This window comes from Hippichthys cyanospilos, chromosome 4 (assembly GCF_059441005.1).
Source record: "Hippichthys cyanospilos isolate Australia breed blue-spotted pipefish chromosome 4, RoL_Hcya_1.0, whole genome shotgun sequence".
Lineage (NCBI taxonomy): Eukaryota > Metazoa > Chordata > Actinopteri > Syngnathiformes > Syngnathidae > Hippichthys > Hippichthys cyanospilos.
Window position 1 is genome coordinate 16,215,152 of NC_142372.1, and position 243,793 is coordinate 16,458,944.

The window sequence follows — 243,793 nt, forward strand, 5'->3', positions numbered from 1 at the left end:
GCTACATGCAAGCATGATATAGTTAAGTCATTTTGAATCGTGAAATGAGAATAGATCAAGTCCTTGACACCCATTATGTTCGTGAATACCATCGCTAAGCCATTCAGAGTGCAACATTGACACTAAAAGTGAGTATGCCCCACCGTGAATTAGTCTCACATTGTGATTCATGCTGCAAGCAAGATGGACTGCAACACATGAGTCAAGATGTCTGTCACATGGAATCTGATGACATATAAGCTAGATGTTCAAACTACACATTCTAAGGTCGAATTCTTATTAATTCCACTTGTGAATCTTTGACTGTGTGTGTGCGTGTGTGCGTGTGTGTAAAATTCTTTCTGTGTAGGGCAGGGGCTACAAATCCAGGCTTTGGTGCAGAATTCAGCTAGCGTTAATGGTGTAGTGCTACATTTCCTGCCTTTAATGCATCTAGCCGGGATGTTGTTAAAATTCCGTATTCAAACAATATATAAGCTCAAGGCCGCCATTTATTTAAAAAAAGTATCAGGCGACAACTCATTTGTTTTTTTTTCCTTTATGCAATTTTTTGACTTTGTTAACACAAATCATTTAAAAAAACAGTGGCATGAGCTTCGGAGTCAGCAATTTGCACGACATGCTAACTAGCCATCGCACCTGTATTCAAATAGACAAGAAACAGCAATTGAAGCTTTTTAAACAGTTTCATGCTAAGACAAGGACAATTACAGTACTTCACATCAAGTCGTGTCACACTATTGGGTCATTTAGTGGGGACTTTTTGCCAAGCAAAAATTAAACTACACAGACATTAAATGCAAAAAGGAGCCAACTGACATGACTGTGTGGTTATTAGCCACATTAGCATATTGGCCGAGTGCCCGTTCAAGTTTATGCACCTATTGTGAATGATGAGATCTCATGCGAGAAGAGCTCACGAAATTTAAATAAGATTTGTCAGCACGAGATCTATTTTCTTTTGGCTTTTACTTTTGCAATGGAATGGAATTAACTACTTGGTAATTGTCTGTGCTGCTTGTTGCTGGTGACAAGGCCAGACAACTTCAAAATAAACCTTATTATACAAAATAATTATACATATAATTAAATAATTATACAGATAGAAACGCACATGTTTTTTTTAATTTTCCAACAGTTTATTATGATAATGGCTCATATGACACTTTCCACTATACCAACTGTTGCTCCCTGAGTGAATAGTAACACAAATTACGACATGCGTTGCGACTAAGATGAGCTGCATGCATTTTGCTTAACTATTTATTCTGAAGAAAGATCTCAGTTGCAGCTGAAAAAGAGCCCGACATTCCTTTTAAATTTGCAGGATAAATATTATCTCAGTCTGGATTAAAAAAACAAACAAAAAAAAAACCCCATCTCATCTCATTCTCATGAACATCTCGTCTCGTGGGATTTTGTTTAATCACAGGTACAAAACTGGAGCTTACAGTCACACCCGCGCTTACCCCTGACCCAACAACCATTTACTCTTCACAATTTTTTTTCAGAACAAAGCTGAATTCCACAAAACTACTTGTTCAATGTTCACATCGTGTCCAGCAAAGACCAACGTTATTCTGTCATGTTTTTTATGCTGGTCTTTCTGCTTTGAGAGCTTGCTTTGAGATTCCTATTGTTACCACTGCAGTATATTCCTTTATCCATCCATCCATCCATCCATTCATTTTCTATAGCCGCTAATCCTCTAAATAATACATAAATTTAAAATCCATCCAAGCGGACATGACTCGCAGCAATCTCGATGTAAACCATCGTTGAAGCAGCTGTATACATTTAAAAATATCTTCATGGTGGTGTATTTTGTGTCAATTCAGGGTAGAGTAAAATAATGATGTTATGTTTTATTTTTTTTTCTTCATTGCTGTCAGATTGAACCTGAATCATACGAATGGGTAAAATGTTGTACTGGGGATGAATAAGCACACTACCAAAAAGGAATTCCCTACTTGGTGAATCTCGTTGGCCTCGCGCAAATCCTGTGACGTATCATTGTTGCGTGAAGGCCTAATTGGTACCACAAGCAATAAAGCAAAGCACGAAACAGAGCTTATATGATGGTCCAAGCTGTGTGCTTTTTTTTGACTGTCGGCCGAGTTTAAGTGTCACCTCATGCACCATTTTCCCAATGTTGTTCCTCAGATCTCAGGCTGTTGGAGAGCTGTTCAACATTACCTGCGCTGCTCTCTTGGTCTTTATTCTAATCTTATTTAACAGTCTCCGCCTGACACACAATCCTATGCAGGCTCCCAGGTTGGAGAGTTTCCAAACAATCCTGAGTTCACCCAAGCTTGGAATTGGTTTTCAGTGGAACATCTCCCTCCTCCCTTTGGGCACTTTACCAATTTGACCAAATTTGTTCCATCACTGGTTCTAAGTACCAGAAGTGTTTTCTGCCCACACTTGGACTGGTTTCTGCAATTTGCACAGTGTTTGCAGAACATTAACAGCTTTGACAGAGGATGTGTGGCGTGGGTCCTTGACTCAGGGGACACCTGTCTGAACAAAACTACAAATGTCGAATAGCATTTCATATTAGTTTCCTTCCCTGATACAAATCTTTGTTTGTCTTTACCTAACGCAAGGCACCATTGAACAATGAAATTATTGATAATGGTACCTTTCAAATACGTGCCTTCAAAACATGTTTATTCTTCCAACTTGTACTAGTTAGAGGCTTCGCCAGTCGAGAGCAAGATCACTATTTTCAATTTTCTAGTCAAAAATACATTACTAGAATCAGAACACCTCTCAGTCTCTCATCTCGCATTATTGCTGTGTACAGTGCTTATACAAAATTGGAAGTGATGAAATGTTTATGGTAAGATAAAACGTTACTTTAAATGCCAATTAATTGTTTGTTTTTCAGCTTTCAAGGTATTTGAGTCACAAGTCAGCAATAATTGCCTACTACTACTCAAGTTTGTATGTGGTGAGGTTAGGGCAACCCATGCCAGACTCCGAAGTGCTTCACATGACAGCCACAGCCAAGGAAAATGAAAAGGAAGTGTCACATTTTGTTGAACCCAGTGAACTACTGTATGTGCATCCCATCTAGGAGATATGTACTACATCCAACAAAGTTCTAATGTGAAATAATTGTTCTCTGTCATAAAGGCATTTGTCCAGCTCAGCTGATCCACATTGGAAATACAATGAACCACTAAAAGTTGATATACTATAATCAGCAAAGATAATTAAGGCCATAAAACCCTTCATAAATGCCCCGTTGTGATCAGGAGGATGAGATTATGCTCACAAAAATGCACACCCACAGCTTTTTTAATTTCTGCAGTGAGTGTTAGCAGAAATATCATTTAGCCATATGATCACGTTGGAGGTGTACACAAAGATAAGGCCCGAGATGCTTCATAAAGCATTGCTTTAGACTCGGGTGATAAGTACTTAAATTAGAAGTAGCTAATGGCAACGAGTGGCTGTAAACTTTTTTTCTGCTGGTGCACCAAACTGCTTCAGGCTCCAAAAGTAATTAAGAAAAACTTTAAATGATTTCAGCTCATTCTTCTCTCGCTATCTGGCAAAATTGTGTATTGCTGTATATTGATTATGAGTGCAAAGAATGCCTTTATCTGCAAAGTGAATTCCCCCTTTCCAATTATCACTTGTGTGTTTGTACATTTTGTACAAATTCCAGTTAACTCAAGACCTTTTAATGACACAAGTCATGATGGTATTTTATTCATGTGCTAAGTTTCTTGATGATCTAAAAATATTTCCCATCCATCCATCCATCCATCCATCCATCCATCCATCCATCCATCCATCCATCCATCCAGAGTCGGTTACTGCAGGTATGTTTGTATAATCATGAATGTTTGACAAATTATTTCTAAATAATTACTCATCTTATGACGGCACAATTCACGTCTTAAAATAATCTTGTGGATGACTGTTAATTTGTTGAGCGCCACAATCAGGATGGTGCATGTTTATTGAGTGTGCTACTTTACTGTATCCTGCAGGAGATCTGGACATGATCAACTCCAAACACTATTCAAAAATGAATCTTTTTTTTTGTGTGTGTCTCTAATTAAGTTGGCAAAAGGCCTCCCAAATAATGATTCAGACCTGAAATTGAAAAAGAATGTTGAGGGATTTTGTTCCTGAGCTCAAATGCCAAGGCCTGTAAATGTGTAAATGCTGCTTAGTTAATATGTCATAGCATTTTATTGCAATCTTCCTATGCCATATATATATATATATATATATATATATATATATATATATATATATATATATATATATATATATATATATATATATATGTTTGGGTTTTTATGGTCTAAATTTAAGCTTGACTACATTTGATGTCAGCATGCAGGCCAACTCAATACGTGGTTAAATCATATAATATTTAGTTTCAGGCATTGCAAGAAATCTGGACTCATGAAGCCCTTTTATGAAATGTAATGGCATGATTACTACATCATGGCTTTTCTTGTTCATTATCTTACTTTTGGAAAAGCCACGTACGTCAGTACAAATGGGAGTTTTTGCTGTGATGAGCTACAAAGCAACACGTTTTCTTTCTTGTATTGCACCATCTGTTGAGAAGGGTGCTGCTTTTAAGACATCAAGAAGGCGCAGAAAATAATTACATACATTTTTTATTAGTGTCATTTTCTCTTCATTCTCAGCATACATAACAAGAAGATATATTTTCTTGCTCCAAAATGTTTCCCTCAGTGTTTGCTCAACTAGAAGGTCTACTGTAATGAAACTTACCAAAGCCATATTTGCTGCGGAGAGGAGACTTCAATTAAATTAACCCAATAGCTGAGCTCTTTGGAAATAAAAATCCCTACGTGTAATCAATTGCTAATCCAGTCAAGGTCCTGATGAAATTGTTCATCTTCTTCTTTTTTTTTTTTTTTACCTTCCAAGTTGACATTATCTAAACAATCTTATTGAGCTTCAGACAAGACACTCAAGACAAATTGCAAAATTGAGGTCTTCTGGCTTTCCATAATTTGAGTAGGCTTCAGTGCTCTTCCCTCTAATGCAGCATTGTGTCCAGGAGGAGGAGGAGGCGGACGCGGTGGGCCGCTGTGTAAAACGCAATCCATATGCAGGTATCTCCCATCCCAGCGCCCCAGCAGCCTTTTAGTGGGGATGTTATGTTTGCTTCCCAGGGATACGGATGCCAGCCCCAACACAGTAAACGCTACTTAAAATCTGAGCATATTCAGGCCAGCGGAAGATAACAGGATGAGACCTGTGCTAATGTCTTCTGAAGGGCATTGGGATAAACAGGCAGAGAAGGGAGGAGGGAAAGTGGGGATGGGAGATAGCCAAGCTCTCCCAGGCAGATGGCCTTGCCAGCCCTAACACAGCTGAACACCCACCCCCCTTCTTTTCCCCACCCACTTTTTTAGGCCTCATTCCTTCTCCCATGGTTTTCTATGAAGGCCACTGTCCTTATTTACGATGTCCCTATTTTCAATGTGTGCACTTAGAGGCTCCCACGGTGGGGAAGTTGCCAGGACTTTCATTAGAGCCGAGGCCGAATGAAATATGGATGCGCGGGGAGGGAATTAGTGGGTTGGACTTGGCCAAATCTCGCCTTCCTGGTGTCTTGGCGATTTTGTCTTCAGGGGATAGAAGCTCAGACTGAGGAACGTAAACGCCACTTTGACAAGTATACGATGTTGATTGCCATGCTCTCGTGCATCTTGGTGCATAAGGAAAAATGGGAAAATATTGCTGGAAAATTCCATAACCTTTACCTGTGATGAGGGTTTGACATTAAATTGAAGATTCTAGCATTTTTTAATGTTTCCTCAATAAATCTATTATGCTGCTGACATTCAAATACCAGTGGTGCCTACTAGTATTTTGCTATTAATGATTTCATGAGTCCAAAAAATGTGCAAAGTGTCATTGAATCTTTTTGTTTTTAATCTTTTCGGCATTTTACCACTCAGGTAAAATGAGATACTTTTATAAGAGAAACAAAGTTGATTAAAATTGTAAGTGACTGAAATGTTTGTATTGTTATTTGTATTGTATATGTATTGTTTTATAGACAATATTTTAGTCACTCATTTCTGTATGTGAGAGGAAACTACTTTGTGCTGAAGAGTTAAGTGTGAATTTCATCCATACGTTCCCCAATGCAAAAAGTCTAGAACAGGGGTGTCCAAACTCTTTCCTCGAAAACCAGTTCCTTGCATGTTTTCCAGTTTTCTTTCCCTGACACTACCGATTCAAGTGATGAGGATCGTTCCCAGGCTTCTGCTGAGCTTGCTGATCGTTTGAGTCAGGCAAGATGCCGGCCCTCAAGGACTGACTTTGGACGCCCATGGTCTAGAATATTGAAAAGTTGAAAGCCTAGGCAGAACATGACAAACACGAGGGAAGCCATCAGGTCCATTTGACTTATTTCAGCGGAACCATCAGCAAAATATGCTTCCATTTGGAAGCATAAAACTGTAAAAATTTAAATAACATTTCTGCCCTCTTCTGTAGGACTGCTTACAGATTAAGGGTGTATGACTTTCTTTTCTTCAGTTTAATTTTCTTTTCTAACTCAGACCAAATACAAACAGATATACGGATGCCAAGGGCTTCCACCTTTGTCACAGTGTACATGGAAAGTCATCTTAAGTGAATTAACTTTTCACACTTCACCAAAACACGGGCTCTCCTGTGGGGATGTGGGAAGTGGGGAAAGAAAGCTTAATTGAACAAACTAATGAGTACTTCCTATTTCCATGGGGGATGTGCCAGCGAGATTGTTTGACAGTTTATCTGTGATAAATAAATGCTTTCGCAGCTAATTAGCTTCCAGGCCCTCAAGGGAGGCGGGATGGGAGGGTGGAGGGGAGGGGGGGGTCCGAGCATGTGTGTGTGAGTGTATGTTGTACATTTCTATAATCATCCTACAGTATTTTCTTGTCACAAACATACACGCACACACACATGTACACACACACACAAACTGAAAACTGCCATATTTAGTTGATTTAAAGCAAGAAACACTGAAGTATTTTTTTTATTCAAGCAAAAGCATTCAATTCTCAAACTGGCAATTTGAACAATAATCAAGCGCTTCTCTAACATTTAGTTTTCAAGCACCCAAAGAACACATTCGTTTTTTTTTCTTTTAATAATAATTTCATCCACATTTGAAGAAACTGCTAAAATAGTTGGGTTGCAAAGTAAGAAGGCATTGGGCCTCAAATAAATCCTATTCAAACTCTGATCGTGGCACTGACCTTGCTGCCTTGGTCTCCAGTAAATTGTAGGTCATATAAATAAATAAATAAATAAATAATAAATAAATAAATAAATAATTCACACCTATGGACAATTTCGGCCAGAGGTGCCCAAAAACTTTGCCCTTACTTGTCTAGCAGGCAACTTCCCACAAACCACCTTTTTTACGTATGTATGTATGTATGTATGTATGTATGTATGTATGTATGTATGTATGTATGTATGTATGTACGTATGTATGTACGTATGTATGTATATGTATGTATGTATGCATGCATGGCTGGATGTATGGATGTATGGATGCAATGATGTATGTATGTATGTATGTATGTATGTATGTATGTATGTATGTATGTATGTATGTATGTATGTATTTGCATTGGGGGTATGTCTCCGGTTTGGGGGCCCACCAGTACTAGTATTACCAGTAAACTAAAACAATGTGCCACTGATAAAGCGATGCACCACAATTAAGTAGAATGCAGGCTAATCAATATTAGCGATATTACCGTATAGAACGTTGGACAGCTGCTCTAAAACATCACCTCACAACACAACTCCAATACTTCAAGTATACTGTATTTAAGTCTTTAAATATATAGGTATAAACAATAAAGTCAAACAATAAAGTCTAAAAAATAACAAAGGTCCCTTTGGCGAAATTTATACTAGGGGGAAAACATGTCACACAATGTCATGTAATCAACCAATTCTTCCTTGCCACAAGTGATGCAATGACCAACCCCAGAGTACAGTGTTTCAAAACAGAACACTTGGTAGGAACCTAGGTATGGTACACACGGGTAGAACAATAGCCTCTTATCCTTTTCAGAGTCATGGGGAAGCTGGAGTTTATCCTTGCTAACTCAACTGTCAATCACAAGGCACATACATAGCCAGAATAAACAGTTGTGCCCACATTCACACCACTGAATGGTAATTGAACCCAGGATATGACGCCAATGTCTGCTTGGTCAATTGTGTGAACCTCTTCACTTCCAGGGACTAATAACTCATTAATGCAAGTAATAATTATAGGGAAATTTATCACCATCCATTTCAAGCCCATGTTGAGAGGTTCTCAAACCATGAATTCTTTTTAAACAGGTTAGAATACTGTATAAAAGTGTACTGGAGTGGAGTGGATTGGAGTGGATTCATGCAGTACTTTTTACAGTCTACACCGTTGTATAATGGTCAAAGTGCTTTACAAAGGCCCTTCCGTTCACATGCAGTCTTTTTTTCTTGTATTTGGTGAATTATATTTTACCAACAAAAACAAAGCAACCCACTTGCCCCAAAAATGTACAGTGATATGCTATCTTGGCCACATATTATCATTGCAATCCCTTTTTTTTTTTTTGCTACATTTAATTAAAACTTTCTATTTTTGTTGCAAGCCATAATTTCACTTTTTTATAAAAAGGACATTTTAAAATTGTCAATTGTCAGAAAGTTTGCAGTTGGTCAGACAGAGCCACTGCCGTCTATTTGAATGGGAATGAGCAAAGCTATTTTGTCAAGTGCATTTGTGAAAACACAAGGTGCTACTGACAAGGTTTTTGGATAGGTTTTTGCAATCAGTGACATTATGTAACTAAATTGTTGCATTTAGCCAATTTATGCACAAGCTATTTTTGTTGAACATACGCTGTATGTTTAGATTTAAAACTAAACTAATATCAGTTTGCATTGTGGTTTTCCAAACATTTTGCATGGAAATATTTTTTGAATGTATCAAATACTTTTTCAAGTAAAGGCTTATTAGTTCTTGTTACAACACAGTGAATGGGATGGGTACATTTACATTGAAATTTCCAAAACAGTGACATTTTGCCTGGTTAAGAGTTCAGCACCCCTACACCTCTGATCCTAAAATTGCACCTATCAAAGAAAAATACTAGATCTCACTGCAAACTCTATATACGTCCTACCCAGTGCTTGATGTCAGTTGGTCATTAAAAATAATCATGTGTGCCAAGAAGTCACCTCTGACACAGTGTAGGTCCTCTTTATCTGTTTGGTGTTGCAATAGTGCGGCCTGCCTCGATAAGAGCATATCTGCCAGTGGGCCAAAACCAAGGCCCACGGGTCGCTCGTATCTTAGCCAGTGGGACTTTGTTGCATCAGCAGGGCATCAACGGTCTCTAAGGTAACACACACTGCCATCCACAATCATGCCATCACTTGCATGATTGTTGTCTTTCACAACACGATTTCTCAAGTTCTTGGAAGATGACCAGTCTTTGTTAGAATATCCCTTTCTTAAAATTGGGAAATTAGATAATGAAAAACTTGCATCTGTTATTCCATTCAATTATACACAAAATGTAAACAAACTGTATTTGTTATTGTCCATACAGAGGGGTCCACATAGTTTTTTTGTGGGTTACTCACATGAGTTTCAGGACATAGAGTTTAGTACGCACTTTTATTCAGTTTTATTTTTCATTAAAAACTGTCTTCCTCAATTTCCACCTCATTTTCGCTCCCACATTAACAGCACGCTGTGCGTGTGCAAAGACCATCTCGTTATTCAAGGCTGCATCCTTGAAAAGTTTCATAAGTCCATTAGTTATGGTTTGTGCAGTTCGTTCAGGACCCAGTTTATTAGTCCAAGGAAGTCATAGGTAAATTCTCCATTGTTGTAAAGTGACAACGTAAATGATCTCCTTCACACCTTCATGAGGATAATACACCGACTGCCAGTCCAAGCCCCCTCAGGAAACAAATTGGAAGACATGGGACGCACATGCTTAGGCGTATGAAGGGAGACTAAAAAACTATAACAAAGAGATTGCATTGTTCCTGCAGTTTGTCTTGCCATCTAGCAATAGGGCGATTAGCTAAGTACAAGCTGAGGGCCAGACTGGTAAAATGTTTATGAAAAAAGTGAACGAGACCGCACTTGTCTAATGCACATAATTGAACCTACTGAAAACTTAACAAATATATTACTATATGATTGGAGAGTATGAATAAAGCAATATTTTCTTATGGCTCTGGCAGTCATTTTTTATTTTCAACAGAGAAAAAAGATGAACTGCCTTTATAAACCCCCATGACATTCATATTAAATGAACGAAGCAATTTTCAAGGCACTATCAATATATTTTCAGGCAAAATGACAAAAGTAGGCAACATTTTCTTCAAAGATGTAATTAATATCATCAATTTTCTACCAGTCACTCAAGTGAAATAATTTTAAAACATAATTAAAAGATACATTGGTGGTAATATATTCATATCTAAATTTAACTTCAGGCAAGGGGTAAACTTTTCACACAGTCCATATAATCAAACTGAAATCTTTTGCCTTTTATCACAGCGATGCTCCTTTAGATTGATGGATACACTTAGCAACGGTGTTTATGCTCAGGCTCACATTTAAAAAGAGTTGTTTTTTGTCTGGGAAAACTGCGTCACAAACTTGGAGCAAAACGTTTTTGATAAAATCCCACTCTGCAAATGGCCAGTCTGATTTTGCAAGCTCTTCTGCCTCACTTTGTAATTTGGCTTTTCTGAATGCAGCCTGCCAAGTTTGAATACCTCATTTGAATTCTTTCACCTTCTGTAGCCTTTGTTTCATGTCCATATTTTTGTTTTTATCCATGTGTTTCGATTCATGTTGCTGTCTTTTCATTTTATACTGTTTCATTTCCACCATACTTTCTCCACACAGAAGATACACACGTTTTCCAGCAACCTCCAAGAACATGTAATCCAACTCCCGTGTTGTACAAAACTTCCAGTTTTCAATGTCAACCCTAGATTTTGCCATTTTTGATTGGTATCTGAAAGTTGACATTTGCTGTTATGCTAACTGTGACTTCTGATGAATGAAGACCGCTCACGCGCTGGTGCACCACTGTTGTAAGGTGGAAAATGTAGTCTAGGTGTGCGGAAAACATTTACAGACCGTAAACAGCAGTAGGCCTGTGGGCCGGTTATAATATTAAATCAATATGATCCCGGGGGCCACAGAAAACCTGCTTGGGGGCAGGGACTTTGACACGTGCGCTATTGCTTCTCGACTAGCTTGTTTGTTAGCAATAAGTTGCGCTACGTTCACATGCTCGGCCGGCCTCGCTTGTATCAAAATGGCGGAACGGTAAAGCTTTGTTTGATTGTGAGTGGTTACAAAAGCATATTTACAGTGCATTTTACTGCTTAATTCAAAGTTGAAAGGGTTAGCCATGGGTCCCAAGATTGCTAGTGATATTAAAGAGAGAAGAAGATGATTTATATGGAAACGATGCTGGAGATAACCCATATTAGGGAATATGGACATAACAAGCGCCACTCAAAGTTAAATAAATCCTTTCTATATTTTTTATTTATGATGTTTTCTGATAGTATACATGTATATTATATATACGTAGCGCTTTCTAGACTATTTTGGTACCAATTTTTAATATGTATGTACAATATTAATATTTTTACCTGGGGTTCTAAATGCATTAGCTATTTATCATAGGTTTGGATTGCCTGTCATACTTCGCCTTACGACCCAACCATGGAACGGATTAATGTCGTAACACGGGGGCACACTGGGTGTGTGTGTAATATATATATATATATATATATATATATATATATATATATATATATATATATATATATATATATATATATATATATATATATATATATATAATTAAAATGTATAGAGCATCTCTAATTGTCAATAACTACTATTCTGTATACGATTTTTCGGAATACTTGGAAATAATGCAAAATGTGACACATGATTCTGATATACTTAAGAAAGAGATGGGAAACTTTAGTGAAGTAGTCTTAGAGTGATACGCATCTATTCATTGGAGTATTTTCAAAATGTTCAACCGACTTGCAAAGGTATAAGGCATGGATAAAGTTTGAAAGTTTTCAAGAAAGATCAAGCAACTAAAAACGTTCCGCCTATAATGAAAAAAAATATTTTTACTGTCCCGATAACTGCTTTTGTTAATCCATTAAGTAAAAGGGTTCCTCCAAATGCCATGGTCAAACATTTGAGAGAAGAGAACAATGACTTTGCTCATAATCAGAGCAAGTCAAGTAAGAATTTGAAGAATGGAAGGTAGAATACAATATGTGCCAGTAGAATAGAATGAAGTAGACAATTATGCTAAAATATAAAGTGTTTCTGACATCTGTCACTCCAGAGTGTCTTTCAACAAATGAGGTGAAATAAACACAGAACATTCCTCTGTTGTGAAGAGTGTAATCCTCTCGCCTCCCCGTGCTCCTTTCTTTTCTCCTGACAATGATAATTACAGTTTTTGTTGAAAAGCTTTCAAGGATTTATCGCCGCTTTATATTAATGGGTTTCTGAGGCACTTAAATCCCCCAACTTTAATTTGTGGGTTGAGTGTGGCCATTGTGGCTTTTCAATTTGCCGTAGTTTTGTTTGAAATGTACTTTAAGTTACCGGGGCGCAACTATTAACACAGCCATAAACGGTATATTCAAGGTTTGTTGAGGGAATGCAATTGTGGAAGTCAACCAATCTAAACAATCTAAACGATCAATAAATTTATCCGTCTATTCGTCTCCCATTCCTTCCCTATATTGCTCGGTCTGAACTGTGTGATGGGTTCCCATATCACAAATTGTCACGCTTGCAGGAGTGCGGTATGTCAGAGCCTGACAAGTTTATGACTCATCCATCCACATCAGACTTATTAAATTAATTTTGTTGTTGTAACAGAAAAGCATTGACATCTACTTTGTGGCAGCAGATGTTGATGCAATCTTTACAGACATTGTTATTCACAGCAAAGAAAATACAGAAACTATTTATCTTTGTACCAGTATTTCTGTTTTAATCGGTGCTGGGTCTGACTTTACAATTTTGTTTGTTTTCAATTTATTTTTGTTTGTTTGATTGCACGTTCTCCTTGTTCTTGTAAGACATATTTTCATGTCCTGCTATTTCCTCCCACAGACCAAAATTGTTTTAGGTTCAATATGTGGTTTGGATCCATCCGATCCCGTAGCGGCTTATCCTTACTAGGGTGCTTGGGGCTAGGGTGCTGGCATGCTGTTGCTCATCTCAGCTGGATAAAAAAAAAAAAAAACATATTTAAATATTTAATAAAGTTAGGGAGAATGGTTAAACCTTTCGAAAATGTAATAGCTGTTGTGATACGACTGGTTGTGACTTGTTTGTCCCAGGATGTCTCCATTTCCAAGTGGTTGCTCCCATGATGTCTCCATTTCCAAGTGGTTGCTATGGTCCTTTAGATTGCTGTTATATCATGTACATATAGACTAGCCGTCTGAAAGCATTTAAGCTTTAAGTTCTCGGTGACATACTGTGTGAACAGAGTCAAGTCAAGCTCTCAAGCTGCCATGTCAATCTGTCTTCCAAGTTTCTAGTTCCCAAGTTTAGTCATTTAGAGCAGGGGTCACCAACTGTAGCCCCCAAAGATCACATGAGTAGCCTGCAGGCCTGTTCTGCAAATAGCTTACAAGAGAGAGAACATTGGTGATTTTCTATGAATTTCACAAACAATTATGCATGTATTACATTTACGTTACATATTACATTTGATTTACACATTCTTTTTCATTTCATTTCTATGAGTTTGGTTTCCAAGTCTAGTGTACCAAGAAGTTTCTACACAAAATAAGACAATGCAAGACTTAACTGAAGTCAATTTGCCATGACTTTCTGTAAGATGTTACACTCAGTCAAAGCAAATTAAATTAATGAAAGCCCTTTCTCTTTATCATACAAAAATCAAACTGGGCGGCGGTGTTGAATAAAGCTTTTGTGTGTGATGTGCGTAATGTATTTTCAACTCAGGAAAGTCTGGTGTGCCTGCAAAATTGTTGAAAACGTGCAGCTGAGTGCTGAAGCAATAACAAGTCCACTGGGAAGATAATGTGATGAGCATGTGACCAGAAACAGACAAACACAAGCTGTGATTCAAACGTCTGCTTTAGATGGGAGATTTTGAATGAAAATAAAAAAACATTTGATAGTTTTTGCCGCTCAAATGATAATGATCAAAGTTTCCAAAATAGCTGTTCAACTCCCTTTAATATTACAGATTGCTATGATTTAAATGATGTATTTTTTTTCAAATTTGTTCCATAATGCAAGCATTGAAAAACCAAGGTAAATAGCGCAGTATCCAACTTTTCAGACTTTTCTGCGAAAAGGAGACAGACGATGTATGTGGTACATAAAATTCTCTTCTGCAGCTTATCTTCATAATCAAAAAAAGATGTTTACTTCTTTCGCATCAGTAATAGAGTACAAAAACAGTCTTCAATGAGCTTCCAAGCTGTTTGAACTCAACTGACTTCCAAATGAATCATTTGACCCACGACCTTGTAAAGCCAATCATTTTGTAGCAGGTGTGTCAAGTTTATGAGGTCCCCGTCATCACACATTCCAAATAATCTAAAATATAATACCACTTAATTGAGCTCTTGAACGACATAAACGAAGGAAATCACCAGACTTGAATTGAAACCCCAAGCAAATTCTCCACCAGACAAGCCATGTTAGGCCAGCTTCACAAAATGTCCATCATATTGCAATTTCGAGACAAAGAATGACAGGCTGGAGATTCAAAGCCCGTTTTTTACAACCAAGCTGGGTTTTAATCAGACCATGCCACCTGTGAGGCTCCTCAGAACTTCAGCCCGCGGGGGCAGTGCTAGGCTTCATTACTGACTGGCGGGTTCGGGCCCAGTTCTCCCTTTGCTCTATCTCCCAGCCTCTGTTCTTCACTACCTTGCAGGCACAGTGCAGAAATGAGAGCCGGTTGCTCGGCCGTCCACATCACTCTACGGCCGCAATTTGTCATTTTTCACACGAGATGAAGTCTTTTATGAAACGAAATGAGTTTGCCCAAAATGAAGCGCCACAAAAGCGCCGTGATTAATTTGCTTGTTAGGCTATTGCAGCTGTCACCTGTGGGAGACATCTGGACAGCAGACGGACTAATGCCAGCAGTGGACCTGAAACATTTCTCTTTCTCTATTTCTCTCTCCCTCTCTCTTTTCACGCCCCCCCCCCCCCCCCCCCCCCCCCCCCCCCCGTCCACTCTTTGCCTTCCTAGTCAGCCTTTCAGTGGGCTTTTAAAAGCACTACTTACGGTTTGAAATCGTCCTTTTTTTCTTGGGGCCAATTAATAAGCATTACTTGTGATTGACATGGTAATTAGTTGCATTAATGTAGTCATAAGAGGCTTTGTATGGCTGTGGGGGTGCAGTGAACTGGCGAGGGGTCGGCAGCAGAGCCAAAGAATAAGCACTTAAAAACTAATTGTCCGTTTGATCGCAGACACTTTTTTCAACAGTGATTTTGTACAAATGGCTGTGGTCAAAATGACAGTGTAATTTTGTTTTTCAGATTATGTCCACAATTTTCATACAAGTAGTAGGAATTTTCTTCCCCAATGATAGTCAGTTTGTAATAGTGTTTTGTGTATAAAAATGGAGTCATTAATATTGTTTACAGAATGCATGTATGTTAATGTTGTACAGTCATACCCCTGTAAGGCTGCTTACAGCGATGGAAATTTTAAGCATGGAGATTGCATGTTCTTGCTTTGCTCATGTGGGCTAATCGAAGGAAAAATTGCACATAGGAGGGAAAATACATTTGAAAGGTTGTTAGACCCTATATGCCCTGCAAATGACTGCTGACCAGTACAGTGTGTAGCTAAGTCTTGCTCCCCTCCTACTGAGGACATGCGGTATAGAAAATGGCTGACTAGTAGAGATAGCATGTCCTTCCATAGTAATTAGAAATCAAATTTAACAGTCAGGTAATTAAAAGTAAATGAATTATTTTGACCCTTCGTTTCATCATTAAAAAAAAGTAATCTGAGCAAAATAATTTGTGCGAGGATTCATTAAACGGAATTAGACAAAGGAAACTTGAAAGAATAGGAATTATACTTGGTCAATATTAAGTGTTCTTTCCATAGGTGTTTAATTCATTTCCTGGGACATCAACTGCTGGTATGCGTAGCAACAGTAAGACTGTTGCTACCTGCGTGTGCGTGTGTGTGTGTGTGTTCAATGTCAAGTTATTGCAATGGACAATTTGATTAAAGATTTTTGTGTCAATTAAAAAAAATCATTTGGTGTAGCCTAGTTGTGACAAGAAAGTTTTATCATGAATATTATACATGGCTACATAAAGAAAATAAAATTTAGTTGAAATTTTGATCGTTCGACACTATCTTAAACTTAAGTAACACAACCACACAATTCAATATTTATGAGTCACTCCAAATATGCACTGCTTGCATAATGGGGCTGGGAGACTGGGGACGTTTGAAATGACCAGTTCTTGTGTCATGTTGTTCTGATGTCATGATGTTCTTGTTGCTGTGTTGTTGCCTCCATAAGTCACTTTTCTTTCTTTTTATTTCATAGTTTACTCACCAAAGTTCTTAAGGTTATTTTGTTTTCTTTTTGTGTGCGTGTGTGTTCCATGTCAGTTTTGTCCTCTTTTATTTGTTTACGACCATTTAATTACCTTTTGAGGACACCCAGCTTCTTTGCCTCCCTCCATTTTAGATCCACATCCTCCTTACCTACCTCACTACCTTTTCTTGCCATGTCTGAACGCAACAGGATCTCATCCACCCCAGGGCCCTTGCTACTGAGGAGCTTCTCAACCACATCTGTGACTTCAACCCCAGAGACAGAAGAACACACCTCAAAAATTCCAAACTCTGCTTCCTCAGAGGATGACATGTCGGTGGAATTGAGGATGTCTCTGATGGGATCTCCCCTCCGGTAGAACATGCAAACTCCACACAGAAACGCCGGAGTGAGGTGGATTTGAACTCGTGTTCCTGAACTGTGAGGCGGAAGTGCTAACTGAGCCACCATTTCGTCCGTCCATTTGGGTATAGGCAATTTTTAAATTTTACATCAATTAGTAGCTTCACAAGTTTTGTTAAGAACTATATTCTCCATTCTGTAATTTGTAGCCAATTCTTTCAAGCGTAATGAAACTTGACACCGGTGTTTGCTACACACACAAGGTCACAGTGACAGGCAACACTCACTACGTCATGTTACCGGTCTGTACATTATCCCAAAGAGCGACCTTGTCCGTTGCCCAAAGTAAATGCATTTAACTCATCGCCCTAACTTCCGCTGTATCCTTCTAGCTTTTGCTTCAAAGTCAATTAGCCAGCACCAATAAAGTAACGTCGCTCTCCCAGGCACTCAGTGAAATGACGTCTTCTCTTCAGACCTGAGACCTACTCTGTGTCCTCATGGCTCAGGCTCTCATCCCAGCACAAACACACTGTGGCAGAGTTATCAAAACAAGATTTTTGTGTAACCTCGTGCACGCAGCCTTGCGGAGAAAGCAGGCTCTCTTCCACACACACAGACGCACATACAGTGACTGTCACAGGGTTGTTTCAATAATCCCCTGCATGTATGTTTAATGGAGAGGGCCCAACAGGAAATGATCGGCAAATGAAACGAAGCAGCGGGTTATTACGAAGCAGTCTGGTGTCAGCGCGGGCCTCCCCGCCATTAATTTTATTGTAACTCATTTCTACGGCCACAGTGGAGCACAATTTAATGTTTCCATTCCCCACTACTGTTCTGCATGACAAATTGTTTTAATAAACATATACTGGCTCATAATAAAGTAATAATAATCCTACCAGTCGCCTTACTGTATATCACTGCAGTTAAATTTTCCCATAAGCCAACACTGGTTACAATGACAATTACATGGTAGCCAATCCTAAGCCGGCAAACACAATGGGAAAATGTAATATAGTTTGTAAATATGATTAGTGTGCTGTCGCGTTATTGCAGTCATGTATTTACATTTCTCTACAGTCTTTTTTGCAGTACATGTTGCTCGTGTTTCCCGCAGCACTTTGGCTTCTTATAAATCGCGCGCCATCGCTCCCTTCCACAACTTAATGAAAAACCTTGTTGACCGTCAATCGGATCAACTGATCAATCACCATTTTTAATTTTGCGGATTAATGTGCAATTGTAAATACCTCAGAGGTCCTCCTCTACATTTTTGTGAGCGTGTGCGCGGGTGTGTACGTGTGTGAAATTTGGTTCCTGAGAAGAAGCAGAGAAAATGTGTTCACGTAATGGCTCATGGTTATTTGCAAGGGCAATTTTATGCTGCATTTCAATTATTGCCTAAATGTCTTTTTAGCTCCTGAAGTCATTGCTATGAACATTTACATTTCACGCACATTATCGGCATGCCTTTTTGCTTTCTTTTAAATACAGAAGGAATGCAGCCGCCTCTTCCACTTGTACAGTAACAGGAAATAAATATCAGGCAATTTGCAGCAGATATCAACAATTCTGATTAAACAAAACCAAAATTTGTATTATCACGATACTATCCATGAATGACAACAGTACTTGAAAAGGTGCGTATTGCCCATTTTGGTGTTGATTGTATGCAAATGACTGCTCTGAACTTGCTTTTGTTGTCGTAAGGCCCGAGCGTGCATGTTTGTTCAAACTGGCAGGGCATCTTTTTGTACATACAATTTATCTGCAATTGAGGTGATTTAACCCTTGTGCAGTATTTTAATAGTTTTTGGGTCATTTTCCTATTTATATTGTATTTTAGACGTCGACGATAACTAAGTGGCCGTGTCATTTTGAACTTGCTGAAACGTCACCATCTGAGTGAAATTTCAACTCCCAAGATTTCTTTTTTTTTTAATGCTTTCCGTTTCATCTGAAATGCCTTTGACATAAAACTCAAAGGTTTGGAGAAATTACTGCACAAGGGTTTAAATACGAAGGCTGCACAATGGAAGAGTGGTTAGCACGTCCGCCATCAATTAAGAGTCTAGAGTTCAATTCCAACTCGCTCCAGCCTTCCTGCAATTGGCTGGCAAACGGTTCAGAGTAAATAGATGTTAATGTTCTTCTATAATCTATGGATCTTTACCTTCAGGATGCATAGCATACGAAACCAATTACATTTTGGTGGAAATCCATACACGCTACAAATGGAATGGAATTCAATGTATTTTCTTTCGTCATTGCTTAGCGTTTACGTAAATGTCGAAACACATTTTTTTCTTTTATACAAGCATTAGGATGAAGACTTTTCTTTTCTCAGCTTTATTGAGTTCCTGTCTAGTTGATTTTGGAAGATTTTTGTTGTAATATGCTATAGTTCACTTTTTTATAGTACTTTTAGACCTGAACAATAGGCAATGCCTCAAGTTATCTCTTCTGTCTGGTATGAGTTGATGTGTGTAGATTGAATCTGTTGAGAGGTTGGGGGCCAGAATATGCCTTTATCAAAAAGAAATGCCTGACACAGCTCGACAAAGGCCCTCTAATTGTTATCAAAAATCATGAGAAACCTGACGGACACTCACAGTGATCAAATCATTGAAAACAGGAGTCATACTTTCTGGCTATCATTCAAAAAGTGTGTTTGCGCTCTCCTCTCTCTCTCTCTCTCTCTCTCTCTCTCTCTCTCTCTCTCTCGCCCCCGCCCCCCCACCCCCCTTTACTGGTAGCCTTTAGTCTCTTCTATTTTTCCACCAAGCCCGTGTTACATGAAAGGACTGTCTTCCACCACATGCACACCATTGACTGTTGAATAAAATATTTATTTATGAAATCTAAAAACATGTATTCACCCTTGACTGCAGATTCAGGGAACATTGACTTCTGAAGGACTTGGGTGCCACCAGAGCCCAGCCCTCCAGTGAGTCAATTATGATGGCTTAAAGATGTGTCTGACTCTTCTTTTCAACAGTGGTCTTGGCCCTAATTTTTCATCTCAGACACTTTTCATCTCATGGTGTGCTGGAGACATGAAAACACTCTAGGCCGGTTCTTTTTAACCTGATCATCAAACTGAGGTCAAGATTGACACATGGGGATTTTTGAGTCACATTAGGTAATGCACAGGTTAACTAAATCACACAAATTTGCCTTATTACTGTCAGGTTATGATTTACTTCTTCGAGAGTCGATATCTTTTATGAATGTGAAACTCACTATAATATTTTTGTGTCTCGTGCAAAGAGACCCGAACATACCTAGATGTATTTGGCGGGATAAACACGCTCCATATTTTCTAAGTTATACTGCTCAGGGTCATAGATGTGCCAGCCAGAAGGCACATAAAGACAAAGAAGCATTCATGCTAATTCGAACCTACAGGCAGGATTAAAGACTTGGCTTGCTCCAAATGGGGTTAGGTTAACCCCCCCCCCACACACACACACACACACACACACGCACACACACGCAAACTCACCACCACCACCGCCTTATGCGATGAAATAACTTCCAGTTTTCAACTGGTTATAATACTTTTACTTTTTCATTTTCTAAAGGAAGCTTCTCAACTCACTTGACCCTTTTTTTCCTGGCACCAAAATGCTGCGAGATGAGCACAAAATCTGTGCATACATGTACAGGAGGTTTTTACAGTGAAAAACGTGAAAGACGACAAATATACCATACTTTGATATTGTGCGGTTGCCGTTATATTCATCCCATCTAATGGGATATTGGTCCGTGGTCATCAAGCCAAATGGTCACAAAAGGCAATATCCTCAAGAATTTGTAATGTATTGTGACATTCAAATCATTGGCATGAAATTAGCTAGTTCTCTCATTAGGGGCCTCATAATCTTGACACTTCCCTTTAAATCTGCAGGACTTTCAACTCAGCATCTTGACATTCACAAAAAGAACTAAAGGAGTGGGACTTTGGAGACCTCCCTGAAGGGCAGGCATGAGACAAGGCAACCAGAGATGATAATGTAGCTGAGTGCAGAGGTACTTGAGGCAGTCAAGAACTAATTTCAGACCAAATCCTAACCCCTCTCAGTCACTCAGTCATCTGTCCTCACAGCGCGGCACTAACGCCCGTTTGTGTGTGTGTCTCTGCACTCTATGTAACTCTTCATTATCTGCCATCATCAACGCCGCCACCTTCCTTCCTCCCACTCTGCCCCAAAGTGGCGGAGCACTGAGGGCCCTTTTTGTCAGCCCAATGTCACACAAGCTGTGCCCGCCATGTGCTTTCCCACATGATCACGATGTTTTCCTGTTAGTTTAAGTCTCATCCCAGCTAATTATTATTTTTTGCTTATAGCTGCTAGAGCTCCCATGGGAGGCTCCTTAATTAATCATTTATAAATCTACACAGCCTCCAAGTTTATTAGTCTCTGCCTTTGGCGCTGGCTGGCTGGCTGCATTGGGAAACCGCAAATTATTAGTTACAGGAATGAAAGCTCCCCGCCCTCCCCCCTCTGTCCTTGTTTGCAACTGATTAGGGCCTCACACAGAGGTTTTTCCACGGCCCTGCTCGGCACTTTAATTCATTCAAAGCACCTGACACATTATTCACCCTCCTACCTCTTTTATTGCTTGGACCAATGTTTTTCTTCGGCTTGGCCACCAGCAGCCAAGTGAAAACAAAAGCTACAGCACCAAACATGGAAGGAGGAAGTTATTTGACTGAATGAGATCATTCAGCCACAGGCCAGGCTTTGGATAGAGGCTGATTTCCGCTAATTCATTTGGGATCAGGTGGTGGGAAAAGCACAGTGACACTCGCTAGTCACAACATTAGGTACCCAAGCTTAATTTAATGAGATCCAACACATGCGCTAAATTAGAAATCCTGCTTAAGGAAACAACAAGGAGGGTACTCAGTAGAGCGGAAAGACCTACCCCAAGGCTGAACAATACACATTTGTATCATCACCAAACGGCACACACTCACAGAGAGCTGATTTTAATTTTTAAATCGTGCAATATTTAAGAAAAAGTATCTACAAAATATCACCATGCAATTTTGGCATTAGGTAGAAAAGGGAAAGGAAAAACCATTTCTCAATCAACTCACCTGGAGGAAAATAGGATCCAGTGACCTATATGCCTCACTGGCCTCATTTATGAAATACACTTTGCCAAGAAACGTTGGATGACTTGAAACTTTTGGGCAAATATTCTGTGATGATGCCGTATGAGGCAAAGGTTGAAATTTTTAGGAAGCATGCATAAAAATGGCATGAAAATAGTGCGATAGTATATAGCTATAGTGCTAATAGTATACCTAATCCCTCCCCATAAATTTTCATCCAAGACAAATTTGCGGGTCAAAATAATTCAATTTGAGTCAGCAAGATGTATATTGTGTATTGTGTATATATAGTGTATTGAGCACTCGAATATTGCTAGCTAGCAGCTAATTTATGCTATAGTCTAGACGCTGCCGAGATAAAAACTTAACTATAAAAGCTTACCAAGACATTCATGTCTAGATATTATTTGGTAGGCTAGGGTTTATTTTGAAGTTGACCTTCTCACCATGTTTCAGGCATGTTTTACTATCATGCAGAGCACCAATAATTGTTGCTGCAATTGGCTTGACTGTTTTTTTTTTGTTTTTTTTTACATTCAGCAAAAAAATGAATATTTTGCACCTCTAAATCACAACTTTAGTCATTATGCTTGCATAATACACTTAAGTTCAAGAGAATAATATTACACCCTGCTATTTAGTAATGTAACATTCATATTTAATAGATTTTTTTAGGATTTTCATAAGATAAAGCTCTTTTCCTGGAATTTATTAGATGTACCAAAACGAGCATCTAGATATGACTACAGAGCGATATCATATTGCTAAGGCTGTCAGACATTTATTGGAACGGAATAAATATTTCCATCAGTTTAACTGAAAAATAGATTAATTGAATGAAGTGAAAACAGCGTGGGAGGTTTTGCCAATGTCTTTGCACTATAAGGGATGACTGCCTCATGCTACAGGGTTCTTTCATCCAATTAGACCTCCACTAGCAGGCTCAACATTCCACCTTATCACCGCCTTTTTATCCCTTTTATCATCAAAGTGACTGCACTTTACTTAGGCATATAAGTAAAGCTTGAAAATTCCTCCTGGAGAGATGAACTAATTACATTTTTAAGAGTCACACTGTGCATCTCCGGACAACCTGCCACACATGGCGCTGTGGCAGTTGATTCTGACATTGAACTAATGCGAGAGGATATTCATGCTGCATCGGCTGTAGCATGAAATAATGGAATCTCATCCTCTCAGTGCAAAATTGGCATTGTTAGCGTCGCCTCTATTCCCATGAGGCCCCAGATCTTTGTCCAAACACCATGTAGTTTAGCACCTAACTGGACATTGTTATGGCTCATCATTGAGTTATATGTTAATCAGCACAGAGCGTGATTTTCTCACAGATAACGCCGACAACAAAAATGTAATCATATGAGAAGGCGGAAAACGGGGAGAGCAAGCAGCCTGCACAGTCGAGGTAATTACATTGGCATCTGTATACATAGTGATGGCAATATGTGGCTGCTTTTGTCTGCATGAGTACCAATTACCTTTACTGAAATGTGTTGCAATTTCCCTTTCTCCCCCCCCTAAGAGAGATGTGCCTATTAGAGATGCATGGGAAACTAACAAGATCAGACTCCATCTGCACTGCCTTGAGCTATTGCTCTTATTGCGCTTCTTGATGATTAGAGTGACATCATCATCGTGCGCCTAGTCCAAAGTGATAAGAATCTAGTTTTTAAACCACTAACCATAAAAAAGGCTCAAGAAACAAACAGGCGTTTGGAGGAGGCCAGGAATTCAATGTTCATGGCAAATACTTTTTGACCGTATTTAAGTAGATTTTTCAGGGATCTTTAAATTACATGTACAGCAAATTAACATGGTTGGCTTGACACACGGAATAACAAACTTAGCATGAACGTAAGACAGACTTACGTTGCCCAGCCTTTACCTCCCCTATTTCTTGCTGCTTTATCCCTGCTGCGGGTAAATAACTTTGTGAATCAGTGAATAACTTGAGCGACATATGTAAACAAAGCTGTCTTCTTTTTTTCTCGATTGTTTTTCTTTTTTCCGCGAGATCAAAACAAACATGGTAAACGAACTTGTCAAAATTGTTCAAAAGTCACCAAGTTTTGTCGAGTAAAAGAGTAGATGGACGATGATTATTATTTTGACCCAAAACCCAAAAACCCAAAAACGGGTGCCTTCGTGGGAGGCACGTTGATTTGAAAGTATGTGTCCCCCATCTAGGACGCCAGCATGCAGGCAATCGAGAGCAGTGGGGTTTGATGACCAAAGTGAGTTCGTGATGGACCGGCGATTGCATTTTTCGACATTAAAAAAAAGGACACAGCAACGATGTCGGTTGGGGGTCGTTGCACATCTGAGGGGAATTAAGGCAAATGCAGTCTTACTAAATTCCCCTTACACAATTTGTAATGAACTATATCAGTACAAGTTTGTGAAGCTTGAATATGTAATTTATCTAATATAATATTACAAATGATTTTTTTCCCCAAAAGTTATCCTTCTGTACTGTCACCAAGAGTGACAAATGACCCATTTGTGCCATTATTTCCAACAATAGACCATACCACAAATAAAACAGGGTTTTAACCTTGACTCTATGAAACATTCAACGAATCACCTCCAGGAGCCTTCTGTATCCTTGAATGATTTCTGAGCAGAAGACAAAAAAAAAAAAGAGAGCGAGAGAAAAAGAAATTGTCAAGGATTCTCTGAACGTACAACACAAAGCACCAGTTGCACAAGTTACTGTGTCAAAGAATAAAGGATAAAATTGTATCAATTTTCTAAGAAGTCTATTAGTGTGTGGAAATGTAACATTCTTTGTCACTGAACAGTTAGAAAATGGAATTCCATCTGGTTTTCTTAATAATTTCCTATTGTGTGGATTTACTTGCTGTGCGTCACAATACACAAAGACCATGACGTCTCAGATTTACAGCAGGTTTTAGTGTCAGGATTTGGGTTTTTGTTCATTTTGTTTTGATGATATAGTTTTGTTTAAACTTTTGCCATGTTTTCTATGATTGCCTTCTTTTTTGATTTGCCTTGCTCGTTTTTGTTTGTTTGTTTGTTTTGTTTTCTCCAGCCACTTTCCCCACAACACCTGGCACTTTGGTGCTTATTTCCCTTACTTTTGTAACTCAAACGTGTGCGAGAGGACCACAAACACAAAAAATGGGTTGTAAGCAAAGCCCCTTTGCAAGATGCCATGGTGGTCATGAGCCGGGGCCATTGAAGTATAATATCAACATACTAAAGTACAACAAAATAGTGTTCATAATGACCTTGAGGCTTCAGCAGAGGGCGTTTTTCATATCCATCCTCTGGCATATCCATATCCTCGGCATGTATGTCGAATGTCATGTCGACACATGTTGAAGGTACCATAGCCAATTTGACTGTGTCCAATGACTTTAGAGTCATCCTTTCTTAGACAACAGAATTAATTCAGCCTATAGCCTACTTGTTTTTCTGTTTTCATAGTCACTGTGGTTGGCATTAAAGCAAACAAAAAGAGGCTCATTATTTTTGTTTTCAGCTGAAATCTAAGTTCATTGTTTTATTCTCTTGTTGTTTTGATTGGATTTTATTTTGTAAAATTGCACCACTCCTGAATGCAGACTACGGGTGCACAGCCAGAATAACTAAAAGCAATATCCTTTGGGCTGCTGCTTTCTTTGAGTGCGTGCACTGTACACACCTCCTCCATTATTTCTTGCTCTGTCTTCCATCTCTCCGTCGCTTTGTTGAACAGCTCATTACGAACAGGTGGAATATTGAAATCTGTTTTATGAATGATGCTGCTTGATGCCTTTGATTTGTTCTGAAAATAATGAAACTCTTATCATCCGTGCAAGCTATTTGGTTGTTGGAAATGGCTGAACCACAAACCGAACACATTAGAAGCCACAATGTGTTTCAGAGGAGATAGACTACATGTGCAAATGTGTTATTCTCAGACGGTTTCTTTCAACACCCGTAGACACAACCTTCAGCATAGTTTCATGAAGTGAGTTCAACTGCGAGCTTAAGACGAGCGTGGTAATTATCATGCGGTTAACTGGATGGAACATCACGGATAGATGCGATGCGGAGGAAGACGGAAATTAAAACACAACAGCCGCGTGTGAACAATTTAAGAAAGTAACTTTATATGAGAACGCACAACTAGTCCAAAGTTTGGATGTAAAAATGTGTCCAAACTTTTGTGTACTCTATATCAAGAATGAAACATTTGGACATGGGGTGGCACAATGAACGAGTGGAAGATTTACTTTATGAATTTGTGCTGAAAATCAAGTTGAAGTCAATGAACGTTTTTCAGCACAGTACAGCCGATGACCGTGATGTTATTCAAGTTATTCAATGACATCATTGATGGGATACTTTGCTTAGCTGTTTACAGCAGTTAAATGTTATTTTGTCTGTAATTTGATGACTAAATAATTTTCATGTACAATTAATACCTTAATTATCACTTGCAGTCGACTGAAAATGACATCAACCGAGTAAAAATGTTGTACAGCTAGCATCAACAGCATTAAATTATGGTTCCGTTTGACTATTATATAAAAAAAGAGTCAACATATTTTAAAAACAGCAATCTAATGTATTATTGTATTCAACAAAGAGAGCACCACCAGGAAGGTGTGAGACCTCTGCGCCGTGATTGGCCAGTCTGCATTTATGGGGTGGGGCAAAAGTCAATTGCTCACTGCACACTGCAAACAGGCACCGATATGTCACCAATGGTGCGGGCCCTCGATGTTCACTCGCGTTGGGTTAATTGTAGAGGTCAAACGTTTTGAAATATGTACGTAGTGATAAAATGGGTTACATAGTAGAAAAACCAGTGAGGACGTTAGCAAGTGACTCGTGTGTGTTGGTTTTGTTCATTGGTCGCACCAGCAGGTATTCAGGCCACAATAACAAACATCCTGACAGATTTGCTTTTAAGCAGAAAGAGAAGAAAAGCGTGAGTATTGGATGATTGGTTCCTCATGGCTGATGGTGACAGAGAGAAGACAGAGAAACTTTAAAGCTTCGGATTTGTGACATGATGTCCAGCGCATTGGTCCTAATCTGCTCTAATGGAATCATGATTTCTTTCACTTAGAGATGAAAGTCACAGTGATGTAGGGCTCAGACATCATCCGGGGGTCGTGGCCATCTCATACAGCACAGAGAGAGAGAGAGAGAGAGAGAGAGAGAGAGAGAGAAAAAAAACCTGCCACGTATGAGAACTCGCTTTGTTCTCTTTGAGGCTTCCCAGAAAGAGAGAAAAAAAAAAAACTCTCATAATCTCTTTTTGTTTTGGTAAAATCAAATATTCTTAATCTATGAAACTAGAGTTGATTAAAATGAGTAAATGGCTTATTTTCCTGTTATATTTTGAAATAACCCTCCTCCAAAAAGTTAAATCATTGAGCAGTTATTATATGAGTGAAATAATTGCCTCTTTTTTTCCTTTAAGGGAGAAGTAAAGTCAGAATATTTTTAACATGATCTCATTCACTACCATTAATGGCTATAGATGTCATCAATCCATTTTAACTGAGATAGCAGTGATTGAGTTTTGTTTGAAGCACCCCTACTTGTCTAAACACGGTATTCTGATTTCCATATTATTGTGTTTGTGGAATATAAATTAAGCGGCATAATCCTCATGTTTTTATTCATCTCAGTGGGTGGCCATTTTACCGTTTGCTGTCAACTGAAAATGACATCACAGTTGCCCCGGTCTCAGGTAAAGACCAATCACAGCTCAGCTCTTCCCTCAGTTTTGTCATGTGATGTTTGCGATCTGAGCTGTATATAAGATAGCTCTGTGAGCCTCATGTCTCCCACTGTGGCTAGAATATTGGCAAACGGCTCTCTTGATCTTGTCAGGATTCGTTCAAGGTCACCAACGTTCGCCGAAATGTCAACAAAGGTTAAAAACCGTTTTCATTGTTTTTCTTTTTCATAAATATTCTTGTTTGAAAAAAAAAGAAATTTTTCAGGCGAACTTTTGACGACCACTGAGATCATGAGCAGATACCTACAAAGACACTTGCCAATGTTTGCCTCTCACTGGGATGCGATAGCTATGTTAGCTCAACAGTTTGGCTCACAAGTAGCTGGTCAAATACTTGACGTCAATTCTATATATAACTGAGTAGCAGTAAAGCAACTGATTAGACACCATTGAGACAAAAATCTTGATACTATGCCATTGAAACGGCAGCCATTATTTAAACATAGACATTGATACACAAAGTCTATACCAAGAGTATTTTTGTAGTTGTGAGCACCATATTTGATGTGGCAGCGGAAACTAATACATGTCAACTTTACTCAATTTCAAAATGTGACAACCAGCCAAGTGCACAAAGTTAATGCCTTTCGTTCAACCATTTACACACACTAATTAGAGCTGGCTAATGGATTGGCACCTGAAATAGTTGTATGTAGTCTTAAATCTGATGAAAGCATATTCCAAAATTAAGCATTAACAGTGTGCTAGTCAAATGAATATTAATATGCATTCTTCAAAATGTGTGCAGATACGTTTTTTTAATGTAATTTTTGGAGATGTAAATGTTTGATTGATCTTTCGAGCTATTGTACTTTTTGTAATATGCTGTCTATGTTACGACTTTAGCGTATGTTGTGACAGCAAGAATTTATTATATGCTCCAACTAAGTTATAACTTGTCTTGCTTGAAATTCGGTTAAACCTGGACTTGACTTGCCTGAACCACCCCCAGCAACGTGTTATGGGCTTTGCACAAAAGAAGACAACACAGAGCCGTGTGCTTGCCATGCCAAGACTGTTCATGTACTAGAAATAGCTGATTTTCCATGAAAATTTCCCTCTGTGTCAATTTTCCTTTGTTGTGTGAAAAATTCGCCGAATCGTAAATTGTAGTTCTTGATGATACACTCCACAACATCATTATGTTCATACAATACATCCAAAATCCATCCAATGTTTATATAGCAAAGCTGCCGGTGTGTCAGGTAGAAAAGCCCTGCAGAGCTTTTATTTCGTTCATTTGCTGCCTGATGATAAGTGGACCCCTGAAAAAGGGAATAGGAAATATGTTTTGAAAAAAGCTAATTAAGCACCCACAGCAAAGGAAGGTGAGTCATTTTGTTCTGAAAGCATACATATACAAAACTTGGGACCTTTGATGGTACTTGGTGTCATTGAGGTCCATTACAGTGAAAGCATAACATTTTTATAATGGCTTTCTATTAGCGGCCTTGGATGAAAGAATCTCTGATACGCTACGTCTGAACTAATGCATTGTGTCCTTGCAAGGACGTGGAATTTGTTTTGTCAATTGGCACTTCCCCAAACATAAGCCTTCCTTCATTAGTGGCATGCGCGCGCGCACGCATGCACGCGCCAACACACGTGCACACTCACGTGCATGTTGATTGCCATGTCTGTGAACGGTGAGAGGCCAGCAAATCACCCCGTGACACGGGCCAAAGCGAGAGAGACTCGTAACCTTGTAAAAGACAATCGGCGAGGCCACAAATTAAATGAAGTGGCTAATAAAAATGACTCGGCATAGCTCCTACTTAATAAGAAACAGGCGTGCCCCAACTTTAGTGTTATTTACCCACCTGACTCAAGTACAACACCAATTTGGCACCTATGTCCAGATTGAAAGGAAAATGACTCACTAATCTGTTTAGTTATTTGGAATAATTGGGTCTGGTGCCAGTGAGGGAGATTTCCATGACTGTTGAAAGTGTCTGCTAGTAGTTCAATCCCAGCCCCTTGGTATAATTACTCTGACAGAGCTGTGGCCACAGGGCCTGTGAGCAGGGCTGCTTTTTAAACTGTAAATTATGAAGGATTAGCATTTATGAATTTTAAATCAGGACTGTGGTAGGAGACACTAAAGCTGCTTAGTGATTGCAAACGGCAGCGTCTAAGCAGCCGGCTTCAGCACTCACTCTCCAAGCTGGGGTGTGTGTGTGTGTGTGTAGGTGAAGGTGTGTGCGTGCGGCAGTTTATTCAAATGTGGCTCTGCACAAACACTACATAAACACTCGGAACTCCCACTATTTGCTTAAAGGGACTAAGGATCTGACATCTTAACATCAGCCTCATTCTCGTCCGCGTGTGTGTGTGCGTGTAGGGGCGTGTGTGTGTGTTTGTCAACTCATGCTGGGTGCATCTCCCCTGTCACTCCTTCTCAGGCTGGGATTCTGCTTCCCAGTGGCGTGCCACACTATGCAGAATATCCAACGGGTGTTTATGCTAATGTGGGACTTGATCCATATTAAATTATGCATAATGGATTGACGTGGCACAAAGTCATCAATTAGATGGATATCAGCACAAAAAATGCGTGACGCAGCACAATATTCCACCCTCGCTCCGTTTTGTTTACACGGAAACAATGTTTCAAAAGTCCAGAGTGTTTGGTCGATTCAATGTCTGCGAGCGACCTTGCTTTGTTTCAGATTTACTGCCGTCGTTCTCTTCGTCGAGGTGCGAGTCCATGACTGGAGTGTGGTGATATTCCGAGGTGGGCGAGGCTGCGGCGCCCAGGGCTCATATCGCACCTCTCGGAGCTGTCGGCACCAGCACCACTGGGCCATGACCTCCAGTCTGCAGTGTTAACTGGTTTAGCCAGGTGGCAATAGCAGGGGGGGGTGCAAGATTTGGTGGGCTGTGCATTAAAATCAACTCCTGTGAAATGATAAACCTGGAACAACACTTCCTCCTGAGTGGGCTATCACACGTACATACTTCTCCAAAAAGTCAAATAAATATGGTGAGGTATACTAATATAACACCATTTTCACAGGTGTCCAAGGTGTTTTACTGGACTGTTTTTGGCAGGAGAGTCCCCACACTAAAACTGGCAAACGGACAATGATATACATGTGTTACCGCAGTTTGAAATGCTCTTTAAATTTGCTCAAACCTTCATGTTCAGAGCCAATCTTGACATAATATTAAATATTATCAGTGGCATCTCTTGCATGGAAAGTTGAGTGGGGCACCAGAGTGGACATGAGCAGCAAAACCTACTCATTAAATTAAATCTAAATTTAAGAACACAATTCTTTTTCTTGATAGATTTACAAATTAAGCCTATGAATAAAATTGTTAAAAGATTCCAAATGAAAATACAGTATCACTCACCAGAGTTGTTCACTTCTTGAATGGAAAGGATAAATGTCGATCTTTCATCTGGGCAAACTTGTCAAAAACCCATTTGTCAAAGTCCAATAATCCATGAATGATTTCATTTTTAATGGATGAACATAGAGTCGCTAGTGCATTTAATTTCTGCTGGCCCATTGAGTTTCTTGTAAATGTCTTGATCCTTTTTAATCTTTATTTCTTCTGATTCAGTTGCTGTCATTGGAGTTGTGCTAATAATTTTGAGCAGTGACAAAGTTTCAAATTATTCATCCATCATGAATCAACTGCAGAAGAGACAGTTGTGTTGCCAGGACGCAACTCTTAGTGACTGTCCAGCAGATTTTCATAATCGCTGCACCGTTTGTTTTCGTCCGTTTCATCGGTGCAATAAGATGTCATCCACTTTTTCTATCTTTCACACCCGTTGTAGTACATGTAGCGTCCAACGATTTTGTAATCACGCAGTTAGTCGTGTTCTCCTTGAACTATTAGGTTGAATGTGCGGATTTTGTTCTTTCCTGCTTGAACGATGTTAAATTCCACCGGCTGATGCTGTCCTAATCGTTAAATTTCAAATTTTTGCTCGAGTTGCTTTTATTGTCCTTTAGGTTACAATGAAAACCAAGCTATCTTGCTGCCGCTATCCGCCAAAACTGAGCAAGTTTGTTACGAGTTGAATCCGACACACGTCACTCCAATACTTTAATTGGATGATTTTGGCTTTAGGGCAACATTGACCGGGCCCCATGGTTAAAGACATGATCACTATGTATTTGGTAGCTAGTCACTGAAACAAATGCTCACGCGCCAGCCTTATTTAAGTTGCATTTAGAGATGTGTTTGACTTCGGCAAAGTCTATGGATTATGTAAAATGTTTACAATGGAATTGCCTTGTTAACATAACTGATAGTGCTATCATGAATGTTATTATTCTGAATATTATTTATCGATTATACTCTCTAAAGAAAAGACAATTATTTTGAGCATGCAGTGCTCCACTAGCGCCATCTGGTGGGGCCTGGCCCCACTGGCCCCAAATGTAGAGACATCACTGGATATTATATTATTTTAGTTGATGACATTGGATGAAGACTGTTGCATTTGGATTGCATTGCATTTTCATTTCAAGGTACTTCAGAGTCTCATACCTGCTTTATGCAGAACAGGATGACTTACTCTCGGGTCTACACATCAAACTTTTCTTTTTGGGTCGTGTAACGAAATATGCATTAAGGGGGTAGTGTGTAAGATTTAGACTGTTTTTTTTATTACGGACAGGAGGAGGTGCTGCAGGTGCTGCATTTACCATCGTCTGTAACTGTAACAAACATGGCCGCTTCTGAGAAGTTCCACATATAATTTAATGATGACTAGACGTAAGATTATATTTAAATCATGCTGTTGGTCATTAAAAACACATTCATTTGCAAGTTTTTGAAATGTACAATCCTCCAATTTATTCCTATTTAATGAAAAATGCTCTAAAGCTTAGAAACTGCTCCTTTAATGTATGTTAACTTTTCCCCAAAAAATGTTTTGGTTATTACATTAAAAATCTAATTTTGCATCAAAAACAATGTTTTGCCAAAAGTGAAACCCAAGTATAAGAAATGCATAGCCAAAAACGGAAACACTGATTTTATTTTAACTTTTTCCACACATCGCCTCATGGCATCCAATCAACTTCAAGAACGGACTGCTTCTTCTTCTTCTTCTTCTTCTTCTTGTCCTTTCAGCTTTTTCCTTCAGGGTTGCTGCAGCGAAAATGCCTCCGTACACCAGTACCCTATAGGTGAATAGAGGCGGTCGTTGTTAACCCAGATGTCGACCAATTCATTATAGAAGTCATAAATTTGAGTCGCATATTCGATATGGCAGATGTTATGGCACGATATGGCACGTCGGATGGTCTTCCTGATTCAACCCTCTGTATTCATCCGAGCTTGGGACCAGCACCAAAAGGTACCGGCTTGTACTCCCTTGGGGCTACATTAACTTCAGGAACGGACTGCACTGGTCTGTAAATGATTGATGAAGAAGAAATAAAATGGCATAATATGGCCCTGTATATTATTCTTGTTCATAGTTTTAACACCTTTTTAAAGTGAAAAAAATATTTTAAATTTCAAAAGCTAGCAAATAAATGTGTTCTTAACGACCAACAGTTTGTTTTAAATATAATCGTAGGTCTAGATGGCATTAAATTATATTACATTTACTGTAATGCCCTAAATTACACATACTCTCTGGGAGTAGGTATGTGGAATTTTTTGCGTGCGCCCATGGGAGCTTTAGTGACATTACCGTAAATGCAGCAATAAATACTCCTCCTCCTGCTGTCCATAGCTAAATCTTACACAGTGTCACTTTTAAGCGGACTTATTTTAATGTGCTCTATTTTTTTGGAGGGGGAGGGGCAAATGTTATATTTATAAATATCGTTTCAGGTTTATTCTATACTGTATTTTAATTCGTTGACATACCAACTACTGCAATGAAAGACACAATCCTGGTTTAACAGTCTACCGGTTCAGTAACCTCATTGTCTGTCTCCCCACACCTGCTCAACCTCTTCTCTGCCAATCAGCACTAAATACCAACAGCTGCTACTAATTACCTGCTCTGTAGTTAACCCTTTATCTCCCTCCAGAACTTGCCAGATTGTCTTGTTGCACCACGGCGAGCATTCCAGCACTTTAAGCCGCCTGCTTACCCGTGGTCTTACACAGCCTGTACCTGACCCTCCACCAGCCTGCCGAACCCTACCCGTGTACAGACCCAGCTTGTCTCCATCTGCCAGCCTCTCAAACCACTCTTGCTTGCTCGTGTACCGAGCCAATCCGTCTCCCACCACCGACCAGCCTCTCGATCACTCTTGCCTGCCCATGTACCGACCCAGCCTGTACCTGACCACTCGCCAGTCAGCCGTCAACTCTTGCTAGACCATGTATGGCCCTCGCTTGGCCCTGACAGTCCACCACAGAGGCTGACCTCCTTTAGCCTTTGACTCAGCAAGTACTTGATAATAAATAAAGAGACTGTAACCCAACCGTACCTGTCTACGCATGTTCCTGGGTCCGTCCTCCTGTCCCGTGTCACCAAGTTGTTTGAATAGGTTTCGTAAACATAAGTGACTGGATAATTTAAGTAAATTGTCGCAGAAATTTCAACCTCTTGTTTATGCGTTTGAAATGTCCAACTGCTTTTGAATGCACCATAAAAAGGACTTTTGAACTGTGAGACAGATGTGCTTACCACTTTTCCACTGTATCCCCCCATATTCAAACAATGACAGCCAATGATTAGCAATTTCATAGACTCTTTAATCAGTGCTTGCAAATTTTTTTAATGGTTGTGTACTGATGTTACCGCTTTGTAATGTGATGGCAATAAAAACAGTCACAAGGACTCAAGCGTGCCACTCAGTTACAACACAGTAACACAATTACAAAATACCATAGCTGTTGCATTGACGTCCATTCTTCGGTGTGCTTATTTTGAACTTGGCCTTCACTGTTGCGGTTTGACGTGAAGGTGTTCATCTTTCTTGGTAGGTCTTTTTTGTGGAAACTTGGTGATGTTCTTTACTCAAACCAGCAAAAATGTTTTTGTATCAAATTTTGTGCATCCCTAACATTACATTACGTGACTTAACATTATACTATCCGTTACTAAGCTCCAAAATGTTTGTTTATAAGTCGTATATGGTGTTCAAAACACTTAAATTAAAAAAATAAAACTCGTGTCATTTTGGCTTTTTTAATTTTTTTTCTGTTGTCCTTTCATGTTCAAAATCACTACTTTTCAGGAAATAAATATCTTGCTTGATTTACATAATACCAGATTATTCAAGTTTGTGTGATACCGCAGTTTGCTATCAAATATCATTGAGGAGCAACACAAACAAAACCACTCCAAAATTCATGTCCTGTTGCTAATTTATTTCAGACAAAATAAATGACTAATTCATGGTTTTGATTCATAAATGTTACTGCATGTTGAAGTACTTACACCAACCTGTCCAAATAACAATTGAGTCTTATTACTTCACAAAGCAAACCGCTATGGTTACTTCTCTCTTTTTCAAACTTCCAAGAGACATGAGTAGTGCAGAAGTATAAAAAAAATTGAGGTCCGCACAAAGTGTCATACAGCAGATGTTAATCTGCATGCACTTTGTGACTGATGTGCTTCCTTCTGCATCGATGCATGCAACTATTGATTTTTTGTAGGTCGGGAGTGTTTTAAAACTCCTGAGTTGAAGAATCCAAGAGTGCAGTTTTTGTCATCATGCATTTTTTACCACTTAAAATTGGTCCATAGGTTAATGTGTGAAAATAACAGACGGCACACCAATCGTATAAAATTTGAGAAAAGCAGACTATAGTAAGAAATGTTGTGTGTCAGTTTGACATAGATGATATGACAAAAAAATGATAAGAGGAAGAAGGTGAACTTTTGAAAATAGCCCATAAATTGGGTGCTTTTGAACGTGTTCTCATAATAATGACAAGCTTGACACCAAAGCGTGAGTACAGCAGAATCAAAACAACAATGGCAGCTGCTCTTGTTTAGCTCAAGCTAATGAACTTGATGACCCTTCTCCAGTGAAGCGCTTTACTGTGATCAGCTGAGACACATTACGCCCGTGATTCAAATTCTCAACATGCTGTATTCATTGAGTTTTAGGAATGCACTTTAAGGTAAGATCGGGTGCACACGTCTGAAGTACAGTCAGTGTTCTGACAGCTCAGTGTGAGAGTTGTTCATTTTGACAATGCAAAGAAACAAGCACAAGGGGCTTTATTTAGTGGGCACTTGGCATAAAAAATGTTGCACCTTAATATGCATGCAGGGGCAAGTTTAACCTTGTTGGATTGACAACGGAGGACCATATTAGACAAAGCTGAGTGTTGCAGGCTATTCCATGCCTGCAGTACACCTGACAATTTGGTGACAGAATGTAGACCAAACCTTACACTAGCTAAAGGCGGGTCTAAGTTATTGCACAGGTGGTGAAAAGAATGCAATTTGGGTGGATTTGATCCACCATCCCACACATCCCCACACATACATACACACACCACCATTACCAAAGAAAAGTCACATGAAGGGACAGAGTGGAAAGGAAGGGGTTGGGGCAGGCGGAGGTAGAAGTGGATCAGAGAGTTTGTAACCAAGTTTAGGCAAATGGCTATAGGATAGATTTGATATATGTGATAGCTCGTGTCATATTTCAAATGGGATATACACAACTGGGCAATATGAGTGAAGTAATCTGCATGCTTAATATCTTCTAAAGAGAATAAGAAGATGTTCTTTTTTTTATTTTTTTTACTTTTTCTTGTCTCAATTTGGCACAATTCCCAACATACCAAATATACTTAATGTTTGCAATGTTTTAGACGAACAATATTAAATGTCCCATCACTTAAAAGCTTAAATATGACATGAATTGCTGTGTACCATTAATCCTTCTGTTTGTTTTATGAGTAAAATGTTGATGTTTTAAAATTAACTAAAAAAATATAAAAGCCAGGCTTTTGAACATCTTTTTTTAGTGAAATCTTCATGAATGAATGGACCCAAAGTTCAATCACGAATTGTTACCATCATCATATTGTTATTATTTTCATCATTGCCTAAATTGAGTTGCCAGATGTTTTTGATGATATGATAAAAATTTTGACAGCAACAGTAACAAGCATATATGATACATTTCATCAACAAACAAAAACTTACAGACATTGCATCTTAATAGACAAATGGGAGAACTGAGAAGTATGTAATTCACGCAGCCATATATGTCCTTTTCTTTTGGCCCATACAAACTGAACATCATTTAGCGTTTCGTGAGAAAGACAGATTCCCTAAGCGTTAAATGGGCAACGCTCTACGTGATTATTATTATTTTGAAAAGGCTTATATCGGCCGCCTCGACAGCCCGCTAAACGTCCGACTATATTTTGCACCGAGGAATGTCTGAAAAGATTTGATGTCGCCATTTGAATGTGTTGACGATCCTAAAACAATAAGTTGAAATGTGGCACACCGGTTACACCCGGAGCATGCTTCAGAGAGCTTTTTACGAAATCTCACGTGTTTGTTTAGTCCTGCAAAGGATCCCCTCCTGCACTCTGAGGCATAAGTGGATACATCTTATTGATTTTCTTTCAAGCCAGATCGCATTGATTGCCTCAGATATGGCAGCCGAATCCAGCTGGTTGCGCGTCCACCGGGACCAAGCGGGGAGGCCGACATGGAGCGGCGAGCGAGCACACCACTGCGGGGGGCCAGGCTTCATTACACCCACTAAGAGCCTACTGGCCCAGTACAACCCCCATCTACTTCAACATCCTTTACTTAGCTCCAAATTAAACAGAGAGCTTTTTAATTATTTATCAATACCGCGCACTCATCGCGGATCAATCAGCGTGAATGGTTTTCAAACATAATGAAGGACAGCGCTTCAATGAACTTGTGAACATTGATCGTGATCTTTGCCTCGGCGCCCTAAGTAAAGATGAGCGCCGGCGACACCAGCCAGCAGTGTTGGTAATTTGGGGTTTGGGCCGGGATGAAGTGAAGCACCCCAGGAGCTCTCTCCTGCCTGAGCGCACAAGTGTGCTTCAGCAAAGGCAAACAGTATCTGCGCTGAGAGGCCCTCTCGTCCGCCGCCATTAATCAAGTCCTTAAAGAGGACACCTCATCTTATCATCACCTCACACCGCAGTCACAGCAGAGGAGTGCGGCTCCTCCCGGAGCACCGAGCGTCTCCTCGGAGGACACTTCTCGCAGCAAATTACACAGCTTCCCATCCCTCTCAAGATTTCGTAAACTTTGATTCATTGTGTTTTTCGGGCCTCGGGATGAACCTGAGCAACCTTAACTTTCCCTCTCCGCCGCCATATTTTCTGCACAGGTGCATCGTGTCAAGCAGAGTGAGGAGCTATTCCATCTGGAGTTATTAGAGACACACAATGCAATCTAATTTCATTCCGCCACATTCAAGCGCTCAGAAGTCAATGTGGCAGGCCGGTAAATAAGTCCAGAGGCTTCAGGCTTCCATATGAATTAACCCTTTGAGATGATTTTCTCATGATATTAGAATAATATCGCCACCGCTGGCTCACATTTCGGTCCATTGAAGAGCTTCCCGTAAATGTAAGTGATATTGAATTTGGAACAAGGCAGCGAAAAGCAAGAGAGTATAATGAGATTCTTATTTCATCCTTTTTGGGTGTGTGGTGTGGGTGGAATTGGATTATAGAGGACTTATTTGTATGTGATATTGAGCACTGTGAAATAAATTCACACCTATTCAAATTGAAATCAAAGCTAGGTGAATCAGATAATCCTTTTTAAGATAGTATAATCAGACAGTCCAAACCCACATTCTGTATGCACAAACAATTGGGAAAAAAAAATTCCATACAACGCAGAAATATAGCATAGCCCGGAGCATCCGAAGACTTTAGTATGCCTTATTTTTTTCATTCCAAATATTTACCACTCAAGGATTCTTGATTTTTTTTTTTTCCCCCCTCCTGGCGGCAAAAACAGTCGCATCCATATTCATAGGGAATTTGAGTCAGTGTCTCTGAATCATCTTGTCACAAAGAGTCTTAGCGAAAGCGCCTTCCCAATGGCTCAGTTTGTCGCAAGATCAGGAAACCAGATTTTGTTTTGAAAGCGAGCCTTTTGAGACGTCAGGCTGAAGGAGCCGGTGACGGCGGCGCTCGTACGCCGGCGCGGCTCCAGCTGCTCATGAATCTTTTTGAAATAGCTTATTTGTGAGGGAATGTTGCGACGTAAGCCTGAAAGAGGGACAAGGTTTAGTGTGAAGATGAGCGGCGGGGAGCTGCCATGGAGGATGCGATGGTGTCACTGGTGAGGTTGTGAGAGACTCCAACGTGAGAAGGGATGAAGAGGCGAAAGTGGAAGGTGGTGTTGGTGCATTGCAACCTCGATGTGAACCCAAAATAGATTAAACATTCCCTCCGTCATGCATTCATATGAGCAACTTGGCCTCAGGCTAGAAACAAGAGGGCCCATTTGATGTCCACTCTGGGGCCATGTGAGTCCAAAGGTGAGGTCTCACATTTGGATCGCCTACTTTCATTTCCACCCTCCATGTCTCACCGGAGTGCTTAATCCATTCATATGTAACCACTGGGAGCAAGTATTTGGAACACAGAGACCTTTATGCGAGCGTCACCTTATGCTGCCACGACAAACCTTTGTGCATTATGCAGTGTGTTGAATTTTTCAGAGTAACCCCAACACTTTGTCTTCACCCACCAAAGAGCAGGCCTGTAAACTCAGACAGGCAAGCAGGATGTTGTCCGAGAGTTTAAACATCACGGCGCTCACCTTTATTAATTTTTCAGCTCTTGTTTATTACAAGTCCGCATAGTTGTTAGCGATATGACGTCACTCTGGCTAATGTTTCACTCTGATATACCTTCCTGGAAAAAAAGAGATATTTATGTGGAGATTATCTGCATTTGTTATGTAGGAAGACTAAATCCGTGGATTATGCGTTTAAGTCAACACGAAATTTGAGTCTTATCACTTCACTACCGTTTTTACACATAAAATAGTCGCCAACTCAAAAACTGAGGAGAGTGATAACCTCCACCAAGGTAGAAGGACTTTAGTCTGTTTCTCTCAGTTCATAACAGCTATCCACATTTTGACTTGCTGCGTGTAGCCTATGCAAACACATGAGTTAGAATGACTTATTTTTTGTTCTTTTTTGCACACGGGTGTATGAATTAATCTATACTTATCAATACAAACATGTCTTTGTCACCTGTAGTATGAATAAGACATCCCTTGAAAGGTATTTTTGTTTATCATAATTATTTTAACAGTTATAATCTGAATTATGTGGCTGTACTCTTTTTAAGAGTATTTCTTTTCAAGAGTATTTTTCTTCAAAAACCAGGCCAAACGCTCGCTTCAAGCCATTTGTTGCCATTTTTAGTCGATTTAAACTTAAAAAAATGAACTACACATTTTGTATTTAACAAAGTACATCACTTAAGAACGTAGGCTGTCTAAATTCAAACATACATTTCCAAGTGATATAGACATGCTAACAAAACTAGCATTGAAGTTACACCGGTTGATAATCGAACACAAGTGTTGCAGCAACAAATATAAACTGACAAAATGTCATATATTCTTTATTAACTGCAATTTACTAAGTAGCTTGATTGTTAAACATTCTTATTGGTTTATGAATATAAGTATTATACTGCATCTTGGTGGTGAATGTAAGCACACCAGGTGGAGTCATAATAAAAAGCGGATCATGACGATTCTTTGCATATCTATCGATTGAAGCAGAAGCCATTGTCAATCAAACCATTGAGAATCGCAAATGGATTTTAATCAGAAATCATAAGACATTGAAATATTCCCACCCTTAATAGACATACATGTATTTAACTGCGGAAAGCTCACTATAGCACAACAGAGGCCCTGTAATTGCACTTGCATGTTCTAAAATGATTTGTTTTTTAGTCCTCCCCCAAAAGGAAGCAAAAAGAACTACAAAAATAAAACATCTATAGTTCTTCTCTGGTGCAACGTGCTATTGCAAACAAGCAGATCCTCATTTGTTGTTGTCGTTACATGTTTGACTGGTCAGCCAATGACTACAAAGTGAACGATATTCCTATTAATGACAGCGAATCGGTTATGCTCTCAGCATGAGAATACTGTACATGCCCATTAAGGTGAACTTTAAACTGGCCGGTTCCCTTTTTGGGACGCATAACTGAGGAAAAGAGGGCGCCGGGTCTGTTTACCACTAATGATTTGTATTCATGACAGCAGCTTAAAAGTAAATTGTACTTTACAGATGCAGGGAGAGCCTTTCAATTATTCCTTACTCTAAAGCCGAATGTAGCATTTTGTTGAGGTTAAAGAAATAAATGAGCTCTTGGCATAGACAAAACTTTGTTACCAAAGGCCTCCATTCCAGAAACAACACAGGCTACATAAAGTCAAGGGATGGAGGCCACATCCACATGAAGGGAAAATAGGGCGAGAAAGCGAGCGGGAATGAGTTCATCTCATCAGAGACGAGGCAACAATTGGAATCCTCAGGAGCCCTCCGCTCTAACTTTGTTGCATCTCCCGGCGTGAAGTAGCCGGCAACACTTTGAGCAGCCCACACCAACAAAGGGGGGGAGAAAAAAAAAAGTTATTTGGGTTATAACGAGTGACCTTTCCGCGAAGCAGCGAACATGCATTTTTATGCCGGGGCATAAATAGCTGAGCTACATAACAATTAAGGTAACCTTTCTGTTTAAATAAGAGGCCATTGCTCAGAGAAGTGAAACAACATGAATGATAAATTATTTCTGCAAACCAGTGGAAAGAATAAGAAGAAAAAGGAACAATGAAGTGGGGGAGGGAGCACAAGTGTCTTGTCTCAATTGTAAATCCCAGTTATAATGCCTCGTTAAAAAGATTTGGGAAGGCGAAACAGAAGCAGACTCAGTCTCTCTTTCTTAAAGGTAGACAGGTCTCAGTGGGATTCATTAATGTGTGTCCCGGCGGTAGTCTTCCTCTTACAGCACAATCGCCTGGGTTAGCACCAATCCTGGAATTACACCTAATTGGACAATTACTCAAACTCAGAAACCTCCTGCAATAAGCCAACAAGGCCGCTAATAAACACCTTGTCTTCTAATAAAAACAAGGAAGTCATTTGCGTCGCCCAAGAGGCCCAATTTTTTTTTTTTTTTCTCTACGCTACATTTATTTTCAAAAATAATTGCATGCGCTATGAAGGAGAGTATAAAAACGGAGCGAAGAAAGTAGTCTACCTTGGGCCCCGCGCTGAAGTCTGCACCTGGGGGACAGCTCATTTGTTCCAAAGATAAGCTCGCTGCACACCCTGCTACTGTAATATTATTACTGGCGTTCCGTAATGAAATAATTACACTTTTGTCTCGCTTTTAAACCGGCTGATTGGACCACTCCTCTAAATACGACGGCCATAGATAAACATGGATGAAAAACTAATTAAACACAACAGTGGTAATGGGGTTTGTCCTTATCCGTTTCAGTTTGCCGTTTTGACTGGCGGACAATTAAAGCAATTCAAAGGCTGCTATCTGGAGATAATCCTTTGAAAATAAGTGAATTAGAGATGACTCCTGTCTATAAATCTTCATTTTTGTGCTCAAAGTAATTCCATTTCTACATCAAGCCCATTCGACCTCAATGTGACCCCGCTGCCGTGTTTGGCACTGCGTAAATTTAGCGGCCATTTACACATCTTGCTCAGGACGCTCAAACAGACAAATAAATAAATAATCACGGGTGACCTCGTCCAAGCGGGGACAGCACTGTCGCACCTCCGTTAGCAAGGGATCAGCAAAATGGGAAAATAAGGAAAGAACAGGAGGAAACGAAGGATTCACAATCAGTGGACAGTGACAAATGGTGTGGAAAATACAACACCGGCAGCTGAGGGAAGAAAAGAGTTATACTCACAAATAATTAACTGGATAAATATTGGAGAGCAGGCTGACTAATTACTTCACACGACTCACTGCGCTCACATTATTGTTGCTGCAGCAGTTAACCCGTTCCTATTAGGTGCAGCTCTGCAGGGAGTCCGCCTTGCTGTAATAACTTCATTTAAATGTTCGTTTCAGTCAAGCAGCTGAAAATGCATAGTATTTTCCGACAGGATTCAGCAGAAGTCTACTGTTTTTCAAAACAACGGGTTTTATTCACCAACCGTTTGTGTTAATTGAATCCTACTTTTGATGAGGCGCACAGTATTTACTGCAATAAGTATATTCAGGGTGGCTCGGTGGTGCAGTGGTTAGCACGTCTGCCTCGCACGTCAGACCCGAGTTTAAATCCACTGCACTACAGTTTGCATGTTCCCCCCGAGCCCGCGTGGGTTATCTCCGGGCACTCCGTCTTCCTCCCACTCACCCAAAACATGCATGGCAAGTGTATTGGACCTATGAAACTGTCCAGTTTGTCTATGTGTGTCATGCAATTGGCTGGCAACCAGTTCAGGGTGTCCCCTACCCACTCTCTTGGAGCAGTTGTACAATCACGCACTAAAATAGAAAAAAATATATGGAAAATTTGAATAACAGGAAATTGCCATTCATTTAATAAATTGTAAGGGAACATGCAATTTTTGTGTGAGGGGCAGTAGTATTTTAGTACTAGTGGTATTGGCACTGGTGACAACTCAAATGTTGAGTAATTGGAGCGTACTTACATGTTTCGGAAAAAAATAAAAAAAAACCTGGCATCAAAAACCCTAATGTATAACGAAATGAAGAGCGAACCCAGGAGTATGCACAGACAGACAAGTGTTGGAACAGACACGCTGTGACATAATTTGTTGCCCTTTGCACTGTACAGCAGAAGGAAGGTCAAACGGTTTGAGAATCGTACCCTACTTTGTTAAACAATATCTTTTACCTTGCACAGTCAAAATATGCCATCTTTTTAAAATAAATGTAGAACTAATATGATAACTAATATAAAAAAAACTAAAAAGTGCAGCAAATATAATATAAAACACCTAATATAAAAAAAAGCTAACATACATAAGATGGAACAAAATTAAAACCAATTGAATTTTAAAAACAACAGACAAAACAAAATTAAAACTAACATCAATCCTCATATAGCTTTAGAACATTTAAGTATCAATATATGTGTGCGTATTGTTTGTAGTTGAAGAGTAAAGCATGTCTCAAATATTTTTTTTGCCCTGCTTTTTTTGTCAACTTTATTGTTCTATCAGCGGAGATGTTAAATAAAAACATATTTTGGCACTTCAGAATACTATAAATTGATATATTTTATTTTTTTGCTAATACGTCTTCTGAAACAGTTATTTTTTTTTTCCCCCTCGGAAATCGTACATGTTTTTACAGCTTTCATGCATTTCTGCAACAGTTACTCTCCAAGCTTTGCTTTGTGACCATGAAATCATAGACAGTTATACATACAGACAGTGATATTTGGCCATTTCGCTCGGTATCCGGCAAGGACTTGAGTGCTAATTCACAAACTGAAAGTGAAGCTGATACACTGCACTTCTTTTCATGAAGAAACTATTCATAAATCTTCAAACAAAACAAACAAGAATAAGAAGGAAAAACATGTAAATGGTACATGATGGTCATCGTTCCACTGTTTTCGTTTCACACAGAGCTCTCGAGTCTGACTGGTTAATATTAGATGAGTTCCTTTGGAGCAAAAAAAAATGAATGGATATGAGCACAGTGCAACTGCAAACAGTTGTGGTAAAATATCACCTGTTGTAGAACTGAGAGGGCCGCTTGTTCCTTAGCGAAAGCACCGGTACGCTTTGTGACGGGTGCTTCTCGGGAAAACTGGCAAATCTGCTCGCACAAGGACTTTTCTCCAATAATCTGCAAGGCGGCGGTTAATGACAGCAGCTGTGAGGCAGGCATGCACCACTTCCAAGCTGATTTAAGTTTAACGAGCCACTCCAGAGTGCTATTGATTCAAATCTATATTTGACAGGATACACTGTGAGCATATATTAAATGGATAAGAACACCTCTTAGACACTCGGAGAGTATTGCCATCTGGAGGAGGAGACATTAAGCAAAGATAGGGTGCCTTTTCTTATAGTGCTACACCTTCATTTTGACACTGTCTTTCAACCAAGGAAGTGTCTCAATAGGACATCTCTTCCAAATGCATTGCATTAGAAGACATTTGGACAAACGGCACGTGTCTCTTGCGCGACACATATTATGCTTCTCTTTTTCGTCGGGTAAAACGTTATGGTTTTAGATGACATTGAAGCCATCCACTGCCAGCCTTTTTGGAGAATTTTGACATTTTCAAAAACATTCCAAAAACATGCATGGCACGTGTATTGGATGCTCTAAATTGTTCTTTTAGGTGTGATTGCGTGGGTGAATCTCTGTTTGACCTGCAATTGGCTGGCAACGTGTCCAGGGTGTTCTACTGTCCAAAGACTGCTGGGATGGGCACCAGCTAGCCAACGTGGCTGCAGATAATGGATGGGTGAACAGAGGTTTACTTATCTATTATATTCGGTAAGGCCTTGTAGTGATTAGAAAGTTTTATCATGGGTTATATACCTCAAATGCAACTGGCCGCATAAAGAAAATACATTTTGATGACATTTGAATGATTCAACACAGTTTTGTTTTCATGTTTTTCCCCAATGTTATAAGTAACACATCGACGTTGCGAGACTTACAAGTCTCTCCAAATATGGCTGTTGCATTAATGCACGGTTCGACTGGATCTGAAATGAAACGCGCGATCATCTTTTCATCTTCAGGTTTGGTGTTTCATTCCTCATATTTAATTTACATTTCATCTGAAATAAACAAGCATGAAAGTGGGAATTTATATGTGAAAACACTATTTTTTGTCATTCAATTGAGAAATCCAAGTTACGGGTCAGATTCTTAATAGAAAATGTGTTTTTTTTTCCATTTGAAGTATGGGGTATAGACTCATGATATTATTTGATTTTGATGTGATTTTTAAAAGCACGTAATAATTTATTAGCTTGACTTAATTCTTACAACTGTAAATAAAGTGAGTGACTCAATCAGCCTTCTCATGTTACTCATTTTACAGCAAGACTTTGAAACGATGATAAGGAAAGCCTCTGTTTGATGCCACCTTTAAAGTGCACTTGTCACTAATGGAATACAGAAACACGTGCACTCAACAGTAGCTGAATCCTAACAAGAGTAAACATGATAAAATAACAAGCCACTGCATGACATGAGCTCCATGATCCTCATGGCTGAGCGGGGCAACAGAGGGTTACCGCAAAGAGCAGATGGTGCATGGTAATTTTTGGTTCCGTACTTTTACTTTTATGACATTTAAATAGTTTTTCCTCATGGTAAGCTGTGTGAAATTAAATTTCAAATGCCTCCTTGATTATATGCAATTTTTTTTGAAGAGGGAGATGACAAATGTTTTGAAAATTTGCGATGAGTTGGAATCTGTTTTCTCCACCAAGCCAACTGACAGCTTCCTAATGCTGCCACATTAAAGTGGTTTTCTAGTGCGTGTGATGCAGCTTTAACTAGGTCCCCAGGGCATTGTTAGTTATCATTGCTTACTGCTGGAGTGAGCCCCGGTGAAAGCAATTTTAGCTTTCCCCCCAATCAGCGGTGCAACATGAGAGATGGCCAACGAGAACAAACGACTCGGTTCACCACTTTCCTCCGCCGATCCTATCTGAAACGCGGCTCGCGTCCCGAAAGGGGCGCAAACGCATCCCCCTCCCTTAAAAAAACGTGAGACGCTTGGCCCCGGGCCCTCCCAATTCATGCAGATATCCTTAAATTAGACTCATACTGATGCACCAAAACATCCTCTGAGGGCATTAGACGTGAGCACTTATGCCGCAGAGTGTGTGGGAGGCTTCTGGGAGAGCGCGGATCAAAATACATGAGAATGTCATCATCAAGTCCCCCCACTGCCAAATTTCTCTTCTGTGCCATCAATGCACTCACTCCTATGGGCACACTGCAGGCGGGGTACTTTATATTCAAGTGGTGTAACAAATATTGATTTGAATCGGAAAATCGGTTTTCATTTGATAGATGCGGGTGTATCGAATAGAACTGAATCATTCCACATCCTTGAATTTTACTGTGCCACGGCATGTGCAACATAGTCATAAATATTGGTCAAACTACCACTCCACTCTATGATTTTTTTTTTAATATATATAAATTATGACAAGCAGACAATAACACATAGGCAGCTAAATATTTTAACTTGATGGTAAGATGGACATTTTGGACAAATTAGCATTTTATGAGCTCATGGTTGACATATTGGCAGCAAGATTCATGAAAAATGTTTTACAAATACAGCACAAAGGTTGGTCTATGAAATGACCTTGCTGATTGAAAAAAGCACAATGTGTCAGCTTGATTTGGTGAAATGTGATCAGTGGAAACAGCAACTGTGTCAAGCTTTCAGTATCACAGTGTGCAGTCATTTTTGTCCATCATGCTAACCCATATTAAGCACTCGTGCGCTGCTAGCTTGCGGCCAATATATGCTAGATACACCTATATACTGAGCCACCAGTGAACACTGATAACCGATGTTTTATGTCAATGTAGTAATTGTTAATGTCAGTGTGTTAGCGCCCCAAAATGGCGATTGAACATGATTTCAGAAATATGTCATATTGTTTCAAGTTGGAGTCGGAAATAACTGCTGCAGTAGAATGACTGGTCAAATTGTTACACTGTGGCATGCTATCAGGAACAACTTCAAAATATAAGCGCACCAAGGTTTTCATGTCCATATATGTACAAAGGTTTATTTTTAATTTGGTCTCCTCACTGCAGTCCCACCATGTTTTACTGTCATGCAGAGGATTAGTAATCGTTGCTGTGATTTGCTTGATATTTTCTGATGTGCTACACTGGCAAGTGAGTATCCTGGGCAAGAAAACAGGCCTTGGGCATTTTTTTTTTTTTCAGGCTCTCAAATTGCTCAAGGACTCATTTCACTCTTACTACAGTAGATTGTCTAGTATGAGTGGACCTCTAGCAGTTTTTATTGCGTACTCCTGAACTTCAACATATGTTGCTCCTTTGAAAATCTGTGTCTTATGTCTTAGCTTAGGAGTAATATTTGCATATTTGCAGGTTGTTTTTGTTCTTTTGAATTTTGTGGAAATGTGTATTTGTGTAATAGTGCAAACTCGCAAGCATTGGGGAGAACAGTATCAGTAATCAGAATCAGTATATATCATAACTGAGCACAAAGAAAGACTGCATGCATGAGAATGCCAAGTATTCAGCTGCATCCATGTTGTGGGGTATCACAATATGAATTTACTTTCTAAGCCAGTAAAAAAAAAGCAAAGTCATCTTTGTGGTTTTGCAAGTTTACAGTACATATGGAATATAGTCATATGAACATTTAGTCATTTTCTGAAACAATGTAGAGAAGACTGTTAAAAGCTATCTGTGTGTGTTTTAGGCCATGAGTGGCTTAGTGAGTACAAGCCATGCCTCAGTCAAAACAACCAATTTCCCTGCTTCTCTGAACTGAATCCAAATGTGAAGGAATCAATTAATCTCAGTGGGGACAGTCCTTTATGTGTTCTATCCAACAGCAGGCGGGAAGCAGGTCTGATGTTCTATACCTCATGAACACACACACACACACACTAGCAGAAGCCACAAACGACTATACCTATTTTCAAATTATAGCTGAACTATAAATCACCGGTGCTTAATTGCTCATCATTTCCTAAAGCCGTAATGTTTAGATGGGTGCACTGGTCTCAGTCTGGAGGCCCTACATTATGTAAATCAGTGTGTGTTGTTATCATTTTGTGCGGCTGCAGCTGTAGACAAGACACTTTAACCCGTGCCAACGTGCTAATGGGAAGAACATCTCAGATGTCAAAGCTTGATTGGCCCTGTCGAGAGTCAGGTACTGACACTTTTAATTACGGGCTAAGCAACATGGCTAAAGGTTTTGTCTCCAGGGTTTTAAATTCTACAGAACTATGGCCTTTATTTTTCACTATTTGAAAGCTAAATGATCGACAGAGACCCTCTTTTGTAGCAAAATGCGAAAGCCATAATTAAATAAAAGGTTAAAGCACAGTTCAGCAAATCTGTACTCCAACCAGTATGGAAAGGCATAAATTGTGTTAAATTGACTGTGAAAAGCCATAACAGTTAAATGTGTGACCATATTTGTAAATTTGTAAAACGTTTGTAGCCACCATCTATTCCATCTATGTGTAGAGAAAATTCTGAGATCATTGCTATCTCCCATAAAAAAATAAATCAATCAAGTGAATATAAGTAAGAGCAATATTGAAGAATGTAGGGACACATGCTACACATACTCCTACTACCTCTAACTACCACTTCTCCATTAGCTGCCATAATGTTATTTCTAGTAGTCCTTCCACTACTATCACATGTCAGATAGTCCATGTGGATGAAAACAAGAGTGAGAAAGTGTCTTATTACCGCTACACTGCCTACAGGCATCTTAGCCAATAGGGATTACGTTGAGCATCGCTCATACATTAACTCAGTTTAAACAGTAGATCAATACAGGATATATTGGTGTGTTCTCCCAAATCAGAATCACAACATGGCACTAACCATGCGCTTTCACCCTCCTCTGCCTTTCACATCTTCCTTGGTGCCATACTTATGACCTGCCGTGATGCTGCAGGTAAGGGGGGTATAAATTTTCCACAAACCATTATTATGGATATGCATGACATTCATTGAAAGAGAACGTTACGCAGCATCAATTGGATTTTGACTTAAAACAGAGGAGTTTTCAAATACCTTGGGTGTGCAAATGATAAATTAAGGACCAAACAAGTACATATAAATTTATTTTTTCTTTGTGTTTTTGACTAGTTTTGTTTGTGCAAACCTTTCCAAACATTCAAACATCCATTCTGTGGGATTTGGAAAAGAGAATACCAATACCATAGTCCATGCAATACTGGCAATATGTTATTTAAATGCATTTTGGTGTAGCTGTCACTCCTCTCATAGTTGATATAAGCCTCTAAAAGAAAAAAAAAACAGCTACAGTCGAACCCGACCTGTAATCTTAAGACACTAAGCCAAACATAGCGATACAAAATGTACCCTGTCATGAGCCAACAGACATAGGCGCTCCTACATGTCCTGGGTCATCCCCGGGGCCTCCTCCCAATGGTACAGGCCCAGAAAACCTCACCATGGAGGCATCTGGGAGGCGTTCTAACCAGATGCCCGAACCACCTCAACTGGCTCCTCTCAACGCGGTGGAGCAGCGGCTCCACATTGAGTCCCTCCCAGATGACAAGCTTCTCACCCTATATCCAAGGGAGAATCCAGACACGTTGCAGAGGAAACGCCTTTCGTCTGCTTGTATCCACAATCTGTATTTTTCAGTCGAACATAGTTCGACTGGGAAACAGAGACCTTCGCCTTTCAGCTCAGCTTTTTCTTTACCACGACAGACCGGTACAGAGCCCGCATTACAGCAGACGCTGCACTGATCCGCTTGTTGCTCGCCCGTTCCATCATAACCTCACTAGTGAAAAGAACTCCAAGATACTTGAACTCCTTGGCTGTGAACCACTCCAGTTGGAGTTGGTGGTCATGGCCTATAGAAGCTAACAGCACCAAATAGCAGGGATGCAATGCTGAGACTCCTAAATTAGACCAATATATATATATATATATATATATATATATATATATATATATATATATATATATATATATATATATATATATATATACATTGTCCCTGATTTACCGGTTTGTACCCACACAGGCTCGGGGACATCATGCAAACTCCACACAGAGAGGCCGGAGCCATGTGGATTTGGCTCCCTCTAACTAGGAGGCAGACGTGCTATTCATCATCTTAAAAAGCTTTAATATGTGTTCTTGGAACATGACACTGTATGTCAATACGTAGAAGCATATACTGGTATTATTTGCCCTCTGTGGAAAAAAAAAGTAATAATGTGGTACGCTCACCAGTAGCAGCTCTATTTCCAATGATGTGAAGCAAAAATGTGGCAGTAGCTGTCTTTATGTTCTAATTTATAATGTGTGTCTCAGCTAGTACAGTATGATAGAGTGATATGTTTCTTATCAGAAAACACAGTACTCTCATTGTTTTGGAGACAAGAACTGATTTTTTTTAAAGCACTTGTATCTCAAGGCAACACTATTTCATCACAGGGATGTGAGCAACACTTCATTGACTGCTCAGATCAGATCTTTAAAATGAAACGTGAAATGGAGCAACCGCATGTGCTGGCGTCATTTAAACTTTAATTTTCTCAAACTGCTTAAAACAGCCGGTGGTTTCGGTATGCATATCCGTGTTTACTGCTGATTATGTGCACCCGAGAAATAATCATTCTTGGCACAGCGGGTCACAAGCGAGCTTGTGGAGGTGCATGATTAAGATGAAAACACATTGTGTTGGATGGAGGTAAGTGACCTGCCACTCTGTTCAGATAAGACTCCAATTAATCCAGACTGAATTGCAGTAATGTAAAATACAGATAATTACTAAATCACCAGGCTGCATAGCTTTGATAGATTTTTGTTACTCAGTGTTATTGCTGCGAGGAATAAGAAATTAAATGGGTTATATCACAGCATTTTCAGATGGATTACAACTGCTTTTAAATAACCGCAAGAGCAATTTCATCAGCCCTGCAATTCGAGAAGCCACTGACAGGCACTGCATGATTCAAATTGAACTTGCTCTCATCATTTTAATAAAGCGCTTCAGTCTTCACCCCCAGCGGGCACACACACGCACAAGCACACATTTATGCATAGACTATACAAATGGGGAAGACACAATATCCACACAACATTTAGAAACCCAACAGAGTGTTGCTCCTGTTTTAGAAATGTCTTTAAATCCATATAATGAGCAATCTGAGATTTTCGTTTTTTTTGGACTCCCAAAGAGTAAATAGTAACTAAAGTCTGGTGTCGTTGAGGAATGCACCTCATTTAATGTCGTAGAAAGTAAGTATGCCAATCAAAGCAGTAGCTTGTTGTCTTGAGACTTGAATTCGACTAACTTTTTGGTTTATCAGTTTAATATTGTGCTCTCTGAATTAAAGGTCCCCAAAGGCATAGAAATGAGCTTCCCGGGTTGTAGCTGAAAGGCATTATTATTCATCTTTTAAAATGTATTCTGATACGTTTTCTTTGTAATAGGAACTAACAAGGTGTCAAACTTATTTGATTTTAAAATAAAAACACTGGCAGCGCAATCAAATGAATGTCTTTTATAACGCGATATGATAGACACCCCAGTAAATAAAGTGGGTCACAAACCCTTTCGAAAAATGTCGCTCTGAAGGCGGCATTGTCAAACAAATTGTGTTGTTTGCCGTATTTGAAGCAAACTGAGCTTAAACAGTAAGCAGTGCACAAGTAATCAAAGGCATGTGATGAGAGATTTCATGGGTGGTTATCTCAAGGTCCTTGCTGCACACTTTTGTGTGAGATTGTGAGCAAGTGGCAGTGCCAAATGCCCAGGGCTGCTGCAGAGACTGCTCTCCTTTAAAAACCATCCTGGCACCGAGCCCCCTATCCGAGCCAAGGCCCGACTCTGTAAGCATTCGTTATTGCGTCGATTAGAACAAACATCTCAACCTCCCCCGGCTCCCATGCTTTTAGCACAATTTGACAAGGTTGCATCCATCCTGTAAGATGAGACGTGCCCAAATTGGATGGACTTATTTATTTCACTCACCAGACTTTTTTTCATAGCAAGTTCTCCCATGACTTTTGCATGAAAAGCTTTTAAATGCGCATAGGGTGAAATTAGTGGAAGTACCAACAAAAGTGGAAGAGGGCCTCGTTGCTAATCTGTGCTTCTTCTTAAGCACAGGCCGGCACTGAGCAGTATTTGTGTTGATGCCTGATAAATGTACATAAAATGCACGATATTGCGCGAGTGTCGCATTCACAATGTGCAAACACACTTTGCTGAGACCAAGTCACGTAACTTGTTCAACTAATTTAAAACAAAGTCTTTGTTCTAATCTGAAGGACATATCTACTCACTAATTTTATTCCGAGTAGGCTCCAGAATGCCATTATCTTATTGATGAAGCACACAAAAGGAATCGATACAGGCGGGTTGGTGGTAAATATTCCACAAAACTCTGTGAAAGAGGCTGCCAGTTTACAGGAATCAAAGTCAAGTGATTTATTGGTGTGCACACTTGGACAAAGATAGCGTGAAACGCTGCAGGTGTCGTGTCGGAGCACATATTAGGAGTGTCAGACACATTCTCGGGCAAGCGTAACCGAAAATGTATTTTACATTAAGCCAAACTACAAATTACGAGTTTTCCCCTCTAACGCTTGAAATCAGATGGCTACAAAGGGACCCTGCAGCGTTTGCCTCGTTCAGGGCACGAGAAGAGGCGAGACGTGGTAGGGTAACTTGTGACTGCTTCACCTGCTCATAAGAGCCTCAGCCTCCGACAGTTCTTACCCTTTTTCAAAACATTGCCGATCAACCAATTTACTGATCTGACCTGGCTCCGTGTAGTTCCCTGACTCCCCGCCCCCTCTTTCCTACATCCAAGGGGATCCTAAAGGGGAGCGCTTTTGAATTTGACAAATCAATAGATGTGGCAGAAAAATCGGCATTAAATTCCAGAGGGATTACTATGAAGGGAAACATTTGTAGTTTGGATTTGAGCTACACTATATACTGTCACGGTTTGCGATAGGACCCATGAGGCAAATTGGAGTTGAGACTTGTTATTTAATAAAAACGATGCAAGTTCGAAGAGATACATTCTCTGGATTCCAGAAGAACAATTGAAACACGAGACAGTTTGGCTGAAGGAATTTAACTCAAAACCCTTAATGACAAATTGTGACTCACATTCCTAAATGGCATTCAATATCAAGGCTAAATGACATACGAGTCTTAATGACATCCTTTGGTGACTTCTTGGAAGAAAAGTTCACTGACATGCATTCCTTAAAAAAAAAAAAAAAAGTGATGTAATTGGTGCCATGCGCACTTTGTGACATATACAGTCTTTTGTGACAACAGTTGAAATAATAATAATAATAATAATAATAATAGTAATAATAATAATAATAATATTTTTGCACTTTGAAGTGCATTAACAACGCATTCTTGATTCAGTTTTTTATATTACTACACACTACCCCTTAATGTCTGAGTAAAAACGTAGCTTTTGATTTTGGCAAAAGTAAAATACAATAAATAGTGGCAGGCTGTGTGTGCATTTGGTCCCACAGCATTAAAAAAAATCATTTATCAATTGACTAGATCATACTCAGCAAATAAATATCAGGGTAAGGGCACTGGCCACCCTTATCATTTTCTGCCTACCCTTAACCACCACCACAATTAGGGGAACTTTTTTATATATATATATATATATATATATATATATATATATATATATATATATATATATATATATAGAGAGAGAGATAGATAGATAGATAGATAGATAGATAGATAGATAGATAGATAGATAGATAGATAGATAGATAGATAGATAGATAGATATAGTGTGAGTGTGTCTCTTGTTTGTGTGTGTGTACTTAAATAAATATAAACCCTTTATTTCATGAAACCCTGATGTGCACGGTACGATGAAGAATGATGCGTGCCTATATCCATGGCCACCCCTGATCACACCTTACTGAGGTGTTGTATCACCCTGGCCACCCCAAAACAGGCTTTGCCCCTACATATCATGATTATTAAATGTTTTAACGTTTGAAAAGGATTGAAGAATGCTGTTAGTTAGTTAGTTAGTTAGTTAGTTAGTGTGTAGTCGTGGAAGTATAGAGTATAGAATGGAGAAATACAGTTTATTGTGCCAATATTGAAATTAATGTTGTAAATTTGTACTGCCTTTTTTCATTTCAATTGTTTGTCCAATTAAGCAGCTGTCGTTTCTTCTACTGCTGCGACTGCTATTATTAAGAAAACAACTCTAAGCATTCCCCATAACAGGATGCAAGAGTCTGCTTATAAACATCTTATCATAAATAGAAACAAAGGGTGGGACATGTTTTACAGAGGAAAACTTTGACTACCACACGTACACAGCAGGGTGTGCATAAAAAGATGCATTAGCATGCCATTTTTATTTTATTAAAGACAGATGAACTCAGGAGGTGGATTTGTCATTTCTAAGTTTGGTTCAAAGAGGTTCATGAATGACAAAGAGGAAGCCACAGTATGGTACATGTCCTGCCTGCTCACACTCTTCAGGTAAAACAACAACAAGAAAAAGAACAGAGAGCAGCGACAGAAAGAAAGCATCGGGTGTTAGCGGCACCATTATTGAACAAAACAACAACAGAGAGAGCCTCTTGTCATTTTAGTTTTCACATTTGTTGCACGGAACAAAGCATAATATGGCCGCCTTTCCACTTTCATTTTTAGTGCTCCAGTTGTCATCCCGGCTCGGACGTGAGGGTTTCATCAGCTCTTCTTTTTTTTTTCACTTCACTTTCAACCTAAGTAGGCCAACAGACTTGACACTTTGAGTAGAGGGGCCCGTTATCAAATAAGCGAAATGCAGATGATTGGCAAAATGATACGCTACACAAAAGCAAATATCATCAGTCTGTCATGTCTGTATCCTTTGGTGTGTGGTGACGCGCCTTGGGCCATGTGGCCTCTCCAACAGGGACTGTGGATGACTGACAGGCACCAGGGGTGCTGACGAAAGAAAGATAAAGAGAAAGAACAAGTCAACAGCTTTAGGTTGATGTCTTTAGAAGTGAAACTCACGCCACTACACTGACTCTAAAACTTTCAGAGGATTGAAGGGGGTTTTTGGACAGTGAGTTAGAGTTTGGAAAACTTCTTTCCAGTGTTTTGTCAGTGATGAGATCTTTACTTTTTTCTCCGAAGGGCAAAGGTTGCATTGAGACGAATCATATTTTGGGAATGAGTCGGGATTATCGAGGCTACTTGAGATAAAAGTGTAATATTCTGGAATATGAAATCGTCTTCCCCGATCTGTTTGTTTCAGTACCCCGCCACCCCCCCCGATAAAATTCAATTATTACAGTGTGTTTTAAATTATGTAAACAAGTGATAACATCATTAAATGTAATCTAACGAATTGAACAATTTGTGATTTAATGCTTCAACTTAATTCATTGCGTTGCTCTTTTTGGTGTGTCTTTTACCCCCGAAAGGCAGTAAGATGCAGTCATGCAGGCATAAAAGCTTCGTGATTCAATAAGATTCAATCATATTGTCTGTATAGAGGTGTGTTTTTGTTAAATATGTGTTTTGCCTCAAGCAGTGGTTCTGAATGTGGGGTCCGTGTACCTTCGTGGGTCCTTGGCCTGACTGCAAGAGGTTATTGGGTTATTTGGGTTATTAAAAATAGAATTGAATAATATAATAGAATATATATATATATATATATATATATATATATATATATATATATATATATATATATATATATATATATGATAGAATATATTAATGTGTTTTCATTTTATTTTATATTGAATTCTGAAAGTAGTCATGAATCAAGCAGTTTAATATATTTTTAAATATGTCATATTTTTTATATTTGTCAAAAATGTGTTTTGTGTCCAAAATTGCTTCCTAACGAGCCAACAAAGCTAAAGCAGCATTTTATTTTATAATTCTGTTTTTAACTAAATAATTGGCAATAAACGTTTGGGGGTAAATTGACCGAGTTTGTAATTTTTATTTTCTAAACTTCAGTATGGCTGAAAAGCAACAAATTTACTTGCTTTCAAATTTAATCTGTTGGTGAATAAAAAAACGCACTTATGTTCAGCTAATTTTTTTTTTAGTTTAGTATTACTTTCGCAAACATTTGCAAATGGGGTCCTTGGAAAATTTGCTTTGTAAAAGGGGTCCCTGCACCAAAAGGAACCTAAAGCATTATAACATTGTCGCGGCTCTGTGGCGCAGGGATCCAAATTCAAATCCACCTGGCTGCAGCCTTCCTGTGTGGAGTTTGCATGCTCTCCCAGATCATGTGTGGGTTCTCTCCAGGCATTCCGGCTCCCTCCCACACTCCCAAAATGTTCATGGCAGGTGTATTAGACATACTAAATTGTCCTTAGGTGTGAATGGGTGCCTGAATGGTTGCTCATCTTTGTTTGCCTGTATTTGCTGGCAACATGTTGAGGGTGTCGCCCACATACTGCCCAAAGTCAGCTGGGATAGGCACCACCGTAACACAGTCGAATGTCAAGTTTTCATTTGAAAAGTCAAAGCCAAAAAGTCAACTGAAAGATAATATATTAGTTGATAACATTTGGGCCTACGTCAAGCGACTTGTATTTCAAGGCATTTTTCTATTTGGAAAGCTGCTCATTTCATTCCGTATGAATTGTTTTTGCAGGCATCTAAAGTATGATTAAAATGGGATTATACTCTATTTTTATAATTGCGCATTAGAATATTCTGTTCCTTTCTTAATTGTTCTTGAATAACCAAAGATATATAGTAACCTCCAACGCACTCATCCTTAGTCCTTGTATCGCTTGACAAACAATAGGGGGAGCAGTAACAGTAAAGGAGAACAAGTAGTGTTTCTTGGAAATTAAGCTAATTGGATCATTTGCTGCTTGGATGCAGCAGAATAGTGTTCTTCCTCTTCAAATTTACAAGTAAAGCAGCCAGTAATGCCAAGCAATTAGAAAGGCCTGCCACCACACAACAGGGACTGGAGTGATTGCTAATGTGGATTAGGCTGCATTATCTAGCCAGTGGAAGGAGACGGGGCAGCACAGAAACGTGCTGTTATACAAGCGCCAAGGACAATGTCCTAAATGCCACACTTGAGAAGCTACGAGGGATTTGTCTTTGAATAACGTTCGGATATTTCAATCCTCCATGCTCAGAAGTCTCATCTGATGAAAAGTCAATGTCAGCAAAGACAATATGGAGTGGATCTTCTGCTCCTTGTTATACGGTGGGCCCTCAGAATTTTTGACACTTGAACAAAAATCGAGAAAAGCGGGAAAAAGTAGGCCCCTCGGTCCGAGTCTGTTGTTCTTGAAAGTGTGGCTTTTTGTGTTGTACTATTTAACCTTTTACAATAAATCAATATGTCAGTGAGGAAAATGAAAGAGGACATTGAAAATTATTCCAGCATTTATTGAGTTTTTTTTTTTTTTTTGGCAAGTGTTGTATTGGTTTTAAGTTTGATATCAAACGAAATGCTTGGAGCAGCTGAGGCAAAATGCAGTGTACTACTTAGCTGCAACCACTCCTGATTCTGTTTTTACTAGAGCCACAGACTGGTACTGGTCCATAAGGCACAGAACATCTTGGATAAGTAGGAAATAGTGAGATTGTAGAGTATAATGTATGTGTTTGTGTAGTGCCATTACATCAAAATGAACCAATAAATGTGTTTGTTTGGCACAATTACCAACATGTCTAATGTACCACCTACTATGACATTAATTCAGACCACATCATTAAAATGTACAATATTTTAGAAGGAAACAATATATAATGTTCCTCCACTTAAACACTTAATGTATGACATGAACTGCAGTGACACAAATGCCAGTTATTTTTTCAAGGAAAATGTCGCAAAAAATAAAAATATAAAAGAGTGAGTTATTTGAATGGCTCTTTTAAGTGGACAGCTGAATGTAAGTAATGAAGAAACATGTAATCTTACTGAGTTACTTTAAAAATGAAGTAATGAGTAAAATAACAAAGTCACTTTTAAATAGGATTCAATAGTCAGCAACAATGTTGGGAGGAATGGATTACAAGAGTAATCTAATTACTGTAATGCATTACTTTTTGATGAAACGCGGTAGTGTAATGCATTACACAAACAAAAATAAGGACGATTTTACTCTGTAACACTGAAAGTAACGCAACACATTACAATGCAACACCTTAAAGTGATGTTCTTTTTTCCCCAAATTCGCTAAAACACTGTGAAATCGGAGGAGAAAAGTCCTGGGAAAAATGTATACTTTCTGAATGAGTGCGGCAGAACACTATAGGTTGAATATGGACAATATGTACACAAGAGGGACACACTGTATGTCCGTGACATTGAGTTCCTCAGAGATAAAGACAATAAGACTATAATATTTAGGTGCAGTTTGTGCGCGACATCTAAAGAGCTGTCCACTTCGCCAAATAGCACCAGTAATTTGACAAAATATTTAGGGCGGTGCAATAGAAATGTGTTGTAAAGTTAGCGAAAATAAAACACAGAGGAATAAGAGTGGGGATCGACTGAACTTGAATTTGAACTTGAAATTGTGGAACGCGCCAACTGTTTCTGCCCAAAGTATAAGCAATGCATCACTATGCTGTAAAGTAATAAAGAGATAAAAATACAAAAAAGATAATGTAGCTTGTCATGTCTTTCAAGGTGTATAATACAATAAAGATTGAATGATTTGTGCTGTTTTTAGGCTCAAGCCAACCTTTCACTAATTTTATAATGAGCGTAATGAGCTACATTTAGAATGGCAAATCAATATTTACAATTATGTTAGTGAGAGTAAATGTAATGCAATAGTAATGTGAAGCCTTGCATTTCAAATACAGGAATAGTGTAACTAATTACTTTGAAATGACAGTAGTAAATAATACATTGCGGTTTTGAAGTAACCAGCGCCATACTGGTCAGTAATCAGATTTTTTTTTTTTATGGTACCTGTCGCATGGTACCTGACTATTTGTAACTGACTTTATTTGTTTGAATGCAAGTCTGTTGAAGTATTGCTTAGTGTGAAACTGGAAGATGTTGCAAAAAAGAATGGGAGCTGTTGATGAGAAGAAAAACATGATGTTATCCAGAGGAAGTTTAATTATAGCCTCACGTTGTTCCATGTAATATTTTTCAATACAATACAATCTCAATTCCATTTTCAAATCAAAAGACAGCAACCAACCAACATCATTCAATAATGTCGTCTCCATAGAAGATTATTTTCAACTCAAAATGGTAGAAGTGATTGCATTGTCGTTTTACCATTCACGTATGTCAACTACTACTATTCCTACTAATCAAAGAATTTGCAAAGAATTTATAGCATTAATTGAGCTACATTCATGCTATATTAATTATGTATTGAGCTCTATCCGATGCAAAATAAAACAAAGATAATCAATGTACTGTATGTTCAGGTGAAATATCTCAAGCACGCCTTCACTACTGCACGAGATGGGTTTGAATTCTCAAAATCTCAACCCTTGCGCTTTATATATTGCTTTCATCGCGAGTCAAACATTTGACTGCAAACATCGGTTGGCTTCACTTCTTGATTTACTTCATGAGAGCTGGCATAAAAGTAAATATGGTCAGCTGTGATACACTTTGCTTTAAAGTCCTCTGTGCCAGGTTAGGAGGGTGTGATGCTCGGTCCAACAACAGAGCAGAGCCAAAGCAGTTCCACACAAAGCACAGAGTGGAGCCTGAAGAGCTACATTCTCATTTTGGTGTAGTCGCAGCCTGCTGGTCCGTAGTTACATAGGCATTTGGGCCAGTGGCTGGGAGAAGCGCTGTGTGAATGATAACAGCCAGGACAAATTACATGACGAAAGAGGAGGCCCCTCTCCCCCACTCAGCCATGGTGGCATCACAGGGGTGGAAAATGACAATTCCTTGAAAAGGTCATACATGACGCCTGCTCTGTGATATGAGCTTACAGCCAATCTGACAATCTTAATCAAATCATGACATTCCGCACCAAAAAGTGGGATGTTTTCATCTCCCTGTGTCGGAACAGAAGTCTGACCTTTTCCATGTAGGAGTTTTAACAAATGCTAATCATCTCTTTATTAATAGGGCTCACAGATCAGACTTCCAGCAATGTGTGCATTTCACACAGATTCGCCAAACGTCGCCCATCTTGCAGTAATATTTCCTGCTAATCAACACATTTTGAATGTATAGTAATTATATCACCAGGAGCTTATTTGGTTATTGTGTTTCAAACCATGCAATCAATGATTTCTATTTATGTACAGTATTTATTATTTTTCTCTTTCTTTTTCTTGGTTTTTTTTTTTTTTTTGGGGGGGGGGCTTTAAATCAACCTTGAAATCAATTTCATGCTTCAACCAACCACCAACCCATACCTGTCGTCCCACACACAAGATACCACAGGAAATAAAATGTCTTTCAACAACTCTGTAGCAAAATGAGGGCCATTTATTTCAATGATTGAGTGATGTTTCTGCATTCTGCTGCAGGTGGCCACAGGTTTACTCCTGCTGAATGCTGTAGATGTGCAAAAATGGAATTTTTGGATGCTTATTGGTGTTTAGCAATTGGCTTTTTTAAAACACTTACAACAGAAGGTGAAGCTTGACAAGACAGGCTGACCATTAACAAGAATATTCAGACATCTACTCTATACATTATCCTAACAAAAAAATGAAAACAAGATTGTGCTCTCCACCCTTTGCATCTTTCCCATTTTTTCCCCTTGCAAACTCCGTTCAAAAATAAAAAGCATCCATGCAGGCCTGTATGTATTTTGTTTTGTTCACCTGGAACAGAAATATAGGCCTTCTCCAAATGCGTAGAACAAAGTTGAAAACATATTATTAGAGATGGGACTCTTTTACCACCTCACACTTTGATTTAGTCACAGCTCAGAAGTCTACTATTTGAATTGGCTAATTCAAATTAGCAATGTAGAGCAGCGATGTGTAATCACTTATCAAAAATAGTTGTCGATTAATTCATAAATCATTTTAGCTTAACTCAAAATTACCCAAATCCTCAGATTTTCAGACTCTAATATTTCTGTAGATCCTTTTTGTAAGCTTTGCTGCTAGATCAAAATAAGTCTTTCGCAAACATTTGCTTTTACTTTGGGAAAAAAGCGACATTATCCCAAATTTTTCTCATGTACCTAAATCTTAGTTTACTTATGTTAGCGCAGTCAATTTGAAATATTGTTTTGTTTTTGGATGAAGGCATCAAAATGTATTTTTATCTGATCTATCAAGTATTTGACAAAATATTCAATAGACTAATTATTAAATAATCTTTAGTTTGCAAACTCAGATCTGTGATTAAAATAAATAGCAGACAGTTGTAGTGCTAGCTTGAATTCCAATATGCAACCGCACTTATTGCTCATACCATACAGTTTCTTAGTACAAATATATTTTCTTTCAAGGCATAGATGACATGTTTTGTTTTTTTTTTGCCATTTTTCTATGCATCTTGAATTGATTTTTGAAAACAGTTCTGTATTTTTAAACACCTTAGATCTATGATTTCCATGTGAAGTGGAAAATAAGTATTCAGCCAGTATTCAGCAACATTTTGTTGCTCACTGACCACCTGGTTCCGTTTGAACAAAGACCCTTTTCCTTAACATACATGAGAACTCTCTGTGTAGCTATTGCAATCAAGCATCTGCTTTGTGATCGAATGATCTGCTTTAACCTCTGCAAGTTGTATGGAACCTGTACTTTATTCCCACAGTCAAATCAAATATTGTTGACACTCACATGAAAAAATCCAAGGTTGATAACTCAAATGTGCACGATTCCTCTTCCTGTCTGCCTTCAGCAAAAAAGGAAAAGCATATTAGCTTCAGTTGACGTCCCACTTTCTATTTAATGTGCTTAGTGTCACAGTTTGATGGTAAGCGGTCTCATTTCATCATTTCATCTACGTTGCTGTCTGTCTCTCCATCATCTCTCACAGACTTAAAGGTTAAGATTCTCCTGTATCCAGATCTACAAGAAAAGCTGTCAGCCTGAAAATATTCAACAAAACAGCCACATTCATTGGGCTCGGATCTTTGCTTTCTCTGCAAAAACCATCCCGGGCTCTCGATGAAATCCAAACAGAGGCGGCGACACCGACGGGCCGCTATGTGGACCGGCGCAGATACGGCTGCTAAGCCTTCCTCACAGCTGGCTGCTCAGATTAATAGGCAAGATAGACATAGCGTATGTGTTTACTCATCACTCTGATTGCACATGCCTGCTGCAAAGCCTTTATTTGAACTGGTCAAGATTATGGGCGAATGTATGAGAAGCTTTATAAATTAAGATATGCAGTCAGGCACATGGGGACAGTGTAATGATGTCATAGCTCACAACAGCCCACCTCTACACAGCGACACACGCCTCCCCCACTAGATCATACTTTTTTTAATCTAATACGTATTTTACATTTAATACAGAGCAGTGATTCACTTGTGAAATGGTGTGTATACATAAAACTGTCTCATAATCCTTATATTGTGGTGTCAGAGTAATTTCCTCAGTGTGCCTGACTGACTTTCTGTTCCATTCAGCACTTTTGTTCAGGGGCGCATTTTTTTCTTGTGTACTATGTACTACAGACAACTTCCCTTTCTCAGGGTGCAGATATTTTCACCACTATGCGCCAGCTTTATCAAACATCAATTTTCTGCATTCCGCCATGTCAAATCTGTCAATGTGTGACTGCCGTGCTGCATTTAAAGTATGGGAGGAGCTGCTTTCTTCAGCCAAGATTGGAGTAGGCTGTGATCACTCCCACAGCGGTGCAGACCTCCATCTATTAGATCACTCTATCATATTCACTGGCCCGCGGTCATAAACGGAACCTTTGGTCACAATAATAAACGCAAAACGCTCACTTTCTAATTAGCGGTTTAAGGCTCTCGTGTTGGTTTAAAAGAGGTTGAATAGTGCACTTGTGCAATTTATGTGTGTTTTGGGGAAGTTAGACTAATTTCATTTCCAAAAAGTTTCCAATATTCACAACCTCTTTGGGGTTTTAGTTTTGAGCCACCAGTGATAGCTGATTTAATTGGTTAGTGTTCTGGCATGTGCATTTTATTTCATTCCCCCCACACACACACAAAAAAAAGCTAACGCCTCTGAATATTTAACTCTATTTACAGCATAATGCACGACTCCCCCACTGTCCTCTCATCCCAGCACCCTCGGACAAAAAGGACTTTAATATAAGAAATGCCAATGGTGCTGTGTCAGTAGCTGAGAGTTCAGCTTTGACAAGGAGCTGCTCTTCAGGATGTGACCCGATGCCACGCATATCTTCTGGTTCATTGTGGCGTCTCTCTTGCCGAGGTTAATGAGCTTGACTTGGAGTAGCTTGGTACGGCGCTACCTTGCACCCTAATTCTCTTTCTGCGTACACCAGTTCTATTGTCACCGTGGCTGAAAACAGCAATTTCATTCAGTCCATGCAGTCAGGGGAAAGTTATCAAGTAGCAGAGTGGTCAGTGTTCAGCAAAGGTCATACTCTCGCCAATTAGCTGCGTCCACCAGGTTTGTCAGCATTCGAGGGATTAATTGTCCTCGTTTTGCTTCACTCATGGTCTTTGGCAGACTAATCCATGGCCGGCCTCTGCCTCAAAATGGGACCGCGGAGAAACATTTGCAAGACAGCGCTTGTATTTTGTAACAATCCTATTACTTTTATGGTGATTTGAATCTGTGGCTTCATACATTTTTAATTGAACATGGTTGTCGCATTAACAGCTGGATATGCAGCCAGCCTTTTCTCACATTCAACTCAGCCTTAAGTGAGAATGCCTTAAATTAAAAGGCCCATAGAAATCAATAAAAGAGAGAGCGCGTATCTTCTCCTAATGCATCCCTCACGACATGCGCTGCCTGCTCTTGTGTCTAAAAGCACTTAATGTGCAATAAGGATCAGCCCACCTCAGATGTTGCCAAACATTAGAGATAGCTTGCCCGAGGAAGCTTGAAAGTTTGCTTTTAATGACACTTTTACGGTTTACGGCGCTAGGCCTCCAAAAGAATGAAACTCGTCATGCGCAGCAACAGAACATACATAAACAATGTGTGATGATTATGTAAAACCCTTTCACATAACTGTACCACGAAGCGACGAGGCAAAAGTATTTTTTCTTCAATTACAGTACGAGTGCTTCACGCGTTGTATAATTTCACAACAGATTCTTTTGCACATGCCAGTTAAGTGCTGGTCACCAAAGATATACAGTAGGTAGAATTTGCGGTGTTAAAAACACAACAACAACGCTTTTTGTATGTACGTATGTATTTCATGTATTTTAGATCTGTATGTCTTTATATTTTCTTGTATGATGTTCCATTAGGTTTTCATTCCACACTTTCCCACATTTTCTTAATTAAAAAATAAAACGGAGAGCTGGAATGGATTTTAATGTCAGTCACTGTACCACCAACCCATCAATGATTCCCCTCGATCCCCATGAAATTTCAAGCTTTGAAAGTTCCTGGAATTTTGCTCACACTTTATATCATTTAAAAACAAAATAAAAAATCATTGTAAATGGACACAATTCCCCACATGACGTGGAAGTGGAAATGTTCCTTTTCTTTCCCCCCTCTTATGGCATTTGAACCATGTCAAAAACACATTCTGGCAAAAAACAAAAAACCTAAGGAGGTTATTTGGAAGACTCAAAAGTTAATCTGTCTGACATGGACAGAAATGGAGATTTGAGCTGTCCACTCTTTGTGGGTTGTTCCCATGAAACAATTTCATTCCCTATTTTGTCCCGCTTGAAGATTGTTTTCTCCCGCTTGAAAGTTGCTGGTGCGTAAGTATGTATCCCTGCTCTTGCTTCAATTACCGACTTTATCCTACGCGTGAATGTACGGACTACATGGCGAATCCGCAGCGCCAGCGAGCGAGTCTTTGGAGGACTGCATGAAAAGACCTCGTTAAAAGTAAGACTCATACACAGAGGGGCTCAGCGTGCGTCGAGCCGAGATCATTTGTGAGTGGCCCGACAACATGCTTCTAATTGCAGCCGCAAACTCTCTCGTGCAGACACCTGTCCGCAAACACAGAGCCGCATACCATTTCCCCCGTCAGACAGTGAGCGTCAAATCTGAAAAATGGATGAGATCTTTGTTCCTCAAATGGCTGTAGGTTTCTTAAGTGCTGTCAGAGTAGGGAAGGGGCCAACATGCATTATGGAAGACGGTGCCTCGCTCGGCGCATCGCTCTCTGCCAGCCGCGGTACAAAAAATAAAAAACGCATCTAATGGAGTTGATGTCTGGTCATTTCAGTGGAAAAAAAACTAGTTCTTTAATAAAATCGACTGTTGGAAGCTAATTAATCTCGGAGGTATACGGCAAGCTTACAGCCCCTCAGTTCTGTCTGGGGGAGCTAATTCCTTCCATCTCGGGTGTTCAGAGCATAAATGGGAGTTTACCAGCTTAGCGTCCGACATAGGATCTTAAAAGGGAACTGTTTGTTCACCACAGATTGGAGCGCTGTCCTCCTTGCAAAGCATTGGGAGAGATGAGCTAACAAGCCCTAATTGTATGCTTATGTGACTGCAGTTCTAAAAATGGAAGCCATTGCACAATGGTAAGGCTTCTTTCTTAATGATATGTAAAGCAGGATGTGTGCTATCCACTTAAATCCGCACGGTTTGCATGGCTTTCCAATTACTCTAATGCTAAACATTCTTCCAGAATATACTTACTTCAGTGGTAGATATTCATCTGTGCTGCACGTACTTTCTGAGAAGACACTTATCTTAAAAGTATTGCCGCAGCTGATTAGATGGCAAAGATCTCTGACGTCTCATTATCGATATCATACCGAGGCGGTTTATGTGGCCTAAATTGGGAGACGATGACAAATGAACATTGTTATTTGCCAGATTCCAACAAACGAACGGAATAATAACCTTATGTCACGACCGATTTGCTGAGACCTCAAACCTGTCGTGATAAGACCAAGGTCATCTTTTAGTTAGAAGTGTCTGCATAAGGAATGAATGTTCCCTGTGGACTCAGCAGTACGGGTTAATAGTCACTTCCCTAGGTTTTAAATTCTTAGAAGAGGAAGACAGAATTTTTTTCTTAAGACAGTTTTAACATCAGAATGAGGGAGCTTGTTCATGTGGCAGGGCCATCCATCCCTTTCCCATAATCAGTTTCAAGTGAAGGTTTCACCTTATTCACACACCGGAAATTCAAATTACTCAGCGGTGCGAACTGGATCCAGAGTTGACTACGTTAGTTAAATGAATTTCTCCAAGTGCCATTTTGGCTGGGCGCGAGAAGCCGACTCACCCGTGGTTTGTGTCAGTCACGCAGTGTCTGCAAGTGACAAATTATTAAGGTGGATTTGACATGAAATGTTGGACGTAGTCACCCTCTACCTTTTCTCCACCCATTAGTAGTATGAGCGAGGTACTTGACAGGGTGCGCCATCAGCGAGCATCAGCTCAGGCAGTGCGGCTCTCCTTTCTCCTCCCCCGCAGATGCACCTTGGGCCCACAGTGGTCTCCTTCTTTCTCTTCTTTGTTCCATGCATCTGCTCAGCGTCACATGACAACACTGATTAGCCTCACTCGGGCCCTTAATAAGACAACAGGAGAAGAGGACAGACAAACACAACAGATCAGTCGCATGTAATCACTTCATACACATGCCCGATGCTGCCTTGACCAGGACTCGTCCATATTGTGGGTTCGGGGTATTGTCATTAGCTCTAATGAGGTCTGCAACATCTTTCTTACTTTTGAAGAGGGGAACCAGGTCCTGTCTCCCGTGACTTCCCCTCAAGTCCAGTATTTTTCAACCAAGCGCCATAATCCCACATTTCTTCAATGTCATACTCTGGAATCTGTCCCATCTTAATGGTAAAAGCCTTCGTACCACATGTAATTTAATGTAGAAAATGGGTGTACCGTAGTATTCAACAGTGCAGATGGAACCTTTCCTCTACAGGCCCGTCTGACTTGTTTTATTGAAAACTGTCATTGAAGGCCATGTTCTTCCACTCTGGTCCTAAAGGTGAAGCTCCATCTGCTTGGCTTGGCCCCATTTTAAGTGGACAATAATGGCAAGTAGGAGTAGGAGTGTCATTGAACTGTCATTGAAGGCCATGTTCTTCCGCTCCGGTCCTAAAGGTGAAGCTCCACCTGCTTGGCTTGGCCCCATTTTAAGTGGACAATAACGGCAAGTAGGAGTAGGAGTACTCTTGTCTTGATGCATCATGGTTAGAGATAGATCGTGTCGATTTTTTTCAGGCTGATACCTGATAATCAATATTTGGAGCCAAAGGGAAAATACTAGGGGGGCGGCTCAGGAGAAGAGTGTTAGCACGTCCACTTTATGCGTTGTATAAATTGTACATTTTGGGGTTTGGTCCTAGCTAGCATGCATACTAAATAGGTAATAGAGTAATTATAATTATGAAATTCCATCAGATACTGATCCACTGATACTCAGTTCTCATCTAGTAGATACTGATCCACTGATACTCAGTTCTCATCTAGGAAATAAGGGCCTCAAACTGAACTCCAACATATGTAGCGCTATCTTAGCCAAAAATCAAGAATCGGGAAATCTGAAAGGTGAAAAACAATTTAACAGTATATTTTGACTAATATACTGTTATTCTCAGGCATTGCTCGTTTTCAGCAATTATCTTCACACAGCCATTATATTGTTAGTTACTGTTTTTCTGAGAATGTAGTCAACTTAGTTTTAACCTACATTACCGGTAATTTCTAGGAATTTTATCAGTCCGGTAAGAACCAAGAGGTATTTTCTGTAAATAAGAGCACTGCAATTGTGTGTTGCTGTCAAATTAAAGGGCAAAGTCTGTACAAGCGCTGCTGTAGATATTCAGAGGCTGCTTCATAACAGGCTTGCAAATTGTGTCTCTCTCTGCATTCGTATTCTGTTCCATTCTAGAAGTTTGTTGACAAGTATTTTAATCTGGAACAAAAAAATAGAAGAGAAAGTGCCACAAAAACAAGCAATTTAGAGTGTGCTTATATGATTGCAAACTGGCTCGTTGTTTGACACATTTCCCACAAATGAAACAAGTAGCACTGTGATTCATTCATTTCAAATGAAACACGCTTTTTTCTAAACTTCCAGAGCAGAGTGCAGGAGAAATAAACATGCGTGTGGTGTTCTTGGTGCTTGGGGTGAGATGCACGAGAGTGCGAGTGGGTGGGTGGGTGGGCAGCCGCCACTCTCTTTAGGGCCGCGTTCCTGCAGGGTGAACTTCACCGTCTCTTCCCCTTCTGCATCCTGGCGGATGCTCCTCACTCTGATGTGTGTGTGTCCCAGCCCACCTGTTCAGGCCTCATTACTGTCAGGTCTGTGTTAATAAATATCCAGGTGTAGAGCGCTCCTCTGTGCCTGTACTTCATCACCAAGGAGCACCAGTCTACAGGGCGCCCCTTCCTCTCTTGCAGCAATGCTGACAGCAACCATGATTACACTGTAAGCACTGTAGTTATTCACCTTCTGCCCAAACTGCGACACCGTACTCCATCTTACAACACACCATGCCGACACACACACATACACATCCATGCGGCGACGCGCACTGACAAACAGATATTTGTGCTTTCAATCCCATTATTTTTACCTTCACTCCATTCCCAGGCAACAGGAGTGCATTCTTTCCATTTGTGCTATAAGGGATATCCTGCCAGCAATGTGGACAATTTATGCCATGTGGGAAGTTGCAGGAAATCTACAAAGCAAAAGGCTCAACACGTTGCCCACAAGTTCCTTATTTTGTCCTTCACTTTTTTCCCTGCGTGGTTCAGTTTTGAAGGATAGTTTAATCAATGTAAACAGAAATCCGCCTGAGTGATGAGATTTGTACATTGGCATCTGAAGGGGAAAACAGCTAAGGCAAAAAGTCACAAATTTGAAAAGAAATTGATTTGACTTAAGATGCTGATCCCATATTACTTTGTAAATTTACTGGAGATAATATAAAACTGAACTAAACATTGAAAATGGGCAGCAAGATAGTACGATAAAATTGTACCACAAACTCAAAAAACAAAAAATATTTAGAAGACATGCTCATGTTTCATTTGACAAGTAATTTAAGAATTATGTCACTTCACCTCAGCAATTCGCCACATGTTGTATAATAAGGTATTTAAAACATCAAAAAGCACTATGAACCACTGGAACTTATAAAGTCTGTAATACATGTGACTAATTGTTGCTTTGGCTGCTGTCTGCAGTCTGCTGTACATTTTACATTTAAATAATGAATTTTGCTTTGTTGCAGGTTCATCCATTTTTTGTCATTATTTTATGTTAGTGTTAACGTTTTATTTACATTTTATTTTTTTGTATAGTTTCCAATTTACAGAATATTACATAAATGGTATTTACCCAGTACCACTGAATAGAAGATGCATCCATGTTTTTTTTCAGGGTTTTTTTTGGAATTTGTGAATTCAGAGGCACATTTGTGGTTCTCGTTGCACATTCGAGACTTTTGTCACGCATTTGTGACTTTGGTCACACATTTGTGGATTCCTGTTGTGCATTTGTGACTCTCATTACGCATTTGTGGTTTATACTGAGCATTTGTGGATTTCTGTTGCGCATGTGTGACTGTGAGTTCAGTCGCACATTTGTGGTTCTCGTTGCGCATTCGTGGCTTTCATCACGCATTTGTGACTTTGGTTACACATTTGTGGAGTGAAATACACATTTGTGAATAATTTTGCTACAATTCTGACGCCATACTCAACTGCTCTTGCAACTCAAACCCATGCCTAGTCCCATGGTATCATGGATGTCTTAGACTATCAATTCTATGAGCAAAGATTTTTTAAAATTGTATTAAAATAGTCTACTCAGTTCACATTTAATAAGCTAACTTGCAAATTTGAATTTGCATACAATTACCCTTGAAAATTCAAATTCAAGGGAATTTCAAGGCCCCTATGGTGTTCTTGGTCCCTGGAATGAGCACACACATAAAACTAACTTTTAACTAACTGAAAACGAGCAATGCCTGAAAATAAGACAAAGAAAACCGTCCACCTCTAAATTGAGTCATGTTTTGTTTCTTTTTAAATCAAGGCCACTATGTGTGTTCACATCGTATACATGGGATCAGTGTGAATGAGTCAGAATGGCCATCTTTGAGTGTCCTCATCTAAACATCGATGGTGGCCCAGGATTGAGGACACAAGCACTTGACTGGAGAAGCTATCAGATGCTAAGGGCTTGAATGCAGCGCCGTGGGTCGGAGCCACAACAATCGGGCGAAATAGCCTTGTCATTATGTAAGGAGGACGTCTGGTAGTCTTCAGTGGTCCGGGATTAGGGGAGAGGGGTGAAGCACTTGGAGGCCGAACAGAGAAGATCTTGGAGAGAAGGTGGTGGGTTTCTTCGCATCTACCATTTTGGACTCTGGCTTTTCTTGCCTCCTTGGCTAGCTGTTACAGGCACTCATTGCCTGCCTCACTGATTAAACTCAACAAAAATGTCAGAGGCAAGCTTTGACAAATCAATACTTGTGGTCTCTACTGTAATGTCTTCCACCTTGTGATCAAAAAGACATATATGATTTTTTCTATATAACACCTATTTGTCTAGCAGGATGGTGTCAGTCATTTTGTGGTACTGTTTCTATAGTGCATTGATAAAAGTCTCAAGAGACCATGCACAATCACTTATCAATCAGAGGTTGCGTTTGTTGGAAGAGTCAAGCATGCGTTTTCTCCACGTGCCCATGGGTTCTCTACAGGTACTGCGGCTTCCTCCCACAAGCCCAAAAACATACACGGTAGGCATATTGGGCACTCCAAATTGCCCTTAGGTGTTTTTGTGAGTCTGAATGGCTGGTCACGCATAACAATCTATTAGCTTTTATTACGTATGTGAGAATAACCCAACCAGAAGTTTAGATCACAAGTCAAAAACCTTAGTGGGAAAATTCAATTACCAACCCTAAGCATAGTACTAACCCCAAAAATATCAGGAACGTCCCACGTGTTCGCTATGGATGTAAAACTAACCCTAATTTAACTTCCTAAATTTAGCTCCTGACACAAGCTACTAACATTACCTCTACTACCAGCGATGCACAACCATAGAAAATCTAATTTTCCATCAATTTTGACAGTAATGTTCGGTTAGTCACTTCCTATAATCACACAGTTGAGTGAGAGCACAGTATTGAGTGAAGAAGGGTTGAACATTTGAGGCATGCCATGGCAGATGCAGGGTGAAGAAACGTCATCAGCTTTATGGCGATTTATTGATGAGAGCTAGGTGCAAGGCCAATTTGACCGACTGTGGCTGTGCTGTTTGACACCTTACAGCTTTGATTAGCGCCTCCATGAAAATGTATGCCCCATGCTCAAAGAAAAGTGGGGGAGTAACGACCTGTCAGGGAATTCACAAACAAGGCTATACTTGGAGCATGGGGGACTGTATATTTTAAAGTGTAATACCCCCACCATTTCCTTTCATTTCATTGCAAGGGTGATCCCTGCTGATACCCAACCACACCCTTGAAAAACACCCCAAACCCAGAGGAGTTACTCTGCTAACCTCTCCACTCCTAACCAATAAGTGAGAAAACCTGCGTGCCATCCACACAACAAAGACTCTCTGACAGCTGTTGTGAATACCAAAAATCCTTGAGGGTAAAAAAAAAAAAAAAAAAACTCAGCAACAACGAAGTATATAAATTAATCAGTGCAGGTAAATAAATAAATAATGCATATGAGGAGCTAATTAAAAGTGTTTATTCTCGTTATCATATGCTGCCCTCATTTCCACCACTTGAAGCCATAAATCATTAAGCGCCTGCTAAATTGGTCTCTGGGGCCGTCCCGGTGGCAGGGGGCGGTCAAATCCTGTCTGGCAGAAGGCAGGTGTGCGGCGGACGGACGGATGGCCTGTGCTCCCGCGGTCCTTGGACAGCGGCGTCTGACAGAGGGGAAGCAGGCGTCACGCTGGGAGGTGAGTGGCCGGAGGAGAGCTGGTAGCAGAGCGGCTGACAGCGCCGCCCGTCACAGGGCCAGACCCGCTTTGATTAATGAGGGCATTTGAAAGACAATTAGCGGGAGCAGATTTGCCTTCAACTACCTTATCAATCAGAACCTGTTTAATTCAACGTGTGGCGCCCTCTGCACCAAAATGAGAGTGTGAGCACCGCGTAGCATGGAGGGAACAGCCTGCTCGTCCACGGGAGGTACAGTAGGGTTGCGTATAGAACCTATTGTTCTTTTTCACAGCTAAAAGTTGGTGAACTTGGAGCAGGCAACTTCTTGTAAACTGTTTGCCAGAGTGGGACGTGCTAAATGTTCATGTGTATGGATGTCTCCATGTATCCAATTATTTGCATTTTTCTTTGGTTTTACCCAACACGGTGTTCTGCCGCTCACTGCAGTTACAGTGAACCCCAGCGATAGTGCAGTTCTATTATCAAAATTATCAGTATACTACAGTACACTGTGCTATGTTATGTACTATATGGAATGTTAGTCTTTTTTTTTTACTTTATCCAGTCAGATGCAACCTTAAAGACCAGTTTTAGCCAAATAGTTCATTTTTCCCTAACAAGCTCAATTTATGTAAATTTCAGTCAGTTATATATTAGCTTGCATTTTGAATTTGATCACTTTTGGGGGGAGAAATCATTTAAAGAGTCTGTAAAATAGGAGTTCAACTTTATATGCAAACATTTTACTGTGAAAAGTGGAAAAATTCAATGATCTAGGTCTAGGTCTTTTAACCAATGACTTAGAAAACTCCTAAAAACGCCACAAATTCTTTGCGTACAAACGACGAAATTACTATCGGATCTGTTGTTTCTTCACATCTGTTGACTGTATTTGTTGCAAGTCTTAGCTGAAAGTGATCTTATTCATGCACAAAAAGCACCCGAGCACTGAAGAGCCTTTTAGGAAAAAGAAGATGGCCAACGTGCAGAGATGCTCGTTTCCCGTCTAAACAACTTCAAATTTGGCAATATGGCAACTTCCCCCTCCCTCTTCCCATGACATATGGGAAGTAACTAAATATGTCTATTCAAAACTAATGTGCATACATTGCATTGCTAATACAGTAATTTCAAAAGCCGGGATCAATTGGCCCCAAAACTGTATGGGGACATCTCTTCTACTGTCCAATTCATTCAAAATATCACAGCAATTAGCCAATCTTTGTTACATTGAAAGAAAAGAGAAGATATGCAAAGTGTGCAGTTCTGACATTGCGGATCTTTTTTTATTTTGGTCATTTATACCCACAAACACAATACATACCAAGAAGCATTTGTAAGCTCGGTTGCTCGCTTTTTTTATGTATTACATTTGAATTTATAAATGATCCCTTGATTTACTTTTTCTCCCAAGTTCATCTCCAGTGTGATTGCTTGACACGAGATCCAAAAAATCACCCTTCTCAGCTCGGCTGATGGTGAAGTGGTGCATACTTTTCAAATCCCATCCATTTTCTGAAGCGTGTATACTCTTTAGGGTTGTATCCAGGCATGGTGGAGTTCGCCAAAGTCCAACTTTTACATTTCACGAAGACAATCTTGGCCTCGCAAAGTCCACCTTGTGTGGGGAGCGGCGGCAAGGAGCCCTGTGACCGTTTGTCCTTGCAACAAGTCACCCAATTCCCAAATCATCGTGGGCGAGCACAAGAATTGAAGGAGAAATATGTTGTCAGCCCAAAGCATACCAACTCTGTTGCCACCGCCGCAGAGATGGACTAACTACATCGGCCACTGCAGCGAGTGCAGTGTCACCCGCTACAAAGCTTGCTCTTCTTGTTGGACGCAAGCGGGCCTTTGCTTCATTAATGGCTCTGATGAGCTCTGCCTGTCCGCGCCTCGTATTTCCACAATATGAAGACAATTTAATCCTGTTTAGCGCTTGAACGTTGCTCGGGTGAAAAAGTAGCAGTGGCCAGTTAGTTTTGTTCGCAATTTGGCGGTGTGAAGTAGCACACTGGCTGTTAATCTGTTGTAATCTTCACCACTAGTGTCACCACTAGTAAACACAGTCTAAATATGCAGCAACCATACATATATGCACCCATAAAAGACTACCTGAGTGCTGGGGCATTAGTATGCAGGAGCTACTTTTAACCCATTCTTAAGGCAGATTTGCAACAATGAACAAATAATCCCCTAACTATTCCACATCAACATTTCTGACTAAGAAACACACACAAAAAAAAAACCACTTAATTTGATCATGAGAGAGTTAAGAGTCAAAGTGTTATTTAATGTACTGCAGGGAGCAACACATTATCCTCTTCGTAGGTAGCCATCATGCCCAAAAGGCCAATATTTGTGCTGCATTTTAGGGTAATTCTTTCATGAACTGTCAAGCATACTATCCACTCTTGCTCAACATATTCATTGCACATGCCTAAAATAAAAACCAATGTTTAGAATTAAATCCACACACATGTTCAAACGTTTCTCAACTTCCACCTGTAAAAAATATAAAAACATCTCAATATTTTTTTTGCCTTTGTCACCTGATAATGGCATTCCCACGTTTGAGGTCACATTTGCCTATGATTTTTATATTGGTCACAGGTTGAAGTGGTCGAGGAGGATTAGGGTTAGTATATCGTGTGCGTAGACGTAAATGCTGAAACTAATGTTGCTAGAATAAAATGATTTGAAGTATCAATGCTTTATTTTGTGACTCAGCTGAATATTAATTTGTCGAAAAGCCCTAAAAGTCATCATCACTGAGACGCCAAATAGCTCCTCCCATTTAATTCCCTGAGGCAAATTATGGGGCAATTATGTGGCGTTGGCGAAAGTGCATTTTGCGATGTTCTGTACAAACACTCAAAAAGGTATGCATAATATATCGAATTAGAGAGCTATATATAACCATTTTAAACCTTGTAAATGACATGATTTTACTTATTTCGCATTTGAATTCATGCTATTGAAACGCAGATTTGTGGAAAAATTGGTCTGTTTTGAGTTATGCGGTTAGAATTCAACACCCCTAAAGTGGGGGTCGAAAATGAGAATGGAAAAAATAACTTGCACTCGGAGAAATAAACCTATTTATCATTGTTAGTAAAGAAAAAAAACTGAACATAGAGGAAAATCCCGAAAAGCTGCGATATTTAATGAATTTTTTTCTCTGTCAATGTTCACAGTTATTGTCGTCACCCAACTCCACCAGTTGATTTTTAGGAAATCTTTAGTTTTTAACTGAACATATATGTCGCTTGTATTTGATCTTTTTCTAGTCAGTAACCTTCATGGCCATTACACTTGTCAATCATTAGAAGTCAAATTGTTTGAACCACAAGAGGTTGAAAGTTTTCATGAAGCTGTAAACACGTAAGCGGGGAAGAGTCTTTATTGATCCTGCTGCCTGTAAATAAAACGAAGGCAATGGACAAAAAGCAACAAACAACTCTAGCAGAGTGAGCATGGGGAAACAAAAAAAATCAATAGGTTCCCGTCACTGGTGGGTCTTCTCTGGTCAGACAATTCTCTCTGGGTTTTTCTGCAGCGAGTAAGGACAAAGAGAGCAAACAGTCAACAAGCTCTTGATTTACACAATATTTCTGTAGGGGGTTTCTATGGGCAATGTGCTCACTGTATTTAACTGGAACAGCCACCTGAGAAAACAAGTTTCACAACACAATTCAAATTTATTTATATAGCACTTGAATACAGCTTTTGATGCGTGCAAAATGCTGTTACACTGAGTGAAATTACCCATGAAAAAAATACAGATTAAACCGAAAGTTTGCACAGACTGAACCAACACAATAAATAAATAATAATAATGATGATAAATAGTAATAAATACAAATTTACAAAGAAAAAATAGAAAATAAAAACAAACACAACAATACAACATAGCAGAGTCTTGAAGAAAGCCAAAGAATAGTCTTGTGTTTTTAGGTGAGTTTTAAAGTTGGACAGAGGGGACTTGCCTGACATTTAACAAGGTCATTCGAAAGGGAAGGCCAGCAACACAAAAGGCTTGTTCCCTTCTGTAGCTCAGGTTAGTTTGCGGCACCACCGGTAGCATCTGGTCCATAGACTTGCGACAGTGGACAGGTGTGTAGAGGTGAAGTTCAGCGAGTTGTGGTGTGTGACACCATTTAAAGGTTTGTAAATAAATAGGAGTCTCTTGAAATGAACTATATTCTGATCTGATTCATTTATATGGTTATAAGTACTGAAACATTCAGAATTGAACCATTTTAGCAAGAATTTGTGTTGTATTTCCGTGAAGCACACGTTTTATTGTATTTCTCTTGTAAAGGCTCCCAGTACTCAAACTAACTTTTTTTTCTCACTAGCCATTTGGAGTCACTATCTCCAAAGGTTAAGATAAAAAGAGATTATGTTGTTGTAATTATCACATATTATTTTCTGTGGAAATAAAAAGTGATTAATTTTCTTGGAATTGAGACTATTATACTTTAACCTTGGTAATAGTCAGGGATGCACTTAACTGGTATGCAAACAAGACAGAAATCACTGATGCATAACGTCGCATGCTTCACCTCGTGCTTTTGCGTACCCTACCTAACTTTCACCCATGACAACAACCGAGCCTGAGCTGAACATTTTTTTTCCCTGAAAAGTGGTGCCAAGATATGCCGTGGCTTGAAGCACACTTAAATATTGTGCAAGATTTATCGCTATTGTCCTCAAACAAAACCAGTGCGTTTGATGCAGGGTCAAATATTTTCAGTCATACTTTATTTGACAAGCATAAAACGAGTATGTAAATAGAATGCAACGTATTGCTAGGAAACAAACTTGTTGAGAAGCAATAGCTGATCGCACCCTTGCTAGGTGGCGAGAAAAACTGCAGGAACAACGCAAGCTCTATGTAATAGTTTTCTCCTTGCCTTTCATGAAGCTAAAGGTGCACGTCTCAAGTCTTCCTATTCTGAGAATATTTCTTTGTACTGAAGCAGCTTGGACTGGCTGTCTGGGCTGTCTTTCTTGTGAAGGAGATCATTTACGTTGTCATTTAACGGTTGACGGAGAATTTACCTCTGACTTCCTTAGACTAAATAAACTGAGTCCATGAACCGCGTGATACATAACTGGTCGAGTTATGAAACTTTTGGAGGAGGCAGGCTAGCTGTGTGCACACAGACAGTGTGCTGCTAATGCGGGAGCGACACCAACTCCTGGATTCCACGTATTGCATTGCCTCTCAGCTGTCCGCCAAGGTCATTCCACAGTTCAGACAGCAACAAACAGGAAAAAGAACGTGATCTACATCTGGATTTACAAAGAAAAGGAACTCCACACATAACTGAATGGCATTCACCACTTCACTATGAATATGCAGTTTGACTTTTCAAGAAATGTAAGATATGGCACGCAACGCAGTGTGTGAAATCCCCATGTAACAAGGACATTGAGGAAGACTGTTTTTAATGAAAGAAAGGGTACGTATCAAATACTATGTCCTGGTACTCATGTGACCCACCCAAAAAAAAAAAGAGATGTGCACCCGTGGTTGTAACTCAGATCTGTTGACATCTTCATCATTTTTTTTTTAGTACGCCGCCCCCACTGGGCAAGTACGGCTGCTGCATTTAGATGTGTGCACTCCCCTCAGTTAAGGTTTTTCAATGCATTAATTGAAAGCATTTTTAGACGTACTACATTATTTCAAGCTTGAAAGATCAGTGCAGTTTATTTATCAAGTCATCAACCTGTCCAACATCCATAACCCGGCTTGATCTCCTCATCTCTGCAAACAAATAGTGAGTGAAGCCCTGCTGGGTTTATGGCAGATTCCAAGTAAAGTAAGCAGTAGAAACCTTAACAACCTTTCTCTAGTTTGGACCGAAATGACAAAAGTAAATAACAGGATGATGTGAACAAATTAAGTGCCCATCTCTAATGGTCGAAGATGTATTTTTCAGTAAAAAGTCATCTAAAAGTTCAAGGGGTCTGCCTGCCTCCTTTTCTTGTTCCAGCTTAGTGGGCAAAAAGGAATGCTGCCTTCCGCCCTCCATTTCCCATTAGCTGTTTTATTTCACGGGAAATTTGCTTCCTGCTTGCTGTAATAGGTATGTAGGCACCTCTTGATGTGGACATTAGGAGTTTTGATACAATGTTTTATGCAGGAGAATATATGCATGCATTACCCTTTTAGTATCAATTCATAGTAACACATTATGTGACTATTTAGCTCAATTATTTAATGCTAAATGCAATTTTTTTACATACTTGCTGTTAATGAGAACGCTTGCTTAGCAACAGGGGGAAAACTGACCTAAAAACCACAATCACAAAGCGCACACTAAAACAAAAATAAGTGATCAAGACAAGTCAAATTCAATGAAGATGTGCCAATTCATTGTTATTGTCAAGGCACTTTGCATAGTGAGCACACTAAGATCCAGACATCTCATACATTAAACACAGCAGTGCCTTGAGTTACGGGTGACACTGACAAGTTTTTCAAGATAGAAAACATTCAGTTTTCTTTTATTTTTGCTTATGGCTTGCAACTTGGGATACAAAAGGCGTTTGATAATAGCGCCAGATAGAAGTAGTAAATAAAAAAAAATAAGAATTGAAACATCCGAACAACCTTGAAGCTTGACTTTTAGACTGCTAGTGTAAGAATAACGCTAACATGCAGTAGGCAGTGATTTACATCTGTGTGGCATTTGTTGCATTTTAAATAATGGATATTTTGAATGGGCGGCTTGGTTGCAGACTGGTTAGCATGTCTGCCTCACAGTTCAGAGGTTCTGGGTTCAACTCCAGCTCCCCAAGGCCTTCCTGTGGGAGTTTGCATGTTCCCCTGGTGCTTCCAGAAGTTCTCTGGGCACTCCGGTCTCCTGCCACATTGCAAAATCATGCATGGTAGCTTTATTGGAAACCTCAAATTGCCCTTAGGTGTGATTGTGAGCGTCAATTGTTGTCGATTTGCCCTGCGATTGGCTGGCAACCAGTCCATGGTGTCCCTCACCTATTGCCCCAAGACGGCTGGGATAGGCAGCAGCAAGCCGGTGAATCTAGTGAGGATAAGAAGGATGGATGGATGGATGGAACACAAATACTGTATTCTGGATAGTAGTATATTTAACAGAGCCGCTGAAGGGAAGGAGGACAGAGCGATTTAATAGCCTTATCAACAACAGTTATAGTCCAATAATGACTCTTTAGGACGGAAAACAGTTATGAGGGTAACAGCACACAATTGTATCTCCAGATGTTTGGAGCTCTGTACACAAAAAAAAAAAAAAAAATGGATCGATTCTTTAACTATTACTGCTCCTTGTCTTGACTTCTCATGTCCATGGCAATCCGGGGGACAGCTAAAAATCACTTTCGCTGCTGTTTCTTCCATCATTGTTTCCAAGTTACCATCAGTCATCAGCCCGCCAGGAAAAACAATAGGAGTCTTTTAGTAACGAACGGACCTTCCGGCGATACTGATGTACGTGTGCTGACAGATGTGAATTCCCATCTGTGGTTATTGCTCAGAATATTAGTATGAATAACTTTAACAATTGTATCAATAACAGTAACAGTCCCATCCCATTTATATGAATCTCAACAATTATGTATATTTTCAAAAGTTCACAACATTCTGTTTTAAGAAATCACAATGTCCCAGCACTATTGAGCTATCTCAGAACAAGCCTTTGGGCTAAACATGTGATCCATGAGAGCCACCTTGCGCCTGCGGACACCTTGATGGTGACCCCTGATTGAAATGGTGGAAGAAGGCATATTTCTTGTTGAATTCAATGCCACATTGTTACTTACATACATTTCCTTCACGTCCACATGGCCTGCAACCCTAAACCGGAATAATTTACTATTCAAAACAGTAATGTTGCAAACCCAACTAAACATAATGTTGATGATCGGGTTAGCAATCCCAAATTTTATTTAGCGTAGAATCAAAATGTTCCCGATGAGGCAAGATTGATACGTGACCCACAAAGAGTGAGAGTAAACAGAAAGGCAAAGATTTGCAAAGAAAAGAGAAGGAAAGAAAATGGGCCATTCTTGTAATTGACACAGGCTGTGTCCTTTTTAATTCACGGATTTTTCCATTCGCTTCCTGAGAATCGCTCGTCAATTGAGAGTTTGCGATTCAGGGCATGGAGTATTGAATGGTGAAATTGCAGTAAGTCTTTCTCGAGCAGACACCAGAACCGGGTGCCATAATGACATTCATTTTCAAAGAGGAGAACATTCTAATGGGCAATTAAGATGATCAAGCCTGCCAAGATACATGTGCCGAGCAGAGTGCAGGTGCCAGTGATTGTGTGTCCTTCGCCCCAGCCTCCTTCCGGCTCTGGCCCAGTCTCCGTCTTTCGCGTGTGCATAAGTAGCACTGAAGGAAAGTCGGGGGAAAAAAGGCTCCAAAAGCACAATATAATTGAACTTTCCACATTATTTCTCACTAATATGTGCTGCCACTTGGTCTCATTAGTGGAATGATGTGCTCTGCCATTCTGGAATGAACTCTTTGCCCGAGTAATTAAGGCTCCTAAAGTTTCTAGTCCTTTGTTTAAAGAATTCGTCCTTGTGCTCTCCATGCCCCATCAGCTGCCTAATTAGCAGGGTCTTTGTGTGATTAAAAATTCTCACAGAGATTCCGTTGGATATTTTCCTCTGTTAATGAGTGTTTGTGGACAGCTGGGAACAGACTGAGGATCCCTCCCCGTTGGACCTCCTGTGCGTTGGGTGGACCTCTGTCAGGACCCAGGAGTGAGAGCTGTCATTTCTGTAATCGGAATGGAAATTGGTCAAAACGAAGAACCCCCTCCCAGGAATGGAAGCTCTGAAATATGAATGAGGATGAATATTCATAATGAGGAAAGTGCTGAGTATTCATACACATGTCTGTCCAGCAGTGAGAGCTGCATTTGCTACATTTGTCCATAAACGTCCCTTCCTTTGTTCCTTCACTTAGAAAAAAGCACATTGGGGGCATTTTTGTTCACTTTCCCCCAGCGTCTGTATGGCCTGAATAACACTGATCCATGCCTACGGACTTGAATGAACTGTTGCTGGGTTCTGCAACCACTTTGCCACCACCTGCCCAACGACAACTAATTTTGAATTGCTTGAGTAAAATATATGTTTCCGGATATTAGTGATATTCAGCCAACAATACAGTCGATGAAAGTAAGTAAGTCACTAAAAAAGCAAAGAAAGGAGACTCTCTGGAGCCAAAACCCATTCAAAACAACTGTACATGTTCACGGAGGTTGCCTGAAAACCTGTGTGTCTTCTGGGCGGAGAAAGTGTGGCCATAATGAAACCGATACATCACCATGAAATGCAAAACGCGGACAAAGACAAGAATATGGACATAAAACAAAGGCTACAGAAGGTGCAAGAATTCAAATGAGGTCTTAAAACTCGGCAGGCTCTGTTCAGGAACGCCAACATCATCAACCTCATCAACATTAAGAAATATTGACTGAATTCATTTGATATAAAAATGTGAAAACAAACAATGTTTTATACATTTGGGATGAATCAAAATGCAGTAAGTGCTTTTACCTCAGATGACAACCTTGCATATCTTGTTTTTTTCTCAGTCAGCTTTATGATCATGTGGATGACGCTTCACGTCCTGGAATCTCTTTCGGTTCACAGCTGTCAAAAGTTACTAGCTGTTCAAGCTAGTAACTCTCGAATAACCGATGATTCTTAACTTCAAAATGTGTTTGAGACCATATGGATTTCAAAGTGTTTCTAAATTTGTACTTGTACTGTACATTGCGTTTTCCAATGAAAATCATCTCCCTGTGAATAAAAAAGCAAAGTGTGGAGAGCCTCTGCTTGTTAGTGGAAAAAGGACCACCATGGCTGGAGTTGCCCTTTCATGGAACCTCTGAAATATCCACCCTCTCCTTTTAATTTTTCCACTTTTGTTATATTTTTCCACAGCTGCCTTGGCAATCCGCTTCTTCCTTGACAATCATGCAATATTCATTGTGGTTCAATAAAATAACAATAGAGATATGGGCCAAGGGAGAAACAGTGGCCCCTAAAATCTGCACTGTTCTCCAATGACACTTTGGGGCTATCCAAATGGAAAAAAATAATGAATTGAAGTCTGGGTTTTTTTCTTCTTCTTTTTTTTTTTTAATTTCACTATCAGCATGATGTTATGTACACTATGTCTTTCGAAATTAAAGTCTGCTTCCATCATTAACATATTCAAGGTTTTGTACCTGTCGATGTTGCGCACAGGAATCATTCCACAGTTAAAAGCTCAGGGGGATTTGTTTGTTTTTAATTAAAATCTAATGTAGCTTTCTCAGAGCCTGCCAGCTCTGCCTAGTGACTTTGGGATATTTAATAAGCTGCAGTGCTGAAAGTTGTTTCATTAGGTGTGAAAAGGCCTGATAACTCAATAGCCAACAGCCAAACATCCTCTATGTGTCGGTTTCCTACCTCTTTAATCTGCTTTTCATTCTGCCTGGCATGCCGCAGCGGTACAGGGACTCCACAAAGAGGGGGGGGAAAAAAAAAAAAAAACATCCATCACCATTGGGCCTCCAACCAACCAGAGGGTGACAGAGCGAGACAGCCAGTTTGCTTGAAGAGGGCAACAATCACTGGAGTGAATGCACCTTTTCAGGCTGCATGCACGGAACAGCAAATATACTCCGAGAAGTGTTGCCATTAAAGCTTTTAATCGGCACCCATTTGCAACTGCGTTCGGGTGATTAGGTCACTTTTCCACCTCTAAACTGCAAAATCCTAGCCGCTTTGAATTTATCAGTCGAAACAAGAACGAGGTAACAAACGGCAGCAATTGAAGAGAATGAGAGTCTTTACAGTAATTCTAAACTTGTGCCTATTGGCCATATAAAGAGATGAACTTTACTGTCAAGAACAGGGCAACAAGAGTATTGATGTTAAATCACACATATTGTGTGGAAATTATGTAACAGTGTACTCATATTTCTTCAACTCCCTAACCTGTCCTTATGCATCATAGAGTGTTTGAATAGATAGATTCAAGAGTTTAATCGTCATATGTATAGTATTATTATACCACACAATGAAATTCTTATTCTGTTCACTTCCAGAGCAGCAGACTGCATTACATAATCGAGCAAATAAATCAATTGTAATAAAAAAATATAGCAATAAATAGCAATAAAACAACAAACATACAAAACAAACAAAAAATATACCCGCAATGCTATGAATAGCAACTAACTCTCTCGGTCCTCTGCAGTCTTTCCCCTGACCAGACAAAAGCAGACATTACAGCACACAAAAATACTGATTTTGTAAGCAATGTCCAGATGAGCACTGTAACTTACAATCAGAAATCAGCAGTTTGCCACATCTGTGCAAAATAACTGGCTAATTGCTTCAATGACAGAATGTAGAGCTCTTCACGAGCGCTCACGTTACCATTAGCAACTAGCTTTGGCGCTTTATGGATAGGGGTCACCATCCTGGCCACTATCAGACATTCAGCTTTAGTCCATGTCATATTATAAACAATCAGATTTGTATTTCTTTTTGAAGTTACTTTATTTACAGTTCCGCTGTTAGCACAGTGGTTCAAAGACGACTTCTTCTTCATGAGCTTCCAATGTCTTCTGCCATGTATATCATTACATGGGTGCCACCCAATGTCCAAAATGACACACTACAGTACCGTTTTATTGTGTTTAATTGTTTGCGCTTGACTGCACTACTTGCGAAGAGGCTGTACAATCACATTTTTTTTTTTGGGGGGGGCATGCTCCTTCAACCGGACATTTGCCTTAGTTATTTATTTATTCGTTTATATAATATAATTAATTTTATTTCCTCTTCTGTGTGCTATACAAAATATGTATTTTATGAACAACTTGGAAAAAAACATAACAGAAAATGTTCATTGATTTCATGCAATTAAAATAAATTACATACAAGGGACCAGCCCATTTAAGCATAGATTTTCCTCCATGCAATCCTCCATGAGTTTGACAACCAGACCTTGATAGCCCGTATCCTGCATGTTTTTTCAGCGTTGGTCTTTGAAACACACTTGATTTGAATGACAATTTCATCAGCACTTTCAACTTTCACCTTTTCAATAGGTCTTCAGGACTTCAAACTGATCCTGATCATTTGAGTAAGGTGTGTTGGAGAGATAAACATTGAAGACATCAATTATTTTGTCAATTAATCAATGACATAGCTATTTAGAAAGCTTTTTAAACAACATCCCTTATGTTAAAAACAGGACATATTCTCAATTTTACAGTGCATAAAATATTAACAAACCTGTTTTTGATTGATTTTTTTGCTTGGGCTAAATAACTGGACTCTTTTCCAGTCAAATCAAATGTTTGTAAATCTTACTTTATTTTGATTCAACACAATGATTATCAGTCTCTTTTCTCAGAGGATGGAATTTTTTTTGTGTTATAATTGATTAGGCTTGATCCAAACAAACATAAATTAGGTTTCTAGTCTGTTATGCCAATCATATAAATATCTTGCAGATCTCAAACATGGACATGGATTTTCATAGCAACTGGCATACCTGATTTTGAAATAAGCTAATTGACTAACAAAAAGACTGATGCTTGTTAATGAACTGTGTTAAAAAGAAAACCTCGCTGATACTTTCTTGCATTAAAAAAAAAAAAAAAAAATGTGTTCGCTGAAGTCTGTAAAGGTGGCTTGAATATCTGATCTTCTTTCTTAGATTGAACCCTGTGCTCATAATTTGTTCCTTCTTTTGCTGCTTTAACTTGTGAACTTTCCCACTGTGGGACTAATAAGGGATCATATCTTATTTCTACCACCCACATGTACGTGCATCTCAGAATAATGTCAAATGGGAACCAGGCCATTAAATTCTCGGTATATTTGGATATTACTGACATGACTGGCCACGTGAACTAAATTAGAATAGTATTGGCGGTACAAATGTAAGGACTGCGAGTTATTAGCCAGTATTTATTACGTTTGCAGACACAAGTTTAATACATTTTGTACTTTGTGAATGGCGCCGCATGCTCAGCTTATTACTTTTCGCTTGCATTGCCTTTGATTTTTGAGTTTGAGAAAATAGTAGGAATTTATAAAACAGTGAAATGCACACCTTTAATAAAAAAGTTGTCTGTTCAAAACAAACACGCACACACTTTTACACGCGCGGCACTGCCTCCATAGACTTTTCCAGCGGCGGGGATACAGTAATGATCATTAAACTAAGACTCCGCCATGGAGTTATTTTCCTCCACCAGAAAAATGTGACAAGGCTCGTATCTCATGCCCTCTTTTTTTAACATATTGAATAGATAACACAGCACCTAATTTGTGGAGTAGCTCAGGGTCCCTCACACCTCTCTCTCCCCTTCAAGGAGGACATGAGAAGCTCTTACGGTAATAAGGCGACATGTATTCCTTCATGTGTACTACATCAAGCCCATTAATCCTCGTAGATTGAAGCCGCCCACTGATTTAGATTGTCATTAAGTGTTTCATAGGCGTTCCACTTGGAGGTTTTATATTCATAAAGTCTGAAGAGGTGGATGTGCGAATTGTTCTTTCATTACCCCTCTGTAGGCAGAGTTTCAAGTAGATGTGCTCGCTCAACAGCTTTGTTCCACCTGACATGAAAGGCTATTTACGTACATACATGGTGCTGACAATGATGATGCTGATGATGCCGATGATGATGATGGCTGCGGGGGCAGCAAGGTTTCCACGAGACTGGATTTCCAAGCTCGTCTCCATTTTTACCAGCTTAGAGCACTCCTGTTTAATCTCTGCAGGCGTTGTGACCATTGGGCCTAATTGAGCAGAAGGGCTGTGTCTCCAGTGGCAGAACATCAGGGTGCATCCAGGGTGCGTATACCAAGCATGAAGTTTATTTTGCACCTTGTGAGAAGAGTGTTATGCAAATATAGGAAACAAACTTCAGATAAATTGCGCTGGTTGATTTTTGCCTGTGAATGTCATGTAACCCTGTAACAGCATAGCGCAGGAAAAATGAGGCAGTAGGGAGAACTTTTCTGCCCTGGCAAAAATGTTTTAGTGATTCTGGCATATCATCCATGAAGCATTGCATTTCTACATTTCTAGAGCTGAAAGTAGTAAAGCAGTGATTCCCAAACATTGTGCCGTGGTGCATCGGTATGCAGTCAGAGATCATAATTGTCAATTGCAACACCCCAAAGCTTAAAGTTTGCGGTTAGTTGTTTATGTATGTTTAAAGCTTAAGAATTATTTCTACACTTTTAGCTTTGGTTAAATTACTTTGATTATGCAGCTCGTCAATCACGCTGGCTCACTTCGTGACATTTTACTTTGACATTTTACTGCCATTTCTCCATTTGGTTTGGTGGTTACAGTGAGATTTTTTGTGCCATGGCTCAATAAAGGTTTGGAAACACTTATCAGCAATGACACAACACCTTTCATGTAAAGTAACACTGTGTGTGTGTGTGTGTGGGGGGGGGGGGGGGGGGGGGGGGGGGGGGGGGTCTTCCCAGGTTTTGAATAGTTTTTGTGCCTGGAGGAGGTTCTTTTTTCCTTTCTTTTTTTTATGTTGCTTACGCCATACATGAGAAAAAACATCATCCGACATCTATTGGTCAGGACAAACTGCTACCCTCAAAATATTGGAATGAATGAATGAATTCATATAGTGCAACAAGACTACCACACTTAGTCCTAACATGGACTTTAAAGCAGTCTTAATGATCTGTTAAGAACTGCTTTTCATTCTACATTTAATAATGTGACAACAACTCTTCACAACTTCTAAGCAGTGCGCTTGTGGCTGTAAGTGACAGTGTTACAGAGATGTTGGGGAGGCTGGTGGGGTTGTGAGCGGATACGTGCAGGAAAGACAACACAAACTGAGTCTGGCCCTTTAAGAAGAGTTGACTTGCATTATAGGGAATGGGGTGGGGGTGGGGGGTGTTGGGGGGGGGGGTGCTTAGTGCTGCGGGTAGAGCTGCTGGGAAACTCCAGGTGCGATAGCTGCAGCTCTTGCGACGAACACTCTGACGCACACGCCTCTTGTGACCTAACTTTTTTCTTCAACCTCCTCAAAACAGGCTAACTTCAAAGGGGCTGTAAAAAGAGCGTACTGTACAATGAGTGCTTGATTACTTTATTTAACCGAACCACGTCACAGCAGTGTTAAAGCACTTAGGAAAAGTTTTACCTGCGATTGAGTCCAGTCCAGGGCAAAAAGTCAACTGGAATGGTCTCCATTGGTCATTCAAGGCCCACGGTTCCCGTTACACGATGTCAAACTGAAAGTTTGGGACGGTCATATTTGCTCTTGTTTTGTGCAGCTTTGATAAGTTGATGGCTGATAAGTGTAATTATTTTCAATGACTGTGCCAATTAAAAATGAAGTTTTATCAGCTGTTATGGTTAGGCATAATTTGCAAAAGTTAAGACAGAAATTATTCAGCAAGGCATTATATTTAAATCAGTGTTCCACTTATTAATGGCCCATAGGATTAAAAAGGGTGAAGCTTTGTGTTTCTAATGACACAAATCTATTTGGTTATTTAATTAGACATTTTTGCTGCTCAGACGTGTGCATAAAGCCAAATCCCATACCCTACAAAATAAATGAATAATTAAAATAAATGTAGGCTTCAAGGCAATTATAGTGATAACTGCTTGAGCAGCACATTAATACCATTTGTCCTGCAAATTATATGCCAGGGTGCATAAACGTGCATGCTGTTAGCACTTCAGGTGGAAAACGGTTCCATAGCAAATAAGAAAAAAAAAAAAATGGAACAAGTGAATCGGGCTCCTCTATTTTTCATGAATAAGGTCACTTATCAGTGAATGTAATGTCACCAAGTTCTCTTCATCAATTCAATAACAGTGCAAAAGTAGAGAAAAAAGTAGTCAGGTCATTTCTATATAATACACCCCTGGGCTTTTTTATTATGACTTCATTTCCCACTGTAATATTGAAACGTCTCTATAATTGTAAAAGTGTAATAGACTCTAATATAATTTCATTTTGAACCCTGAATGTTCTATGCCATCGCTGCTCAATTTGAGAAGAATAATGATTTTTAATGTCCACACATGGCTTCCCGTGACCTTATTCAATCTGTGGGCTGATCAGGAAATATATTGATTCAATTACATTGCTGATGACAAGCGAACGGCGGAGAGGGGGGAAAAAAGGTCAGCATATATTTGAAAATGTAAATCTTAACAATGTCTTTTGGGTTTCCTGAAAGGGGGAAAAAGCCATTACCAAATCTCTCTCTCTCTCTCTCTTTCGCTGTCTTTTTCCCCCCCTGCACCAGCGGGCGTAGTTAAAATATTTAGGATATCCAGGGCAGACTTTTCCTTTGTCAGCATGTGAGACATATTCAAAACATGTGTCTCTATAGATCTGTGAGGAATATAACTGTTCATATCATTATTATGACTTTTTTTTGGGCAGAACATAGCTACTGCTGGCCTTTGTGAGATTTTTCTAATGACTTTCAGCTAGTGACTTTCAAGTCCATTTTGTATGTTGAGCATGGTTCTTATGTAGCCGAAGCTACTCGAGAAGTAAATTAGCCTGTCTTTGTTCAAACACTGAACAAAGCTCTTAAATTCATTCCTGCTCAAATTACATGCACACCGGGCGCCTCTAATCATTTGTTTGGTCATTAAAAACTCATTAAATTTAAATTGTTCATTTGCATACCACTGAGTGTTGCATCATACATTATTAATTGAAGATAAATAAATGAATCCAATTATACAAAATAAGTAATGCAACATATGCAGCGACAGGGATGTCGTACTTGTCTTTCCTTTGACATTGAGGCTGTATTCCAACCAACATTTGAAAAGTGAATACATGAGCGAATATGAAAAATATTATAATGCTGTCGTACTGTAATGATTTTTTTAATTGCCATTTTAATAAACGGAAGCCCCAAACAGTCCAGCTTCCCGCCAAAAAAAAACAAACAATTGCTGTAGTGTGCTTACCAAGAATTAATTAATATAGCTTCAGACAAAGGTCAAGCTCAGAAAACATGTGGGCCATGATTGCTCGTTTCTGAGTATCAATCATTTTCAATTAAAAGGAAGTGGAGTTGGATCAAAACCTGTAGATTTTGCTGATTAATTCATATTGTACAAACACAATACAGGAAGTATTCTCAACTACGGACCTCTGTCAAACTGAAATTCACAAACCCGGAAAAAAAAAAACCAATGCAATACATTTTCTAAGACTTTATTCCATTAACAATCCATCCCTTGCAATGGAACTTCCAGAAGCTATACGGAAGCCCGCAGTTGCGCAAACGCAGGAAGTTCCCGCTCGATACTACGGAATAACTGTGTCTGCTCCTCCTTTTTCAATCTTCTATCATCGGATCCAAAACGGCAACATGTCTTTATTGTTATGAGTTTGGCTGTAACTAGATTTTAATGTTATTCATTTACAGTATGTCCTATTGACCATGGCGTCCAAAAGAAAAACAACAGATGAAGAAAATGATGTGCCCAGTTCAACGCCTGCTCAAAAGCCATCGTCCGTTAAGGAAGCAATGGCAATCGCATCAAAATTGCTTCTGTATGCAAAAGAATCACCAGACATCAGCGATGATCAACGGGACAATTACTTGCAATTAGCAACGCAACTGGAAACATTTTCATAATGCAAAAAAGGAAGGCAACAACTCAAAATAGATTAATTTTTTTCCCCAAGACGGACTAAACTCAAAATTAAAAGTACAGTACAATATACAATACTGTAGTTAAGTACTGTACTGTATTGGCGTTATTTTATAAACAGTACAGTATTTGGACTTTTTTTTTTTCACTTTCCAGTATTGTGTTCATAACCGTATATGTTCTGAATACTGCAGTTTTGTTTATACAAAACAATATATTTTTGCATATTATTGCTTCAGTTGTTACTCATGTACTGTACGCACATGTATGTAACGTACTTGCACACTCACGCAGGTCATGTACTGTGGTTTCCTAGATAAGGAAATTCTAAGAAAAGATTGGACAACGCAAATGTGATTCCTTTCTGAAGAATACTTACTGTATCCAGAAGGCCATGTTCAGAATAGCACATAGAATGTGTTGTAGTGAAGATTTATTTTTTATTTCTCTTTGTAGAGAAGTCAAACTGAACTGAAATGTATTTGATTTTTTTTTTTTTTTAGGGGGAGAAAATGTTCACTTATCTATGCAGTCTTATCAGGGAAAGGTAATTCTTTGACATCTCACCTCACATCTGTTTGCCTGTTGCTTGTGGTTGAACCACAGTTTCTGAGAAGTGAAATCCTATTCCATGTTATTGTGAACAATTACTCAGCAGCCCAGGAGGAAAGCTCTTTTGCTTGTTTACCTCTGACTGAGGGAGTTGTTTTTCTGTTATTTTCTCTGCCCACTATTTTCCAGTTCCAGGGATTGATAAACACTCACCCCTTCTAAAATCACTTCATTAATTAAATGAGATTGGGTAAGGTTCTAAACTAATGGATTAGACTGGGGCTGGCTGGTTCAGGTTTTTTTTTTTTTTTTTTTACCAGAGGTCACATTTCATTTGCTGCCTATGTCAAGCGACCAGCATCAGGACCTCAGAAGCAATCTAATCAATGTCTGCGTGCTGCAGCCCTCGAATGAATCCATTAACGTTATGTGGATGCGTCCTGCGCTGAAGAAAAAAAGTCTCCCGATACCGCTGATAGAAATTAGCCATGAATTAAGAGGGAAGCCGGGCTCATTCTGGATGTTCGCCAAAATAGAATTAATAGGCCATCAGAGCCTCTTGTGTGTTGAATCCCATTTGTTTGGCGGCGTTTTATGAACGCGCCTCCTCTGTTGCAGCTGGCCCTGAGCAAGACCCCACCACAAAACTTATTTTTCTGTAAATTTATGGCTGGGAGGTGTTGTGCCCAGTCCGAGAATGAGAAAGACAAATTCTCTATTAACACAAATTCCACAAATCAACAATTTTGACATGGAATGAGTACCATTTTGTATTATTATTTTGTACCTTAACAATTTTCAACATTCAATTACCTTATCAAGCACAGGGGTAAATTGGGCTAATTAGGACGAGAGCTGAGAGTAGTGAAGTTTCTATTCTTACTCGGATGCTTGCCTCCCCTACCTTCCACCTTTGTTTGTTTTGCTTTGTTTTTGCGCAGAATGTCAAAAATCAATCTTATTGGTCACGACCCAACCCAACAGCCCCACATTTTAGCTCATCTACTATGTTAATTGCCAAAAATGGAAAAAATATATATATATTTTTTGTATTTAGTGTGTAGCTGGAGGTATTTATTTTTCCTTTTTTTTTATTTTATTGAAAAATGTTTTCTCAATTTTAGTCTTATCTTTTTCGTCATTAGTTTTCATGAACGATGACCTTGGTTTGACTCCACTGCAAACCTTCAAGGTTGTTTGTCAGACATTGCCATTGTCATGAGAGCCAATGTTTTTTATCTTCTGAGTAACATTTGCGGTTGTCAGTGTAAAGACTTGACAGATAGATTGCAATGAAATTTACTCCTGGCCCTCATGTCCTCCTCAGGGTACCGCTATAACTTTGCTATCCATTAAATTTTCCTTGAGCACCATCATCATTCAAAATGTTAATTTGCCAGCCTTTAGTTTAGGGCCCAATACGTGTCAAGTGAATGGCCTTCAAATGTGTCCTAACTGTGCTGTGCAATTTTGGGACTATCTTGTAGAATCCAAATATACCATAATTGGCACATCAGCTATGTGCGTATTACGACACAAAAAATTCAAAGAAATGGGATGTCAGAAATATCTTACCAAATTAGGAAAATGGGACTGAATTTCACTGAATTTAATATATTCTGTGCATTACTCTCCCTCTGCACTTTTATAATCCAAGTTAGAATCATGATTAATTTTGAAGATATAAAGGAACATTTATTGCAACCGTTTTTACACTTGCGGCAGCATAAATTTGACAGCCTTCACAATCACAAAATACAACATCTCCATCACGCGTCATCAAAGGTGACGCCGGACTTAATTGTTGTTTATTTACTTGACACTGACACTGCGAAAGATTTAGACTGTTTTTCATTAAAATGAATAAATTATCATAAATTTAAAAAAACTTGTAACTAAATGTGTCTTAAATTATCAATGTTTTAAATATAATCATTAGTCTATTATTATTAAATGATTTTACATGGGGGGTGTCACTCCACCGGAGGTTGCCATGGGTATTATAGCTGTGGACAGCAGGAGGACGAGTGTTTATATCTGCATTTACCATAATGTGTGCAAATTGGAGCATGTGTAGTTTTTTGCACGCACCCGTGGGAGCTTTAGGGACATTACGGTAAACGCAGCAATAAACACTCCCCCTCCTGCTGTCTGTAGCTAAATCTTACACAATGTCACTTTAAAGTGACAATCAGCGGTATTTAGCAACGTCTAGAGTTTCTGCATGTGTCCTACAATGTCCAATGTGCGGTGGTTGACTTCAAATGCTTAGAATAACTGGTCATCCAACTTCTCGAACCCATCATCGAGCTCTTCCCCTGCTCCTCCTTCTTCCTCTTCTTCCTCTCTTCCTCCTCCTTCTTTTATTTATGATTGGGATTAAAAAAAAAAAAAAAGAAATCATTTTCTTCTTCCAATTGTTTGCGATTGGCATATAAACCAGAAAACCCACTCGCCTGCACACAAGACTTAAACCGACGTCCAAAACATGAGTTATGTTCGCAATGTTTTTTCCTTGGGCGTTTTCCCTGCTGAAAGATGGCAGCAAAACATGGTGGCCTCCTTTCTGATGGGCATGCCCCAAGTAATATAATTTGTAATTACTAGACCTGTGATTATATAAAAAAAAAAAGGACTTGCTGATGTGATAGAACACATTTATTTGCATTTTGATGAATTTTATACTGTTTTTTTAAATGAATAACTTTATTTGTTCATCACAAATACTACTGACTGCCCCTATAATGATAATTAATTGAAATGTTCCCATAGCTGCGTGAGAGTTAAAATGTTATTTTAAATGATACCTGTAATCTTAAATGTGACCTATGGATTTGAGGTTTGTTGTTTTGCCTGTGGAGAGTTTCTTATCCATTCCTCCATTTTCTAGAGCCACTTAACCTATTTAGGGTCACAGACTTGCTGGTGCCTATACCAGCTCTCTATGGGCAGTAGCTGGTGGACAACCTGAATTGGTTGCCAGCCAATTGCGGAGCACACAAGGGCAAATAACAATTCAAACACCCAATCACACTTAAGGACATTTTAGGATGTCCAATACACCTACCATACATGTTTTTGGAATATAGGAGGAAGCTGGAGTGCCGGGTGAAATCCCAGGCATGGGAAGAACATGCAAACTCCACACAAGGACTCTGAACTGAGGTGGTTGTGCTCTGCCACTTGAGTTTTTCTAAGTATTAACAAGTATTAACAGCCAGCAATGTGTTTAAGGTTTCATCCACTTTCCAAGTCTGTACACTGAATTTTTTGAACTAAAATCAAGTGGCTTTGGTTTCCCTTTTAAGTTTTAAGTCTGTTTTTAAAATGTCAGCTCATTGATGCAGTCTATCGTGTCACTCAATTTCATGTTTGAAGACTGGCCTGCAATCAACCTGCTATCAAGTTGTCAATTTTAGCTAATAAACACATAAACACAAAGAAGTGCATTTTTTGGGGGGGAGGGGGGACAATCCTGAAAAAAAAGATGAATTTGCAAGCTCATGGTGCTTCATTTGGGCACAGACTCACCTTGACAAACTACTGGCAACTTTCAGAGGAGCTTGTCCGCTCCCAAATCATGCAGTCAAGCAAAATAAAACCAAGCTCCGAGGAGAGGCCTCAAAGTGCTGTGGCGTACAGAAGTTTGCATATTGAACCCACTGGAGGGCCATTACAGTTCAAACATTCTCTCCACTGCACTGATAAACAACAATTCCCAGTTTGCATGAGGTTTGGAGGCTACGGCTCATATGAGTGCTGGAGGTCAGAGAAAGAGCGTGTGCACCAAACACACGCAACTCCCAGAATGATAGCCATCGGAAGTTCTTCCAAGGTTCTAAGCAGGGTTCACGTTTGTCACTTGTAATGTATAATTTTGTTGCTTGTTAAAGTGAAGTAGACAGACATGAGTTCATGCTTTAAAGGACCTCTATTATAGAAATTCAACTTTTGGGAGCTTTTAACCAAACCACAAAGTTAAATTATCAACCTAAAACACCCTCAAAGTGTTATTTTCCATCATCGATGCATTTCGAATAATTTTTTGCTTACTCTGCGCTGGCAGTGCTGTTTTTGCTTTGCAAGTAATTCCAGTTTGTTTCAACGTCAGTAAAACGCCTGTTTTTGGCTTCTTCTCTCCCTCGGACTCACATTACTCATCGCTACAATTTGAGCTTTTTGTTGTTAATGTTTCCTTGTGGCACTCACTCAGAACGACATCATAAAGGGGGTGCGACAGCCACATGGTGAGCGCCACTGTTTCCCCGACTGGTTAGAAATTCTGCCCTGAAAAAAAAAAAAAAAGAGAGAATTCATAAGAAAGTGAATTTCCCATTCGCCAAAGGTAAGAATTTTTAAACAGCATATATTTAAGTGTGGAAAGCTAAAATAGCATGATATAGCCCAATTAACAATAACATCGATATTTTGGTAAATATGCTTTACGCCACACTATGCCACTTTGCTGTACAGTCTCAACTCAGTTTGGATCAACTCCTACTTTAGATTTGGCGATACTCAAAAAAATGACAATTTAAAAAAGTCAGTTTACAGCTTTGATAACTTCAAAATTTGCTGTCCCCTCAATAACACAAGAATCATGGGAATTGAGAGTATGTGACCTGAGCATTTCTGGCAGGGTGTTATAATGAAATGAACACATTTTTGGGAGGGTTTTTTTCAGTTCCTGAAATGAGATTTCGCAACAACAAAGAAGTGCTACACAACGATCAATAGGTGCATGGAGAAGATAAAGAAAGTTATCTATTAAAATACTCTTTCAGTGCACCAAACAGCTAATATTAATACATTGCAGAGGGTATTTTGAAATATTTTAGAATTTATTTGCCAAACCAAAATCAGAACAGTTGCATTTCAACTCCAGTTGCAGGGGGTACAACTTTTACCTATTGTGACGAATAATCGGGGGACACGGGCGGGTTAAGGACCCCGGTCAGATACTCGAGGAGTGAAGAGTCAACATTGATTTATTAAACCACAGGCACACGACTAGTGTGGAAACAAAAAGAGTCCAAAAGGACAAAGTACAACAGAAATCACAAAATACAAAATAAGGGGAGACAAACGTGTCTAGGCAAACGAGTCCAACAGGGAGGTCAGGCAATCAGGGAGCGGACTCTACAGGAGAACGATTGGAACAAAGTAACAACAGAAATCATGCGGACAAAAATCCAAAAGAAAAGTACAAACCAAAATAGTCTTGAATGACGACGCAGAATGGGAACTTCACATGACTGCAACGAGCGTGACGAAGGAATAACCCAGCATCGCTCTCCTGCACCAGCCACCCTTAAAAAGCCCCTGATGGCAAAGTGGTGACAGTTGCGCGGCCGGTGACTCCGCCCCCTCGTGGCCGAAGAAGAACCCCGCCTAGAAATAAAACCACGTCAACGGGGAATATGAAACCTATTTTGGTACAACGCCATGACAGAAAAAATGGCGGACAATGAGTGCGTTGACTTGTTTAGGGCTGTTGGACTGTCAGGATGCCACTTAGCATTATCTAAAGTAGTAACACAACCATTGATCATCTCATTAACTTAGCATTAAAATGTGCTATAAATGGCCAGCAGTATATTATTTGATTTTCAGCAAAAATGCAGTGTCCCGGATTTTCATTTGGAAAATCTGTTCACCCTAAACTTGGGCTCAAAGTGTCAATAATTTATTGTGGCTACCATTATTATTCAGCACGCCTTACCCCTACCCCAAGTCCCTCCAAAGTCTAAATGCGATCACCAATTTGATACACACGGATGTCCGAACAGCACACCTAGCATTAGTAGGACGTCTGTAGCATTAGTACAATACAATACAATATTAGAGGCCCGATGGACAGTATGAATGCTATTACTTTTTAGCTAGTATCACTGCGTAGAGCACAGTAGATAGTAAGACAACAGGGATACAACATGAAAATAAACTTCTAAAATGAAAGACCAAACCTGGAAGCACAGTCACATTTTATTCATCCAATCCATAAATTCAGTTAGTTTCAAGGCGCACACACAATAGCGTACAGTGTATGTGGACGAGATCTCAAACGGCGCCCGTGCTCGCCCTCTTCCTCCGGTGCCAGAGTCACGCATCATTGTCAGCCAGCCAGCAAAACAAGATGAAATAAAATTCTAAGCCGTCCTGGCAGTCAAGGACACCATTCCCTCACCGTAATAGCCTGTATCGCCTAGCCACTCCATGTGTAGCTTTTCTTCATTGCTCTGGGCTTTTATTCCTGGCAATAAGCTCTTTATCACTCCTCAACACAATTCATTTAAAACCAGCGTCAAGAAGCAATCAAACCTTAAGTAAGCGGATTCAAAGTCAGTGTGTTATTGTTAAGCGTAGGAGCGTTACTTCATTTCCATAATGCAGCTGGACAGAGATGCCAAAAAAGGTAATAATACAAATGCTAATAATAACGAAAGAACAGTCCATTAAAACATTCTCATTTTTGAGTCCCTAAATGAAATGATTCATTCGTGCGGAAATGGTGCTTGCGGTTCTCCTTCTCATACTCCAGAATGACATTAGGTTTGGGCTTTGTTGTCTCCCTGTCTTGGACGCCGATGATTTAGCAATTCTTGACATATCTATTACACCTCGCAGATTGGCTGCTCTCCTTTCCCGGGGTGAGTTGGTCACCTATAGAAATGACACGTACCTTTCCATTTTTTTCCCTCACACGTCCTCGATTCACAGGTGGCACATTTAGGAAAAAGTGGATTCTAATTTCAGCAGTGTTCCCTCACTATTAACCATAGCTACAGGAGACACATCAATCTTGACAAGGTCTTTTTGCACAACGTCTAAAACTGCTATACCACTGTGTGTTTTTCACCTGCTCGCCACGTTCATGTGCATGTATGGGTCTTTCCTCTGCTGGGTTTATGATTAACTATCTGCATTATTTTGCTCTGGCTGTGTCCTCGCTGTGGAGATTTACATGTGGGATTTCAGTGGCACAGATAAAATCGCATACACAATCATCTTTGCACACTAGTGGGCCGCTCCAGGAGACCCCTCGGACGGACTAAAGTATTTTTGGCTTTGATCTGAAACGGTACCCTGCGACGGATCGGGATTTACTGTGTATCAACTGTCCCAACTCAAATGATTCGAAACTTCATTTAGGTTCAAATTAACTTATATCCATTATGATTTGTTTATTCACAAATCATTGTACTTTAATTAAGGGACCATTGTTTAAGAAGGGATTGAATTCATTACATATTTTGAAAGTTTATTATGTGGTTATTCGATTGTTTTTTTTTTTTTGTCGGAATAGGAATCATCTTAAAAAAAAATGCAGGTCAGGCAGAACTTGATAGGGAGTACTACTTATTGTATATGGAGGGTGAGATCATAATTTTTATGTTATAATTCTCTAAAGAGTAGCCGATACAGTATATTAACCAGGTAATATTAATAGAGTCAAATAATTGTAATAAATAAGGCTGATTAGTCTTAAAATTTTAAAAAATGGATTATTGTGGTGGGGTTTTGCGGAAAAGTGCATCTGCAATGCAACTGAGAGCTAGCTGTATGAAATATTTTTGTTAGCACACACCATTTAGCAAAATGAAAAAATACTGAGACAAAATCCAGTACACTTGCACCATTCTGTTTCAACAGATTCCTCCCGCTAGTGTTTCCTAGTTAATATGCCTACTTCATTACCAGGGGAATAAAGGCTAATGCCGAAAGAAACACAGACCCAAATTGAAAGGAATTAGTGTAATTAGCATGCTACCAAATGGCTAATGTGATTTCAACTGTAACATTACATTAGACAACATGTAATCTTACTCTTGAGAACCTCCTTTTAAAATTGTGCCCCAAGATGTTGCGTCCTTCTGCACGTGACCCTGTGGCTAAACAAGCAGATATCGGCCTACACAGTCAAGTGTTATATATCAACACTAACACACTCTCTTGAACGGAGTACCTGAAAGTAAGACATTAACAGCAAAAAACAAGGTTGTGAAGATTCCCAACATGCCAGACAGACAAGTTGACTGTAAATGCACACGCCACGGGCACTCCTCGGACATCGAACTACTCCAGTACACATATTTACTTAAATTATTCAACCTTATACAGTAACTGTAATACTATTAACCCTTCTCGTTTTCATGTCTTGGCTGTACGTAGTCGGAATCACGGTGAGTCGCAGTTGCCCTACGTGTATGCGCTTGGACATCTGACTAGTCAAGCAAGTAGCTGACCAAACATGAAAAAAAGCAAAGTTTACACTTGAAATTCCAATTCCTTACAAAAGGTTAGAGGATCCCAAAGCTTTCTTTCATCCTTGCGTGATCTCTTTGTTATATGGTCCGTTTGTCAAGAAACTTAAACTGGGAGAAGTAACCAAATTTGTAAAGAGTTTAATCGTAATAATAATAAAAGTAAACAATGTACCTTTCTGCTGCTTATTGTAAAGTGAGTTGACTTCACCACCCACAGTCACAGGAAAAAAGTGGGACAAATGACAGGTCTTGTCTCGGAAGTAACAAAAAAATATATCTTCTCTGCATTTGCGTGCGTTCTGTTACAAGACTGTCACCACTGCCGCAGATAGTGCAGCAAATAAAAAGACTGTGCTAACTGTTCTTTTGGCTCCTAAACTCAGCTAATTAACACTAGCTGCAAGCTTTCCATGTTTTGCCAGCACTCTGCGTTCTATTTTATTTGTGTATTTTTTCACAAGGCCGCAGGACGTAAGCTGTGCAAGGATATGCGAGCCAATCCTCACCGAAAGAGAAACGTGAGGCAGTCACTCGATTGTTGGCTGCGATCGTGATGACGTGCAGTGTTATTCTCCCCTCTTCCCACCTTCTGCTCAGTGTCACCACCGCCACTCTCATCTTTTTGCACCAGCCGGAATGAAAATAATAATAATGATAATGATTAAGAATAGCATCACTTCAATCTCACTTTCAGTGATTACATTGTTCCGGCCGTTTCCGTTTCTGCTTAAATTATATTTAACTTCATCTGCTGCGCTTTGCAAACAGGATTACTGGTACTTATCTGAAATGAAAGTGCATTTTTAACGCAGTTTAATAACGAGAGTGGAAAATCCAGTCGGTTGCAATAAAGCTGAAACTAATTCATTGCAATGGCTGTCAGCGGAGAGAGCCGGGAATCTCCCTCACAGGCTACATGCTACAAACGGTGAGAGAAAAGAGGCAGAGAGCCACTTGTGTAATCTGACATGAGCGTTGTGATCACAGCAACACTGAGGAATCTTCATCCCCCCCCCCCCTTAAAAGGCTCTTCAAAGAGCCAATAAAGGCGACAAAGGCAGCGATAATCAAAGCGGGCAACTTTTGGTAAGAGTCTGGAGGTGGCCGCTCAGCCTCATGCATCTCAAGTGGACAGCAGCTTGGAGCTCTTCGTGCACGCTGTTCCATTATGGTAATAGTATAGCGGGCGGCCTGTTTGTTCGCCAAACACAATTAACAAGGTTTCTGCTGCACATCAATAGTGCCATTTGCATAGGATATTGATCTGCAGTCCTTATAATCACAAAATGTTAATTGCACCAATTAATTCTCAATCTGTTTGTGCCCTTGTCTGGCCGCCTTGAGCCCTGAAGGTCAGCGTGAAAATGAACTGCTCTTTGATTCTCCTCCAGGAAAAGATTTTTTCCCAAGACAACACACTTTGCTACTCCCGAATCAAAAGGCCCGACCATCCTTTATCGTTATTATCATTCCCAGTGAGTAGCAGCTAATGGCTTTGAAATCGTCTGATCTGATTTGTCCTTTTAAACAAGGTTTTTCTTGTCTGCTTCATTAAGCAGGGCTGCCTCCTTTTCTCCGCAGAGCCGGCCGGGCATATTTACACCTCAAAAGCACACTATCCGCAGCCTGTGGTGTGCCGCTGCTGCACCATGTTATTACATGCTGAAACATGACCTCCTGCTTTATTGTCTCTTTGAGATGATCACAATAATAGTGGTCAGAACTGTCTGCTCGGCTCCTTCTCATGTGACACGGAGGAAGGTACAGTAAGACTCATCTTTTTAATGATGATATTACGTCGCCGTAATGATTGTAAAACACGAGCGCTGGCGCGTACGTACGATATCGTAAGATCCAGTTTTTCAATCGTGTAGAAATTCTTTTTGGACTGGGGTGGTAAAGCCCAGACCTCTGCCAAGGCCGCGTACTCCTTTGCTTGTTTGCTTTAAGGAAACAAGAAAAATAGCCAGAGGTTGTTCCCCCGTCCTTGTCGGCGCACCATTTTTTGAAGCCAAAAACTGCAATCTTCAGAGTGGCGACGGTTCATCAATCCATCAGCTAATCGTCAGTCCTTCGCTCAATCCAGTCCAGTCCACCCCCCCCCCCAAAAAAAAATAATTTTTAAACCTCAGACATCCTAGTAAAAAATATAAAGTCAATTAAGCTTGTCACACGACTAAACAGTACTCTCCACAGCTCTACTCAACTGTAATAACGAGTCCTGGTGGCCGTGGCTCAGGCAGCATTGCGGGTCATACAGTAATACACAATGTAGTTTACCACTACTGGTGTATGAATATGTGGATGCATGAATAATGTATCCATTTGAGAGCGTCTAAAAATTGTTATAAAACAATGATGCATTATTCTAATCATGTTTACTGGGGAGCATTCGCACTCTATTGATTCACAGATTCAGGCAAAATCTTCCTGAAGTCATATGTTCAGAAACAGTAACACAGAACAGACATTAAATCTGATATACTGAATATCATCCGTCATATACACTACAAGTAAAAAGCAAGGTGTTGCTGAGTTTAATTTACTAGCTAATGCCTTTTTTTTTTTCTTTCTTACTGACTTGGGTTTTCTGGCTAAGAGCCAATCAAAGTGAGTCACTTTGCGATGTGCCCATTGGTTACTGGAATGCTGTCACCTCCCAGGCATCCCAGAATGCTTTGCTCAACTATGCGCAAGCGGTTTCCATTCAAATGATATTCAATAAGCAAAATGATGCAGAAATCTCTTAATATCTATTGCCAAACATTGCTTTTTACTTAAGGTCGGTACAATGAACAGCGAGATTGTGTTGAGTACGCATTTCAGTTCATGAAACTATGACTCCAAACACAAACATTGAGGCCCCCTTCAATGACGAGGTCTAATGCTGCTCACAAAGACATGGTCTCTCTTAATTGTAGTTGCTGTATAGTAGTCCTATAGACCTCACCTAGTTATTTCTAGGTTCACGAATGTGTAGATGTATGCTACCTGTCTTTAACGGTGTTGGATAAGTTACTTCAAAACTGTAATGCATTATTTATTACTTATTACTGCCATTTCAAAGTAATTAGTTACATTGCAATTGTCATGTCTGTGTGGGTTAGTTGGGTTTTCGTTATGAGTTTTTGGGTCTGTGTTTTGTGGGGTTTCTGTTTACTGCTGTCCGGGTTCATGTTCTGTTTTCCTCGTTAGTCTATTTAGTATGATTTGTTTCTCCTGTCGTCCGCGTGTCCCTGCCCCAGTGTCTTCAGCCTACCGGTTTTCTCTGCCTCTTGTTTCCCATTCACCTGTGGTGTGTGTTTCCATAATTAGTCTACGTCTATTTAAGCCTCAGTTTGGTGTTAGTGTCGGGTCATTGTCTCTTGTAGATGTGTAACGCTGTTGTTTTGCTGTCCGCGGTACGTGTTCCTGTCCCGAGATGGAAGAGCCTCTTCGTCTCCCTGTCTTGCTTCCCGTTAGTTAGGTTTCTGTATGGAGTTTGGATTTTATTTTTGTTCCTTTACCCTCATTTGTGCCTGTGTTGGATTTTTGCTCTTATTGTGATGACACCATTTATTTTTTGAGCACATCCACTCAGTTCTGCTGCATTTTTGCCTTCCTTCCAGACCTCTAGTCCTCATGCTTAGATGTGCCAGCTATACTACCAAATTTGTAATGTATGCATTACACTACTATTCAATTACGTTTATATTACCATACTTTCCGCACTATAAGGCGCACTGGATTATGAGGCGCACCCTCAATTAATGACATATACTAAAACTTTTTCCAATCACAATATATTAATACTCAAATAATAACTCTAAACTCTCAATAGCATAATAACTCAATGTCAATATAACCAACCTTGTTCAACTGTAAACACACAAAAGAAACAGGTAAAGCTTACTTTATCAGTTCATTCCCCATCTACAAATCCCAATCTCAATATTGATCTATATATAAGGCGCACTATCAGCTTTTTAAAAAAATTAAAGCTTTTAGGTGCGCCTTATAGTGGGGAATACACGGTACTCTCACCACCATGACTGGAAACACGGATTTGCTATTCTAAGTGTAGTTCATTACACTCATTACACATCCAGTGAAAGGCTGGCTTAAGCCTAAATATTCAAGAGTTTTATTGTCATATGCATAGTAATACCACACAAGGAAATTCTTATTCCGTTCAATTCCCCGAGCAGACTACATTTCATAATCGTCCAAAAAATAAGGGAGGTAATAAAACAAAAAACATGAAGATTGAGCAACAAGGGCAGTAATAATGAACCACTAAAATCAGTCCAAATCATTTAAGCTTCACAATCAATCATTTTAGCTTCACAGCATAGTGACATATTGTTCATGCTGTAGGCAAAAAACATTTCCTGCATTTCACAATTTCAATGTTAATATTAAAATTCGCATTCAGTCGGCTAGGTTAGGGACAGATATTTCAAATTTAGATGGTTTCGGTGGGGCTAACGTTTGCAGCTAAATAGCAGAAAATAGTTTTAAATCGAAAATCAATTCTTAACTCTTTCAGTGACATGGACGAGAATTCTCAACAATAAATAATGAAATTATCATCAAATACGTTTCTTTATTGAGGTTAGCTGACACCCTTGACTAATGCTTATCTAAAATAAGCCAACTGAGCACCGCAGTGATAACTGTGACCGTTGGATAGCCGTGTTTCCACACATACAAAATAGCTATTATGTCATGATCGGGCGGGGAGGAATGCTGGCGTGATCGCGGGGGCAGAGGACCCAAGAGCAGAGAGGCTACGAGGCGATTCTGGGTGATTGTCCATGTTTAAGTTAGCAGGCAGATAAGACCGGCAACAGAAAAAGCAGGATGCCCAAAACTCGAACAAAAGGCACGGGCTGGCAAAACGGAAAAAAAAGCACAACAGGCAGGCTGGCAAGGAGGCTAGGGACAAGACGAAACGGACACATGACAGGGGAAATGTGACTCACGTGTGACTATGATCTGGCAAAGGCTGTAACAAAAAAACTGGGCTTAAGTACACACACTAATGACAGACGCGTAACACCTGGGAAGGGGACATTAAGCAAGGGAAGCGGATTGGTGGAAACACAAGGGGCAGGTAACGGCAGACAGGTGGACCAAATCCAAACTAACGTGGGGTGACATGAGCTTAACAGAAACAGGAACTATGCAAACAAAAGAACAGAACCCCTCAAAATAAACCCACCGCCCAAAAACCAACAGAACATATTTAAAGTAAAGAATGGAAGTCAATCTTTCATATGATGGCACCCATATTTACAAAGACATAGCACACAATGTTTTGCTGGCCTTGAGAGATGAGTTACTGGAATCAGAGACCCAAAAATTCGGAATCGAATCGTGAGAGAGTTTAAGATTCCCAAAGGCATTATTATTTAAGAATGGGGTCTGATTTACTGACTTTTCAGGACAATCCTCAATAGCACACTCATGGTTTTGCCCCACCCCCTCCATAACGCTCCCAACCCCGACATCAGTACGTATCAGAGCACGGGGACCTTTCCAGTGGCCGTCACCCATGCCTGAACCAAATGACAAATGAGGCACGCTGCGTGAAAGATGAATTTCAATCCACTACACCTGTGCAGCCCTACCAAATGAAAGGACTGATTGCCTCAAATTGCATATTTAGAATGCTTAATTCTTCCATTATGAAGCCTATTTACATGAATTAGGGACAATTAGCATTTTCAGACCCACTTCAACTTTGTTCGCCCCCCATCCATTAACATTTGAAAGTGTCGACTGGCAGACACCAGAAAGCCCGCCATCTGATTTGCGCTGACCCCATGTGACGACTGCCTGGAGCGACTTTTCATATTGTAGCACCTTGCTAAATGAAGGGGCTGGCTCTGACACTTTAGCCATTGTAGTTAATTGACAAAAGCCAATGGGTGGGAGTCAGAGGTGGGGAGAGAGTAGACGAAAATCGGACCCGAGTAAGTGTACTGTTATTTTAGAATACTTTCGCAAGTCAAGCGAAATAACTACTCAAGTTATTAACCGGTGACTAATTTCTGACCTATTATTTTTCAGTCAAATAGTCTACAATATAAACCAGGAATATGCTATCTGAAATTGTGCAGCAATATTATTTTGAAACTTTCTTTTCCATATATGCAGTATACAGTATATAAAATAACAGAAACTAAGGCAACTTCACCCGTGGTTTTGAATTAGCTTTCTTGGTTTACATTTGGAAACAGCTCACTAGACAGACCTTATACGTATTATTATACATATAATTTGATTTCAATATGCTGAATTCTGATTCATTACTCAAAACAATGCAACTTCTGCCAACATTCGTTAGTAACGTTGTTTAACTTTGGTGTTTGCGTACTGCAAAGGGCTGGATTAGTTCAAACCACAGTTTGCGCTTGTGTGTCATGGTGATTATTGTACTTGTCTTACGGACTGAGACGGTCCCTCTTTTTAAATTAGGGTTCTTAAAGACTAAATGTTGACTTTTTAGCAGACGCGGATAGCCACACATTATATATAGGCTGTTTTGTTTTTTGTCATAAATCTTCCATCAATCTTATGCGGTATTAAAGTGCAATTCAGCTTCTATCTGCAAGCTAAATAGATGTTTAGCTTACTTGTTTTACATCAATAAACTATTTTGAAACTTGGATGTTTGTTTAGAAACTGTGACTCCATTTGGTTGGTGTAATGGAGCCAAATATTAGTATATTTATTTGATCGGTGAAATAGAGTCATGTGACTGATGAAATGAAATAGTTTACTTGAGTAATAAACCAGCAAGCAGAATATGGATCGATGAAACTGAGCAAAAGTATTTAAGTTACTTAAAAGGAAATATTCAAAGCAAGTTGACAAGCACAATTTATCCAAAAAGTAACTGAAGTAAAATGTGTGTTACTACCCACCTTTTGGGATGGAATTGATGTCTGACAAAGTTAAGGTATCAAATCCTGCCTACTTTGAATACAAAGGGCAATACTCTTTAACTGGACAAACCTGAAAAAAATATCAATATATAATTAGTTGACTAAATTTGGGAAAATAATCAAAATGATAAAAGTGAGTTGAGAAAGTAAATTTACTTTCACAGAGACGTTTTGTACCTTCAGGACTCAAAGCACTTGACACTACTGATTCATTTACCTACTGATGACACAGAATCGCGAGGATTGCTCAAGGACACATCGATACGGCCATAGTGGTCGGGGATTGAACCTAGAGCCTATCAGTTGGGAGATGACCACTTTACTACTGATTCATGCCGCCCAATGTTGCCCGGCAGCAATGAGGTGTCAGAACTCATTAACCTTTAGGGTTGTGCTTGGCGTGGTTAGAAATGATAGCAGCTGATTCAAAGCTCTTCCAGATGTGCAGTTGTCCTGGCCTAATGAAGATTAAGACGCACATTGTGTCACTCTCAGGAGAATTCATCAGAAGATGGAGGCCCACATCATGTGAGTCACATGTAATGTTTTTGATTGCAACTTCTGATGGCTGCGCTCAACCCTTGAAAATATCATAGAATGAAATTGCATATTTCCACATCTGCATGCGTTTTGTTTGAGAAACTTTCTGTGTCTGATGTCAGAGCTGACGGAGATGTTCACATCCATCCATTTTCTTTATCTGCTTATCCTCACTAGGGTTGCTGGCTTGCTGGTGCCTATCCCAGCCATCTTCAGGCAGTAGGCGGTGAACACTCTGGACAGTATCAGTAACTTGAATGTTTTTTTTTCCTTTTTCCATTAAAATATCAGTTTCTTTGCTCCTTTGTTGGACTTAATTGTGTTAATTGTCATTCCTTTTATTTCCAAAATATTGTGTTACTTTTATGGTATTTTTCAAAAACAGTGATGTGTTTTTCAATTTCCAGGTGCTATACAACAGAAAAATTAAATGCCATGGCATCTCACTGGACTTCTTATGAATAAAAATTACTTCAAGGTTCTGCATGGCATTCATGTTTTACAGTGAGATATTAGTTATTTGGTGGATTCGTAAGGCTGATGAAATATTTAAATAAAATCCTTTAATAAGGAAATATGCATGTTTTGAGGTTTCATGCACATAATAAACACTATGCAGCCTTGGAGTGCATTTATTATCGCTACTGAAAGGATGACGCTCTCTTACTGTCATAATTGTGCTATTGATTACACATAACTCACTTTGTCTTATTATGATTACATTTTAACGTTGACTTTCTGCGTGAAAGGAATTCCCTTCTCTGGTGTCAGTCTTGTTGACTTGTATGATCTATGATTTATCAATACCATTGATTTTCCCAAAGTTCATCCAAAACGTCCAATACAGCCACATCAGTATTTTACATAAAAAAAAGACGGTCGGCGAGGCAATCTGCATGTCAGCAAAATGTCACCGTAATTGAGGCCGGCTGATGTTATTGTCCCTTAACGAAGTTCTGACTGTTTTATAAACAGCGTTGGGACAGAAGACGTCAGTCACCGGGGAGCCTGTTAACATTACCTAGGACAGGAACATGTTGAATTAAGCAGAGGCGCAGATGTGCAACACTATGGAATTTTAATGCTCAATTGTGCGACCCTGATCAACATCGAGTGTTCTTGGGAACCGGTCACATCATTAGGTACACCTGCACACCCATGTGGGCCCTTCGGTCGGTGAGTCAAATATTATTGCCTTATAAAAATGCTAGTCATTAGCACCCCTATAGCATTTAGCGTTGTTTCTTAGGATAGAGCTGAGCCGAATTTATAAATAGGTGTTTCATTCAAAATATGACACAATTTTTATTCCATCAGTAAACGCCAACTGGGAGTGGCACTGTGGTGAATTTCTTCAAAGCTTGAAGTGGTTCTGCCGTGTTTTCGATATCTGCTGCCAGGCAATGCTTGTTGGTGATGAAAACCAAGACCTCTTGGACTCAGGCATCTTGATTGGAAAAAGATTTTATTCTATAGTTTCACAGTAATGTTAAAGCAGGCTCTGATGAGGTCAAGATGGCGAGCGCCCACATGGCTCTTTGTCCTCTACTTAAAAAGCATCTAAAGTTTGTCTCCTTCTGTGCTACTCAAATTACATGTCTTAGTACACCTCTGCCAAATGTGGCGCCTGACCAGCGGTGTAACTGTTCGGTGAGGTCAGGTGGTCGGTAACCCCCAGGGCTGCTCCGGGAGAAAGGAATCTCTTATCCGACTCAGTTCCACGCTGACACGATCGGCAATGCGACAAATTCAAAAGTATGATGTTGTTTGGACACAATTAGATTACCTCATCACTATTCATCCTTCACACATAGCTAGTATGTGTCGTTCCTCACGACGGGAAATGTAGTCTTCCGTTCGGCAAAACACTTCTGTTTTCGGCCATATGGCACTGCCATAATCAAAGAAAATGAAGGGTGGTTTGAGAAGTCTTTTCAAGTTGAAATGGGCTCTCATGGGCCAAGAACAGATCTGCACCGTCAGTAAACAAGCACATTTGAGGAATTAACATTGCTGATTGGTTTACGAATGCGTGCGTGAACTGACGAATGTGAGCCTTTGTAAAATGTTTTGAGCACCATATGGTGTAGAAAACGCCCCACTTACACCATTTTACCATTTCCAGAATAAAGAGAAAAAGTCCCGGTATTGACTCCTGTGGATCTGTTTGCTTAATGCGGTACTCGTTTTTCTTTGTTTTTTCTTTCGTTTGCACTTTTTTCAATTCCGTATAGGAAGTTGCATTAATATCCCAAATATTTTCCCCTTGGCTGAAGTCTGCCTTTACAGTTATCACAATGGCCAAATTTTAAATGAAGCTCTTGTGTTAGATAGCATCAGATGGTGTTAGCGTACCCTGCTAATGAAATGGCCAGTGGCTGCACTGCCGGATCCGTGTTGTGTTCTTTTCGGGGGTACGTGGTTATTTGGGCACACATCTGGATATCAATAGCTGTTTCTCTGCCGGTGGACATTGCAGTGACAGCAGGCTGCCCTCCGAGGGCTCCGGATATCCAGTGTAAATCCAGCCCAGTGGAGCTGTGAAAAAAAGCTAATAATATGTTATTGCAGTCCAGGTCCCCCTGTCGCCTCTCCATCAGAGCACCACTGTCACTTTACACATGGACCACGGTGTGATAATGGACAATAATGCCGAGTATGGCTGAGAGTGAGAAGTCCAATCTGCCTCCTGAGTGGTAAAAGGGTTGAGAGAAAGTACACCCCTCTGCTGTGTGAGAGCATGCCGTATGTCATCCTAACACGTTCCTCTGGACATCCCTTCCAATCACTAAGCATACTTTTCATTGTCGTTTTATTCTATAAATCATGAAGTTTCCGTGTGAGCCTTGTGGGCCCCCCCCCCTCCATCCCAAAGTCATAATTACCCTTTGTTGCTGTGTGGAAGCTCATTATTGTGCTTTGTTGTTGTTATTATTACAGTTTTAGGCCTCCGTATAGCAGCTACTGAAGACCACTGGACAATTGTTTCATCATGTGTTTATTCATATTTAATGTAGATGCATTTTCTTCCCGCAAAATAACACGGTCATTAGCTGGAGCTTTGCAAGGGTATAAACACAAAGATTTGTAGTGATAGAGTTTAAGTTTCTCAAAGAGAATTTAAAATTATGTTATCAGCAGTAACTGCCGGGGCTACCGCATACGCGCTGTGGACACTGTTTGGCAATTGTTGTGAAGCAAAAATTAAAATAACAATCAAAGCGTGAATAAAAACAATGTTTTTACACATAAACATGGTAAATGGGCTTCCTTCGAGCCATGAATAAGTTCTGATTCTACAAAAGTAATGCAATAATAATCATTTATTCCCCCAATCACTTCTTAACTGGTCGTTAACCACATATCATCCATCTGGGATTTCATTACCACAAGCCAACGTTCTTTTACCACATTATGGTCTGACTGTCTTTTTAGTCACTGTTGAAGCGACCATTGGATGGACGTCAAGTCAATCATTACTGTATGCGCAACAAAAGTGACTGCAAGTGATGCCGGTGCACTTCCTTTGCAAGATTTACATGGTTGTATCTTTTCACTACTGATATTTACAATAGTACATTATATGGCCAAAGGGCAAATTCAGGAAGTGGACTAAGACAAATTACATTGAGAGGACCAATTGCTAAATGTATGTATAAAGCTTTGTCCGGAATATCTCTTTTCAAAAGGGCTTGTCATTACACGTTTGGTCAGATTTTGCTTAAAGCTGTTTATTGCCATTATTGACATTTCCACTTGAAGTTTAAAGATAAAAACACATTTTGAAAACATTCATATTCACGAGAAGCAAATGCCATATTCAAGTCTGTTAGCTTAATGCCGATGCGTAATGCAAACGCCCTTGACGGGTTCACAAAACTAGCATTGATGTTGCGGCACTAGTAATACTCGTAGGTAGGTAGCTCTTTAGGCAGCAGATGTTTGAATAAAGGGGAAGCAAAATATGTAGATAGACTTCCTGTATACATTCACACGCCTCTCAAAGGGTCTCATTTACCGCACCTCACTCAAACTTGTAAAAATCTCCTTTGTTTGATCTGTAATGAAGCATGAAATCCTGATGTGCAAATTTGGGACTCGAATGTACGGTCAGTAGGCCACGGCACCACTTAGGATTTTGAAGTCCTCTTCTATTACCGTTGCCAAGGGTGACAAGCGTTAGTAGATAGTTTAGTGGCGATTGTTAAATGAGGTTATATATTGCACGTGAGCATTTGGCCTCAGCAGGTGCAGCATTTACAAGCCCCTTTAAGAATGTTTCCAGTCCACACACAAGCGTTTCTAAATTCATCAGCTCGGAGTAAATTGCAGTCCCCTTGTAATTATTGCAACGTCGAGAGGGCACAGGGGCCATTTTATTTTCTGTCCGACCATTGAATTTCTGCCCTCCTTCTGAGGAAAGTTGCATTTTGGTGCACGACGGCAGCCTTTGTGCTTTTCCGAGCGTCATGGGTCCAATTCCCATTATTTACTTGACTGTGACCCCGTATCGTGACCCACAGAGTCTCTCATTCGCCGCAAGTCTACTTTTAAATTACCCGCCTAATAGCAACCTGCATTTTATAGGGAACTGTAATGAACGCTCCAATTATGCTGAAGGTGATGGAGGTGATTTGGATATGAAAGACGGGGTGATTGGATCCCCCACACTCCATTTCACTATCTCTCTGCTCTTCTGGCATTCCCACAGACCAGTGGTCAGCACTTTCACTTGGGAGGAAAGTAAGCCTCCACTTGTGGTAATGCACCCACTCGGTGCGCTGCCAAGCTGCGCACCGATGAGGTGACTGCAGAATTAAGTGCTCGGAATAAATGAATTCATTCTGGCAGAAATGTGTCAAATGACCTTTCTGCTGCTCATTACACATGGCGCACATTACACCAGAGAAATGCTTCTGTTGTCGGCCCTTCTTTGTTTCCCGCATCCTCCTACCCCCTTGTCAAAGGGGGAGCGGTAATTAATTGAAATCATTTCCATGTGTAAGGTTGCGCGGAGCCTTCCTCAAGGTGTGTCAGTGGGTCGATAGATATTTGTGCGTATGGGGAGTCGGGCCATAAGCGCCGCGCTCGGTCGCGCAACGCTAAACGAGTGGCCGAGCCCTACAAAACCATTTGGAGTGCAGAGGCGTTTGAGTGCCGGAAGTACCGGATAGAGAGGGAGGCGCAGCGCGGGAGGCGCCGAGGCCAGGGCACTGCCCCTAGCCGACAAGATTCTGACGGCGGCGAGGGCCGCCGTCGTCTGAAGAAATTGAAATGTTTTGAACCATTCAAGGCTGGCCACCTTTTTCATTTCCCGCCATTTTTCTCTATGATTAAAAGGCTGTTTATGAGACGTGAACAGTCTCCTTGGAGGAGATATCCTCTCGCCCGCCTGACTGAATGCGCACAGTAGAGGCTGAGGAGAGCTTATCCTCATGCAGAGGTAGCTTGGCAAGGAACACTGTGGCTTCATGAGGCCCATACGTGCTGCCCTTGATTGCTTTTTACAGAGTGGCTATGCGGAGACCAATAAATTAAAGATGAATACATTAAAAATGTACTCTGGCAGAAAATTGCTTGGAAAACAACCACCCCGCCATTAAAACATGTACAATGCCTTTTATATGAAGCGACCTGGGATTAGAGATCACTGCAAATTAGCGCAGCGCCCAATCGGAGGCAAGAATTTTTCCTTTTCGTCACCGGATTCAGTCATTAAAGTCTCCTCAAAGTGAATAAAAATGTCTTGGAAATTTGGCCGACCGCAGAGAAAACTGTTGTTAGCAACCTTGATATTTTTTATTTGAAAAAAGAAAAATAACTGGTGAAAAAAATGAGCCTTTGAAATTGTGAAAATTCAAGATTGTCGCTGCTCTCAAACACTGTGGGCGCCCCACTGACAAATTCATGCTACATATCGTACATTTTACTCAAAAGAGAGTAAAAGTTTGACTTGCGATCCATTTGGACTGGGCTCAAATCATCCTCTTAGGCTACAATGTACTCTACGAGATTTACTGTGCGGCGTGTGGGTTGGAGTTTGGTTTTCTGTTTTTGTGGGGTTATGTTCAAGTTTCTTAGTCATGTTTCTGTTCCCCTTGCGTCTGCCTTTTCTAGTCTTTGTTCTCGTTAGAAAGATCTCGTTCACCTGTCTGCTTCCTGGCCTCCGTGTGTCAACCGATCAGGTCCCCCTGCCTTTCGTGTCTCTACAGCTGTGTCGCGTTCTCTTAATTTAGTGAGTTTATTGAAGTCCCAGTTTAGGTCTGTTTAGTAGTCGGGTTATTGTCTTTATGTCCCGATTTTATGCAATCCGAGTATCTCCAGCCTACCTGTCTCTGTGTCACTGCTGTTTTTTGTGTTTGTTTCAGTTTAGAGTTTTTTGGTTGTTACTTTGTAATATTTTGTTCCCATTGACCCAGACTCAGTTTATTTAGTTATTAAATCTTCATCTTTCGAACCAGTCTCCCAACTTCCTGCATTTTTGGGGTCCACTCATTTCCCCCCACTACTCTCTGTGACAACTGTTTATTTTGTTTTACAACTTTATGGCTACACATCCCCACATTAAAAAAAAAAGTAAACAGTGCATCTGCAAAAATCAGAGGCACCACATCAATTTCTCCACTCACATTTCACTTTGCGTCCTAAAAAGTTTTATTTGCAGTCGTTTCAGTGTTCGTGAGGCCAACTTGACAACATTCTTGCAAAATAATCTGAGACTTTATCACTTGTTTCATGAAAATTAAAAGATAAATATGTGGACTGCAGGCGGTGCGTTGGAAGGCTGGTTAGCAGATCTGTCTCACAGTTCAGAGATCCCGGGTTCAATTTAAGCTCGCCCCGATCTTTCTGTGTGGAGTTTGCGTGTCCTCCCCATGTTCACGTTGGTCTTCTCGTCCCATGTGTCAAAAACATGCATGGTAGGTGTATTGGACACTCCAAATTGCTCCCCGGTGTGATAACAGGTGTGAAATGTTGTTGGTCTGTGTGAACTTGGACTCCCCCGCCTACTGCCTGAAGTCAGCTGGGTAGACACCAACAAGCCAGCGACTCCAGTGAGGATAAGCGGTGAGTGAAGATGGATGGATGGATGGATGGATGGATGGATGGATGGATGGATGGATGGATGGATGGGTGGATGGATGGGGACTGCGCTTTAGCACTCCACATTTTACAGGATCTTGAGTAAAATACACATACACAGTAGACTACAGTACCATAAAAATAAAAAAAGCCTTATAGTGCATATGAAATGAAGCAGTTTTTAATTTTCAAATCGCATACTACATTGCAATATTTGAATGTTCTCATTTGTTCAGCCCTCATCCCTTGCACCCCTGACAACTCATATTACGGAGAAAAGCATGTGCCCTTCTTTGAATGACTTGATAATCGCATAATACTGAGAAACACTGATGAAAATCTCCCCGTTTTTTCATGACCACTCAGCCTCTCCTTCCATCATCATAAGTCGCCTTAAAAAAAAAATCCTTAATTACATCCTTAATTATTTGCGGAGAAGGTACAGAAGCATACGAGCGCGCTCATCTCCGCTCGAAAGGCAACACAAACACGGAAGGGGATCAGGATCATCAGCATGTGTGATGAGCTCACACAGATAACGTCGCCACAACACTTCCATGACATTGTAGCTGTGTTACCTCATTACCGCAATGTCACAGCAGCGGCGTGGGGATGTTGTGTTTGGGCAAGTGGAGGGGGTGAATGGGGGCATAATAAAGGCGGCGTACGAGGGGGTTGGGGGTCCGCTGCAGGTATCGGGCCTCTGCAGATGAGCTGATTAATTAAAAGGAGCTCAATTAAGGTTACTGAGCTGATCCCCTCCCCCCCCCCTCGCTTTGCTCATTGGATAAAGGTGGATGGAGCAGAGGGGGGTTCAAGGGAGGGGAAGCATCCTTGCTTCTTTTGACATTAACACGCCTGCACTCGCTACACACACACACAGTGTTGCCTGAGTGCAGTACACCCCACCTTGGCAGGAGTGACAGTCTTCAGGGTCTCAAATGTGGCCCACTGTGTTTTAATCCCCGCAGCCCATCAAGCCACCCACCCACACTTCCATCTGTCAGGGTGGAAGCGTTTGGGGGAGGGGGCTCACGGGTGCATCTCGTTCCATCCCGGCGGATTTTCTAATTTCCTTCGCCTCCTTGCTTTAGCCCAAAATTCACACCCCTAAACTAGCCACCATGGCCTCAAGTCAATGCAACCGCACGGAAATACAATATGTAAGTAGTACCATTACACATCTGGACCTATTTGCAAAGGTGCACATTCTTTCAGGTCCCCTTTACGTCATCGCCCCAAAGTTTGATTTTTTTTTTTTTTTATTATTATTTTTTTTTTTGGGGGGGGTTGTCATTTAGCTTGTCAAAACATTATGTTTAAGATTGCCTCAACATTTACTTGGTTCATATAGTTTTAAACTGTTTGAAAGTTGACAATCATATTCAGATTAGAAATAGTGGATATGAAAAGTCTACACGTCTCGAATCAAATCCTGTGTTTTAGCACACATAAGGCATGGTTTAATAAGAGAGGTTTTTCTAAAAGAACTAAAATAGTGTGGTGCACACCCTGTCACCCATGGCGGGTGTGCCTTTGTTGAAATTAACCAATCACATTCCAACTCATATTAAGCAGGAGTCAGCACACAGCCACCATTTGAAGTGTGTGTTTTTTTTTTTTTAATAAACACCGCAAAAAAGTTGCCACTCTTCAAAGTACTAATATACTGTAAGCCATTTTAGAGAATTTGGACATTTTTAACATCCACGCAATATTTTGTTCAATGATCATACAGTATATCCACCAAATCTACCATATACAAGCACACATTTTGCTTTCTGCTATTTTCTAGGAGGCTTTTCATGGCACTTTGTAGGATGTGACGGCACATCCTACAGCGATGGTTTCAGGTAATATAGCTCAGGCTAATGACAGAGAGTTTATTTCCGTCTCAGTTTATATTCCAAAAAAACTGGGATTGAAACTAGATTCTATGACAGAGAGTTTATTTCCGTCTCAGTTTATATTCCAAAAAAACTGGGATTGAAACTAGGTTGTATGTACGTATTATAATGCACTTTATTGGGCGGTAGCGACACTGAGGTTAAAGTGGCCACCGTTTGGATGGTGTTGTGAGTCAAAAGCAGCTACTGTGCATTTCAACTATTTATTTAGTTTGAAGACAAAAAAAAAAGCTTTTTTGTGAGACAATGCACAGCATCACAGTTTTCATGAGCAATTACAATGTCAAAAACATAGGTAGTAAACTTCAGCAACAACTCCAGAAAATGAATGCAGCAACATCATGTTTATAGCGGTGAAAAAACCCTAGCTTAACAATTACAATAGTCTTAAGAATCTAAATATTTGATGGTTTACTTTCTCAGAACCGAGCATTTTGTGAGAAGGAAAACAGTTGAGCTTTGATGAACGTTTTCGTTCTTCTTCCTCGTGCGCAGTACAAACATATAGGTGGAAAAAAATAACAAGCAGCTTGTTTGAACACAGGCAAAAAGGCCCCATTGCTGGCACTCATTCACTTCCAAGATGCAAATGGGCGGATTTGAAATTCAGCCTCTGTGTGTTCTGCTTGGCTACTTTAATGTTGTATCTATGCAAGGGATTATTCTCTCTACAGCGGAAAAAACCTGTGCTTGAATGGAAGCGCCCTCAAAGTAGCTGCGGCTGCTTTCAATGGCCTCCAAACAAGATTAGAGCCGTGGTGCCCTCAGTCCCAATCCTCTGCATTCACACAGAGCGGAACCAGCCTGTGTGACAGTCTTTCTGTTTTGACACACAGTAGGTGCAGTCGCTGTATTTGAAATTGAGAGGTCACAGCGTCAAGATTCCCCATTGCAGTCTTGATACATATCCTATATCTTCCGTTTTTTGAGGACGGGGGGGAATTTTGCTCTTAGAATGATTATTTAGTCTTTTCTAATAAAGCTTGTGAGTTTGGCTCATACCATGAGATAAAAGAATGTCAAGTTGAACAATGAGAGGTAGAGTTGTTGAACTTTGACCTCTGCTAATGTGAGTGGGACGTCTTCTTAATTGTGCGTCTTTGGAAGAGAAAATGTTGGAAAAGGGACTGAAAATTGGGTCCGGCCATAGCACTTACACAGAACCACCAGACCTCAGCCATGTTGTGTCATTTAATATCAGTTAGGGTTAAACACCTTTTTCTGCTATTGTGTCAACAATCTCTTTAGCAAAAGCAAATGATAACAAGCCAATCAGATGTTATACTCAATGAAAATAATCAACCATTATAATCGCATTGCATTTCGGTGTTTCAGGTGCCCTCTTAATGGAATTGGCTCAAAGTGCATCCCAATTCATTGTGGCTACATGATACAATAAAAAAATGTTTATGGTTGCATTGTTTTATATTAAATGGCCAATAAAGTCCATACATGGACACTGGCATTGTCCACTCTGTCAGCATCCACCTCGTCAGTATGCTCACTTACTTTGTTGCTTGCAGTATTTAGTGTTTTGGGGGGGGGGGGGGGGGGGGGGGGGGGGGGGGGGGGGGGGGTTTGAAATGGGGACTTTCCCGAGGCAATGTACAGTGACATTAACCATTACATTTAAACCGTCTGCCAGGTATCCACCATCACCTCCTTCAATTTGTGCATAGCACAAGATATTTCTGGTCACAGGGACAGGGTTGCAAATAGCGGTATTGTCTACTTGTAATAATTTTTCACATTTCATTTCCTATGGTGATAAATTTGTGAAATTCTATAGCGGCTCTATGGACACCCTGGACTTCCTGAATGAACATAATATAAACACATTTGCAATAAGGCGGTCTTGCTACTTTAAAATGGGAGAATGTTCAGATGCTACCACAAACACTTGTTCTATATACTTTCTGTGTACGCAAACTGCATTTGAATACCTTAAAGAGTGCCTGTATTGTTTGGGCAGCCTGGCAACAGCTGGTGGTGAAAAAGTAAACATTTGCACAGTTGATCTGTTCTCTCCCACAGACCGAGGCCCTTTGGCAAAATTTGGACAGTCGAAATTCTGGATTCATATGGTAGTTTTAAAGTGTACACGCAGACCACATCATTAGGTACACCCGGAACGTGTAGAAAACTAAGACATTAAAAACAGTGAGATCTGTTCTTAATCTTTTAGTGATTGAGTTAGAGCTCTGACACTTTCAAAATGAGCACTTGAATCTTTGCAAAGGCAGAATTTGAGGAGGGGTACCTAATGATGTGGGAACTGAGCATCGTATTACTTATTTGGCACTACCATCACCAGCATACCGCTACTCATTCCCATCAGATTGCACTATTTGTTCACTTCCCTGCAAAGGCCTGTTATTACATACATAAGATCTCCTTCAAATAATTTCTTCAGCAAACACTAAATCTAGTTTTTGAGGTCCTTCTTTGTCCCGTGAGGCATCTCTGTGCTTTTAGTCTTGTTTTGACAGTCCCTGACAGTCAGTCATACTTTTACAGGAGATGGAGGAGATCTCTGTCCGTTTTGATGGGAGGTTGCTTTCTTCACCGTGCTGACGTTCGTCTTGCGTTGAGACTTGCGTGGATTTAAACCCGACTGTGGGCGGGATTTGGAGCCGAGCTGTGGGCATCAGATCCATATTAATCTTACACAACAATCGACAATCAAATTCACTTAAATGGGGGGAGAAACAGCATCATGTCTACTATATCTTATGTCTTCATTGGTTCGGTGAAAAGTTAATTTGGCACCATCTAGTGGTGAAAGCAAAAGTAACAAACATGGGTACGGTTAAACAACCCTCCTGACACTTTAAAAATGTGACATCCAATAAAAGAGGTGAGAAATCAAATGTGTGTGTTGTATCTGGTGCAAATAGTAAAGGGTAAGGGAAAAGCCTGTCAGGTTTGCAGCCTAGCAGATCATGCCTAAGCAGTTATTTTTTCTAATTTACCAAATATTCATTAGACAACATGGCATAGTGATCAGAAAATTATTCAACACATTGTGAAAAAAGGTGCAAAATGTATGTTTTAAGGAATTCACATTGTATCATGTATTATATGTATACCAGTTGTCCACATTTGAAAAGGAAATTATGACATTACTTAACAAAAATAACATTCAAGAGCCTTCATGTTGAAAGGTTTCAGTTGAAAATGGTTTCAGTTAAAAATGGTTGCCAAGTGTATTTGAATGTGAGTGTGCATTGTTTGTGTGCGCCCCTGTGGTTTGCTGCTGATACTTCCAGGGTGCGCCTGGGATAGGCTGGGCTAAACTCCAGCACACCCTTGTCAGGATAAAAAGTACGAATTAAAAGTCAGAAATTATCAGTGAAGTATTTCAATTGAAGTCCAAACCATGGCGTTTTGCCAAGACTTGAGATTATGGCCGCAAATGAGCAACAACTAAGATGACGAAGATAAGTCCAACATACCTGTGGGGTGGTGGGTTGAAGTGTCCCGGCAAAGATTTTCTCTTTGTCCTGTTGATGGCTGATGTCTGACTCCTAACAGAGGCGAGACTTTTATCAAGAGGGATTCAGAGGGGTTTTTTTTGTCAATGCGGTTGTTGTGGTGTCTAGATCAAAATGTTAAGAAATGTGGTTGGAAAAAAAAATTCACAGAAAATCTTTTGGTCCAGTTCCTTCCGCTTCTCCACTTTACAAACTGTTGTGATTTTTTTATCTTATTTTATTTTTTACCACAGGGGTGGGTGCTACATGGAGTCAAGTGGGCCGGACTGGTAAAAGCAGTTATTGTGAATTTTGTAAATCTAAACCTGGTCCCAATTCCCTGCAAATAGCGATGGTCAACTGTAAATATACTTCCTTTTCGGTCCTCTATATATCCCAGTATAACATTTTTCCTTAAATTGCATAAAATGAATGAGAATTTTCTATTATGTTTTTCCCATTTGTTTATAGAAACCATATTTTCTATAGAATACATATAAGTACATTAAGTACATTAAAATAAGTACGTTGAATGAATGAATGAATGAATATAATCAAAGGGAGGGAAAATGGCCAAATCAAAATCTTTTGCTGTACAACTTTTACAACTTTTCAAGGAGTACAGTGAAGAGCAAGGTAAATTAAACAGAATAAAATGGCGCTGTAGTGTCTCATTTTGGACACTGGGTAGCATCCACATAATGACAGGCATGACAGACCATTTTCAACTGAAACCTTAGGCATGAAGTCACACCAAATACGGAAGTGCTTTGTGCTAAGTGATGTCCGGTAACGGTGCAGCTGGCGACCCTCACCCATTGTGAATTTGTCCAAGGTGATCAAAGGATTTTACCTGCGCTGAGCAGCAGCACGGTGATGCTAGATGCAAATGCTAACGTGAACTGCGACTGAAGCGACCAGCAAGCTATTTCGAACAACGGTGGTCCTTCCGCTTGCAAATTAACCTGGTTATGTACCGGTCGCCAGTGGGAAAGTAACAAATTATGTTAACGAATTGGAACTTCTAAGCACAGCGTCCTATATCATCAAAATAAAATGTGTATGCTGCAAACCGAAACGCAAATCATTTATTAATAGAAATGTGATATCATGTTTACATGCAGGTCACAGATCCCCAGTAAGGAAATGGATGTGCAGGTCTGGTGGATGAGTACGACGTACCAGTTTGCAGGACGTGGAAGGTGTGCAAGAAGAGTCACTGAGTTCTTCATTCAGGCCGTTCAATCTGTTGCTTTTAACTTCTGGTGGCTGTGCAACGGACCTGGGAACAAGTGGGCGATCCTGGGAATCGCATGTACCTGTCATGGACGGCAGGAGAACATGGCTTTGAAACCGGTTCGTTAACAAAACTTACTACGACAAACTGAGTGGGAGTCACTGCTTTAAAGCCTCAGATCATTTCCAAATTAAGTCAAGCATTCGCAATATGATTTGCAATGTGTTTTTTTTTTCCTTAAATGGTCTTACTCCTCTCCTGTTTGTGAAAGTTATGCATCATCTCCAGCGCATTGAGAGGCAACGCAGGTGTGTTGGTGTCGCCCTGTAAACAAAAAGCCCAGCGAGCTTTCCTCCTTCCATTCACATGCGTGCTTTGCAAATGCAGTCAGAAGAGTCCGGTGCCTTACTGTAATCCACGGGTTGTCTCGTAATTGATTAGCAGACATGCGGTAAGCGGGGTTTTCTTTCAGCAGGCACGTCACCACTGTTTTGGCTGTCGACAAGTCAAGTCAATCAGGGTATTTGTCAAGTATTTTTTATGACGGAAACGTTTCTTTGTTCTAAGCCCATTGTACAAGAAATGCAATTTAGCTTGCGGGTACTTAGAAAAGGACATTTGAGATAAAGTGTCACCTGCATTGCTGACTGTGTCCCAGATGGGGGAAGAAAATTGGACTCCAATTGTTTTAATCTCCTTAAGTCGGTTTTCTTTTGATTTGGATACAAATGGAGGCTCCCCACACAGCCTGTTGGAGGACACAGATGAGACTCGTGTAATCGTGGTCTATGGGCGCATGAATGATATATAAGTATGTACAGTTAAGCCAGTGATACTCAAGACACATTTTGCTTTGAAGTCCATTTTTATTTGCTCAAAGGGTATATTGAGAATGAAAATGACTAAACAAAATGGTAAAAGCGAAAGGTGTGAAAAAAAAACAATTCTGACAAACTACTTGCTACGTTTAACATCATTCTACAGGATATTTAAGGATATTTAGCGCATGAATGGGAAACCATCAGCCAAGTTATACTACTCTGCACTACTGTACAAAGAATAATTGAAAAAATATTGTTTTAAACCCCAATAAATCTATTAAAAAATGGGAACACTAAATAGTACAACCACAAACGTTTTATGTTGTAATATCACCACTGATCATTAGAAGGGTTTTCATTGTTTTTTGCCATTTGGAATGATATTCAAGACAAATCTATTTACTCAATAATATTACTGGTATATTTTTGAGTAAATTAATTTTTTTGTGGAAAAAAATCAAGAAAATGACGTTTTGCATGTTGGTTTGATTTATGCCATTCTATTCAACTGTACCAATACAACATCAATGACAAAAGCAAATAAAAAATTTAGAAGACAAATTTTCATGCGCCTCATTGTCATGCCACAAAGAGGAAAAAACTAAAAAGTGAAGAGGAAAGGAAAAAAAGCCCAATGTTGAGTGACAGTCAGCCTGTGCCCAGCCATAGAGCGCCTCATTGTCAGCCATAAGTGAGTGTAACCTTACCTGAAATTTGGCATGGGTATGACTAACTGTAAGTGTATACTTACAAAGTGTATACTTACAAAATATACATAATGACTCCGACGCTCCACATATCACACCAGTGTGTGTAACCACGTTGGCTTATCATTTCAGGAGCTACAATTGGAGACATGGAATCAAATGACGAGATCACATTTACACCCTCAGCTAATTAAGGCCTTGTCTACACATAGCCGGGGTTCTAGCAAACGGGAAGTAAAGGTCTCCGTTTTGCCCTATCTGCTCTACGTGGTCGGGCTTTTGTTCCCATCAAAACTGAATGTTTCAAAACCTCCAGACAAAGTGGAGATTTGCCCAAGCCTCCGGTTCCGTGCTTACGTGTAACAGCTTAAACGGAGAACTGAGCCACTGCGCTTCTCTCTGATTGGACATGTCAGAGGGGGAAATTGTGACATTACTGCCGCCTAGCGACTTGGCATGCTTGTACACAAATTTGAATCCACACTATGCAGTTTGGCATTGACGCGTCTTCTTTAAACAAACAACGACGACGAGGGGGAGACGATGCGGATTTAAATAAGCTGTTTACATGTAGTTAAGGCCTAAAGCAAAGGCCCACAGCAGGTGAGTCAAAGACAGCCGACTGCAGGCATCCACACTGCAGCTAGTACCACTCTTGCTTTTGTCATTATGAGGGAATACTGCTGCCATACATACCCATATAGATGGGAGTCCCGCAGACCTCGGACAGAATGTTTTCACTTCCCACGCCCATAGTCTTCACTGATAATCCGAAGTCTGCAACCTGGATGGATAGACACAAATGGCATCACTACATTGTTCCATTGGGACCCGACGAAATGTTTCTTCTTGAATGATGGGCTTTATTTTCATGATCGGGCGCAAGGCGGGGAATCGGCAGGGCTCAGACGTGGTCGGGGTGGGGCCAGGCCGAGATTCGGCAGTATGGTAGACAGGCGCAGCTTGGAGCCGCTAGACGGTGGGGATGCACGCCATGTGTGCGTCAAGGCAGTCGGCTCCCATCATGTGATCAGAGCGGCCCCTCCCTATATCGTTAAATGTGTTGCACCTGATGCGCGCGGGCTGTCCATTAGGTGAAAATGAGAGCGAGCCCAACTTCACTCGAGAGGAGCTAAGCCCGCAAACTACTTATATACAGTATAAGGAACTGCAAGTCGAGACCTCCTCGGGCAAACGATGTCAAATTGGCCCGGGAGGAAGTCCCGGCTGTTGTGAATGAGTCCTCCCACGGCACACTGAGAACCGCTGCCTAAGCAGTTCAATGTTAGACGGAGGGCCAAGGGCAAACTAACGGAGCTCTCTCCATTAAGAGCAGAGAGCAACTTTTGGGGGCGCGTCCACCATTCACATTTAAGCCAGAAAGGGTTTGGTTGCATGCGGGCATATACTGTATAGTAGCGTAAAGTGTGTCATTACGTTTACTTTCATTTTGTGCACGTCCACCATTCACATTTAAGCCAGAAAGGGTTTGGTTGCATGCAGGCAAATACTGTATAGTAGCGTAAAGTGTGCCATTACGTTTACTTTCATTTCGTCATATACCGTACAGTAATGTAAAGTGTGTGATTATGTTTACTTTAATTTTGTCGGAGAGAGAGACAGCGACAGAGAGAGACAGAGAGAGAAAGATAAAAATGTGCATTTTCACAAATTGGATCATATACATAATTCAAGTATACACACGTAACAAGTCTTTCTCCCAAAATTGGAATTGTTTAGAAATGTAATGTTGGTGAAATTCTTCTCAACTTCCATAGCTGCCTTGTTATGAATGCATAACATGCTGAGCTCAGCTGGAGGTCTGCTTTAAAACACTGCTGCTTTACTTTTTTGTACAGGGGTTTGAGATCAGAGGGAGGCTGTCCTAATGAGATATAGGTCTCGCTAAATATCGTGCAGAAGGTGGGTGAAGCACATTCCAACACAGGAGGAGACGGAAACTAAGGTGTAAAATTGTAGGACGACTGTAATCTTACCCTGATGTCAAGCTTGCCATTGTAGTCATCAAGAGAATTTTTCACCAAAATGTTCTCAAGTTTCAAATCCCGATGCATTATGTCTGAAAGTTGAAAAAAAGTCTATTATTCCACATACACGTTGCCTAACAACAGCGAGTGACCACATAGGTTAACGAACCAAACGGGACTGCAGTACACACAACTAAAAAGCAGTCCCTTGACACCTCAATGCATGTAAGTATAAGTAGAGCACAGGCAAACCAGCATAGCGTGACTTTTTCTGTGTTAAAATGTAATTGAACTACTAAATGTTTCTTTACAAGGGAGCTGGCCGCGGCTCGTCTTTAAAAATTCCTGCATTGGGATGCCGCAAAGCTTTGTATCCATGCTGAAGGGGTGCACTGCTTTCAAAGTCAAGAAAGAGAAATGTGTTACTTTTTTTGTGAAGGTAGGTGATGGCATCAGCTAAGCATCCAATGATGTGTCTTGCCTCCTCCTCAGGAAAGTACTGTTTCTGCTGTAACACCTTCTTCAATTCACCTCCCACACACAGCTCAGTGATCAAATATGTCATCTAGGATTGAAGCGTAGATGCACCTCACCACCCAAAACTGTAAACGTACCTGTGCATGCTGTGAAGTAAAAAGGACAGAAAGGCTTACCTGAGCTGTTTCATAGATCTCCACCAGACGTAATATGTGAGGGTGGTCCACTTGTTTGAGTATTTTGATTTCCTGCTCCAGCATCTTGATTTTTGTACTTCCAGGCTAAAAAAAAAAAGTAGCCGAACAATCAGCCCTTTCTTATTGATTTTATTCAAAATCAACCTGTGAATTTGAGAAACTAGCAGATCTTGAATTTTGTCAAGATCCTTAAAGATATTTGACTTCAAGTGCTACCGTAAAATACACTCGCGTAGTTCGCCAAAGTCCACACAAAAAAATGAGGCAAAGTTTATATTCCTCAAAAGTATATTTATATTACTATTAGCTGCTCCAACATCATGAATCGGTCAAATTTGTATTCAAACAGTGCTTGTATGTACAAACATGCAATCCAAATACACAAGATGAAAGTGTTTAAAGACTAAAGATGTGCTTGAATATAGAGTAGGAAAAGAGTTGGGCAACATTTTAGGCAAATGCACGTATTGTATGTAAAAATTAAATACAACTGAACTGTACAATAAAAAAAGCACTTTACTGCATTTTAAGAAATAAGTTGGGATATAAGGACACTACTGTACTTAATGTCTCAGTATATATATATATATATATATATATATATATATATATATATATATATATATATATATATATATATATATATATATATATATATATATATATATATATAGAGAGAGAGAGAGAGAGAGAGAGAGGGAGGGATGATGGATGGATGGATGGATGGATGGATGGATGGATAGATAGATAGATAGATAGATAGATAGATAGATAGATAGATAGATTTTGAATAAAAGCTAAATATAACTGACGTGTGCTTATCAAATGTAAGGTATCTAATTTGAATTTTAAAAAGTTTCACCACTTTCTAATTGCCTGTTTTACATATCACACATTTCAGCATAACTTGATCAAATGTTTCATGCTGTTCTAAATACTAAGCGTAGGAACCTTTGGCTGTCTCATTATTCGATTCGATTCGATTCGATTCGGATTATTTTGGGCCTCTTATTCAACCACATCAACAACCATGTGATTGACAATGGTTTATGCTTGATTTCAGTCAAGTTTGCTTTGCAAAACAATCTACAATTATTAAGTTTTGAATTGTGAGGAAAGTGCCTTTTTTTCACAAAACAGAATGAGGACCCCGACCGCTACGCTATTCTTTGTGATTCATACCAACAACCAGGCACAGCCTTGTTCATTGATTAGGTATAATAAACCTAAGTGAGTTGATGGGCCATTTATTGTAACAAAGTAAAATATCAAAGTAATTCCACCCTCATCATTCTGCTTGATATACGTCAGCTTTTGCTGACTGATATAAAACACACATTTGTCTAAATATTTGCAGTTAACATGTAATGCAAAGCTGTCCCTTTTTCTGAATCTGAAATGTCCGGCTACATTTGAATGCAGCACATAGTTAGTTGCCTGTGCCGTATTGTATAATGGCAGCGCATTTGACTAGCGGTTTCACCATTTTTTTTTAGTGGCGGAAAGTCAGAGTTGCAAAGAGGGAGTAAAGCTCGTTAGCAAGAGCCAGTGCTGCAAAGGCCAACTTCAAGATAATAGGATACTATAGCCGTTGCATTGATGGTCATGAAATCTATTTTGATGCTGCATCGTAGCGGATGAAAATGTTGATCCTTATGCAAGTCGATTATTTTTTGGCAAACCTCTATTAAATACTCACCTCTGCCTTGCAAACCGTCTTGATGGCCCACCGGGTCTGTGTCTGAATGTGTGTGGCTTCATACACCACGCCATAACTCCCGTGGCCCAGTTTCGTTCCAAACATATAAATTTCCTTTGAGGATGGAAAATAAATATCCACATTTATAATTTCCATTTGTTTAAATCAAAACATGTCAAAGGCAGAAAAATACTGTCTTGGAATTAAAGATCACCAAATTGCTATGGATTAATCATCAGAATTCTGTATGTGTTGTCCTAAATTAAAACTCTGACAACATACTCTTTTGTTTTTTTTTTTTCTCTGTGGAACTACAGAATATAGTAATTTCTATTCAAATGACAAATGATGAGTTTGCGTCTGCATTCGGTTTCAATCACAGGTCTAATTAACTCACTCATTATCAGTGTGCATGCAAGGCTAACCAATAGGGCTTTCTGTGTGCAGAATAGTAGTTACATTTACCAGTAAAAAAAGCGGCTGTATCAAGCACAAAATGAACGTTGATACCTATGGTTTGTACTTCAGATGTCTACATGTGACTGTGACTGATTTATGTAAAAAAATCTCACTTTACCTCCACGTCGCTATCACCAACGAGGCGAATGTGAGGCACATCTCTCTCCGACATGCCCTTTGCTGCTGTGCTTCTTGCTACGCCGCTAAATGCTGCCTCTGTCATCTACAGACAGAAATATGGGCAGTTATTTTTCTTGTTGAAGTCTTAATTGACTAGTAATGACTGTTTGATTTGCTAATCAATCAGACAAGTGAAAAAACAGCAGGGTCCAGGTCAAGATGACTGCACCTCATCCAATCTGTTCTCAATTTAAATGACAATACTATTACTGAACTGCTATGAAAAAAGATTCAAGATATTCAAGAGTTTTATTGTCATATGCGTAGTAATACCACACAATGAAATTCTTATTCCTTTCACTTCCCCGAGCAGACTACATTCCATAATCGAGCAAATAATAAGGTGGGCAATTAAAAAAAAAAAAAACTGTACTGCACATAACCTATGAAGTTTTCCCTCATATTTTTTTTTAATCAGGTAAAACATTATTCTCAAGTTAGCTACGCTAATTAAATGAGTAACTCTGACTCAATCTCAGACTTAATACCTTTAGTGTAGCTTGTCATTTTTTAATCACTCGTCTATGACCAAACTGCTGTCTCTGTCTGAGCCCATATTAACTTGAAGTGCAATTTAACCACCTTGAAAAACAGTCTCTGTAGCCAAATTAAATGTAAAGCAATTATCAAGTGATGACTGGGCGCAATGAAGTGGATCCACCACACGCACAGCAATTAATTATTAACAAGGAAGCTGTGTCTTTAACCTCTTCACTCTGGTGCATCATTTTAGCCCTGACAGGGCTCTAATAACAGGCCTGTCTTTCCCATTATCTCCTGTCTATTTTCACATCAAAATGATTGTGACAGCCTCTGGAAATTCCAATCACCACAATCATATCTCATTTGTGGAAGGTAGATGCGTGTGATGAGTGTATCAGTGGAGAGGTGAAGAATAGAGGAGGCAGGTTCTGGGTACTTCCCATGTGGCTATGGAAGGGGGTGGCTTTTTTAGTCCAACATCCTTTGTTTTTGTTGTTTTGTTTTATTACTGATTAAAAGAACAGTAGCAGGGATCCTCTCATCTTAAAAGCAGGCATATCCAAACTTGGTCCTTGAAAGCTCTGGGTGTTCTTTCAAGTTTCCATCCTCCGACACACCTGGTTCAAATGATCAGCTCATCGGCAACCTGATAATGATCATGATCATTTGAATCGGTGTCTTGGAGGAAGGAATTATCAAAAACATGCAGGATAGAGGTCCTAGAAAGGTTTGGAAACTCCTATCTTAAAGTTTTCAATATCCAAACGATTTTAGTCCTAATGCATAATCACCTTTGAATACACAAGTAATACAAACAGATAAAATTGAGCTAAAATTTATACAAATAAAACAATTAAGCATTATTTGTAGTAACAGTAGCAGTAAAATTCTGTCATTTTGGAATGGTCTCAAAACGTAATTCAGCCATGTTCTTCCTAAAATTAGGTGATAAATAATTTATAAGCTCATTAATGCATTTATCAGGTATTAAAATAATCATCTAACTAATACAAACTTGTACTAATTTTTTTTACAAAATAATTGGTAAGTTCGTGAAATAAAAATGGTCAATATTTCCATTAAAAGTTATTGTAATTGCAATAGTCCTCAATATCGAATAAAACGCATATAAATCTTGTTTCAACGTCAAGACCCTAAACGCATCTTCGAAGTTGAATACTCAATCACGTCCACCCCTTAACGCGATTCTTCTATCCGATAGGCTAATGAATTTGACAGATAGAAGCTGTGTCTAATCAGGTCTTGGACATGAAATCTTACCGTTTTTTACTTAACTTGGAGGCTCGTTTTTTCCCAAGTGGAATTAAATGAACAATCGCGACCTCAATAGGGGCATTTTACAGGTGACAAAAAGCTTTTTGTTTTGAAAAAAAATATCAAGCTAACAATGTTGTCTTTGCTCGCCTTTCCCCTAGATCATTGTAGTCAAGCTCAATGTGAAAGCGCCAAAACGGTGGCATGATTCTCTCGTTTTGAGCCACATTTCTCAGCCAGCCACTACCATTCTAGGAAAGGCGCGGCCCTCCAAACATATGCAACTTTTGCGTGCTTTAAAAAACAGCAAACCACATATGGAGCAATGTGCCTCAGTTGTCTTGTGTTGTGACGGGTGAATGATATGTGGGAAAGAAAAAAAAGCACAAAAGAAAGCGTGACGTCGTCGTAACCACACTACGTCAACAAATTGTTCATCGTGAAATACATCACGGCGTTGATGTGAATGAATTGAAATTATACAGGATGCCTGCCAAGGACACTAACCAGCTAAGTTACATTAATTTACATGTTTGTTTGTTTATTTGTTTTTAAAGGGAAGAAAATAAAACTTTAACGAAAATCACAAAATATCAAGGGCTATCTTTCATTAAAAAAAAAGGTAAACATCATCGACAATTTCAACTGCGCAGATCAGTCCAGTTGAGCAGCTACCTTGAAATACAAACTGAACTCGTTCTATGAGCAAACTTGTAATTTCATTATATATTTCATTATATAAAAGCTCGATTTTTGCTAATAACCTAGACTTCAACGTCATCACCATTAACGCATCTTTGAAGTTGAATACTCTACTACCTATTTACAAAATGTGTGCATATATATATATATATATATATATATATATATATATATATATATATATATATATATATATATATATATATATATATATATATATATATATATATATAGCAATGACATAACTAAATACCACAATAATAAGGAAACAGCTTACAGTCTTTTACGACTTTCTACAGTCTTTTACTACTATTAATTGAATCTCCTTATGACCAACCCATTTACCCAGTATTTTTTTTATAGACCACATAAATAGATGAACTAAAAAAAAAAATAATCAATGAATAAATAAACACTATAAAACACAAATATGCAAAGGAAGGAAAATGCCCCAATTTAAATTTGTGGTACAACTTTTCACGGAGTGTAGCGAAGCGCATGGAATTCAACAGAATAAAATGGTGTTGTAGTGTCTCGTTTTAGACAGTGGATGGCACCCATGTGATAAAAAACAAAAAACAAAACCTCACAAACAAGTCATTTCACTCACAAGTAACATGACGGTGAACTTAGGTGGAGGGTAGGGATAGAGCAAAGTATAGAGTAAAGTTTACTCAATAAACTTTATTTACTATACAATAGATTTTGGGACCAAAAAAAGGCGCAAAAACAATAGAGATTTACGTTAAGCCAAACATATTGCTATAAATTCTTGTACTAGCATACGTATTTAATTTTATTATTTATTTTTTTCTACCTTTTTAGGTTTTTATTATTTTGGATTTATTGTCTTTATTATTCTTTGATATGTTGTATCGTTTGCTTATTGTTCAGAGTTGTTCATACATTTCTTACTCTGGATTGCAATTGCAATTAAAAAAAAAAGAAAACGAGTCCTGTATTGAATAGGAAATTTTGCATGCAGATGATACAACATACAACACTACGTCTCTAGAATGTACACAATCCTTTGAACTTGTGTCATGTAAATAACTGTATTCAGTAGTTTAATTATTTAACATGAACAAACCACCTTCACATGAGGCTCATCAATAATACACAAACTGAATTAGGAACTAAACTCACCTCTTAGTATTTACACACAGTAAACGTTATGATAAATTTGCAATTTGTAATCATAAAAGTGACTACACGGGCTATTAGTAACTGCATTGGGAGATGAGAAACATCTTTTCAGTTTCACGTTAGACTGTGTGCTAGATGCATTCAAGGACCACAAACAAGACAAGTTGAATTTCACCTTATATTACTATTTGGTTCAAATTGATCTTTCACATCTAGAGTCATCAATGGCATTGAATGTGTTGATGAATTAACAATGTCCAATATAATAATTGTACTGCTTTGGCAAATTTGAGAAAAGCAAACCTTGAATCTGAATGGCTTCACTGTATCAAATGTGCTGTTCTTGCACGATTGCTTCCCTCGTGTAGGCCCAGAACCTCTACTAGATTTTTAATAAGACATGACTGTGCCCTTTGTGTCCCTCTATCCCAACACCGATCTTATTTGATTTACAAAAAAGTGCAAAAGTCTGTCGTTTCAATGCTGTTAATGTTCATACAGCCGGGTGACCCAAAAGTATCAGACGAGAAAGGATGGAGGGGTTAATTGTATTTGTTCCTTTGCAGGGAAAAAAAAAAAAAAAAGAAGCAAAAAGCAAACATTCGTGCAGCGCCAAACAGACTCTGACTGAGCTCTGTCTCATCTCCAGTTTCGGCAGGAAGTAATTAGAGCCCATACTTCATTCAAGTCGAGTCCATAGTCTTTCCATCATCCCGCCAGACAGCAATTTCTGCTTATTTACACTCCACATGGGTTGGAAAAGCATTGTGCTTGCTTACAGCTGGTGAGTGCCGGACATTATTGTCAAAGCACACAGTGTCACTTTGAAACAAATGGAACATGAACATAAAAGGTTAGCCTCGACTGTCTGATTTTCTTTCCCTATCAACTTTGGATTATGCCTATTTACTTTTTAACAATAAATCTCAGAGAGGTGCCAATTGCTAGGCTGTGGATGGTGTGAATGCACATCTTTGAGAAAGTAAAAGAACAAAACCCAATATCCATTTGTCACAATTTTCCAGAAATAATAAGCAATCATTGGAAATAAGTATACACAGCCCAGTTCAAATAAGGATAAATTGCCTCAAAACAGCTTCTACAGATACCCATAGTAAACTCAGTCAAACTAAATTCCAGCTATCCTAGTAGGCCTTGTCGAAATTTTATTTTGTGTTTGAGCATAACTCCAAATGTTTTGTTCTTGCACTGACTGCTTTTTAGGACAGCCGCCAAAGCATGATGCTGATTTTGGTGATTAGCAGGCATGGTTGCGCCAAACATACATTTTGGATCAATGGTGGAAAAAGTTTTGAAATTATTGATCTTTCTGTCACAAAAAATGTCATTTTTGAACAGGGCTGTGTACAGTTTTCATATCCACTATCATTGATCAATCTCGACACACCAAATTTCAGCTCTGATCCCATCTTCCATATGATAAATGAAACTTCAATCTCGTACCGGCCTCACCAACTGCATTGCGATCTCAGTCACATTATTGAGCTAACACTTTAATTATTGTACTGACCCTCATGAGGTTTGTTTTCTTTAATAGTTGGCACATTTGGTTCAAGCAGCACTTTGGCTTTAAAGTAACAGCCACAAAAACATATAGCAGCCACATCAAACAAAGTCTCTCTTCCTAACTGCAATTAACGTGTAAGCTCAATCAATTTTGCTGGAGTCCACAAGTTACATTTTCCAAATGTGGAACTTAATCATTTATTGACAGCTTGGCTTTGATGACAAATGATAAACTTCACAGTCCTAATGAAGCGTGGAATTACATTACCTGATGAGGCAAGAAATTGCATGTTTAGAATGCAAATATAGCACTCATCTTCGTCACCAAGTGATGAGGTGAAACCTAATATCATGCAGGCAGATTATCAAAGCTTGCCGTCTAAATCTGATACAGCGCGAACGCGTCACTCCGCAGTGCCAAACGCATCAGAGGAAAATGTAGTGGACATTTCAATAGGTACACCAGCACAGCCAAATTGGTCCGGTGTAAATTCATTTCAATTCATTTTGATTTCCATCGTAACACAGTCAGGGTCGTCCAGTGCTTTCCAACCCCATTCTAATTTTTCTAATAAGAGCTTTCAAACCTTATTGCCGCTGCCAGTTGCCTATTTAAAACAACCGCTCTGCCATTTTAAAATCCATTTATTAACAAACAATACAATATGCCAGATGCAGTCCTCAAATAGTGGGGCAGGACCCCCCCCCGGGGGGGCGAGGCAATGCCAAGGGGGTGCGGATGACCCCAAGGAACAAGCTTCGAAGTTAACATTTAGGCTTAAAAGTTAACATTTGTTGAAAGATTATTTATATTGCTTTTGTTAATGTTAAAAAGGATATTTTATGGATATTTACACATGATTTTTTTTAAATAATGATCTTATTTACAGTTACCGCAGCAAGTGGGGATGACTCAAAACATTCTCTTTCCTGGGAGGGGGGCTATGCAAAAAAGAATTGAGAAGCTAACAAATAGCATCAGTGTCTATGCTACTTATCTTGTGTTCAAGGCTTGATGTTGTCCTTGCCATGATTAGTACCTCTGTACTGTAATTTCGTCCAGCCATTTCCAACCATGATGTTTTCTTGATGTGAGCAACGTTTTCAGTGCACCAGTGCAAAGGCTTGTCTTTCCATGACAGTCCATCTGGCTCCTTCACCTTACTGGGATTCTGTTGCCTCAGGCAATTACTAAGTAGATTGTCCCTGGGGGCCATTGTCTTAATGGAATTGGGACCAGGCCAGCATGCGCAGCACCTACATATAATTGACACTAATTGTTTTTAAGATGTATAGTATGAGTTTCTCGCTTGAGAATAGAATTTCTTCTGCAACCACGGCTTCTTCTGCTCAACTAAAATGAGCAGATGTACAGAAAGCCATTCTTTCTTGGGTTATTTTTTTAACGTAACTGTTTTTAGAGTGGCGGTTCAGTGGAACAGTTGTTAGCACATCCGCCTCATAGTTCAGGGACCCAAGTTCAAACCCACCTCATTCCGGCCTTTCTGTGTGAAGTGTGCATGTTCTCTCTGAGCCCTTGCACATTGGGACATTGGGAGTATTGGGACATAATAAATTGTCCTTAGGTGTGATTGGGTGCGTGAATGGTTGTTAATTTCTGTGTGCTCTGCAATTGGCTGGAAACCAGTTCAGGGTGTCCCCCACCTACTACATTGAGTGAGTTTGGTGTGGTTCGCAAACTGTTTTTCGGTTTAGCGGTTCACGATCAGACTGCTTTTTCGTGGACCGGCAAACAATTGATATATGGGAGCACATTTTAGCACATATATATCTAATCGGCACTAAGTTGTCCGCAGACCGGTAGTGGGCCACGGACCTTTTCCTGGAGACCGCTAGTAGGGGCCCGTGACCCATGTAGCTTTATGGCGAGCATTACCCCTAGTAGCCTCCCTCAATCCAACTCATTTACACCGCCGCCTCTGAGCCCCCCCTTCAAGAATTCCCTGTTTCTAGTGGCCGTGTTTGCAAAGTGTCATCTGGCATGAAAACACGCTTTGCCAAAAGGGAAGCAAAAGATCAACTTGTGCCATTTGCTCAGAGCCCTCCACATGTTGCTGGGAGATAAGGACCAACAAATTCAAATTTTCTTTTTCCTCATTGGTTTAATCCCGGTTAAAGCCAATCTGTGCCCTCAGCCTTTGGGACGCGACGAGGGCAGACGTCTGGAGAAATGTAAGCAGTGGCGGAAACAAGTCCAATTCCGTTGCAATGACAAGCCAGAGAAGTCAGCACATTTCTATCAAGTCGGTCGCACAGCAGCAGCCTGCAGCTTCTGTTATGAAAAATCATTCAAACTGGCCAGATCCTCACGTACCCCAGCAAAAACACTTACTCATAACAGTTACATTGATCAGCCACTCTGTGGACATGTGCATTTCACCTTTTGACTCCAGTTAGAGAGAATACACAACATATTACACTGTTGAGCTAATTTCCTAACGGGTGCGTTAGCTGTCGTCATGGCAACGAGTGTCAAGCAGAAACTCATGGTATGGGCGCTTACAGCCCCCCTAACACCATATTGATCAACAACAGACTAAAGTGACAGTAGATAGTTCTGAACAACCCGATAGACGCGTCTTACCTTGAGGGATTTTTCATTTTTGAAAATGAGATCGAAAGGAAGAGGAAGTAAAAGCCTTCGACTCAAGCAGGCTTCTAAAGGCGGACTTACAGCGCCCTCACGAGGCGATGCAGGTTATTGCAAGTCCCATCCAGCTGAACGACGTGCAGCCTTTTCAGCCTTCTCGTTACTTTTTTCCTGGTCACAAGTCGCCCTCCCGCGGACACAATTCTTACTGCAGATATTCCGTTTCATGCCTTTCTCTTTGCCTGTTTAATTAAACAAAATTAGTGTCGTAGTCTTCAGTATTGTGCTCAAGTATCATGAAAAACGTGTTTGAATACGTCTTCATAAGCCTGAAACTGTAACTAAAGCATATAAAAAATCCTCACTAGATAAGGTCAAAGAAAAGGCATTTTTCATCTTTGCATGCCAAGTTTATTTTCCATTAAAAAATAAAAGTGTGATATTTTGTTGATAGTTATAATCTCACATGTTTTCTTGCATTTTTAATACTGTTTTTCACAATTTAATAATTATAATCATGTTTAGCACGAATCTTTCATTTGATAATGTATAACCATTTAAATCAGAATCAGAGTTGGGATGTTCTGGGTTAACCCAGAACATCTGAACTCTGATTCTGATATACACATGATCATAATATCTTACCTCTGTTTATCATGAGCGCGTTTGCCCTGTGCTTCAACCAACTTCCTCATTTCAAAATGTATATTAGGCTAAATTAGTGTGCAAAGTATGTCCATGGCCCACATATGGATCAATCAGTTCTTTGATTTTTCCTGAGCAACTAATATTATAAAGAGATATGTATTAATTGCAGACATTAATTCAACATTTTTCAAATGGTATTCAAAGTGTATTCTTAAAATAAATCTATGTTTAATTAATTGCTTAATTTATTTGTTGTCAATGATAAAAAGTGTGACGGCTTACTTTAATTTTGTCAAAGATTACACGTGATCATACATGCAGTTTTTCCAGCCAATCTACATTTTTGTCTTGGTGTGACGGTGGCTGTTACCTTGTCAGTTTACTTGACCCCCAGTACTGCTTTTCAGTACTATGTTGGTTCCACTTCTCAAGACCTGTTAAAAAACAAAACAAAAACTTATAATAACCTTTGTTATCCCAGGGCAAGAAGCTACAGCATATTTATTTTCTATTGTATATACTACACATAATGCCTTTACAGGCTTCTGAGGTCAAATGTCACTGTGGTACATGAATTTTTGCAGTTGCCTATGTCTTACTGAGACTCACTTGATTGCTCCATGGGAAAATTACTGTAGCTGTTGTCATTGAATGAATACATTAATTAATATTGATCTTGAGAGCACTGTTCCATACGGGTAAGCTTGCAAATTAATATCCCACGCCCCCCAAAAAGATTTTTTTTTTTTTTACATGTTTGGAATTCAACATCATAATGATGACATTATGTGTGCTGACCTAAGGTGCTTTAATCAAAGCATTTTGATTCAGTGCTGACAAAGATTGTGCGATGTCACTGAGGGTTTATGTCTCCACTCTTATTAATATATGTTTTATTGAGCCATGTCCCGATTCAGTATTTGGCCAAAAAATTGTATGTTTTTAAAATGACAGAATCTGGAACGCTGTACCAAAATACCTCTGACTGCAAGGTCTGAAGTCATCTATAGAGAAGTCAGCTGAGCTGAAGGTACATATATGGGATATCAGGTACAACGTTTTATGTTCAAGGATTGTATCTATATTTCTTTCACTTAGAATATTTACATAAATATGTAAAAAAATAATACCATTGAATCTTAATTCACTGGATTTTCTCGATTCTATTAGCTCATACAATGTTCCATCTGTTCATTCATTGTACGTAGCTTGTTTTCCCCATAACGTTTTGTGGGTGGCCTGGCGCCTTGACAGGCAGGCTCCATCCTGTCCTCTTGTACTGTTTGCCAGCAGAAAGAGTCATTCATACTCACATTCATGCCTTAGAACAAATTTAGACCTCTGAAGCATGTTTTGGAACATGGGCGTGTTAGATTTCAGCCCAGATTTAAACCCTAAACCCTCAGAAATGTGCCCTAGTAATTAATTTTATGTATACATTTAGAAGACAAAAATCACAAATTCCACAAGGCAAGGTGTCTCATGTGATTGAGTCCACAAATTGTTGGTTGAATCAGATAACTAAAGTAATGCCCAATCTATTTCCTAAACTTTGTAAACTACATAAACCCATAAGTACATATTTGACTGAGCTCGGTGTGTTCAAAATTCATCAGTCGCAACAGCAACAGGTTCAGGATGTCAGCCTGAATATGTGTGCAGTTCTTTTCATCTATTACCTTCCTCAAATGTAATCTGACTGGTCTCGGGGACACCATGTATGCTTGACACTGTGCGAAAGGCTGGCAACAGGCCTTGTACGAATAAAATATCAGCTTCGAGGAAGATCTCCAAAATAAAGTCATGCAATGTTTGTGTCCATACAGAACACACACACACACACACAAACATATATATATATATATATATATATATATATATATATATAGAGAGAGAGAGAGAGAGAGAGAGAGGTGGAAGGTAAAAGTGGGCGTGGCCACTACTGAAATCAGTTTATCCGTCTAATTTGCTGTTTACTACCTTACTGAGTGCAGTATTTGATCCCCCTTAGATAAAATGGACGGCCAAGGAGACGGAGACCACAACGGCCCAAATCGTAAGTGAAATGTTATGCGTTGGGTGCTTTGTCTCAGCTACAGTATTTTGGGTATGTTTGATGTTTGGGGGGAGGCCCCAGCTCTAGCCGCATAGCAAGTGGCAAAGTTAAGATGGACGGATGCATGGTAGAATCATCTCCAAGTCTTAATTATCTTGCAGGCTACCGTACGTCCATACCAGTAGGAGATCTACCGCCAACTGATGATAGTGATGATGATGTTGATGATGATGATGATAATGATGCCCATGACAATGTTGGTGATGAGGAAGACATGGACTCTGTTTTCCTCATGCATTTGTTTGTCAATCATTACATGAGATTCTTTGTCCATCCGCAAGCGCAACTGCAACAAGCTAACGCCGACCAAGAAAACAATGATTGTGATATCAAGATCGAAAATAATAACGCTGATGATATCGTTGACCACGAAGATGAGTTGGACGACGGGGCCGAGGCCGAGTTGAGCGTCAACCAGCCGATGGAAGAGGAAGAAGATCCCCAGCCGGGCCCGTCCAGGAACCGATCCCGAGACGAGGACGAGGAAGACGAAATGAGGAGCAGCAGCAGATATTTCCGCTGGTGGCATGAATTTGACAACAGCTCCGACGGCAGCACTGACTTAGACAACGACGAACAAGACCCCGTGCCCGGGCTTGCTAAGAAAAGGTCACGGGATGACTTGGACGGGAATTTAAGACTGCAAGGCGACCTGTCCCTTATGACTCTGAGCGGCCATCACGGCCACTGCTCCAAGATTCCTTCGAGCGAGGAACGAGGAGCTGCTAATGTGGGCGACTTTCATTTTGCCGCGCAAGAGACAGTGGAAGACGTGCAGTCCAGAGAAAACTATGACAAAGAAAATAAGAGCGGCAAGAAACGATTCAAAAGGTGAGATTGAGAAGACTGCACATTTCATTGACACGGCAGAAGGTTAGATGTACTTTCAATTCATCTCAAGAGTCCTTTCATTGATACGGAATTTGTTTTTGTGAAGCAAGAAAAATGGAGACACAAGCATACAATTTTGTACATATGCTCTTGAAATCCAATTGATGCACAAATGCTGTTCAAAATTCCAAGCTTCAATAAGTCTGCCAAATTATTAGTTTAATTATTAGTTATTATTACCAAATGCACATCCGTATTGCACTAATATTAAGAATCAGTATAAAGGTTAAACCGTTACAGCCCCATAACTGAAATGGCTTTTTTTTTTTTTGAATGGCTTTTGTGGATCTTCTGTGACTTTTTTGTTTTTGTTTTTTGTAGCAGAAGATCCATATATATATATATATATATGTGGCTATTATAGTTCTTGAGATACACTACACCATGTACATAATCTGACGATGAGGCCTCTTTTTATAAGTACATACAGTAGGTGACTTAAGCGACCTTTTTCCTGGCTCTGCATCTTCGACCTGCACCCTGGAAACCTAAAAACCGGGACAAACTGCCAAATGGGCCTGTTTCTGTGGGTGCGCAATCAAGAGTAAGAAACCATGTTGGACACACTTTTGCGGCATAAGTAGCTCAATTGAGAAGTGGTCTTCTAGTTGCTTTTCGTATAGTGAGAATTTAAGATCAAAACCAGGAGAAGGTTCCCTGGGAGCTTTTCAATTTCCTTTGGTGCCATGACCTTAATCAGTGTCATGGCACCAACTGGAATAACTTATCTTTATACTCACTATATTAACCAACTACCACAAGACTACATAATTTCAATCCAAATCATATGTGCCAGGAAGATCAAGACGCGACCTTCGAGCCCTTCGCTCCACTGTTAACAGGTATCATTGATACAAGTGTGTCAGAAGATGCAGTCACAGCGACACAATGGCCGAGCTCGTCACCTCTCTGCTTATGTGCCAAGGAGGCCTAATCTAACAATACCACTGAAGGGTTTGTGTGTGATGACAAATGATTTGGTACTGTTTTTAATGCTTCACAAATACCGAAACTATAGATATCAACGTTGGTACTGTGGACATTTTGGTCTGCATCAGTTATAGTTCTGGAGATGTTATGCAAAATACATTTTGTTTGAGTCAGACTTGTTATTAAATGTATTTTTTTTCTTCATCACTTTCTTTGAGATTTGTGATTCACCGCCTGAAAAACGTACACATTCCATACAGTGCACAGACCATCTTTATCAATAGCACTTAAAGCACGTCAGTCCAGATGGTACATTTATCCAGTCACCACAAAGAAAACGTAAACAAATCATTGGACCCCCTTAATAAATAGCAAAAAAGGTCAGCGCATCAAACAAATGATCATGCATCATTTTCACGCTCCATACTCCAAACTTTGATTTCATAGTCTGCACTCATCAGGAATCATTTTTCTCTCCGCCTTTCTGCCCTTTTCATTGTTTGCCAAAGGTTACAGCTGGTCTAATTAGCATCCTGTAGTATTTGACCGCTGACTGAAAGATCACCAACCTTGTCCGACAATGAAACTTAGCAAGTTACCTGCTGACCCTATCCGTGTTTGGAGAGCGCCACTTAGTCCTATAAAAGGAAAGAAGAATTGTGTCATATCCATGTCTGGGAAGAAGCGGGTTATGATTTTATAACAAATCTTGTGGCACAAAAAAATCACAAATTGCCAAAAAAATGTCTACTTTTTTTATTGTTGATATGTGCAGTTAATATGGCTAACCTTTTACAAGACAAATGTCCAAACTATTCTGCTAAAATTGAAAGAAATTTAGAATAATTCATACAAGTCGAAACGGAAATGGTTGAATGTCCATTAAATGAACTCGAGCTCAAACAAAACTGTTGGAACAAACTGTCAGAGAAAGTGGTTTAGCATGACACTAATGGCAATACCACACTACTACTGAGCCTGAGATACTTGAGGTTACTGGGTAAACATTTTCTGCGACACTGGTAAGACTAAAACATTCATAACAGCAAAAAACTGTTTCCATGTAAAATCCTCACCTACCTGGACCATTTAAATCCTCTTGGTCCTCTCAAGTACCTGTCATCTTACGTAGCGGACGTGACACCCGGTAATCACCAAAACAGCACAGCTGAGATCATAATAAGAAACAGAATACTGCATATACAATGTATGTCCCTATATACTATGGAGCGTAATTTACAATTTGAATCAGGCATTAGGATTGACAGTGCTATTTATAAATATTTACATTGCGCACAATCCTTTCAGCGACTATTATGAAATCTACATAGGATTAAGTTGTGTATTTTACATGTACGCTGGACATTTGCGCACACAGTAAATACATTATGTCAAAGTGCTGTTATGAGCAAAATGTTAAGCTGTTCACTATCAGACACATTTTCCCCAAACGTTCAACAGCAGTATTCTTGTACATTATAGCGTACTGCTCTGAAGGTACATACAGTAGAAGTGAATATTAGTGCATTGAGGGCAAGGGAATTCTGATGAGCAAAAGATGGTCATAATTATAGTACTAATCTCTAGCAGATTACAAAACCCAAACCTGCAAACTTGCCTGCTGGCTATTATCTCATCATGTTCTATCGGCTGTGATTTGATTTTCATGAAGGTTACTCCTTCTTCCAAGGATCTTCTAAGCACAGGCCAACCTTGTTTATCTAAAAAAAAAAAAAAAAAAAAAAAACATCAAAATAAATGACTAAACATTGAAAATCTGGTACATTTTTGGTAACTCCACTTGAATGTTAAAATTGACTGGTTGATTGGAAATGACCAGATCAGGTTCTGTTTTTTTTTGTGCTTTACCTAGGAGCTTTAGAGCTAGAAAGAATCAAAGTTCGATGAAGATAAAGCATTCCTTCTCGCGCCAAGCGAGGGAACAAAACATCGATATCACACTCAAAGCCACTTAGTGATTTGGCAACTAGCAAAGATTTTAGCCTCAGCACTTTCAGAGTGCTGCTGTTACATTTATCAATCCATCCATTTTCAACACCACTTGAAATCCATATCCGCTAACTAACCATGTGTGAGTGCTGGGGTACAACCGAGACTCACCAGTCAAAGAAAACACACATTCCACCAAATGCTTCACTACAGATTTGAATGTACTGTACACCAAAAAAAAAATGCTGTGGTCCGAGTTACATGTGATGTCTCCTGGACTTTAGCGAGTGTCTCCTCTTCCTCTTCCTGTGGCACTGCTCCCTCCTCTCTGGCCAGGGGAACCCCCCGTCGGTTGCTCGGAAGGCCTCGTCATACTCATCGCTGTCACTGTCCGCCCCAGCTGCTGGGAAAAGTCTTCCTGGGAAAACCTCCTGCAGCTTGGTTCTGAAAAAGGCCTCCAGGTTACGGCCCGCTTGTGCCACCTCCGAATCGGGCTGTGGTCGGACAGGATAACAAAATGCTCAGAGCAATCAATAATCAGAACATAAACCAAGTTAATATGTCGTAACTTACATAGTTGAACTTTGCGCAGTTGTGGAACATAAGATAGACATCAGCCACAAACTGGTCAGGCGAGTCGTAATGTTGTGAGCTTCTCTTATTGAGTCTTGCTCGGATGACGGACAGGTCAATTGGCCTCTTGATGATCTGATAGTAATGACGAGCCTACACCACAAAGCATCGACAACTTGATATTTTGACGTTAACCCTGCTAACCATTCTGCCACTTTGCCATCCTCTGGTGATGTGTTTGATTTAAATTTTTTATGCTTTTCTCACAGCTAAATATTGGATTGTAGTCATACATAAATATAAAAAAATGTGTTGTTTTATTGTTTTGTAAACAAAAACATGTATTTTGAATGGAGATTCCCATTTGGGGATTTCTACAAAAAGTGTCTCCATAAGCTCATGATTTTAATTTCACAGCAGCCTGTATACGTAGTACTTCCAGCTTTGCAGATGACGCATTTTTGTTTCTGGCTTTGATCTCTTATTTTTTATCTGTGTGGTTCAATAAAAATCAATAAACATGCTTTTATTCAATTTTTTACGGCAATTCTTACACTTTTACTGCAAATGAAAATCCAGTCCAAATATCGGTTATCGGGCGCCTCAACTACAAATAATGTGTATCGGTATTGATTCACCTTGATAGGAGAGAATTTTGAGGCTTCAAAGGCAACATACAAAACATAGCACAAATATTTCAAGCACTTTAGTTTATGCATGGGGCCTTTGACTCACAGTAAGCTGAATGAAAGAGGAAGTATGAAAAGCACTTACAAGTGGACTGACGGGCTCGTGAAAGGGAGCACTCAAGATGTTATTGAGGATCAGGAGGGTCAATCGCTCACATTTCTAAAGATCATTAAAAAAAAAACAGGACAGAACACAAGTGAGCATGTGTATTGCAAGTGATGGCTTGAAAGAGGACTTTCCACTTACTCTCTGATCACATGAAGAGAGGCCGTGTTCTGATGTGTTCTCCCCAGAGGTTCTTCTATTTTCACAGTCGTATTCAACCTCTGGCTGCACGACATCTCTGCACAAACTGCAAAGCCAGTCACCTCTGGAGATGACAACACGTCCACAATTGGTTTGAAAGACAGCAGGTAATCCGGAGGTAAGCAGGAAAATATGTATTCTCAGCAATAGTATTGGGAACTTACGAAGGGAAGCTTAGCAGAGGCGGGACGTGACATGACAAATGGTAAACCTTTGGACACCGATCACAGCATAAAAGATCCCCACCGATCAGACACACTCCACAGAAGTCCTCGCTCTCAATTTCCGCATTGTCATCCTCAACGTCTTCAGCTCTCCTCAACAGGCCAGGATTTGCAATGAGAAGCGGCCTCTGACCAGGACCAATCGGGTACTCTTCCTCGAGGTCCGAACGCAGAGGCTGCGGCTCATCTGTGGTTTCACGCTCGGATTCGATGTCAGGTTCAGACTCCACAGACTCCTGAGAGTCCACATTCTGATCAGACAAATGGTCTGAATCTGTTTCTGCCTGGAAGAACATGGTGTCAACTTCTGGTTGGGCATCTGACTCTGACTCTGACTCTGCAGCGCCAGAGTCTGCATCAGGATCCAGTCCTTCTTGCCCATCCTCAGACCCTGCTCCCGAAGCCGATTCGGAAAGTTCATCACATTTAAGACTTTGACCGCAATCCCCCATAGACTCATTTCTACTGCATCTTTTCGGAACTTCATTCTCCTTGCTTGCACCTTCCAGTTCTGCCTCTGATGAGAACTCTGGCGACGTATCTGAGTCAGGTTGCAGTTCGACTTGAGAGACGGCTGCCTCTTCTGAGAGCGACTTGGGGTCAGAGTCGGACTCAAAGTCGGGTTCAGAGTTTCGGTCCTGAGAGTCATCGGCTGGCAGAGTCGATGTTTTAAGAAAGCTGGCGTTTGGCCGAGTATCCCACACACTGTCAACTGTGAGCTGCTGACGATTGTCCGGAGATCTTGACGCTGTGACTGTGTGGGACTTCACGGTATCAGAGCCTCTTGACGCGCCCTATTAGCAAAAGAACATTCATCTCACCCCAGATAGAATTAAATACCAAATCCCTCGTAAATCTTGCAATCAAAAAAGGGGAATAGGACAAGTAAACATTTTCACCTTGATGTCACATATACGTACTTAAAGAAACCATTACTTGTTGAAAGAGCGACTGAGGAAACATCTTGATTGAATTTAGCCTTCATGTCAAGTTTGAAGGTGTGAGCTGTCAGTTTAAAACAAGATCTTACATGATTGAAACTCATTTGCAGTTATCATGATCAACCAGATACTTGCTAATTGACTTTGCTTTGTTGTTACTGTTGTTGTAACAGAGTTGCACTTTTGACAGTATCATGGATAGCGCACCATCTACTGGCAGACTAGTCAATATGTTATGCTATATTACTCAAAGACAACCCAGGCAAAGATTCATATGTGTGAAAAAAAAATCTTCTCAAAAACCTAAACATGGAGGTATAGTTTTCAGTCTGTCGCTTGAAGAAGTGGTACATAGACCATCCCACATACCTACCCTGCATGTTTTGGGGAAAATGGGAGGAAACCCGAGTACCCAGAGCAAACCCACACAGGCACGGGGAGAACATGCAAAATCCATAGAGGAAGGAGCTGTAAGCGGTGAAGCGGACACAGTCTATTGTGTAATAAACAATTCTAAAACACCTGTTGAACCTTTCTTCTCCTGGACACATGTACTGCAATATCAAAATGGATATATTTTAAATGAACATCAAAAGTTCATGTATAATCACTAACAAAATCAGAAACAAAGGACATTTTAATAACAGTGTAAAATTGTTTTAGATCATTTTAAGCAAAAGATTTGATTCAGCTTTATTACAAAACATTTTCTTTTATTCATGTATTTTCATATTTTTCCCCATTGTAAATATTATTTACTGATTTATTCACTCCTTTATTTTATTTATTTATTTGTCTTTTTTTTTCAAACCAAACTCAAGTTTTATGTCACATATTTTATTCAGGTAAGTCATGACCACTCACTTTTCTTCTATCCTAAAATAACCTGGTGCCTATTGTTTATATAACATGATATAATGGTCTATGACATGATCACAATAAGAGAATTCTGCTTTTGTGGCGTCTGCCATCAGGGACAAGCAGGGAAAATGATATTTCTAACCAAACAAAATGTTTGTGGTTGAGTTGTTGCGCCACATTGTTGCATTTGCCTGGACATAAGAGCCAAGAAAGCAGCAACGACAACTGCCAGTGGTTTATGTTCAGCACAATTTGATCGTGTCACTTTTACAGCAGTGTTCTACATACCTTGTAAGTTACATTCTGCCAGGTCTGCGGCTGCAAACTCTCCTCCTCTGCTGTGCTTGCAGGTAAGGGGTCGCTCTGCCTTCGTCCATGTGGGGGAAGTTGAGAGATAAGAACTTTCAAGCGTTCGAGGCAAACCACTGGAACTCTGGCTCTTCCAGTGTTCTCAGAATCTCTGCTGCTTCACGGAAGATGAATAACAAAAAAATGTAAAACATCTCAACATGTCAACAACAGTCGACTGGACATACCCATTGTGATGGTTTCTTGATACACTGTACTTTTCTTTGGCATTATGACGAATCTCATGATTTAAGTATGACGCATCTATGGAGGAAGCAGATATAGAGCTTATGTCCCAATCAGTGATGTAAGTAACTATAAAATTTCATCACTTCCCATCACCTGGTTCAGATTTATAGGAGAGCAATGGAGACCGCCGGCTTCTGGTGAGGATTATGTTGGCTGAATTTTCGTTGACAATGCAAAGAACACCATCTGAAGCTCTTCTCTGCCTGGTGTCTGCACTGGCATACTAAGAACAAAATAATCACCGTTAGAAAATGTGTTTCAAGATTTCTCTAGGCACTTCCTTTAAATCCATACTACAACTCCATAACAATGCTATTTCCAGGTCCACATGATCTCGGTCAAGTTTAATCAACCTCCCAGAGGACATGATTGAATTCTTGAAAAAGCATCAACAGCTATTGTCTCAATTCCCTGTTACCACATTTGCAGCTCCCACATCAGGGCTGTGAGCAGATCCTGTTGGCCGTTCAGAAGAAGAGCTGGCGGATGGGCCCGCATGTTCGACGGGGGTACTCTGACAACATCGCTTCCCGCTAGCGCTCGCTAAACTTGGGTTCGGTCTGCACTGCTGCACATCAGAGCCACAATTGTTGACTGCCACCGACACCTCCAGGGGCTCGGATCTCTGTGCGGGGCACAAATGAGCATAACTTGACAGCGTTTCAAGCTGTGCCACATGCACAGGTGCACCTGTTCATGTCTTGAACAGCAGACAACAAAAACATCACTCAGAGCCTATTCTGGCGATAATTCAAAGCAAGCGGCCCTTCAGAATCACAGCTGCATATATTATTTTAATTGTTTATGCAATTAAAAGATTGATTACAGCAAGAATTACCACATGTAAATTCCTCATTTAGAGAACAATGTGTGCCTTTCATTGAAGGAGAACCGAGGAATTGCTTGTAGGTTTGTGTGCTTGATTTTTATTTGTTCTCTTTCTTGCTAGTGGACTCCTGCTGCGGTTGTAAAGTTGAAAGAATTAAAGGTAACAAAGACACCGGTGTGACTTACCCATATTTTTCAGATGAGGGCTGTCATTCAAACTATTTATTTATTTATTTATTTATTTATTGTTCTGACATGCAAGAGCAAACTTGAGAATCAAATACTATATGGTGGCAGTGAACTCAACTCACTTGACAACAAGCAGCAGTATGGCACATACTACAAATCAATCCTCTGCTCTCTTGGATTGCAGTTTAAGTCAGACATCAAATGGAGCTTCTTTCAAGACTGCCTGAGTCAAGCAGTGGGCTTGAAGAATCATCTGCTTTTTATACACGCCCTTCTTTCCAAATTGAGGTCACGCCGATATAGAGCCACCTGCTCCTGAGTATCATGCCATTAAAACACTTACCTGATCCGTACTTTTTCAGGAGGTATATGAAGGATTGCGACTGCTTCAGAACACACTTTAATCTTTCTTTCTGAAACGGTGATGAAATGTAGGAATATATCTCGGAGTTCTAACCCGAGCTGAAGTAATACTATTCCCAGAGTGGCTCATTAATGGCAGGTTAAGTACATAAATGATTACGCAGGAGTGGTTTTATGTCATATTCACAAGCTGTGACAAAGAACAATGCATCTCTGCGTTCCTGTCTAGCTGTTTGTGATCAAGCATCCCTTGGATTTTTAGAGAGGTAATTACTGTGGTTCCTCAAACCACTAGCAGTAAATCGGGACTCCGTTTCCCCTAGATTCTTGGATGCTTTGCTATATGAAACTTGAAACTCTGTTTTCCCATCATCCTTTCTTCATAAAAGTCAAAGCTACTTTCTGTTGTACCATCTGTTTTTGGGCAAGCTGTCAGCTGTGAGGAGTGATCACGCTGGCAATAAATTAAACGATGTGTTTTTAGTTAAAGGACTCTGCAGATTTTAATTAAAATAGAATAATCTTGTTCTCTTTTACTGTATGTCAGCCAACTAAATCAGCCACTGCCTTGCTGCCACCATGATATTTATTTAGGTTAGGGTATAAGATTAATGGTAATTCTTTTGTGCCAGGTGTAGTTTGAATACTTATTATGAAATAATCTTTAATCTGAGCATGTTTTGTCAAAAGTGTTTAGAAAAGATATGATAATGTCTCTGTTCGCATCATCTGCCTAATGTAATCGAACTCAACACAAGTGTTGGAAATTGTTTCAAAGACCATATTGCACATCAATTATTACTATTATAGTTTTGGATTGTGCTGTTTTCTGAAATGTGTTTGTTTGTTTGTTGGGAAAACGTTCTCTCACCCGTCCATTTGTTTGCCCTTGTAACATCAATGCTGGACCGGTTCTCTGCTGCTCTTTCCTCAGCTCTGCTGCGGCAGAAACATGACACAGTTGCTGTCGGATAGGACCATTCTCGCTTCTGTCGGGCTGTTGCTCCTCACGTTCCACCACAACTGTTTGTCCTTGACTCTCCTCCATGCTGCATGGCTCTTTCTGACTTTCCTCAACTGTAATGTCTCTCTCCCCAGCCGTACCACCGAGCACCTCCTGCAGAGTTGAGCTGCTAGGCAACTTCTCCAGGCACGGGACGTGGTTGGGCCGTGATTGAAGTTTGTCCGTACCCTGCTGACTGCCGCGGACTGGAAGAGATCCTCTCTGGTGATGGTGATGGCATCGAGATTCGGGAAGTGACTGGGGCTCTGAGGCGCTTGCTTGTGGCTGGGATGCGGGACCGCGACTGCAATTGACCTGGATTGGACCCATGATGGGCACATGCGATGAAGGCGAAGAGCATTGGGAAGACATTTCCAAGGCAGAGGAGTCACTTGGATCCCAGCATCTCAGAAGCTGCTGGTTCTGTACCCGGCAACCGGAGCCAGTTGGAACACAGCTGGAGTTGTACACTGGAACTCCCAGTTGGCTCTTGTCCAGATCTGACTGCGAAGAGATCCCATGCAGGCAACACACCTGGGGCTCATAGCACAGTTGGTAGCCACAGACTGATTCTCGTCCTCTGTGGCAAACGGGCGGCAGGGCCAAGCATGTTATAGGTTGAGGCCTTAGGACGGTGGAGCAGGCCAGGCCCTGAGGATAGGGGCAGAGTCCACCTTCCACAGTCAGCTGGCCTGCATAGCAGACAGTTACAGTAAGATATGCATGCATCATATTTTTTCTTTCAGATTATGCCACTGCTTTAGGTTGCTAAATTCACTTATTGCATTTGTGGATTCTGAATACAAATGTTCTGCATTTTGGTTTCCAGCCACATGTATATATGAAGTTATAAATGCAATTAAGCATTATTGTAAAGTAAGTGGGTGGGTGCCGATTGAAAAATAAAAGTGATTTTCTATTTTAGGTTGATGGAAAAACACTAACATTAGGTAATACCATCACTATCATCTTACCCAAAGAAGACATTTGCTTGGTCCAGTAGCTGGCATCCCAGTTGAACTTGATCTTAACAGGACTCCAAGTTTCGGATTCCAGTGATGAGTCAAGCAATTGTTGGATTTGCAAAGAAATCTGGAGGAAGAAAAAAAAAAAAAAAAAAAAAAAAAAAAAAAAGAGTAATATCTTTGGATGGCTTTGTTGAAACAGATTAGCAGCAAGATGCTTTGTAGTCAATGTATGCATAGCTAATATTTAAGTCTTAAAACGAGATTTTACAGTTTTCAAAATGCTAGCTACAGTATATTTGAATGTAGCCAGGCGTAAACCAATGTCATTGGATCATTCTGTTACCCTACCAGTCTCCTGCTGAAGAGCACCGGGCCCTGGCAATGGTGGGTGGTTGCCCAATTGATGAACTTCTGGACGTGGTCCAGCTGGGCACATGTCTCTATCGCCCCCTGCAGCTGGTCATCCAGACGCTGCTGGAAATCTTCTGAGATTTTCTGCCGACAAACAATAACATGCATGCAATCTCTTGTGCCTGCTGGCAAACTGGGCGCAATCTCCAATCGATGACTCCTCCACTCAATTTCCGTACATGTTGCCTCGAGATAATTTGATTGAGCACTATGGGCTTTGCTTTCTCTCAGGACTGATAACAAATTCTTTACACGCACAAACGCTAACTGGCTAAGAGATAAGAAGGAAATAAAAGGAGAAAGTAATTACCTCCAGTTGCTCTATTAATAGGTTAGCTTGTTTGTTAAGCTCGTTCATCATAATCATCTTTGCCATCTTAATCTGGTTCTCAGCCTTCCTGTGTGCAATCTTGACTCCATGAACTCTACAAAAAGACAGAAAATGGGAAATAAATCTCATAAAAAAATACCACTTGGGTAAGGGGAAAGATTGTAAGATAAACTCACAGGCCAAAACATTCAGTCTAGTTTATATAAAAGGTCTAGCCACTCCTGTTCAAATGTTGTTGTTTTTTTTGTGAAACAAAAAAAAGAGAAAAATGTAAATTATTTTAAGACATTTTCCATCGCTAATATGACTTATACGTGTATATTCTGTTAATTAGGCTTTTTCCAACATTTTGCTTTCCAGCACAAGCCTAAAGGTTTTGCGCTAACCGAGGGTTGCTATTTCATTATTTTTATTCCACCTTGTCAATTGCCCAAATTCCACCCAGAGAAAACCATCATAGCACAAATGTGCTTCACTCTGATTATGGTGCTGTTTCTTGTTTGCCAAACATACCTTTTGGAATTATAGCCAAAACGTTCAACTTTGAACTTGTTTTCACATAAACCTAAAAAAGGGATGTGTTGACCTTTTTTCATTTCCACTCCCTACTCAACCCAATAAGATCCAAAACAAGAGCTGTACAAGCTATGTGAGAAGGACAATTGCTTAACCATAGTATACTGATCTTTGGTTAGTTTAGAGATAGCAAATTCATCTCTTTGAGGATTTTTGTTGTTGTGGATCTTCATTTTATCAATCCATACCCTTGCCCAAAAAAAATCTAATAAACACTGAAGAATTTTGCTGCAATCTTGTGGTATGTATTGGCTTTTACAAAACTTTCTGGGTACCGATTCCTTGTGGATTGTAATTGTTCGCAACAGGGCTTAAGTCCCTGTCCCCTTACACTAATATCAAGCAAACGTAATTCAAGAAATATCTAAATCTGAATGGAGTATTACCTTTACAATAAAGCCCGTGTCATAGATCTCATTATCTTGTTTGGGAAGTGAAGACTAATGCTTTTGCTAAATTAAATTCTTGATGTCGTGGTATACACACACAGAACTGGATCCATTTCCAACCTGTCCTCTATCTGCTTTGCATTGTTTTCCACAGCAGACCTCTTCTCTTCCACCTGTACCATCAGACTTTCAAAGAGCCAGCGTTGATCCTGAAGAGCTTTCCCAATCTGCATCACCCTGCACATATTAGGCATAGCGTTCACAGCAGTCACGGCGGGGGAAGGTTCATGAATAAACAACGCCAGAAGGAAATGTGTTTCTCCCGGGATGCATGTGACCTTAGAGCCAACTACTGTGCTGCAACATCACCGAAAAACAAAACTGCATGAATACAGAATAGATATGAGGTGGGACAAGGGTAATGTTTATGCAGATACTAACGATAAAAGTGACAGGGAACTTTTTAACCTGCACTAAGCCCTTCTTTGCGGTGTCCTTGTGCTATATGAGTGTGTTTATGAGAGCGGACTGACCTGTGGGTTTTGTGGGAGGACAGGTGACAGCTGCTGCAGCACAGAAGGTCACATGACTCACAAAACAGCTCGAGGGGCTGCTGTCTATGAGAGTGGCACATGAGGAGGGAACAAGGATATGAGCCTGTGCCTAGATAAAAAAAAAAAGGAAAGCAAAAGTAGTTAGAAAATGGTCGACATGCGGACACCTCAAGATGCAACATGTACCAGCATGTTGTGCAACAGGTGTTGATAGATGCTAATTTGTCGCATTATCAAGTACATCTGTAAAGTACAAAAAAAAGTCAAAGTATCTGTCATAAAGTTACTGTTATAGACAATTAATGTTAGATTCTTTTATGTGAAGACATTGGTCACATTAATGATTCACAACAATCAAGAAACAGCTGTAGTAAATATGTCCTGTAAATCAAGTGCAATATGTAATGTAAATGTAATAGATGTATAATTCTTTGTAAAATTCATAGAAAATGACTATCATTTGTAAGCTATTTGCAGAACAGGCCTGCACTCATGTGATCCTTGGGGGCTACCTGGTGTCCGTGGCCACTGCGTTGGTGACCCCTGCACTAGAGCATCCCATTGAATTGGACTCAAACAGCTCAAGAGCAATCTGAGTGACAAAGGAGTTGAACGATATTCCGAGCTGTCTGATTGATTCTTTGGTGCAGCAGCCAGCTGCACTCCAAAATATCGTTCAAACACTTGTAAATAGGTCAGCACGGAGAGTGGCAAATACACCCTTAATGCTCTCTGTTGGCACCTCACCTTGGCCGACCCGCTTACTCTTATGTGGCTTACGAGTGCAGCGTCGTTCAGCATTCACAAACCTAACGTGACTGACCACATCCTGTCTGCCTCTTCTTCTCACACGACACTTGCAGCAGTAAGGCCTCACCATGAACGAGCACAAAGGACAAACGAATGGTCTACAAAAGCCTCTTCTCCCCTTGAGGATCTTTAAATAGCAGCGAGATAATATTAGCAAATAATGAAACTTTATAGTCTCTTTACAAATCTGGGACACTTATTTATGAAATGGTGTGATTAAAATAGTCATTGTCAGGAATTACTTGCTAAAAGGCAAGCCATATTTCCTTCAATAATATCAGGAGGTGTGCTTGTAAGTAAGATTTTTGTGTTTTCGTCAAGAAAAACAGCACTATATAATTTGACAGGAGTCAGCGACAAACCAACAATTAAATTGGAAAACTCGCGGACCGACGATGACGGAAGGGCGGGGTGGAGCAGCGACAACCACCGAACCAGTAAAATCATGTAAAATGCCCACCACTGGTAACATGCAACATTTACTAAATTACTTCAGTAACTTTTTGGATGAATTGTACTTGTGAGAGTAGTTTTCATGAACATAATTTTTACTTTTACTTGAATATATTTGTTAAAAGGAACTAAACCCGACATTTTCTGGCAACAATACACCGCATCTGCCAGCACTTGTCAAAATAATGTACTCTGATTAATATTGCGTTTGTGGAATAAGAATTGAATGAATAGTTCATCAACGTACAGTATGGGAGTCGTATGTGTGGCGAAAATGTGCAGCTGCAGACCAGAGGTGACGTCGCAGCTGCAGTTGTGCCTTGCCTGACACTATTGAATTGTGTCAGCTGATGGAGTTGAATGACAGATTATATTTGTTTCTCAGAACATCATGGCTGAGATGGAAAACATCATAGGAAGTGTAGTGAAGACTAAAAGAATCGCACATCAACTTTGTGATATGAAAGATATTTGTAAATCAGAAAAAATTCTGATTGGCTCACAATTCTGCAAGTACATGTAGATAATGATGTTTATGTTCATGGTGTATTATGTAGCTATTACAAATGTACTTAAATCAAATATGTAGCTTGTTATTCATGAGTATTTACTAACTATGGTTTGACTTTTTCAGTTAAATGGCATGTCTTAAATGTGATTTCTAAGGTAAATACTTCATAGATTTACATTGAGGATAGCTGCTAAAAAAGATGAGTACATTTAAAATATACCAAAGTTTTAACACATTGGCTTGAGTTCCTTAAGAAGAAATGGTACTCTTTCACTGAGAACTTACACTTAGGTTATTATTTGGAGGGCTACCTTCTACTTTCACTTGAGTCATATTTTTGTTTTCTTCGGATGACTTGTGACTTTTAGTCTTAGGTTTCAAAACACATTTTCTCCTTCTTTATTTGTCAAGATAGACATAATACCTTTCTCACCATCAAAAAATGTCACAATTTTAAAAGACTTAACTAGAGAGAGGTAAAGTCAACCATGTTTGAGATCTTGACTACCTGATGGAGATCTTGCTAATGAAAAATGGGACAGCAGTGACATGAAGGATCTTGAGCAGTGAACTGTCAAACAGGTCAGACGCAACAAAGGCTGGCTTGCCTGGTCCAGTTGTCAGAAGCGAGTCGGATCCTCTTGCGTGTAGTTCAGGCCTCTGTTGGTCATGTAGGTCCGTGTACTGGGATGACACTGCGGCTCTCTGATGCTGATGCACATCCGTGCATTGGTAACACAACCACTTGTTGCAGAGCGTGCACAAGCTATGTGCAAGCATCATCTTCGAGCACTCTGAGCAACTCTGATAAGCGGAGGAATAAAGAAAACAACACCTTCAGCTCATAGGAAAAAAAAAAAAACAGAATTGCATATCATATAATGCAATTTTCAAACAAAGGCTGCCATTTGGGGAAAAAATGCTCTCAAAAATTTACTCGGTCAGTAGGCTTTATTGTTTCAACATACAGTATTTATATTCTATTTATTGAGTTATATGGTGTACTGTATCCATATAGTGTTTACTTGTTGCTCCTTGTCATGCGCAATGTCAATTCTGTTAGGAATAGTTGACTTGACAAAATACATCACTTAACAACAATAACTTTTTAGTGTTTTTTGTGATCCTGAGGGTTTAACATCTATAATCATTCAACAGAAAAGAATAAACAATTGAACAATTCAAAACTAATGAGTAGGGAAATGCATCAAACATTATCTTTTAGAAAAAGCTAAATATTTCCTAATACATTTAGGAATGCCAACAGAAGCACATGGTAGAAACCTCAGCCAATAAAAAGCCAGTGCATGCCACACAAACGCAATAAACCACACAGCCAAACAGATTATTATACCTTACCTTCTCCATTTCTGTGACTTGGCAGAGTGGTGTCACCTTCGCAGAGAGAAGCGTGTGCCGCCTGGCGCCTTAGCAGCGGGATAACTAGCAACACTGAGAAGACCTCTACCTGAGGCAGGAAGCGCTGTGCCCTGGAGGAGACCGCTTACATGACAGCCTAACAGCACGCTCTCCCTCGCCGCTTCATCCGAGTGAAGGAACCCCCCCCTCACTGCAGTGGAGGACAGAGAGAGAGAGAGAGAGAGAGAGAGAGAGAGAGAGAGAGAGAGAGAGAGAGAGGGTGTCACAATTAAATTCATCCCCTGCTTGCACAACAAAAACTGGGAAAATCTCTTTTTTTTTTTTTAAATACGCCCATGTGTAAAAATTGGGAATTAGGGGGATGTTTTTTTGTTTTGTTTTTTTAATAGGACAAAATATCCCCGGAAGCTCTTTTTATGGAATGGAGAAAGAGGACCAAGTGAAGAATGAGGAGGAGGCAGAACATTTGTTTGCCAGCAGGTGGGCAAGTGCAACAGAAGGATGTATGGGAAAAGAATGAGGCAGATGTGCCCTTCTTCGTCAGCATGAGCATGAGGGCCCACAGGAGCTAACGTGGCTCATCAAAACCAGGTCAGCCTCTGATAAAGCTCCAGATGGGACCGGGTTACACTCCTGCAACCCTTGCTAAAATTATGAAATCAATTAAGATTCTCTTACAGACTAAGATGAAGACCTAATTTAGACCATGGCACAGTATTAGGTCTCTAAAAATAATAATAATAATTGGCTACAGTTTTTCTGATGAAACGTCAATACAACCTTAATTTCTCATGAAAACAGTAAAAATGCTGTTCATTAAATTTTGGCAGAAAGTAAAGTGCATGGCACAGATCATTATCCTGGGTTCTCAAAATCCTACCCTTAACCTTGTATGCTACCCTTGAGGGATACAGTTTGTAAACATATGCAATTGATGGCAAACGTTTGAAAACACTTTCAAATCTAACTAGTATCAAACATATTACGAAGTCAAGAAATTCAAGCTGTTAACAACTGAAAATACACAGGTGTGAAGTGAAAGTCCTTCCAGGTCAAAAAGCATCCTCCACATCATGAAGCTGTGGCAACCAAGATGTGCAAAGCTGTTATAATGACAAAAGGTACTTTGAAGAATCTAAATTATAAAACTTCAAATTCTCTTCAAATTAACAATTTGGTTAACTAAATTATTTCATCAAAGTTTCTTCATAATGTCAGACTTAAATATTAGTACACAATTTAGGAAATTTTTACACAATGGGAAAAAAAAAACATTGAATTTGAGGATGTTTCCAAACTTTTGGCTGCAACAGCATATGATAAATGTTTATATTCATGCTCAGTGAGCATTATTAGTGCTAAAATTAGCTCCAGTTTCAGTGGAAATCTCTGACATGATATGATGACATGTGACAAAGGCACCTATTGTTTTATTTTGAAGTTAAAAATTCATGCCAAAGAAATTGATCGAGTCAAAGAAATGTAATTCCACATTGAAGGCCTTCATGCAAATTTTACGTTTTGCTAGTAACTTCACCCTACATTTACAGCCTACTTTGGATTTTTTTTTTTTTTTTTGCTCTATATCAGAATTTGCATCGACCCCCCAAATATTCAATATTGGTTGGACCCTAATTTAGACACAAATTGAGATAGATGAAAATAATTGAAGGTCTCTAAAGGTGCTATTAGACTGCCTGACAACAACCCCTGCTGCAGCGTGACCTACAAATGTGGCAAGTTTCACATCCTTGGGTGCTTGAGTCGGGAGCTCAGTGCAATCCCGTTCCCCACGGTGCACCCATGGACCCAATTTGAAAACACAATTAGTCGGTCATCATCCACTTGGCTTTTAATATTCGTACATTGGAACCAAAAAAGACACAGACCTGTCTGCTGCTAGCTTCCATTGCAAAGAGTGAGAATAACAAAGTAAACAGTAAAAAAAATAAAATAAGAGGTGAATGTACTTCCTTTTCTGGGGATATTCTTTAAAGGCAGATGGGAGAGGTTATGACTGTGTTTCATAACAAGTATGTTTTGAATTTATTTTGTAGTTTATTTTTAATACAATTTCATTTTATTTTTTGCCGCTTGTTTTGATTGTTTGCTTTTTAATTGTATTTTGATGTTTATTTTTACTCAAATTTTTACTTAAAATTGTTTTGATTTGATTACACTCATTTGTTCTTTTTATTATCAAACGTAAATGATTGATGATGTAATACTGTACAGTATTCTACAACCAAATTGTTTTGAATTTTACTTTTTAAAATGTTTTATCATATTGGTAGACATGGGCGGAGTACCGATACCAGCCTTATTTCTGGGTATTGTACTTGAGACAGCAGCCGATTATAAGTACAGTATAGGCCTGCAACATTGGGATGTGTACTTTATAGTTATTCCTTTAAAAATCATCTTTTTGGGGGGCGGTATGTAGCAAGAGTAGTACTTGGTAATGTATCGTATCGGTACTTGGTATTTGTGGCTACTCAAGAATTAGGCATTCTACTGATGTCATCTGAAAAAAAGTGCTATTGAACATCTCTATTTATTAGTATGCCTTATTTATTTTAGATGTTATCCCTCCATGTCATACCTGTCCTTCACCAATGTTCCCCTGAGCACTAAAGTGTTTCAAATGCAACATACCTGTCAATCAAAGCGACACAAGCCCCGCCCTCGCGTCCAGCGACTGCAGCTTCAGCATCTGAGCACATTTTCGGAGATGACGCACCTATCTATCATGGCAGCGTGGCGCAGTTAAAAAAAAAACATAAACACAAAAATGATTCAGCGACCCACGACAAAGCCGAATACAGACATAAAGTTAGTCACTAATGTTGACAAAATTATGTTGAGACTAGACCGAATATGCTAATAGACCCAAAAGTAAACATCCTACCAGGTGTGCGTCAATCCGTGTGCACCGCTCCAGTCCCGCAGTCTTTTTCCGCTTCCCTGAGTGACACAGCTTCGATGTCCGCCTCACACAAACTTGTTCCCCGTACTGTACACCCTTCTTCTTGAGCTGACTTGAGTTTGTGTTTTTATGAACCTTGCTCCCAGCCAACATCTACGAGTGTCGATCACCACCAGCGGATGTCGCTCTTCCGCCCAGCCACATTTGGGAGCTTCAAATCTCGCGTTTTATCGCGGGGCTCTAGAGGTCTCGTTGAATAAAGCTGCCGTCTTGCCTGTTTTTTTTCTTTTTTAATATATTATAAATGTTATATTTATACTACTGTATAGACAGACAGACAGACAGACAGACAGACAGACAGATAAATAGATAGATAGATAGATAGATAGATAGATAGATAGATAGATAGATAGATAGATAGATAGATAGATAGATAGATAGATAGATAGATAGATAGATAGATAGATAGATAGATAGATAGATAGATAGATAGATAGATAGATAGATAGATAGATAGATAGATAATGTGAATTTCCTCAAATTATTTTGATTCAATCATGACAAAAGGCGAAAACGTAATTGAGGCCATTTTGTCCAATTTACAGCTGGCATAAGAACCAGCACACCCCTGAAGAAACTGTTTGGAAAATGAAGGAAAAGAAGCATATTCAGGATTGAAAGCACCACCAAGGTTGAACCCTTTGGCTTGATTTTACACTTTCTTTTATCATATTTCTCTTATCTAAATTGGATTGCATTTTTATTGTATTCTGTAGCGCGTAAAGACTAAAACAATTGCCTGGGGGGGAAAAAGAGCCTCGAGATGATTGTCTCATGGCAAGATTGCCCCAGGGTCCATGCTAAAGCAACTATTGTTGCACACTGTGATTCCATGTTACTTGGAGTGAAGAGTTCAACACAGACAAGCAGAAGAAAAGAAACATGTCAGCCAGAGTCAATGGGGAACTAATGAGAGCATGGCTATGACAGCCAACAGAGATGAGACCAGACGTAATTAGGTTAACAGGGCTGCTGTTAGATTTACTGGGCCTTAAGGGATCTCTGAAGTGTCCTCCATGGATGCTGGGCTCGACATTGTTGTCTTTGGGGCACTTGAAGCAACATTTTGAGGAGTTACTGAAGCAACATTTTGAGGAGGTAACTCAAATTGAATATAAACATGCATTTTTGAGTTGTTTTAATAACATATTTTTTATTGAAAGATTGCAAAATATGTTTACAGTTCACCATTTGATGCACTTTAAAACAAATTCTGATGCTCCTGTCTTGAACTGATGCAGCATGAAAAGCTTACAAACTGTACATTTTGTTGTGTCACATACTCTCTTGACATGAACAACAGTGGTTTCTGTTTGGCCCGACTGCTGTGTACCATCTTGGCATGGCTATAGTTCATACTCTGGCCAGTATCAAGGCCAGCTCACAGTGAAATATGTACTGTACATGTTTATACAAAATAACAAGGACCACAATGCAAAGATGCGGGACGCCAGGCTCGGAATCTGGACATTACCAACTAGTTCTTCTTGTGGAGGAACTTCATTTTGTTTCCTGTAAAAGCCACCCCCCAAAAACATAGTAAGTGGTTAATGTAAATACATTTTTGTCTATTTATAATTGTATATTCTCCATTCCATTTTCTAACATTAGGATGATAGCTGGGTTACTAAATAAGCATGCATGTGGGATGCACTCATTGTTTTAAAAAGGTCAACAGAATCCTCACCAAGGCCTTTGAGGAACTTATTGACGCCACTCTGCTCCGTGTCTGGCAGCTCCTCCAGGTACTGGTCCACCCTCTGCTCGAAGAGACCTGTCACAGGATAGCCACAAGAGGTCAGTACATTACAATTTGAGCAAAAAGAAGGTCAACACTTGTACAAACTGGGAATATCAAAAGCTTGTTTTTGAGAGTTTACAATTCCGCATAAACTACAATGTGTTTTCCACTTTCTGCTTTCCATTTCTGTATGCCAACTACATGTTACTAATAATATGACTTGGTTTACAAGCGAGGACAAAGATATCGGATGAATGGTCGAATAGCTTTCGATATTTGGCAAGTTTTGGAGAGTTTACCTTTGGCGCGGGTCTTTCGGAGTTCTCGGTCTTGAATGAAGCCGGCGAACATCTGCGACTCCATGAAGACTCCCAGGAAGCGGCGAATGCTCTTGGAGGCCACCGACTTTCGGAAGGCTTCTCGCTGGAAAAGGCGCTCCCCGCGTTCGTTCTGGGTGATGAACAGCGAGTAGTGGCCGATGGTCTCCAGGAAGAAGCGGATAAAGGCCTCTGACACCAAACTGTTTAAAGAGTTGTACTCTGCAAACGCACAAAAAGGGAAAAACTTTGGATGGCAGGTTGAAAGGAAAGAATGGGTCTTTTAGTAGCTCGAGAGCAGCCACTTTTTAAGGAGAAACAGAAGTTTGGCTCAACTGGGCCATAAAATGCACCCGCTGCTCTTGACACACAGCTCATAAACTCTGCGTCTATTGAACCTGGAACTAAACGAGTGATCTCAATTATTGGACACTTTATGTTTGTGGTATTCGAGTCATTCTCCCAGTATCTCAAAATTCGCACAGGGGCACATGGCCATTCAGAGCTCTACTATTCTTCACCAGAGTCCGCCCCAGGTAAACATCTGACAATTTGCTGCCTTTCAGAGGCACTTTACTGTTATGCTTAGTGTAATTTTCACTTAGCCGATTCACAAAGTACTTTTAAGCACCGACTAATGTGAACCCCTCCTACGTACAGTTGTAAAATTGAATACAATTTACATTACTGTATACCATACTTCATGCTGCTATAAAAATAAGAAATGAAGAGTTGCCATGGCAATCACTGACAGTGTCCCAAACAAGACATGGAGGTAAGGTGTTGCATTTAATGAGAGTTCATTCCTGCTTGTTGTGAGTAATAGTAGTAACTAGTTGAAAATGAAATGTCAATTCTTAACAGCGTTTTACCCTGCTAGTTAACACTTTTAAAACGTACTTCAAGAATATCAAAACAAACAAAAATGCTGACATATCAAGAAGATTTGTTCTAGAGAAAAAATGTGAAGAAAAGATTACAACAATAATTGATCTTAAGGATTAATCACAGACAGAGACTCCAATTTAATATGAGTTTAAACACATCCTCATTTATGAAAGTGTGCATATATATGCAATGACATAATCTCTGCATTCTACCAGTTATAGGAAAAACTGAAATGATTTAATTTGGTTTTATTTTTATCCAACAAAAAATACTTAATAATTTTATAGAACTTAACACCTAATATTTAATCTGTACAATATATAGTGGATATTATCCACAAAATACCGTACAGTCATGAAATATATTGTTTCAGAATTGTAACTTCTGAAACAGTGAATTTGGTTGTAAACTAAATTTAGCTCATTATTAAATTAAAAAAAAAAAGTAAAACGAATGATGAATTATCACTGTATAGTGACTAAATCTTTTGGAAAAAAAATCTAAAAAGGTTAGACTTCATAACATATTCTCATGAAAAGAGTATTATATTTGTCACTAAGCTCGGAGTCATGGAAAGAACATGTAATCAAGCAGCCTACAATTTTCTTTTAATAACACATTTGCATACAGAAGCTCTTTGTTCTCTCAAAATGGAAAGCATTCATCGTATCACAGTGAGATGGTTTGTAAACATATTTACCTTCATCCGATTCACTGTCTGAGTCCTGACTGAGGATGTCATTCCGCTGCTCCAGCGCTTGTTCCAAAGCCGCTTGAAGTTTCCGCGGCAACAACGAGGCCTCGTCATCCATCTATGACCAAACGTATACAAAGACAAGCAGCACAGTCACTGGAGATAAACAACATTTTACAGTATGATTTTCAATGTGTTTTACAGCCTTGTTAATGTTCTTCATCTGCACGTTAAAAGACAAACCTGTCTGATGAAACGGTCAGTTCCAAGGTCCACCATTAATGCCTGACGAGAAGAAGAAAACAGTTAGAAAATAACGCTGTCCTTTTATTGTTGTTTACGCCCGCCGAGGACAACCTATTGACATCTACTTTAAGGCTTGAAACAAAAATATCTGCCTATAAAAACTTCAGTTGGCAGCATGGGGGGGGGGGGGGGGGGGGGGGGCAACGTGGATGTTGAACAGATGTGGCTGACAGCCATTAGCAGACAAATCCGCACGCTGTCAGAAAGTGCCAGCCAACACGTTAATGCTCACCACCTGCTTGTATGCATGTGTATTTGAAACAATACATTGAGTTGAATATTTCACTTCTTTGCCCTGAGTTACTTAACCCTTACATACTGCTCATTTTCCATCTGCACAAAATATGTTTTGTGCATACTTGGTCACATAACATTGAAATAAGAATTGTATTTGTAAACTTATGAACTCCATTTTTGCCTTCAGATAGCTCTTCATACTGTATAAACACATACATTTACTGTAGTCATAGGAACTATGTTTGCGTCACTATTTTCTGCTCGGGCCTTTCATGCAGACAAATGCAGTGTTTGCAATAGTGGCAAAAGAGAAGGATGCCTTTAAAAACACATGATATGAAAAAAAAATTAATGTTTAGTTATTGAAAAGTGGAATAGGTATACCACACCAGTAGTTTGGGGGAAAAAAAAACAACAACAAAAAGCACATATGCAGACAATGTGGCTCCATTGTTTATCTTGATGCATCATCTAGTGGCCAAAAAGGCTGATGCTATTTGAGTGCTGCTTAAAAGCACTTCTGTTGGCGTCTAAAAACCATGAATAAAATATAACAAATAATGAGAAGTTATACAACTCCAACTGAACTTCAACCGTAATTTATAAAGACCTTATTTTATAAAAATAAAATCAACTCTTGTTCAACCTTTGCAGAAAATCTTGCAAAAGAGAGTAAAATTGGGGGGATGTGTGAATGTGGCTGAGTAGGAAGGGTGGGCAATTACTCGATTATTTGATGGAATAATGAATAGCTTAATTGATTTTACAAACATTCAAAAGTGACAGCTTTATATTCAGTGTTGCACCTTCTGATTTGCCCGCCATGGCTAAAATGATACACTACTCATTAAAGACGCAGGGTGGAATATTTAGAGTTCCATTTACTGGTGTTACGCGAATGCATCACGCACACTATGGCGTCACAGAGAGACCATACTTTGGAAGCATGCGCGGAGTGTAGTTGGGTGCCACAACACAGATGTCGACTAGAATTGAAGATGAGGCTATGTCGATTTTTAAATTTCCCTTTTGTATAATTTTCATGTATGGTCTTTATCTTGCTGCCAAATGTCAACACATGTCAGATATGATCTGAACAGTATCTAAGGGTTTTCCTGTAAGTGAAGCAAAAGTAGCCCGAAAGCTGTTGGCTGGTGCTGCGCTGCTTCAGGCACCGTGCCAGCTGGACATCTCTTGTGCAGCTGTGCTATCTACAGCATATGAAACATTACATTCAGGTACAATTGGGATGTAAGCTCTAAAGGGGATTTTATTAACTCTGGATCATACATGTGCCAATTTCGCACAATGTAACAATTACCTGACAACTGTATATTTTAACAGATGCAACACACTTGAGGGCAAGATAATTTGATCAAACACCAGACTTACTTACTGTATTTCCACATAATCAAGGAATCAGTAGTGAGGTGAGACAAACACACTGTACTCACTTCCTCCACAGGTAATTCTTTGAGCTTGGGCAAGGAGCTGGACAGCAGCCCAACCAGGAACGGAGTGGGACAGCAGACAATATCCAACATGGATCCGGGCAGTACAGGGATGAAGGTGTGTTGCCAGGAAAAGGGGTAGAGCAGCGCAACCACTGCGTGCATACAGCTGGATAGCGTACTGATGGCAGAAGAAGACCCATGCAATGTTGTCATTGTATTACAGAGGCCACACTACAAAACAAATATGAAGATTTTGCAAGAATATTTTGTTTCCTAATACGGCTTTGTGATGAACACCAATGGACAATCAGAAAAAAAAAAAAAAAACACTGTCATAACTGAATTTTTCAAATTCTAAACTTAGTCCTCAAATAGTGGAGAGCGTGATGTAATGTCGGGGTGCGGTTTAAAACATGAAACCTATATTTTCAACTCTTGATTCAAAGAAGAGTTTCAACATTTTTTTGTAACTTTGAATTACGTTAGCCATCTTTCTTATTATATTTTCGGAATACGTGGCAGGCCAGTATCATATGTGCCACAGGCTACACATTTTGCCATGCAATTGATTCGTTAAGTGAAACATATTTTGTATGTGAACCCATGCCAAAGCGCCCGAATACAGTGGAGTTAACATGAGGTATTGTTGAGTGACGACCACTGGACATGCTGCAACAGTTAAATAGGAGGCGTTTTGACGCAAATAGCCCCAAAAATGCAGCAGTTCTGTTCCCCTTTGACAGCTGCGGTATAACATCCAGATCCCAAATAGCAGCCCGTCTTTCTCACGATCCGTCACTTGTTGACAGTGGCTGACCCTCCTCCTCCTCACACCCCCCCCCCCCCTCCCCCCACATACGATCCAGTCTGTTTCACAAGAGAGTGAAAATAAACTGCAGGCCCGATCGCATAGACACACACACACACACATAGCCGAGCACCGACAAATAAGTATGGATCAAGAACAAGACCCGGGATCAAACATGGTATGCAAACACACTCCACTTGAGATACACTTTTAATGAGAAATGTTTTTCTGTGCTCACTGTCATCAAACAGTCAGCATAAACAAAACTTGCTCTCATCTATGTGATTTCAGTTCACACACATTTACCCTTAGTGAAACATAATCAATCCGTACTGATAAACTATGATAGCATTTTTCAATTCATTGCGGCTGTTGGAAGGAAATGACCAGCACTAAAATATGTTTTCTTGAAAAAGTCAAATTAGATGACATTGGTTAAAAGCCAAATTTCAGTATTTTCATTCCAACAGGGACTGACGGGGCATAACTCTTCAAACTTCGCCATAGGCACAGACTATAACCTGTACAACTGAAGTGAAAAAAAATGTTTGCAAAAGTGTTAGCACCTTTTCACTAAGTATGCAGCTATGTTTTTAATATTCACATCCAAACTCATGTTAACACACCTGCAACCTTTTAAAATGCCTTTGACCTACCCGGGGGTAGGCAACCCCATACCTAGAGAGCCGCATACCTGCATGTTTTTGATGTCTCTCTTCTTCATCACACCTATAATATAAATAATCAGCTACAATAATTTTGGAAGCATTCCCAAAATTAACCTGACAAATCTGAGCATTCGCTTACATAAGTGTACATCATGTAATAAACATTCAGCCATTGCAGATCGGTTGAGTTTACTGAGTCAAAGGTGACATAGCTGCTGGTGATGTCATCCGATTTAACATTCGCAATGGAGGAACAAACGATCTGTTCAAGATAGATTACCCTTAAAAAGCAATGTAGGATAAAAGTGTCCTTGAAACTGTGTGAAATTCCAGTACAATTGTTACACGCAGACAGTATGGCTGCAAAACAAAGAAGTATTGTCTAAAGGCTTTTCCTCTCACTGGTTTCCTCTTTTTCTGCATGCACATTTCTAGGGAACGCCACATACATCATGTTCCGCTGAGGAGCTATTTTGGGAATGAATAATGTACCAATAAACCCCAGAGGGAGCAGCCCTTTTATCATGGCAGCCGTTAATGCGGCATTGATGTAAGGAAATAAGCTCTGCACGTAAGCTTGCTTACTAATCCAAACAGAGCCCCATTATTAAGCAATTCAACCGACTGTATTGTTAAGACTTGTAGATGACATCATTACAGCTAGCTTGTAATTGTATGATGAACATTGTGTGACTCAAGATGTTATCTCCTCTGACAAGGGCCGTTTGGTTTCGTGGTTTCGTGTCCACACTCGCACACGTGGGCCGACGGGCAAAGCATCAGAAGGGATATGGTGATAGTCGGGCCAGCACACAGGAAGTGCATTCCGTCCCCTCCGCAGTCACTGCCCTCACTGATGTTTGTTTGAACTGGCTTCTATTGCAGAGACTCGCATCTCCTCCCACTCCTCCTTTGCCCTCAGCGTTACAAAAACGCCTCACTAGCCTGTGACAAGTCGACACGCCGGGTCCCTTGAGACCCTCATGATCATTTGTGCTTAACTGTGAGAATATAATTGCCGCGTTTATCTTTGCCTATCTATTTGTTAGTTACTCCTTTCTGTTTCCTGGTGGATGACGAAGGAAGTTACGAATAGAATCAAATGGCATTTCTTTCCAAGATTGAACGTTGCATTTGTGTCAGAATGACGCACATGGCTAACAGTTAAAATGCATTGTGTAATCAAATCCTTTATCTGGATCTCCATCTGAATTCAACAGCTTTTTCCGTGGCCCATGCAACACCCTTAGATTAAGTTGTATGGCAATGAATGTGTCACTGAGGTTAATATAATAACTAATGTAGTTAATAAGTTAAGACATTTTATACACAAGTCAAATTTTGGACTATAGGGAATTTTTATTTGTGAATCATATGGTAGAAAATGGCACAAGGAAGAAATAATTATTGGAAGAATTTGTATTAAAGATATAAATTGAAAATACCATTTCCAATTACAGAGGACCCCCATGTCACAACATCCCTGATTCATGTTATTTTCATGTTGCGGCGTGAAATACTGAGTTTTTTCATCCCCTCTTTATGACATTTTCCCGGTTATGTGACAAAAACATCTGTCATGACCCTAGGGGCTTGGCTGTATTTGTTTTGTTTTGCCTCAACCTCCTGGCGTTTTTAGGTAATTGCACTTATTTACTATTGCCATCTAACTGCTTCCATGCAACGCGTGACTACAATGCTGGTCTGCTATAGGTCAGCATCTCCTCAGGGAGATGGTGGTCTGCTATTGGTCGGCCTCACTCGTTTAAAATGGCGGAACGGTAATGCTTTGTTCGATCGTGAGTGGTTACAAAACCGTATTTATAGTGCATTTTACTGCTTAATTCAAAGATGAAAGGGTTAGCCATGGGTCCCAAGATTGCTAGTGATGTTAAAGAGAGAAGTAGGAAGATGAATTATATGGAAACGATGCTGGAGATAACCCTTATTATGGAATATGGGCATAACAAGCGGCACTCAAAGGTAAATAAATCCTTTCTAATTTTTTTATTTATGATGTTTTCTGATTGTATACATGTATATTATATATATGTAGCACTTACTATACTATCTTGGTACCAATTTTTAATATGTATGTACAATTTTGATGTTTTTACCTGGGGTTCTAAACGCATTAGCTATTTAACATAAGTTTGGATTGCCTGTCATACAACGAATTTGCCTTACGACCCCAACTGCGGAACAGGTTAATGTCGTAACACGGGGGCCCCCTGTATTTAGATTTTCAACCTATTTATTTTTATTATTTTCATTCTAAATGATCCAGGTAACATTTAACAACATCTAGGAGCATTTTAATCAATAATATATTTAGCACTTTGAATATGCCTTTGTTGAGAAAGGATTGTTGTAAATGGACAGTAAATAATTTGGGCAATAACTAATTTATAATAGTTAAAAAAATACATATATCAAGGCTTGAGGTATACGGTACTTTTTTTTTGCAAACTGCTTATTGACTTAATTTTAGGAGTCATATTTGTGGATTTTTTGGGGCAAATTAATACCAGGGACCTGAAGCAACAGTTTGTTTGTTTTTGTTTTTTTTAATAAGCAATAATAATATACCCCTGGAGCAATTGTAATTATTATTACCGTTATAAATGTTCAATGCACAAATGGTGTTCTAAGTTTGAAAAGTCCGACGGCATTTGAATGCACCATGTGTCTCGTCATCAAGTTAGCAACTAGTAGGCAGTAGTGCCATATTTTGTTTTTGCACGGCTAATTCCATCAGATTCTCACTAATACCATATTCATCTCTACACTTTTCCATGTCAGGTACTGCAAATGTTTTATGGTTCTGATTATGTTTGTGACAGATAACAGGGAGCCTCACCTGAGTTTATCAGCCACAAAAATGACCCTGCGCTCCAGCAGCAGCGAAGCAAAGACCCGAATAACCTGGCGAACACCAAGGCAACCAAACAGACTGTCAAAGTCTACATGCTCCAGCCTGGAATCGGTGGGTCGCCTCAGCTCGATGACCTGAACAACCACAGAGTTCACATCTAAGTATCTAAAAACAGATAACATCACGTGAGAAACTAGTTTCCTTTCAAACGAGGAATACGAAGAGCACTTAATGTGCGTGATGAAAACCCCGACACGAATGGGTTCCCTTCTGACCTCATTTCCTGCACCAGGCAGAAAGGTCTTGACTTTGATTAGCTTTCCGGGGGCAGGAAAGGGCGACTCCATCAGGCTCCTCATGAAGGGATAAACCAGCGCTGCTGATACACCTCGCCGCCGCTCGACCTCATCCAGGATCTAAACAACAGTGAGGAAACGAGTGTGGTATTAAATATGGACACATGTATTTTTTTTCTTTGAATAACACCCATTCATCTGCACTTAGTATAATATCGTTGTCACAATAGACTTTAACAGTGTTTAAGTGAGGATTTTTTTAAATGTTTTTCAGTACTGTATACAGCACATGCAAGTCTAAATTTAAAGTTACATGAACAGACATAGAGCTGAAGGTCAAAATTCAGCCAAAACCACACACATTGCTTATCTAGGGTACATGCACTTGAGTGTGTTTGCATGTACTCACTGTGGAGAACAAGTCAAAACAGCCTAGCCTGCTGATGACACAGTACACTTCTGGAAGGCGAGGTCCTTTCCCACTCGGCTGGAAGAGAAAAGACCAAAATGAGCAGCAGCGATGACAGACTTCAGTTTTAAAGGGTTAGGCTTTTCTGTGGTTCTACGAGTTCAAGAAGGAAAACGGTTGGGAAAGGGTCAAAGGTGTGGAATTCACCTAAAAATAGAACCCTGACTGCTCACGCTGTTTATAGATTGTCACTGAAATCTCAAATCTATTTAAGGTGAGCCACTTCCTAAACACAGGTGCTTTATCTGCTCTTGCAGATGCTATCTACCTTCTTAACATACACTCCCAGGCGGAGACGGTCCTCGAGGCACTCACACAAGGCCTCGAGAAACACCAAACCTCTTGTCCATATTAGGTATACCATTTTCTCTTGTTTCTCCTCTGCCTTTCCAAATGGATGATTAAATCAACTGCGTGGAGCTTGATTCAAGTGCTCAGGAATGCTAGCTTGCTGCCAACTTGCTGGACGGACAGGAGGGAGGAAACAAAGCCACCAGAGGAGAGCAGCTCACCTCTTGTTCTACCTTCATTAGTCTTCAATCAACATTCATCCCGGCTCATCGCGGGAGACAAAGTACGAATCAAAGAATTTACAACACTGACCTGAACAGTGACCCCTTTAAAAATGCACTTAAATATTTGCGAAATGACGGAATTGCAAATTCTATATTGTGAAGCTCCGTACCAACAATTTATAAACTGGGCAGGCACTCAATGAAAAAAATACTCAATAAAAAATGTTCAAAAAGCTCTGTGGCCTCATTATGAAGACAAAATGTCCTGAAATTACAACGTTGAGAACGTTCATAGTTCCTGTTGGTTTTGCTTTCCCCATTACATGCTAATAAATTTAAAGAAACTCAGCAAATCTGTCGCGAGAAAGAAAGAACTCCTCAAGGACAAAAAGAAGCCTTGAGAACAAGCACACACCAACAGACGACCATCTGGTTTGATCAGAGGGTCAATGGCAGGCCAGATTCAGCAGCATCGTTGACATTGCTATTTTTCGGACAAATACTACCACTGCTACTTCTCTGTTTATCTTTGTCTGAAACATCTTGATAATGATGGGGACAGCGTGTAGTCCTGACCAAGCTTGTACTGATGTTTTGCTATTTTGATCATCTTGGATCAGAATTCCTTTCAGTAATTTCCTCGAGTGGACAGCTTCAGTTCCATGTAAAAAGTCTGCGCTTTGTCCTGATAGTCAGTGAATCCCATGCACTAGTCTTTTGTTTTTTCGCTACTGCCTTCCTACTCAATGATGTTTCCACATACCAGCAGGACAATTTTGGCATATTAGTTATTGCTGCTATAACGAGTACATGTCGCTAATCATGTTGAGGACAAATATCGGCATGTCAGTGCTATTGATTTACTGTAAAACATTCTAACTTGCTTTAAGGTAGAGATGAGCCTTTTGCAAAATTTGAAATATAATTGTTCGACTGCCAACTGATTTCTGCAAATTTGCCTAATTTTCTTCATATTAGCACATTACAAAAAAAGGCAAAGAAAATAGCATTCAAACAAAAAAAAAAACAGAATTTTCAGATATTTCTTTATGTTGTTAATTCAATATTAAATGACAAAGTAAAATAAAACATTCGATTGTTCTGTCTTGAAGTTTGTGATCTGTAAGAGAAAATAAGTTGCTTGGTTCAGTTTAGTTTTTTTTTTAATTAATTGGCAGATATGTTATCAGACCTTTAGTCTGGCAAATACCATAAATGGCATAAGCCTAAAAAAAATCCACATCAGTAAAAGGACCCAAATCCCTTGCGGTTGGGTTACACATGTATTATCAATTAACTCTTTGCTAATTTAACTGATAATCAAATAAATATGATCAAATGTGTACCCTGACAAAATCGTCTTTTATGTCAGATTGCCGCGTTCAAACTTATACTATTTTGGGTGGTTCTTTTTCCGTTTTCATTCTACTTTTGTGCTACTGTGTAAAGTGTGTTCCTTTTGTTAAACACTGTGTTAATATGTATAACTTTGTCCAAGCCCAGAAAATCAACTATGGACTCATTGGAAAACACTATCTCGTGTGCAAACGAAAAGGTCTGTCACAACAAACACGACTCGGCAGGGTGTGCACAGAAGCACAGAGAGGGTGTGTGCTTGTGTGTGCTGACCAGCAGGCGTCTGCAGTAGCCAAACCTCCTGCTGCCATCTTCTCCGGTCAACATGAAGGAGAAGGTCTCACTGTTGCACACAACAAAATTTGACACAGGGTAAGACTTGGCAAACAATGGAGACGGGCGTAATATGAAAAGGAATCCATTGTAATATGTATAAAAATAATAGACCAGGATCTTAACCTGGAGTATTCCATCACAGGATTCCAGTCTTTTGCATCAGGGAAACAGAATTGTGGAATAGCTTTGAGCCTCTGTTCTGCCTCTCGCATTTGCTTGGTGAGCCTCTCCAGCTGCGGGAGCAGAGCACGACAGAAATCATTCACATATTTCTGTCCACAAAGCTTTCTGTGTGACACCATCTTTTAATAAAACTCGTACAAACACATACGCAGTGCTGTTCTGATAGAACACTGTCGTACTGGTTTGACGCACAAGAGAAAAAAAAACAGTAACGCCCCTTGGCTACTGCTGGCTGTGCACAGTTCTACTTGCTGTTGATACAAATGTATGCAACAAATTATAAATGTAGTTCAATATTATTGTAAAACACAAAATGGTTACGCTTGTTTTGATGGCATCATGTGCATTTTTGATTGGCCGTTACACCTGTGATGTTGCAACGCCAATCACCAGGGAATTAAAAAATAAATAAATAAAAAATAGTGACTGATGGCTGGTCCTTCATGAAAACTAGTTTCTGAATGCGGCACAATATGTGCCAGTTTATATTCAAAAGAGGTGCCGTAGTCAGGCAGGTAAAAATGGGAGGTACCTGGGAGAATCTTTCCGCTTGTATAAATTTTTTAACTCTCAGAAACAGAAATGATTGCAACATACAAACTATTCAGCAATACATATTGGCGTTTCGGAATGAACTGATGGCTGACGTGAAGCCAGTTACAAGGAGGAGCCATGTCATATTTACAAGGACACAACCCCATTCACCTGATTTTAAAATGTACATATTTCCCGTGTCAGGGTCATTTCTATTCGTTTCAACAACTGATGCTGTTCTCCCCCAGAGAAGAGCTGTGCTATCTCAAGTTTAGCACACGCAAGATGAGTAGGACAATACATACTGCACAACAAATTGCCCCTCAATTGGGGTCTGTTAAATAAAAAAATTAAAAAAAAAACTTAGTTTTATGCAATATTGTTTGTCTGTATTCCACACACACTTGCTATTGTATCCTTTTAAATTTCATTTTGCACTTACATTCCTCCCCCAAATGTCTCATAATGAAATCCATCATCAAAACCTTAGAATGCAAAACTGCAAAAAACTTTTAAATATGAAGGCCAATTGTACACTTCCTGCCAACAGGGCATGCAATCTGCGAGTGTCAATCTGCACTTAGGCACCCACTATCAGGGATCTATATACATTTGGTGTTCACTTCAAATTCTTCTCATAACAAATGTCAGTAACGATGATGATGCCCTCACCTTGGGGAACTGGTAAGTGACCTCTGGAGAGTAGGAGTTCTTGCCTTGTTTCTTTTTCAAAGACACAACGACAAAATACTCAAAGAGTTCTCTCTCTTGCCACTCAATAAGTTGCAGCTCCAACGTGCGGTAGCTAGGAGCCCGTCGAAGGATGGATTGTAATTTCAACAACCTCTGGGTGTGAGCTGAGGAGAATAATGCAAAAAAGAATAATAATCATTTATCAATAAATGAACAAATGTAATCTAATTGTACTTGCTTTAATTCACTTTAGCTGTTATTGTCATGCTGCAAACACTCAGAAATCTTTATCACTTGTGATAACTATTAAAATACCATTCATTTGGCAGAATTTATAAGGTTAAAACGGGCACTTTCAGAATTAAAAAAAAAAATTGACATGGGAAACTGCTCCACCCTGACAGCAGTCGAGCACTTCAACCCTATGTAGAAACCGACCTTGTGGTCACTCACCTTTGAACCTGTCATCGGAGTCGCTCTCACTCTCGCTGTTGTCATCTGGTGGGAAGACATAAGATAGACAAGAGGCCTTTTCCAGGTGCAAAGGGCAATTTCACAGTAGTGTGTTTAGGCAGTGGGAAGCTATTACCTATTTAAGGCAGCCTGGATGAAACTACCCCCCACCCCACCCCTTTAAAAATATGTTGGACCCTACCTCTCAGAGATGAGGTGTCAAGATTGGTCATGGACAGCTTTTTAAGTCTCTTCTTTCCACGTTTACTGCAGTAGATGGAGTTGATTCTCTGGACCAACTGTAAACGGAACACATTACCTGTAACTTAATCTCATCAAATTAAAAAAAAAAGAAAAAAGAAAAAAAAAACAGTGGTATCTTCTCAAAAGTAATACAGGTAATACAAATATAATTAATATGTGTAGATAATATAATTATGCAGTTGTTACTACTGAAATAAATATTGTAGATATGATTTACTCAAAACATGAAATTTTGCTATGGGAAAAGAGGCACAACAAGAGGCAACATTCGTACAGTTTTGTTTTGAAAGCTCACATGATACGACATTTCTAATTGGGTGTTTCTACTGAGATGTGTTGACACAGTTCACTGGCGATTGAAATTTTGTAAAATTGCAAAACAAGCATTAACCATCTTGAAAACTAGTCGCTGAACCCTGCAAGCTGTGCAAGAGTTCAGTTGGTTTTGGCCGGGTCCTTGGACGCTTTTCTCTTCTCTCACCGGGAGAACCAAACTTCAATCCATGTTTCCTTTGGACATTTGGATACTAAGCAGATTACAGTTTTGTATGAATATATTTAAATATTTAAATAATATATTTAAATATTCTGCATTTTGTCATTGCGCCTTACACTGAAGTGATCTGGCACCCCTCACAGGAGGCATGCATCATGTTTAGGAACCCGTTGCTCTCAACCAAAGCATTATAAGAAACCAAGAAGCCTGGAAGGAAACACAAGTAGGGCTCTGCGAGGGCCAAGTGGAGATGTTTGTGTTGGAACCGGCCGTGTGTACCTTGGGAATCCGCCAATGCCTGTGTGAGGCCAGGTTATCACCGGTGCCGCAAAGGCCATCATCCAGCAGGCCACAAGAGGAAGCTGATACGCCCATCTGTGGGAGGAGCAGTGTTTCATCTTGACTGTGGCGCATGGACAACTGGGACACCCGGTGACTCTTCCGGTCATTGGTGCTCATGAGGCGAAGTGACTGACTGCTGGGTTTGGACGGCAACTAAAGGCAGAGAGTAGAACAAGAAATGATTAGTACTTTGAAATTGGCAATATCAAAACAATCAAAGCTGATAATTTAACGATTTTAATTTATCGACTGAAAAGAATGGAAAAGCCATTTCTGTTCCGGCTGCCCCCCCCCCGAAAAAAAAGGGTTAGGGTTTGTTTTAGCATCCTATAATATTGTACTTGTAATGTGAAGAAATAAACAGTTTGTGTGTCATATTTGATGCTTCAATTCAGGTAATTGAGCTACTCCTTCGGGTGTTCACCCCTTGGCCGAAGGGGGACAGTATAATAGTAATACACACCCAAACAGAAAACAGTCACAATTACTTTCAGGAACCAGCAGCTACAATATGATAAGTCATTTTTCTCATAGAACAAATAATATGTTCTGACTGTGATATTGTCTTTCCACATGTGTTGCTCCAATGTTTGTATTTAGACATTCATTACCTATCCAATAGCCCATCTAAGGTGTTCTCCGTAATGTGCAAACATTAAGCGAAGCAGTGGCATTCTTAAGGCTAAGTTGTTTGGGCTTAATCCATGCCCTTTCATTATGTTTGTTTAGTTTAGTTTAGTTTAGTTTAGTTTAGTTTAGTTTAGTTTAGTTTAGTTTAGTTTAGTTTATGATAAACCTTCAATTGTGAGTGGCAATTAACAACTTGAAGTTTCTCTAGAATATTTTTTTAATATTTGTTAAACTACCTCTTATTGTCAAGTAAACTGAGCTTGATGCAATAATACCTGCACTCATATATCTCAAGTTAAAACACTAAAAGTGTCTCAAACAACTAATAGGCCAATTTACTTATATCTTAAGGTACCATTGTATTCAACCTTTTCTCATATTACAAAAGAAACACTGCATCTAATCTGAAATGTGGCATTGGCATAGCATTTGGTATACCTGAGGTGGAGAGTGCTTCCAGTCCATGGCAGTCCAAGATCTGCTGCTCTCCAAATGAGTTTTCCGACCCAAACTCCTCCGCTTTAGGTCAACATCCTCGTATGGGTTCTCCTTCTCTGTGGACAGGAAGTTCATATTCAGTATATCTTGAATTACATTGTCTTTACTCGGGGATCAAATCCAAAAAGACAGAGTACACTGAGTAGTAAAAAGGAGCAGCTGAGGGTACTTAGAGCACTTTGGTTTGTGTGTACGGCAAGGAGTCAAGAAAGGTAAGTCAAAGGTCATTCCCAGCTGGATCTCGCTTTTTCAAAACAGTTGATGTTGGCACTGGGCCTGACAGAACCTGGTGAGCCGAACTGAAGCTGATGAGTCACTGTCCAGGCATGCAAATCGTCTGCTCCACTGAGGGAAAAGAGGCTCATCTTTGTAAAGATTTCTTAGTGTGATAAAACTTTTGTGATGAGTACGGTAATATGTTTTCCTGTTGGATGGTAAATCAGATCAGAGCTGGAAATAAGTATTTTACAAATTAGTACAAGCTTTAATCAATGCAGTACCACTGCAGAAATCCCCAAGAATTGCATTCTAACTAGGTTCTCAATTGGACTTCACTTTCCAGTATTGTTAGTATTGTACAGCTGAAGTTTGGCATTTTGAGATCATTGCTGAGTTTTAAACTTCATACTCTGTTTACTGCTGGCAAACGTCCACTGATATCATATCAGAAGCGAACAAATTCCCAGTTTGACTTCAACACTCAATTCCCAAGCCAGGAAAGAGCAAAAAAATAAGCCATCTTTTATCTGTATGACCTCAAGCGACCAAAAACCAGGACACACATGTCAAACGTGACATTGCAATAAAACCTAATGTGCTAATGCACACTCTCTCCTTAAGTCTCAGTAAAGTAAAGAAAATTATAGTGGAAAAGGAATGAATATGCACATTATAGAGAAAGGCAGCCAGACTCCGGGCCAACTTAAATAAAGGGAACATTTGTCATGAGTCCAGATCAACTCAAATAGCTACAGAGGAAAGGCTTTTGGAAGGGTCTGACAGGTGTGAGAAAGTAAGGGATACTAATCAACCAGATGGGATACATAGGACTGGGCGTTTAGTACAGGTATAGTAAGTGGTGCACACCTGTGCCCCATAATCCAAAACATTATAGGGCGACGGTATTGGCAGGTTACTGGTCGTGTAACTGCACTTGTCAGATTTATTGATACCATATCAGAGTTGACAACCACTTATTTGAAGCTGTGTGTGACATTCTTCTCGGCAATGCCACATTACCCAAAAACATGTGCTGCTAAATGTGTTTTGTATGTTTTAAAATGCAATAGCATCAGTACGTAAGCAATCCAACAAGACATTGTGTTGTCTTTTTGTGTACGCAAGCCAGTTCACAGCCATAGAAAGCATTATCATTGCATCAAAGGGGAAGTGATTCATATATAGTTCAGTCAAAATTTGCAAGCGGCTAGGCTATGAATAGATCCCTGTTGCTAACTAGTATTAAAACTTCAGCGGTGTGTGGTCGGGGGCTTCAAGGCCTTCTCTGCTGGCTAAAATATTATCAGAAAGCACTGACGTACATTTACAACATACATGAAACACTAATAACTTAATTTTCTTTAAAGTCTTTTTGTCTTCACTTCATAGCGGGTGTCTCGGACGATTTTTTTTTTTTTGGGTGGGAGGGGGGTCCAAATAGTTTTCAGCTTTGATGTCTTACCATGCACTTATTAGTTTCCCCACGCCTCCAAAATCTCCAGTGCAGGTGTTGAACTCACACGCCGATGAAATCTTTTAGGCAATCAGATTTTAGATTCACCACTCACCACGTCCTTAAATCTCCTCTAATATATTCAGCTCCATATAAGTTCTGATTGGTAAAAGTCTTTGTCCATCAAACTTTGCGTTACGATGTTGGACGGTATCCAATCACAATGAAAAATTCACTTTCAAGCCCCACTTTTCAAGAAAACTGGACTTTACGAAGCAAGGTCAATCATCACTGCTGCTGGCTGGTATATTTAAATATGGAAATTTTGTTTTGCGTACTTTCATACTAGTCAATGCAAGTACGAATGGAAATTGGCCACAGACGGGTTTTGCGTGAGCATCTTTGGTGAGTGCAATGTGAATTATCTGAAAGTTTTTAATCTTCAGAAATGTCATCAAAAGCTAAAACATGCAGTCTGCACATGTGGGAGAGTCTTTGGGAGGAAGAGAGTCTTCTGACAGTTGACCATGAATCCACATTTTGTTTTTTGTATTAATTGAGTAACATGCTTTGTGGTGTGACTCTAGCTATAGCTATATTAAAACTTTAAAGTAAATGAATGAAATTGTATGTTGCAAAAGAAAAGAAAAAAGCTGTTAAGTAGGTTTTTTAGCCACTTGCAAGGGGGAAATGTACTCTGGATGTCAAACTGAGTACAGGCTATGTGGAATGCGTTCACCATTAACCTTCCGCTCGATCTTTGTTCTGTTACTTTAAGGTTCATTTTTAAACTTTAACCGTAGGATAGAGAAAAGAAAATGTGCTTTCATGAGTGACACTGTGTGTATTGTCGTGTTATCAGAGTTGAGCACGAAGAGAAAGAGTTGCATGGCCGTATGATATGCAGCAACTCTATTAAAGTGAAGCAGCGCTGTAATGAGAGCCTGCTGGGAAAATTATACGTCTGTGAAGCTAATGTACTGCAGGCTAGTATTTACTCCTTTTTAACACACAGTATAATGTAGAGGGTGGACACACCTCAACTCCACTCTGTGATTGAATATCTCTGTGTACACAATGGAATCTCTGGCTAGGGTGAGGCATTGAACAAACTATGTCTGTATCCGCTTACCCTATGAAATGGACACACAACAGTATAGAACCCCGATTATACATGACCCCCCCCCCCAAAAAAAAAACATTTGGCAGCAGTGCAGTCTTTCCTCAACTCCTTGTGGCTCGAATCTCAGAAGTCAAAGCGCATTGGGTAACCAAGAATAGTTTTTGTAACATAAGATAACGAGCTACTAAATAATGCTAGTGCAGCTCAATACTGCGTATTCAAAAACTTTCGACCAGATGTATTTACAAGAGTCTAAGTAGGAAACTATGGCAATGATGGTAACACATTAGAGCATCATTTAAATCAACAACACAGACGGCTGAGTCATTGCATCAGTGTGTGAGTCATCCTCTGCTTCTCGACTCCCTCAATGACACATCAATAATGTGTTACACTTGTCTGGCCCGTTTATCTCAGTGATGCAATTGTAACGCAGCCACAACAAGAACACAAATGACGTAGATTCTAATGTCCACATTAAAAGTAAGAAAATACCAAGCTTGTGCTCCCTTTTAAGACCCATTAAAGAATTTTTTTTTTTTTTTGTAATTTATACAATTGAGGATAAATGCTGAAAACTCGTAAAAAGAACGAGGACTTTGTAATACACACCTTTTCACCATTTCAGCTTTCCTGATTTTTTTTTAAATCACACCTTATTTTGAAAGGGGTGTCGGGTGCAAAATTGTCATCCCAATAATTTGGTTTATGTGGCCCTATTAGCCTTCGCACTCCATTCTTGATTTATATTTTGTTTGTGGAATATGAATGAAGCAGCAAAGTCCAGCTCATGTCCATCTCAGGGGACAGCCGATTTGACGCTCGCTATTTACTGAAAATCAGAGTTGTTCAGAGTTCAGGTAATGACCAATCACGGCTAACCTGTTTTCTGAGTTTGGTCATGTAACATTGATGTGCTGGTGCATTTTTATTATTATTATTATTGGGGGATGCTCTTTTTGAGAGAGAAAAAAAAAAAGACGTTGGCGACCTGCCACTCTTCCGCAACCTCTACACAACCTGGCAGACAACGGGCCCTTTGTTGGGAATTTAATGTCCTTATGCTCTCTGGAAGAGTACAATGCACCCTCAGCCTCAGCGAACCGCCGATGAGCACAGTATAAACTTGAAAAATTAATCGGATCTTAAGATACAGCTCATAAATTCATAGCCTTGACCCAGCCGGACGATACCATATTTGGATTTTAACAAGAATTTATAATTCAAGCATTTTTTAACTGAATCTCACTTTACAGTTTTATCATGTGACACCATATTTACGCTATTCCATAGCAGGCTTTACTCATGCTGACACTCATTTCCAGCACATTAAGTATGCCCAAGGGAGCTGACAATGGGAATGGGCAGAAGGCCTGGGGGCATTTGCTTGTGGAAAGGAATTTGGCTTCAACATGTCCAACATTTCATGCACACATGATTTCACAAGTAATGACTCAGTCCAGTTTACAGTAAATGACTCCACAACTATGTCTTCAACTTCGCTGTTCTTTTCATGAGCAAAAAGAAAATCAAGATTACTAATTGCTGTGTTATTCAGTGCTAGTTTTGTTTTCAAACGTAAAAATTCCAAATATTCTATCCAGTAGCCAAAAATGCGTGAACAGTTAACCTCACCAATGAGTGCCTCAGAAGGTTTCACAGACCACTTCCAGACTCCACTACACAGGACAGATGCAAGAGCAGAAACAAAGCCAACAAGGGTTAGCACATTAACATTCATCTTCTACGACTGTCTCAACTCTTCCATAATCACGGAATGCTCACACAACTTTTTCTTCGTTCACTTCTCCACTCAACAACTGCAAGTTAAATCACATATATCCTCAGCATATTTTTCATCCAAAAAAATAATTAGCAGGAAATGGAGGCTTTCCCTCCATCAAGAATTCTTACCTATTATGTCCTCATACGCATTCTCCTCTAAAGTGCTTTTGGAATTGGGTTGACTCTGCGTCTCTGCGGTTAGTGTTCCATTCTCTGCGGGCAAAGAAGTGTGTGACGACAGCTTGCTCGTAGCATCCGCTGATTCACAAGGCTCTCTAAAAGATGAAAAAGTAAACACAATGATTGCTATTGAGTGGGGTTCTGTAGAGTTCAGATAGATGGAAAAAAAGGTTAATAAACTAATGCCAGAAGAAGCAACACAAAAGCTCAATTTCTAGTCCTGATACTCAGCAAATTCCTCAAAAAATCTTGTTCAGCAAATTTTTGCAGATATTGCAAAGAAAGTTGTCAGGCGAAATCCCTAATTAATGCCATGTGGCTGTTTACTTTAATTTCTAGGTATTCTTTGCACAATGCTGCACACAAACACCTTAACTATGTTTTTGGTGTATTAGTCCTTGGATCTACATTATGGCACAGCACTGCTTATGGCTTTTAGGCCTGGTCTGAAATTTCTCAAACCACAGCAATGTTAAAAATAGCCCAAGGGATGAACGAAGGGGAAAGTTAAAAATTCTACAAAAATTCTACTGTGGTTCACAGTTGCAAAATTCCAGTCACAGATTTTATAGGTAGTTGCTAGATAAGCAATGCTGGTTGTTTCAATTAAGATGAAAAATGCCCGTTTTTTCAAAGACAGTGTGCAATTTGCATTGAAAGAAACAAGTCAACAGTCAGCAAATTTCCGATGAAACCACTGGTATGTAGTAAGAGCTGTAAAAGCGGTGTTAGCCAAAGAGTTTCACCAATGCTATTAGCTCATGGAAGAGTATGAATAAATGGCATAACATTGATAAAGTCCCTACAAAGTGAGAATGTTTTTTCAATTTGACACTTCACAGACAAATGTTGTAAACAAACCTGCCAAATGTGAATGATTAAAGAAAATTCTAAATAAAATATTGAAGCTTCAAAATTGTTAAAAATCATTGTCTTGTGGAAGTGTCCATTAGCTGCCAAAATGATGTCCTGCTTAATTGTCAATCCAATACCTGATTTATGACCTGAAAAATGGAATACTAGTTTAACAAGCAACAGTCTGAATAAACGATAATCAATTTTAAATTTTTTTGATATTGATAGCCTTGGTGGGGGAGGCATGACTTATTATTGAACCAAAGCACCGTAATCCACACCCAAAAATGATCAAAACAGCTTGACAACATAATTTTAAAAGTACCGTATTTTCCACACTACAAGGCGCACCGGAATATAAGGCGCACCCTCAAATAATGACATATTTTTAAAAAAATTTCCATATATCAGGCACACCCTCATTTAGTGACATATTTTAAAAGATTTTCAGTAAGTTATAACAATGATAACTCAAATAATAACTCAAAACTCTCAATAGCATAATAACTCAATGTCAATATGACCAACCTTGTTCAACTGTAAACACACAAAAGAAACAGGTAAAGCTTACTTTATCAGTTCATTCTCCATCTACGAATCCCAATCTCAATATTGATCCATAAATAAGGCGCACCTGATTATAAGGCGCACCATCAGCTTTTTAAAAAAAATTAAGGCTTTTAGGTGCGCCTTATAGTGCGGAAAATACGGTACACTTGAGAAACATCTCAAAGGCATGTAAGACATGTAAGACATGTAAGGAAAACAAATTCAAAAAGAACATCGTCTCACCTGTCCTGTTCTGAACTACAGGCGTTGTCCACTGACTTCACTGTCCGAGTGGTGCTGGGTGCAGGGGTCGAGGGCAGGGGTGGGGGAGACTCACAATCTGGAGGTAGTCCATTCAATGGCAATGTTGTGCCCTTCTGCTCACGTTTGACCTCGTACTCAAACGTTCGCTTGGGTTTAGGTAGGGGGTTGATGGGAGGGTCACTAGATGTCTTTTGGCTGTTTGGTTCCGGGCTCACGGACCTGACTGAAGCCACACTGAGCCGCTGCCTGTGTTTTGTGAACTTATCAGGCACCAAAAGAGAATCTGGTTCTGTGGCGATAGAGCAAATACTACTGCGCTTGCTGGCGCATGTGCTGTCAAAGTCCTCGCCAATCACAAAAGATTTTTGTCTTGTCTTGTCTGAAGCATAGCAATTACTCAGATAACGTGGAGGGCTAGGGTTCTCCTTCAGGGCTTGTTCTATTTTTTGTATCCTGTTGAGGACCGCCGAGGTCTCCTTCCGAGCAGACAGGGAGCGTACAAATGCCCCGGGTGACTCAGTCTTACTTATCCGTTTCTGGAAGCGGCCTAAGCCGTCTTTGTCGGAAGCTCCTTCCTCTTCCTCCGTCTCTGTGTAGGAGCATTCTGAGAAAGCTGTGCTCATCCTGCGAATCCCCTTAAAGTCAAACGCTTTCTCGCTACAGGGAGAAGAGAGCAAACTTGGGCAACCCTCACTGCCTCCGATACGCTCTCGACCTGGCCTTTTATCTAGACACAAGCTCATCCTAGGCAAAGAGACCCTCCTGCACTCCCATTCTGAGATCTTCTTACGGACTGTGGTGGGAGGAACTCCTGTGACTGGCCTGTTGATAAAAAGGTTACGCTTGTGACCTTGGTTCGAAAGAGACCCAAGTGAAAGTGTACTCCAACACAGGGGTCTACCATTAAGTCCCTCCGATAAAGGCAAACCTTCGTGGTTCTCTTTTTGCTCCTGGGGGTCTTGACTTTCGCAATACTCCTTAGCTTGAGGTTTGTAGATGGAGAGACGGTTGTCCAGGCAACTGATGCTCTTAGACTTTGTGAGACGACGTTGGAACTCGATATCACCTGTGAGGGATGGTCCACTGGCAACGCTTGTGGTCTTGCTGTTCCAGCCAGCACGTACTAAAAAACGTCCGTCTGTCCTGAGATACTTGCTCTGTTTCTGGTAGATCTTCCCGTCACTAAGAGGTGGCTCGCTCGCACCCTGCCCACCGGACAGAGCAGGACAGGGTGATGCAGACTGGCACCTAAAAAGACAATGCAATCAATGCAAGCAATTCAAGTACCATATTTAAATATTTATTCACAAGAGCACTTAATAAAGTGCCAACTACTTGTCCATTACTAGAGAAGGTAGATTCTTTTTTTCTTCCCTTTCACAGTATGATACACTCAAGGTCGCAGAAAATGTATTTGCGAGCAAGGGTAAAAGTTAAGAAAATTTGATTTGACAAATAACTGTCTCTGTTGTGCCTTCCCATCTATGACATTAAACAACAGGATCATTTGAACTTTGCCAGTGTGACATAGCAGTGTGGCTAATTTAACCCCCCCCCCCCCCCCCCCCACACACACACACACACACACACACACACACACACACACCCCAAGGTCTGTACCTGTGATTTGACAATGAGTTGTGACATTCAAGCGAGTGAAACGCTGTCAAGTTGTCATCTACCAAACAAGTAAGAAGAAGCCATTCCTTGGAATCTTTGCACAAGCTCTGTCCCACTCTAGGGACAGCATAAGGATGAGGCGGAGTTTGAAGTCATAATGCTTTACAATAAAAGGCTGGCATTTATTTTTTTGATGGTGCGTAGGCCGGGTCTTCCAGAGGGCAGAGCTCCTGAACTGGGTCACTGCAAGTGACGTATGAAGCACCTTCACTTGTTGTGTTCATCCTCAGCTAATGTAAATGACTTCCTCCTCAGCCCACGCCACACCTCTAAAGAAAATTGGTTTTGTAGCTTGAGCTACAGTGTGTTGGTAAAAACAGTCCATATAAATGCAGACAGGTAATTAATCACCAAAGTGGAAAAAGCATCAATACATTTATAATTTTTTTTTGCCACATGTTTAGAAAAATCACAGGAAACTTTTTTGCATTTTACATTAGTAATGCAAAATTCTGAACGAAATAAATATACACTGCATTAGAATGCCAATACTGGTGTATTCAGATAAAAAATATATTTGTAGACCTCACACCAAACTATGTAAAGATTTGATTAAATAAGTTTTACCTTTACTAGTAAGTACCTTCTCAATCCTCTCCTGTCCAAGTTGAGTGATCCTTGTTGTTAAGTGATACTAGATGCTTATTCCAATGCTGCCTGGACCTGTAAGTTTCTCAAAATGTTTCCTTCTATGTTTCTTCAGAGGCAAACGTTCCCTGTAGACAGCAGTCTTAACTCACACACTGTACAACTCATAAATGTTGAGTAAACTTCCCATAACTTGGAAGCTGCGTTAGTATTGCAAAAGTGAAGCATTATGAGATCTGATGTCACACAGCTTTGGTTAGAATAACAAGTGATGTGGGAGGAGGAAGCTGGAAGCTGTGGGACTGCGATCCAACAAAGCAGGTTGGGACAAATCGCTTCTCACACCTGCCTGCCCTTCCCTGGTTTCAATCCTCATGCTCCAGGGCGGTATACTTTTAGAACACATTGAAACCTGCTTGCTGCTAGAACAAAGACTTGAAAAAAAACTTTTACACAATGAACTTCTAAAAATGCTTTGTCATACCAATGTAAAATAATCTCTAAAATTTATTCTCAATATAATACAAGTTACATGAACATTTTTTTAATGAAAACAGCCATTGGATACATCGGATACATGTTGCATTAGAGCCAAGGGGGTAAAAGAATGTAACCAGAAATATTGTCGGACTTGCATTTTGGAAACGTTCCAGACAAAATGACCAAATCACATGGCCACCATGGGAAGCAACAGAGAAGTTGTAGCTAAACATTAATGGGAATGTTTCAGAAGTAACCAGACACAAAGACTCACCCACATCTGTAATGTTGATTATTAACTTATTCACAATTGAAGGCTACCTTTTGGCGTGTTAAGTTTGACTTTTCTCATTTCACCTCAACAGTTTAGAGTTGTGTTCTAGCAATGCAAAGACTGACATGACAGTCTGCTGACATCATCAAGAAAATATGAGCAGAAATATGGTCTACATTCTATAAATCCGTCTATTTTCTATATTGTGTTTGGACAAGTATACTGAAATCAAGTCCAATTTGCTCACAGACATCATTATGTACACACTTTGATAGCTAGTTTTCATGTAAGGGTGGATGCACAAAAAGCAACTTCCTCAGAGCAAAATGTTCACAAAACATCATTTTATATCAGTGAGTCAGCCTGACTATAGTATTATCAAAATATATGACAATATTTTTCCATGTCCATGACTTAAATAGTTGAGCAGTAGCAACATATAGAAATCGCTCCATAATATTCCAAATGTCATCATTTAAGACACAAACTACTCATTGCATATAAAAGAAGCTCGCTGACAACCACCTCGTTAAGAAGTATTTTTCCACTTTAAACACATGATTGCACTGAATGATTGAATAAGACACTGCAGTTGATGTATAAATGTAATAATTTAAGATTTTCATCAGGAAATTTGTGGCTCATGTAATATGCAGTATACATGCGAACCACATCGGTCAACTATATGGTTGTAAAGCAAGACTAAAATGTAACATGACTCAGCAGCATAAAGACATTTTGCAACCACATCCTATACAGTCCCGTATAATTACATTGAGATGTGGTCTGCCATCTCAAATGGACCACCTTTATCATGCAAGTAGAGAGGAAACTCTAAGGTCAATTGATGTTGTACCAAACCATAATTTTCAGGAAACATATGTCTTTGTAGTTGTACCAAATTTTGGAGTTTGTTCCACCGTTAAGCATGACAACATTGGAGAGACTTTAAGAAATGCTTTATTTGACCTTAGTTCAGCAAGAATAGAATACCTAAGTCTATCCATATTTTTCTTTTTATTTTGATATTTTGCCATTTTTTGTTTTGTTTTTTGTTTGTTTTTTTTCATTGTTTTCCATTTTGTCTGGTATGCGGGTATGAGTAACTAAATACAAATGTTCTCCTCAAACTGTGCAATTTATTTGTTCAGAGTGCAAAAAGCTAAAGTTCGACTCACATTCCAATTGAACGAGCTGTGATCTTAAGTCCCAATGTATTTGTGCTTACTTAGACTTAAAGAGATATCACATAGACAACTAGGTTAAAATTCTGACTTGAAAGATTATGAAATATTGTCTTGCACATCAGGTCTGGATTCAAACCAACAGCTCCAACACAATACACAAGTGGACTTCCAAGGAAGTTAAACCCTCAACTACAGGTTTGTTTAGTAGCCACAACATTGAACACTGCTTTCACTGTCAGCGTCAGTGCCACCATTTCCCCCCCCCCAAACCAAAATTCACTCAGTACTCATGCTGGTGAGATTGTTGACAGATTATTTTTCAGAGTTGTAGCCACGTCTGTAACATTATCTTTCTGTTTGAAAGACTTTTATAGTTGAGAGAAAATGCATGACAGGATGACGGACAAGTTAGGCAAGATATCCAGTATCATTCCTCAAGCTTGCTGCTCTCATCAGCTTGTAACGTGCTAACACAAGCTGCAGCTTGCTACTGTTAATAGTTGGATGGGGCCCTTGTCCAGGATCCAGGGATATATAGTACTTGCAGTAGCTGCGTGATTTTTTTTTTTTTTTTTTTTTACCATGATTGAAAGCTGTTACCTCTTGTTTCCGAGGAGTAAAAACAAGAAGTCATTACATCCAAAGAAGAAGAAACATAGTTTGGAAATAAGGAGAAATGAGTGAAAGAGCCTGCTGAGAAATCCTTGGGGTCACTAACCTGTCAGGGGGGTCCTGTGGAGCTTTACCCCCTCCTGCATGAGGCACAGCCTTTGGACTCTTGTTGGCAGTCATGCTTCCCTGCAAACTGCCCACTCACCTAGTGGACAGATATAAGCATGTTCAGAACCTTCATCAATTTAACAATCATAAGCCATTATGACATAACAAATCACATTTTCCTTGCTGGTTCGAAATTGACAAAAATAACAATTTTACATACAATATTTTGAGAGCTGAGGGATTCAAGATATTTTGTTTGCCAAATGTTAATTGCCAAGACTATACAACGTTTGTTATGATGAAAGCTGAGCGCACGGTTAAGCTTTAATGGCTAAATCCCACCAAATCACAGGTACATGTTGTGTAGAGTGTGCTAATGAGTTTCACAGTGAGGGAAAAAAAGCAGTTTGACCTCAGACAAGAGGCCATTACTCATGAAAATCACATTTCCCAAAGTACAAGTGACCCTATTCAGAATGCTCATTGCGATTACTCTGCAGCACAATGAGGTCAAATGGAGATCCTTAGAGATCAGAGATGGAGGATGGGAGGGCACAGAGTAGCATGTCATGTTTACAGGAAGTTGTTGTATGAAGAAGCCAGCCAACCACAAGTGCGGCTGAGTCCTATAGAGACAGATGAGAAGAGAGAAGGCACATTCCTGCTGTCAGCTATTTCCTGTGACTTTGCATCATGATTAGCTTCGTGAGACAGACAGTGCTCTGGGTTTAATTCTACTACAAAGCCAAAAGAAAACTTGACCTAGTCAGATGTTGACCAAATAAATTATTTATTTTCCTGCAGTCTTCACCTCATTAACTCACAATCATTTAACTCATCCCAAACACATATTTTGATTTTACGTAAGAGTCTAGGCATTCAATCCCAGGTATTTACAGAATACACTGTATGAGCGAGACAGCCAATCAGCTTTGGCAATGTCAACGAATGGCGAATGCAAAACAGAAATATAGCAGGGGCTTCCATATTGATAGTGCACATTTCTAAAATCAGATTTGAGTAAACATCACAAAGTGAAGCGCTTGAAGAATTCTTAATACACAAAAAAAAATCTCATTTTAATGCCCCTGTGTGTGAACAAGTATGGACTCAGACGTTGGTTCAGTCTGCTCACTTCTTATATAGAAAATAAGTATTAGCTAATAACGATTGACTATCTTGTTGGTTAGAAATATGTTGCGCTACATTTACGTGCTCTTTTTGTACTTTTCAAATAAGGGATCACCGAAAATGTTCGACCCTGCATCAAACACACGAAGTGAAAAATAGGTAGGGTACGCAAATGTGCGAATTGAAGCATGACATGCATCAGAGATTTCTTTCTTTCGCATATATATGTGTATATATATATATTTTTCCCCCAACATTCTCACAATCCCACAAACCAAATTTTCTAGAGTTCAATCCACAACTTGCGCATATTTACCAATAGCATTTTTCTCATTCCAGTGATTTTTATCCTTCAACTACATCTACATTTCTCAACCAGCGCTCACCTTTCCAATTGCTACATCAAATTTATGTATGTATGTATTTATTGATTCATTTATTTATTTTTTTAAAAGCTACAATCGCTTTGTCACAGAGGCCCAGGATGGACTTTTCAGTATAAACAACAAGGCGTTAGCCAACTGACTTCCTGAGCTCTGATAGCATCTGCCCTCGCAAAATCCCAGTGTGTAAACAACAAACCTCAGATACTACTGCACTACCTAACCGGAGAGTTACCATGCTGCTGAAATAATATTTGAATAATTCATAGCTTCATGTGTGAAAAAGTCAAATCATGTAATCAGCAATTGGAACATCTCACAAAAAGAGTGGCATTTTGGCAAATATGTTTCATTCTTTCTGTGACAACGATTGTAACTCAAAACACTTGTTTCCCATTGAATTGAAGACAAATGCCATTCATTTGTTCCAGCCACTGTGCATTGGTGCATGCACCTTGGCCACCAAGAGGCAGCATAATACAGTCACTCATACAGCCACACTTAACAGTTAGAGGGATACTTGACCTATTTAGCCACTTTTGGTAATAAAAGTTAATATTTTGTCTATAATTAATTCAATAACGTCATTATATTTCATTTACAATTCATACGTTAAAAAAAACATTTTGCCACTTAGCGCTGACTGAAAATGACGTCACAGCTGCTCAGCTATCAACCAATCACCTGTTTTCTTCATTTCATCATGTGATGTTTGCAAGCTTCGGTGTTTGCATTTAAATAGTCTCTGCTTCAAGTTATGACACTGCCAAAGGGATGCTATTCATTAGCTCATCTATGGCACTTTGGATTGGCCAGTAAGAGTAAGCTTGCAGACATTCAAATTTATGTAATTGTAAAAAAATACACAACTCTCTACAAAAAGTCTTAATAAAAAGCTTGAAGCCAAATATCCTTTTCTTAACCACTTTTCCTCACAAGAGTTGCAGGATTGCTGGTGCCTATCTCCGGTGTCTTTGAGAAGTATATGGGGTACATAACTGGTTGCCTGCAAAATATTACCTCAATGATGGAGCAAAAGCAAGACGAAGAAGAAGACCAAGATGAATGTGACAACCACTACAGCAAAACTAGTTGAATTTTGTATTCACATATTTTCCAATAAAACTACAGCACATATTGTATTCAATCTCAATGCGACATCATAACAATCTGCAGATTAATGACACAGATTGTACAAAAGAGGTTCTCCTTAAAACAAGAACTAACAATTATAAATATCAGCAGCATTGCGCAAATGTGGAAAAACCAAGAGATTTTTTTTTAGTTTTTTGGTTGCTAAAAAGAAGTCCTATTTACAAAGAGGAACTGGGAAAAATTTCCCAGTCATCATCACAATGACCGAGCAAAGTCATTTCAGGTTTTTCCCCAGGTCATGCTATGCTCATGTCTACAAGTGCTGGAGAGGCTGATGATTTTTCCCTCAGCGACAAGATTATACGGGAAAGAGGAGAACAACGACGTCTTTATGAAACAAATATACTGCATAGAAGAGCCCTTTGTCTTCAAAGTGTATGTCTTTGAAAGGGAGGCGGGGTAGGGAAAAAATGTCTTATCATCTTAGCTTATGCGTACATATAAGTGTGTATAAGACAGAGACTTAATTAAGCCAAATGTCTTTCAAACAAGCGCCAACACGTCCTTGACCCTGTCACGTTTGACAGATTATCTGATATGCGGTTCACCGCCCAACATGCAAGAATGTACTAATATTTGCCCAATCCATCAGGCTGGCGCAGCTCCGCTGAAATATATCAAAGGCTGTGTTCATAGAAGGGAAGAAACAAAAGAGGATGAAAACACATCATCAACTGCACAAACAAACTCCATGAGAGGGCAAGATGACTTTTCGACAATTTTATAATGATATGATATGTCAACATTGCAATAATCAAGCTTTTGATTTTCATCTTGAAAGGCAAACAGAAGGACACTGCGGCCTCTTCAAAGGCTTAAGTCTTAAAATATTTTCAATTCCCCCCACTTATCTCCAGCGACTCAACAATTCAGGCTAATCTTGTCCTCAGTTTGTGCTGATCAGCAACCTGCTTTTTAAAAACCACAACGAAGCTGTGCAAGGGAAGCCAAGAGTCAGTGGGGAAAGGAAGGATTAAAATGCTCAGCTATTTCCAGATCTAACCACGCATGATCCCTCAAACCATCAAAAGTTTGGAAACACCTTCAAATTCAAACGAGGGAGGTGTCAACTTAGTTTCTCTTTATTATGCACAGCTGTGAACTCAAAGTCATTCCAGGTCATAAAGCTTCATCCACATCATAAAGCTGACTGAGAAAATATCAAGAAGTGAAAAGTTATTATCAATACTTTGAGAAATCTTAAATGATAAAAGATATTCTGTTTTGATGATCATTTTTTTCTTTACCATTTCCATCAAGATTTATCCAGTTCACTGAATCAAGAAGGATGAACCTTGTTAGATATTTTTGACTGCAAATGCTGGGTTGGTAGCATGCAGTGAAAGCGGGACATCCATGCGGTGTTCACGTAAAAGCATTTACAGCACACATCAGCTTTGTATGGCAGACTTATGACAGAAGGGTTATTTCGTTCATAGCCTCCGTCTCTGGAGGATGGTTTACAGCTCTGACAACTTCTATAATGTCTGCATGTCAAAGAGAAAACAACCACAGCTGACGTTACTGACGCTCGCATATAATCATACTGTACCTATATAATTACCCGCGTCAAACATATGCTTTGCTTTATTATCTCCATTTTGGCTTCAACAGCGGAGTCATGGTGTATTTTGGTAATTGTGGAAGGGGGGAAAACCCTCTGAGTAACCTAGATATGAGCATGCACAGCTGCAGAGGCAGGCATGTGGAAAACAGGCTTTTATCCATCTGTGCTGCAGGAGGGGGTCAAAAACTGTGTGTCATCTGACCTCGGAAACACAGTCTTTGACTTGTTCAAGGACGTTAAGTGGATAAGACGAAATTTTGTTGCTGTCTAGAAGTCCCACTTCAGCTGGTATAATGAATGGAATGACAGACTTTTTGTGACTGACGTTTCTACATAAGTATACTGACAGAAAACAACTGCATATGTCCTTCTATCCAAAAGATTTATGCTAAACACCTGCTTTATTTAACCATTGTGATGGGCAAGTTGAGGCCATGAGAGCACTTACTGAACAGAAATACAAAATCTTTGCCTCATAACATAATTGCTCATGTCATTGTTAACTGTCAGGATATCAATAAAATACCAGTGGTCAACATCACCATACAACATCAAAAGTTGAATTGAGGCAAATGGACTCTTTCTGTTTGGAGGATTTTTTTTTTCCTAAAAAATTTAAAATAAAATAATAATTGTGGCAATTATGTCATCAGGCAATCAAAATAAACAAATTACCAAGTATCACACATTAGCACATAGCATAGCAATTCATAAATGCCATGCAAATAAATATTCAGCCTAAAGTCTGTGAAGAATGACATCAAAGGAATCTGATTGGAAGATGGCTGGTAAGCACTTTGATGTGATGTCATGATTTATCTGCCGCATCAAGGCTTTTCTATCCTTTCTGGGCTATGACTCTCGGACTTGAAAAGGTCCAATATTTCAGAAGCGTTTGGGCGGGGAAAAGTAATAGCTTCACTGCCACTGATAGCTACAGTATACAGTATATATCCATGGCGTATGTTAACTGGGAGAGCTTGCGGGGAGTGAGCAACAAAAGCACTTGTTTGAATTCACACAACTACATTTCAATGAAAAATGAATGCAATCATTCAGGTAACATCAAAGGACTCGAAAGTATGTTTCAACTTTGATGTTTTTGCTATGTAATCCAACAGAATGTATAGTGTTGTTTGCTGTTATTGTTACTTCAAAGAAACCACCACAACTGAGGAAGAACAACCAATCAGATACAGAACAGGTGACAGATGAGGTGTCAATCATTTGCTGTGCACAGATAGCCAGTCACTGGCACATCCGTATGTTGCGCTGACCTGTTAACGTGCACTTCAGGAGTTTTGCTGAAACTAAAAAGTATTTTGGATGTCCTCGCAATGGTTGGAGTACGCTTTTTCGGCCATGTTTGAGACGCTTGCACATGCATGTCTGTAAAGGGCAGGGCTTAGAGATTCTATGGGGCAGAGAGATTAGTGGGGTGAAGCTACATTCAAATCTTGCTTGCGGTTTAAAAAGTGCAAACTCCCGCTTTAAGAGGAAAAAGTAGAAGAAAAATGTGTGTAATGTATCTTCAACAATGTTTTCCCAAAATGTTGAACCCACTTTTTATACAATATTTTTGGTATTCTTTGCACTAATGGTGTTACTTGGACATTAAAGCTTACATTGCACAAAAAGCAGAGCTGCACTTGCAAGTCATTATGGATTCTAACCTGTGGTCAAGATCTTTGCAAAGTGACCAAAAGAATGAGATTGTGGATCCAAGCGTCTGACAAGAGTTTCCTCTGTTAGGTGGGTGGGCTTGACATCTGGAGGGCGGCTTGGAGCGGCTTGGAGTTTGAGAGCTATTTGAGTTTCCATCCAGAGGATTACCGAGGTGGTTTGGGCACCTGATCGGGATGCCTTCTTACACAGCGCTAATGCTATAACATTAACAAAGTTCCTGCTTGGTTAGAACGGCAAAGGATATTATTCCAAGAATTGAAACCAGTACCAAAACATTCCACCACTTTCCTCCTTGGCATGCATGACACTCTTGGCTTTACTTTTGGGCTTTAGTGACATTATAACCATTCCAAACTTGTGGATTTGCACAAACTATACATGGAATGTAGACCTGGCGCTCGTTCGCCATCTCTGAGAACATGAACACAAAGCAAGAGCCAAAAGCTGTAGCCATCCTTCCAAACATGCCCCACAAAAGCCACCAATGCCTGCAAAAAATCCACAAGATTCCTCCTTTTGATTATTATTTTCAGCATGTAATGTCACATTTAGCTGATCATTGTTATAGACATATTTATGTTTGGAACAATCAACATATAAAAAGAGATAAGTTGGGATTTTTAGTATTTTAAAGGCTCATTTCCAGGGAATTTTTCAACAATAAAACAAGAACAAAAGGAGTTCCTTCTGAAAATTACATGGCGCTTGTTCTACCGGAGAATCAATTTTTGATTTGCTTTTCTTACTCAAAAACACAACAATAAAGGCTGACTTGCCTTTTAAAGGTGTCCTTTTCCACCAACAGCAGCACTTATCACTAGATCAGCAACTACTCTTCAATCATATACGTAAGTAGCTTGCAGTATGATACAGTTTCTAGTTCTCCAATCAACAGAGCAACATATTCTGCAGATCAGCAACTATAGTGTTACCGAATGTAATCTCTGAAGTGAAACAGAAGATCTGCACTAAAAAAGTGCTTACATTTCCATGTCAATATTTGCAAAAAATCGTGCCATGCTAACATATGATGCTACAGTAATTGTGAATCATGAGTTAAAAAGATGCATTACACAAGCCTCAGCCTGGAAAAAGATCTTGTATCATGATTTTGAATGAACAAGAGTCCCCTTCAGAGAAAATGGGAAAAGGCCAGATTCTCTCCTGAATTACTACTGAAAAGGGACCGACAAAAGGGACCATCAAAGAATCTCCCAAATATTTTTTTATTTGTCATGTCTTGTGATATGGGACACTGTCTAATATGTTCAGTGAAAAAATATTATCTACCCCTCAAGCAATCACTAAACTCACAATGACATCAACACTATTCCATGAAACTGCTACTTTCGTTGAATTTAAAAATATTGTGGAAAACAAGACCTCTTTATTGTATGTACACAAAACATGAGTACTCTACTGCTATTTTAATTGTATGTCTTAGTCTATATTTTTACTATTTTATTTCTTTTCCAATTCAAGTTTGCAAAGTTCTCAAAACACAAAGTTGGTGGCACCCCAATTCTGTCGCTATATATGCATATGTCACACGTTGTTCTACTATGAGTGACTGTTTAATAAATATGTTTTTTTTAATTATATTTGTATTTCTAATTAAGTGGTTACTTTATGAACCACTCAGTGAAGCCCATCAACTACGAGTGGGAATCACTATTGTAGAACATTTAGTCTACACAGAAATCTCATGCAATTACTCACAATACACTAAGTTATTAAAAATGAACATGCTTGTTATTTACAAAGATTTTTCTTTTTAATCATATACTGTATCACAAGGCGCGCACTATATTTTAAGGTAAAGAAGCTGTACCATCATAGATTTAAAAAAAAAAATAACTGCGATCACTGGAGACAAAACAATGTGCTTCAATTTATCATGCATGGAGGTTTAGGGGGGAAAAAAACAACAGCATTCCTATTTCCCAAGATACAAATTCTCCCCCAAAAGGGAAGCAATGGCAGAACTTTTCTGAACATTTATTTTGATATTTGAGGACTTATGTTCTTATTTTTAAAGGCAGGACTTAATTTCTTATTTTAAGGGCAGACCTTTAAAGGACTTTTTAAAACTTATAGGCAATTACTTACTCAACTTATTATTCCTTCAGTGACAACATTCCGCTTACAATGTAAAACAAACAAACAAGCAAAGACGGATGCAATATGTTTAGCCATTTGGGTGCACTTCATCGTTAAACATGACTATGACCAAATATGGACACGTGGAGACAACATTTTAAACTCGCAGCTTGGAAGTTTTGACAAAACTTCTACTGATATTTTTGCGACAATTTGTTGCAGCTAAAACGTGTTTTAAGTAACGTGCAGCCTCACGGGTCGTTTTGAACTTCGGCTTTAGAGTGTGTGTTGTGTTGAGTTTTGATTTGTTTTGGTTTGGTTTATTTTACCTCCGAGTGGTTCTTCGAGCGCATGGCGGCTGACATTTTGACGTGTTAGTCCATTCAACTTCGTCTGATACCTGTCCTCCGCAATAATATCCCGCTCATGTCTTAGCAAGTAAAGCTGACCCAAAAAAAAGGGAGCGAGGAATGAAGTTCTCCAGCCTCTTCTCTCCGGAAGGCAGGACTTGTTGCCATGGAAACGGATTGTTTGCCCCCACTTTTGTCGTGATTTGGCCTCGGCGTCTTTCTCCTCCTCTTCCTCCTGCAGGCATTCCCATTCGCTCCCTCGCCTTGTTTATTGTCACGGTGAATGAATGGCAGATTTCGGATGAATATTCACGAGCCGACCGGGTGTATGCACCGGACAGAAGCACGCCATCAGCAAAAAAAAAAAAAAAAGCCCCTTCGTCCACTCTCAAAGAAGTCTTTCTTAGGCATTCGTTGAAGGCGTTTAGATCTTCAGAAACTGATAAATTTACAATTTTCTAGTCATTAAACGACACATTTGTTTACAAAAATATTTACTATCCTGATGATTTATTTTATTCAATTCAATATCCTTTGTGTCAACAGCTTCTAGGCTATTGACTAGTGCACCTTTGTTTTTCATGCAATAGACAATTCAGCACATTCACAACTCGGGCAAACAAGTACAATGACTGTCTTGATTTCCTTAAAGCTGTGTGAGCATTTATTCCATATCCTTTGTTTACAGCATAGTCCATGTAGTGGGGGGGGGGGGGGGGGGGGGGTGGGGGGGGGGGGGTCCGAACAATGGCCCAGAGGTCAATCACGGCCCTTCGTCTGCGGTAAATCCTAAATATAAAATTTGCAACTAAGAAGTTTGTTTTACCAGCTAATATGCAACAAAACTAGGAACAATGTTTCTCTGAATAACACACTAATGACTGCAGATAATACATTTTTGCTAAGAAAATTGGTTTCCTGCACTTTTGGCTTTGTGTCAAAGTAAAAAAAATGTGAAAATATCACATGAATGATTCCTAAGTCACTGCTTAAAAAAGTGATGATCTTACAAGATGGCTCCTGGTTTAGCTCTGTATGTAGAGATAAACTTTAGATGCTGTTCTCTCCCGTGTAACATTATCTGTTTTAGTTCTGACTCATCTATTGGACAATTGACTCACTAATGTCACTGTGCATCCGACTGTATAAAACATTTTGCAAAGGAGTCACAAACAATTAAGGTTCCTTCATGTTCCAGTCAATTCACTCTTAATTTGAAAAGGAAAATATACTGTTCCCCTCCGGCATTAAAAATACCGGCAGAAACCTTGTTAATATGGCGCATAAAGCCTAAAGTGCTTTCATGTAACCCCAGGGGTACACGTAGAACCATTTGAGAACCACTGCAACATTATATGCTTTCACCTCACTGGTAAGACAATTAAGCACACTAGTAGAATGACTGAATGTAGATGTTTTCCATGATAAAACTTGGAGTACTAGTGACATGCAGTCATCTAGTGCAGTTTTACCTCACTACTAGTAACATGTAGCTGTCTTCACAGTCTACCGAAGTTGTCTTACTTGACTGACATTAGGATGGATATCACGGATATTGAATTCATTGCTTTATAACAGCTTTACAGAAGCAAATAAATGATAGGCAAATATGCATTATTCTTGATGAGGAGGCAACTAATGCATGACACTTCCACGTGCGCAGTAGTTTTAGTAAGGTTTATAAATAGGATTAAAATGGTTAAAACATTACAAAAATAAGACAAACTGTTTAGAGCTCCATCGTTATTCTTTGACTGTTCCATTGTATTACTAATAAGTACAAAGTGCATACTAAAGATCAGGTGTGACTATGAAGTATGTGCATGACAGCACTAGAAAATGTTTACTACACAGTATGAAGGGTTCCTGTTAACTCTACTTAAGATTGGCGCTCATCCATAAATGTGGCTTTACATAGGCTCTCGGAGAGTTTTTATCATTTGACATAGTCAGGAACAGAGGAAGTCACAAAATGGAGACATCCGTCATGGTATCAAGTCAGCAGGAAGCCTTGCAACTTCTTGTAATGATTGTCTTTCTGAAACCTCGGAATGTCTACTCACAAAGGATGGTGACGCCACTATGGGAAGTGGCGTCCTGGACCCGACTAGTTGCAACAAAATTCCCTATTGTGTCTATCTGTCCTACTAGGTATGCTAAAGTTGTTTAACGAATGTGTACAGAAATTCCATACGGTGAAAGATAGTGTATCGTAGTGGGGAATAAAAAATCTTCTTAGGAAAATACAGTTATTCTACTAGTTTAGCAGTTCTCATTTATCCTTGGTGGTACATGACGATATGTCAAAGAGGTATAAGAGATTTTAACTGGGTTTTTGCTGGTATCCTCACATCCAATATTGATTTTTAATGAAGAGGAGCAGTACTTTTTCTACAAATTAAGGGCAAATTAATGGCAAAATGTGGCAACTTATCCCTTGATTTTGTTATAGAGATATTTGCAAAAAAGTTGTATGACTTTATTTTGTTGCGTTTTATTAAGATGTGCATGTTCATTAGTGATGCACTTTTGTGGCAGATGAGCCAGAAATAAAGTAAACGATTACACACGCTCTGCTCTGAAGTTGCTGAAATACATGAATAAATCAAATAAATAAATAAATAAATAAAATTTGCGCTGGTTATATGCAGATTGGTGCAATTTTGCCTCAGTCGTAACATATTTGTGGGCCCGTCATTCTGCTGGGCAGAAACATCAGACAGTAGTTAAAAAAATGAGCAGGACAGTCATTCTACTCGTGTGAATTGCCTTACACGGAAGGGCAAAAGGCGTACTGGTAGGCATGCATAACGACAATAATGCAAGCTGCTGTTGGCCACATGTTCATCTAGGCCTCATTTGAACTTCAACGCCGTCCTGTGAATCACGTCTGGATTCCTCTGCATGACTTCCCTCGGGAGCATATTACAGCAGCATCCCCCGATCAAATCCAAGCGAAATTCCCCCCGTCAACACGTGGAGCCGCGCAGATTCAAAAACTCAACATACTTGCTTTCCAAAGTGAGCCGAGTTAACAGGCTATGCTTACACACCTGCTCATGCCGCCGTCGCATTTATTATGTCAAATAAAACCGCTGAGCTCTACATGTGTTTGTTTAGGATTCAGCACCAAGCCAAAATCCTCAAACATCAAGAGGGGATTATTCCACACAGCTCCGGGACTTTTGCCACCTACACTCCAAAAATGTATCTCGGATTCTCTCGAAAAGGTGGAAACATTGAAAGCTTTGGTTAAGACGACTTTACTTGACGTCATAACTGCAGCATGCGCCTGTCTTTACTTCCAAAGAAAAGTGCATATTCATTGTTGGAAACTAATCACAAACCACTTTGTCGATGTTGCAATGGCAATGTAGAATTGGACCTATAATAACTATTTTGGCCACTAATGTGTCACATTATTGTGAGTGGAAATTCATTTTATTTACAATAACATGTCCTATGTCCCCATGGTAGTCTAAACATGGCGCTGTTCTCATTAATTCATGAATTGAGTTTCAAAATCTACCCATTTTTTATCCACCACTTGACGTCGACTGAAAAAGACGTCAACAGTCGCTCAGGGCGCGGGTAACGAGCAACCACAGCTAATTTGTTTTCTGCATAAACTCATGTGACTTTTGCAAGCCAAGCCGTGATTGTCTAAACCCTGAGCAACTGTGTCATTTTCAGTCGACACCAAGTGACAAAAAAGCTGCTCCCCCAAAAAGGATTAAAAGGGGTGGATTTTGCTGCAACATTCATACTCCACAAACACAATATTAAAAAAAGTATGCCAGATTTCAACTATTTTAGCTTCATAGAACATGTTATGGTAAAGACATTTTGGGCTTGACATCCATTTTCTTGATGTTACAGTCGTGGAAGGCAACACAGAGGTGGAAAAACTTTGCGAGTGATAAAACTGCCGTTCTACTAGTGTGCTGAACTGGCTCTATTGGTGAAGTTAAATGTGTACTAGTACACAGAATAAGCATCAAGAACGCTATAATATAATAAATATAATACTGTAAATGCTTTATGGCCCATATATATTTCTGCTAGTTTGCTCTTAGCCATCACTAATAGAACTGTTTTCATATACTAATAGGACAACGATATGTTGCTAGAGAAGCAAAACCTCGCACAACTGCATGCTACTGTGAATATAATTCAAACAATTAATATTTGGGCCAACTAAAACAAAAAGTATTTAGCACAGGAGGAGAACTGTATAATACTGGTAATTGGGGGGGCACAAGACTACTAATGGTGAATTGTCTTACTAGCGACCACCACATGAACCTTAAAATATCGAAGAAATGGAATTAAACGGCGTTCCAAAAAAAAAAAAAGAGAATCTTATCGAAAGGTTAGGTCTATCGCTTCTTTGACGTTTGAGCCACTTACCAAATGCAATGTAACATGTTAAGACACACACACAAAAAGGGAGGGTAACGCTTGGAAAGAAAAATGGGGGGGAATAAGTATCCAACTATGCATATATTTAAGCAGGGCTGGTGTGGACTGAACCATTTCATAGACTGAAGCGCCACCTGTAGGTAAATTGTTGTCCATGCAGTCCTCTATTAGAAGTTTCCTCTATTAGAAATTTCGTGATGGGAAGACAATTACAATGTAGCTGTGAGAAGTATTAGGAGCTTTAACTTTAGTCGTTTCGACTATGAACAATACGGAACAAATGACGCCATCGGAACATTGTTTAGAACACGCAATCACTGTTGGCTAACCAAATTGGGGGCGAAAAAGAGTCAACTTTTCCTGTTGATGTTGATGTATACAGCATGAAGCAACGAAAACATCAAGACCTACCTGTTTGTAGCGTGGTTGACGTGTTTACTCAGTGATCCATTCTCCAGCACACTGTCGCTCTTCTTCGCGTGTGCAACCCGAAAACTTTTTTTCCCCTTCTGTGGGAAAAAAAATCGTCTCCTCTGTGGAACTGCAGAGAAGACGTGAGAGAAAAAAAAGTGAAATGGACAGGAAACGATGACGCAAAGTTGTGTGGATCACTTCTCTGGATGAAAAGATGCGAATGGTGATTACATATTTGCTCAAGGACCCGCTAATTAAATGTGCCGCTCGAGTCCAGCGGGATGAAACGAGCTTTTGAGTTTAGTTTGTGCGCTTTTTCAAAAAGTTGACTTTTTTCTTCTTCTTCTATTTAACATGCAGCTTGCAGATGATGAAGCGTCTCGCGTAAATCCAGCAAACACAGCGCGGTTTATTTTGGTTTTGCATTATTGACTTAACTTTAAAACTTTTAACTCCTACAACCTCCTTATAACTAGAGGACATTCAGATTAAATTTTAGTGCATATGCATATGTCAATATCATGTGGGCCATGGAAGTGAAAGAAAATCAGGAGTGGTTTTCCTGGAAGCAGGGGCCAAATGTGTTGTGGCAAAGCGTACTGAGTGAACAGTGTCATTATTCATCAAAACGCTCAACTCTGCTGAATGCCTTCATTTGCATGTAAACAACACATTTACTATTCACGTGTTGAAGATTCATTACACTAAAAGGCATGCAACTATTACTACTGTGCATATACTTATAATTTTCAATATTTTAACAGGGGGGCATTTACGCTCACAAACTGTTGGGTTTAAAGTAACCCAAATTGGGTGAAGTGGCTAAACCATTATTGGCTCCAAAAGGGACTGAGCCGATGCAGGGTTATGCACATTATATATATATATATATATATATATATATATATATATATATATAGATATATATATATATATATATATATATATATATATATATATATATATAGATATATAGATAGATATATAGATAGATAGATAGATACACACACACACACACACACACACACATATGGGGGGGTTGTTCTTTAAAATACCTTTTTAATTACTAATACTTTGCAAGGATAAGTAACTTTACTTGGTCACCACTCTGGTCAGTTAATGGAATAAAAGGTCAAACTAAACTGTTTCTGACAAACTTTTCCCTCAATTCAATGGACAGTGTGATCCTCCATCTGGTATATGCGCCTTGGGCACCAGGGGGAAATATAATATAGCAACTTGGTAAACAGTAGAAGTACTTCACAAAAGATGAAGAATACTGTACATTACATGCAGTTGAGTGCTGCTGCAGTTTGTTCAAATGTTCCACGCTGCAATTTGCTAGCCCATGGATGGCATAAACCTTTATTTGATCATAAACCTTTATTTGATCATTTTGAGTAATTTTACTCGGCAACATTCTTGCAGTATTTTAGCCAGGGGATGGCACACTGCTGGTAGTCTGATAACGAAGTGTTTGTGCCATGTTGAACTCTGACATGTTGTTCCCATCTGGGTGAGATTTCAGCTCCCTAGGGTCTTCTTTCACTGCTTTGATGTGAAACGCCTTTGATGTAAAGCTCAACGGATTGAACAAAATACCGCACAAGGGTTAAGATAGTGAACTTCAGGGCTAAATTGGGTTATTTGATTATTGTTTTATGTTTATGTCCTACCTTTACAAATGCACAACATTTTAGGTTTCATTTTTTGAATGATTTTAGTGTTATATAGAGAATTTGTAGATTCCACACATTTCCGCAATTTGCTGGAGCATTATGAGCTTCGGTTTTTGAAAAGCAAGGTACTGGATGCTGGAAATCACCTCAGGATTACGAAAGCATTTATCTTCTACTTTAGTAGTATAGCCAGCCCTGTTGTGTTCCCTTACAACTGATCATCTTCCTCCTCAATTCAAAGGTTGTAACAGTAATGCCAGATTGACACTTTTAAGGATTACAGGCGTTTTCTAATCTATTCCAATACCAGCACTTTTATGACTGAAAAGCAATTGGCAAGGAGGAAAAGGTGGCACGAATCCCAAAAAAGCGCCGCATTTGCTGGTGCATACTGATGAGGCGTCTGTTGTTACAAGGTGTCGGATCAACTTTAATGCTCAGCGTTCATCTCAGCTTGAAGCCGAATGAAGCAAAAAAAAAATAAAAAATCTGGGGAATAAAACAGCGTTTCACCGAGCAGGAAGTTTGATCACCCTAAAACACAGCCAAAGCAAACCGAGGGCTTTTCAACGCAAACAAATGGAATATTCTTGGCCAAGCAAGTCACCTGACCTCAACCCAAATGAGTACCACAAAATTGCAGTCGAGGGCTGGTGCCGCAGCCGAAAGGAGGCCACGCAGCAGTTGGTGACGTCCGGCGGGGTTTGACTTTTAAAAAAAAAAAAATCTGTGTGTAAATACCACTTGGTTTACAAAGTAGACTATGAAAATGAAACGTGGCTTAAAATCCTAAAGCACAAAGAGCAGAAGGGGGGGGGGGGGGGGTCTCCCCTTCAATCACAATCACGTGATTTTGTTTTTCAATCTATTGTGGTGATGCATAGGAAAATTCTCAAAATAGTGTGTGTCTGACAGATGACTAACAGATGTGACCTGGAGGGAAAGATTCTCGCGCAATTCACAAATCTGCGACGGCAAAGTGGCAACAATCACAAATATTCACGTACATTTATTTCAAAGTTTAAAGGTAGCACACATGTACAATGGTTAAGAACACTTTCAGAGGCCTCCCAAAAAGCAGTCATTATAAGAACTCCAGTGTGTTTCACCAGTGGTGGCTGTCCAAATACAGTGGACATGTTATTTAGGACTGACAAAAGGAAGTCACGTTAACTGAATTACAACGTTTATACATCTCAATCTCTATCATTAAGTTCACGTTAGGCATCATTGATTAACTTTCTGTCCAACGTGGAATCATCTGGTGGTTGTCATACATAGTTTAAAAAAAAAAAATTAAAATGTACAGATAAATAGCACAAGATTACCTAATCTTGCAACTAAGATCAGTGAAATGGTCAAACATTGTCATTTTAGATTGATATTAGCTATCACAAAAAAAAAACATACACTCATGAGATGCAGTATCTTCAGTCTGCATTTTATACTCAGAGAGCCTGTTTAGTGTGTAAAATATACGCGGGTAGCCCGGCTTTAAACCAATGTGCATTTATTTGTCACCGTTTCATGATATATTTTTTGGAGGTGTAGAGCCTTTGCACAGACGTTACGATTTATCATTGAACACAGTGCAACAATAGTAACACGGGGAAAAAAAAAATCTATAAAGTGTAATCTCTTGTGCTGTCACTTTTGATCTACTTTGTACATCAGATCGACACTCTAAAGGAGATACAAACCACAAAATGAAAAAAGGGAAGCTATACAAGTCACAGAATCCGTCACAGTGTGTTGTTTTTGTGTGTGTGTTTTTTTTTTTGTCCGCCACCTTTAACTGAGGACGACATGCCGGTCGAACACGGACTTTCTCTGCTCCTGGACCTGCCTCCTCCAGCGCTGCTGGGCATGCTCAACTTTGTTCAGCATGTTGGGTCGCGAGTGTGAGCGAGACAGAACGTTGTGAGCGTTTGCAAAAGGCTGCTGGTCCTGAAACCAAAGATGAGGGGAAGGAAAAATTGAAAGGTTCGGATATTACTTACTTTCTAGATGTATGACACAATGCTTCACATGCCAAAATTCATAACATAGCAAACTTCAAACTTTCTGAAAATGCTGCCCTCCGGTCAATAAAATAGTTTCACACACCCATATTCAAATAATATCCAAAACACGATCTTAAGGCCGTAAAAAATCATTAGCCTATTGCCATAAAAGAAATTCTATAGACGAGACGTTTATGCACAATAGTGGTTTTTGAGTCACTTTCGACTCAAAAGCAAAGAAAGCAAAGGAAACCCGGGTCAAAGATTGGATTAGTTCATGTTTACAGACAACATTTTTTCCATCAACTTAATATTCCACCGTGCTAATTTGCAAAGCTTAACGAGAGCCAAATACTCTCCAGAGGACAGTTTGTATATTCCCTGGAAGCGTTTGTGTAGTTCTGGTACTTTTTTTCCCCTAATAGAAGTGTTGACGACTCAAAAAAATTACATAAGTACAAACCCCCCCCCCAAAAAACACACACTTAACTACAGGTATTATGCAACAAATAATGAACAATAAGAAGAAGAAGAATTGTACCACAGTATATGTGATAGTAATATGATCTCCAGAAGGGACAAATAAAAACAGTTGGGATGCTCGTTTGGTAATAAATCCTGTCGAGATGCCAGTGAGCAGCTTTTGGCATGTCATAATGTTGCATGTTGTTTACACTCTCTTTTCAATTCCGTTTAAGTTAGATCCCCCCCCCCCCCCGGTCAAATTCGGGGTGACTCCCCACATGTTTAAACATTCAAACTGTAATATGATCAGCGGTGTTGCTGTATTCCAATACATTTTTGTTCTTCTTGTACTCTGCCAACTGAAACAACATAACAAAAAAAAAAAAAAAACAGTCATAGCTCCCTCTCTTTCAGCTTTTGGACAGTGGGTTGAGAGTTCTGCATAGCCTTGTGTTTGAGTCTCCTGGGCAGCATAGGTTTATGGGCTAGGGATCAAATAAGCATTGGAGGCGTGCTCATTGCTGAAAAGCTTGAATAAATGCATGCTTATTTGGATATGATAGCGTCTTGACTTACAAGTTTATATCACTCCGTGACTCACCGCGCAACTCTGTTTGCATCTCCTCATTGGAATGAATAATAATGCAATTTATCCACTGATCCCTTCTTTGTGTGTTGTACACGTGCCTTGGCCAGCAGGGGACAGTGTATGTACTACACAAACGTACCACACAAATGTGATGAAATGAAAAAGACTTGTGACTTGCAATTACAGTGCCCGTTCAGAGTCTTTTTAAACTGCCATTTTTGTCTTTGTTTGTACTGTTCATGATTACTGTGATAGCAGCGTTAGTTTTGTAGGTCTAGTCTTCATGCATTTACCTTCACGTGTTAACAGTTGTGTAGCATAATTCCATGTGGCAAATTTTAATGTTGTACAATGTACTTCGCAGTATTATTTTTTAAAGGGGAGGAATGCTGTGACGACTCCCATTTTGAAAGTTGGTCATTTTTCCTCCTCAGCCCAATTATTAAACAGTGAGGTCATACAAAAGTAAATATTAAACCTGTTCAATATTTAAATTTGCAAATCCTTTTAAGCGTGGTCTCCCAAGTAATCATTCACCATAATGTACACATGTAAGCGAACCCAACAAAGGAGCCCTGCAATCTTTGCACCGGTAGATTGTTTGACAAGTAAAGTAATTTGATTTCATTCGATTGCGCAGACGTACTGAATGCTGTTTCCAATGCTGGTACGTAAGAAGAGAGGCAAGACTGCATTGACAAACCCCCTCTAAATAATGAATGCGTTCTGATGAGAAGAAAACACTCGGCAAGTGCGCATGTGACAGGGCTCTCAAATGGATCCTCCAGTCAGCTCTCCCACACATCACAACTGATGCAGGCAGAGAGAATTACTCATAACTTCTTGCTACATCCCATTGTGATGGCTAAATCATTTTTCTGTTTAATCCAACAGAATATTTACATTTCAAACCAACAATCTTGTTAAACTTGATCTTGAAGTTTGATGAAGGGAAGAACTTAGTGTATACACACACGCCCTTTACAGTTAGGTGCTAGTTCAGTCAATGTTTAATTAAGAAAAATATCACATAAATATTGCTATTATACCATGGCCACTGGGCGGGGAGGGTCATGAGACTAATTTCATCTTGAAAATAACTTTGTGAGAAGGAGGTAAGATTACATACCCCGACATCGTCATCACTTTGAATGAGCTGCGAGTGGCCAAACAGACGTCTTTTCAAGATGGGCTCCAGAAGCGTCAGGTAGACCATGTAGAGGAGCAGCAGACCCAAAATGGACAAGTAGATTATGATGGTGACCTTAGGTGGAGAGATTTAGAAATTGTACGGATTAGACAGGTTGCAAAGGAGCATGAAATGTCTATACGTATTGTAGGTCATATGGACCATTTTGAGTAGAATGAATTGACATTTGCTGTACAAACAATAAGTCTATACAAATTATGTGACACGCACATCTAAAATTGAAACGACAAAACATGTAATTGGATCATATTTGAAACAGACAAAGGTTAATAAGAAAAATATCATTTGAAAATATTTCAATCAATACTAGGATAATTAAATAAAAAGTTAAAAAAAAAATATTTCCTTGGGCACTAGGGGGAATGTTATACATTTTTGTAATGATATACAAAAGAAAACCGCCTCTAAGGTCAGTCAATTCCAGTAGAATTGATCATTTCTCACAGGAAAAAAAAAGCCTTTTTCTAAAGTTAATATTGTCTATTGTCTGGTCCTTCATAGTCTAAGTTCAAATATTCAGTGTCTTAACGGTTACAACTAGCCTGACATTGATACTGGTTTTTTAGCCTATCTATGGCATTTTGCATTTGTGCATTAGCATTAAGAAATGACAATGATATTTCATGAAACAAAAAATAAAATGTAGTTTGAAAATGTAGGTTAGCATTTCTTATAATATTCAAGCAAGGAGAGAAGTACTGCATTTGTAGGCAAGTTGGTGTACAACTTACCTTAATAGTGTCTGAACTTCTCTCCTCATATTTACACTCACAACGCAAACAGTATGCCTCCACATCTTTTCCATCCACCGGCATTGGTTCCACTACATGCAGACAGTTACTGGAAAAGTAGGGGGAGAAAAACACATTTTTGACATTCGCGTCGGAAAAACAAGCATCATGAAGAAAAGAAAAAGCACTGAGCATACCAGTCTTTAAGAGACACGTTCTGGTTGTAGATCTGTCCTGCGATTTCTCTGTAAGGTGGACAAATGCATTTGCAACGGATGTCTTCCGCATTCTGTAAAGAAATTATGATTTGGCATCATTCGACTTCTATTTCTTTCACATCTCTTTCTGTAATTGATTTAAATATTAAAAAGATTCATACTCAGACCATGAAAAGAATGTCTTTCCAAAGTTTACAAGATTCTGCCAATGGACAGAACTGTCATACAGAAGTGGAACACAGTACTTGGAGAAAAGCTACTACAAGAAACTCAAATTTCTCCTAGTGCAATTAATTATATTACTAATGAAAGCAAAGTGTGTAATCCTACATTGACTTCAGATATTTGGAAAAAAAAATGCACAAATGGTTCTCCATCAAAGTGTTAAGACAACATCGGCAACCAGTACGAGAAAAACAAGTCCAGTGAGTGAGGAAAACAGTGCATTAGTTGACAACTCTGTGTTGTTAGTAGTCCTACAAATGTGCAAAAACGTTAGACAAAAAAAAAAAAAAAACATTAATAGAGCACATTACAAGTAAGACACACTCGTTCTATAGTATGTCAAATTGCTTAATTAGAAAGCACATACTGATAGCTGGTTGTCAACGATACCACTTAACCTATATGGTCCATCTGGTTTTCCTAAGGCGAGCAGGACAGCTTTAATGTTCACCAGGTGAAAGGTTCTTGGCACCAGTACTTACAGATATAAAGCTCATTGTAAGAATGGTACTTGGAGCATGCTGACTAAATTTACTACAAAGGTTTGCTAAGGAGTAACACGTAGTTGTCATACTAGTTGGCCAAACAGCTTCTACTAAGATGTAGAAATGTACTTCCTTCCAAACAATGAATAGATGTACAGAAAAAATGAAATTATAATACTGAAAATACTGAACTTGAATAAATAGTTGATATTTGATTTTATTTATCTGGTATCGCCCATTCAACATAACGCATTTATGAGAGGTGATAACGTACGTGGTTAAAACATGCATTCCCCGTCTAAGCTAGCGTTAGCCTTACCTTCGCTGTCACTCCGCTTAAAAGCAAAAAACACACAGAGACAAAAATCCGTAGAAGGATCACGGCCTCCATTTTAAAAACATGTAGTGCACAGATAATAGGAGGTAAACGGATTCAACGCAGAACGCCGATCAAAGTGTTATCCCGTTAACGAACGGCTAGGTTAGCCATGATGTTAACACATCGATAAATAAGCAGCCTTGCAGCAGCTGACATTGAGCTTCCGGAACATGGCAACCAGTTTCCGTCTATCCTACTCAATTAATTGCTTTGAATAATTTCAGCGGGCGGTAATAGATCGGTATTTCTACCCCCAAAAGTATTGATACATATAACCGATTAATGAGGCATAGATTGATGTAAAATTACATCATCATCTTTATTTTGTATTTCATTATTTTGTACGATTGTAAGAACAGACGAGTAGCGTTAAACTCCGACTGTTCTTGGATAACGTCGTAAGCAAACAATCAAACCCAGTGATTATTACTCGAAGTTATCGATCATATCACAATTTTTTTAAAGTATTTTATTTTTCAAATTATCATCCTTTTAGAAAATGTATAGCGAATAGGCTTTATTGTAATTATTACAGTTAGAGATATGTAAATGAATTGTTGGAATACCGTTTTTAAAAATGGGTTTTATTACTTCAAAGTAAAAAAAAAAAATAGCACAAAAAATATGTTTTCAGAGAATAACAAGATTTTGAAAGAAAAATTAAAACCACTAATAATACTTTTTAGCTAATACTTATGAGGACCGAGGCAAAGGGTTAATTCCTAAAAAATATATTTAATATTATTCGTAGATTAAATATTATCGAAGCCACTGTAACATTATGCAGTTTGAATATGTGCAGTAGTCCTGAGTACACTTAGTTAAAAAAAAAAAACTACGTGCAGAACAAATGAAGAAAAATACGTTAAGGTTTCTATCTTTATTTACAGCATAGGAGATGTACAAAACCATAAAAATATACACACACAAACACACAAATTGTCTATGACAGGTGAGTAGCTCACTTCTATTTTACAAGACTTTTTCAGTGACGTACCTCATTTTACTCTGAAGCATGTCATTCTATCACATGCTCTCAATTGTCAAGAGTTTACAGCTTTCTTTGGTTGTTGGCTCACAATAAAAATAAAATCTGGAGGAGTTGAGGTGCCCTGATTCAAATTATTCTCTCAAGTAATTTCCCATTAAGTGGCAACTTCTGAATGAGAGTTGCAGTACTATATTGTCAAGCATGTCATCACTACCATACCACACCTAAAACTTTTTACATCATATACAAACCATTCATCGGGATAATTGCTTTTTGTGTTACCACTACTTTCATTGTAGTGCTCAAGTTCTCAAAAACAACATTTGCACTATCATTGTTCCTCTCATTGTGTATCTGTGTCACTTGTAAAAGTAGCCTATGTTAAAACTACATACACACTCTATATACAAAGTCACTGAGTTTCAGTACGTTTACTTTGCTACTCACCGTCAGCAAATATCTTCTGGATTTATAATGCGCAGATCGAGCAATATTCAATTAGATGAATACAGATTAAGATGAAAATACAGAAGGCTCGTCAAACATCATAATGAGACGAATACATCTAAAAAGAGGTTATACAGGTAATGTAGTTGCTCTGAATTAATACCAATGCAAAGTGGCAGAAGTGATCCTGATGCTCTTATCGAGGACAGAATATTCCCCTGCTAAGAAGTCCAGTTCAAAAGTCTGCTCTCTTTCCTTTCATTTCTCCTCACGATGGCTTGCGTCAGTTACACCATTCGCTTCATTATTAAGCATATACAGTAAGAGAAACCATTGAAACTGGACAAATGTTGGGGGTTGCTTTAACTATTCATCAGCACGCCATCATTCGGCATTTCCTTACGGACGAAGGAACCTCAGGACTTTGGAGCGCAGGAAGCGGATGAAGGATTTGGGGAACATTTCTCGGGATTCTTGTGCCGTGTAGTTGAAGAAGTTTTGTGGGTGAGCCAGAACGTCGAACAAAGCCTTCATGAGTTTCTTGTCCTGATGTAAGGTCATAGAGGGAAAATATGACAAAAGCAAAAACTAGCGCATACAATTGCAATCAACATTTCGGTTGATGAATGTGATAGTCACTTGTGACAGAAAGATTCTGCAGCATACATACACACTTGGAAAGTTCTTTTGTTGCACCAAAAAGTCAAAAGCCTTCCAAAATTCAGAAAAAAATTATCATAAATAAATGATCATTTTATCTGACATCAGCAAATTTTGAGGTAAGATAAAGTACGATATTAGACCTTTGCCAATAAAAAAATAACCTAAAAAATGAGGTGAAGATTAGAAATCACCAAAAACTACTAGTGTCCCATCACCTCATTTGCTCGGATTTCGTCTCCGTACATCACAACCACTGGGAGGCGTATTTCCGTAATCTCTTCGGATTATTATGATATGTTGTAATATATCAACATAACAGCGGTGACATTTCCCATTTTGTACTGTGGTTGTGGTTGGCAGATGTGTAGAACAGCACCGTATGGTTAATAAATGTTTTGCAAGTTACGAAGAAGCATAAATTTGAAGTAACTCGGTGCACATTTCAGTACACATTTCAACACACGTCTTGTGAAATGCTACCTTATAATCAAAGCCTTGCAATATTATCTTTTGTGAAAACAGTACTTTGTGTGTTGGATGTGAAAAGATGTTGTTAATATTGTGGCCAGTTTGTACATTGTAATATTTCAGCTTCAGGGGAGAACAAGAGACTGCTTCATCCTGAATTTGTGGTGGGCCTCTGGAGAAGCTGGCGGTGTGGTGCTGCTCCAAACCAAAACATATTTGCTCTTGTGGCTTGTACAGGACGGCAGCTCGGCTTTGCATGGATGTCTTCATCCACATGAGAACAAGCACTCGAGAATTGCTCAAATTTAACTGAAACACGAGTTTTGTTTAGTTTTTATTCTTCTTATTAAAATAAATCCTGAAAATGTTTCTTCTGTTGGCATGAACTGATTGTAGTTTCATCTGCTACCAAGAGAGGGCAGTGCCCCCTTATATAAACAAACAAACAAAATTAAAAAGAGAAATGTCTTATTTATGGTTCTCACTTTTTTTCACCAAGTACCACCTCACACAAGGTGGAGGTTTTCAACCGTAATAGTGTATTTGATGTATTTGTTAGCCACATAATATGCACGGTGTGAACACAATTACAACATCTCAAAAGGGACAAATTAAAAACTGATTATGCAATGATCATATGCTAGTGATTCAATTCAAATGACCGCTACCACAGTTAAAATAAAAACGGTATCTAAAAAAAATGATGTTCTTAAAAGCTATAGTGAATGTTTGGTTCTTGGAAGATAAGTACAACTGAACTGTATGGGATTGGATTTAAAAAAGGAAAAATGTAGGCACTGTAATATTACTCCACTGTTTACACATTTATACATTTTAGCTTACCACAACTGGTAGTCATACTATGTCTTAAAAACTATATTGAATTTTTTTTTTTTTTTTTAGTTAGTTAAATAAATGTTTATGTAAAAACGAATATCTTTAAATCATTAAATATAAATTTATTGTATCTAAAAGAGAAATTCAATTCAATTGTACTCAACAAATTTATTTAACTGGATTAAAATAAACACTCAAGTCACTGTACCATTATGCAATTCAGTCATTCTTTTGCATACCACCAGAGACAGCCCGCCCACCACAAGTGGTACATGTATAACAAAAAAAAAAAAAACACTGGTCGTTTTTAGGTGGCGATAGGTATTGATAAGGTGCCATGGTCGCGGTGAAAAAAAAAAAAGATTTCATGCATACCTTTAGAATCTCTTGATGATTTTCTGACGCATATAACCTCCCGTCCCTTACGATGTCCTCTATCAATTCTTGGTAGTCCTCTGAAAGAAAAGTCCATTAAAAAAGTCGTAGAGAGCATCTGAGTATAAAAGAAAAAGTTGCCAATTAATGGAACAAGATTCCCCCCCTCTCACCATCATATGTAACATATGGGACTTGGAAACCCTTCCCGCTGTTCCCCTCATTGGATCGGAATTGAATCCAGAGCCTCTTTGAGCGAGAGGTGAAAGCGATGGGACGCTCGTATGTCTGGCACGTTTCGTAGGTCGTCACAGAGTTTAACAGAGCTATGAAATTCAACCATGAAACACGTCACTACATGTGCAGATTAGAATTATTTATTCATCCATTCATTCACTTTCTATAGCAGTCCTCAATTAGGGTTGAACTGCTGAGGCTTTTGAGCAGGGCTAAAACTACACCCAGTGATGCACCCAAACCTAGAACAAGTAGGCTGTGATTGTATTTGTACAAACAAAACAAGGTGAAACTGAATTTAATTTCTTTCAAATAGACACCCTTTCTTTTGATTACTGCTTTGTACACTCGAGGCATTCTTTTGGTGATTTTCAAGAGAAAGTCACCTAAAATGGTTTCCACTTCACAGGTGTACCGTGTCCGGTTTAGTGGGATTTCATGCTTATCAATGGAGTTAGGCGATCAGTTGTGTTGTGCAAAAGACAGGCTAATGCATAGACATCACCCCTAGTGGACAACTGTTAAAAGTCATAATGTGAACAAATATACAGTAATAATTTAACTAAATGTACTTTCTTAGATTATTTAACTCTTGAATAATCATTTAATTATGTAGAAAATGTCTTTGTTGGTGCATATTAGTATCGTTCTATTTTTGTTTTTCTTAAAGGGCAGCTTTAGCGTGAATGGTTAATCTTCCAACAAGCTCGGTTTATGCATTATTTAATCAGTAGATTGAAATTTCATCCATTTGTTACAGAACAATCATTAAATAAGGATGTTCAAAACGCACCGCAAAAATGGGCAACATGACACAACTTCGCCATTGAAAATTATTTTACTTACACTGCTTATAAAAAACAAAAGCAGCAATCAATTGGCAACAACATTGCATGTAGACCTCTCTAATAATGGCCACTTCAACTATGATCAGCTTCTCTGTCGCTAACATTTATGAGAATGAGGGCCGACTGCCCGAGGACTGCTGGGATAGGCACAGGCTAAAAGATAATGAGGATATGAAGTGGTACACAAGCTGACCAGTCGGTATATTTTCAGACAATAATAGTATCTCTTTAATGTTTTTTTTTTTTTAAATAAACCGGTTTCCACCTCACCTACACGTATGATGTTTTTCTTGCTTTTTGTATTCAAACATTTGTTGGAGAAAACAAGCAAATTTAAGCCTCAGTGCAATGAAGTGAACAGCCCGACACAAAGACTCACCGCTTTTCCTCATGACTAAGTAGTCGCCACACTCATCCTCGATGGGCAGGAAGATTTCCGGGACTACAATAAGAATCCTGCGTTTGGGCGGCGGATTGATGGTCCACGTGCACTCCACATTGGCGGGGTAGTTGCCGGGATAGTTGGGGGACTCGATGTAGCCAGTGAAGTCCCCCAGCTCGCCTCCACATTGTCTGTCTGCAAAAAGACGCTGTTTTCTCAACTGTTTGTTTATTCGGCCGATCAAAATGCTTAATTGTGCACAAGCATACTTTTGCACTGCATAATGCTGGTGGAGCCATCAAAATCAGTTGAGGTGTTTCCAGGACAGGCGACGCAATAGTTCTGGCCAAACTCCACCTGAAAGGTGCCCGTGGGGCAACGGATGCAGCGGTGCGTTGTTGTGTTGTAGTAATGGCCCGGAGAGCATTGAACTGCAAGCATCACATCGCAGCCGTTAGTCAATCAAGTTCTTTACCAAGTCACATCTTTTTTGCTGTCCTCAGCTGATGGAGTTAAAAACTGTGGAATTTCAGAAGTATAAATCCAAATTGCACTTATAAGACAGAAGAACACGAAGCACACCTTTGGTCTCACATTCTTGAAAGGTGACGGCGCCACTACGCTTGGTGACCAGGTTACCTCCACAAGGGAAGCAGGTGGTACGTCCCACTTCTGGCTGGTACGAGCCCAGAGGACACAGCAAGCATGGGGTGAAGCCGTCATGGGAGAACTGACCCGGGGGGCACTGACCTGAACACACAGACGCGTCATAAGTTTAGCAAGAACGTATTCTTGTTAGGACTCATGTGTTGAAACTGCTTCCATGAAAACAAGAAAGCAGATGTTGGATGAATAATCTTCTTCTTCTTTTTTTTATCTCCAATCTCAAGACACATAGTAGCTGCTGAGTGACTAATACAAAGTAGGCGCCTTTGGGAGTGCACAGATAAATCTTCTTGTTTAGTCTGTCAGGGGAGATGTGGATTTAAGCTATGGCATCACGCCACACGCTGAGTGCGATAACGACAGGAGGGGAGACCAAAACATGGTTGTTCTCCCTCAGAAGATAAGCTCACCCGTAAACTTGGCTTCTTTGAGCTTGCACAAAACAGTGAATGTCTGACAGAGATTTTTTTATCGAGGCACCGTCGCAGCATGTGTGGTTTCTCATCATGAAAAAATTTGTTACAAGCCGGCTTTTGTGGTGCCCAGCTTTATCACCTTACTGTAAACTTCCATTCATTCACATTATCAAATAATAATCTTAAATGCACCTCAGTCCAGCATTCTTACACTGAATTCGGTTTGGTGCCTTGTGAGGTCATTTAAGGACTTAGAAGAAAATGAAATGCATTTTTCGTTGCAAGATGTTAGTTTTAAATTATGTGGCCTTTGTAACTACAGTATAATGGTAAAATTGGAGAAATAATTTCAAAAGGTCCGGAGCACTTCAGCTGGTTCTCCCGGGGATTTTAAGTCACTTTTTTTTTTTATAGCTATATTTATGGTCATGACTGTGAGAACTATGTAAATGGATAATGACCTTGTCATATTATTACTTCACAATCTCTCCATTTCAATTATTTTTTTACATCTTTGTAAATTTTCCTCATTCATATGTTTAATTTGAAGGGATACTAAACTTAGCAGTAGAGGGGTGGAAATCGTTGACTGTCTCACAATTCGATTTGATTCCAATTTTGGGGTTTCTGATTCAATTCAGAATCAATTTTTGATTCAAAATTATTTTCAAATTAAGCGATTCCATTCAATCAAAAATGCTTTCTGCTTTAATCGACATGTGCTAAGAACCAATACGTCAGTCTGCTTCGCAAGGCAGAATAACAAATGGAGACAGTGTCACTGTTTTTTGTTTTACATTTGCTTGGGAAGTTTTGATCTAAAAGAAGCATGCCTTTTCCCACAAAAATAACATGTGGACAACTACTTCTCTTTGAAGCTAGCTATAAAATGCATAGCTTTTATAGTACCAAATGACAAAACAAAAATAAAAACAAGGTAGAACAAGGTACATCGTCATTTCACGGGAAATTGCAGTAATAAAATATTAGGTGAAAAACTGTTGCCCATATCAAACATATTAGAATTTTGTTATGACCAACAAGATATGATTTTTTTTTTTTTTTTTTTTTTTTTAAATGAGCAGCTAAATTCAGGGCATGAACGTGTGCTTGTTTGTTCATCTTGGAGCAGATCAGTTTGCGTACATTGTTTTTTACTTGAACTTGTTTTGTTTTATTTTTATCAATTTTTTGGGCAAATCAAGTCAACATACTGTTTAAACATACAGGCAGGGTCGACACATTTTTTACCAGGCAGTAATAATAGGGATGGGACAAGATCTGCTTTTTTGTTTGTTTTTTTTTAAGCCTTTTGGACCAGAACATGGGGAGAATGCACTACCTGTCAGCCAAATGGTGTGAAAAGGCCAGTCAATTGGTCAAGTTAGCTCCTCTTCACCTTGGCTGAGGCATAGGGAAGAAATAATTGGTGTTTTATACTATCCCTTTTCTCGTAACCATTTGGATTTCAAGGCAGACTGAAGTCCTGAGAGACCTGAGGCAGATTCCACCAGGAAGCCCATCCAATTACTAACCAGGCCCGACCCTGAAAAGCTTTCGAATGTCAGGATACTATGGCCGTACGCCTTCATGTTTTTCAAGTGACATTTTTTTTTTTTTTTGTCTAAACTTCTTTCCCACAAGTAGTACGATGTCATGCGATCAACTAACACTACCTCTGTGGTCAGGTGGATCGCGGTTGACGCATTGAGCACCACTGCATTAAATGCTTGTAAAATGAAGTCAAATTGCTCTTTTAGTACAGACTTTCTACCGAAATGAGCACAACAAATCAATCTAGCAACAAACAGAGGTGGCTTCATCTTTTTGTTGGGCCGCATAAACTGATGTGGAGGGATGGATCTCACTCTCGAGCCTTGAGTTTGACTGAGTGGACTTCCTATAGTGGCGTCTAAAAGAGTCAATTGCAGTTTTGTTTTATTTAACTTGAGTTCAATACATACGCATTTAACCTTAATATACTAACTGGAAATTAAATTCTGGTACAGTTTTTCTTTAACCGTCACGCTTTCTTTTGACTTAAAACAACAAATTCTGATTGAAGCATTAATTTAGGTATATTTTCATTTTCATAAACTTTGCTCAATTAATATTAAAGTATATCATGTCACAGTAGTTTACACTAACATTTAATATTAGGGGTATCCCGATAAAAAATTTCCACTTCCAATACAATAAAGATACTGCAACCGAGAGTACTGTTCAATACCGATATTGATACCATTATGATATGATACATTTTTATTATTTTATTATGAAATGTTAGAAGAGGGTTGGTCAAATGATACTCATCAAAAAAAGAAGAATAGTCAGCAACAGGAGAACATTTAAATGTGCATGCTAGATTCCGGTGCTGTTGTTACAGAAAAACAGGAGCAGATTCCAGAATGGAATGCTTGTGAAAGAGTGGTGAATACTAAGATCAGAGATTTGCAATGTCGACCGATAAATTATGATTCGATTGTTTGTTTGTTTGTTTGTTTTGATGGGGGGGTGATGTTGGACCAAGGGTTAATATCGGAACAGCCCCAACCGTTTTTGTTTTTTATTTTTTAACAACACTTGAACTAGCTACTGTAACCCATAAAAGTGGAACTTGATGAGCAAAACACTTTTGGACGTGTCCTTGTGGAGTTAAAAGTTTCAGTTTGAGTGTCTTAGTTGCTACATTTTACCTCCACACTCTGAGACGTTTCGAGCTCCTGCCACTTTGACAACATCCCTTCCTTCAGGTGCGGGGCACACCTCGCATGACATCTGGCCCTCCTCGTCCTGATAGGTACCAGCCGGACACGTCACACATCTCCCCTGGTCACCATCGTAGTATGTGCCAACACTGCAGCTCACTATTAGACAGGTGGGGAGTGACATTGGTATGTAACACATCAGTGAAGAACCTTGCCCCCCCCCAACATGCTTGTGTTTATTCGGGATGGTGAATGTTTTGTCATGATGAAAAAAAATACACATCCCCGAGTAAAAATAGCCCTGTAATGTGGCATCTTGGTGCTTATGTACCCAAGCTGGTGTCCTCACAAAACAAAAACAAAGAATTAGAAGAGCCAAAGCTAAACGTTGTCTGCACTTGTAATTAACATCCATTTAAAAGACAGATCAGTATGTGGCGTGTCATTAGAGGACCCCCGCCGCAAAAGCCATGAGAGGGGAAGCCAGACAACAAATAAACCCGTTTGCCCCGCAGCCACACAAATCAAACGGGGCTGACAACACTGCAGATTTACACCATAAACACAGCACTTCAAGTGTGTAACATGAACATAAAATTAAAGCAAGTCAGACTCCGTCGGCACAGCAGCTGCATTAAACGGGACCGGACGCGCAGGGGACGAAGCCCGCTATCTTTTAGTCAGGCACTAATTCCCAGCAGATTTGCACATTTTAACACATCTTGACTAAAGGAACGTGTGGTATGAACAGTGCAGTCTTTCAAAACACTCACAGCCTCTTTTTTCTTCCAGAACAAGTGCCTTTTGCATTGCAAAGAACCCACTGCAGTGTCTGCAGCATTTCTGCAGTACACTCTACTTGTCTCATCATAACAAATAGATAATATTATGGAAACTTATTTCAGTATTACAATATCCTTGAATCTCAGTTAAAGGTCTATAAGGTTTAAGGTTCCAGCAAGCACTTGCTTCTCAACAGTTTTAATAAATTAGCACACACGCAGAATGACTAGTGTCATAAATTAGCATCTCGTCTATTTTATTTGTTGTTAATGTGACCAAATTATATGGTAGGTGCTCTTTAATGAACCAAAATAAGATTTTTTTTTTAATATGCCAAGAACTAATACAAACATTACAAAAAACAAGAAGAATTGGCAATGCTATTATACTAACAATATGTTTGTTCATGAGAAATTATGACTAAGTTATAATTTTAGTAAAGACAAGGGGTAATACCAGAAATGTGAAGAGAAGCCAAAAGTTGTACTCGATTAAAAGTCCTGTTACTTCAGAACAGCAATTCTCAAACAAGGCTATGAGTACCCCGGGGTATTTGAAGGTACTTCAGTGGGCATGTGAGATTTTAATAGTGTCTCTGCAATCTAATTTAATGTATTTAAATGCTGTGATAGAAATAGCACAATTTTTTCTTTTCTAATAAAGAGGAAATTAATTGATACAGAAATAACTTATTGCCAAACTGTGTTACAGTGACTTTTTTGCAAAATAATGCATGCCTTTATTTTGTTGAGGTTTACATGGATGTGCATTGTCTTGAGTGGCAAAGTCTTCCGGCAGGTGAGACAGGAAAAAAAAAAAAAGATAATGTTAAAAAAATCTATTTTCTGGAGTTGAATAAAAATACTTTAGGACACCAGTACAAATGTATTTCCAAAGTTTAATAAACCAGGCACATCACTCAATTTTAAGTTTGTTTGTTTTTTTCATCCAAAATTACTTTGAGTTGGTTAGGGGGTACTTGGCTGAAAAAAATATGTTACATGGGGCACATCATTGTGAAATGGTTGAACACCACTGCTTTCGACATGATTCAAGTAAAAAAGAAGTGCTCCAAATATAAATGACTGTGCAAATGTGTATGCAGTATTAAACAATACCACTTTTAGGGGAATAATAACCTGTATTTTTTAAGTAATATAAGTGAAATAAAGATGCATTCCTCCAGGACAAATTATTTTAAATAATAATAGGCTGAAAAAATGATAATACTATCGGGTAATGTTAGCGAGTCCGATTTTTTGTAAGCAAAAATACTCCAACACAGATAAGCATTTACAATTACTCTGACAAGTACACTTTATCTGAAAAGTTCCTGAAGTAACTGCAGTGAAGACAATGTTGCACACACAATCAACCTCTGTGTATGACGTGAATTGCGTACATGTACGTGTATATGTCTTTAACACCAAAATATTGAGTTGACCAAACATTTCTTGAGTTCATCACACTTAAAATGATTGTGTTAAAATACAAATCACTGCTTCTAGCTAATTAAAAACTGCGGGATATAAATTGAACATAACAGCTGTAATTTACCGGAGCAAACACTGACTAAGGTCCACATACTTCCTGCATGAGCCTTCAGATACGCAACACGTGAATCTAAACATGCTTTCGCTCACATTAGGTAACATGTGATGCAAGGAACTTGAACAAATCCAGTAAACAACTGTCAAGGGCACATAAAATGTCCAAAAGCGCCGTTAAGAGCCGACGCAAACCTGATGCCAAATGCATTCATGCAAAAAGCGGAGACAAAAGAGCGCCAGTCCTCTCGCTCAGCCCCTCCGACGACTTGATGGAGAGCGGCTGCTGTGTGTCGCCAAATGACTTTGAATGTTGCAGTAAGCGCCTCAAACAGGGAAGCATATCAAAGAGTGCGTTTCCCTCTTATCTCTTTTAAACGCTTAATTAAAGGGGCCCCTTACTTGGGTTCCTCCCATTCAGACTGATGCCTGTAATTAATTTAGGAACCACTGTGTGTTATTCCTAAGAACTCGACTCGAGACAATAAATCAAGAATCCCAACGCTCCCTGCTCACAAAAGCATTAATTAATTGCGCGCGGTTCTGCAAATTGTTCGATTTTCCCTCCTGAAAGAAAAGAAAATATAATTCCCTCAACAGTGGTTACATTTTTTGAAGGTCCATTGTTTACGATGAAAAGAGCATGAGGAGCCATCATCGTATTGTCCTAACAGCTTTTATTTGACAGAGGAAAGCAGTGAGAGAAGAGACAGAGTGAGAGTGAAAGAGAGAAAAAAACCTTGAAGCCTTTCAAATGCAAAGAGCGCTTCCATAGAGTCCTCCAATTGATGGGCCCAAAGAGGTTTAAAAGACCTTTCACCTCTATTCAAGCCCTCAGTCTTTGCCCAATGGATGACATAGGAAAACACTCGGGTATCACAGTGGTAAGGAGCTGAACCCAATAAAAGGGGTCAGCTTTCTGAATCCCCCCATTCTGCCGGCCCAATCGCTGCTCGCGCCCATCGGGCCCAGGCCCAAACAGCTGATGCTAATTGATTCCCATGGTGTGGCTGAAGTCAATTCTCTTTAGCAGTTTAGTGGCTGGGGGTCATGCAAAGTGGCCCCAGCTGGGGGGCACTTTGGATGCAAGAGGAGAGCGGGAGGGGGGGTGACGAGCAACACTCAAACTGCCAGCTTGAATCAACAGGACTTCCTAAACAACTTAAAACAAACAAGGGGGAAAACACACCTCATTTAGTCACTTTTATGTTGAAAAGATAACCCTAAACCGTCTCACGACGTCGAGTGACCGCAACCGAACCAGCTCAAACGCCTACGTGGGCTCACGAATGCAAATGAAGCCGAGGACATGAAAAGTGAAAGCGCACCTCTGCGAATGCGCCGAAGGCTGCCTTGTGGTAGAGCGCCCCGTCGCACCGCGTGGGCTTTTCAATGAAAGGCACCAAACTGCAGAGCTAAGCCAAAGCGGGACATGGGGGAGAAGGAGGAGGAGGGGAAAATATAGCTCCTTTAAAAAGCAGGAGGTTAAGAATGCCTTTCACTCACCCCCACTCCACCTTCACCACCACCTCTTTTCTCCTAAATTACATGTCCACCCCTGCCACCGCCAATAGACTGCTTCATGTTGACCTAAAAACTTATGACCTGTGTTACTCACAAAGATTAAGAAAACATCATTCTTTAGTATATCAGCACCACAAATTGCAGACTTTGTAAATAAATCAACACCTTTCCCAATAGAAAAGTACGATGTCTCTTGAAGGGAGGATTTATTGTTGGAACGGCATGTTACTCTGCTTTCTATGTGCACTGAATAAACGAATTGCTAATAAATGTGTTGGGAAGTGAGCATAACGGGGAATTTGGTCGTAGTGGAAACAAAGTATACTAGCCTGAAGCCCTGATCGACACTTTGGCTGTCAAGTTAGACAAAAAAAACAAAAAAAAATCACTCTTTCCTCGCTTTTTCAACTTTCTCTGAGCACACTCATGTTCAACGATGTGGCACCCTAAACCACCTCAGCCGGCAGCCCTGCCCGATCCACATGCTGACTGACATTTGTTGTTGTTTTTTCTCTTTCCGTCTCCCACCTTGCAGTTTCCCAGCTCTCTGTATGACATTCACGCAGGCATCAACAACAACAAGGCACTCTATCCAAACAGACGGCCCAGTGGACTATCTGAAGGGAAATTACATTCTAGCTAACTAGCGAGCTTGTCAAAACTGCACTGCATTAGCTCTGATGTGAACGAAAGCGCTCAAGTTCGTATATTATGGGGGAGGTGCAACTTATACTGGATCCCAAGTATGTCACTTGGCAATGTCTTTTCGAAAAAAATCTGGAAGTATAAAATGGTGACAAAACCATTTAAATCTCTTTGCACGTCCAAGCAATTATCTTCAAACATGCATAATGTATTTAGAAATAACCCTCTGAATTCAATCTACAGTCTAAGTATGGCTACAAGTGCATTTAAACATCTAATTTTATTTCACTTTTGCAGTTCATTGTATATTTGCTAATTGGTTACTTGCCTATTAATCGATTAATCCTTATCACTTTAAGAGGTCAAGAAATTCAAGCTAATAACTCCTGAAAATGCACCGCTGTCAAATGAAAGTCATTCCGGGTCTAAAAGCATCATCCATAGAAAATACTAAATTGTGAAAAACTGTTATGTGGGCAAAAGGTGCAAGTCTACACACCCCTGTTCCAAGGCCACATTTGTCCAAACGTATTTGATCACAAATGTGGCATGTACTATGCAATTGACAAATAACAGAAAATGTGGTTGTATACACATCATAAAGACAAATCTCTGCTATCCAAAGGTATCATGTCACTTATAGTTAACAGTCATGTTAGAGGTAAAAAGCTAACTCACCACACCTCCTGCCCACCAGCACCTGCCCCGCTACGCAGTGTCCCGATGCTTCCGCCGGCTGCGCCAGATTCTTGGCCAGTTTGTAATCTGAGCCGGCGAAGTGTAGGTGGAACTGTTCCCTGTTGATGGACTTCCTCAGCGTGCGTATGGTCTTCCTCAGCCTTTTTTCAGAGCGCCGTCTCACGCAGTTCAGGTCGCAGCCCTCTGCTGAGAGAAGAGCTCGATACCACAACGGTCTCCAGGAGGGGAGCAAAGATGTCACTTTTGTGTTTGCTTTCAACTGATGCCTTCCTCGGACGCTGACATGCAAATGTGGACATGCATAGAGACAACGTTGTGTCATTCCAATCTAAACATGAAATCCTTGAGCCCCAAACTACAGCCCACCACCGTTGCAGCACACTCAAAACAGGAGATACTTTAACGGACAGCAGCGAAAGGAGAGGACGAGCAAGCAAAGGGCGCTGGCAGGCAGGCGGAGACCAACCTGTTACCTCCTCTAGGTTCACATCCAGCTCAAATTCGGCCGTGATGGACGAGCCGTCCTCATCGGCCGCCTTCCTGCCGTGGCGGCTGCGCCCTCGGTGCGCCGACGAGGTGCAGCGCAAGCTCACGTAGCTGAACTGCACGTTCTCGGTGAAGAGAGCTCTGCCGTCTGAGGGCAGCGAGAAAGCGTCAGCAATTGCTATTTCGTCGATAAGTTCCATCATTAGGAGATGCAAATTGAGATGGAATAGGATGACTAGGATCACTGCCATTATGTTGTAAACATCGTGACAGATTTAGTGGCACGCGGAAGCCCTTTACGTATTCATAACACATGTGATTTACGACCCGGGCTCCGAGTGGCCCGTAAAGAAGGCCGACCTCGCTTGTCCCTGGCAGACAAAGTCCGGCGCCGAGACCGTCAAGACAAAACAAACCACATCACTTGGCCCACAAAATTCTTTCACATATGCATCTGCTTTTTGGCTCTGTTTTGAAGCGGCCATCGTGGATGCTTAATCTTCTTTAAAGGGCGCCGCACGAATGCTCTCACTACCAAATGAACACCGAACGCCGATGTGAAGGGAGCCCTTCTTGTATACTTTAGTGATACAAGAAAACTTATTTCATTATCATTGTATGTATTGTTATTACTCTTCTTTTACTCAAATAAATAAAATAAAATAGACTCTCGCGTTGGTTACTAGGAGTTTAGGCATTATTAGTCATGTGTTGAGTCATTTAGAAAAAAAATACATTTAACAAGCTGTATCCTGACATCATTGTAGCAAAGTATAATTTCATAGTGTTGTCCCATGTAAAATTGTAATAAAATGTTTTAAAAAAATATGAGTACTTAAAAGTACTCACTTGTGTCATATGTATATAAATACATATTTGCTCACGTTTATGTATTGGTCAACTATTTATCGGTCACAAATTAAAGTCCTTGAGTAGACAATTATTGAAGGAAGTTTACTTTTGTTGTACAAATTATTGTTAAATAAAACATTTTCACCCACACTTTGGGTGGTAGTGGTTTAAAAGCTGTATATTACATGACATAATTTTCTTAATTTGTGTGCCATGCACTTGTAAACATATTTAAAATATTTACCAAACTTAAACTATTCAAAGATTTCCTTTTACTTTTGTGTTTGTACTTGCTTTGTATTTTTTCATTAATCGGTAGTGTATGAAAGAGTCCACATTTAAAAAAAATACTGTTAAAAAGGCCACCGTTATTTGTTGTTTTAGCAATGTCAAGATTCAATTTCTGCTCAATTTGACATACGGTTCAATAAAAATAAAATAATATGTAATATATAATAAATAATAAAATAATATGGTTACAGTATACAATATCTTTTTCAAATGACCACATATACTCATGATCATTTTATGTCTTTATGACTACAGACGAAAAGCAAAATAAAAGTATAAAAGCTTATACCATTTGCAAATATTTAGCTCATTTAATAAACTACTGTATAAGTATAGATCAAAAATGTTTAAAAAAGATAAACCAAAACTTTGGGCACAATCAATTGCAGAACAAAAGGAAGCTGTCTCTCAAAATGTTGCATGAACCATAAGTAACGTATTTACAACCTATTAATAACTCTTGTACCGCATTTTAATGGCTGTCCTGAAGAAAACCAATCAGTAAACGGGTTGGACTTCTGCACAGATGTGTATTCCACTTGTACTCATGGCTACCACTCTTTGTGCGGTAATTGTTTTGAAGGAACCCCGTATTTCTCCGTGAATTAGGTCACCAAATGGGCTCCCAAGCCCAAAGCTGAGTGCACTTGTGTCGTATTGTTGCAAAGCGTGTACCTGAGCGGGCCGAGTTCAGGCTCTGCCTGAGTCGCTCTTGGCTTCTTTTTAAGTTGCACTTGGTCGTGCCCGACTTGAATGTCGCTGTAGTCTTAATGCGAGGCACACCGGACATCTCTGGAGCTACAGAGGGGGGGAAAAAAAAGGGAAAATCTTGTCATTGGGATCAAAGTAAACAGGCAGTGAAAACACTGAAAGCCTCAGTGACGCCAATCTCGCTTTGAATCGCCTGTGTTTTGTACTTGCCAAAGCATTGCAAGCCACTGTTGTTCTTTTGTGCGTCAGCCAAGCAGGGCAGTGGCATTCCACAGGTCACAGTGTAGGAATCCTCCGTCCCTGAAAAGACACACAAGATGCCGCGGCACATACAAAAGTTAGGGCCACAAAGCCGAGCCGGCAGCATGTAGGAACACGATGCGTCTGTCTGCGGAAGGATGTTGACGACTATTTGCACAACAGATTCCACGGCGGCTCGATGTTTAAATCATGTTTTATAACAACACAGCACCATTTAGGTCTTGTTCACATTCTTGACTGGGAGCGCGTCATTAAAATCACATTTAATTTAACCTACTAGACTAATGGTGTTTAGAAGAATTGTCAAGCAGGAAAAAAGGTAGGCTAAACAGCACAACTAGGAGGCATGTCACGCACCAGCAGCGTTGTTATCAGAATATGACAACATGCTGTATAAATTTGCAACGAGCTTGTACTGTGTTTTTTGTTCTTACTTGTAGGGCAACTTTGAATTACTACTAAGCCAAATAGCTGTTACTATAGCTTGGCAAAACTGTGCAGCAGTTGACACCTTCGCACTGCTCGGACGTCAAGTGATGTGCTTGACGTTAACTGGAGGGATTTTATATTTGTCTGCCTGCTAGTAGCACTAAACCTGACTGATAATGTTTTGTGCTGCACTAGTAATGCTAAACAGCCCAACTAACTGAATATAAAACTCAAGTATGGGTCAAAAATGGATCAACGCAATATTTGGGTCCAATATGACTCATCGTTATCCAAAAGGAAAAAAAAAATCGATTGAGGTTGTCTTGTACTAAATTACCCGTTTTCTACAGGTTGTTTTATGCAAAACAAACCAGGAAGTTGGGTCAAATGGAGCCAAATATTGGGTTCTGTCATTTATTTTTTTTGGTCCATAATTTGGCAAACTTTTAACTTAATTGTTTTTAGAGTGTTTTATTATGTTTATATTAAGCTTGCTAGCACTTATTAAATATTCTTGATAACTATTCAAAGGTCCACGTCCAAGTATACTCTGTCATCACTAGTACAACACAATATCTCGAAGAAAGTCTTTCCAGGAGAGAGGAAGCTGCTATGGTGGCAGGTGGAGTTTCTCACTTCCTTCCTATCCATACCAGGTGTCCCAGTTCTTTTGCTCACATAGTGCAGTTGAATGTTTTTCTAGAGTGCAGCTCAGCCTCCGAGTTAACGTGAATGAATCAGTCAAAAGCAAAGGATGTGGATTTGTGTGTGTGTGTGTGTGTGTGTGCGTGTGTGTATGAGAGAGATCTTACAAGTGCGGTATTATTAAAGGACACAGTGGTGAATGGAGGAATGACAAATCCTTTTGAACTGCGTACAATATAAAACAGATGCAGGAAGTGTTGCGTGGGCTACAAACGTTAAGCCATCAAGGGCGGCACCCAAGTCAAGAACTGACATTTGACCGCCTTTAGAAGCAGACTTGTTTTCGTTTCAAGAAATTGGTCACAGCGCTGCGGTTATTCCGGAATCGGAGGACATTTTGTGTCTCTAGCAGTGGCATTGATTCACAACCCTGTTAATGTATTTAGAGAAAAGCTAAAAAACAGCTTATAAAAAGTGTATCATTGATGTCCGAGCTGAAGAAATTAATTTATATGGTGGCTTATTGACGTTTTATTTCTTTCTAAAATCCATAACAGAAAAACCTTAAATAATTTAGTTTTTAGAAATGATTCCCTAATGCTGCAACTAAAAAAAAAAAAAACAACTATAAAATTCTTACTGCAATTAGCGATGCACTTGATCCAACTCACCACTGCTGATATGAACTTGGGACTGGCACGTTAGGAAGCAGCGGTCGCCCCCCTCCTGCTTGCTGCAGTTCAAAGTAGGCTTCGAAGCGGTTTTCGCAGGTGGTAAACCCTCTGCCTCTAGATAGAAACCACAATAAAACTCCAAGGTAAAAGAGGAACGCGTTGGACAGGAGCAAAGAGGAAGAGGAACCCAATATTTGGACAGCGATGACAGCACGCCTCTGATGATTTTACGAGCGCACGCGAGAAATTGAGCGAGAGAGAAAAGAGAAGAGAATTCAAAGTATCTCCTGTTTTTGTCTCACACTCCTTCTGTCTTCCAAAATGTCAGACTTTTTCTTGAATCATGCAGAAGAGGCATTGACTTACCAATACAGTCTTTTTTGTTCCAGTGGAGTTTGTAGCCAGGGTTGCAGGAGCATTCAAACCCACCCTGGGTGTTCTCGCAACCCTGCTCACAACCGCCATTGTTCACGCTGCATTCATTTATATCTGAGAAGAAAGAGTGGAATGAACTTACATTGAGAGTTCTTTCAAAAATTCTGCTAATAGGTTTTGGCCCTATTGACACAGTGCAGTTACTTCATCCATCTATCCGCTTTCTGTAGCCGCTTATCCTCACTAGGGTCGCTGGCTTGCTGGCACCTATCCTAGCCATCCTCGAGCAGTGAGCAGGGGAGCCATATTACGATACTTATATGACGATGTCATTGTAAAATACGGACAGCACAAGTCTCTGCTAGTGGCTAACATACAGTATTTCTGGTGCATTCGTTTGATATGATATCAAACATCATGAACTAATAAGAATAATAATTGTTCATAATGTCATATTAGCTATTGGTCAAGGTCACGGTGCATTTCATCTTAAAACATCCCCAACAAAATAAGATGAGTGCATCTTTCTCGGCACACTCACGTGCCTCTCCGTCCACCTAGCCTGATCTCACCTCCACAGTGGGCCAGTCCGTACATGGTGTAGCCTTTGTTGCACAGACATTGAAAGCTACCGGGGGAGTTGACGCACGTGTGATCACACGTCCGCTCAAAGAAGCACTCGTCTATATCTGTAATCAAAAACCAATCACGTGACATAAAAGCAGGAGGGATTTCCCATCCACACTGACAAACAGGTGCATTTGAATTCATGCTCAAACGGCTCTGGCTTTGACAATAATTACAAGGGAGAAGAAAGGAATATTTTACTGAGAACCTATGTGGTAACGATCAGTCCAATATTACATTACACATTATATACTCGCTGAGACGTAAAAGAGCCGATTATGACTGCATCTTAAATATGTGTTTAAGAGTGAACAAAGTGAGAATAAAAAAGGCTTATCCAACAAATAATTGTGAAAAAATATTTTAGTTATTACTGATCACAACCAGTGAGTGACCGAGCAAATGGAGGGAATATTGTCAGTATATTAGTTATGTACTAAATTATAATTGGGGGTGTGATCAGGACTTTGACAAAAAACAAACATGGAGAAGAAGGCACAGAACACAGCAATGCGATTTATACTGACTGTGTTCAACAACATATTTGTTTTTAAGTGAATTATTGAAATAGAGCTATTGAATGCCAAAAACAACAAATTGACAGATAAAGATCACCTTTACCAGAGGACAAAAGCTAGTGTTGAAATGGGCTTGCTCCCTTTGATGATTTAACGTTGATGGTTGAACAAACGGGCGCCTGAAAAGACACTGCTTTGGAGGTACATAATTGTACACCCGACACCTATTTGTCAACCATTTTATTTTTTGTTGTTTTTTACTGCGTTGATCAGATTTTAGATTCACCACTGTGTCTTTATCAAGTCTCAGAGTGATATCAGCATTTTTCAATACTCTGAGAGTCTGCTGTTTACCTCGACTGGCTGTGCTAAAGATTTATTTTAACATTTAAACACATTGGAGTCCTGGGATTGATTTTGTTCCTTCAAGCTTTATCATTGTGTTCAAAGGAAAAGCGACTGTTAACGTTATAGCTGCAAAAGGCAAGACAGGGCTGCAGGTTTTTATGTTATTTCTGTATTTTTAGAATTTCATTTAATTTACAAGAAAAGACAGTAACTTTACATTTCAATTGTAAAAAACATGAAATCGCTGTAACTGTAAACATATGACAATACAATATTTGCCATTCTTTTACAGATTAATAGAAAGACATTAATTTATTGTCCAAATACATTTACATACTGTATGTATTGTATTTCACATATGTTTGTCAGTTATTTAAGGGTTAAAAACTGTTTTTAAACAAAAAGGAATTTCATTCAAAGTCATTAATAAATTACAGTATATAATTTCACCATATATATGCTGTTAAATTACTAATATTTTTGTTGAAAATAACTACAAAATCTTCAAACTCAGATTTATTAACATTCTTTTAAAATTTGAAAGTGTTGTTAAATGAACATTAAAATAAAATGAAAATAGGCCAAAATCTTGTAAAAGTTACAAACAAAATCTATTTTAACTATTTTACTAGTTACTATTTTAACTATGGGAAAAAACAGTATTTTTTTTTTAACAGTGTACCTTGACATGAGCGTTCATCCGTCAGGAGCTTGAAGCCTTTCCTGCAGTTGCACTCAAAGCTGCCGATGGTGTTTCTGCAGAAGTGATCGCAGCCGCCATTTTGAAGCTCACATTCGTCGATGTCTGTGAATGGGAACTGTTTGAGCACATCCGGTATTTACTTTTTCCTCACCTGTCACACATTTCAGACTGTTATTCTACATAATAGTAGAATGATGGTGTCTTTATATTTATAAATAGGAATGTCACATTTCAATGTCAACGACCAAATTTTTTGCACACCTAGTTTCGAGGCTCTTCCGATACGATACCTTAGCAATGTATTTAGGACAGAAAAAACAAGTAACCAAATTGTCTTTTTTTAATGATTTTTTTTTATTGTTTCCAAAAAAAAGATGTACAACTTTTGATTTGGCTAGTAAAGCAGTGGTTGAAACCAAGTAGCCTAAAATATTTTACTTTTTTTGTTTCGATGTTGTCATGTTGCGTATAGTACACAAATGTGATGCTTTTTCACGAATTCAGGCTTTTGCTCTGAAAATTAACATTGAGATATTGATATATTCTAATTCTACACTTAATTCCTTTTCAAATTATGTACAATACATAGAGGTAGCTCAGTAATTGACAAAATTACAGATATTTGATTGTTGTCAGGTTGAAATCCCCAGTTCTGAGAAAAACATGTTTAAAGTTTTGGCACATTCATCTTTCATGTGTTTACTAATTCCTTATTTTCATACATTTTGATTACAATTTGATCCTTTTGACTGCTGGGAAATGAAAGTCGAGAGGTTGTTTTTGCAGAAAACCCAAAATGGACAGCTGTGTCGAAAATATACATTTTTGTCAATATTTCTAATCTAATGTCTGCTACGCAAGCCTAGTTTTGTTAAAATGCATTACATTCATATATTTTATATATTTAGCAAATTATTTTTGGGGCAGTATCTGTGTTTTCAAGCCCTCAAAAATGAAAATAACGATAATAAAATGAAAATGTGTTCACCCCGATCTTTTTACCCCCGATTTCCAAATGAAGATGTTGTGATCGAGCCCAATTCCCGATCACAAAAATGGGATCTGGACATGCCTACTCATTCTGATTTTGCACAACAACTATCACTTTTTTGACCTACTTATACATGAGTTAACCTTACAAGATTTGTTATAATACAAGTACTACTAATGGGCCCAACTAGTACGGCATGTGTCACACACTAGTAGGCTCCTGCTCCATACAAGTAGCATAAAATTACCAATGAGTAATTTTATCTTGCTAGTTATCCTGCTAGTATGCCAATGTTATTTTGTTAACAATTAGTGTAATAAAAAAAATAATAATAATAATAAAGCATTTATTCATTATCACGTGCGCTCAACAAGACAGAGATGTGGCAGCGTGGCTGCTCTGCGGATGCTCCGAGAGGCAAACTCACCTTTGCACGTTTTGGCATCCGGCTGCAGCGTGAAGCCGACAGGGCAGCTGCAGCGCACTCCCGTCGATGTGTCTTTACAAGTGCAGTCGCACCCGCCATTGTTGACTGCGCAGGTCTCTGCAAGAACAACACAATATGCAAATACATGGGGAAGAGGAAGTCACGCAATGGACAGTTGGACCATGTACACAGTGTAAACATCCAAGCGACTGTGGAAAGTCTCTCCATGTGTATTTTCCAGTGTATTTGCATTTTGTTGTAGTGCATATGATACTATGAGTCATATTGGTTACTATGATGAAGATTTTGCTTAATACATCTTATTTCTTATATGTTATTATATTTATTCAATCTCTTTGAAATCAAGTTTGACCAGACATCACATTTTAACCGGAAATCAGTATTTTGCGCCTTGTGTCCTGAGTCCCGACGGATTTTGACAACGTGTGTTTGGTTTGTCCTGATTTTAGTTCGGTCATGTTCTGACGTCCCATTTTTTTTTAGTTTGGTTTCTTTTTGAATCCAGCAAGGCAATTGGGTGAGCAATGTGTCAATCACACAGTTGTCAGAGCAATTTTCAAGATAAACCAATTAAAAAGGAATGGAAACTGTTTACGTTCGCATGCACCTCACACGAGATATAGAACTACTTCCTGCTTCCCTGTCAATGAATCATGGGAAATGAAGTCGGATCATAGCGAGTTGAGCTTTCTGGCAGTATATTCAAATGTCAAACGGCTCAAAGGTTAATAGTAATTCTAATTCAATCACTAAACAGCAACGGCTAGGACACGAGCCCAATGCGAGGGGTGCATGGAAACATTTTATTCTTTATTTGTCAAACCAAAATCAAAATAGCCGCAAGTCAACTAAAGATGCAGGGGGAGGTGATCCAAATTTTACTTCACTGACCCAACACTGCAATCAATCAAAAAAGATTCAATCAATGCAATCAATCAAAAAAATCTGGGAACCCTCAGTTTGCGAGCGAAACTGACACAAGTTGTCAAAATCATGTGACCGGTGCTACTAGTGAAAAATTTGCCCTGTTAATATTTAGTGCTTCATCAGTTGCATAGTAGTGTGCAGATGTCAACTGATGCACGTTTTTTCCTAACAAGTACCATAGATGTGCTACTGGTAACCTATGTGAATGTTACCCAACTAATGAGGACAAAGAACATACTTGCGCATGGACTTTAAGTCATTTGAATATTTACTAATAGTGCACTAAAAGCTATTCATAGTGTCACAAAATGGTAGGCCAACTTTGGCAAATTATGTACACAACTACATTTTACTACTACAACGACATTTCTGCACAATGAGTGGCATTCAAAAGGACACTAGTGCACGTCACATGCCTACTCATTGGCTCTAGTAGTGTTACTAGCCTCCACACTACTAATACTACAACTAAAGTGCTGGATGTTAATTAATATAATTTTATGTCACTAGTAATACTGATTGCCCACATTCGTCAATTAGTATACAGTTTGGATTCATTTGTAAGATGTGGTTGTTCTACTCATCTTGCCAAAGTCATCCTATTTGTGAGGACAAGGAGCATACTAGTGCATGGACATAGACCTTAAAAAGGATATCCAAAGAATTGGAATAAAAGCTCAACCAGATTTCACTGTGGTTGTGGTTGAACAAAACCACGGCCAAAAAGGTCATGTTACACATTGCCAATGATCTTTGGAACCTCTCCAAGTTGTCCTCGCAAAGAACGCAGGACTAGAGTCAGCGGACATAACATGTCACATAACACAACATACACTTAACAAATGCAATGTACTCGAATGGAAAAAAAGAAAAAGAAAAAAAGAATCACACACACAACATGACACACATTTTGAACATTTAGTCATTGATTATTCACCTACTACCAAAGGTAGTCTGTGTACCAGTGCTGGTAACAAACTTTGGAAGTCGTATGTCGAGTTAATAAGTTTTAGGCTAAACAGTGGAACCTCGGTTTGCCTATGCCATTGTTTTTGTACGATTCCATTTTGGACCATTTTTTTTTTAAATCAAAATCTTTTCACACGTGACTCAGTCATTCATTTCGGAATTTGATGTGTGTTCATCTGAAGCGTTTTGTAAGTTGCGTCGCAAAGCAATTCAGTGTTGGCATGAAATGATCTACAAGTTGACACAAAAAGTCACACAGACTGCATCACCACACTTTAATAAACCGATGGGGTTGTTTTTGCCTTGAGTTGTAAGAGAAAATAAAAACAATATTTTTTGTTGATAGTTTTTGGGTGTCTGGAACAGATTATTTGAATTCCACATTCTTTCCAAGTGGAAGTATTGCGTAGGATTGTGTACCATTCAGTTGTACTTCCAGGACTATCTGGATACATCACAAATTCTGATTCTTCAAACTACATGAGCACAGGTGTGACACGTAACACCCTGGGGCCAGAGCACGGCAGCCACTGGATTCTCCACCAAAGCAAATCGTGTGCTTATTTCATGTTCTTTTTCTAAAATCTGTACCAAAATTTCAAATTGCCTTCACTTTTGGCCGTGGTGAAATCTTGCAACCATTTTCTATGACTTCTTGTTTCGAAGCCAGTTACGCGTCAATTTGTTTTGTGTATGTAATCATTTAATGAGGTGATTATTCATTTATATGGTTTCAGTCATAGCAGCCCCCCGAGGGAAACTACAACCGCAACGACTTAGTTTGGGCAACGGCTACCGATGAAACGATGATTTGACAACAGACTCTGCATAAGGGGGATTTAATTACAGGTTGACGGCGTTTTGATTAACGGCTGCTTGTGAACTTGAAAGCGCTTATAGGATAGGCACACATTTGGCAAAGTTTTATGACTAACATGTAGGGAGCGACCTGAACATCTGTCAAATCCAAAGCGTCGAGACAAGGCTTTCACACTCGAGCCTTCCCAAATGGAAGGAAAATGTGAAATGTACCACACTGTCACAAGTGCATATTTTTCAGGGGAGAAGCAGTGGGCGAGACGGTGAGTGCGCAGTCATTTCACAGTTTGCTCAAAAGGCTGAGGAATGCTCTGGTTTACTAGACATTTCGCTTCTTCAACGCCCCGCACTTCCTGGCAGCGCCGCATGCCATCACACAAGGCAAAGGACTGACGTTCAGACTGCTATATTACCCATCAGAAGCCTCCGCTTGACCCGTTTGTCCACCTCGGCGAAGGACGTGGCGTTGTGGTCCGACGACTCGGTGGTGGCCTCGTCTCGCTCTGCGACACAAAGCTTAGAGCTTAGGGCACACAGTCACTATTCACAGATACTGCTTGGGCAAAACAAAGCAAGTCATGATGAACACTAATAGCCATTCCACTCACACTGCAAACATTGACCGTGAATAGAAAAAGTCCACACGCCCCTGTTCGAAAGGCCTGTTTTTTCTTACACGAAAAAAATGGGACTGAGGTCAACCATTTGACTTTTTATTCTAGTATTAACGTAACCCGTACGGATCAGTTGAGAATGTTGTTTTAATCTTTTCGAGAGGGAACATCTAAATAAAAGAAATCGTTTGGTTGCATGAAGGCGCACATCCTCTTATAAATGGGAGGTGGCTCTGTTCATATTTAAACTCATGCTAACTGGGAGTTAGGAGACACCTGCTACCATTTAACGTGCCACTGATTAACCACAAATACATTTCAGATGTTCTTGCAGACTTTTATTTTGAAATAACACATTGTCCAATGTCCTAATGGAACCAAGAACTTGAACTTTTGGCCCTTTCCAAAAAGTATGTCTGGCTCAAAACAACAACGCTCACCACCTGGAAAAAAAACACATCACTAGAGTAAAGCACAATGGAAGCGGCATGCCTCCACACTATTTCCTTCAACTGCTTTTCCTTCAGGCTTCTGATAGAAAGCAAAAAAGTGTCAGGAAAAGCCAACCGTAATATCTGAGAATTGTAAAAGGTTGCTCAGAACCACTTTAAATCCGGCATGTCTCACTTATAAGAGGGTGTGTAGACTTGTGCAAAATCAGAATTCAAGTCATTTAATTTCCCTCTCATTTCTTTTACAATTGCAAACTATTTGAAATAATTGCTTTTGGTCTCATTTTTATAAATCACAAACACCCGATATTTGAGCAGGGCTTTGTCTACTTTTTATGTCCACGGTACATTGAGCAAAAAAAGGTAGCCTTCTCTCTTTGAGTATATTGCTGTGCTGTAAAGACACCAAAGCAGAACATATCTCGATCCACTCCTGCACTGAACAGAAAGCCAATCCCGTCATCACTTTCAGAACCAGAACAAGAAAAAATTGTCAGCTAACCATATTCAAACCAGTTAATAAATTGGATCCTGACACAGAAACCATTTTTTGCTTCTATCATCAAATTATCTTTATTCACTATAGTGTTTTGTATAAAAAAATGTTAGAGTTACTTATCTTTGCAGAAATGTCTACAGTATAGTAACCAATTTACTAGTACGAGTGGCACCTATTTTTTTTCCATCCTTCATTCTCTTTTCCCTTTTTCCCTCGTCATATATAATATGTGATGTGGGCCGCTAAAAAAATGGATGAGAGGCCGCAAATGGCCGCCAGGCCATAGTTTGGACACTTCTGTTTAAGCTTGATAATATAACTAATAGACTCATTTACATTGGCGAGAGATTTTTTATCTTGTTTTTCCTCTCTGGGTGTTTTTCTTTTCCCTAAAATGATTCTGTTTTATTATTTCTTCTCCCTTAGCATCCCCATATCCCAAGCGACAATATGACTTAACAATGTGAAATTTTTATTAGTGGGATAATAGATGGACTATTTTAACATTTATTTTGCCAGGTTATTGTGTTTTCTGTTCGAACCTTGTTTGTTTTTAATCTCATTCATAGAGCAATAAATATATTTTCTTCAGAAATGTTCTTCTCTTCGACTATGTTTTGTCTACTTTTTGTTTTGTCACCAAACAGCTTTAAAAATCTTGTGATACATATTTTGAGCAAGGAAAAAAAGTTCATTTTTCATCAAGAATCTTCCAATTAACTGCACTCAACTATTAAAGGAATGACAAATTTGGAGTTAGTCCACTGTAATTCTAAGTGGTTCGTTTGAGGTATGCTTCATGGGGGCGTAATTTGTGTTGTACATGTTTCGTGCTTCAGTTTATACAGTATCTTGGGATGAAACAATTAAAAACACAACAATTCATACATCCAAAGTAAGTACATCCACTAATGTTAGTGCTTGTCACGCAACATGTTTACACTTGCGTGGGACCCAATTTGAAAACAAGGCTACACAGATATATGGCTGGACCTCACACTCTCACACACACATGCAAAAAGCCGCCACGGCGGAGCAAAGATATCTCCTGATATCTGCAGCCTGATCCCTATCCTTCATGGTCCACTCAGAGTGCTTTCCCCCGTTACCGTGTTTTCATTCATTCGTCAAAATAAGCTCCGCTTGACTAAAGAAACAAAGTTTGAAACTAAGCTGGCCCCCGGCCTGTGCCCTCGTCGACTTGCGGTGGAGTTTTCGTTCTATTTCGACAGGAAATATGACAAAACACACTGCAAAGCTATTTTAACAAGCAGTTTTGCCCTGTTCCTGCTCCCCTGTGTAGGTCTGAGGTTGGAAAAGATCCTTAGCCCCAATCACAATATCTGTTTTTATAGCTGCACCATTCCACCAAATGGAAATATTCTGGATGCCTTTTGTACAACTTCATACACATTTAACCAAAATGAATCTTGATATATTTGGTATCTTTGGAAAGTACTGTATATGAGATCCAATGGAGCTATGCACATTTGCGTCCGCATAGTCTGCATAGCATGAGTTCACACTTGAGTGACCTACAAGGAGGTCTGCGTGCTTTTTATAGCTTAAAGTTCGACTTTATGGAGGACGAATCTTTGGGGAGTTGTGAAGCACTTACAGCTTTGATGGTTTACCAGCGCTTTGTCAGGTTTAATTCACTGAAATACTTGTAAATTAGAAGCCTTTGACGGTGAAAGTTGTTATGACTTTTTATGAGTTCATTTTCAACAAAATCAACTAACTCACACTTACCTTTGTCGAGGCAGATTTTCGTATATTGGACAAGTGGTCATATGTTATAGCTCGTGTATCATGAACCTCAAAACACAATGCTAACTCCATTGACTAAGCTGTGGGGAAAATACTAAACACTGGAATCATTAAATGAGTGCAAACTGTGGAAATGTCCAATCCTTGATGTCCCACCTTTAAGTCCATGTACTAGTACACTCGTTGTTCTCACTATAAATTCACTATAAATTCAGCGCACGTATTTGAGCAAATAGTGATCATTATTAAACTTTTAACTGCTCATTATTACAATTTACATTTTTCCTACTGTTATTTTTGGAATACCGTGCTACTAAAACTCAACCTCTTATTTGGAAAAGTGTACAAATCAAGTCTTATATCTTTGTCTCTCATTTTATGGCACCAACAGTTAGACTAGATTTTAATAAATGTTGAAGTATGTGACTGGTAAAAGAATATGAAACACGAGGGAGGAGTGTCACTACAAGTGACTGTGGACACGTTTATTGAGAATGTTTCAAAACTTCCATAACATTTTTATTAAACTTTATTACAAGGAATGAAAGAAGCCGCTTGTCATATTGTCAGAGCCACCATCTTAGGTTCATCTGCAAAATTACCAACAATATCTAACTCGCCCTCACACAGATAGACGCGCCGTGCCGGTCATTAATGGTTCGCAAAAAATAGAGCCCATGGTCTTCAAATCAAAGGTTCCACTGTTTGCTTTTGAATGCTAATTGCCTTCATAATGCATATTGTACGTAAACAACAACAAAAAAGTCAAATGTTTATATGTTTTCTATCCATACATATATACATATATATATATATATATATATATATATATATATATATATATATATATATATATATATATATATATATATATATATATATATATATATATATATATATATATATATTATTAAATAAATACTGAATTTGACTGACTGCAATTGTGACATGGTCGTGATTGTATTATTTAATACAATGGCAGCATACTCATAAGGCATCAATGAGGGAAAGTTGAACACATTACTGTAATGTCTTTTGTGTGTGTGTGTGTGTGTGTGTGTGTGTGTGTGTGTGGTGTGTGCATACATTCAAACTCAGACATGAACAAATGCTAAACGACTTACCGACGCACGACCTCCTGTCAGGCTGCAGGGTGTATCTGACGTGACACTTGCATATGGGGCCACTATCTGCGTCTTCGCAGGTGTGCTGGCACCCTCCGTTGCCATGGTTACACGTCACTATGGAGGTCAAGATTACGCAATTATGAGCGACACAAACGGAAGCCCTCACATGTGTGCATTTGTGGCTTTGTAGTGTAAAGTAAGCTTCAGACGTACAGATGCAGCCTCTCTGGTTGCGCGCCAGCTCGAAGCCCGGGCGACACTCGCAGGCCACGCCCCCCTTAGGCGTCTCTTTGCAGATGTGGGCGCAGCCGTGCTCCTTATTCATACAGTTGAGGCCCTCTGGGATGCACAGAGGAACACAATAAGGCTCTCCAGACTCCTACAGTGAGCGAGCGGCTCCACACAAAAGGCGCTCATACTGAGAGATTAGCGAGGGTCTGATTGTTCTCAGGCTTTGGAACAATCCAAAAACATTGACTGCCATGTTATTTTTAACTGAAGCAATACAGAGGAGCCTTGAAATAAGAGAGTACTTCTTTCCGTGACAACCCTCATAACTAAAACCATCTTTTTTTCCCATTGAGAAAACTCCTTTTCCAAAAAGATAACAAAAAAAAAATGGAGTGGGTACGCTAATGAAGAAAAATAGCACTCCATAAAATATTGATGCAATATACTAAACTGAACTAAAAGGAAAGAAACGGTAGCGCAAGGGTTAGGGTTAGGGTTTATATTAACTCCCCTCCACCTCATCAGTGCGGCGCTAATGTCAGAAGATATACTATATGACAGAGTACTTTTCTGGTAACTTTCAACGTGTTGCTGTTCTTTGCAATGTTAACTAGCATTAGCATTAAGCTAACACACTGAAAGCAGAAGCTATGGTTTGTTTTAAAAACACCAAGTGTAATCATCTTTGTTTAGTTTGACAGTAAACATCAACTCGCGTTTAATTTTTTATTGTTAGCCGAACTGCTGCTTATTATAAAGGGTGTTGAGTTGCGTTCGCTGCCACTGGAATTTGCGCTTCCAGGGCCAACGCAGTGAAACGCTTGTGTGCTCTACCGGTCTCCCTTGATGCTTTCAGCTGGAAAATGAGATATGGAGCAATTGTAAAGATGGGTCACAGCTGAGTGGCCAGGTCCTCAGGATTTAAAAGGCCTGTCAGGACCCGATGGAGTGGAGAGCACAAAGGCGCTCGAGTGTGATGTGTGACACAGAGCACACAGGGGCGAGTGTTGCACTTATTAACTTGTTTTGTTCTCGGGGATGCAGACATCCTCTTTCCCACAGCGTGTTGCCGCTGCGGAAGAAAAGTGAAGGAGATGGAAGCCAGCTTGAAGCTGTCAGGCCTCATTGTGCCCCTAAAGTCTTGAATTTGTATGAGTATTTGTTACTCACAAGGAGACTCAAAATTCACTTGAACGTTTGATTGCTGAGAGATGCACGAGTGTATGGAAAGTCATTTGATTATTTATTCGACAACATTGATATCTAGCAGCCAATTATATTGCAGCAGGGCGTGTCTTGCCTTAGAACGCAACATTGAGATATCGCAACTCCCCTCTGAGATTATCAGAAGGGTTCTGATCATTTTTGTTCTACTGTATGCAGAAGATACAGAAGAAATGACTTATATTTTCTACACATTGGAGCCTTCCGTTGCTCCTGAAAAGAAATTGTTTCCACTACTCAAGCCACTTCTGGCCTTCTAGCACAACTTAGAGCAAAATATCATTGATAACGTGCTCATAAAGCTTAAGGCGGTCTAGTGGAACGAGTTACTTTAACCTGGAGAACCCCAGAACCCTTTTCTCCTATCAAAATACCATTAGAACCGAGCCCGTGGGTTCCCCAGAAGTGAAAACACAGTCACTACGAGCGCTTTGAATTGTCTTACAAGGCGAGGACAAAGACCACAACTAGAACTTGGACGCTAAAGTGGATATCAAAGATATTGGATAAATAGTAGTTATGGTTGTAGCATTGTAATTTAAAATTTAATTGCAATTAGTAGGCTAAATGAAACGGTAGGAGGGGAAAAACACATTATTAGGAAGACACAGTGAATATACAAATGTGCTGAAATGTCTTACAAGTGGGGACGATTGGTAAACGATGAAATTGGTGCATATTTCAATATTTGGCAGAAAAGTACAATTTCTAGTTTAGTCTAGCAAAGAGCTTTGCTCTGGCTCGCTACATAGGTTTGTAGCTATCGCTAGGGCTATAATCACAGCTGTGTGCTTTACATTTATGTGGTAGGCTAAACTTGAGCTGCTTCTGTGGTAAGCAAACTTTTGCAAAGAATGCATCTTACCCTACCTTTAACAACGGTGCTGTCGGAGCGGTTAATTTAAAGTTAATTTTACCGTTCATCAGATCAAGGACTCTCACATGCTCTTCCATTTTCACGTCTTCCTTCTATCGTCTCACCACAAAAGGAGCCAATCATGTTATGCCAAACACAATGACAGCTAATTGGTGTCCACATCAGGGTGCGATTAACCTTTGTTTGCCAACCCCATCGACACGAGCACAAGAAGTTTTAGTTAGTTTCTCTTCGCCTCGGGTGAGGCATAGGGGAGAGATAATTGCTGTTGCTTCTATTTCGTTTGGGGTTCAAGGCGATTGGGTGGTTGGCCCAATGCACCTGAGACCTGGTCCCTGTGGATTGAAGTCATGAGAGACCTAAGGTGGGCTCCACCTGGAAGCTTACAGCACCTGATATTACCAGGCCAGGGACTAACTAGGTCCGACCCTGCTTAGCTACTGAAATGGTGGCGCTCTCAGGCTAGTATGGCCATTAGCCCCCAAAGCACAAGAGTCATAAAAAAGTGATCCAATCAAAGAAAGCATCAAATTAGAGATTAAAAATTAACTTACCTCTATTAAAAAAAACAACAAAAAACGTTATAACTATGATTTCATTTCATTTGATTGCATTTCATCTGTTATATTTTTCTATCCCCTAATTGACATATCCCATTAACTGGTCAATTAATTAAGAAAAAAATATAGAAGTAACTTGTCTTTGATCAATGTTAAGGTTAAGTTATATATGCTTTCCAGAATGTTAAAGCATTTTACATTATGTTGTCTTGTAGATGTTATCTTTACAACAGAGAGAAGCACAGGGAAAAATCCTCAGATTTTTTGCTGATTTTGAGGCTATTTGTCTATATTGTCTATTTTAAGATATCCAATGTCAGCCAATTAAATCATCCAGAAAACGAACTGTTTGGAATCAAATATGAAGAATGTTCAGCCGCATCCATTCCGTGCTGGCGTGTCGCACACTCACCAACAGAGCGGTGGATGCACGTGTGCTGGTTGTCGCTGAGGAAGAAGCCGTCCTTGCAGCGGCACTCGTAGCTGCCCATGGTGTTGACACAAGTGTGTTGGCAGCCGCCGTTGTTGAACTTGCATTCGTCCACATCTGAAATTCAAAGTCGAAGCCATTCACCAGGGTCTTTACAACCAGGGGTGTCCAAACCATGACCCGGGGGGCCATTTGTGGCCCGACATCTGTTTTTAGCAGTATACCCGCACTAAATGAAAATATGACAGTGGAATTAAAAAGCCTACACACCCTTTCTGAAATTTTTAAATGCCAAGTTTTTGGGGTATATTTACATATTTACCGAAATACGTATGTGAAAACCCGCTGTACAAATGAAAAAGATTAATATATGAAAACCTTTAGGAGAAACAAGACATGAAAATATGTTTTTTTCAAGTAAGCAGCTAATTTGAGAGTATGGGCAAAGCATGAAACACGTGCCAAGGTCGTTAATCTGACTAAGAGCATATCGGGAGCATTATCAGTTACGATTGTAACATATTATTTAGTATAGATGAGTTGATCGTGTCACATCGCAGTGGGACATATGCGCATGGAGGGTTTTTTTTTTTCGTTACACTGTGAGATTTATACCATTCACTGGAGGCATTAGAGTGGACATTTGAGGTGGGCGTATTTTCGGCACATTCATCTGACACGCCCACAGCATTTGCAATGAAAAAACAGGATTTTTCCTGATTTTGAAGATTCTTTTTACATAATTGGTGATTTTTTTTTTTAATCATTCAGATTTGAAATTTGACAGGGTTGCTGACAGTTTCAAGCTCTATAACCAGAGATATGGCACGATCAGAATCAACCAATCACGTTCAAGCTCACGCTAATTGTGTGTCCTCACACCACTGCGACTATTTAAAGTGCCTCTGTATAACCCCAAATAATATTTGGCTGTTCTAGAAGGCTTTTTTTTGGTATTTTGTGGGCATTTGGATATTGAATTTTTGTATTTTGCTATATACACCAATGGACTAAAGCTGAAAAATGTCAAAGTAGTCCTTTGCAGTGATTGATTTTTCTACATTCAGCATTTGGTAGAAACTGTTTGGACAGCCCCTAATTAGGACTCATTGGTTCAACTTAATCAGCAGATGCAAATCCATCACATCATTGTTTTGTTGATTGCCCCAAACATACGATAAATACAGCTTTTTACCCCCCTTAGTCATTTCATTGCAGACATAAATATTTATCCGACTTTTGAGACAGCGCATGAACAAAACCAAAACTATTTGTATTAGGTTACATTTTCTCTGTGTGTGTGTGTGTGTGTGTGTGTGAGTTTGAAAGCAAGAAAAGAACTCCCGAGTCAGTGTGAGAAAGTTCGCACTGAGCCAACACAAATTTAATGTGTGCCATCAAAATCCCCCCCTCAGCTGATTTTACCTAAACAGTTGTGACCGTCATGGGCCAGATTGAAGCCGTCGTAGCAAGTGCAGCGATAATTTCCTGGTATATTATTGCATTCGTGTACACAGCCGCCATTGTACTCCAAGTCGCATTCATCAATGTCTGGGGAACAAGCAGCACATAAATCACCGAGGTTGAGCAACAGGAGTACAGTACAGCTCATTTGCCAGAAGTTCAGAGTAGGCTAATGATGTGATCTTATGCTACGAGGGGTCGTCAGGGACACACTGTAATTCCTCTCTCACACTCTACTGAAACACTCATACGCAAAAAATGAAATGCGCCCTGCAGAAGTGTTCTCAGAACACTACTAAAACGGCTGCATGTAACATTGAAACAATGGCATCCACAAGACTGAAACACTCACACACACACTACTGAAAATGTTCTTGTCGACATTAAATGAAACATTCTCACTCATGCACACTACCGAAATGCTCTCATACAGGCAACTGAAACAATATCACAAACTGCTGGAATGTCTCAAAACACAGGACTGAAATGCTCTCATAAATACAGTACTACTGAAATGCTCCCACATCATACTGAAATGGTCTCAAACACACTACTGAAATATGTTCGCATACACCATTGAAACCTTTTTGTTCACACACACACGCAACTGGAATGCACTACAACTGACATTTCGGTCATTTGTGTTCATGATTGACATGCTCTTACATGAACTGTCTCATGCTCACGACTGAAATGCTATGATGCAATACACATTGATAAAAACCTAGACTGCAGGCTACTAATGTGCTCTCATACACAATACTGAAATACTTGTGTACAATTCTAAATGCTCTCACACGGTCGTAATATTGTATGCTCTCACTTCTGCAAAATGCTTAAAATGCTCTCGCATGAACATGGACAACCCTGACCAAGGGATTTTTTTTAATATGGGCCACATTGTAGTTATGGTTTTTGTCGGACGGCCATTATGACTGAAGTCAAATAAATTTGAACTATGATTGTCACACATGTACACATTTCAAAATTAGAGGCTGATAAAAACTGTTAAAAATGGGTCTTGATAACAAACAATTGTAAAAGTTGAAGGAAAGTTGAAAATTCTGCACTTTAGCCAGAAACTTGAAGTCATAAGTAGCACTTTGCGGGCCACCTAAAATGATGTGGCGGGCCAGATCCGGCCCCCCGGGCCTTGAGTTTGACACCTGTGCACTAGGTACTCTCTTAATACTGAAACACAAACAAATTCTGTATGTTCTTCATGCACTCTCTTGCACACGCTCCTGATAGTTCACTGCTCATTTACACGACTGAAACACTCACAAGATTCTGTAATGCAGTCTACAGAAATGTTCTCATGAACACGACTAGCATCACCCGCCAAGGAACACTCTAATTCACACAACTAATTAACACTCTCATACAAACCAATGAAACACTCTCATGCAAACTCCCGAAGCACTCTCACCTCACGGCCACTCGCATGCACCCCTGAAAACGCTCACATACTGTTTCGGTGGAGTGCGTGCGAGAGCGTTTTAGTAGTTTAAGCGTGAGAGGTCATCTTTCAGTACGTCTCTGACGGCCCCCCGATACGATGCTGCGTGCACACATTACCTTCACAGTGTTGGCCGTCTCCTTTAAAGCCTGCTCTGCATGTGCACTTGTATGAGCCCTGGGTCGTCTGACAAATCGCATCTATGTGACAGCCATCACTGCCCTCTGCACATGGGTCTGCTTGGAATACCACACAGCACAGTCAACATGGATCTCAACAAGCCTTGCCAACCACTGGACGTAAATACGAACAAAGTATAGTCAAGGTGAATCGGGCAAAAATACATGCGTTTGGAGAAAAGGAGAGACATAGTGGAGCTTCCCAACCTTAGAGCAAACGTGTAAATTGGGTAGAGTAGAACAAGAGCGCACTCGTGAAAGCGTGCGTAAAGTAGCCGTCTCAAACACACACGTACACGCGCACGCACACACGCGTAAATATATATATATACATATAAATATATACATATATATTTGCACATGCGCACGCACATACACGCACGCCAATGGTCCCACCTCGAATCTCTGGAAGCGCCGCGCTTTGGCGACTATTTAACAAGAGCAAAAACAAACAAAAGTCCCTTGTAGCCCAAATAGCTCCCATGGTGATACGATCCAAGTTTAGAGGTCTGCTCAAAAGGACGCGTACGCACTGGAGTCGTGACCGAGCGTCCGCCTCATTTTCATTCTAGCCTGTCAATCTGCCTCACAAGGGCCTTTTGAAAAGAGAAAGGAGTGAGTAATAGTGAATGTGTGGGTCTGCCTCTGTGTGCGTGTGTGTGTGCGCGTGTAAGCCCGAGGGAGCGAGAATGAGGGCGTGCGCGTGTGCGCGTACACGGGAGAGAAGAGAGAGGGAAAGGCTTTTGAAGCGGCGCAAGCGTCAAGGTAAAGTACTAACGAGCATTACACCAGAAGTAGTTTTAGACAAAATAAAAGCATCAATCTCAACGCTTCTAAAATCCTTTTACTTTTGAAACGATCCGTCCACGGGTCGACGTGTGTTGTTTCACTTGATAGGATTTGGATTTGCAAAGCTCCGTAAACGTTTAGTGTGCTTTGCAA

General features: G+C 39.6%; 6 protein-coding genes and 2 long non-coding RNA genes across 25 annotated transcripts; 3 read left to right on the forward strand and 5 right to left on the reverse strand.

The window, feature by feature from the left end:
- The first annotated feature begins 27,939 nt into the window (after positions 1-27,939).
- Positions 27,940-34,339, forward strand: LOC148424797 (uncharacterized). Its single transcript, XR_015865466.1, has 2 exons — positions 27,940-28,064; positions 33,941-34,339. It is a non-coding gene; the product is annotated as an uncharacterized LOC148424797 (long non-coding RNA).
- A 65,873-nt stretch (positions 34,340-100,212) lies between these two features.
- Positions 100,213-107,124, forward strand: LOC148424798 (uncharacterized). Its single transcript, XR_015865350.1, has 5 exons — positions 100,213-100,301; positions 100,522-100,605; positions 100,712-100,891; positions 106,503-106,590; positions 106,780-107,124. It is a non-coding gene; the product is annotated as an uncharacterized LOC148424798 (long non-coding RNA).
- Positions 107,125-117,167: 10,043 nt separating this feature from the next.
- Positions 117,168-138,506, reverse strand: stk33 (serine/threonine kinase 33). 5 transcript variants are annotated; one of them, XM_088412959.1, is made up of 16 exons: positions 135,832-138,501; positions 135,593-135,656; positions 134,569-134,816; positions 126,769-126,873; positions 126,192-126,305; positions 124,472-124,576; positions 124,245-124,383; positions 123,828-123,910; positions 122,527-122,614; positions 121,890-121,965; positions 120,938-121,050; positions 120,712-120,797; positions 120,554-120,626; positions 120,248-120,384; positions 119,048-119,119; positions 117,168-118,230 (listed from the first exon to the last, which is right to left on the reverse strand). In XM_088412959.1, exons 4-16 carry the CDS (start codon positions 126,871-126,873, stop codon positions 118,096-118,098), a joined length of 1,326 nt encoding a protein of 441 aa, XP_088269085.1. In that variant the 5' UTR covers positions 134,569-134,816; positions 135,593-135,656; positions 135,832-138,501; the 3' UTR covers positions 117,168-118,095. The 5 variants fall into 5 exon arrangements, with proteins under 5 accessions (XP_088269085.1, XP_088269083.1, XP_088269087.1 ...); XM_088412957.1 differs by having other exon boundaries at positions 134,659-134,816; positions 135,832-138,500; XM_088412961.1 differs by lacking the exon at positions 119,048-119,119 and having other exon boundaries at positions 134,659-134,816; positions 135,832-138,506.
- Positions 136,109-139,345, forward strand: LOC148424800 (uncharacterized). Of its 4 annotated transcripts, none has more exons than XM_088412966.1 (3): positions 136,109-136,252; positions 137,234-137,278; positions 137,440-139,345. In XM_088412966.1, the coding sequence occupies exons 2-3, from the start codon at positions 137,239-137,241 to the stop codon at positions 138,171-138,173; spliced, it is 774 nt and encodes a 257-aa protein (XP_088269092.1). In that variant the 5' UTR covers positions 136,109-136,252; positions 137,234-137,238; the 3' UTR covers positions 138,174-139,345. The 4 variants fall into 4 exon arrangements, with proteins under 4 accessions (XP_088269092.1, XP_088269089.1, XP_088269091.1 ...); XM_088412967.1 differs by having other exon boundaries at positions 136,112-136,272; XM_088412963.1 differs by having other exon boundaries at positions 136,111-136,272; positions 137,234-139,345.
- On the reverse strand, positions 138,660-157,173 carry trim66 (tripartite motif containing 66). 4 transcript variants are annotated; one of them, XR_015865349.1, is made up of 21 exons: positions 156,976-157,173; positions 156,723-156,811; positions 154,047-154,257; positions 153,296-153,491; positions 150,893-151,022; positions 150,480-150,596; positions 149,374-149,488; positions 149,001-149,147; positions 148,659-148,776; positions 147,553-148,376; positions 145,720-145,926; positions 145,395-145,524; positions 145,241-145,316; positions 144,993-145,170; positions 142,843-143,696; positions 142,619-142,742; positions 142,457-142,531; positions 141,683-141,835; positions 141,371-141,603; positions 140,240-140,880; positions 138,660-139,797 (listed from the first exon to the last, which is right to left on the reverse strand). XR_015865349.1 is itself a non-coding variant. In XM_088412956.1 (20 exons), the coding sequence occupies exons 3-20, from the start codon at positions 154,053-154,055 to the stop codon at positions 140,877-140,879; spliced, it is 3,687 nt and encodes a 1,228-aa protein (XP_088269082.1). In that variant the 5' UTR covers positions 154,056-154,257; positions 156,723-156,811; positions 156,976-157,173; the 3' UTR covers positions 139,892-140,876. The 4 variants fall into 4 exon arrangements, 3 of the variants coding, with proteins under 3 accessions (XP_088269082.1, XP_088269080.1, XP_088269081.1); XM_088412956.1 differs by lacking the exon at positions 138,660-139,797 and having other exon boundaries at positions 139,892-140,880; positions 144,993-145,167; XM_088412954.1 differs by lacking the exon at positions 138,660-139,797 and having other exon boundaries at positions 139,892-140,880.
- Positions 157,174-158,186: 1,013 nt separating this feature from the next.
- Positions 158,187-198,792, reverse strand: dennd2b (DENN domain containing 2B). Of its 2 annotated transcripts, none has more exons than XM_088413683.1 (20): positions 198,669-198,792; positions 185,462-185,560; positions 180,514-181,782; positions 178,816-178,961; positions 174,047-174,162; positions 172,916-173,131; positions 172,079-172,175; positions 171,877-171,921; positions 171,403-171,587; positions 170,137-170,246; positions 169,951-170,020; positions 167,747-167,824; positions 167,317-167,457; positions 167,027-167,175; positions 162,691-162,868; positions 160,937-160,978; positions 160,700-160,811; positions 159,094-159,333; positions 158,741-158,827; positions 158,187-158,565 (listed from the first exon to the last, which is right to left on the reverse strand). In XM_088413683.1, exons 2-20 carry the CDS (start codon positions 185,533-185,535, stop codon positions 158,531-158,533), a joined length of 3,390 nt encoding a protein of 1,129 aa, XP_088269809.1. In that variant the 5' UTR covers positions 185,536-185,560; positions 198,669-198,792; the 3' UTR covers positions 158,187-158,530. The 2 variants fall into 2 exon arrangements, with proteins under 2 accessions (XP_088269809.1, XP_088269808.1); XM_088413682.1 differs by lacking the exon at positions 198,669-198,792 and adding an exon at positions 193,815-193,986.
- Positions 198,793-201,344: 2,552 nt separating this feature from the next.
- tmem9b (TMEM9 domain family, member B) lies at positions 201,345-206,825 on the reverse strand. The gene is made up of 5 exons (XM_088414146.1): positions 206,596-206,825; positions 205,546-205,637; positions 205,349-205,457; positions 204,537-204,671; positions 201,345-202,297 (listed from the first exon to the last, which is right to left on the reverse strand). The coding sequence occupies exons 1-5, from the start codon at positions 206,665-206,667 to the stop codon at positions 202,142-202,144; spliced, it is 564 nt and encodes a 187-aa protein (XP_088270272.1). The 5' UTR covers positions 206,668-206,825; the 3' UTR covers positions 201,345-202,141.
- A 695-nt stretch (positions 206,826-207,520) lies between these two features.
- On the reverse strand, positions 207,521-243,498 carry scube2 (signal peptide, CUB domain, EGF-like 2). 7 transcript variants are annotated; one of them, XM_088413543.1, is made up of 23 exons: positions 243,248-243,498; positions 242,792-242,908; positions 241,175-241,300; positions 239,732-239,866; positions 236,641-236,766; positions 236,425-236,541; positions 232,379-232,468; positions 229,230-229,346; positions 227,791-227,913; positions 226,188-226,304; positions 225,607-225,729; positions 225,238-225,354; positions 223,442-223,531; positions 223,196-223,318; positions 221,358-221,525; positions 220,871-221,077; positions 215,682-215,852; positions 212,486-212,653; positions 212,173-212,334; positions 211,901-212,098; positions 210,610-210,762; positions 210,437-210,516; positions 207,521-208,639 (listed from the first exon to the last, which is right to left on the reverse strand). In XM_088413543.1, exons 1-23 carry the CDS (start codon positions 243,333-243,335, stop codon positions 208,493-208,495), a joined length of 3,063 nt encoding a protein of 1,020 aa, XP_088269669.1. In that variant the 5' UTR covers positions 243,336-243,498; the 3' UTR covers positions 207,521-208,492. The 7 variants fall into 7 exon arrangements, with proteins under 7 accessions (XP_088269669.1, XP_088269670.1, XP_088269668.1 ...); XM_088413544.1 differs by having other exon boundaries at positions 220,871-221,074; positions 242,792-242,911; XM_088413542.1 differs by having other exon boundaries at positions 242,792-242,911.
- Between the last annotated feature and the right edge of the window lie 295 nt (positions 243,499-243,793).

What these genes read in the sequence shown, in the direction of transcription:
- stk33 (XM_088412960.1), bottom strand. Translation starts at nt 126,873, where the DNA reads ATGACAGAGGCAGCATTTAGCGGCGTAGCAAGAAGCACAGCAGCAAAG. An exon ending in CGGGACTCCCATCTATATGG is followed by an intron (nt 121,966 to 122,526) that starts GTATGTATGGCA and finishes CTCCAATTGTAG; the next exon opens with CTCCTGAAATGATAAGCCAA. An exon ending in GAGACAACCCGTGGATTACA is followed by an intron (nt 120,627 to 120,711) that starts GTAAGGCACCGG and finishes TTTTGTTTACAG; the next exon opens with GGCGACACCAACACACCTGC.
- LOC148424800 (XM_088412963.1), top strand. Translation starts at nt 137,391, where the DNA reads ATGGACGGATGCATGGTAGAATCATCTCCAAGTCTTAATTATCTTGCA.
- trim66 (XM_088412954.1), bottom strand. An exon ending in TCCTCCCACAAAACCCACAG is followed by an intron (nt 150,597 to 150,892) that starts GTCAGTCCGCTC and finishes TAATATGTGCAG; the next exon opens with GGTGATGCAGATTGGGAAAG. An exon ending in TGCTCTTCAGCAGGAGACTG is followed by an intron (nt 148,777 to 149,000) that starts GTAGGGTAACAG and finishes TTCTTCCTCCAG; the next exon opens with ATTTCTTTGCAAATCCAACA.
- dennd2b (XM_088413683.1), bottom strand. Translation starts at nt 185,535, where the DNA reads ATGACTGCCAACAAGAGTCCAAAGGCTGTGCCTCATGCAGGAGGGGGT. An exon ending in TGACACCTCATCTCTGAGAG is followed by an intron (nt 171,922 to 172,078) that starts GTAGGGTCCAAC and finishes TCTTCCCACCAG; the next exon opens with ATGACAACAGCGAGAGTGAG. An exon ending in TAAGTTCCTCAAAGGCCTTG is followed by an intron (nt 158,566 to 158,740) that starts GTGAGGATTCTG and finishes TGGCTTTTACAG; the next exon opens with GAAACAAAATGAAGTTCCTC.
- tmem9b (XM_088414146.1), bottom strand. Translation starts at nt 206,667, where the DNA reads ATGGAGGCCGTGATCCTTCTACGGATTTTTGTCTCTGTGTGTTTTTTG. An exon ending in TAAGCGGAGTGACAGCGAAG is followed by an intron (nt 205,638 to 206,595) that starts GTAAGGCTAACG and finishes ATTTCTTTACAG; the next exon opens with AATGCGGAAGACATCCGTTG. An exon ending in AACGTGTCTCTTAAAGACTG is followed by an intron (nt 205,458 to 205,545) that starts GTATGCTCAGTG and finishes CTACTTTTCCAG; the next exon opens with TAACTGTCTGCATGTAGTGG.
- scube2 (XM_088413542.1), bottom strand. Translation starts at nt 243,335, where the DNA reads ATGGGAGCTATTTGGGCTACAAGGGACTTTTGTTTGTTTTTGCTCTTG. An exon ending in CCAAGTTCATATCAGCAGTG is followed by an intron (nt 223,532 to 225,237) that starts GTGAGTTGGATC and finishes GTGTCTTTTCAG; the next exon opens with GGACGGAGGATTCCTACACT. An exon ending in CAGTGGCTTGCAATGCTTTG is followed by an intron (nt 223,319 to 223,441) that starts GCAAGTACAAAA and finishes CCCCCTCTGTAG; the next exon opens with CTCCAGAGATGTCCGGTGTG.